This window comes from Hirundo rustica, chromosome 11, assembly GCF_015227805.2.
Source record: "Hirundo rustica isolate bHirRus1 chromosome 11, bHirRus1.pri.v3, whole genome shotgun sequence".
In the NCBI taxonomy this organism is placed as follows: domain Eukaryota; kingdom Metazoa; phylum Chordata; class Aves; order Passeriformes; family Hirundinidae; genus Hirundo; species Hirundo rustica.
The window spans coordinates 4,401,222-4,649,656 of record NC_053460.1 but is presented as its reverse complement, the minus strand read 5'-3'; the positions used below and the strand labels follow the sequence as shown (position 1 = coordinate 4,649,656).

The window sequence follows — 248,435 nt, the reverse complement described above, 5'->3', positions numbered from 1 at the left end:
AGCTGTTCTAGCCTCCTTGTGCATAGGAGGGAAGGGATGTGTCTTCTGGAGTCGGACTCCTGTCTGTCTGTCCAGCTTTGATCTGTGAGTGCATCCCTTGGATTGTGCAATAACCAGGCTTGATTTCCTTCAGAATTTGGAGCGAGGCTTTGGAGCCAAGGCTCTCCTTTCTCCAGGGATTGTACTAGTGAGGGCGTAGGAGTGAAGAGGCAGAGCTGAACTCTGACTTCTCTTTTCAGAGGGATGGTTGACTTCAGAGGGGGGGAGGCTGTGATGATTGCAGACGTGCTGAGAGGAGGGAGGTCACCAGTTTGCTGAGTGTGTTGAACGTGCAAACAGCTGCAGTTTGAACTGGGTTCACTGGTAAATGCCAGCACTCAGCTGTCCCTGCTCTCCTGGCACTGTGTACCCCTGCACATGATGGCTGAACCACATGGGAAACAACCCAGGAGTTTTTCTGAGTTGGAGCCCAGGGCTTTTAGGTGGTTTGGCTGTTTAGAAACTTGTTTAAGTTGTTCTTGCTTGGCACAGTGGCCTTAATTACTCCCAGCTCCTGAGCTGGCACTGACATTCAGCCAGGTCCTCCACAGGTGACTGTTTGAATGTGTGTCCTGGCCAGCTGTGCAGGGTGAGCACTGGCTGGGCCACCTTGAGCTTGAGGCACCTGGGCTGGGCCTCTGCATCCTTTTTCCTTTCCCTGCTGAGGAATTGGACCAACCCCAGCTACTGAAATCAGAAAATCACCAAATATGGGGTAGGAATTGTGGAAAATGGGATGAGTGGTAGCTTTTTTCTCCCCTCACTCCATCTCTTCCCACAATTCTCCCTGAAAAGTTTCTTCTTCTTTTTTTTTTTTTTTTTATGTGCCACAGATAATTTTGGAAAAAATTTGGAATTGTTAATTTTAGGGGGAAAGTGGGGGAAAAAAATGTATGCTACTGTAAGCACACAGCAGTGTCCTCTGTGCTTGTTTTACACTTGTAGTCTCGTGGCTGCTCTGCACAGCAGAGGGATTACAGAAGCAAAGGTGTAAAGTGCTGTTGCTCATAAAATAAATCCCTTGAGTTGCTGAGGGTGGCACATGCCTGGCCTGGCTCTGTTCCTTACCTGGCCTTGACAGATACTCGTATTCCTAAAGAGTCAGGGTTGGATTTCAGATCCTCTCCCTTTCTGGTTTTATAACCTGAAGAAGAGGCATCCTGAAGAGCCTTCTGTTTTGCTGTACCATAGCAAGGTCTGGTTGTCCTCAAATATTTTGTCAGCTAGTCCTTAAATTTTAGTTCTTGCGAAAGTGCTGTGTCAACCCAGCTGTTTCTGGTCAAGTGAATGGCTGTCGCTTTGAGAGTACTTCATCTTTAAATTGAAGGCAAATTAATACAAAACTGCACAAAAGGACAGAGGTGAATCTGAAACCAAAAGAAGCTCAAAATCAGCTCGCTGATAGCTGTGGGCAGGCTGTGTCCCTGGTGTTTGACTGCACAGCACGTGCCTGGCACGCAGCCTGCCTTCAGGAGCTGAGATCTTGATAAAAATAAGAGGTTTTTATCAAAGCTACTGAACCGCCTGGCTCATGAACTCCCCCTCCAGAACACACCAGGCAGCTTGGGTGCTTTGCAATATTTCTGGTGCCTGCATGACTCTGAATGCACAAGTACAAGAGTGAGGGGTTTGGGGAGGTTTCTCCCTGTTTTAGCTGCAATTTCTCTGTTCCATAAATGCTGTGGCCGTGCAGCCTGCATGGGCTCTGCTACCGTGCATGTGCCATGCACAGTGGAGGATGCAATAACAAATGCAAGTTGTTACAAGTGCCAAACTTTTGGGTTCTTCTGTGTATAAAACAATAATACAACTGTTCTACTAAAATACAGAGATGCTTAAAATTCACTGTGTTCAAAAAAAGAGCAGCGGTTCTTTGGTTTTTTAAAATGAATGCTATTGAAAACAATGTAAATCTACTTTTTTTTTTTTTTTTTTTTTAAATACTGTTCTGCAGGTTTGTGTTACTCTTCCCAGCTGCCTTGAGTATCACTCCATGCGATGCATGTGGACACTTTGCTCTTTATTAGAGCACTAGTGCCACGCAGGTATATAATAAAAGACAGCTGACAGCAGGCTTTAGCATTTAAAACTCTAACTGTTTAGAGTAAGTGCAATTTGTTTGCATTAATCGACCTGCAGAAAGGAAACTGCCTCGGGAAGTGTGGCCGTGCCCAGGGACACGGGCAGAACTGAGCATTGTAACTAAGGTGCGGTTTGGTGCCACTCACAGTGATGCTTTCCAAGGAATTATATTTAATTTAGCGTTAAATGGATCCTTTCTGCCTGTAATTTAGCACAGAGGATTTGGGGGTTGTGCTCTCTTTTAGCTCTTTGAGTACTTAAACGGCTCCTTCAGGTGGGTGGGAGGGGTGTTAATTGCATCCGTGTTTGTAGAAGCTGCTATTTCCATCTTCCCAAAGGAGTATTTCCTTTTCCCGTTCAGGACTGAGTGCAGGTCTGTGTTCCAGCCGTCACTGCTGCAGCCTTTTGACATTTGCCATTTTCTGATGCTCTTCCTTGGGTTTTTTTTGGAGCTGGGAGCTGTAGGTTCTGTGTTTCCAGGGCACGTCACCTGTTAGAGAAAAGCACAGGGCTTGGGAAGGTGACCAGTAAAACGGTAAAAGCTGAAGACAGTGGAGTTGAGGGGAAACTGTTTTCTGTGGGGGTCACCTCTGTTTGAAGTTCATTAATAAGTTTTGCACCTGCTCTCCATCATCCCTACGGTGTGTTTTTTTTTTCTTTTATTCCCTGGGAAGTTCCCTGCAGCCAGGGTTTAAGGTGACACCTCTGACCAGCCAGACTCTGCAGTCTGACTGCTGCTGTGCTCCAGCAATCAATTCTCTGGAAATTTTGATTAATGGGTTACCTAAAAACAGACTAAATTCATGCAAAGTGCCAACTAGATAAACACCTGCTTAAAAGGATTAAGAGTAATAAGAAATATTGAAAATTTACTGGTGATGCAAAAATCTGAATAATATCTATTTTTAATTATTCTAGGTAGCTGCTTCTTAGTTATAAAAGTATTTGCAATACATAAAGAACTTGTATAGAATAATATTTGGAGGTTATTTGAAATAATCTATTGAAATGTCTTAAAGTGAGCTGGAAAATTGGAGCTTTTCTATGGGAAAAGGTTAAATCTTGGTGCCCAGCAGTTTTGCAGGGTTCCTGTGAGCAGAGAACACCTTCCAGAACACTTCAGTACATGAAGTTGCTCAATGCCACTGCCAACTGTGCCCTTGAATTTGCATAATGAAATGAAGCTGTTCTGAGCCCTGGTAAAAGCTGACGGGTCTGATTACAATAATAGAAAGAAGCATCCCCTGTGTAATTAGTGTTATTTTAATGATAAAATATGATTTTTTTTTTTTTTTTAAATACGGGGGGCTTTTGAATTACCACCTTAGGCACTTGATTTATTTAATTTTTTATTTTTATTTATTTGACTTTCCTCCATTTCTTTTGAGTTAAAGAAATTTCTTTTGAGGTAATGCTGAGACATCCTCAGTTTTGTCGAGGGCAAGTTTCTTTTAGCTATAGTTCTAATCCCTGTGTCAGAGCCTGACAGACCCCCTGCCACAGGCTGTGCACTTGTTTCCCAAGTGTCATTTCTGTCCATTCTGGTTTTGGGCTGCCACCCCTGCCAATTTCAGAACAGAAAAAAAAAACCAAAAAACTGTGGAACAATTTTGTACCTGATGAAAGCAAGAACCATTTTGGAAAATTTCAATTTTTATCTGCAATAGGCAGTGTGCTACAAAAACCTGATCCTTGGCTGGGCTTGAGGTTTTCTCCTGAATGATCTCACATGCAAAAGTTTCAGGTTTTATTAATCTGCTTTATTAATTTACACATAATAGCAGGAAAGCATTATGATCCCTGTCCCTTGTTTCACTGTTTTTATGTCTTAAAAAGCAAAGGCTGCTTATTTATTAGAGTGGATAAAGCAGTACACAGAGGTATCTGCTGAGGTGATCAAGTTAAACACAGCTGATATTCTGTAAAGCTCTTGTTATAGTTTATTTCTGAAGGGAAGCCAGGGAGTGTCCTCTTAAGAAATACTTTCAAATCCTTTCAGAGCTGGTCTTAACACTAGTCCAAAGGACTCCTCTGGATTGCTTAGAGAACATGAAGTCTGTTCTAGCTTTTGTTTGCTTGGGGAAACACCTGCTAAGTCAATTTTAAGCTTTTTTTAAATTACTTTTTTTAATCCTTGACTTCCAAAACCTGAGTGGTTTGCTTCTTGCAATTGAAACACGTTGGTATTTAAGGGTCTGCATTTTGCAGTGCATGGTGAGTGTTCTGTCCTGCCTTGGTTACGTGATGTACACAGCAAGCCCTGTTCTGGGGGGCTCCTGGAAGCTCCTTCACAGTGCCAGGGCGTGGAGAAGGTTCAGTGCAGGATTCCCCTGACACTGCACAAGCCTTGCTGAGTGTCAGACGGGGCAAGGGGCTGGGTTAGGTACAGAACCCATGGAATTGCCACGCTGCCTGCCCTCAGTGTTTGGACCCCCAAATCCCATCGGGGCCAGGTCCTGGGTGTTCCATGCACCACGTTTCCTCTGGCCTCTGGTGTTTTCCCTTTTGCTGTTATTAACAGGATTTTGGTTTCACTCTCCCTCTGAGCACACAGTCCCTGGGAGCACAACTGCTGTGGCTTTTGCACACCTCTGCACATCAGTGTGTGGGGACAGGGCTTAGTGCACAATGAATTGACTTCTCACCGAGCTTGTAAGAGTGCTGCCAGCAGGTCAGAGATCACCTGAACACCTGTAAGCAAACCTGCAGGGAGAGCAGGTGTAGCCCAGTGCCTCGTGTGTGTCACTGTGGCTCCACTCTGAGGAGGGGAGAAAGCCCCTATTCCCAGCTACCTCATTTTTTCTTTCTTTGCACTTTGTCAAATATTTTTTGTTTTGTTTTAAATCGCATTTTGTCCTTCAATTAAAAAAAACCAAAACCTAAAAGCAGACAAGAAGCAGGACAGAACGGTACCATTGCCCAAGGACAGTTTAATTTCATTTTAAATTAATGTTTCTGTACAAAAAGACCAAGGTTGACCTGCAGCTGCTGTAAAAAGTAAATAAAAATTTCTATTACTTGAAAGTAACTATTATACTTGGAAATGAGAGTAGCAATTGAAAGGCTGTCCTGATGACTTTTAAACAGGAAAAGGTCTGTTTAAAAAATAGAAGTCTCTGCTCTTTTAAGGACAGATCAGATAGTTTTCTCTCTGGCTCTACTCTGCTCTCACTGTTTTGCCTGTGAACTTGATCCATTATTTCAGTAGAGATTCACTGATTTTTCTGTAATGTCTAATTAGATATTTTTCTGTGGAGTTCCCCATTTAATCACCTGCAGAGGAAGAACTGTTCAAATCAATACCCACCTTCCATACCTGAACTTATGTCATTGCCCATTTCTTTGTGATCTTCAGGTATGTGGGGTTTTGCTTGGATTGACAAAGTTTTTTAGAAACTGTGTTTTCTTCTGCTTCTAAAGGTGCTATTTTGACATAGTTTTGAATTCCTTACACTGTGCTTGACTTCTAAAATTACCAATATAAGCTGGTAGTCAGCTTGTGTTTGTTCTGTGGAGTTTTTCTGTGAGTATTCAATCTCTATTTTGAAAAGCATCCCTTTTCATAAAGACGGCTTCCAAACTGTCAAAGGCCTTAATAATACAATACATAATGGAAAAAATGCTACCTTTTTCCTTTCTTTGTAAAGGCAAAACCAGGAAATGCTTCACAGACAACATCTTCCTCTAAAATCTTGAGGAGCAACTCATACTAACTTTGAATTCAATGTAGCAAATATTTTAGTGGCCATGCACAAATAGTAGGGGTGAAACAAGGAGCTATTCATAACTCTGCAGACTGTACCAATTAGCTGCTAATTCCAGAGCCTTCCATTAGCATCATGGTGGCTGTTCCAGAAATATTCATCTTCCCAGGCTTGGTCCCTGCACCTGGCTGTGTGTCTGGGGCACGCTGCCTGATGTGGCTGGCAGATCACTGGGATGTTGGGCCAGGTGTGAGGTTTGTCTCAGACCCGTCCTGCTCTGCCCCCCAGGGTTTGGGTGCCACTGGTGCTCAGGAGGAAGGAGGAGGGAAGTTCCCAAGTGCTGCCATTGCAGTGACATTGGCTTGGGCACTCTGAGGAGAGGCTCTCGTAGACACAAGCCATGGAGGGGACAGCTGAATTTTAGTCCTGCATTGGAACTTTGTTGTTGCCCCTTTAGTGCTGTCTTTATTTTTGTTTGATCCGTATCAGTTTGGTTTAGGCATTTGGTAACACTGTTACAGGAAGGTTTTTCCTTCTCTGAAGCACAGAAAGTTCTACTCTTACCCTATCTGAAGCAGCAGGAAGGATCAGGGGTTGATGTTTGAATTTGTCCAGTCTCCAGACAGCAGGTTATTTATTGCCTTCTCATAGGCTCTGCAGTCCCAGTGCTGCAGCATTTCTCAGTCCTGTTAATCTGAGAGCCCTTTAGCCTTTTGAAAAGAGTCCAGAGACTGCCTTGTCCTTTTCCTCCTTCACACGTTGGCTGCTGCCCTCTGGGCCATCCGAACTCATCCAGGCTGTCACTGGAGAGCAGCCACCGGTTGGTGGCCTCACAGGAGTGTCTGTGTTACCTGCAGCACTTCTGAAAAACAGCTGATAAATGAGGGGCTATGGAGAAACTCTACTGAGCTTGCAAATTCCTGATCCTCTCATTCTAGGGAAGGCTGAGGAGCAGCATCTTTCCTTGCCTTGCAGCTGCCCCCTGCTGCACAGGTAAGGATGAGTCCACACTGTCCCTTACACAAGGGTAAGATATAAAGATTTATGGGTTGTTAGAGGAGCTCCACTATTTTGCATTTGTTGTATTGAAATCTGAAACTTCTGGAGGTATGGTGTGGTTTCTGGAACTATGTCTGCAGTGTGGAACCACACGTGCTGGCCTAAATAGCTGGGGAGCTTCTGGCCACCTGTTTTTCCACTGCACTTTTCTCTTTTTTTGAGAAACCAGAGATGCAAAACTGCATCCCAGCTTGTATGCCCACTGTTTCATAATCCAGAGTGGGAGCCTGATAAGCTGGAATTGTTTTACTTTTACCTTCAGAAAGAAAAACTAAAATTTTTTTCACATTAGATGCTCTGTCTTCAGAGTTTTCTCTCTGCAGACCATGTTTATTGAGTTCCATGAATCTTGTGACATTCGATTAAAGATTATGAATACATATTATAAGAATGATAACTAGTGTACTTAGTCTGACTTTGTCCCGTACAAATACTCTATCTTTAGAGACTGAAACAACTATTGAATAATCCAATTATATCTGTATGCCATGAACCAAGTAATAGGAGGGTGCTGGAATGTGCTATCACATTGCTGCCACTCTCCTAAAGGTTCAATGTTCTGTCAAATCTACGATCTTGATAATTACCAGGATAGTGTCAGAATGTATTGCCACTCTTTCTACAAAAGGCACATTGGTGTGGTGAGGTAAAAGTACTCACCTCTTTACCATCTGTGGCGTGCAGCTGGGCAGCAAGGGTTATCCCCATCATCCAGCTGTTGTGCTCTGACTCCTGTATTGCAGATGTGGTTACTGTTACAGGCTTTTTATGTGTGTACGTGTTCTCTGGGTCCTTCTGCGCTTTGTGTGGGAATGGAGTTCTAGCTTTTGTATGTCCACCCCAAAATCTTTAGAAATGAATTGGTGAATCACTTGGGGCCAGGGTTTGGAATGCTCTGATTGGAGTATGTTGAATTACTTCTGTTTAAAACAGGGAAAAATAAGACATAAATGCTCTTTGACCTCAATCAAACTATGCAATACAGCACATCAGAGAGCTGAATTCCTTGTGATACAGAAGTGCAGCTCCTGTGTCCTTCCAAACCCAGTCCTTGGTCCAAGGTTAGGAGAGCTTGTACTCAATGGCTGCCCAAGAATCTTGTATGCAGATCAACTTTAGTTCACTGCTTTTCCTCCTACCCCCTCGCCTGGGCCTGGCAGTTCGTCCGGGTCAGGTTGTTGGGTGTTTTGGCTCGGAATGATGTGATGTCCAAGTGTGTCCCTCCTGTTGTTCCATGGTGTTGTCAACTGGAGCTTGTCCTGTAACCCCATCACTGTGGCTTTACCCGCTGGGGCCACTCCACCGCGTTTGCACCTCCCTGCCCTAGAGCGTGTCAGGTGTTTGGGGTTTGCTGTGCCCCCTGGGCTGGTGTTGTCTTGTTTTCCCTGTGTCTGTCAGTTGTGGATCTGGTGCTCACTGTAAAAAACCCCTGTGATGTCTCAAATCCAGTCAAAGTACGTTTTCATTTCTGCCGCTTCTGTGAGAGTTTGATTGTTTCTGCTTCTGTGGCAATTCAGGGATTAATGCCCATGTGGTCAGGACTGCTGGTAAAGGTTCTTTGTTCTCCTGTTGCTTCATTTTTCCAGTGAATTTTGTTCCTTGTGTTCCTTTCCTTCCCCCTGTTAAAAAAAACGGGTTGTTCTGCCTCCCATGAGGAGCTCTCCTCTCCCAGGTGATCATGAATTCTCCATTTACTTATTAACCCACCCTGGACCTCGTACAGTTTCTGCCTCCTACCTCCCTTTACTATTTTGTCTCTCTTTAATTCAGATTGACCTCGATTTCTTTCTCTGATTCCAAAAAGGGATTTTGGTGCATAACCTGGGAGACAAGCAAGGGAAGCTCTCTCTGCAGGTGTCTGTGTACATCCATTGCCCCCCCAGCACATGCAGTGTAAGGGGCTCAGCCTGTTCCATTCCTTCCCCCAGGTTTTTCCTAGTGCTAAGCAGACCACAGGCTGAAGCCATTTCTTTATTTATTTTGGTAATTGAAAATATTAGGAGATTTTCTTCTTTGGAAATAGCCACTGCAGTCGAGCAGCTGGCATGAGAGAGGGTTGTTATGCTTCCATATTCAGTATTTTTAATTGAGGAACAAATAATTTATTTTGGGAAAAAATGTAAATTTTTTTGTATGTCAAAGTGGCCTTTATAGGAAAAGCACATAAAATATTGAGATTAAAATTGCTTAGTTGTGTAATTTCAGTGGGGATTTTTGTATTGACAGGGTTTCTATGCATTTTTCAAAATATACTTGCTGTTTTGTGTTAGAATTATTGGAAATCTTTTTAAAAACATGTAATATCACACTTTCCATGGTTGATCCCTTTACTATCATTCCTTTTGAATACTAAAAAGATTTTAATTAACCCTGTAAATTAATTTTCCCCACAAATATTTGCATTAAGTCAATATAATGAGTTATAGCATGGGTATGTAGCTTTAAGGGAATAAGCCTAGTAGTGCAGTTTAATTCTGGAGGTGTGTTTGCAGAAGGGCGGTACAGCAGCGTTTCAATTGCACTTAAAACACGAAATTAGGAAATTAGGTTTTTGCTGTACCTCACTAGGGTTTTATTAAACCATGTCCATCCTGAATTGTTTACACTTGAGCATTATTTAACTATGTATTATTTGTGCAGTTTGCAGTTCTCCGTTCCGTCGGGATTACGTGAACGTTATCAGATAGGAAAAGTTTTGGAGTGTGCGGTGTCCTCGTGGGTTTATTGTGAGTTTGGGGAGGGAGGAGAGAGGAAAGTTAGATCCATTAGTGTATTTTCCCGTTTAATTATGTACACATTTTCACATTAGCTGAGACTGAATAACTGAACTTACAATTGAACTGTGAGTAAAATCAGTGGTTTGGGGGTGGGGGAAATGAAGGGGTTGCAGAACGTCAGGCAAAACCCCTTACGTTGCACTGTGGTACAACTGCCCTGACTGCCTGTGCAAAGCATAGTGAGGGGATACATCAGACCCTGCTAGCATTGCTCTGGTTTTGCTTTCTCTTCTCGAGGTTTTGCTGCAAAGTTTGCTAAGTAGGACCTTCCCAGGAATTTCTGTCAACTGAGGCTTGAGTTTCATCATTTTATGTTTGTAGTTTTAATTTCCGTTCTTGTTTCTGGTTCGTGGGAGATCCCACATGTTCACAGGTTAGTGTAAGTGCAGACTTTCAGGTGTAGCACCAAATGAGCGTTTCATGCAACCATGCGTTCTGTAACTGAAGAAAAATGTGCAATTCTCATGGCACTTTGACCCATTGCTGAAACACTGGGTTTTGCAATTGAACAAATTCAACAATTGAAAACACTCTGTGTCTTCATTAGATGTCTTGAAGGTGAAGCAAAAGGCAGTTACTCCAGTTGTACCCATTGATAATTTAGTAATGATTTTTTTTTTTTTTAATAGCTTTTTGGTCTGTTTTTAGAAAAACACTCATTTCCTGGTTTACTTTAGTTGCCATAAATTACCCAGTGCAGAGTCTGGTCCACCTCCATTTGTTTATTTTCATAGAGTAGTTGCACAAAAACTGGTAACAGCAAAGTAGGAAAGCTCTTTGGTTACTCACCAGTAGCTTCCCTTGCAGAATTGCTTTGTGGCTCACACATGGTATGAAAAGGGACACGGGAATTTTCCTGGATTCAGTAGCACTCGCTTTGTTTACGTGTTCAGTAGAACGTTGGGTGACTAAAGGGAGGCTCCCTTTTTAAAGTATTTGACTTGTGCTTTGAGGACTTAGTCGCCACTGTGCAAATTGTGCTGTAATATTGTACCAAGGATCAGTGAAAGTGTTTTATCTTTTTTAATGTCGTTTGTATTTGACCGGGTTTTATAAATGTAAGAAAACGGAGTGTTGTATTTTGATCTGAAATTTGCGTATGGTAAAAGTAACTTTGCTTTATGTATCGGAGGTTTGTTCAGAACTTGAATCATTTTATAGAAGGGTACAGACCAAAATTAATTGTCTTAAAGGTGTTTAATAAATTAACCAAATAAAAGATTGATTGTTTGAAAACTTGTTAATTTGTTTTTTACTTTTTTTTAATTACTATTTTTAAAAGGAAGAAGGTAGTTTAAGATTTTCTCTCAAGGTCTTACAAAAAGTTAAAAAAAAAAAAAGAAAGTAGATTTTATAAATATCATCTCCCATGAGTTATCTGTTTTATTATTAAACGTTCCAACATGCCAGAAGTTTAATCAAAGGGGAAAACCCAAAGGAAATAAACGGAGGAGGAAAAACAATGAGGAAATGAGGGGAGGTGGGATCAGTCCCTCCCTGGCTCTGTCCAGACACTAAATGCTTGTGCTTGCTGGGCCGTGGATGTTGTCAATGGCCACCCCAGAAAAAATGGGAGTGGGAAGGAGCTTCTGCTCACCTTCACAAATACTGCTCTTCCATGTGACCCTTCAAAGCGGAGGAGAAAAATATGTGAAGGGTAACTGCTCCCAAGGGCAGGTACAAACAGCTCCTTCCAGGGCTGCCTGATATTCCGACCCTTGGCTGTGTCACAGCGTGCAGACGCAACCCCTGCAAGTTCAGAGACCTGCACATTTTTAAGATGCCAAGCAGCTGCAACTCCAGTTGAGCAATATTCTACCTCCGTGCTGTACTGCTCCCTGCACTGGGGTACCGGCCCTTGCCTCTGCTGGGGCTGCCTCCCCTGGGTTTGATCTTCAGGAAAATACCCAGAGCTCTTTCTACCTTTTCCTAAACAAAAGGACTGAGACAAGGCCAAATGTGAGGTAGGAGTCAAGGAAAAGCTGAGGTTTTGGGCAGCTCGTGCGAGGGGACTGAAGGGGGAAGGCAGCAGCATGGCTTCAAAGCAGAGTGCAGAAACCAGGTGCTGTAAATATGTTTTCTGAAAGGAATGGTGGGAACTAGGACAGAGAAATGAATATTTGTTCTATAAATCCCTTTCCTTACTTAGTTCCACAGCCATACCAAGGTCCAGGACTGCCAGCCAGGTTGGTGCAGGCAGCTTGAGGCCTCCAGTGTAAACACAGACTGATGATAGGGAATCTCGTGTTGATTTACCCTTGTTGCTGGTGTTCCCATGGTTATGGCTGCGCAGATGGGCTCTGCCATATCTCCCCTGTCTTACTGAGTCTTGGAAACAAAGACAGGAGGGTGAACTTGGATTTATCATTATTCCACAGCCTGGAATCCTAACAGAAAAGGAAGAGGGCTGCTGCCTGGTTTCCTTTACCTCTTATGCACAGAGGAGATATAACTTTTGAAGTTCCCATCTCTGCCTCTTTGTAACCCCTCAATATTTTTTTCCTTAAGTCTCACAGGAGAAATGCAGAATTAGCTCAAACAGGATTTTCAGCTGAAGCTCTTGAAGCCTGGGAGCAAGGCCTCTCTGTGCCTCCTTAACTGCAAGGTACTTGCCAAGAAGGCAAAATATTGAGTTTACGCAACTGGACTTGTGACTCTGGTGATTTCTGTGTTGCAGGGAGTCACAGTTGTTCACCAGCTTCTACCTCAGCCTGAGAGAGGAGTGTCCCATCAGCTTTCTCCTGGCAGGAATATGCTAGGAGAGGCATGCAGTTGGCAAAGGATCCCTGCAGGCTGGAGCTGCTGTGGAGACATCTGGGTGTGTGAGCAGCCCCAGCTTTGCTGAGCCAGACTCTTCCCAGGGCTGGTGCCTCCTTGGTAAGAGGTGGCAGCTGTGTCCTTTGCACAGCCCAAGTTTTGGAGCCATCTTTCAGCAGGCTGAGTTTTCCAGGTGAAGAACAGGCTTCTGGCATTCAGAATCTCAAATCAAGCAGCAAGACCCTCCTGTTCACTAAGCTCCATTTTACTGAGTTGTCCCTTTGCACAATGATCACTGGGAAATTAACAGAAAAATTAATTGCTCTTCAGAATTCAATACAACCCATAACATTTTGTCTGGGAGGAGCTGTAAAGGCATAAAATTAATGTGGAGTCCATAGGGTCTTGGTACAAGTCATTTGAGCCGAATGTTTTTGCCACTCTACAGATTCCTCTGCTCCAGGTGAAGCCAATGGCAGCAGGATCTGTTACTTTTGCTTTTTCCCCAGTGCATTTGGGCCACACAGGCCAAGCTTTGTCACGTGTGGCCTCTAAGGAATCATGAACCCCAACACCGTGGGCTGGGCTGAAGGAGTTGGCTAATGGAGAATTTACGGTAAGAGCAAAATATATTTTTAACCACCAGGATATGCTTATCGTCAGGAAAGGGCAAGCAGCACTCCTATCTCTCTAGGGAAGGGGAAGTGTTGAGCGTGACTTTATTTTCTTTCCAAGTCCTTTTCAAACTCTGAAAGGGTTTATTTTTTTCTTGCTGAGACATGTCGTTGGATTAAATCAGGGAGTTACACAGACATCAATCCCGGGTCACAGGTGAAAAATATTAAATGCCAGGCATGCAGTGTTTTTCCATTGCATGTGATGTACGTTCAGGAAAGACCTTTGGAAAGAGTGCTTTGAAACGAGTCTGTTTTGCGTTTTAAAATACACCAAGAGCCCATCCAGAAGCTTCTAATTTTTTAGGACAGCTTTGATGTTTTCTGTGTTGAATAGGAAAGCAGATTCCCCTCCTTGTACCCCACCCTGAGCCTCTGGGACGAGCAGCACATCAGGTGCCTGGGATCGTGGGGTGCTTTGCTCAGAAGGGCGCTGGACGCGTCCCCTTGTTTGTCACCGTGCCTCTTTGGACTCTGCCACCCCAGGAGAGCACCTAGGGCTGCCTGTCCCCTTGTTTGTCACAGTGCCTGCTCGGACTCTGCCACCCAGGAGAGCACCCAGGGCTGCCCGTCCCCTTGTTTGTCACCGTGCCTCTTTGGACTCTGCCACCCCAGGAGAGCACCCAGGGACGCCTGCCCTCGCCTCCCGAAGCGAGTCCAGGGTTCACCTTACCAGCAGCAGCGGCAGGGCCCTGACATTTTCCCTTTTCCCCAGCCGGCGCTGCTCTCCCTTTCCATAATCCTGCCCCGGCACCAGGAAAGCCTTTGAACGAGACGCCGCGATTTGCTTGCAGGACACAGCAACGATGCCTTTCAGGCCACCTAGGCAGGAGGGGCTTGGCTGATCCTGTAAATACCTGCTCGCCTGTTCTAGTCAGCGGTTGGAGTCACAAAGGAAAGAAACGCTTTGAAATGCTAAAAGCCGCCTGACCAAAGAGACGGGCCGAGGCTGTTCCCACCCTGCCTCGTTCCATTCCCACGTGCGCTGCCCACCCCTTCCAAACCAGTCTCGCCTGTCCTCCCGCTGTGTCCTCACCAGCTGCCGGGCCTCCCTCTCCCTCTCCTCCCGGCTCCCCCCTGCCCTTCCTCGGGGAAGTGTCGGAGTCCGCAGAGCTCCCATTTACGAGCCCACGCCCAGAAACAGCGGCGCGGTGCTGGAGGCCCGGCGCGGAGCAATGGCCGGGCAGCGGCCCCTCGGGCCCTCCTTGCACTCGCCTCGGATTTTCCCTCAGCGCTGGGAGCGGTGACCCGGCAGCGATGGGGAGGGCAGGCTGGGCTGTGCTGCTGCTCCCCGCGGAGGGGCTGGGTGGGTTTGTCCCGCGTTCCTCCCCCGGCTGTGGCTGTGTGTAAGGGCGAATCGCGGCAGCCTGGGCAGAGGGACGCTCCCGGGGGCTGCGCCCTCAGAGCCTTGGCCAGGGCCTATCGCTCCCCATCGGCCGCCCGTGGGGCTGAGGGCAATGCCCGCCTCTGCCACGGGCTGCGGCTTCGGGTGCGGCGATTCTTTGCCTCTTGCTAGCTGTGCTTCAGCAGGTTTTGCCGATTTGCAGTTAAATCTCCTTTCATGCTGCTTTTAATTACCTTCTCGGTTCCATGTACTACAGAGTCTACGCTGAAGAATCCATTTTTAGCCTTTCAGTTCATCTCCTCCTCATTTCAGCTGCTTCTGTGCTTTTCTCCGTGCTGTTGTAGTGTGAAATATTCGGGGAGAAATGTGAAATTCCCTCATCTGAACGTCACGTACCACATCTTACAGCTTTGGCATGAGGCACGGGAATCTTCCTGGCTCTACCTGCTTTGAAGAGCCAACAAAGGAAAGCTGCAAGCACCACAGTGTCTGGTCTTGGCAGATGCTTTGGAGACCAGCCCATTTTCATGGAAATTAGGCTGTTGCTATTAGTTTGTTTATTTATTTTATTTATTTTTTTTTTTGCCCGGACCTGAGCGATTCCTCGATCACTTTTCCATTTTCGTGAAGCAGTTTGTGAATCACATACATGTAAAACGAAGCAGTTAGCAAATGCTGCTTCCCTTTGATGTGTGGTAATCCTGCCTTCTCTGTTCTTAACTGCTCCCCGGAATTTTCCATTTTAGTATGAATATTTCAATGAAAGGTAAACAAAGAACCCCCCTCACTACCTTGTACTCCTCTAAAGACAGCAGGAAGGTTGTGAAAGCTAAAATGAAAACAAAACTGGTTTGCAGTTGATCGATTGTGTAACCCCCCCCATGGTAAGAAATGAGAGAGGAAAGGGCTGGGGAGGAGCAGAGACAAACCCTCAGGTGTGGGGCAGTGGTGAAGGTTAAACAGTCCCTGCTCAGGGTGGTGTGCTGGACTCATCCGTGGTGCAGGTGTAACATTATGCCATTGTAGCACTCTCCTGTGTTGGAAAAATGGCTTTAAACACAGACATGTTCCATCTGTCTCGTTTGGAGATGTAGCGTCAGAATCAAGTGCAATACAGTTCAGTGTTCACATCTTTTCCTTGATGATGAATGGTGTTTTATATCCTTGAGATATTAGTCTGGTGGTTGGCATAACCCAAAATCTAACAATTTACCTGCGATCAACTGCTCCAACTTTCTGGGCTTTTTTTTTTTTTTTTTTTTTTTTAATCCAACTTGTTCCTTGGGGCTGATGTAATTAAAAAGGCACCACCCTCAGACCCTGCTCTGAGATGACAGATGATCCTTGGATTTGCTTTTCTTTGTACAAACACATTGTCATAAAGGTTTTTCTTGCCTAAATAGATGCTGGGAATAATTTATGGGTAGCATAGCTGTTGTCTACTTTATCCTTGAGTTTGAAAAGGAAGGTATAATATTATTCCAAATTTTTTCATATCAGTACAAGTGAATTTGAACAATTTCAGTCTCATTGGTGGTGTGGTGAGAGAACATCTTCCTACAGGATTTCCCTGGTACATTCAGTTCTCTGGATGTGCTTTGAATTTGTGGTTAAATGGAGAGACACCCTCTCTTTCTTTATGAATGCATTTAACCATTTGAAAAAGACAGTTACTGAGTTGGAGAGCACTAGAATGATGTTGTTTACTAGAGGAAACAGCCATCATAACAGCCACAGGCATCTCTGTCCCTTTGTTGGTTTCAGAGAAATTGGGGAGGAAGAAATATTCCACAAAATTTCTTGGGCTGAATCAACACTGTGTTTCCAACATGCAGTGTCAGTATCACTCTTAGGGCTGACCCTGGGTTATGAGCAGCACTAAGATCTCAAAGTAAGGCCCCAATGCAACAAATATTTGGAGTTCTCCTTAGGCTTTTATTTGCAAAGTCTGCTCTGACATTGCAAGGCACCTGTGAATGTAGGAGACTGCTAGACAGGGAGGTGTTGCTTGGACCTAGAATGGCGCGTGGTTGAAAGGAGAACAGATTGGGAAATCTGAAAATTCAGAGGACCAAGGGAGTGTGTTCTCAGCAGAGCTTCTCACAGAATCTTCCACCACTCCCCCACGGTACCAGTTTATTAAAGAGACCTGAAAAAAAAAAAAAAAAAAAAAAAATCCCTAGTTCTTGCCAGCCTGGGTGACTCCTGTCAGAGGTATGACAGGTTTATTCCATTTGCAAGTCAGAACAAGTGTCTCCTCTCTTTTGAAGGTACATAATTATCAAGATGGTCCTTATTGCTACACCCATTACCATTGCTTATAATCTTTGGCTATTTGCGCTTTCCTGGCACAGTCCTGACTGGCAAAACAAAGCTTGCATGTGTGATAAGTTTAGTCTAAGAGACTCTTCTCATTAGTGCTGGGTGCCATGAATCAGAGTGATTAAGTGATTTGTCCAAAGCACAAAGCAGATTTAGTGTTTCTGCACTGCAGTCCTAGTAAATCATGAATGTTTTCAAATTCACAGTATTACCTAAAAATACTAAATCCTAATCTCATAAATATGATCTGTTTCTATTTATATTTGAGGCCTCAAACCTTAAACATTTGTTTCTTTCTTAAAAAAAAAAAAAAAAAGAGAGATCCTAGAAATTATGGTAGTTTAAATTTTCTTCATGCTGAAAAAGTGTTGTTTGGTATCAGAAAAGCACCTAAAATTTTATGTTTCTCTCAGTTAATTGTCCTTGCTTTGGCCAGCTGGGGTAACATACCTGCTGTGTGTCAGTGAGTGAGCTGCAGGTGAGGATGCTGGAGAGCTACTGTGAGAAACACAGCAGAGATGAAGACAGATGGTCCAGCAAGAGGATGGAGAATTGGTTCCTGGTGATGGCCTCAGCTCTGGTCCTTGCACATCTGGTCTGGCTCTTTGCACATTGGTGTGACTGGCAGGTGAGAGAGAGGCAGATCTTTGAATATGCCAGAAAGTTGTTCAGGATGATCCTCTGAGCTCCTGGCTTCAAAGTCAGGTCAAACCTTGGAGGACTGTGTCTGTCAGGGGAGCACAGAGCTGACTGGCCCTCAGTGCTGACCCTTGATGACCGAGGCTCTCACTCCTCCTGAGCAAGGCTGTTAGAGCTCCTGCAGTAGCTCCAGAGGTTATCTGGGGAGCAGAGCCATCTCGATGGTGTGCAGACATGGGGGAGGGAGAAAAGGCTGCTCAGGGAGGAGGGTGATACCATCACGACTGGAAGGACTTTGCTTGGGGCTTCTGCTGTCAGCTGACTGTGAGCTAAGTGTAATTTCTTGTACTACTCCTGCTCTCCTGAAACTCCCCTGTAGCTGCAGGGGCAGAGAGGCATCTCCTTTGCCACAGGGCCCAGTATGATGCAAAGAGGTCTCACTTTTAATGCCTCAGTGCACAGCAGTGCTGCTGGAAGGAGGAAGTATGAAGAAAACGAAACTGTTCCAGCACCTTTAGGCCTCTCTGCTCACTTTCATTGCTTTTTCCGGTCATCTTAATCCTCTCCTGCTCAGGAGAGACTATATTCTCCAGGGAAATGAACCTCATGTGAATGCCCCTGAGCTTCTGATAGCAAGAGGAATGAGTTCCTTCCCTTTCTAAAAAATGCCTCTTTGGTAGATTCATGTTTCAATTTGCTTTCATGAGGCTACTTAGTGATAAGTAGTACCTTAACCTTCTCTGAGGCTCCCCACCCAAAGTTTTATGCAAATTGCACGTAAATTTACTCTCACCATGAGTGGTAACCATGAGATAGGTCATGCTTGAATGCTATTTTGTTCATGGCTGTCCTGGGGCTCACTAGTGCCTCATGTCCTAGCAGGGGCCCCCTAAGGTGTGCACCAAACCTGGAGCATCCCCAAGACGTAGGGAATTTAGGAGCAATGGTGACTCATGAAACTTTCTGGGTTCCAGCTTACACTCTCCAAGTCCTCCTGCTGCAGCATCCAGCCCTCCCTCAACTCAGCAGTGGAGCTGTTCTGCCACATCAGCATCATCGTGACTCTGTCCAGAAAGGAGCTGCCTGTACCCACAGGGAAATGAACCCACAGTAGCCACTCAGTGCAAAAAACTCTGTATGTGGCTGCTGTTACAGGCAGAAGTGGCCTGGCTCCCAAAATGGGATGGCGAGCTGCCTGGGTGGGCAGTGCAGGAGAATCCCACATGCCCCTTCCCTCTGGTGCTGGCCAAGCCCAGCCTGCACCCAGAGCTAACCCAGCCAAGGGCCACAGCTTCCCAGGGGTGCCAAGGTGTTGGAAACACACATGGACTCGGTCATCTACTATGGATTGAGCATATCCTGCTCCCCACTGCTTGCACACGGTGTAAATCCCACTTCCTCTGGTGCTCTTTCAGTATTAGCAAGTCAGGTCATGTGTCTGGGGCGTCAGGGACAGGGAAGTCTGATGAGGGCCTTTAGCTCTGTGTACATCTGGTGGGGTCTGCTCCCCTTCTGTAGCTCGTCCTGGGCCCTATTCTTGTCTTTTCTTCCTTTCTTTTTTTTTTTTTCCCCCTCTTCAAAGGGAGTGGTACCTACAAACAGTAAGCACCCCCGGGACTGCCTCTGTCTTTGCTTTCCCCAAGATCACCACTGTGTTGCCATGCTGGAGGAGGAGACTGGGGTGTCACCCAGACACATGACTTCTGGGAATGAAGAGTGGTTGGTTGTGATTTATAGCCTGAGCCCCAAATAATAGGATCTGAATCCATGCCTCATTTATGCCTGGTGGCTTACATTGAGAGATCGGTGCGTCTGCTTTTGTGTTGCTTTTTCTTTCCAACTTTGGTGTAGCTTTCACATCGCTGCATGTGATTATGCCAGTAAAGAGAGGCTGGAGGGTTTGAAGAGCTGAGGAAGGTTGGCTTTTCCAGTTCCTGTTACAGAGGCAGTAACTTCTGCAATGAGTGAAGGAACAGGCGATTCTCCAGTCACTGTGCAAAGCCAGGGTGTCAGGCCACAGGCAGAAGAAAGAAGCAGCTATGTCAGCTCTCCAGGTATTTGGGAACATCTGCTCTGGTGCCACCAAAAAACCCACGGGCATTTCTCATGCACTGCCCTGGGAACAGCTGGACTGTTTACACCACCGTTTTCTGGAATGGGTTTACATACCATGCATTCAAACTCTAGTTTCCTTTGTCCCCACTTCCCTGTGCAGGCAATCCCTAAGTAACCACATTGCCCAAAATTACTTGCCCACTTGAATTTGGACATGTACATGCTTTCCCAGCTGGCTCATTGTTCTGCTGCTAAATATTGCTCAGATATCCTAGCCATGCCAAGCCTGATTTTTATCTGTGGATTCTGCAAGGCAAGCTGTGCAGTGCAAATTATTCCAGTATATTTGCAGGTCTATGCTGAGGAGGAGATCCCTGGAGCTTGATCCTTCTGTTTCCCAGTGAGTCATTATTGTTATGTAGGTTGTATTGCCCCACCACTTTGAGATATGAAACCTGGGGTTTTGCAGGTCACTTGTATTTTGTAAAAGAACACAGTGTCACAAAATCTCTGTGTGTGTCTAGCAGGAAACCAGCATTCCAGTGGTAATCACACTGCTACTTGTATGCAAACCATTCTTCCAAAATCTCACCCAGAATCTATCTCTAGGCAAAGGCGGTGTCCCCTCAAGGCTTCACAGTGCTCAAGTGCTTAGGGAAGGAACTCTGGCTCCAGACAGTGACTGTTAGCATAGCAAAGTCTAAGGACACACAGGCAGCTTTCTGCAGGCCCTTTTGTCTCAGGCAAGCAATTTAAAATTTTGCTTTCACTTTATAACCCCAACAACCAAAAAAAGGTGGGGGAGTCTTTCAACAATTATTTGTTCATTTGATAAAGTGCACATGAATGACTGCTTGAAAATTCTGTTAACTCTTGAAGTTACATTTCAGTTGCTCTGGCTAGGTGTCCTTTCCAGATAGAGGAGGCAACTTTATCAGCTGCCTCTGTGTGAGAGGGTTTGTGGCTTCCTTACATGGAACAAGGCAAGAATAGGTTAAAAAATTTTCCCCCACATAGTACTGCTTCCCGACAGCCAGCTATCTCTCTGCAGTCAGGCTGGGTGGATTAGCTGCTGTGCCAGGAAAGAATGATGATCCTCCTGCACCCACTCGCCTGTGGGGAGGGCTGACCCAGAAGGGAGCTGTGAGAGGGTAGGGAGTGCTCAGTGAGAGGAGGCACTTCTGCCTTGGGAGCAAATTAGAGCCTGTTTGATCACTGGATGGATCTAGGACATCCCCACAAAGCTCAGTTCCGCATGAGATGTCTTACGGATTAAATGAATGTCGGATCCAGGGACCTGAATGCTTATGGCTGCCTCTTGCCTGCTTGGAGTTTACTCTGAGCTAATGCACACTGTCACAGTGATGTCTAGGCCTGTTCTGCCACAGCCTTGGGTTTTTGTAAGGAAACCCCCGAGTTTCCTCTGTTTGCCCCTGCTTCATGCAACCTGCCCTATCCACAGCTGCTGCACCTGGGAATGTGGATGTGGGCACTTGTCCCTGGTAAGGCACAGAAGGACGTGTGGTGCCACAGCAGCAGTGACCTGGCAGGACAATGGACACAGGTTTTGATGATCCTCTGCATGGAGTGGGGAGTTTTCAGGCTGTTCTGGAGACCCACAGCAGGCAGTTTAGGTGATTTCAGCGGAATGTAGGCCAGGATTTTAGGTACCTTCCCTTGTATTCATGACTAGTTTTAAAAAAATGCGGGCAATAAACAGCAAAATATTGCCCACTTTAGCAAATGCAAGAATACAGACTTCTATTTTCTCTCTTTCTGTGCTTTATTTGACAGTGGGTTTTGACTGACTTCCAGCAAGGCAATAGTCAACCTGACTAGTATTTGTCACCTTCTATGAGCTAAATATAATTTGGATTTTATTTACCTCATAGTATTTCTTTAACGAGATGTGTAACTCACTCTCTGATGTGAGGTTTTCCTGGAAAAAAGAACTCCCCACACTGCTGTCCTTACGCAAAATAAATAAAATCTTTCTGTCTTCTTGCCACATTTAGATCTATATATATCCCTGGTACACAGAGGAGATATCAGCTTGGGAATTGGCACACTGAAGGAAAATAAATGAATTTACAGTAAAGCCTGGTTATTGTTTTTAAAGACCTATTGAAAGGAGAAGACTGTTCTTAATTTTCTCTCATAATCTCATTTCAAGATGTTTAGCTCATAAAATTCTGTCAGAACATGGGGCCTGGGCTTTTATCTTCACTCTCCAGTTGAAAGCCTGGAGGACACTCTGGTTTTTCGCTCCTGGCTGTGGTCACGAGGAGAAGCAGTAGCCAATACTGTGCAGGATCCTGTGGGCCACCACCGGACCAATTCCTTGTCCAGAAGTGAAAAGAGCTGTTAATCCTGCCTTGTTTGCTTTGCACGCCACACCCCTGCTTATTGCCTACAATCTAAATTACAGAGGCGGCCAAACTTGCTTCCTGTTCCAAACAATAGCCCCGGCTGACACATCCCCTCGTAATGCACGGAGCAAAGCGCTGCAATGACCCTGGGTTTGATGGGCTGGGCATGTGGGCACTGCTGGACCCCTCAGAAGGGTCACCACCTGCACCCCAGGCAGGATGGAAAAAAACTTCAGGGCTAGAGAAAAATGTAGGGGCTGCTGGAGTGTGCTGTGGAAAGAAATGACTTTATGGAAGATGTCAATTAGAGGAAAGCTGTCTGGAAATATGGGGGAAACTTCCTGAAAAGAACAAGTGTGAACAAGATTGTCAAAGGCTTATGAATTTAGTAGGAATTCCTATAGGGAAGCTAGTTTTTAAGTGTCCAAGTATCTCAAGGTCTAAGTCATGCTTTTCTATGTAAGAAAGATATTATTTTGTTGCAGAGAATATTTTCATTTGGTACTTTTCATTTGAGGGATCATACATGGGAATATTAATTCTGATTTCCTCGGTTTATTTTACCTCTTCTAGGAAACGTATGCAACGGTCAGAGCTGATGTTACTCATGTTTAACAGCACTATAGGGAAGAGCTATGCTGTGTTGGAGTCCCTCTGCAAACAAAGGGTATCTAGAAAACTTCCCAGGTATTTCTCAGGAACTGTAGTGGATTGCAGCCAGATATCATGGAGGATGTAGGTAACAAACCCAGTATTTCCATGGACACAGTGTCTGGCTGACAAAGGCCACTCCAAGGTGGCATGGGCACGTTGCTGTCCCCGGAATACCTGGCTACCAATGTTGAAAACTTGTGATTCTGGTGTATCATGATGGTATCTGTGGTCCTGGGGTGTGTAACAGCTTCCAAAACATGAATTACCTTCCTCTTGCTTGAAACAGAGAATATCACAGTGTGTGGACAGGGCCACTGTTGCTTCCCTGTGTTTCCCCAGTGAGGTGCTGCTGGTTCAGTTGTTTACGCTGCAGCTGAACTGGGAAAATAGTGAATAGTGCAGAGAAGCAGTGGTGAGTCAGGCCCATGATTAAGTGCAGGAAAACAAGCTGTGTGTGCAAAGTGATTTGGGCACCGGAGCTGGAAAATCCATCCTACCCCTTGTGCTGCTGGTTTGAGGAGACTCCTGTTATGAAAGTGTTCCTGGGCCATTATTCAGACTTATTTTTCAGGGGATGCTAGCATGTTGGGAAACTTTGCATTTACTTCCATTTTAATGTTCTTTTGTTTTGCATTCTGCCTCAGAATAATACCTTTCCCTGTGAGCCAGAATCGCAGCTGGAACCAGGGTACCAGGATACCAGATACCTCTGTCTGGTATCTTAGAACTCTACCTCAGTGATAGCAGTTAGAAATCATTTTCCCTATCTCTACCCCTGGTTTCTCAGGGAATCCTGGGTATATGTTGTGAAGGTTCTCTCTCCCCGTTTTTATCCTTGCTTTGGGATCAGATGACGTCTGGCTCCATTGCTTTCTGAGCCTTTGGGTAATTTACTCTTTCCATTTCTCTTCCAGCATGATCTATACGATCCTCCCCTGAGACATTTTAATATCTGGAATGAACTCCCCCATCTCCTCCGGAGAAGACTGAGGCAGCTGATTATCTGTAGCCAAATCTACCCCTGTTCCTCTCTAAATTATCCCTTACTGTCTCCTCCTTCCTTCCCTTGGTTTTAACGAACAACCTCATGAAACATCTGACTTCTTGTTTTTTCTAGGGAAAAATTTTAAACAAAACCACATTCAGACACACAGACATACACACACCAGGCAGACAATGAACGCTCAGAGACAACCAGCAGCATGCTCACAGAGGCAGGCTTATATACAGATACAATGACGTAAATCAACACCCAGAAGCATTTATTAAATTACCCAGATATATACACAGAGGGACAGGCAGATGGGTTAAGGCTGCGTTTTTATAGGTGGATAAATGAAAACATCACTTTAATGCCCACAGGAGAGTATTTTGGAAAAGCAGCGGCAGCAGCAGATATTAAAGGTGATAATATCTCTTTATTCACTCTTGCAGACTAATTGGCTTGTCCTAGGAAAGGTCAACTACTGCTGCATAGCAAGTGCAAACCCATACACATTCATAATCAAAAATCAGCGTGAAAGAAGCATAACAGTCAATCCCAAAATCGTCCCCTGTTCCCAGGCAAGGAATGCTTCCCAGAACTTGCACCCCTAAATTCCCACTTTTGATTGCTCTGGACAGCCACATCTTCCTTTTCTCTTGCTCAAAGCTATGAGAACAAACTGAATCCCTGTGCACAGTCACAGGAAGAATTATTCCCAGAAGCCAGCTACGCAGCTCTTAGTGTATTAAATACACTGTTCCTTGAATGCCCACCATCCTCAAAGTACAGAGCATTAGCTCCCACAACCAATTAAGGAGGCCTTTTAGCCATAGATGTAAGTTAACTGAAACAACTGCATGAATTAATGTGGACAAATATCTGTCTTTTCTGGCCCACATGCAGGATTTCTCATTAAAAACTACTACTAAACTAACTGTAATTTCCTTAGATGACCTTGAACCATGGGACTCATCTCTCTTCATTATGGTTACACTGAGGTGTAAGTTACATACCATCAGGCCTCCAAACATGATAACTCAGCCCCATCAACCCTGCTTACACCTTCTACCCACTGCCACAGTCCTGCTAACTTCACCCAACATTCTCTTCGGTTCTTGTTTCACTGCTTAATTCAGGTAAGTGTTTCGGACTGTAATGATCTCTGCTCTTGACTTCAGGACAAACAAGAGGCCAAACCCCAGCTGGCTGCACTCACAATCAAGGCCTGGAACACACAGAATGCTTTTATTTTCCTGCTGTTGATAATGATAACCCAACCCTGCTCCACGCTGCCCACGTTGTATCCACTCCCTTTGCTCCCATCACCTGTGTGGCTGTGGTAAACAGATGTAAATTGATATCTGCCTTGGTGCAATTTGCTGGTGGAGTTAATCAATCCACAAGATGTTTTGCAGCAACAGCTGTAACCATCCTTAACGCTCTCAAGGTCTTACTAGAGGCTCAAGAGCTGGTGCTGGATAGCTGCTGTTTTCCTGCAATGTCTCATTCTGCATTTTTATCTTAAAGCTTTCTAAAGCATTAGTGAAGAGCTTAATCCAAATGTACACTTCTCAGCTTATCTTTTCATGTTCTGAAAAAATAGCCTTATATACTGGAAGAAATTTATATGTTATAGAAAACACCTCCATTTTGCAATGCTGTAGTAGCTCAGAAACTCTGATTTTGATGGTCAGCTGCAGCCTTGGGCACTATTAAAATTACTGGCATAAATTGGGTTTTTAAAATGATTTTTTAAAATTTGTTAATGATGTGCAATGCATTTCTTCTAGATATATGGTACAGTCTGTCTATTACTGACCATCTGTTCTTTTCAGAGACAAATTCTCTGGATTTGTCATTTTCTTGCTCTGTTGCATTTCACCTGGGGACTGACCTAGGTAAATGACTGTTATTTTTCTATTTTCTGTTGCCTTTTGGGTTGTAAGGCCTTCAAAGATATTACATTTTCAAGAAAAATCTATGCTCTGCTGATGGGCAGGTAAAAATTACAAGGTATGTAATGGCCAAAGTGTTCTTTTAGCTGTATCTGTGAATCTATAACCATGAAAGGTAACTACATGAAATTGATGCACCTCTCTGTCCTTTGTATTTGTTTGCTCAGACTTCTTAGGCCAGGGTCTGTGTTAGATGTATTTACAATGTTCTTAGCACAACAAAGCCTCCAGCGCTGGATGATGTGCATTATCATCAGATGGGAGTTTATACCTCATTTTATAGCCCAGCTCATATTAAGGTAAGGAAAGGACTGTGGAAAAGTGGGAGAGCTTCAGCTGCCTTTTGTGTAATATTGTTTTGAAGGGATTGTAACACGGGAAAGTTCATTATAAAAACAGTAATTAAGGATGTTTATCTTCTCTTTCTACGACACCTCTTCACCAGAGAACTTGTGATACCAATCCTTCTAATATTTGATGCTTTTTCCCCATTCTGTTTTTTATTTTTTTTTCCTCCCCTTGGTCTTTAAAAAAATAATCCAACTCTTTCAGCAATCCATCCACTTCTAATTTCACTTCCCCATTTGTTGGTTCAGTGAGAGAAGACACACTTCCCTAATCTGGGGACTGCTTTTTTCTTTCTTAGCTGTTCTTCCTCTGTTTGGGGGGAACTTCACCTTATTGCAACAAGCTCAGGGCTCTGCATCATATCCCATACTTCCTTTTGACTTTTTACGCTTGGTTGTGTTACAGTGATGTTTTATATGTGCCAAGAACTAATAGAGCATTTCAAACTGATTAGCACTTGCAGCTTGGAATGACTGGTAGGATGTAATCTATTGATGAAAAAAGAAATATTAGCTGGAGATGGGAACAATAATGCAGACAGTGTAATGGAAATGGTAACTTTTCACTGAGTCCTGCCAAATGATAATTTTTTGTTCATACATCCTGATGGCAGTAAGCATGAGAGTAAATGGAGATGGTAGCCTGATGAGGGCTCACCTTTTCCAGGGCTTTTTTCATGCCTGGGCATGTGGGTGGCCCTGGAAGAAGGCCATAAAGAAGAAGTTTAGAAGTGCTGTAAATTGGAAAGGTGAAGGTGAAGGATACCTTAGCTGTACTATCTGGTTGGGAGAAGCAAAGGAAAAAAAAAAGAAATTTCAGAGTCTTTCCTTTCTGTATCTGCTGCTTATCTCTTTCCTACTGACTAATTGTTTTATTTTAGTTGCCTCTATTTCTATTTGTCCAATTCAGATTTAGACCTGGTATTGAAAGACTCGGGACTTCCTCTTTCCATTTAAATTAATCCCTTCACCACAGAAACTCTGTTAATTCTGCTTCATTTCACATACATTTAACCTACTTTGTATAGTGCTTCATCCCCCTAAATCAGATCTGGGAAAAGTCAGACTGGAGTGCTGCTCAGATCAGCAGATGGCAGGCTCCTTCTAGCAATTGGTACCACCAGCTTCATCCTACATCCCCCTACATCAGAGCATCTGATGATGACAGGCAGAAAAAAAAAGTATTTCTGCATCATGCACTCAAGAGTGTGCATTATGTCAGTGAGGAATCAAAGATATATTTGTCCCCAGGGTCTGCACAGCTCGCAGTCAGCCCTGTGCTGTGATGTGCATCCTCTGGGAAAGCAAGAACCCAGCGACTGAGTAATTTGGAGAAGAGTAGAAATCTGAATGCCAGAGATGTCAGAGAATTGCAAGCTCACTGCAGAGGCTGATTTCCCACTTGCTACTCCTCTGTGAGGTGTCTTTCAGAATTACTGTTAATCTCAGGAGTGGGTAATGAGAAATTTTGGGGAAAAGAAAGAGCTCCTTGTAAATCCAATCTTTATTTTATGTGCCTGTGATCAATGGTGCCCTAATCAAGGCCTTCCTTTCCTCAGGGGCAGCTACTTCTTGCAGGGTGGGTTCCTTTAATCTTTATCTATTTAGGTTTAAAAGTCCATCACCCCTTTTGGGAAGCAATTCAGTTGTCCAAAGTTTTATGACTTACTGAATCCTCTTAACACCATCACACTGATTAATTTAAACACACTTCAAGTGTAGACTTCTAGCATTACTGAGACTGCATCTCTTTGATGTTTTAGGTGTTTGCTTGAATGTGTTGTATTCCCCAGTTTCTCTAAAGAGTGGTTTAAAAGTATTTTTTTAACAATACAGCATTGTTATGAAAATGAGCTGACTAGTGAGTCTGATAGCAGGAATTTGCTCTGAGTCAACAGTGGCAATTTGCAAGCATTGACTAATGAATTCCATAATCCAGGCAGCACCTCTGTGAATAAGGGAGGAAAGCTCCATTATCTCTAATATGCATCGAGGATCCAAACATGAGAGGAGCAGCTGCTGTGTAAGAGTCTAAACTGATATTGAATACAATTTGGGAATTCCTGGTCCTTGTTTCTCTCCTTGGAAAAACCATAGGTATCCCACATCTCTGAACAGACAGCTCCCAGGGATGTGCTAAGCAGACAAAAGAAGTGCTTTTTTTTTTTTTTTTTTTTTTTTTTGTGACAGAAAGCATGACTGTGGTAGGCCCTTACAGCCTCTGACAGAAAATTTCAGTGAGAGACAGGAAAAGGAGATTTATCTTTTCTTCCCTCTTTGATTGACTGGGAAAAGAGTTTGCGAAGTTTTGTGTTAATATTGTAACACTTTAAAATGAACCAGGAATAATTAATTGTGTAGTGAGTGGTTATTATTATTTTTTTTTTTCCTCTTTTAAAGCATACAACAAAACCTGCAAAGCCCCTGTGGGGACAGTGGTCAGCACATCCCCTGTTGAGGCATCTAATTGTCTGTGTCTAACTAATAGCTGCTCTGTTAGTTCCCTCATAGCTTGACAGGTACCCACTGCATGGGTTACACTCAGACAAGGTGACTTTAGTCAATATTTTTTTCCTGTACAGGTTTTGGCATCTCAAGGCGCTATGAAACCTATGCTAGTGGCACTGAGCACTTGACACACACTGTTGCTTTCTTTTCCTTCAGAATATCACATTTCTTTTGTTTTAAGACATGGTTGTAGGCAGGTGTTACTAAGCTTAAGAAGGTGTGTCAGGAGACTGCTTCTGTGTTAGCACCCAGAAATGACCTCTGCAGAACACCTGATGGAACTGTGTGTAGATTTCCAAGAGACCAAATGCTGGTAATGTATAAAAAGTGGTATTTTTTTCTAAAGGCTGCAAGTATTTGCAAGTGATTGTGTCAATGCTCTTTCCTGGTTTTACAGACATACAGACATACAACTGAGCAGATGAATATTCTGAATAACATATGTCACATGTGAAATCAGTTTTGGAAAAGAGGTAAAGAAAGTCTGTTGCAGACCTAGAAGTCTTATCTGCTTTAAACTGGTAGGTTTACTTCCAGTGGGTGTAGCCATGGTGGATATATCCCAGGTTTCCAGGCTACAGTGTCTTTCAGGAAGCGATGCTTCTGTTTACAAAGCCTATTATGAAATGGCAGTGAATAATAAAAAGAGGGCAAGATAGAAAGAAGTGCAAATGAAAGGGCAGAGTCCAGGAGTCGGGTACAGAAGTGACAGGTGGGTCTGAATTGCCCTTCTGTCAATGTCCTCTCTTCTGGAGAAAACATCTTTACCTCTGCTCACTTCCCTGCCAGCTCCACTTTTTAGTTTTGGTCCAGTTGCACTGATATTTCTGCAGAGTAGAACAAAGCTCTATCTCCTTCCCTCTTCAAATTTGACCTGTACCTAGATGCCTTGCCTTAAAGGAGCTTCTACTTGGTAATAGTATCAACAATAATGAATAAACTATTCAACCTTCACTTTCAGAGGCTGTGTTTCTCTTGTAGCACAGAAATGAATTATTTCATAGAAAACCTCACAAATTCTTGAATTATTCAAAACTGGTATCATGCCCAGAAGCACGTTGTGAGTAGCTAGAGGTATATTTTCAATGATGTGCTTTTTATTGTGAATTATTTCCTCAGTGTTTATTATTTAAATGAATGATTGTCTCATATTCACGATAAATTTCTGGTTGGATTTGTTCATTTGGGGGGAAAAATGAAAACATGCAGCAATTCCCCAAACACCACCTTGAAATACTGCCAAGCATGTATACCTGAGATGTCTGTTGTGCTGCATGGAGCCAGAAGAGGAAGTCTGGAAGAACAAAAAAGTCAGGATTGCAACTGATCCAACTTCTGTTTGCTATAATTAATCTGAGATATGAGGAAGGGTGTTAATTTTAACGTGTTCAGCCCTGGGTCACACACTGGCTATTTATTGCAGGTTGGATGGCTAATGTGCATTTTGGCGAGCTGGGCAGCCAGCAGCCTGTTTCAATTTCACTTGTCTAGACAGGGTTTTGGGTTGCCCTGTTCTGGCAGGCAATGTGAGATTTCATGCCTTGATCTTATCGTGCTCTGCTGAGTTTACTTCAGAGAGAAGAACACCTGCAGCCTGAGAGTGAGGATTCAGGGGGAGCTGCAAATGCACAGCACGTCTGAGGATTTGGACCTCTGTCCTTGACAGGTGTTGCTAGGAGTGGCTTTTGCAGTGTCTCAGTGGATTTCAACACTTTGGAATGGTGGATTTCCAGACTTGCATCCTTTCAGGTAACTCATGGGTTGATCGCTGTAGACCAGCCTTGATTTTTTGCTGCCTTCCATGGAACACAAGTAGAAAACAACTGCTCTAATTTGCCAGGAAATTCACTTAAGGACACCAGACTCTTACGTAATGTCCTCTTGTTGTCGAGCAGCTCAGTGAGGACAACTGGGGTAGATTTAAAGCAGTGGTTTGAGCAGGTGTTCATTTGCACAGACTTTCACTGGAATAGTCCCATTGCTTTTATTTCTGAGGGAAATGTTGGTGCAGGTGAGTGTATGTGAATAGTCCTACTATTGACACGATTATCACTCGCACCAGAATAGTGCCTCAAATCAAACAGGTCTCCCTTGTACCAGGCACCTTATGTACTCCTGGAAATAGTTCCTGCAGTGAAAACTTGCATCTAAACAAAGATGTCCTTTTCTACTTTGGTTTGCAAGTATTTTTTATTATTATTTTTATTGCAGTTCCATCCACATTTTTAGGTATGAGTAGATCTGGGTTTGTTTCAGGGTAAATGCTTGTGTCACTCACCCCTTGCAGTATATGGTGTACAAAGCTCTGTGGGAACTGCCTGTAGTGTTTATTACACAATGCACAATGACCAGTCATTGCTGAAGTTGAGGAGGTATGTGATTACCAGGACTATGAGATACTGACAATTTGAACCCCTATAAAAGAGATTTTTGTCTTCCTGTATTTATGTCATTAAATGAGTGGCTTTCTTCTAACCTTTGCCAAGTTGCATAATTCTGCATCGTTTTATCAACTGGTACTTGGGAATACTCTGGAGACTCCCTTGCTTTTTATAAATAATTTTGATGCTGACATGCAACAAAAGTATCCCTCAAATTTGCTAGTAATTGACAGGTTAAAACCCCTTCCTTTCTGAAAGTGTTTAGACAGCAATTCTCCTGTCAAACACAAGCCTATTTCAACAGAACAGCCCCGTTACAACACATGTGATGGACATGCTCGCTTGTAATTGTGGTCCAGCTGGTCATGTATTGTCTTTGACAGCAGGCACTACAAAAGGTTTTATGGCAAAGGTTCCCAAGCCTTTCCAGTAGCAGCTTGCCTCTCCAGCAGATAATCTGCGTGTGACTCGTGATGCAAATAGATCAGATGAAAGAGCTTTCTCTGGGGTGGGCCGGTGACCCTGCCTGCAACTGCTGGCACCTCTCTCGGCATGGTGACCTATCCAAGAGCTATTGCACGGGGACATGCCACCAGAAACCAAGTCAGGGCACACACTCTGCAATAATCGGCTCACCTCAGAGCAGACCCTCTCCCAACCTCCCTCAGTCAGAGGGGAGCTTACATTTTTAAGCATTTCAAATATAAAGATTTGTATTTCTATGACTATGTTGCAGGCACAATCTAAAACAGCCCTGTAAATTCCTTCTAAATTCTGGTCCTCGGTAATACGTGTTGTGAGGGGTCCCACAGTTCAGTGGCATGTGCATGTCTTACATAAAATGAATTTTCTTAAATTAGTCCTAACCTAGTCGTGCAAATGAGAAAATTGGAAACAAGATCAGAGTTCTATCACTGAGAAAAAAGCAAGTCTCGCTGGTATAATTTCTCTGGGCATGGCTTCCATATTGCACACAGCATCCCTCAGCTGTTAAGCGGTTTAGAGGGCTTAGAAGGGAGTTGGCTATTTCATTGCTTTCTTTTTTTTTTTTGCTGAACGATTGTGTTGCTTCGCCGATGATCAGAGGACACTCCACACCCTGTTCAGCACAGCGTGAGAAGGTGCTGCTCTCCCTAGACTTCCAAGGGCTGGTGCCTTGGGGAGCGCAGCCGTTCCCAGTTTCCCCATAATGCCAGAAGAAAGGGAATATCACTGCTGAAGTGCCAGCAGCCTGGCACAGGCTTCCTTGGCCATTCTCTGCAGGGGCTGTAGAAGAGCTTAACGCCGGAATGAGGATGCTCAAAGCTCAACCTGCGATGATTTGTCACCTACAAGGAGACGTGGCAGGCTCCTGCCAGCGCGGGGGCTGCGAGAAGGGGACACTGACCGGGGACACCGACCGCACTGAGTCCCCTCCTTCCCTCAGGTTCCACCTGGGGGTTCCCCTCATGGTGGAGGGGCCTGGCGGTGCCCGCACACCTCCAGCCCTGCTCAGCCTCATGCCCCGATGAGCCGCGCTGGGCTTGGGCGTTCGGAGGGATCTCTTCACAAAAAGCGCGATCAGACATCGGAACGGGCTGCCCGGGGAGGTGCTGGAATCACCGTCCCCGGAGGTGTTCAAGGCAAAGACAGGACGCGGCACTCGTTGCCGCGGTCCGGCTGACGAGGCGGCCTACGGTCGCAGGTCGGAGCCGATGATCTCAGAGGTCTTTTCCAGCCCGAGCGCTCCCGGAGCTCGGCGAGGGGCGCGGCGCTTCCCGCGCACCTCCCGCGGCCGGCGCTGCCCGGAGCGGCTCCGCGGCCATTGACGTCAGGCAGGGCGGCACGTGACGGCGGCGGGGCCAATCGCGGCGCGCGGAGCCGCTCCGGCGGAGGGGCCGTGTCGGCAGCGCCCGCCGCTCCCGCCGCCTCCGCCTCCTGCTGCTGCTGCTGCCGCGGCGGCGGCGCGCGTGGGGACCCGCACACGCAGACACGCTCACACAGGGGCAGGCACGCTCACACACACGCGCTCACGCCCGCTCCCACGGGCGCGCACCCGCACCCACATACATGCACGCGCGCCGCCGCACGCTCCCGCGCACACGCCCCGGGGGGAAGGAAGGAGCCGCGGCCGGACGCCCCGCAGCCCCCGCCGCCGCCGCCGTCAGGAGCCCCCCGCGCCGCCACCGCCGCCACCACCGCCGGCTTTTGTCCGCCGCCCCTGCGGGAGCCGACCCTCCGCTCGGCCGGCGCCCGCCCGGCAGCATGGACGCGGCGCTGTGACCCGCCGGGGGCGGATTGGGAAGTTTGAATAAGGATTTTATCGCTTCCCTTTCCCTCTTCTCCCCTCGGTGCGGCTCAGTCCCTACCCCCATCTTCCCCGACGGGTTTTGTTGTTATTTTTTTTTTTTTTTTTCCATCTTCAGCGTGCATTTTTTTTTTTTTTTTTTCCCATCTGCCGCGCGGGGTTGGATTTTTTTTTTGTTATAGTTTTGATTTTGAATTTTATTTTGTTTGGTTGTACCCGTCTCTACCCACCGTAGAGACCGGTCCCCGCGGGCGGCCGAGCGCCACCCCCGACCCGGCCCGCGGGGCTGCCATGGATCGCACCGGCGGCTCCGGCGGGGGCAGCGACCGCAGGCAGCCCGAGGAGAGCAAGCCGCTGCTGGGCGAGATGTCCGCTCCCGAGGGGAATAAAATGGGTGCCGCGCCGTGCCGGAGAGCCCTGCTCCACTGCAACGGCATGAGGTACAAGCTGCTGCAGGAGGGGGACATCCAGGTGTGTGTCATCCGGCACCCCCGGACGTTTCTCAGCAAGATCCTCACCTCCAAGTTCCTGCGGCGGTGGGAGCCGCACCACTTGACCCTGGCGGACAACAGCGTCGCATCGGCCACGGTAAGAGCCCGCCCGGGTCCGGCGGGGGCGGACACGGAGCGGCCGCGGTGCATCCGCGGGGCCGGGGGATGCCCGCGCCCGCTGGCCCCGAGCGGCCGGACCTGGCGGGGACCCCCGATGGGCGAGGGGGGGATCGGCTCCACTGGGTCCTGGAATGCCGGCGAAAATCTGAAAGGGTGTTTTTTTTTTTTTTCCCCTCTTGTTCGTAATTCTGTGGTTGTTTATTTTTGCAGTTTCGGTGTTGCCTTTTTGTTATTATTATTATTTTCCGAGTAAGGCTACTGTTACGATTATCATTGTTGCTGATTTTTTTTTTTTTCCCTAAAAAAAAAATAAAAATTCCTTCCCTCTCAACGTGACCCCGACATACAGTCACCGTACTGAGCCCTTTCTATCCGATAAAAAGTCGGCAGATACCTGCTGGCACCTTGGCCAAGTTGGAGGTGAGGGAGGTGGAGGATGCTTTTAATTCGAGAGAGGAGGCTCGGGTTGTGCGCGGAATTTGCTGTGGTTCAGGCCTGCTCTGGGGGCTCTGCTTTGGCGGTCACATAACCTGCCCAGATACAGGCGATGTGATTGGAAAATATGGAGATTCCTTCGGGGTTTTTCTTCCTGCTGGAAAATGATGCAAGAGAAAAATGCGAGGTGGTGATATCAGCGTTACAGAAGATGTACAGTAGACGGATACCGTCTTGAAAAAGATGATTTATATTTTCATATCCAACTTCAAAATTTATGGCCAATATTATTTGAATATTTGTGGAGTATATAGAGTGATTACACGGGTTTTATCTAATAAGCGATTAACAAAACACGTTTTACACTGATCTTTGTTCAGTCGGTACTTGGACCCTGTCTTTTTTTTTATTTATATGTAGATGTCTCATTTTTCTCAATGGCTTCATTCCGGCCTTCCTATAGGACACTGATACGAGAGAGTGGATTGGCTTTTGTGTAGATTTCTGTTAATGGTGTATTTCAATGGATTTCATCCAGCCTGTGCTGTGCTCGGAGGCTGGGATTTTTCACACCTTGGTACACAGACATAGCGTGTGTAAATGTGTCTCCTGCATCGTGCTCAGAGCAGGTTTTCAGTGGGAGCTGCTTTAACCTTCAGGTAGGCCAGCTGCCTGTTCTCACAGAGCTCTTTTTTTGTGCCACAATGACATCTCTGCTTGCCGCTTCCACTGGGCTCTCGAGGATGTTTCCAAGGGAATATTTGCCTTCTTTGATAGAACTACTGCCTCAAGGGAGAAGGAAGATTTGGTCGAGCACTGCTGGAGAAAGCTCCTGAAAGACACAAGCACGAGGAGTTTTTGCAGTTCTTCGTTTTGTTGAGATGCCATCATTGTAGAGGGGGAGTTGAATATTAGTGGGGATGAGGCATGTTCCTGGCAGTATCCATAGCTGATTATTTCTGAGCCGAGGAGGAGGATACGGGTAGAGAGAGGCACGATCACGCTTCAGATGTTGTTCTCTGCAATGTGGCAATAGCAGGCATGGAGTTGTATTTTTACAGGACACGTCAAACTCCGCTCGCTGGCAAAGCTGTCACCAGAGAAACCATCTCTGAAAAGAATTCTGAAGTCCTATGGGGCTGCGCTTTAATTAATGTTGAGGTGTTCTCATTCCTAATTATTTTATGGGTATAAATAGCAAGAAGATACTAAAGCATTGTGCGTAGCATTGCAGGCTCCATTTTGTTGAGCACTGCTCTTCGTGCTTGGTCTTGTGCCTTACCATTTTTTCTCGGTGCTAACTCAACCTACAAATACTGTTGCTCACAGAAATATCTGTGCTTTATTGTTTCAAGTAGTGTCTTTGGTTTCCAGCGGGTAATTAGGGTGCAAGGATAAGATCTGCATTCACTTGTTGCCTCTATGGTTAGGTTTAGCAGGTATCTTTCAGACATCGGTTCTATGATATCTACATTTTAGTCTTTTTCATTTTGAGCTGGAAAGATGTGATTTAAGCAAAATCCGTGGTAATTTAACCCCCACCCCCTCCAGAAACGGGGTACAGGCACAATGCCAAAACCTCCTCAAACTGGAGGTAGGTATTTGAATGCAACTAATTTGGTTTTCAAGGGCTGTAGAAAGTGATCCATTCTGTCCATTGAAAGTGAGCGTTGGGAGCACTCAGCAGCTTTGATAACAAGGTCATTTTTACACATGGGGCTTTTGACAGGCAGGATGCTTTATGAGCAGCCAGTAATTAACCTTCACATCATCCCTTTGCAAATCCTCTGGCATGACGAGTTTTACTGCATTCTATATGACATGAATAAAACTGAACGGGAAAATAACATCACTTACTTTTGCATTTGAAAGCAAAAGTTGTAATGGCAGCTAAATCCAGATCTGGCAAATTAAGTCCCTGAGTACAGAGGCTAAGTTATTTGTTGATTCCAAACACTTTATATCCTTTTTATTGTCACTTGACATATATATTTGAATTAAATTCTTCTCCCCACAAGCTCTTACTTGTCAATCCTTGGGTTGCAATATATGTTAGCATTAGTTTGTGTATGGATTATTCATCTGTAGTTTATTCCATGAATAGCCATGCTATGTGCCCACATATATAAGTCTGAATAATGAAACTCTACCTACATTCTTTTGAGATATATCTAATTTTGTTGTTTATTTAGGCAGCTACAATTTTTGTGCTGACAAGATAGTTTTTGGTAGCAGAACTGCTGTGCAAGAATGCAATGGAGCAACTGTTGGCTATCTTGTTTTAGCAAAATTTTGGGAGAAAAAAAAAATAGTCTCTATGAAGTGCATTTCTTGACTCTGTGACAAGTGACTGTTTCAATTAAAATAAGTCCATGTTAATTAAATAATAATAATAAAAGTGTATTCTGAATTCGTACATGCACCCAGTTAACAAATGCAGAAAGATATTAATTTGTGGACAGTCTCATAACTGTAGGTGTTAGGACTTCCTTTGATTTATGTGTGTTTCCATTGTTTGTGTCATGTTCTTATTTCTCAAAGAATTCTTTAAATATACCACAGTGTCACCATTACAGTTTCATTCACTTCATGTTCAGGGTTTCATTCTGGTTAAGAGAGGTTTCTGGAGAAAGTTAATACAGACCTGTAGCTTTTTTTTTCCTGTTTTGTTTTGTTACTGTAAATGCTAAAGTCCCAGTAGGAAATTTTGACACTTAGAAACTTTGTTTGTCAGACAGCAGCTTGCCTGGGGATGAATTTGACTTTCTCCCCCATGGGAGGAATAATGTTTATTTTATAAACACCTACCAAACTCAAATGTAGCACCCTTACTAATTATTTTTTCACCAGTGAGATCTGTCCTTGCACAGCTTGAGGGGCAGTGATAGTGAAAACAAATACAGAAATAAGGTCCAATTGAATAATATTTCTTACCTAGTTGTATTTTTTTTTTTTTTTTTTTTTTTTTGGAGGGGCAGGGTGGGTGGGGTTAGGGTTTACATTTCTTCAAGAGAAATGTGAAATTTGATTTTCAGTAGTTTAAACATAGGTGTCATGACTGTTCTGTGTCTTTCATATCCTTCTGCATTGTCTCTTTCATCTCTCTGCCCTGCTTTTCTCCTTCCTTCTTTGTGCAAGAGAAAGAATGAAAGAGAGATGTTGAGGACAATGAGTTTTGAAGTCCTGGCTCGCACGGAAGACTTGTGATACATATGTATGTGCAGCAGACAAGGAAAGAATAAATAAGTGATTCATTGTCTCTGGCTAGGGATGACCTCTCTAATTCCCATCTGGAAAGATAAGGCTTTATTGAGACCGTGGAGTTACTCATTAATGCCCCTCAAGGAGGTGGAAGCTGGCTTTTCGTGCCCGTTTCGCATTTCTCGGTTTTGCCTTGGCAGGTGGGTCGGGTGCAATGCAAACGTTTTGTTCAAAGCTGGTGACAATCCTGAAAAGACTTGAGCTGCTTTGAAACATTTTTCTGTCCAGACATGATGTGTGAGGGAAGTAGTTTATTGACAGGCTGGCTAATCGTAAATGCATTTGAAACAAGAATGGAAGTGGATTAGGGAACTGCATTTGTGTTTTCTTCTAGAGACAAGAACATACCTAATTAATATGAAATGAGGCAGGATGATCTGTTTCAAACAGGAGAAATGGAGTAGAAAATTGTCTTCTAGTTGTTTTTTTAAAATTCAACAATTCTGCTACTGCATGTGTTTCAGCAGGCTATTACATGTCTTTCCTTCCTTATTTTGGTAAAGATAGAGCAAAAATTCCTATCAAGCGGGACTCATTGTTTACTTTAGCACAGATTCCCATTAGTTAGGAAAACACACTCTTTAAAATTAAATTTCCCTTTAAAAACAATTAGCTCAAGTGGGAAGTATTATGCAGAGCTCAAAAGTTTCAAAACAATCTTAGAAGAATTTTTTAAAGCTTTCCTGAAAAAGGAATATTGTAGTATTAATCCAGATTGCAAGTAGAATTAATATGAATTTTCAATAAAAGTAATAATAAACAGTCTGTTCAGTAAACCAAGTGCTGTCTTTAAGTCCTGCACTGTTAATGAGGCTCTACAAACGTGTTTAAACTAGACTGGTGTGTCTGCCATCATTGCATGTAAAAATAAGTATGAACACATAAATAACATAAATAACAATTTAAGATAATTCTTTGATTTGTTATAATAATGGAAGGATAAGTTACTATTTAGATTTAATATTTCTTGTGGTTTAGTGCTGCAGATGATGGTTTTTATTTAATGAGAAATGGTACCTGTAGGTTTTGGGTGTTCATATATTTGCCTGTTCTGGGTTGTTGCTGTTTCCCAGGTATTTGGTTCAGGTGCATCAGAAAGAGCACTAAATGTCATAATCTGCATAAAAGCCATGACAATTTAAAATTCTCTGCAAATTGAGAACAAATTGCTCCATGTTATCTGTACTGATGAAATTGAGATTCTCTTTCACAAGTGAAGGCAGGCATGTGCCTGCATTGACAAACCCCAAATTTTCCCAAAGACTTGGTGTTTTAATGCAATATTGCTCTGCTGTGACAAACTTATTTTATTGCTATATTAGTTAGTAATTTGACATAAGAAAACCTAAAACAATATTTCTTTAAAGTTGTTTAATGGCTATCAAACATACCTTTGCGTATATAGTTCCTGCGGTGGTTAAAAAGCACATTTATAAGTCAGTAGTGTTAAGGTATGTGTTTATATGTCACAGAGCTTATATAAAATATGAAAACAGAAGCCATATTCATTGAGAGAGTGAGCGCTCTCAAGGCTATTAGTGTTAACACCCAGCCAGTAAATTTTACATGTTCAGGAACATAAATAAAAAGGATACTCAGAAATACTTGGGCCTCATTTTTCCTTTTGGCTGGGGAGTAAAGATGTGGTGCTAGTAACTATGTGGTGGTAATAGTCCCCGTGGGAGAGAGTGTAAATTGCCTCTGGTCCTCAGTGGGACCTGATCCTGCATCAGAGCAGGGCTTGGAAGAGCTCAGCATCCCTCACTGGGCTGGGCATCTGTGGAGCTCTGGGATAAGACTTTTTTTTTTTTTTGGTAGTGGAACATTATGACTGTGATTATAATGGTGATGGGAAGAGTCTGATAGATCATCCAAGGTGGGGTGCTGTCCTTCTAGGAAAGGATGAGCTGCCCAGAGGAGCTGGAGCTGCCCAATCTCTGGAAATCCTCAAGGCCAGGTCAGACCAGGCTTGGAGCGACCTGGGATAGTGGAAGGTGTCCCTGCCTGTGACACAAAAGGATCATTACAGGTCCCCTCCAACCCAAACCACTTTATGATCCCGTGAAAGTCAACAGGAATGTTTGGTTTTTCAGAGGTGAGAGGCTATGCTGAGTCCCATCTGCATCGGTGTTCCAGTGTAAAAGGTTAGGTTTGCTTTGTTAGCAGCTGTGGGAGAACAGAGCCTGAAGCCTTGGTCCCACCAAAATCATTCACACAACTGTGTGCACTGAAGAGCCGTTTTGGAGGAAGAAGGTGCTAGGTTTAGTACATAGAAAAGAGTGACTTTTTTGGAACTGCTCAATTTATTGTGTGTAATTTGCTGGTACTTTTGAAGTTCCTAGGTAACAGATGAGTTTAACATGGTACAGTTTCCTTCTATGTTAATAAACATGGCTGACCTAATAGGGTTTTACTCATCTCCTCATATAGGATTTCGGAGAGAAGAGACCTACCTCAAATAGTTCAAGCCTTTTGGAATCTTCAGAAGTAATTAGATTATGGGTTGCATGAGTAGATTGTGGCTTGTTTATTGGTGTTTCGAGCAGTGCTAGCTGCATCGGTTTTGTTCTGTGTGTTCCTAGATAACATAGTGCTTGATTCCACAAACAGCCAGGTGTTTGAAGGTGATTGATACTTCAGCACATATAATCCAGTCAGAGAGCTTGTGCATGTATGTGCACTCAATAAAATAACTTCTTTTTTGCACCATCTGCCGATGGAGTGTCATTGGCAGCCGTGCTGGCTGAGTCAGCCCTGGCCTGGGCCATTCATTTCTGCATCTGTGCCATACCCTGTCAATCCATCTTTTGTAAGTGCTTCACAGTTTGCAGGGTCAGGTTGAGAAAAATCTATGTGAGCTGGCTGGGCAGCACTCCCTGTGTTTGAACCTTTTGCACATTTGTTGTCTGTCTTTTAACTGGATCAGGGAGCTGATGTGTTTCAGTGCAGAGTCTGCCAGACTGTTGAGGAAGAAGAGAGCGGGAAACATGGTAGGCTGGAATTGGTGCCAAAAAAAATGTATTATTAAATCATTGCGTAAAATTTTCCTGTTTTGCACAATATTTAAGAATGCAGGGACAACACCAGGAAAAGGAAAAGACAATTGAAAAGCATACATTATAACTGATCACGTCAGTGGCGAGTGAAGTTTTAGCTCTTGTGGTTGTGGAGGAAAACATGAAGAAGTCAGAACCAGGTGCTAAGTTAAAAGGCCTTTACTTCATAGGCTTAAAAATCCGGAGAATTTAACAATAAGTCTCTAGGTTTTGGAAGAGGGGACTCATGTTCCAGGATTTGTGGACATTTGTTGTTACCGGTGCTGCCGTTTCCAGTACTTGAAGTGATTTGTTGACTTTGCCCTTTGGGCTGTCCCATGACTGATGGGACAGGGCCAGGAGAGTGGGAAATACAAGCAGGTAACATTCCAGGTCACAGACTGTGGTGTCCAGAGCACGAGGGGATGGTGAAGGCTATGTTCTTCCACTTTAATCTGAGTTTTTAGTAAGCTTTTAAATAATACTAAGTATTTTTTCCATTTTTTGAGAAACTCAACGAAAAGGCGTGTGTTTTTTCTGGATTTGAGTGTTTCTGCTAGGTGTGTTCCGTTACGAACCGAGCTCAAGAAACTCGTCAAGTTGCAATTACTTCAATCTGAACTGGAAGTCCAGTCAGTCACGTACATTCTTGGTCTCGCTCTGTTGAAGTCAGGAGGGTAATTTGAGGAGAGGGATTACCATTCATTGCCTGTAACGTGAATGGCAGGATGTGCTGTTCAGAAAGCCAGGGAGGCTCAGCCGGGGATCACCGTGCAGCTCGCACTCGGCTGCTGGACATGGCTGACCCCACTCTCAGCCTTGTGCAGCTCCCACAGCCCCATTTTCTCCCTCTGCTTGGCAGATCTCAAGGTGCCAAGTGACCTGCAGTGAGTGGAATGACTCCTCCATGAGCGTGAGGGTTGCTGGAGAATCCCCTGTTAGGCAGAATAGTAGTAGAAGCTGTTGCTCTTTCACCGGTTTTATGCCAACATTTAGACGACACTGTCCTGGTGGAAAGTGTGTTTGTGATATTCAGCTGTGGGGAAAACCTCACTCAGAATCTTCCAGCCATCACTGCTGCTCTGTGGGGCATGTGCCAGCTCTGCCCTGTCTCCCTTCCTCGGACAATAGGGTTTTATTAAGAAAAAAATGCTGCTTGCTGCAAGTAGCTCTCTTTTCCCCCATTTGGTCTCGAAATTTGCTGAGATGCTGCTGTGGTATGTGATGAAGTCTGCAGGAGGGTGGATCCTCTATAGGGGCAGCTGCTCCTAATTCCTTGATGGTGTAGGATGATGCTGCTGCTGCTGCCTCTGCTGTTACCTTGCTTGATATTTGCACCCGTGGCCACATTCACTTCTGAGGCCAAGTGAGAGGTTTAAAATGGAGAAAGGCTCTTCTTGGAGCACCTCTGCCCCACGTCTGCTCAGAATATCAGCTTCTTGCAGGGGTAAGAGCTCTTGCACTTTTCAGTGTGCTGCAGCTTCCCTAAAGCTCTTGTTCCTGTGACTGAGGGATTGCAGGATTTTCTCACTGGATGAAAAATTTAAAAGGAATAATTGCTTTCATTGATTAAAAGAGTAATTACCAAGACTTCAAGAAAGATGACTAAAAAATGGATATCTAATGGTTCTTAAACTCCACATCACTATTTTCTTGATATTAAGAATGGGAATGTTGAATGTTTGGCACTGTCACTAAAAAGCTTTTCTTCCTTGGACTTCTAGTGCTTAAAAAAAGCCTAAATAAAATGAAATATTTTTCTCCTTTTGAAAAATTTAAAACTCAAACCTTATTAGCACACAGAAATGGATTTATAAGATTTTGTTTTTAAAGCTACCACATGTGGTACAGTAAGAGTTGCCTGAAGAAAGCTGAGAGTAAGCTAAATCAGAGGGTTTTGTTGAGAATAGATAATTGTATTCCCAAATACAATTCTTTTACATTTATATTTTGCATAATGTTTTTCTTAGACCTAAAGAGAAACTGTATTAGCAGATGAGACTCATAAATGATATTTTTTTTCTTAGAAATAAGTTGTACATATTTTGAAGTGTGTCAATGTCCATGCGTATTTTATGGGTGAGATTTCTGATGATGTAAGGCAAGAATTTTGTAAACAAAAAAGTGGCCTCATTTTTTATTTATATATGGACAATTAACATCAACTGAGTAACATTAGGTAATTGCATTTGCAGTGAGACAATTCTGACAATTTTTAAAATAACACCTTTTTTTTCCCCCCTTAAATCTCCTGAAGATTCCCCATGGTGCGTTCCCCGCAGTACATTTCAAGCAATACTGAGCAGGTATTTCTCAATGGTGAAGCTGTGCTGTTGCCTTTTTGTTTTTCTTCCCAGTCTTTGTCTGTTTTGGCTGTTTGAATACAAGTGTTTGGGATTGGCAGGGTCCTCTTACCACGGCTGGTTCTTGCTGTAGTGGGATTCTGTTGTACCACAAGGGTTTCTTGTTTGCTACTGTAATAAAACTAGTGGGTATTGTGAGCAGGCTGTTTTTGCTGCCTAGAATAAAACTGAATGGCTTTGTTATCCATTTCCAGGGATGGGCATTATTAATAGCAGAGACTGCTCTTAAAAAAAAAAAAGAAAGATTTTGAAACTTGCCAAGTGGACTCCAGCTTTTTAATCAAAATACTAAGGGTGTGTAGGTTTTTTCCATAAACATGAACGTCTGTTTGACCCGTGAACCAAAAAGAAGAGGGATTATTTTTGGCCTTTAAAAGGGGGGAAAAAATGACTTTTGGATGGCAGTATAATATCTTCATTCTAGTAATCCTTGGCTTTCAACTTCACTGTGCTTCAACCATCTCAAAGTGCTTTATGGTCAGTATTTTTGTGTGTGAGGAGAGCAAAGAGTCAAATATAGATCAGACATGTTTGCCATTGTTGGTTCATGCTTAATTTGCAGTTCCTTCTTAGTTGGTGTGTGCATGTATGGCTCTCTCTGGAGGGCCTAAGGTTGGACACCAAGGATCAGTAATGCCTTGCCCTAATGCTCCTGATAAATCACTGGTGGGAGCAGAAATGATCTTCCTTTGCTTTGGCTGCTAGGCTGCGTCTTCCCTGCTGATTTTGATGGCTATTCATTTTCTTAATGGTTGTAAATGTCATTAAAAATCAGTGGAAGCGTGGGAGAGTGACTGACAGCAGAACGTGGCCCGGAGTGTCGAGCTCTTCTTGCTACCCTTCAATCTTCCTGCAAAGAAAATATCTGCCGGGGAGCCAGGTGCCAATCAGTTCAAGTCTTTGCTTTCTGCAGCGTGTGTGCTTTGTGTATTCTCCTAATAGTCACTTCTGACAACCTACCACTTTGCTCCTGCTTCAGAGGCTGTTAAGACTGAATTCAGAAATAAAGAGTAAGTCAGGGGAACCTTGACGGCACTGAAATTTTCAGGATGAGAATGAGCTTGCAAAATTGTTAAGGAAGCGGGGTGTTGCGGTTCTTTTTTTTTGTGAAAAGATTGGCAGTTTCTCTCTCCCTTCTAAAACCTTGGATTTGCTAGCTGCATAAACTTCTTGATGTTGAGCTCGTAAATTTAGGAATCCCTTGAGAAGAAGATGATTGCAAAGGCATCTTAAAACGCCGTGTTTCTCTCTGGTACAATGTCAGCTGTAAGAAGGTAGGAAACTGAAAGTAGAACTTCACGTGGACTCTTAAATAGAGGATCTGTGAGGCAGTGGTGTGAGATCCTGCAGATCTTTTTGCTGGTGGCCGTGCAGTTCCCGTCGCTGGGGTCTGAGTGCTGCGTTGTTCCTGGCGGTTTGAAGGGGTGCTTGCACAAGGAGAGGTTTCTTTGCCTTGGCTCTGGATGCCGGGCAGGGCCCTGGATGTCGGTGACGGAGAGCTGGGAGCGTGTGCCTGCCCCGAACGCTCCGTCTCCGCAGCGCTCTGATGGTTGCTGCGGTGTTCTGTCATCGGTTTGCTCAGTGTCCTGGCTTTAAGAAAGAAGGTGGGAGGAGGGGAACGAAACTGTGAAAGGCCCAGTGATTCTTGAACAACAGCATTTAGTTTTGCAGCAGAGATTTCCGTCTCCTTCGCTGGACTGTGTTGAATGAGGTCCATCCGTGTCCTTGTCTTCCTCCTCAGCAGCGCAATGCCCGCAGTTTGAGTACCTGTTGGTATCTTGTGGGAGATGAATCATCTTCAGTGGAGCAGTTGTGTTCCTTGTCCACAGGAGCCTAGAACAGAGAGGTTTATTTGGGTGTCTGCAGGAAGAGAAGACGACGTCATGTCACAGATGTCATTCAGTTGTTTAAACCAGAAGAAAATCTGTGCAATTGCTGTAAAATTCTGCCTTTAGTAAGTAGGCTATAGTAGCACAATTATTGAATTGGAAAAGGAGCTTCTGCTTATTCTTTCAGTTCAGGAACACAATTCTTCAGGTATTCCTTACTAAAGGAATATCCACTCCAGCTGTGTAATAAGGGCTTGAAGTAGTATTCCCAATCATGTTTGTTATGAAATGCAGCCCCTATATGGAAGTGAAGAGTGCTGATGAAAGATATTATGCAAGTACAAGTTACTCAGCGTTACTTTAGTTTTTGTTTCAACTCTTCATGATTCTTTCAGATCCTCCAGGTTTTTCCTTTCTTGGATGTTTTTCTTTTATGTCAATGCCGTTATGGTGACTTTTGAGGAAAGATTTTTAATTTTTAACTAAAAAGTAGCCTGACATCCAGAGCCATGGAACAGGCTCTTCATCTCCCAGAGGAGCAGATGGTTTGAGTGAAGTCTTGGCACTGAAAATCCCATCTACTTTGCAATCAAATAATGTGGACATTGAAGCAAGTGTAAAACTTGTGTTGGCACAGAATTTTGTTACTGAAGATGAAAGAAGGGACACGGTCAACGTGTCCATCTGAAAACACATTTCCTGAGGTTGGATAATCCATCTTTTGTGATTGCTGTGAACGAAACAGGAAATAAGGCCGAAACAGCTTGAGATGAAATGAGACGTGCAGGGCCTGACATGACTTTGGTATTAAATATTGACCAACCCCTTCCAGGTAACCACTTTGCCTTTGCAGCCCAGCATTTGCCCTGAAGACTGCGGCATCTTCTTTCTGTGGTGTTCACGGTGAAAAAGTTGTTGACACTGAGAAATATTTCTAGTGGCTTTCTAGTGGGATTGAGAGAGCACTATCTGCACTATCAATGTATTATGTGTGTTCATGGTACTACAGCATAGCCTGAGCGGGCTTGAAGGAGGAAGGGAAAGGAAGGAGGTGATGGGAGGAAAGAATTAAAGCAGCTTCAGGCTAGGAGTTGGATGCATCTGTGTGCTCCAGCTGAAAGGAGAAGCCTGAGTCGGTGACTGGAACATTTGGACTCATTTCAGAGGGATGTTACCCACAGTGAAGCTTCTTCACACGGGGCAGTGATGGCCCTCAGCGTGTGAGGCCTGTGCCATTGTGCCTTCCCTTTTGAACACAGTGAAAAAATGCAGGGAATGTTTACGTTTGGTGGGTTATGTGTTTCCTAATGCCTCTTCATTTATCATACCCGCTTTAATTGAGATAAAGATGTAGTGCTGTGTAACGTTATCTGGGTTTAACGTCAAGGGTTCGGGAGGTTGTGTCTCTGCTTGTCAGATTTTCTTAGCAGAAATAAGAGAACAAACTTACCCGTTGAATCCTCTTGCCTGTACAGTCTGTACCTGGAGATCTTCTGAGTTCTGCTGTCTTGAGACCTTTGTGTCTGATCTAAGGCTCTTGCTGTGCTCAGATTTCACGTTAGCCGTTTTTTTTTATTTTGGAATTGTAAGAAAAACTTGTACAAACAATGCTCTGCTGTTTCCAAACACTGTTAAATTTCCCCCTTTGCTTCCTGTTTTTGTAGCGTGTTTGTGAGAAGACCTTGTCTGCTTTGCGCTGGAGTTAGGCTTAATGTAAATGCATTCTGCATCAGCTACTGTGTGTTCCAGCATGCAGGGACCCGAGCTGTTCTTCAGCAAGCGTCATTACTCTTTATTTATGGTAAGACTAGATTAAAAAAGACTGATGCATATAAAAGTGAAAGCAGAGGCAGTGTTAAGTTGTGCAGTCATGAGCTTGTTATTTCCCTTCCCCCCAGTATGGAAGCCAGTTAGTAACCTAGTGATCTATACATGAGGCTTTAATTGGATATATGCCCAGAGTGCAGATTAGTATGGAAAAGCTATAAAGGCATGGGTTCACAAACTTTATTTGACCACATGAGGACTGTCTGTGTGATCCCATGTGGAATGCGTGGGGGATTCTCAAAACAAAGAAATACCTTCATGCATTTGGGCAGATGTGTGTGTAAACCACGGGATACAGAGGTGATGTCTCTGCCTTAAAGTCAATAGGCTGTTCATTAAATAGGACTTCTCCAGCCTTAGGTGGGGCTTAGGTGCATCTGTGGCCTCTGTGTAATTTACTTGACTTCTTAAGTTTTAGTTTTGATAATTGCAGGAGGTTTCTCTTTACAATTGGATATAATCTTGGCTGCCTTTGGAGATAAGGGGGGAGTGTGAATCTCTCTGTAGTGGAATAAAAACAAGCAGATGTCTGACTGCAGCTGGCTAGAGATAAATCATTTCGTATAAACTTGCCTGGAGAACACGATCTTACTCTTCTATAAACCTACACTCCAGAGGGAAGGGAGAACCCCCATTAGTCAATGACACCCTCCTGGCCTAAAATTCGAGTGTTTCTTGTTTGCAAATCACACGAAATACAGACTACTAGCTATATTCAGCAAAGGCTTTTTCAATTTTGAAAACACTTGTAACACAGATTTTCTGTCTCTTCTGGGGATATTTTATTTTTAATTAAAATTGCAGTATTCCTAAATGTGTAAAACCAGCCGCAGTCGTGTCCCTATATTCTCCAAGCTAGTTTAATATTGGTAAAATCTCTTTTAAATTGGCATGGTGTTGTGATAAAGAGTTTGGTGGCTTGGAAGAGCGCTGTTGCAGACAAAGCTGATCTTCCTGACCCATTATATCAAGGAGAGCAGTGAGGCATTCCACCTATCTCAGAACTGTTTTTCCTCTTTACCCTCCTGTGTATGGTTGGTTGGCGCATTATTCAGCTGCTCCCTGAAGGTGGTGGGATGGAAATGTTGCCTCCTGTAGCATAAGCCCTAATCAACATGAAAAGTGGGGAGCTGATGGTAAATATACTCCCATAGTTTCAGAAAATAAGGTAACCTTAATTAAAGTTGCTTGCAAGTAGTTTCAGTGTTTGATTCCAGCCATTTGCCTGACGAAGGCAGGGAATAGTCCTTAGCTCTGTGCCTGCAGCAGGAATATGGGGATTGGAGTGACTCATTCTCAGGGACACAGCAATGGGAATGAGGCACTGCTGTGGTTGCAGATAATTCCCTGGAAGTCTCTGTTGTGCAGAATGCATTAATTGAAGAGATTCATGAGCTGCTTAATGTCACATCACTTCATTTCCTCATCAGGGAACTGAAAGTCTCATCTATACAGGGAAAAAACCAGGATCTCTCTGGCTGCCGGTAAATCTTGCCCTTTGTAGAAAGAGGGTGCGTGTGTTGTCCATCATATTTGCCCTGTATTAAACCTGTTGCTGTGTAGCTTGAATTTTCACTTGCCTTGTTATCTGTCAGCTGTGTAAGGATGTGCATTTCTGAGTGCCCAGAAATGCAAGCAGTGGAGACGAGGAGGGAGCTGTTTGCTGCTGGGTTCCTCGGTGCAGTGCAGCAGAAGGATGGGTGGTTCCTGTTTGTCACTGATCATCATCTGCAGCCGTTGCATTGGCCACAGCAGTAGGAGCATATCTTCATATTCAAGAGAGGGGATGTGGCGTTGGATACCCCTGCAGAGACCTGGAAATACAGGGATGCTGTGGAACGGATGGGTGCTCGTCTCCTGCGGACAGCAGTGTGTTCTTAGTGGGTGGATCTGGTGCCACGCGTGGGCAGCAGAACATAAACACTGCAGCCCACCGTTTGCAGATTTAAACCGGGGAAGAGAGCGTGCTGCACTTCTGGAAATCAGCCTTGCTGGGTGTGATAGCACCGTTTTCGGCATCAGATGTACTCTGATTCTGGTTTTGCTCAAGTGCCTGTTTTTCTGGCTCTTTTGCCCACTGCAGGCTTAGGTGAAAAGCTAGTAGAGAGTGGGTCCCGTGGTATTTACCATAGTTTATCACCTGACCTCTTAGGCCGTGCTTCAGACTGAGTTTTTATTAGTTTTATGGCATGGCAGACACTGCACAGAAAAATACAGTTTACCACTTACATAGCTATATGTTAAAAAAAAAAAAAGAAAAAAAAATAAAACCCAAAAAAACATATTTCTTTTGACTAGAAATTAGCCAAAATCAAGTGTTCTGCATCTTGATTGAGTTTTTGAGTGTAAAGGTTGTATCTTAGATATTTTGATTTGATTATTGGCCAAGCTGGTCAGTGAAAGGAAATGCCCTTTCATGTGGCTTTATTGCTGCTGCTAGCTAGAGTTTTGGTAGCATCAGCGAGACCTTAGGGCTGGACACTTTTTGTCTTTCTACCATCTGATTCCACCAGGAGGTCACAGTGGTTTCAGTTGCATGACTCGAGCTCACACCTACCACAAACAGCCATAACGTGATAGCTGTGCTCTTCATCTGTGGCAGGCTGGTTAAGAAATAAGAGGTGTCTTTTATATCTACTGATAACTGAGTTTTCCTTCATCTATGCCTTTGGGAACATTTCAGTATTTTGCCTGGCAGTGTATCACTACTCTGAATTGTGTGTGGAAAAATGTTTGAAGCAAGTTAAACGAGATGACCTGTGAGTAAAAGATCAAGTCAAAACACTGTAGAGATGAAAATCATTGAGTTGATGAGTGCAGTCTGTCTGTGACTGGGAAATATTTAATGATGCCAGGAGAAAGGAATGACCATAGTAGACAAAGTTGCATTTGAGGTTTCTGTGACCAAAAAAAAAATTCACTCTCTTTGTTCCTGTGTTTTATTATTTCTGTGATCCCATGGCTCAAGGTGTTGCAAACACACGGGGTCTTAGTGGAAGCCACAAAAGGTTGTCTATCTCAGAAAAATCCAGAATCAACTTTACTTTTCTGAATCTTAGAAAAGTAAGGTGGAGAGAAGGAGAGGAAAAAAAAAAAAAAGAAAATTTTTTTTTGGCATTATATTTGTGACTTGGCATGTCTAGATCCTGGGAGTCCATTCCATTGTTTTTACTCATAGCATCTTTCTCTCTTGTTGGGAATCACTAAGAGTGATTTGGCATCTGTTCCATACTAGTAAAACCAATCCTAACTACTTACAATTACTGAATTGTGTAATCACTGCTGCCAGTGAGTGATTTGAGGGGATGCAATAACAACCATAAGGACAATATGAATTCTGCATTGACTGGCAGCCTGTGTCGGAGAAAGTGCTGCTTTATTTTTCTGACACTGAATTAGTGTGTGGACTTCTAAAGAAGTAGTGCTTTAAGAAAGTTTATCAGTTGCTTGAGCTGAAGCCTATGTCTAGGATGGCTTAGTGTTAAAGCAGAAAGCCATATGGAGATCCAGCAAGGGAAAAGAGGGTATTTTCAAATGGTGGAGCTTGTTCTTCCTGGAGGAAATGGTACTTCTAATTTTTATTATCAAGAGTTAACCCACAACAAGATATTTAAACAGAAGAAGCTACTTGGACTCATTAAAGAGATGATTTTTTTTTTTTGGGAGGGGTTCACTTTTTCAGGCTTTTAGGTCCCTCTTTGAACTTTCAGATGTCTAGTTCAGTTGAGAACTGATAGGACAGTACTTCCTTTGCTTTGATTCTTTTGTTCTTTGAGCATTCCTCCTCACATGGAAATCTTACAAAAACCCCTTCTGTTTCCCTATGGAAAGAGGGCCAGTTTAGGGAGGGTTGATGTTCTGGGCAAGTATATCCAAGATAACTATAGATGCTAGAGGAAAAGAAAGCAAGCAGCCTCAGGAACAATAGGATTTAAAAAGCTGCTTAATTTGTGCCAAGCTGGATTTTTTTTTTTTTTTCTTTTGGTTGTCATAGAAATGTGCCAGCCCGTGTCTCTCACAGATGAGCTCACTAAATGAATGGCTGTGCAGGATGAGTCTGGTTTCAATGAAGATGTTTATACTTGAAGAACACAGATGGACTTAAACCACAGCCCAGAATCTAAACACCCCTGAGCTCCTGGGGGAGGGGAGCGATAGGAAATGAAATCTGGATTTTACAGCTCAGGCCTGCATCTGTCCTCCTTGATTTGGCTTTATGAGTTATTATGGGGAAGTAGGAGAGGAATATTATCTGCGGTAAAAAGGGTTTGTTTGTTGTTGGATGATGGGGGAAGATGATTTTGTATTTGGCCCAGCTCCATTGGGTTGGGAGGACTTTTCTGCCTTGATGTCTTGCATGACCATCACAGCTGAGGTTAATTGGCTGCAGAGATGTTACTCTAAAGCGCAGTCTTTAGCAGGTATCTTTTTTTCTGTTGCTTCCTTACTCCTGTACTTCCTGTACTCCTGTACTCTTTGTCTTTTGAAATAAAATATTTTGAATGAGAGCTGAAAATTCTTGTCTCCTGCACTGCAAGTGAAATGCTGTGATACAGGTTTGGTAGAAGTCTAGAAGTCGATGCAAATGGTTAGAAATGATAGAAGCAACATCAGACCCCTGAAATACCAAAGAATTTGCAGATGACAGAACTGTTAATTTTCAGTGAGGTGTGTCATTGAGCACTGAACAAATGTAGTGCAGTCAACAAACGGAGTGTGTTGAATGGGGCAGTGTTGAGCGTGAGCAAAAATGTCCTTTGCAGGATTTAGTCTCTGGATTGTTTGCTTTGCTTATGAGCGTAATTCTGTGAATTCTTCTTGCTTCCAAGAAGCCCATTAATTCTTGACTTTCATCTACATTTGGCACCGTCAGAACGCCTCAGAGGAGCTTAGGTGTAAAATGACAATAGCTACAGGATCTCCAGGGTTTTCAGGTATCCGAATGATTTGTTTATCTGCCTGTCTTGCTTTCCTTGGTTTTCTATTCCTGGAGCTGGGCTGCCGGAAATGATGCACGTTGCTGAATGCAGAATAGTCCTTGCTGAGCCAGAGCATGTACTTGGAAGAATGGGATACTATGTCCTCTTAATTGATATAAATAATCAAGAGTATGGAATAAATGAAGTACTGGCTGACTTTAAAAAAAAATTTTTAAGTGCATTCCTGACAAGGGGCAGGTAGTATGTTTTTAGATGAAATCCACCCTTACCAGAGGTTTCCACTATTGGAGAATAATTTAAGGACCTGCTACTCAAACCTGCTTGAGTATATTTGAGCCTCAGCTTGGTCATAGTCTTGAATTCAACTGTGCACCCTCTTGTCTTGGTACTCTGGTTTTATTTGTTATTTGCTCGTAACTGTCCTGCTGGAACTCGTATTGGAAGACAGGTTAGGCTAGAATTGCCTTGCCTTTTAAGGAAAATTATTTTTATGAGCTAAAATGGACTCTTCACAAGCTACAAGCTTTGGGAAATGCAGTTTCTGTGTAGAGGAGTTCCTTTTCTGCTAGCCTGACCCATGTTTTTGGGATCTTCAAAGGTCTTGCGATGACCTTGATCCGTCAAGTCATCCTTAGAGAGGGAAGAGGGATAAAGGAGTCTGCAGTGAGCGGAGGTGCAGCCTTGTGCATGTCATGTGCTGTGGACCCCAGCACTTCACTGGCATCTGCTGTCAGGCAGCTCCACTTGGCAGAGCTGCAGGTGAGGGAAGTGTGGAATAAAAGCAAAATGGTTGATTTATCTGAGACCAGGGCTGCTGTGTCCTTCCCCTCGGGGATGGGCAGCCCAGCAGGGCCGGGGGCTCCTGTGCTCCTCCAGCTCTGCCACTGGCTCACAGCCCGCCAGGAAAAGGGCTGGGGACCCCTGCTGCTCCCCACGCAGAAAATTTATTTCAAGGCTCCATCAGTTAGGCAGCATCAATTGGAATTTTTGAGACAAATTCATTTATAAAAGCGCCTGGCTTTCTGATAGAGCTCTGTGAATAATTTGTCCTGTATTTCTCCTACTACCAAACATTGACAATAGCTGTTTCTTTTCCCAAATCCATCTCCTTCCATTCATTTTTGTAAGGGCCTTTCTGGAAAGGGAGTGCTCAGCTGATTACATTGCATTTAAGGAACTATGAAGTGATCAGCATGACTGCTGCCAAATGCGTGGAATTAAGATGGAAACAATTAAATGACCATTTAAAAATATTTTTTCCCCGTTACATCCTAGAACCCAGACCGCAAGAAGATTTTTGGGTAATGCCACTGTTTTCAGTGTGCCTTGGATAGGCTAAAACAGTGTCAAAGCAGAAATATTAAATGATCAGAGAGGCTGTGTTTTTCTAGGACACATTTGCTGTCCTACTTGCGTGAGAAGTTTGCAGTGATGCAATAATATTGAAAATTATCACTTTCACTGCAGGAGCGTTGATGCACTGCTATTAGGAATTACTGCTTTCACTGTAGGAGTGTTCATTTTTCTTCTGAGGTCATTAAAATAATCTTGTTTTTACTTTTGTAGTTGGCTTAGGTTGCTCTTCTGGGGGAGGGGAGGCTTTGGGTTTTTGTTGGTTGGTTTTTTTTGGTTTTTTTTTTTTATACTTTTAATTTGAAACACAGTTTTAACATTCAGATTGTTTGACACAAAAACAAGAGAAGTCCCAACATGAACAGTGAATATTTTTAAAGGACTTTATGGCTCTAAGTTTCTAACACAGTCCAGATGTCTCCTATCTCTGCTCTTTCCGTAGCATTTTCTGGCACAGTGTCATTGGGTTTTGAACTTGGTCCAAGCTGTGTGCCAAGTCCTGAAATAAAGTAAATCAGTGAGTTGTTCTTGGACGTTTCTCCTTAATCCAAACCAACCCAAATCAAACTTCGGCTCTGACCTCAGGACTGCACATTCAAATATTTTCCTTTGCCTCCTCAGTTTCAAAGTAGCAAAAGCAGGAGATTACCACTTTGCAGTATTTAAACAGAGGCTTGTGTGACATCCGTGCAGCTGAAGCAACTGCTCTCCTTGGGACCTGGTGCCTGTTAAAACACCAGTGGTGTTCTCCAGCACTGTGGTTCTTCACTGGGGTTCCTTTTGTTGGGTCAGGACGCACGACCACACCGGAGCAGGGTTTCTTTGGAGGCATGCATTGTGTCAACAGTTAGGTAGCAACCAAAGGAAATATTCCGCGGTGCTCTTCTGCAGATATTTCTGCTTAGATGTCTTGGAGAAATTATTGATAGGGCAAACCTGGTAACCCCAAAAATAGCATCAGGACTAAGTTTTGGGATAAAGGACTGTCTTTTGTCTTTCCTTATGTGAGCACTGGTCTCCTTTGTCTTGAAGCACTCCTTTGAAGCTGGGCTCCCACGCAAACAGACTGACTGAATGGGCACCCCAACTCTTGTCATTTAACATTCTGATGGCACTGCAGCTTAAGTGGGAAAAAAAGTATTAGGTGGGGAAGAAAGTATCTTTGCAGGGTTTGAGGCCTGCTGGTTGAATTTTTTTTCTTTCTGGCCAAGTTCAGATAAGTTTAATTAAACGTATCTGTTGTCCAACCATTCTTAAGACTCGGGTTCCACTGAAATTGATATGAAGTTTTCCTTTGGCTTATCAGGCTTTGCACTGGGCCCTCAAAATGTGTGTGATCTGGGTGTTTTGGTGTCCTTGATCATCCTTGGTACAGACAGTGATCAGAGCAGGTAGGATGCAGGAGTCTGGGGTATTTCAGACAGTACTGCCTTACAGAGGGGAATGAGAGTTTCCAGCGTGCTCTGTGTTGGCCTCAGTTCAGGTTTTTGGGATCCCCACTGCAATTGTATATACATACTTGGCCACTCAGGGACTACTTTTCTGTAGAGTAAAAGAAAACGCCTTTTAAAATTAGGGCGTAGCATATTGTGTGTTATCAAGGCTGGTAGGATTACTTTATTTTCATTAATCAGTTTTGTTTCCCTCTGGTCTTAGAGCCAGTGTGTGTCTTTCTGTCTGGATTCTATATAAACATGAAATGAATAACTAATGGATCCTGCCTTGGGGCCAGAGAGCACAAAATTTACCTTTCAGAAGTAGCCAAAACAGCCATATGCACAAAAATAACTTCAGTTTTCATTCTGAATTCTTTCACTGGAGCTAGTTGTTTACCAGCACATTCATATGCTCTGGTAGCAGTGGGACATGTGATTACCAAGTTATTATGCAGGAGTGAATACCAGGGGCATCAAGTAAATGAGTTCTTTTGCAGAGAAATGCCATTAAATAAAGATTTCAGCCTTTTTGTCTTGTAATTCTTTCATTTCTTACCAGAGCTTTGGTGTACAGATGGCTGATGCTTCCTGTGAGAGGCTGTTTGGTGCTCCCCTCGTGGATGTTCAGGTCTGTTTTGCTCTCTGTGGGACATCAGGCATCACCCTAAGCTTGCCTTGCTAGTGCGCTGGGCAGGGATTTTTCCCCCAAGTGCAGACCTTGTCTGAACTCCGTGGCAGAGTCTCCCAGCTCTGTCTCTTGGCTCCTTGCACAAGGGCTGGACCTGGTTGTTTTATAGAGTGACCTTTCCACCAGGGCTGACCTGCTGAGCTCACTGGCATGGGATCAGGAAACCAATTTCTGACTCTGTCTGGTCTGCTGCTGCTGAATTGTAACACCCTCACCCTTAAACACTGAGACCTCCACCGTGTACCCCACATCAGAAATCCCCTGGATATAACAAATTGGGTTCCCTTCTTTGTCGTGCCAGGAAAGACCTAAAGTTGTTTTCTGCCCTAGAGGAGCTGGGAGTGAATTTGCCAGAGCAGGAGGTGTGTGTTAGGCAGTGGGAGGTTTTCTTTCTATCAGTGCTACTCAGAGCTTGTCACTGGAAACAGTTTAGCCAAGATGCTGGGAGAAAGGCTGCAGTGGGCACAACCTTCGTGTGTGTGTTTGCAGAGAGATAAAAACTGCTCAGGAGATCTTAGGGCTTTCACAAAGGGATGATTTGAGATAAAGCTCTGTCAGGGAACTATGATAAAAGAACTGAAGCTGAAAATGAAAGAGCTGTTGCGTGATAAGAGGAAACTCCTTTGTTTTGAGAGCTGGACTTCAGCTAGATAAAAATCTTAAAAGCCCTATGCAGATCAGCAGAGTGTTGGTCTTGCCTAGGTTTCGCTTAATTTTCTGTCTGCCACCCAGCCTGGAGGAAGCAGTTTTCATGCTTCCCTGGCAGCAAGATCTTTTGAATGTGGGAAACCTGATAGTGTGTCTGCTTAACTACCAGACTTTGGCCTGGTGCCCTTTCTGGTTTCCTTATGGAGTAAGTGCAGTGATGGGAAGAATGTGCTTCTTACACATGTAGTCATCTGGGTGATAGTAAACTGTGACACCGATACCCCGTTAGCCTCCCCTGCCTGCAGAGCCGCTGCCACGGCAGCACAGCAAGAGCTCTGCTTTAGGTTTGGGGTGCAAAAGAAAAACTGGAAGTGAAATTTTTCTTTTTCTTTTTATGGTCTGATTTGGGGTTTTTTTGAGAAATTGTGGATGTTTGTTCTAAACTGTCAAACTCTAATGCACTTTAATCTAATTTGCTCCGTTGAGACTTCAGCAGTGACTGCTAATGTGCAAATAGAAAGTCTCCACTATGTGCTAGCAGCCGTTTTCTCAAATTAGTCCATTTTAGCTGTACTTAATACAACCAGTTTACCTGTAAAATGCTTGCTTGGGTGTTTAAAAAGCTCTGCTACAACCATTTGAATGTCTTGGAGTTGATACAAAAAGAACCCCGTGAATTTTGGATGGTTCTCCTTACAATTTCACATTTGTAAAATTGCTGTAGTATCATTTAGTGTGATGTTCAGGTCGATGGAAGGGAATTTAAGCAGTGCAAGTAAGAACAGCCACCCGCTAGGAAGTTCCAGCCTGGATGTGACTGATGGTGCACTGAATGGATGTGTAAAGCTTGCCAAACAAAAGAACATGTTTTGAATTATAAAAATGTAAACTTAAAATATTAAGGTGATTAATTTATCCTACAGACAAAATGTTCTTAAGATTATGAGAAAATAGTTTTATTAGTTTCTCTCAATTTTATTGTTTGCATTTTGTTTGTTTTTGTTTGGGGTATGTGTTTAGAAAATCAGCTTGCTGGGGATGTTGCTCATTTCAGACTTTGCTTTCTGGCAGCCCCAAGTGGAAATGAAACTGTAGTTGTCAAGCACATTAAAAATGAATTTAAGATCCTGGGGAATCAACAGCCAGGACATGTAGATCTTGATACTGCAAGATACCGCATACCCTGAAATCCTGCTGGGAATGGAATGCTCTGCAGTGGGCAGGGTGGGAGCCAAAAAGCAATCAGGGCAGGTAGACATGCACTAGGAAATGATTTGGCAAACGCTCATTTCATCATGACAGAGCTGTCTGTGATGGTGAATGCTTACAGGATCCTTATGAGCTGGTCCTGAGCTCCAGCCACGCACAACTGCGGTGCAGGAGCTGGATGCAGAGCCTAATTAAAGTGCGGGATGTTTGGATTGGCTGCAGTGGCCTTTGGATTAAATCTTTAGACTTCAGTTCTGAAGAAGACTTGTACTTCGTGTGTAAGTAATGTATACACCGAGGAGCATGATTTCTAACAGTTATTATTATTGGAGAGTGCTTTGTTTTTCTGCTGAGAAGTGTGATTTACAAGGAAGACTATTTCTGAAGTATTTTAGAAGTTCTGTATATATTACATGTCAAACAGCAAATTGTTTATTGGTGTGGGGCCGTACAAAGGAGTGTTTACTAGCACTCATTAAGATTGTCTGGTACAGTTCTGCCACTTCTTGAGTTCCATGTTGTGGACTGTTATCCCGGTGAAGCTGATAAATCATGACGTGGTTTCTCATGATACACTTTTTAATTGGTCAGTATTATCTGTGTATCTTTGGTGGGGAAGTGGAGCCATGTGCTGTTATCCAAAACCAAATCCAAAGTCTCTATCAGAGGAAGAAGAGCTTTATAAGTTCAAGTTAAACAAAGGAACTGAATGAATATTGGAAAAAAAAAAAGATTGTTTTGAATACAGACATTTCTAACCCTGATACAACCTTCTCTTAAAATAGCTAGCCAGTTGTTATTACGGACCCTTTTGGCAATTTAAGGTTTTTCAAGTCTAATTGTGTTCAAGTCATACAAAGATTTAAAAAAAAAAAAAGTAACTGATGAACTGTTCTTAAAGACATATTCCCTCCTGGAAGTGCTCAAGAAATTGTACATCCCCTACATCATTAAGGTTTTTTGAGAAATAATGTTTCTAATACTTGGTGACAGGTTTATATCTTCAGATCCTTGTACAAACATGGAATAAAACATTTAACTATGTGCTACTGGAAAATAAGGTTTAATGTTCAACTCTAGTGCCTCATTCAGCCTTTTCTCTTTTCAGTTTCATTCACCAAGAAATTTCTAATGAAAAGATATTTCTTAAGTCATGGGTGAAGGTGTTTTCTGATCTGCTGTCTGTGTCTTATGTGTCATTATTAATCTGTTTTGTCAGTCACATAATGTAGAATGGATAATAAAGGTCAGGAAAATAGGTCAGCATCAGTGAGCATCTCTATCTCCAATGCTCCTAACACGTGTCAGATCCTACATTTTACTGCTTTCTTGTTGCTGCTTGTTTGTAGCCTCTATCTTTGAAGGTCAGAGAAAGCAGGTTTTCAGCTTGTCTGATGACTATGTTGTTATTAATTTCCATATGGTACCAGACAAGTGTCTCTTCCATTTCATTAGCGTTGCTGGTGGCACTTTCCTGAAGAATTGTATTGGTAGGTCTGCATTTCTGTGGGGGTATGACTTGGAAACCCCCTGGTTACAGCTATGGAGAAATTATTAGTGCATCTTCCCAATGTCACAAGGGGGCTAAGAAAGCAAGTGTTGCATATTTGCCTGAAATTACCTGGTTAAGAAGGACCTCTGCTGAGAATGAAAACAAAGAGAGTAATTCTGGTTGGAAAAGTTCCTTTAACTCACAGGATGAGTGTGATGTCAGGCGTGATGTTTTCTGAATTTCACCGGGCCGGATTTTTGTTCTGTTTCTCTGGGTTTTTGCCAACAGCAGCAGAGGAGTGAAAACGCTGGGACTGGAACCTTCTGAAAATGAAGGCATTTTTTCCCCATGAAGAGTTTTACTGCACATGACGAACTGGCTCTGACCAGAATTGCAGACATTCATTGGCACTATATTATTTAAAGAATTGAGGGCATTAATTCTCTTTCGCCCTGCGCAGGCTTTTGCTCTACTTGTGGCCATCCTGAGCAAATCCTTGTGTCTTTATTTGTGCTGGGTTTTTTTTTTACCCTATTAGGCCAGTAGCATTCAATAAACAATGTTAACTTTATGTAGCTGTTAAGTACACTGACCTTTAGTATTGGTTTGCACAAGCCGTGCACAATGAGAGTCCCTCTGAAATACCACGGCTGATTTAAGCAAATTGCTGTCCTGCAATCAAAATATGACATTTCTATTACCGAACAAATGCTTCATCAGCGAGAGAGCTGTCTCCCAGAGCTACTTCTCTCCTTCTGTCTTTTGATGCTCTTGCAGTCTTGCTTTCCTCACCTGAAAAACAGAAATAAAAATTGTGTCCTCGGGAATGACCAGGTTAATATTTGCTGAGCGCGTTGGAGCTGCATGGTCCCATGATACGCTGTACAGGGTCAACGTGACTATTGCTAAATCGCACTCCAGTCAGAATTACAGTCATTAATAGCCCTGAGTCTGGGGAAAGAGTCACTGCAAATACTGTAACAGCTACTTTGACTGTTTCCTTTTAAGCAAACAAAACCTCTTGACGTTTCTGCTGAGCAAGTCATAATGGCTTAACTTATTAAAATGCTGCAGAGTGTCTTGTTCCTCGCTGGCCACAGTTTTTCTTTTCATTGAACCCGACTGATTAGGGAAATTCCACCAAAAATGATGGCAGTTCTTCAGCTCAGTGGATTTAGAGAGTGGCTTTCTTGCTGTTACTCAAATCTGTGTCCTGAGAACGTGGAAGCTACAGTAAATCAGCAACAAGAGAAAAGGGGAACCCAGAATCATTGACGCACGTTCTGTAATTCTACTTCCCATTCTCAGTGTCTTGGCTTTGGGTTTTCAGCACATGAATCAGCTTTGTGGAGGGGAATGCCTTGTTTTTAACAAAAATTTAACTCTCTGTTTCCCAGTGGGTTGTTGCTGCTGTAGCAGATATCCTTGGAGAGATCCAGAGCAGGGAGAGGCTGCTTTCTGGATATATTCCGGCAACTGTTCTGGGGGTTCACAGTTTCACCATGACAAATACTGTAGGAGAAGTTGGGGTTTTTTTGGCTTCCCTCCCTGTGCAATATGCATTGAGATGAAAAGAGTGAGACTACATGTGCATTAACATTCTGCAAGGTGAATGAAAAAAATGGGAGGGGGAGCATCCGCAAGGTCCAAAGATTTCTTTGCTATAAAATTAACATAAAATAACTTTTTTAATATTTTGGATTTGCCATCTGTAAAATGAAAGGATTATCTCTATGCCTAATCACCACCAAATAACAGAAAAAACAAAAGCAAAACCATCGCTGGAATGAAATAGTAGAACAAAGTTGGAGAAGCTATTAAACTTTTTCTCAGGTATGAACTGGTCAGAAATTCTTCTGTCAATCCTTTCCTTTGTTTCTTTTACAAAACAGAAGGTATTTCCATAGGGGAAATCAAATAGGTGAGTGAAAATATTGCAAATGAAAAACACTAAGAGACAGAACTGAAATATTCTAATATAATTAAGAAATACTCTAATATACTTAAAATCGGTGTGAAAATGTGGGATTATGTTCTCCTCTGTGGACAGCTAAGAAGGAGTCTGGTTGCCAGCTGAATATATGTTTGGATGAGTGTGTGCTTGCAAGTGACAGATGTCAGGAGAGGGGAACTGTGGTTAGTCCTTCCATATAACTCATTTTCTGGGTCTTGGCTTTCTGCTTTGGGAACTCTTGTGGGAGATGTGCAAGGTGAAAGGTTTGTTAGTCAAAAGATTCAGGAAGTAGATTCAAACTGAAAGATTATCAGCAACCTTATTCACAGCCGTCTCTTTTTTCACTGTCTTAAAAACACACACAAAAAGGAAAAAAAAAAAAGGAAGAAAAAAATGAACCACACTTCCAATTTAGTCTTTGCTAGAATGAACTGCAATAGGCAGCTCTATTGTGTTTTTCTCTCAACTGGAGCTCTGATGTTGCTCAGGCCTTTAATTAGGAGGGCTCCTCTCCAGATTCACACTGGGACTAAGATGAGCTTGGAACAGAGGGGTGAATCTTACCTCATTAATTGCAGTAGTTGACCATAACCAGGCCTGAATACGTTATTTCTAGGATCAGTGCTGCCTTCTTTTTTATCCTTTTTCTATCTTACTTTATCCTGTTGTGAGGATTCTGACTCCATAGGCAAATAAAAATAACCAGAAACATCAAGTGGGGAGTTACTGGTACTGAGCTGAACATTTGCAGCTAGGGCTGGGTTTCTCTCACATGTTGTCAAGGACCGAGAACCGGAGGATTTCGTGGTTTGTTTTAAGCCTGTTACTCTGTGCTCTGAACAACAGAGTTATATCCCCCCAAAATCGCCACCCAGTCCCATCACTCTTCTACACCTGCTTGATTTGTGCAGCTGCATATTTTGATAAAGCATGTGATCAATCTGCAAATCTTTTATAAAATGATTTTATTTACTGTATGGTTGATTTTTAGCTCTTGGCTCTCAGTTGAAATTGCAGAATTTATGTTTCTCATATTCCCTTGTGAATGGGTAGTTGAGGGTACCGAGCCCTTACAGGAAGCCCTCAGCATTTTGCAGAATTAGACCACAGAGCGCTGTGGTGCTTAGCACAGTGTATATATTTAGAATCACCCTGAGGTATTTTGGGTGGAAGATTATTTGGGAAAAACTCGGGGAGTTCCCTGCTTTTCTGGTGCAGAAAAAAAAAAAAAAAAAAAAAAAAATAAAATAATCCTCACAACTTCAGGCTGTGAAGGTTTTGTTTTAGCAGTTGGCCTGTGATGGGCGTATCCTGTGAGGAAAGCAATGGTGTTTATCGAAGATGCGAGGCAGTGAATGACAGGACAAAGGTTAGGTGTGTGTTGAAAAGGCTGGGCATTGATTTCCTAAAGATGTTTTTTCCAAGCTGTAGCTATCAGGGAGCAGAGACCTCCTTCGACACAGTTAGACATGTTTTGATCAAAAGTCAGAGGAAAAGATATGTCAGCCTCACTCTTAATCTCTTAGGCAGAGATGATAATGCTGTCATCTCTCTCATACGTCGCTGTAAAATGGTTATGTTAAAGTCTGGCTCAGTGATGGTGCGTGGACTTCACCCCATATTTAAGATAATTGCTGCAATACATTTCTACCTGAGAAGAAATTGATTTCTGAATGGCATAATTATTTCTTCACTGCTTATCAAACTGGTCTCTCCAGGCAGTTTGTTTAAAGATCGGATTCTTTACGCTCACGGGGGCACTGCGGGAAGGTTTGTTAATGGATCGGCAAACAATTAAAAAAATCCCAAATCAGAAAACACTAAGCTTCACAAAACAGATCCTGGTAGCTGTTTGACTGTCAGGTTTCATTAAGCTTCACGTTCCCTCAATTTTTAAGAATAATGCGTGGTCTTAATGGTAACTTCAGAGGGTTTAGTGTATCTGTAGCAGTTCTGTCCTCAGCACTGCTGAGCCAGTCCCTGCTCACTGTAGGAAAAGTGATGCTTCATTCTTGCAAAAAGCCCCAGTATCCCCTTTTTCAGTCTGTGCCTGTTTCCTTTCAGGCTTCCTGAGCTGTCTTTGATAAAAACAAAAGCAAGGGAGAAGCAAGAAGTGGATCTGTTGACAGCTATGACAGAGATCAAATTCCAAACCAGGCCATGGGATTCCTGAGAAGGGACTACTTAAACAGAACTCTCCTTTGATTAATTGGAGATAGGGTGACAACTTGGACGTCAGAACTGTATTTGAGCTTGGAATCAGACGCAGAGGGTCAAAGAGATGAGATGCTTAAGGGCTGAAATGTGATCCCTGCTGCTTCCCTCCCTCCTTTCCCCCCTTTCTGGCTGTGGTACAAATCTGCAGGTCCTGCTCATGTGGCTTCGTTTTACGTTCAGCAGTAGCTCTGCCAACTTGCAGCTGAATTGGTGCCTTTTCTGCACTGCATGGGCTTCTCTAGCGCTGACACCCCAGAAATCTAACATTTTAATAACACTGCAGCCCTCTTGGTTCAGGCTTTGGAAGCTTCCACCCATTGCCCAACTCGCCTCTGAAGATTTGCTTATTTGGCTCAAGCGTGTTTCTCAACAAGGATAGTATTTTTTCAATGGTTAATCACTTTTCTTTATCTTCTCTGATAGTAGCTCTTCTACTTGTGGGGTTTTGTTTTGGTTTTTGTGGCTTTTTTTTTTTTGCTTTTTTTTTTTAACAAGTGCAGATATTAAAAAGACAACAAAGCAAGGTCTCGAAACTCAAGATTTACTACCTTCAGTGCCTTGTTAGTGGATGCTGTGAAGAAATGCAAGGACATAGCCTAGAATACATGTAAAACTAACCTAAAAATAAAGATTTCCTCCTCAGCAAACCAATAACTTGTCTGATGAATTTTCTCCTGGGAAGATCTGGGAAATGTTGATAGGGGCACTGTAAGACGATGAGAGATGTTTTGCAGGTGTTTCTCCCCGTGGCTTCTGGTTGGGCTCCTTTTTGAGTGCTGTTTTTATAAGTTCAAATTAGTAATATCTAAAACATCCTATAGAATTTCTCATAAGCAAACATTGGAAGGCTGGGGGAGCATAAATTATTGCATGGTATGTTTTGGAGAAGTGTCCCGGGAGTCTTGGCTATGTTTTTGTTAACAGAAGAATTATAAATACTGTTCTACCCTAAACTTTGTCGAAATGCTGGGAAGTGGTTTGGTGGAGTGAGTTTGTGCTGCTCCCATAACACAGGGCCATTAAATGAGGGATGCTTGCAGTACACACCAGTGTCCTTGCTTTTAAAGCTTTTCTTCTGATTTGAGGTGATGCTGCACTGAAAACTGTCAAAGAGGAACCACCTCTTTGGAAAAAAAGGGGCTCGCAGCGTTTGTGGTGCGGCCAGAAGGGCTGTCTGTGGTAGAGTTGTCTTTACCAAAGAAATAATTATGCGAAAACACACGCTGAGAATAACATGGCCGAGGCACTTGATTTACTATCTGAGCATAGTGACCAAAGTTTGAACCCAGCGTGTCCGAGAGGCCGTTTAAAACAATTAAGTACTTTAAATGGGGAGACATGAAAGGCAGCAGAAGTGTAACTTCCCTTGTAGTTCACCTGTGGCCAAAGACCTTTTCTCCTTTCTGTGTGCTGTAAATGAAGGAGCTCCCACAGCGCCACTGCCAATCTTTGAAAGCCCGTTCCAAAGGTTTTTATCTGCCAGTTTGCAGCCTTCGTTTCCGTAGGGTTTGATTCTGAAGGGCAGAAGGATACGGTCCTGCCTCTTGTGTGATGGGAATCTCCTGCCGCTGGTGTTCTCAGCTGTGTGACAGATGACCAGGAGCCTCTCTTTGTGTGCATTCACTGTGTGAAGAGATTATTAACTCTAAAAGCTTGTTTGTTCTTCTGTTAAGATAACTCGAAAAGCTTGTTTGTTCTTAGAGTTTTCACTGGTCTGGTCCTGGACTTAGCTGATTTTCTTTTGCTCTTTTTTTTCCCTTTCTTTTCCTTCATGGCTTTTGAGACTGGCCTTAGCATAAGCCTTGAGTGGATGCTCTTTTTGTGGCTTTTGGATCATTCTTTGTAAAAATGAGCAGAACTGAAGAGTTACCATGGAAGCCATGCAAATGGGAATTTTGGAGCACAAGTCAAAATGACAGCGAGACAGGACTTTTTAAAAATAAAACTCTTTTTAGCTGCTCTTGTTTGTTTATAGACAACACATGTTTTTGTTTACATACATGGTCTCCATAAATAATCCATTTTTGTATGTTCTGTACGTTGAGCAATCTATTTTACAGACAATTGAAAAATCTAACATTCATTACTTTTTTTTTTTTTTTTTTTTACTGTTGGGAAGATCTCAAAACTGGAGTGGTTTCATAGTCCCTCAGCCTCCCACAAAATTACTTTGCTAAAACTTTGGCTTTCTCTAATGTGTGGCGTTCAGGTTTGGCAGCACAGTGGTGCTTTTGTTGTCCCAACTCATGCAACAGTAGATTAAAGTGAGGCAGACCTGCGTGCTAGAAATAACTAATTTAGCTGTCCCTGGAGCCTTTGAGATTTTCATACACTTCTGAAATAGGGTCACTTGTCTTCAGTGCAGTACAGTAAATGAGAACGTTTCAGCCGTTTCTATTTGTATTCCCTGTGTTCACAGTGTGAGCCCCAGTCCTGGGGCTGCTGACTAAAGGTGCAGAGCCCCAGGATCCCCCTGCCAGGATTTTTGCAGGCAGTGAGGAAAGTGATACCGTGGTCAGTTGAGGCCAAGGGTTGCAGTGAGGTTCTTCCTTCATCCCTTGTAATGGATCAATCTGATACAATGGCCTCGTAGTGTTTCACTATTATTTGAATCCAGCATCTTCTTCTCACTGCACATTTTGGCACCATTGAGCCCAGCTTTTCTCCAGCTGCTCAAGCTCCCTCCCAGGCCTAGTCTGAATGCACATTCTTGGTTTCAGGTGTTGTATTTATGGTAAGACATGAGAAAACTTTGAAGGGTAGTAGTGCTGGTGGAAGAGTATTTTCTGCCCTTTTCTTCCCTTCGTCTCCGAGCACCAATAGACCTTGGGTGGGTGTCTTCCCAAATTTAGGCGAGGTGTTGTGGTAATTACACAATTTAGGAGTATCCCAGATAAAAATAGCACATTACCTAATTTAGAACAGGTCAGGAAACAATATGATGCTGACATTGTATTTTTTCCACTTGAGTTTTGACGTTGGTTGTTTCCTTCTAGAATATGTGTCCTCGGATAAGGTTGTTTGTGTCACATAAATAACTGTGGTTCAACTTCTTGGGCAGTTCTCTGATCAGAGTAGAAGATAGTCCAGATTATTTCTGTTTTACTGGAAAAGCCACACTAGCTTAGCATCTCTGTAGGATACAGTTATAATTAGTAAACCGGCCTGTGAAATGAAAATACAGTAGGGTTTTTTCTTTGTGCATGAGAATTGAACACAAACCTGTTCAGTCATTTTCAGGCATATACTGTATTCCTGTATTATATTGATTACTGACCAGGATTTGTTTATCTGACATTTCAGAATATGATTCATTGCTATTGATCTGCACGGAAACTTGGCAGGAGGTTGAAAAACAAACAAGCAACGTTTCCTGGGCCCCCACCCCTATGTACTGTGTCAGGTTCAACTCTCTACCACCCAAATCCTGACTTCCTCACGGGTCTAGCACTCACTGAGCGGTGTGCTTTCCTCTTAAATTAGCCCTTTGTACAAGTGATGCTCATACAGGGTGGAATTGGACCCCAAAAGGCTCCAGCTTTGGTGATTGCTTTTAACTCCAGCTGGTGGTCCTCAGGCACTGAAGGGTCTGTTACAGACACACACGTTCATTATTTCCTGTTTGATTTAATTTTAGATGAGCCAGAATTGGAGTATGATTTCAATACAAAACCATGCCACAGGGGTGAAGGAGTTGTTGAGATGCACAAGGAAGTCTCAAGACGTAAGAAGAATTAGTCATGGTTCCTCAAAAATAGGCAGCAACTTGGTTCACCTTTCTGATTAATCAATACTAAGTTAATCAGTTATTAATCCTTCTTGATCATTGCACCTTTGAGTGGGTGTTTACTTTTGGTCCCTTGCAGCTGATCTCTTAGGACGTTAGTCATGTTTGCATGTCTTATGGCAATAGCTGTGCGTAGCTGAGTGATAGGCCAGGAATTTCTGATTTGCAGCTGACCCTGTGCATAATTGTCAGAATGGTATTTATTTTCTCTTTCCACCTTCATTTCACCTCCCGTAAAACGGTATTAATCTTTAACTCTTTGCACAATGGATTGTGGAAGCATTACTCACGCAGTGTTGTTGCACTGGGCTTGTCCTCAGTGCAGCAGTCACTTAAATGTCGTGGAGGTGGGATGGAGAAAGGAGTGACTGTGCTGTGAGACATCAGGAGCCATGAGAGGGAACTGGCTGAGCACAGCCTGGTTCAGCAGGAAGTGGTTGATGAGTTACTGGTGTGACAGGGTGAAGATGAAACCTGAGTTACTGTTTGAGCTCACAAATATGATAAAGTCTTTACAGGTGGAACCTGTAACTTTACTTATTTTTACTCCACGGAACTTGGCTTGTTCCCGTGTCCAAAAAGACACGTAACCTAAAATGTAACAATGCAGTCAGCTGGAATTTCAAGGAGAAAAAGCTAATTACAAAAAAAAAAAAAAGGTACTAATTAATAATGCCTTGTATTAAATCCGTAGATCCAGGTCAGTATTGACATATTCATTTGAAATCTGCCACATCAAATGCCTAGCTTCGTGGTGGGAATGGAAATATAAAAGCAAAGTGATCCTTTTCCAGGAGCTGTCTAAACTCCTCAGTAGCTCTAGCCTGTTCTTTGAATCTGTGGTACACAGTTTCCAGGTTGTGCCTGGACAGGGTTACTGTAGTTCTGGCCTTGAAAGTAATTTTGGAACAGGAGGAGGAATAAGGACCTTACAACTGGAGTGTGATGAAAGTCTCTTCAAAACTGAAGGCTTACTTTTTGGGCCTTGGTTTTTATTGCGTACTTCTTTTTTGATTTTTTTTTAAATTTAGTTTCTGGGATTTTTGTAGTGGAACTAACCTCCATGGTATTTCTTTTTCCCCAGAGGAGCTGTGAATTGCTGGAGGCTAGAAAATTATGGCAGGGGAGATCACTGTGTTTGCCTGTTCTGAGATGCTTTGCTAGAGGTGTGCTGATGGACAGTGCTGGACATTCGAGCTCACCAGGAGTTTCTTCTATTCCCCCTCTGCCAGAGGAAAATGTCATCTAAAAAAAAAAGTATTTGGTTTGGTCAGGGTGTTCTTGTGGACTGAGGGAGGCTGGGTGTGGAGTCTGTGCATGAGGACATTTCTCCATAGCTCAGTTATTGCAAGGTAAGCAGCAGAGGGAAAGTACAGTTAATTAGTTCCTCCTGTATGATCTCATTTGTACGCTATTAAGAACTTTATAAAAGGTAGGAAATGGAACGGAGCAAAGCTTGGACCAGAAGCTCCATCTTTAAACTTAAAAAACCTTGGCTTTATAGCTGTGCAGGGTTTGCTTTTGTTCTTTTCATCCCTGTCTGGGTGAGGGCAACCTACGTTGCTTGTTTGTTTGCTTTCCTTTTTATCTTGTTTTATTTATGTTTATTTGGAGCACTAAAAGGCTGCCGCAGAATAGTTTAAAAATGAAAAGTGGGATGGTTTGCGGTGAAAATAATGTTACATGTGCCTCTGAGTTAAATTTCTTGGTTGAATCAAAATTCTCCTGCAGGATAAGATCAAGAAACAAACAAACAAAAAATCCTTGGTTAAGTGCTGTGGTTGTACAGGAAGGAGAAAGGAGAACTACAGGGAGGTACTGGCACATAACTCAAAATTCAGTTTTAACTTGGAGATTCTTCTGCTAGTAAAACAGTGGCCAAACTTTGATCCAGATGGAGTCCTGACAGTAATTACTTGTACGTATGCTACAGTCATCGCGGCTGCTCTCACAGCTATTCTTGAAGAGACTTGGGTGGTTTTGTGTTAGATATCCCTTCCTGCTCCCTCTGCTTTCTAGGCATAGCATAACACCATTTTGTGGGAGTATTGATCTCTGCTGGCATTGATACTGCCTGTCTGGTATATCTCAGAACTCAGTAAAGTTGGGGTTTATTTTTGTACTTCTTGTGGAATTTTTTTGTTTTTCTTATTTTTAGCCTCTCCTGTAACTACCCGGAAGATGTTAAAAATGCAAGTGAATTAACTGATTTAACAGGAAAAAACCCAGCGTTGTTCTCACATCTTTGTAGCTCAGGTTGCATCTGGTGCAGGTTCTTCTCTCTGGAAATGCCTCTTGTTCTCACAAACATCTTTTGGTGAGAGGTCACTGTGCTGTGACCAGGTGGCAAAGTCCTGGCTGGGTGTATTTTATGGGGAGCTGTGTGCCTGAGAATTAAATACCGCAGAGTTGTATCACCTCTGTCCCTTGGTGAATGTGTCCCCAAGTATTTGTGCCGTTTAAAAATTCAAACAGGACATCAGATAATCATGGGTCCACAGCAGTTATCATTATTCTTGGAGGACTTAGATCAGAGGCCAAAGAACAAAGTGATGATGGAGGTTCAAATATCACTTCTGGGATGCAAGGCTTGAGTCCAGCTGGGACTGAGGACGTCAGCTGGATTTTCTGTAGGCAGGGGCTGCCCTGTGGTGAAACAGGGTGGTGACCTCATCGTGACGCCTTTCTCCTGCTCATATCTGCTCAAGTTCACCTTTGAAACAAGTCACCAGTCTAAATTCTGTTGTGACAACCGGAGTGCAAACAGGCTTTGTTAATTTGTGTTCCACAGGGGTGCCAGGTGCTCTCTCATGTCAAAAGTGATTGTTTAACAGCTTCTCTTTTGCTTTGTCAAAATGTGGCACAGCTTGAACGCAACAAAGTTAATAAGTAGTTCAGCAGCTGAGGAGACCAGAGCAAGTACCCATGTGACAAGTGTGACAAGTGTTTCAGATGCCCTCCATGCCCAGGGTTACCAGCAGAGCCTGTCCCATGGAGAGGGTACCAAGATCTTGCTTTGGCTGCATGGGTGGACATTTGGTGCAGGAGCTGCAAATGCTCTGATGCTCTGTCTCAAAGGTGGGGATGTAGCAGTGCAAGCCAGAGAAAGTGAAAGAAAAGCAGTAGTTAGGAAAAAAAATAAATATTGCAGAAACAGAATTGAGAGCTCTTCCCTTTCCTCCCCCTTTCTTGCCCTTGGAGAAGAAGCATGAAAGAGTTTCTACAACCATGGGGCAAAAGAGTTACCTGAAAATGCAGTTCAAAAAATCCTGTCACTAGTTTTAAATGTATTTAATTCAATGCTGTGCTAAGAATTGTGCTGAAATTGAACCATTTTGATCAGAACCACAAAATACTAGAATTTTACATGGATCTATGAAAAGCTGGATGTGTTGATGTTCAAGTGATGCTAAACTGTGGCAGCCTGTCACTTGTGCTTGCCACCGAAATGGATTGCAAAAGTTCCTTTAAATTTCATTGAACATCCTGAGGCACAAAACTTTATGAGAATATCAAAAGTGCCACACTCCATGCAGTTACCCCTATCCTGCTTGTTCTCTGCCTTCCAGTAACCTACCCTTCAACTTGTGGGCTGCAAGGTCTTTTACTGTCTTGAACTCAAAACATTCTATTTGAGTTAATTTTACAGCTGGGGTTAAAATACACAGAGCTCTGCATCCATTGCCAGTTTATCTTGATCATCATAAACACTAAAATGTGTGCAAATCTATGCCCTCTGACAGCTCTTTATATATGTGACTGAGGTTTATGCCTGTAAGTGCTGACTCTAAGTCCAGCACATCCTTTTTAATAACTTGGGTCCTCATTGCTTTGGGTTGATTTGCCCAGCATCACCACTAGAATGTTTTATTCTTTAGTTTCTTTACTTTGCAGGCTTGCAGTGGATATCAGATTCCTGATATTTGGGTATTGTGGAGACAGAATTTTCTTCTGTTACCACATATTTAGTCATTTATTGTTGGATATAAAAATTCAAAACTGATAATTGCAGTAGAAATTGATTGTATAGTTCAGATTTAAAATAGCAGATCTTAAAAATGCTCCTAATCTCTCCCTCATCCTGTTTATCTTTCTTTTGGGAAGATATTTCTAAGTATCAGTATCTGATTTATGCTGTGGAGAGGTTACTTGTTTTAAATCTCTTCACTGAACTGAGTTTATAGAGTTATGTGCCAGCAGAAATTGAAACTCTGGTTTGCTGCTGCTGTGGTATTTGCAGCTAATTGAATTGTGGATACTAAGAAATGAGTAGCTCAGCTTGACTTCTTGGCACTGCAGAATTTTTACCCTGGTTAGTAATTTTGAAGACTTGCTTTCAAACAATGGTTCACTGGGCGCCCTCACAAAATTGTGTGGGTAGTGATGTCAGAAAAATTTACCAGCTGCATGTTACCCAAAAGCCTAAATCTTCTGCCTCAGAAATGTAAGGAGAATGAGAACTGATCTATGGGCTTTGTAGGAGTGCCAGTTAGCAGAACTGAAGGAAATACTCATTTGACTTCTTGGTAACAAAAAACCTAATGGTGGAAAATGGAATGGTTTGATGGATTTTTAATAGTTCTGTAAATCTTGACCAGTACATTATATTCCATGAAAGGGACATTTGAAATTATTTGGCTTGCCATTATGTTCTATAAATTTGAGTAAGTATACTAGCAGTTAGTTAACACAAATAAAATAGATAATATAAGAATCTGGTATAGTAAAAGCATTGCCAGAGGAAAAACAGAAGAAAAAGGGAAAAATTGCAACTAAGTATATTTAAAGGCACTAGGAGCTATAATCTTCAAACTCCATTACCTGCTTTCTATTTCCCCCTATTTAGAAGTATGTTACCTCAAAGGTAATTTGTTTCACGCTCATCTAACATTAATGGTATTAATTTTTAATTAATCTAACAGTAGCATTGTCCATCTGTCAGTGCAAAGGTAATCTGTTAAACAGATAAAATCAACATGTCTACAAGTTCATTGTAGGTTGGCAGGCAATAGTTGCATGTGTGCATTCAGGGTTCTCTATTAAACAATGCAAAGACTTTATACAAATACACGAGGGCAGAGACTTCTGAAACCAAAAGTGCTAATACAGAGCAACTGATAAAGTGTCCTTGCTTGTGGTTCTGGTGAGCTAAAGCTGGTGATCTTCTTGGCCAAAAGCTGGAGTTACTCTCCCACAAACACCCATTTTTTTGGTGGAGTGGAGCCCTTGGGAGATGCTGATGAAGAACACTGCGGAATACTTGATGTTTCTCAAATTTGGCCTCAGTTTTGACATCCTTATTTGGAAACCTCATCTCCTCCATGTGCACCACCCCCACATTTGGATCACAAAAGGCATTTTGAATGGAAACAATTGCTGGATGTGCTTTGCTTTCACACTCTTTAAATTTGGCTGGGTGGTTGTGAGCAGAGCAGCATGTATGTGTGTCTGTGGGAACACTGAGCAGCTTATGGAAATGTTACTTGTGCTACTAGGGGCTGAGAACTGCTCTCTGTTAAAAGAGACAAGTAAGACAAGTGTTTCAAAACTATTCCAGTTTCCTCTTTGGATGCTTAAATGTGCTTTTGAACAACAGTTTAATTTAATACTGTGTTTTTGGTTTGGACAGAGATAAGCATCATCAACAGGAGGAGAGCAGCTCCCTTGGCTATACTTGAAATGGTGTCTAAATGGCCTTTATGAAATCCCAGATAATGTGTCTGCTTTGTACACAGCTACCTGACTGGTGGGAGCCAGAGCAGTGCTGTCTCTAAAGAGTGGGCAGGTGTGGGCTTAGATTCCTCTGGAATTTTTAGTTTTGCAATGACTGCTCCAACAGCAGTTTTAAGCAGTCTCTTACATCCACACTGCTCCTGGTTTGAGCAGGGTTGACAAATGCAACAAGAGAGTTTACTCATCTTTTATCACTTGAGTAATACAGGTCCTGTGTTCTCAGCTGTTGCTGGGTTTGCAAAGGACTGAACACTGAAACTGGTCATTGCTGCTTGGAATTGTTTCCGAGCCAGGCCTGACCATAGATGAAAACATCTGCTTTTCCACATTGTGTATGGAGGTTTATGGTTGGACTGGATCTTAGAGGTCTTTTCCAACCTCAATGGTTCTGTGATTCTGTACTCTGATTTCAGCTTTAGCTAGCTTTTCATCATCTACCTAAGCAGAGCTCTTCACAACTGTGCAAAGGAGCACACTGCCAATGCTGAATCAAGTTTTAGGAAAGAAAATGTGCGTTTCAAGGTATTCCTGAGCTGGTGGAAAAGGCCATTCCTTGCAGTAACAAAGGCTGTCAGCTGGCAAGTTGTCTCTGTGTAAGAGCTGGCTGGAGCTGCTCAGGGCTCCTGTCCTGTCATTCCCACCCCCACACCATCCTTTGCTTGGGTGGTCCAGCTGTTTACAGGCAGCCTGGTGAGAGAGGTCAGGAAATTCATCAGTGATGGAAAAATCGAGGAGGGGCGATTATTTTTGGCCTGGATCAGCTCCCTGATCACCTTTACCTTTCCAGGCCTGCAAATGGTTGAAGTAGCCCAGCTGAAGGGGCAGTGGTAAAGCAGAAAGGGGTTAGATCACAACTTTGCCCATGAAAAGCAGTCCATTTTTACTGACCGGAGGTTAAATAAAGAACTTTAAGGTTGGCTTCTCAGCCAGTGGTTTATTTAATGTTGCGCTGGCTCACATAAGCTATAGGAAGGGACCCTACCACATTCATTTTCCAAGCACCAAATTCTCTTTAAAAGTAAACCTGATATGATAGCTCAGTGAATGTCAGTGTTAAACTTTTTGGCAGGGATGGAGGTTTTGGTTCATCCAGTTCTGGCTGCGTTAGGACAAATTCAGCCATATGAGCTTCATTATAGGTGCATGTTCTTGCCACGCTGTTCCTGTAAAGATTACAGATTAACTAGAGTTCTTTGATAACTGCAGTTTATTAATGGGAATTTTTAGAACTAATGCTTTGCTTGAATTCTCCCCTTAAAAAGAAAGGGGGAAAAATTTCACCAAAGATGACTGGAAACCGGGGGTTTCTGCACCTTGCTTTGTTACTTCTCCATTGGTACTCAAATAGCAAGGAAAGATGTGGAACTGCCAAACCAGCTACCAGTCTGCTCCAGAAAGACAGGACTCCTCAACTGCATGCTGAAATGCCAGGTATATTAAAATGCTCACCTCCTCCCAGCTGCTGGGAAAGGTGTGGTGCAATCTGTGTGCCTGTGAGAAGCTTGAAGCTTGGGTTTGGTTGTGGTTTTTTTTCTTTTTTTTTTTTTTTTTTTCCTTCATCAGGTAATATGTTAAATTTTGAAGGCAACACTGCAATTAGAGCAGATTAACTTGTTGATGTCAGATCTGCTTTCAGGGTTGCTGTTTTGTCAAGTCTTGAGTTGTGAAAGTAAAATGTAAAGGTGGGTCCATGACCTTGTATCCCAGGGAGCATCTCCCTGAGCTCATGTCAGGCTAAGGATTTTTCTCTGGGCTGAAGTGGAGAAAAGCAGATTCTGGCAGCCTCTGTAGCTACAAGTCATAATGACAGTTGTAGACTCACCCTAAAATACCCTGCACAATGCCCAGGACCACCTGGCACGTTGTATTATCCTTTTAGATAAAAAGGTAAAATTTTGGGTTTAAAATCTGATTTTTTTCTCAACAAGGTTATTGCCAGACACAGCTAACCAGCTCTACTTTGCAAAAGAGAAATGTACTTGCACTTGTACTTGCACTGCTGGAGTGGTGATAACTGTTACGGATCTAGCTTCCTCGGGAGGAGTTGTTTCCCACCATTCATTGGAAACTAATTGCTAATTGTTGCAAACTCCAGTGAGAGTACCTACACGGAGATCAGCAAAGTTTCACTAAAACGTGAGTCTGACATAAATAATACCATATTTGAGCTCACTGACTTGCTAGCATGGATGCTGCACTGCCTTTCCAAGCCTGGTGCCATGTACCACGCAGGAGTTTTTACCATAAATAGGTAAATGATTGACCAGTAAAAGAGCTCTGAGAAGGGAGGATTTTTTTGTTGCTGTTGCCTTTCCCCAAATGGCTGTTCTGAGCCATTTGGGAAGAATTGGCAAATATCTACAGAGTTTAGGCCCCAAATAGTCTTCATCAACCAACAAAAATATCTGCAGTCACGTGGAAAGGGAATGCGTGGTGGATCTCTCCCTGGTTGTGTGTTTGTGATGAGGCAATATTACAAAGTTTATTCCGCAGAGAAGCGTTTTTATTTATTTTCTAGGAGTGCTCTGCTGAGGTGAAGTGGTTTGCCTGGTGGCAGCAGACCTGTGGTGGTAAGAGACCTTGCAGGGGAACATCCAGAGAAAGACAGCTCAATTTATCTGGCTCTCTCACCGTCTTTCACTGAGCTGAGAAATTGGCATCTGTATTATTTGCTTTCAGTGCCAGCACTGGCTGCCAGGAGCTGCTGCCTCGCTGGGTAGGGCTCTCTGATGAGTGGAAAACCAGAGCACAGAAGAGCTGTTAATTACTGCAGATAGACAAATCTGCTTCTGAAGGGCCACCCATGGCCTAGGCACACCAGTAAAATGTGCTTGGGCAGCGAGTGCTATACTGTGTCTTTGACCTGATCTGGGCACACAAAGCAAACCTTTTGGGATTTTTTGACACAGTAGTGTGCGTGTCTTGTTGTGCCACCCACCTACAAGAGTGGCCAGAAAGAGGATTAAGGGAGCTGCAGGCCTGTCAGCCTGACCTTGGTGCCAGGGAAGCTCATGGAGCTGCCCATCCTGTGTGCCATCACACAGCAGGTGAATGAAGCTAAATCCAGTTGGGGCTGGTCACTAGTGGTGTTTTCCAGGGCTCAGTGTTGGGGCCAGGTCTCTTCAGGATTTTTATCCATCATCTGGATGGGGGAATCGAGTACACCCTCAGTAAGCTGGACGGGTGGTGGTCCATCTCACAGTTAACAAGCAATTGGACAGGAGGAAATGGCCTCAAGTTGTGCCAGAGGAGGTTTGGGTTTGAAATTAGGAAAGTTTTTTTTGATTCGAAGAGTTGTCAAGCATTGGAAGAGACTGCCCAGGGAAATGGTGGAACCAGCATTCCTGGAGGGATGTAAATGATGTGTTGCTGTGGCAGCTGAGGACATGGTTTAGTGGTGGCATTGGCAGTGCTGGGTTAGTGGGTCTGCTCCATGATCTTGGAGGTCTTTGACAACCTAAATGGTTCTGTGATTCTGTCTTCTGGGAACTCTGGGAACCTTTTCCTGGAAATAGGAAGAAAAAATTTGTTTTCTGTATTCTAGAGTCTGCTGGACTATAGATGAAAAGACATCGTCTTTTCAGCACCGTCTGAAGTTTCAGTTTTTGAGACAGTGAGAGCAGTTAAGAGAGCAGACTTGATGTGAATGCTGCAATGTGGTGTGGCATTCTGACATTCTCATAAAATGGTTTTCGATAAAAGTCCAGGCTGATGAAGGTCACAACCTGCGTAATAGATCTCCCAGCAAACTCCTGTACTGGGACTGTTCAACTCCTCAGTCAGCTACAGTCAAAATACTGCATCTCTCCCAGCCCAGTGCCTTCTTCCTGCTCTGCTGGCTCCATGTCACACACCATTAACCAGTGCAGGGCAGATGGAGATGAATTTGGCTATTGCACTGTGTGCCCATGTCTAGGGAAGGTTCTTGGAGCGGCACAAAGATTATGCATAAACAAGTTACTGGTGCTTCTGTTTTGGTGTGTGGATTAGGTTTGATTCCAGCAAATGCTGGTGTGAATAAGCACCAAGCAAGGAGTAGGGAAGATTGAAGAGTATGAACAGAAATGCATGGTGTTCTCTGCAGTTGCCAAAGGCATAATTTGCTCAAGTTTATCAGGAAATTTGGGGATTTTAACTTCTGTTGGTCATTAAAAGAAAGTGTTAGTGTTTTAGTAGGCATGGTTTCCAGAAAATGTAATGATAAAGCACATATGCTGTGGGAGAAAAAATACTTCATGATAGTTGGGAGCATACCGAATTCAGTCCTTTGAAGTACAACAAATTGTCATGACATGTCATTACAAAATTAGATTTATTTAATAGTTTATTTTCACATAACTCTCCAGTGGTAAGTTTTGTAAATTATACTTTGTTCACTTCTGGTTCAAAAGAATGTCCATATTTATCCCATTTCCACTAACTTTTATCCAGTTCTGAACATTGACTCTGGATGAAATACAGTAGAAATAAAATTGGGGAAGAATTATTCACTGTTTCCCACACACCTGGGGTGTGTGGCCTTTATTATGATGTGCTTTACCACTGCAGGAGTTGGGTGGAGGTTATAATCATTTTACTGTTTGGTGTGGAACTTGAACATCTAGTAATTTTAACAATATTTGACTAAGAGTAACCTGTGCTTTTATGATTGCAAGGATGCAAATCGTGAAGATCCTTTCTTACTTCAGAATCCTTTGTGTACATATATTTGTGCATATATATGTGATTGTGTATATACGCATGAGTACTTGGCCTGTGTAAATTGGGGAGAAAATTGCTTGCTGAGGTCTACTCTTATATTCTTGGTGTAAATATTCTTGTATGCTCTATTCCCTCATTGTTTTTTTAACAGCTGCCATCCTCTGAAAAGAGAGCACTGGGGCATGAAGGGAGATGGCAGGAGGGGGGAATCTCCCATGCTGTGTGCAAATGTACCATAATTGTTTATGTTCATTTTTGGTTTGGTTGTGAACGCAATTCTTGTAACTCTTCACATCTGTTTTGGGCATTTTCATCCAAGGATGTGACAAAACTTTAATGAATAGCTCCTTTCACAGTTAAGTTTTAATGGCCTGGTTTAATTGAGGGGAAACTGATACTCTGGAAGATAAGCACTGAAAGCCATGGGCTGGTTGGGTGACTCCAGTGTTGCATCACTGGGTTAAGATACTTAGGAATTGTTTTCAGAGGAGCCACTGTGACGGGGATCTCAGGAGTCTGTCCTAAATGGCTGGAATGAGCATGAATGTCTAGTCACCAAGAAGTAGTGGGAAATTCCAAAAACGTTGGACTGCAAGAAACTTGGTCATATCTCAAGGGTTTGATAGACCTGAGTGGAACACAGCCTCTGTGCATTAAGTACAAATGAGTCTTTTGCTTTCTTTTTGACTCTTTAGTCTTTTTTTTACAAGATTGAATGGACAAAGTATTCAATTTAACTGTCTGTTACCATGACACAGCTTCCTTATTCTTCTCTACTTTCCTTTTATACCTCTTTTCTTCTTTTATAGGCTGAAAGGTAGTTTTTCTGACCAAAGTTGGTTTAGGAGTTGCGATGAGGTTTTGCTTAATTGCAGGCCTTAAAAATCTGATATCCTGAAATGTCTCATCTATCACACTTGCTCATTTGATTGTTCTTTGTCAACATCTTGCTCTTCCTACTGGGATTTTTGACATGTAGAATTTGAACTCGTTTGCCTTTTGCACAGGAAAGTTAGTAAACCTTTTGCTGACGGCAAGGGCAACAGCACAAATAATCCCCAATCAACAACTTTTACCACAAGTTGGGCAGGAAGCAGCACCCATGCTGTGCATTTACCGCCTGGCCCTCAGACCAGGCACGTGGCCGTTTCCAATCACACAGCAATCGATTTTTGTTAGAGGCAGCAGCTGTGCATGCGTGGGAACCCTGAGATTTCTCTTCCCCCTGGTCCGGGTCTGTGCCTTTGTTTGTTCACCACCAGTGCTGACCTTCACATCATTTCTCTCATCTTGGCGCTGACCTATTGAGACAGCAGCGATTCATAACACGAGCATCCCACAAATGTAGAGCTAGATGTAAAAGTGTATCACCCCTGTCTCAGGCGTGATTTTTTGCTGGGAGATTTGATCATTTCTTAGGGGATCAGTGGGATTTGACGGCTCACCTGCCCATCTCTGCTCCACGCTCACTGCAGAGCCTGTTTTCATAGGTGAGGTGAAAGACCCCTTCTTGGTGAGTCTTCCTCTTTAGGTTTCTATTTATTTATTTAATTTATCTTCGCTCTGGTGCTCCTCTCTGCAGGTACTTCGTACCTCTAAAACCAGAAGCAAACATGCCGTGTTAGCTACAGCAGATAAAGCAACTGTGTAAATACACAGTGACCACACTTTGGAGCCCCTTTGTTGGAACAGCCACTTTATGAGTGATTCCACTGTTCCTCAGCAACCAGCCTTGGTGCAGGAGTTCTGCTTTTCAGTTCTGTATATGAGCTCACCTTTTTCTTTCTGGCTCAGCTGGAGGAGAAAATGTGTGCACAGTCTGATTTTTTTTTCTTCCTTTCTTAGATAAAAGGATTTCGTTGGGATAACCTGGTCAGTGACTGACGTTTGTAGATCAGTTGGACAAAAGGGGAAGTGCCTGTCTTTGCTGTGTTCACCACTGAACCTGCTAAATCAGACAGGTGTGGTGATGATCAGCTGGTTCCTCACTGCAGCTGTAGGCTCACATGCTGGTGCTTCCCAGTTTTGTAATTCTGCCTTCCAGACTTGCCTTTTTGGCACAGCAGAGACAGGAGCCCTGGGTATAGGCTCTGCGGTGAGCATTTACACGAATTCAAGAAACCTTTTACTGACATATCCTTTTCCTTGAATTAAAATCAGTGTTCAGGACATTAGGTAGCTTTCTTACGTTAGGAATCAGGGTGTGACCACAGGGTTCCTGCAGCCTTCCCTGATACTCTCCTGATCCTGTGCCTCTGTCCAGATCATACAGTTGCTGGCATGAATGGCAGCAAATCAGTGCCTCCCTCTCCTTGCCCTGCCCTGAGTCAAGAGGGAGACATTAAGAGAGAGCCCTGCTTTGGCAGTGTGTGAAGCAGAGTACCCCCTTGATTGCCTGCTGGCTCCTGGGACCCAGCCACAGTGGGCTGCACCGCTGGCTCCAGCACTCAGGGAAGCTGCTGGGACAGCAAAGGCTCCTTGATGTTGGAGCTCCCCAGAGCAGCTGGTCTTGCATGGTGCTTTCGGCAGCCTGGTGCTCTTTCATCTCCTCCACGAGGAATGTCGAAGTGCACCACAGTCACACACATGATAATGTGTGGGTTACCCTTGTTTGCAAGAGCTGCAAATTTTTTGTTGTTCTTTCTCATATAAATACTAGCAGATGTAACCAGCGGTCTCCATGAAAGATTGGCAGGAGGAAGGGAGCCTTTGCATTTAAAACCCATCTAAATATATAAATTCAGCTAAACATTTTAACAAGAGGCAGGCCATAAACAGTCTTGGGCGAATGTTCTGTCCTTTAAAGATCGAGTTTTTTTGTCTTCCTCATTTTATTCTCTGAGAGATGCCAAACATACAAAAGGAGGATTTCGGTGGTGGCATGTGGAGCTGGTGTATATGACTGCTTCTCAAACAGGTTGTTATTCATTTCCCCCATGCCAGCCCTTTGAGGAAAACCTTTTCTCTCACTTTTCATTTTAATTTAATGTTGTTAGAACATTAGTTCTTCATGGCGTTGAAATAGGGAGCAAAAAAGAGTGGCATGCAGTCTTACTCAGTTGCAAAACTTTCTGTGGAACAGTTGTTACAAAGGATGTGATTCAGTTACCAGTAGGTAAGAGTGAGGGACCATTTATATACTTGGAGATATCTAGGGCATACACAGGCTGACAGATGCAGCAACCTCTAGCAAACCTGAACCTTCTGCAAAGGCCACTTTATCCCGTTGTGTCCCAAATGGCACTGGACATCCGGGCCCTTGGGGACAAAATATTTAGTGAGGAGCTCTTGGGACATCTTGAGGACCTGTGGGCAAGCCTTTTTTTTTTTGCTTTGTAAGAAGAGATAATTTGTTTCATGCCTTTGTTCTCCTGAATAAAGACTGGGGATGATACCATAACCTATTAGAGTTGCTATCAGGAACGTTTATGTGGATCAAAAGCAAAGCAGGCCTTTTCGGTTTCTTCTAGATTTATATACTCTTTGTCCTTCCAGGGCGGGGAAATTAGGTTTGATTTGATTGTTTAAAGTGGTTGGCAGGATTTGCACCTCGTTGCAAATCATAAAATAAACTCCCTTGTGGTTATGTTTTTGCTTCTTACTTAAATGGTCTCTGCGGCCATTTAACCAATAAATTCCAGTAACAGCTGACATATTTGAGATAGAGGAGAAAAAAACCCCCACCTTAACGTTTAGGGCTTCCAACAGAGAGTTTTACATTGCCTTTTCATTTTGAGTATATCATCTTGATGCAATTGGAGGTCATCCAGACTAGCATTAACCCTTTGGGTAGAAGGAAACATGGTGCAATTATCCATGTCCGTTTCCTATATTTTCGTCACATTGCTGGTCTGTAAAATTGTCCCTTACCGATATTTTTCTCTCTGTAACAGACATGATAAAAGAGCTCTGGCAGAGTGTTGCTTCACAGTTTGTTGTGTGTATTTCACCCAGTAAATTCAACCTACTGGAATTAATAATTCCTGAGAGGATTCACTGAGATTTACTTACCCACTTTGTGTTTTAAATTGTTGTCTAGAAACATAGTTTGTACTATGCCTCAAGTACTACAACCAGCTTTACAAAAAGATAGTAACATCAGTTTCTGCTCCATTTGTTGTGTCTTGTCCTCCTGCAATCTGGGGAGCTGGGGGGGAGGAACAGATGGGGAGACCATCTCTTCTGCAGAAGCGTGGGTGAAGGAACATTTGCCTCTGTGAGCGGCCACGCTTCTTGGCCACTTCCTGACCAGGAGCTGCCAGTCCCTGTCATACCTCCAACGAGCAGCCAGAGCCCTCAGTAAACACCCCAGTTCCCTGTGTGCAAAGGTATGCAAGAAGGGGAGACCTCAGCTGAGCTGAATCAAACATCAGACCGCCCCAACCGCGCATTGCTTCCCTCATTCCTCTCCCCTCTTCCAGGAAACCGAGGCCGCCTCTGTTTATCCGCACCCTCATCACACAGTCAAAAAGCCCTGGGCTTCGGTTTCCACTTCAAAGGCGGTGTTGGCTGCTGTGTTGGAGATGGAGCCTGATAATTTTGGTTATGAGTGGCTGGTATGTTCCTTGGGCTGGAATTACCGCTGGCGGAGGCGCTCCGCAGGCAGCCGTGCCGAGTGAGGTCATCGGCGTGCAGCGAGGGCAGAGCGCTGGAAAAAAGGTTTCCGTGCAGTGCTCTGCCCTTGTGGTGAGACCACCTCTAAGAGATCCCGTGCCAGTCATTTCTGGGTTTCTCCACAGATGCTCTTTGAAAAGGTGCCAGCTGCTGCCAACTGTGATGGTGGTTTTCGTGCTGTGTCTACTAGAAATTGAAATCAGGGAAACCTGTGGGATTTGGTTCTATGGGGAGAGAAAAGAAGAAACGTGTATGTTGCATTACGCTACACGCCGCTGTAAAGCCAATAGATTGTGTTTATCTTTCAAGAAAAAGCATTTGGCCCAGTCTAACTGGTACGTGCAACCATATTTTTAGATTTACAGCAAGGTAGCGCTGGAAGAAACCAACAACTTTGGGATTCGGGTTTTAGGTGCTGTGTGCAGTGGCTTGTGCAATAGTACAGCTACTCAGAGGATCTCTTGAAGTGTAACTGTGCTTGCTCATTCAGTGGTCAGAGTACAGGAAGTTCATGTTGGTGTGTGGTATTTTTTTTTTTAAAGGTTTTGGTAAAGTAATAGATATATCATAGGAAATGACGTGGCTTCTAGATAATCCTTGGATTTGTCTTCTGCTTTCTCCTGAAATGCATTTACTTTAAAAAGCTGTTACGCAGCTATACAAACCAAAGGGCAAACGTATGTCTTGTATTTTGGAATCAAACCTACCCTGTCGTATTTTGAACCTTTGAGAAAAGCGATGTAGAGTTTTAATTACACTTTACAGCCATGTAAATTGCAGAGCTGATTGTATACATTAGCGTTGTCTGACCTAGTTCTGCTACTCTGCCTTTCATCTGTGGATCTCCAAGTGCCATGCAAAGAAAATTCCTTCATAGGAGGAGATGGGGAATGGGGGACACAGAGAAACAAAGCAAATATCCAGCCTGACAGTGACTGAACCCTGAGGGAGAGCAAGGGTTTCTAAGTGGGCTAAGTAGTTCTTACCTTTTGTCGTGCCCACCATTGCAGACTACTTGCCTACCATTGCTCTACACACTGTGTAACTGCATACCCATCTTTTTCTAGAAGATTGTCTTGCATTTCTTATCCTAACTGAATGGATGTTGTGTGTAATTTCCTTCTAAGCCATTCAGATTTTGTTATAATTTGTAGTTCTTGAGATTGCTGTTGCATGTAAGTTAGGTTTGTGTTTTCTGTTGGATTTTATATTTCCTTTGATGCCTGTGGCGCCTGCCATTTTCTTTAGGGCTGGCGGTAGGATAGTAGGGAAACAGAGAGGAGTCATGTTGTATTTCATATTTGGCCTTTTTTTTTCTGAAATTGATTGGTGAAATTGTGGCTTTGCTGACACACAAATCTGTGACGTAGGTAAATAATCCCACATATGGCTAGCCAAGACTTCACTTTTTTAAGTGGAGGGCTGCTTTTACTGTTTTGCAATGTGTAAGCTGACCATTTCTCTGAAATTGAAATCAAAAAGTAGCTTTCTGATAAGGATCAGAGGCAGTTGCACATTGCTCTGAAATATATCTGTTTTACCCCTGATGAAAGATGTTTGCTTATCTGCTTCCAGAATCAGATGTTTCTGTTTGTCTACAGAGCTGGAGTATCAACAATAGAGACTCCCACTACTACACATCCCATCACTTGCTCACTGAGGACAGCCTGTGAGGTCAGAGGTCCTTCAAAACTCCTGACCCAGTTTTTCCTTTGGCCTTCATTCTGACTTTGCTCATGTCAGTCTGTGCCGATCATGATTGAAATAGAGAAATGAAAAGCAAAGCTTTCTATTTGCTGTGTTCCAAGATTTTAGAATAAAGAAATTAAGTGGGATAGACGAGATTTTGAGGCTGAATGACGTTGCTTTCCTTCTGTTCATTGATAACCAGCTGTCACTTTGCAAAGCCCCAGTGCTGTGTTCATAACAAGAGCTTTTAGATCAAGAGCAGGAGTGTGACTGCTGTCCCCTGGTCTAGGGGACATGTTCCTCCTATATTGATCCACCTGATGTGATTCACAGTGATACATCATTCATGTTCTCATTGTGTGAAGCACCCACAGTCAGTATTGATGAGCAAGTTGGTGCTTGGGGTGTGCACCTTCTGTGATCCCAGGGTGTTGTCTGTGCTTTGGTAAAAGCTGACACCAGTACAACTGATGGACTGATTGAGCTAAATGAACTATTAACATTGTTTAAACTGACTTGCATTTAAAACTGGTCAAAACAAGGGGTTCTGCTTGCTGGGTTAAGCAGCCTAAGGAGTATTGGCTGTAGTGTGCAGGGTGTGTGTTTGAGCTGGCTGCCCTATTTTCAGGATAATGGTGGTATCTGCGCTTGACTACCCTGGCTGTGCTGTGACAGCATCCCAGGAACCCTTGTGATTTATTAGGAAATGTTCTCTTTGCTGGTCGAGACAATGTAAGTTGAGAATTATGAGCTTGGTTGTGCCTACAAGGATGTGGAAGTCGCAGGCTGGATGGTTGCTTTGTAAAACTGGCACGTAGTATAAGCTTGTACCATACCACGTTGTGAGTGGTGCTGTCCTTGCTTTTGCCAAGTTAATTTAGGCAGTTTGAGAAAATAAACTAAGCTCAGCTGTTGCGTGCTACTTTGTGATAAGGCATCTTATGTGTGAGATGATTTTAGTTTGACAGATTATTCAAATTTGGGGCTGTGCCTTTTTCTCTGCTCTATAGAAAATGAAGTGAAGCAGCTTACTTCTCTGTGGCAGCAAATGGGTTTGGATCATTCTTTTTTTTTCTTTATTTGATATACTTGGTTTCCTTTGGCCAAAAATAAAAGAAACTCCTTGTCAGAAGGCAGATTCTGAGTTCATTTCAGAATGAGCTAAACAAGAAATTCTGCAAGTAGACAGTGATATGTTACCAGCTTAAAGGAAGGTGTGTGAAACCTAGAAACCTTTGAGAGCCTTAAAGGTCAAATCAGCCTGTGAAAGTCATCAGAACAGATTTTGGGAAGCTGGGACAGAGTTGCTAGAAGGGCAGTAACACGCCCATCAACTTAGGAGCTGCTGAGCTCCTCTCCTTCGTTGTGCAATTAAACCGGTTCTTATTTTTCAGTTTCGATTGTTTGGAAGGCTTTCCTCCCTCCCTGGGACGAGTTCAGCTGCAGATGTTAGTGAGTTTACAGCAGCACTCCCCGTGCATTCGCTGCCGTGGCGCTCGCTGGAGTCGCCCTTGCTGAGCCCTGCTCAGGGAGCACAGCTTGGAGCACTCGGGGTCAGCCTTGGCCTTCCCTGCACGGCTGGCCAAAACCGGGCTTTTAACACCAAACCTGCCGTCGAACGCTCGCTCTCTGCAGATTTTTCTCCGCTTTCTCAGGGAATAAGGAGCATAAAGTCCGGTTGCTGACGTCTTTCAGCTTCTGCTGAAGCAATTAGGGAGTGCTGGCGGCGGAGTTCAGCTCTCCCCTCGCCGGGCCTGGAAGGCCGCGTGAGGGAGGAAGCGCTGGGGTTGAGAGCGGTTTCATAATCTTCGGTGGGAAGGCAGAGCGCGTCACTGCGGACAAACGGCTTCAGAAGTCGCGCATCACGGCGCTGATACGCAGCACTAAATACGAGCCTGCCTCCGCTCTTGGCTGCTTTGTCGGCCAAGGAGCTGATACTGCTGGAATGTGGGGAGTCGGTGGGTGCGTGAGCAGTATGGGGTTTCTCCCCGGAGGGGGCCTTGCCTCTGGGGCTGAGCGCGGCCGCGGTCCCTGGCTCTTGGGAGGCTGTGCAGTGACAGCTCTCTCCTCTCTGGACACTCTCTCTGGTCAGTGGCTCCCTGGCACCTGACCTCGCTGATAAAGTCAAAAACTCAATGAACAGTCAGCTGCTGTTAACACCCCAAACACAGAGGGTGTCTTGTCCCCAATTAGAGAGTCAACCATATAGGCATCATCTGTTGTCCAGGCTTTGTCTGATGTTAGTGGATAATGAAAAAACTCATCTTGCCTTCAGGAGGAGATGGATTGCAGCCGTATATAGAAATTATCTGACTTCTTTTTTTATCCCCCTCAGCATAAGATTGGGGAAAAGTAGTTCTTCTTGATTATGTATTTGGTTATGTTATATGGTCTTTTTTTGGTTATGTGTTCCTTATCTAAGCTTTTTTCTTTGTAGTTTGGAGTCTCCAACATATATGTGTCATAAGAGCTTACAGTCCAAAAATTAACATTATGCTGCCTACTGTCATTGCTTTTGTGACAGCATAAAAAGCTGAGCAATAACGTGAATGAAAGTTAGTGAATCAAAGTGGTAAAGACAAGATACTACCCCTAAGAATGATTTGTATCAATTGTAAAAAGAAGAAATAGATGTCAGAATTCAGGAGAGAAAAAAAAAAAAAAATAAAAAGCTTTTATTTAACAAAAATAAAGCTACTGTTTAAGTGTTAGTTTTAAATGGGAAGCAAAGCATGAAACCACAGGCAATTTGTGTGTGCGCAGTGTTGCAAAAGACACAAAAGACACTGCCAAGCACAGCAAACCTGAGCTTGAGGGGCTAGTGTTCAGAAAGGGTGTCCAGAAATGCACAGCAAAATCTGAAAAGAATGCTGTGCTTTTCTCCTTGTCCTTTTTTGAGCATGCAGAAAGTGGATGTTCAACTCCCCTTGTGTGTATTTAAGGTCACTATCTCTAACTCACACCCTTGTGTACAGGCACATTCTGCTTAGAAGCGGAAGCGTTTGCTGGAACACATTCAGAGAGCTCAGATCCTGACTGGGTGTTGCTGAAATTTCCATGCTGATTTTTAAATAGTTTCTCATCTGCACAAATTAAGTTCTGTCGTTACTTGTCTTTTGACATTGTAGACATCAAACTTCAAAGGATTTCTTGACTGCCAGATAAAATATTGGCATCCTCTAATTTCTAATAGTCGCTAAAATGAAAGAGAGTTACAGGTTCTGAGCTGGAAGGAGTAAGACTTGATCATGTTGGAATACAACTGGAATGAGAAATCTCCTTTGCTCTTTGAGAATAATTTACAAAGGATTTCAGTAGAGCAGGAAGACTTGAGTTTTCTGCTTTCAGTATTGAAATAATTGGCTCATAATTGAAAAAGGAGCCTGATTCTGCAGGCAATAATTTGTTACTTAACATTATAGAAACACGTTGTTTTTGCAAAATGGGATTAAAACAAGGAGGGAAAAAAAAAATTCAGTTTTGCTCCTCACTATATGGTGGTTTTACTCTTAGGTTTGTGTGAAAGAGATATGCACAAATTATGAAGAGCAGTGTTGTAGAATGAGAGCACAAAAGATCTGCCATTATGTTTGCCAGATCAGTGTTCTTGCCCTATTCAGAAATTTAAGGCTTATGTTTGAACAGTGGCTATAGAAAGTTGTCCTAGATTCCCTTCTTCCCGTAGTAGAGATAATGTTGCATGTTGCTGATGAACTCTTGCCAGCATCTGAGAAGATGTAATTTCTGATCAGTCTCACTGGGTTTGCAAATTTACTGTTCTGTTTGCTGGAGATTTTGCTAGAAAGAAAAAGAACAACATGGCAATTTTTTTTTTTATTTGACTGGGGGAGTTTGTGCTTTTTTCAGCCTCTGCTGTTACCATTTCTGATGGATGGTGGTAAACTCATCTCTAAATATTGTTTCAGATAAACAGAAGTGCCTGAATAGACTTGTAAAAACTGACAGGTTCACTTAGTAAGGTTTTGTATTTTGAGAACTGTAGAGCTTTGGTGAGAGCAGCAGAATGACTGTGTCCCCTCAGCTGTCATTGCCATTAGCTTTGGGTCCCTGGTGCATTATACAGCACTAATTAATACTAAAAAAAGCAAACAAAACAAAAATCTATGCAAAAAACAATCTAAGAAAAACCTGTAATATTTTCATAGGGTATTTCTAACAGTTTATAAATACAGACTTTAGCATGGAGATAGTTTTGTCAGGCACTCCAGTGAATCTGGGTTCTAGGGAGAGAGCAGGATTCCTGTTAACGCTGGGAGAGAATGACTTCTGCTGCTGCAGTCTTCCAGTTCTGTAATCCCCATTTTAAATTCTGCTAAAACCCACTTGATGTCAGCACTTTGAGATCCTGCATTCTCAAAGTTTTTTCTGTTAGAATCAAAAACATGAGCCTAGAGGAACCTGTGCCTGGGTGACACTGAATGTTAGTGTGATGTGCACAAGCATGGCCAGATGAGCAAGTTAGATCAGAAGTGCAGTTTTTGCCACATGAATGTCTGTTTTCTGGGCAGTGAACTGTCTGGGTTTGGCTCTGGTGTCATGCTGAAATGCCAGGACTGGAATGCAGTACAGAAACCAGGGGGTCTGATTTGAGTCTTAGCATTTGATTCCCTGAGAGCTGAATTTTCCTGGGCACTATTTGGTTGCTCATTGGAATTGGAGAAGCAAAGACTCAGATTTATAAAATTCTTTGGTTACATGTATGTTTTTAATGATATCCCTAGAGCATTTGGGGGCTATTCAGAAGAAAAGGGAAGAGATGCAGGAGCATGTAGTTCTTATTTTCCATAATGCAGTTGCATATGGCTGTACTACATTTACTTTAGTATTTACATAACTCAGAGGGACATCTTTTAACCTTTGAATTCTGTCTGTAGTCTGAATTCACACCTTTGATGCATTCCTTTTTGGAGAGCATTAGACTTGGTTATAGATCAAGACAAAAGTGTTGCAGAGCATCACCTGAATCATCTCCATCCTCAGCCTGGTTCAGTCTCAGCTTTATTAATGACATGCTGATGGTTCAGCTGCTGATTTCTGTCTCCAGATAATGTCAGACCATACTAATGAATGTCATTAATTGATTAAAATGATTCATGAGATAACTGAGATTTCAAGGGATCCAAACTTCAAGTATAATGGCGGGGAAGCTGCAGATTATCTTTGTGTGACAGGGCTGCAGTAATTTCTGGGAATGGTCTGGTAACTTGCATCCAAGATTCCTGTAGAACGGTCATTTTGAAGGCATTTTAATTAGATATTGTGGAGACCAATTGTGTGATGTGGATTATTAAGGAGAAAAGTAAATTCCATAAAGCTTTGGTCACCATGGGTTTTCTTTTTTTCTCTAGACCTTCAGCACCTGTGAAGTGCAGATGCTCAGGGCAGGTTTGAATGCTGTAAAGAGGACCAGTAGAATCATCCTGCAGCAGCCAGTGAAATGGTTGAATTTTTGCACCTGTGTATATGCCTTAAACATTTTTTGGCACCAAAAGTGTCATCTTCAGCTCTTCTCGTCCAACATTTTAATGGTCTGCCACGGCTATTTATGCTTTTTGTAAGGTTGATGGACAGTTCTCATAACGTGCCTTGTCAGTAGCTCTGTTTATTTGTCGTGGCAGTGTTGCAAGCCTGTGCTACTTCTTTCTCAGCAAGGACAATACAGTTTCCATTCTTCTTTGTTCTGGGATGATGTTTTCCTGCTAGGAAAACTGAATGGGTGCAGCATTAGTCAGGGACCGTAGTTTTTAACGCCTGAGAAGAAACATTGTGATTGTCTAGTCTGACGTCTTCAAAACCTCATCCAGCAAGTTTGGCATTGACTTGTAATTTGCAGCTCACAAGCTTTTCATTCTGTTCATGAATGTGTGAGGGAGTAAATGACAAGTTTAGGGGTTGAATCTCAGTTCTTTACTCTTGTGCTGAAAGTTGTTGCAGCCACTGGTTGCTTGTCACAAAATGTGTCTGCAGTACCTGGGATTCTAAGCTAAGTGCCCCAGCAGTTTTCCTAATGACTTGCCCAAGGTGCTCTTAGTTACTGAAGGACAGAGTTATGTTTTCCTTTTTCTACATGAGTGAAACCTAGTGCAGCTACTGAATTAACCAATTTGGGTCTTCATGATGGAGCCTTTGTTCTTGGCAGTACAAGGACTTGCATTCATTCTGAAGACAGTTTTCTCTCTGCAATGTTGTTGACTCTTGTGTGCATCTGCAGCTGTATATTTAGAGCCGGATGTAATATTTCTAGAGACAATAACATGCTTAATCTAGTGATAGATTACTGCCAGGATTAGACATGAGGGCTGTGTTTTAAGAAGTGCTGTTAGAATTCAGTGGCATCTACAGTGCATCTGCTGCCACCGAGGCGCTGCTGCTGCATCTTGCAGAGGTCACAGTATCAGGCTGGAACACTGAGTTTCCACCTCTGTTTCACAACCTCACAAATCAACAATATACTGGAAAGAAATGGGAAAAAAATCCTTAAAATATCAATAAAAATAAAAGAATGGGGGGGCTGATGACTGGATATATCTTCCTTGTGAGCGGGCATGTAGAGACAGTGAGCTTAGATGAGATAATAAAGAAAATGGGAGACAAGACAAGAATTTCAGAGGTGTGGTTTGTCTGGCACTGGTGTTTGTGGCTGAGCTTGTAATGCTCTGATATGCACCAGATACGCTCACAGGCAGTTGCACCTTTGAAAATAAGACACTCCTTCTTCATGCCTAATCCTTGCATCACAGGAATGGCTCCAAACATGCAGTAAAGCCTTTGATCTGTGCTTCGAGAGTGGTACTGGCAGAAAATTATTAGGATTGGCTGCGGAGGTGTTAGGATGTGAGTTAAACTGGAACTTTCTGTCAGTACTTTGGATCTGAGTCTGGCTATTTTTTGCTTTCCAAAGAACATGAGTTGAGGTTAAAGTTGTGAACTTAAATCTGAAGCAGAGAAGCATTTCCAGTGTTGTTCTCTGAACTTTTGAGTTGAATTTAGAGATCCAAAATCTTGAAAATGTTGGAGTATTTGGAAAACATCTGCTGTGCTGTTTACAGTGTTGAATTTGGTTTTGGTTTCTGTTTTATTCATTTCCAGTAACCTGGAATTCATTGCAAGAAAACAAGAACAGAATCTGATTTGATATTCAAATATCTATATTTAAAATTATATATTTTTCAGAAACAGAAAGCAAAAAACTCTTTCTCAGCAGAATGCAGGATAGAGAAAAAGACAGAGATTACTTTATCTTGCAAGCTTTGTATTTCCTTTCCAATTATAATACTTCCCTAAAATGACTTGATAACATCTAGTTGAAGCTTGCTGAGCACTTGGGCCTTTTTCAGAAGTAAAACATGGTTGCTGTGCCTTATTTTAGGAGGCTTTATATTTATTTAACCTGTTTCTTTGTCTCCAGGGAAATTAATAAAGAAATCTCTATATAAAGCATTCTTCTGTAAAAGATATCTGGAAAGATGTAAGTAGGAAAATGATTTTCAGCCCTTCATACTCATTCTGCTCAGGTTGATTTGCTGGTAAGCCATATTTTTCAACATAATAGTGCCATGAGAGTCTGTCAGTGCTGCAGTAACACGTAGCCAAGGCAATTCCTAGGTCACTGTTAAGATTGTGAGCTGTGCAGCAGTGGTGTCATACAGTGATGTGGTGGCATTTGTGGATTTTAATGACACAGAGGAGGGCAGGAATGCTTATCCCTTTTTTCCATCCCTGCTTTGAGTAAAGCTGATGCAAGCGGTAGTGAGCAAAATGCAGGATGTGTGTTCAGGTGTAGAGTTCAAACATACACCTAATTTGGAAGCTTTTGTATTCTGCTGAAACCAAAATGTCACCAAAGGGAAGCAACTCATGTTTTCATCAATGTTTGGAGTCCACATCGTATAACACTCCCTGGTGGCTGTAAGACTGTGATGGATTGAATTCAGATTCACCATTAAATGCTAATGTACTTCAGCAGTATTGGCTTTCTCTTGGAAAATCTGCGGCCAGTTTAACTTTGGGCAGGCAGATCACTAATGATATTCAGATTCCTGGAAATTTTTTAGGCTAATGGTAGTATCTGTGCACTTTCTTCCCTGACTGGAAAACTCAGTCCTACAAACTTGTGTTTACAATATTTAAGGTTTTATAGAAATGAGGTATGCCCTTTAGAGATAGTAAATAAATTAATACAGTAATCCTGATAGAAGACAAGGATGTTGGTGCAGAATTATGCACAGACCTGACAGTGTAATAGAGCTTGAAAACCAAAACATAATTGCCAAAAGTGGGAGTGAAACTTGCAGCCATTGTGCTGACACAACCTGAAAGTTCAGCTTGTCTTAAAGGCTGGAGTTATTTTAAAACAGATTTTTGATATGAAACTGGGAAGGGGGGTGGGGGGAAGTTGCTCTAATCTAGTATGCAAAGCTGCTGTTTTGGGAGGGTGTTTTTTTCACTGAGTGTGTAACTCTCAAGTGTATCAGCCATCTCTATGTCGATTGATTGTGTGCTGCACAATTCTTCCCAGCAGCATTGTGGCTTCTCTATGGTCTGGGAATATAAATAAGGCCAGTAGGCAGGCAGAGGAAACCCAGAAAGCTCATTTTTCCTGCAACCTGGGAAGCACTTGTATTTCTTTTAGCCTTCAGATCACTAGCTGCTGGCTGTGTAAGTAACTGGGTTTTTCCAAAATTGCATCCCCCAGAGATGCATTTAGATGGTGTGGTGTGTTGTGGGAGCCCCTGGCTGTCTCTCAGGCAGTGGCAGGGAGGGCAGGTACATCTGTTTCTTTGCCCACACGTGAGCCCTGTGTCAGAGCATGCAGAGGAAACAAGTGAATGTGTCTTGTTGAGGGCTGAATCATCCCATTGGAACAGAAAATGCTGTTGGAGGACTAAGATGCCTTAGTTTTCCAAAATACACTGTGAGACAGAAGAGCATGATGCATTAGCTCCTGATAAACAGGGCTTCTCTGGGAGGCATCTCTTCAAAGCTGTGTGCGCTGGGATCCCTGGGGGAACTATTGCAATTCCTTGGAATTCTTCTCCAGCCTTTCGGGAGCCACCCAGATGAAAGGCTTTGCCAGTTTCGCAGTGCCTAATTGTAGGGCTGTTCTCTGTTCTGCTTTTCAAAGTGTGTCTGTGGAGATGATGATAAGGACACCTTTCTTGAAAAAGTAACTTGCTCGACTATTAAATGTTGTATTGAAACAAGAAGTTTGCTAGTTGGGTATGCCAGTTTCATACCACTTCATTCTCCAGGAGCACAATGCCTTTGTGATTTTAGCTAAATACTTAATTACTTTTCTTCTTAAACCAAAGCGTCACTTTCCTTTGCATAGTAAGAGAACTTACAAAGGTAATTTAGGTTCTAACTGGTGTTCTGTGTCCTCTCCATTGTGCATTTCCCAGTCAACTGGCACTTTTCTCCAGTATTTACTCTGCTATTTCAGTGCAGTTGCCCTCTCCTTCTCCATTCCCTCCCTGTCTCCCTTCCTCAGAGGTATTGCACATACTTCAGTCAGCTCTGTTTAAATAGCAGCACTCCCTCCCAGTACAAACAGCCAGTCAGATGTTAAACAATGAGCGAGACCAGCAGCGGAGGAGGTACCGGCTGGTACCTGCAGGAGAGCTCCTGCTGGAGGGAAGGAAAGGACACTTTGCATTCGTGTCATTCTGTAGTGCTGAGAAACACAGAATCAGGGCGAAATTGCTGCTGCAGACATGAGAGATGAATTTCACTTAAAATTAAGCAGACCTGTCCAAGTTATAGTAGAAGGTAAGACAGGTCAGCCAAAGCACTGTCACTTTAAGCACATTTTTCCACCTCCTCCTGTAGCAGAAGGTGATTCCAAATGGCTCTGACTCATCCCCAGGAGGTGCCTGTTGGTTTTTTTTCCTAATAGCAGTGTGAGTTTAGTGAGACTGTCATTAGCAGGATATCTATAGCTTTTTTGAAGGCTTTGCTGCATGTCCTTTCTGTTCTTCTCTTTGTACAGCACAGAGCTGTGTTAGTATTTTTCCTGGGAACTCAAGACCTGCTCGTATTTTCTCCAAAAATGATGAGATTAGAGCATTCCCTGTTGGGAATTCAGAAGCTTAGCTGGGTTACTGCACTCCCCATTCTGTACTTGTTCATCAAATTGAGACTGGATGTGGTTTCCTGGAACTGCAGGGTTAAGGGTGGATTAAAAAGAAGAGGAAAAAATTGTTAATGGAAATTGTTTGAGTGTCTAAGTGTCTGAGGGATTCAGTGTTCTACAGGTAAAAGGCATGAACATAAGTAATGTTGGAGAATGCTTCTTGAAATGGAAATCAGGACTTAATGTATATTTTATTTATGCTATGTTTAGTTTTGCAACAATTTAATTTCTTGTAAATAAATTGTAGTAAGAAATGAGTTGGTATGAACATTGAGGAGGTGGTGAGAATTGTCAGTATTACAGAGTCCGTGATTCAGATTCTGTATTTCTGATGGGACCTGACATAGCTCAGTTTCTTACAAATTCATTAATTTACACTTGGATGACCTTTCAGGTTTGACATATTCCCAGGTGATAGAGGTAAATGTGTTGCTTCCCTCACAGCTGCCTTCAGCCTTTCTGGTTTGTAAAACCCTAAAATTTTCCATGGGAGGATCAGATCCTTGCGCAGTGGATATGACCCTACTGATAACGAATGTGGTTTCCTTCTTCACCTTTTGTTGACCTAACAGAGATAGTGAACAGCCTGCCTTTGGGGATCTGTTAACCAGAAGTAAAAACCACTACAAGTGCAAGGATGATCTGCAATTGGAACCTGCTCTTGCCAGTACCTAAACCAGTTCTGAAAAACCCAGCTGCACAGAGGTCTCCTGTTAACAGTACAGCTTCCAGTTATTCAACAGACTGATTATCCAGGTGCCACCTTTGTATTTGAAACCAGCTGATGACCTTTCATTGAAGGGTGGCATTTTAATCTAGCTTATATTGTGTCTGCTTGGTCTGAAATCCTTACACCTAACACTCTCTCCTCTCTGATTTAGCAGCACTTGATGCATCTTCATAGAGTGTGACACAGCTGATTTGTTGAAAGAGAATTGATAATAGAGAGCAGCCTTGAACAAGGATGTGGTTTTGTTTTCTGTTAAATCATCGTTGCTATAGTGACCTAAGATCTGTTTAGCACTCGGTAGGTATATCATATTCTGGGCAAAAATTAGGGATTTTTCAGTATTCCTCTAACAACTGTCTTACAGAAGTAGGTGTGTGTACAGTCTTTCTGCAAGAAGTCCCTGATTCTCTACTGCTGCTCCTCTGAGTACTTGCTGTATTTTGGCTGGTGATGTCCTTTCTTTACTGAAGAAATTTCAAGGAAGTTGGATAAATAACATACCCATCTTGTCAAGGCTGGGGAGTATTTCTTCCCAAAGGAGAGTTTCATGGACTGCAGTGATAAATGCAAAAAGACGGAGAACATGAACCGTGCTAAGGAGTTCTTACAAATTAGTGACCCAGTTTTGGAGGAGGGGGATGTTTTTGAAGCTGATTCACATGGCTGGAGTCAGGAAGTCTGAGTTCTTCTCCCACATCTCTCAGGCTTCTCATGTTCCATCAGGTGTGATCAAGGGCATGGTGCAGCTGCAACCTTAACTGAGATATTCTTCTCTGTTGAAAAGTGGGGAATAGTAATGCTGCTCTTCGAGTTCTTTACATTCCTTGGGAGGTGTTGAAGTCTTCAGTGCACGCCTGGAGAGTTGCTGCTCCAAGCAGAGATGCTCCACCTGGCAGGGCAGTCAGGCCAGTGTCTGTGAAAGTCTCGCTGTGTCTGGCAGTGTCTCCTCCCTTTCTATTCCTGCTTTCTGGCCTGGGACCAATTCCTGCCCCTTGGCAATGATCTGGCAGATTTGGCCACTATCTCAGTGGCAAGCTGTGGTCAGCCTCCAGCTCTGCAGTGGGGTGGGTGCACCTGGCAGCATGTCCTCATCTCTGTTAGCAGAGGTCTGACAGCAGGAGACAAGGTTTCTTAGATAAGCTTGACCTTAGAGCTTTTTGGACACCAGCATGGCAACCGGTGTAACATTCAGTGCTACTGGAAGTCTCAGGAGGTCTCAAGCTTTTGTCATGTTAAGCTGGCCAGAGAGAAAGGGTTGATTTCTTACAGTCTGCTTACACAAGGTCATCTTGATAATGGGCCTCTTCAGAAAATCGTCAAGATATGTCTTATTTTGCTCTCAGAAATTCAAATAAGCGAGCCTTCAGAAGTGCTCCTTCACCTGGGTTTGACAGTAAAATAAAAGAATGTCCTTGTTTTAAAAAAATAAATCGATATGAATTTCAGCTAAATAGTACATTTTTCCTGCTTATTTTACTCTCCTGTCATGGCACATATTCCATTACATGACCTTATTTTCCCTTTTGCTTAATAATGAACTTCTCTTCTGTGCTTTTAACTTGCTTCAGATCTGAATTAATTTGAAGTGCTTCCCACTGCTGGTGTCTGCCGCACAGGTTTTACATATTTTAAGCTCATATGTCCTAATCTTGAGACCAGTTTTTTCTTGTCAGCTCTTTGATGGACAGTTTTGGCCTGTCCCTTTGCTAAAACTCCACATAAGTGATATTCCAGCCCTACTGCAGATTGGAAGGGTTTTTTTTTTCCCCCTGCACAGTGTGGGGTAAGCTGTTTCTTACTGGCAGCTCTTATATTTTTATCAGTTTTGTAAGGTTAATTAATGCAACAGCCTCCAGTCTTGGTTGTCTTAAATATTTAGAGGAAAGAAAGAGATTTATGCACATTTTTGCTGCTGAGCTAGATTTGGTTGAACTTCTGTTGGATTTCTGAGTTAAGATTCCCAGCTGGTGTAAATCAGTGAAGTTCCACTGATTTATTTTGGATGACCAGCTCTGTGGAGGATCTGGTCTTCCTCAATTAAATCCTGTCACTGAACCTGAGCTACTTTACACTGAGCTTATGACAGTTGCTGCTGTATTTTTGTGTGGAGCATGTGGGATATATTTCTGCTATCTTTTATCTCTCTGTATAAAGAAAGAGACAGGTGTGTGTGTGTACATTTATACACACACAGACATGCATGGATGGTTATACACACAGCCACCCACACACAGAGTACTGTGCTGGAAAACCCCCTCCCTCTTTTTCCTGTCATCACTACTGGACTAATAACACCCTTGACTTTGACTGACATGGAACCTCGCTGAAGATTTGGGTCAAAGTGACCAAATTTGTTTCCATGTACCAAAAAATTTCAAACCCAACTGACCAAAACCCCGCCAAGCATCAATTCCCAACTTGGAGATACTTAGGAACAATGCAGCTCCAAGCAGAAATAATTTAGATTTGCCCCATGGGGAGACCCCATGGGTGGTTGGATTGAGCACCCATTTCACTACACAGAGCAGATGGAATCTTTTCTTGAGGTCCAACACATAAAACCACCTACTTACCTGGAGGAGTGGGGAGGGAATGGTGATGATGGGCAGGTTGGGAGGCTGGGAAGTCCGATAGATTAGGTGAGAATGTTGTTCCAAGAAAGCTCAGAATTACCTTTGTGTAGTTGTGGGGCAAAGTTGGGTGTCTCTTTGCTGTTAGTCTTTTTGTCTGTTTTGTTATCAGGTTAATCCCTGAGATTAACATTGACTCTCTCAAGTCATTATAACAAGTGAGCGTGGCAGTAAGTTCTTCCATGTCAAGAATAAGACAAATTGTACTGTACTGCATATTGTGGCATAGTACTACTAATTGCTGAACTTGATAAATGTCTTCTGATAGGTTCTGTAGTTAATGAGCAAAGATGTTAATTGCCCTTATCTGAAATATCTATATTTGCCGGGACGTTCTCTGGAGCCATGGATGTCTTCTAACAGAGATTTATTACAAATCAGCCATTGTTTTCAGCAGTTTCAGAGTCCATTACCCTTCAGTATCAGCTGAATAGTCTCCACTCCCATGAAAGTTTTGAGAGCAATCAGCTCTTCCTTGTGTGTTATTTAGCAGGTTATTTGGGTATGGAAACTTACGTATGATACAGCACGCTTGGCATCCTGGGCTACAGCAGGAGCATGGCTCACTCTTAAGAGCAGCCAAGAGAGAAATAAGCACCTGAGAGTGGAAGAGAAAGGGCCTGGAATAGCCCCATTTCCCCCCACCATCTGGAGTATTTAACTGGGAAAATCATTCTCCCTTGTTGTTGTGTTGGTGGGAGTTGTCAGTCTAAATATGTTTTAATGCAAATAACTGTTTCTATTTGTAGAATTCATCTTTTCTAGGTGCTTTCTTTGGAAAATGTGCAGCTGAAGATTTAGTGCATTATTATATGAGTAAGCGCATACAAGCCTCGTATTAACAGTGGACGTCATGTTTATTCTTTCCCTTTTGGAATTCTGGAATTTCCCATGGAAGCAAGTGGGCAGATTTTTGCATTATTGAGTAGTTTGCTGCTGCCGACTTTTCCCAGAAACACAAGAGACAACCAGGCTTACGCAGGAGCCTAGATGTTCTTCCAGTTTTGGGAGGCCTGGATTCCCCTAAGATTTGATTTGTAGTAGGGTTTGGTGTGTGCCTATTCTGGTGCAAAGTTTCAGAGCTGTATGATTAATAAATCTTTATGGAACTGAAAAAAGACCAAGTTCTCACTGAGGTTAAAACATACCTGATTTCCCAGCAGAGAAGTTGCATGTTTTGTTAGGGGGCTAAAGGCTAATGGGAAGAGAAAAATGTTTCCTTGTGGGGTTTTTGTTGTAATAAATTGCATTTTCATTTATGAATCCCTTACAGTTTTTCTGAACATGTACAACAGCAAACAATCAGAAGTTCAAACTGTAACTGTAAATCTGTAAGCTGACATACGTAGATTCTCTGGCCAAACTTTCTTAAGTCAGGGATTAATTTTATAGAGTGAGGTAGAAAAGTTCATTATCTATCTTCCTTTCATAGATTTCAGACTTTGCCAGGAAATATAAATCTCCTTTCAAAAATGACAACTATAAAATAAGAGTTATTATTTTCTTAAATAAAGGCTTTTTCAACTGAACTTGACATACTGCTGCACAGGATGCTGTGGCTTTAGGCTGTCTGATACCAATAATAAAACTGAAGTATTGAGGTCCTCAGCTCCCCTATATGTTGTCCCTAAGTTATGTTAACATACTATTTTCTGTTTCATGTTAGAAATGGGGCTGAAAGAGCTCAAAAGTAATCTGGCAAAAACTGGATGTGTTCCCTGATCTGCCTGACGCCACAGCCAGACAAATATTTGTACGGGCAGAGACAAAGTGGGTGGATGGAGGTGGGAATGCTGCTTGAGACTGGTATTGATGCCAGATGCTTCGTGGTGACCCGCTGAGGATCTGTCTCATTTTAGGTGTTTTCAAACCTCTGAATCCGCATTTCTGGCCTTGCGTGTTGTTCTAATTTGACTTTCCCATGGAGGGACCTGGGGGTGAGGATGCAGCTTCTGGGGGGGTGGGTGCAAGCACGACCAGCTGCAACATGAGAACGTGCAGCACTCGCACTGCTTATTTATCAACCACAGTGATTCACTGTGATTGACATTCACATACCTGAATGCCAAAATAACCTGTGTTTTAAGAGAAACCAGTGACTCAGGCTGTGGTTTTACCTCAGGCCATTTCCTGATAAATGGCTGAACTGTGCTTGGTGTTGAGAAAACACTGCTGAGGAGCAGGGCTCTGTCCTTGCATCTGTGTGTGGAGAGGTTAGGAAAAGGACACCTTTGTGTGGGGCTGACCTTCTGCTTGTGAGTGTCGTGGTCTCTGTGAGGAGCACCACAACTCTGTGAGCTCTGGGAAGACTCAGGTCTGATGACAGCTCTCTTTTGTTGCTTCTCCAGGGCATTTCCCTGCCCAGCGCTGATGTGGGAGCATAGTCCTCAGTGTTGGACAGCACAATTTTAAGGAGTGCTCTGCGGTGATAAATCACTGTGCTTTAGACACACTCAATTGTGAAACAGAGGTGAAGCTGCCTGTAAACAGGTGTTTTCAGAACTGAAAATATTTCACTTCTCAGAACACGGTGTTTTTAGTGAAAGAAGCAATGCATGTGATGATGCTTACAGGGATTGAAGTGTATTTAGGGTGCTCATTTTTTGAGTTAGCGGCAAACAACTGTATGCGTGCAGTATAGCTAGATAGAAGCTGTGGACATGGGATTATATGAATGTTACATTGTGAATGTCATTGGCTTTCATTTAGGGTGACTGACCATCTGCATAATTCCATCTTCTGGTTTAGGTAGTCCTCCCATCCTTGGCAAACTGTGGAACTTGGCTCCTCCATTCTCCTTAAGGAAAAGGACTGTCCTGTGAGAAGTGTATGCCTGGGATGAAATCCCAGGCTACAGAGCTGTGGTTGAACTGGCTCAGTTGTCTTTAATGCTGTTGAAATGGATGATTTAAGGTATAGGAGAAGCTTCTCTTGGGTACAGATTCTGTGAGAATTCCTCAAATCCTCTTTGAAGTTAATGGAGGGTATTAAGGGCAGTCAGCACCTTCTTAAAAGAGAAATTTAAATGGCTTTGATTAATTTCATTTTATATTTGCATTAACTGGTTCTGGAATTCTCCCTTCTCCGGTCTTTCAGAGCATGTTTTTGATAACTTTGCCCCCTGAGCATACTAGATTTTATGTTGGCTGTTTTGATATTTTTTCCCTGAGTGTTGTAATGCTGATTACCAAAGGATCTTGGGCCTTTGGCTTCCTGTGAGAACGAGATAATTACTCTCCAGCAGGCAATGCATGACGTACAGTATCAGCATTAAGCCACTGGGATTCCAGTCACTAGTGTAGAACAATATTGTGGGTAAATGAATAAGCAGAAGTTTATCATACTTCCTGCATAACAAGGTTTTCGTTAAAGAGACAGTGAAAATTGTTTTCACCCAGGGCCGGTGCTAAATGGGCGCTGCTGCAAAAACAGTTGGAGAAAAAGACATTGAGGTTGAGCTCTGTGGCTCGCTGGGTTTTTCTTGCTGAAAAGACAGCTGAGTTCTTGTAACAGCAAAGGTGGGTGACAGGGCTGTCACTGCGTTTTTGGTGGATGACGTTTATGGGCTTAGAAACATGTATGAAGTGTCTAATTCCAAAGTAGGGTTTCCAGATGCACCACCCACTTAACTTATGGAAGAGAGTTGTACCAATTAGAAGCAGAGACGTTCCAAATGCAATTTGCTTATTTCACACTCGCCCCCAGGAATCCTGTGTTGTGATTATAGGAGTTGGCCCTGTTTGACCCCGAAATAAGACGTGGTTTCTCCCTTGCCTTCATTATTACAAGACTGTCAGTTAAAAATAACTTATGTATTGGGCACAGTGGGAGTGAGTTTGAGAAGTTGAAGTTACATGCAAATCAGCAATAGTGAGAAAATAATTCATAAATGTAATGAGCTCTATTCTCTTCAGAGACATGGTCACGTCTATGGTTTATCCATGAGGTGGGATTAATTATTTCTGTATGAAAATAGTTTCTCTGCCACAGCAATACTGATCAGTTCACTTATGCTGTAGCACAGCAAAGTAAATTATGTCTTTGGAGGACCTCTGTTAAATATTCAATTACTTTAAAAATTACTTGCATAAAGTACAATGTATGTACACATACTCAATAGATACACAGCTATAGCAATGTGTATTTACTTGGTTTAAGACATAATTTCATGTGTGCTTGCACAGATACATTTATATTTCAGCTTATCTCAGAGATAATTGTACTTCTGTAATGCCTAAGAATTACAGGGATACTAACAAGGAGTTTCATATTTAAGTTTGTTTTCCTGAAACTATCAGTTTGTATTGTACATTTAATTGCAAAATGCAGTTACGTATTTATGTTTTAATTGTGACTTTGATTGTAAACCATCAGGACTCTCAGCAGGAAACCAGCACTTAACCTATAGGCCAAGATGAGTACGTTGGTTGCTTTGCTTTTGCTTGAGTCTGAAACTTGAGGGCTGTATCTTTGGAGCCCCAAGAACCACTGTCAAATGAAAGAGTCTGGATCTTGATGATGTGGTCTATCAAAATTTCAGCTGAGGAAAAGAACGAGGATGTGTGGAATAAAGCAATCTTGCCTTAGGACAGTGCTGATCCTTCTGTGTGATTAAGACTCTTCATGCAATGACAGCCTATGCATGGACAGACCCATTCATAGCTGAATTCAACCTGGAATTAGCTTCCATTGATCTTTAGGTCCAAGACAGTTTGATGTTTGTGTATTTCAGGCACCTTGGAGTGGCCTGGTTTTGTTTTTATGTGAGTGATCTTAACATTTGAATGAGTTGGAGGAAGGTGGCTGGATGGGTCTCTCGCTTGAATGACCTGGGTAGAAATTTTGCTTTTCAATTAGATTTTGCAGATACTTTCAACACCAAGAGTAATTTTCGTAGTGCTGTTCTTGCTTTGAAATTGTGAAACTTAGGATGGCTAAGTAAACATTTTTTTCCCTTCTCCGTTGTTTTCTTGCAGCCAACTGGGTACATGGAAAACTCCATTTCCTACAGTGCTATTGAAGATGTTCAACTGCTCTCCTGGGAGAATGCCCCTAAGTACTGTTTACAGCTCACGATCCCGGGGGGTACTGTCCTACTGCAGGTACAGTAAACATAAAAGTACAACTTTCTTTCTCTCTTACTGGGAATCTCCTTCAACTTCTTGCTGTTTTCTGTGCGTGAAATCTAAATTAGATGGACTCAGAGAAGGCAAAGAACTTGGTGCTGTCAAATTATCTAACCACCAGAAAATTTGTTCGGGGTGATAGCTCTCGAACTCTTTGTGGTGGTCAACAGTCAGAATGGAAATTCTGGGCCACGGTGATTAAATCTTCTTGCTAAATTTGTGCACATTGATACAGGCCTGGAACGATTGTATTTTTACATATAGTCCTATTCCTGCATGAAAAAAATTGAAAGTTTTGTCCTTGAATTCATATAGTAAGCCCAAAATTTGCACTGGAACTGACAGATACCTATTTTTAAAATATGCTCAATCTTCACTGAAATATTTCAGTGTATTTGTATGGATGTCTGTATATGCTGGTTCTCTGAAGTGTTGTTTTCAAGCAGAAGACGCTGTGTTTACATTATTCCAGATTTCTTCATCCACTTGTGAGGCTTTATAGGCCCCTTTAGGTCACTGCAAGTTTTAATGACAGAAAAGCACTCTACAGCACTGAGCTTTGGAAATACTCGAGTAAGTAGGAAAAAGCTCCATGGCCCCCGAAGAACTTTGAAAGGTCATAACTTAAAAATACCAAACTGGCTTCAACTTAACTCTTGCATGGTTCTCAACGTTGTTTTGAAGATAGTTTATTTGTTACCCTTTGGGATTTTACTTTTTCAGTTGATTATACAGCCATGACTATGGTGTAAATGTATTTCATCCAGGAAATGTAGGACCGTGAAGACAAGCCGTGATTTCCCAACAGCTAGATTAGGGTCCTTATTATTGTTGAAATGTTCCTTGCCTAATGCATTAATGGAATTAATTAGACAGAAAGTAGTCTGAATTTCTCAAGCTGGTTGATTTTCTCGTGATAATTTTGATTCTGCTTTTTCCATAAATTTCCCTAGTAGTGCTAGCATTTATGTTTATATCTGTTTCAACAGATGGAATAGTTGCACCTGCCTTTCCAGATTCTGTTTCCAAGTCTTTATTCTGTAGTTTATGGCAGCTGCCTTTTTGGGTCTCCTTAATGGAATACAAGATAAAGCTTGAACCCACAGCTTCCTGCCGAGTGGAAAGGAAATTGGTAGGCTGTAATCTGGAGCAGCCTTACATTTTGTCTCCTAAAAAAAAAAAAAGAACCAGCATACCAAAAGCATAAATAATTATGTTTGTGAAACAGTAACATCTTAGCATGAATACTTTGGTATTTTCTTCAAAAAGATTGGTGTCTTTATGTAACCTCATCAGACTCATAAAGAGGTAGAGTGAGCTGGACTTCATTTATTGCTGCCTGGCTGGGCACTCTGGATCAGATTACATTATAACTATGGGAATTTCAACATAATTCAAAATACAAACTTTTAAAAATGTTTTTAATACGACTTGATCCTTAGTAGTATCTTGATTCATCAGATGTGGTCAGATTGGAGCAAGTATAAAATTAGGTTTCCCTTATACAGTTGTAATGTGTATTCAAGAATCCAAAACAATTCTCAAAGTTATGTTTAGTCTGCTGAAGAAATCGAGTTGAAAAAGCTGGATTTATGAAGTAGTTGAGTCCAGCAGAAATTCTCTAGTATATGTAACAAAGAGTAGAGGTATCCAAAAGACACTTTAGCTGAGGAGCTGAGAAAGCCCTTGCATAGTTCAGTTATTTCCAGATTTCTGAGAGACTTCAATAAACCTCTGGGAAATGGTGACTTCCAGTTTTTTATGAAATCTTTCTGCGCTGCTAATCTGAGCAGCAGCATGCTCTGATGTAATGTCCAGCTCTACTATCAGGAAATGTATGATAGTGGAACAAGTCAAACTAGTCCAAAACATGTTCCCAGTACTGTTTCTTCTGAAGTGCACTTTGGGTGAAATTGGTATTTTTATTTTTTTCCCAAAGCCTTTAAATAAATTGCGTGTGTATTTATGTAAAAATGTCTAAATGAACGGTTTTGACTACCCCGAATTTATTTAATCTGATTAATATAAATTTTATATTTTGATCTATGTTTTTGCACATGCTGCATTGTAAGTTCTTTAATACTGTGAGATATTATTGACATGATTTGACATAAAATGAAACAGTTTAGTACTTTGAATCACAGCCTTTCCCAATTTTTCATTTTTGAGACTTCATTTTAGATTGACTGTTAGGAAAAAATGCTTCACCAAAAGTGTTCTCAGGGCGTCGGCTGCCCAGGGCAGTGATTGAGTCACCATCCCTGGAAGTGTTTAAAAGATGTAGATGTGGCACCTGAGGACATGACTTAGTGATGAGCTTGGCAGTGCTGGCTTAAATGCTGAATTTGATCTTAGAGGTATTTTCTAACCTAAACAATTCTGTGCGAGATGCCACAGGAGAGCCCCTGTCCTTGTTCAAGTTTTCATCCCCTCTGTCTGCTGTCACCAGGGTCTATTTCTGGCTCATTAGTGCACAGTAATGAGTCAGAGAGGGAAGAGTGCCATTACCTTTCCTTACATCATCCCGAAGCCCTCCCATGGCAACACTGACCCATCCCAACCTATTTTAACACATGAAATCTGACAGGCAGTGCCGGAGGTGATGCAGCTCCTCTTTGGAAATCTGATCACGGTAACAGGACGTGTCTACCTGGGTTTCAGAGGGAGACCTGGTTCCCAGGCAGCAGAAGCTTAATCCGGGCTGGGTTCAGGTTTAAAAGTCATTTTCATGTGTGGAGTTCTTCCCACTCAGTGTTTATTGAATAAGCACAGCTATCTGAGCATTTCACTGCCTGGCATTTGGGGATTCCCATTGTCCCATGTGGGAGCCATGGACCGTCATGTTTCTGGGGATCGTGGACCCAGGGCTTGTGTTTTCTTTGCCCCTGCCAAATGATGTGATCCCTGGTCCTTTCCATGAGCAGCAGGCAAAATCTCAGAATTTTTTCTTCACTCTATCTATCCTCTTTCTATCCAGTTGGGATAGCAGGTGTGAAAGAAGGTGTTGCTGAAGCTGGCTCATAGGCCACAAGCTCTTGAGGCCTGGAAAGAGGAGCTAAATTTAGCTTTTGATGAAGTGTGAGCTCTTTAGTATCAGGAATAACAGGGCCTCCTTGAGCTGGGCTAGGCTTCTGCTCTTCTGCTTTCAATTTGTGAAGCACAAGGTGTGATCATGGTGTTGTGTGGATGATTATGAGGGGGTTGCTACCCTTGATAGTGAAATAACTGGAAGAACCTTTTGGAAGAGATTGGAAAAAACCTTACAGTGTAATTTCATAAGCTGCTGAGCACCGAATGTAGGAAGAGTCCCAGGAAAAAGGCTTTGGAATTTCAGTCATGACAGTACTGCCTGCCTTTCCTGTGATGTCCTTTCTTTTAGCCTTGAAGCCACGCTTCCATCCCTGTGGCTCGTGTTGTTTTATTCGCTTCTTGGCAATCGAGTGTAGTCAGAAGGAAAAACAAACAGAGCAGGAAGCCTTGACAAGCACAACAGTCACACGTTCAGCTCGGTGCTTGACCACGCTCTTTGTGCCAGGGAGTCCCCACGGTCAATGTTTCCACTGGGTTTTTAGTAATGCTTTATTTTAGTCTCCTTGGAGAACCTGCCTTTTGTTTTAAGTGCCAGTCCAGCCAATGCTGCTGGTGTGGAGAGGTCATACAAGGACCACAGCCCAGCAGGGAATATTTTAAGCAGGAAAAGGGCATTTCTAGCAATTCCCAGCAGCTCTGTGTGTCCCCTGGGTTAAGCCAGAAGAGTGGCAGGTTTCCCTTGCAGGTCTGCCCAAGTCTGAGTTGCAGTGCTGGAGGTGCAACGCTGGGATTTGTATCAGCAGCGTGAAGGTTTTGTACAGCTCTGTGCTTGCCATGGGCCTTGGCTTCCTGCAGCCCTGGGACACTCCACTGTTCCCGTGGCTGATAATAAATGGGAGCAGAGAATCCTGTGCTGTTTTATGAGTCCCAGTAATGAATATCAGCTTGAAAAAAAGCACAGCAAAGCCCCCATCCTGCTGACCAGAAAGCAAGCGAGGGAGGGAGAGAATCACAGAATAAACTCATGAAGAATCAAAGCCAAAATCTGGGTCAGCAAATCCCACTTATTGCCACATCTTTTCAGATGGCAAAATCCCCTAGAAGCATGTATGTGAAGGATGCTGTTGCAAGGAAAAACTTGGGAACAGTTTGCTACCTGGACAAGCCTGTTCTTGTATTCTGAATAACACACATGCCAGTAGCAAGGGATGTCATGTAATTTACTTTTAAAGGATAATTTTTTGAGTGCCTTGTCTCTTGCAATTTCAGGTGTTCTGTTTCTCAGTAACATGCAGGTTCCTATTTAGTTCCCTCCTTGCCTGGGTACAAATTTTTGCAGGGCTGTAACCCTGGTCTGAAGCAAGTGTTCGGTTTCCTATTCCTGTGAGCAAAAAGAAAAACCTGCCTTTAAAACATTCGCTGTTTTCTTAATAGTAAACTTGTATTCCTACTTATTGACTAAGAAATGAAGTAGTTGAGGTGCAGAGCAAATACTTCCTTTTTCAGCAGAGAGATAAATTTACTTATGTTGACCAAAGCTTTGCATATGCAGACATTTAATCCCTTGAACAGTTTTTCTCCTGTGAGCTGTCTTTTTAAAGCAGAAGAGTTTAATCCTGTGAGTAAAGTTTGTACTATAGCTGATCCCAGGTGGCTTTTCCTCTCTGACTGAACCTTTGCACCCCAAAACTGAGAGTAGAAAATCCTTCAGAAAGCAGTTCCAGGATCAGTTAATCTTAAAAAAAATACTGCCAACAGTAGATGTTCTTGAAGTAGATATTATTCTTCCTCATTGGAATAATAAATAAGCTACAAGTAGTTTAATCTTCTTACACCTTTTAAGAGTTTTGCTCCCACATTTTCCTGTTTTCTAAAATATTTTTCTACTATGTTGTGGTTGTACAAAAACAATGTGAGATCTTGATTGTGCAGGAAGCTCAGTTGGACCCCGTGTCACCCACTACCCTGTTAAAGCCGCTGTATTTGAGAACAAACTATTTGCAGAATTGAGGCCTAAATATACTAAAGAGACAAGGGGCTTAAACTATTATTTTACATACCTCTATATGTAAAACTGTATTGAAGTACAGTGAAGAATTATAAAATCTTCTTCATTGTACTTCAGTCTTGTCTCATTTGCTGTTTGTGACAACAGCAGGCAAAACATTCCCAGCTGTTTGTTGGTTGTTTTTTTTTTTTAAGTTGGAAAGGTAGCTGTCAAAACGGTGGGGTAGAACTGGACTCACTGCAAGGGCAAGGCTGAAAGTAAGAAAAATTTTCCCTGTGTGGTCAAAATGCCTAAGGAAAGCCTGGTTTGAAGTCTTTCCTGTCTCGTTTTCTCCCTTTTATTGTACCCTAGAGCTGAACAAATATGGCAAACTATGCCCTTAGCTGCAGTAAAAAACTCTAGGTGTCAGTTCCCAGGAAGTGATGACTTCAGTGCAGAAAGCCTGGGTTCTGTCAGTGCACATCAGATAAAGCTGTAAATGTCTGTGTGCAGCCCCATAAATGAATTGTGGTTCCCTCCACTGCTTTACACTTTGGTGCTCATTGCTTAAACCTCAGAAATGTTGCTCACAGTAACCCGAATGCTCGAGTAAGTCAGTGCCTGCAGACTTGGCTGGGCAGCTGAGCACCCACAAGAGCTTGGTGGCTCTTTTTTCATCCTGGCACGCTGTGAACTCACTGTTCCTTTGGTAAGAAAGAAGTGCTCCCTGTAGTGCCATCTCAGTGTAAGCCTGAAAATGAGGAGGGAGGACCAAGGGATGCTGTGCGAGAGCGAGATCTTTGTTTTCCTTTACGAAAGATCCAGCGTTTCCTGCATGGTGCTGTGGTTTTGCTGGAGTCAGGTGGCAGGAAGGGTGCACTGGGAGGATTAGTCCCTGCAGCCTGGGAGAGATGGGGAGTGCTGGTGTCACACAGCTCCCTCAGGAAAAGGGTGCTTGGGGTGAAGCCCTGGGTCTGTGCTGAGCATGGTGTGAGGAGCGCTGCTGAAATGGCCACTGGCCTCCCAAGCTTCTCTTAGCACCGAGTCCCGATCGCTGGTACAACAAGGGGATTCTCTAAAGGTTTGCTTTTCTCTTTTCTCTTCACTTTGTCTTCTTTGTCTTGATTTTCCTGGAAAATGGTCTTGAATAACAGCTCTGAGTGTCTGGAGTGGTTCAAACTCCTAACTTAGACCCAGGTGCCAGTTTGCTTGATCACTTCTCTACAATAACTAACTCTGTGTGTAGGCAGTGCTTGGTGCCACACTTGGAGCCCAGTCACTTGGCTAATTTTACTTTTAAAATGCTCTTTGAATATTGCTGCCATAGAGTTGTAGAAGTCTTTCCTTTGCCACTTTTGGTTTTGTGTCTTGCAGCATTCTTCATTTCTTTTCTCCCCCAGTATTTGCAGTCCATTTGTGCTTCCTCCTCTGCATGATGCTGTTATCCTCACTAATAGTTGGGGCTCCAGTCACTGCCACAATCTATCTACATATTAGATTCTCTAATTATTTGCTGTGGTCTTACAATCTGTGCTACTGATACCATTAAAGTAAGAGAATAATTAACAGATCTCAATTTAGGGCTTCAGCATTTGCTCTTACTTTCAGACCAGGGACTGAATCAGGTTGACATTTTGCCTCTTAGAGTGAAGTGCTTCCTTCCCCTAGAATAGGTTTGATTTTATTGCTTTAAATAATGGTAGTTTAGTTTGTATAGTTCCTATAAACTCAGTCTTCCTAATTTTTAAAAGGATGTAGTGGATGTGTACCTTTCAGTATTATGGGTACGTTTGTTTAGTATACGTGAAGCCTACAAAAACCTTAAGTTTAACTTATTTTTTAAAGGGCTTTAAAGGCCCAGAGTTTGGAAAGCAGGTTTTTTGCTCTCCTGCATGAACCACTTGTCTCCTTAAAACAAGAAAAAGACAAAAGGTTCAATTTGAAATTAAATTTTTCAAAGAAGTCTGTCTGTTGAGGTTTTAGAGCATTCTGTCTGGGCAGAGATAAGAAATATCTACATATATTTCCTTCATGTCTTTTTAATTATGTTAAAAACATTCTTGTGCCTTTTGGTGGCAAATTGTTTTTGGACCTTTTTGTTGTATTAAAATACAGTATAAATGATAATTGAATTGAAATTTAATTCCATAACCTACAGGTAAGAAGTCTGTCTTGTGTTATAATGCCCACATATACATAAAATACTCTGTAAATAACAGAAAATCATTAGATACTGGCTGACCAAAATATCCTGAAGAGCTGCACTCCAAATGTTTTTTACAATTTTTCATTGCATGCAAAGAGAAGAAAATAGAAAAGGAAGTCTGAAATTTCATATTCTGATATATTAGCATTCTTCTTGAAATGGAAAATTTTCGATAAATTCTGTGGTCAGCCAGGATTATTGCCTCGACATCTACTGGAGGAGCAATTGATTCTCATTAAGATATAAATAATATGTAATACATATATAAAAGGATATTAATCCATTTAATTCAGAGTAATCAGTCCAAATTTGTGTCACTGAACCATCAGTAGCTGAACTTGAGATTAAACACATTTTTGGTAACCGTAAAGCATTTTTATTTCTGGTATTCCTGCCATTATCAGTGAACTGAATGAGTGCTGGGAGATTAAATACATTCTGTAGCGTGGATTTTGAATACTTACCTGAAAAAGTCTTGGGGAGTGAAACTTGCTAAGTGATGTTTTAATTTGGAAGAAGTATGTGCTTTTTGACTGGCAAAGAGCCTCACCTTTTTTTTTTTTTTTTCTTTTTTTCTTTTTTTTTTAACATGGATTTATAGGCTAACCTGTAATTTTTTCACTGTTTTTGTAAAAACATTTTGAAACGTGAGTAAAAATTGCCCGTTGGCAGCGTTGAGGTGGAGCTGGAAAAGCCAAAGGGCATCTCTACCCACTCAAATACTTCAGACTTATGTCACCTTGTTAAGGCATGCATATTTACGTCACTGTACATGCTTTTATATTTTTTAATACCAAGCCTTTTGACCTTTGGGAGTGTTGAACTGTTCCTTCATTGGCTAGAACCTGGCTTCACACTGGGAATTGCTGGCAGCTCTGCTTCGTACGGACAAAAATGGGTGATGGCTGGGAGTGATTATTGCAACCTTTATGCCATTGCTGCAAACAGTCTGTGCATGTATCTGCACGTCTGTGTGTGCTGTGCTTTTCACTGTTCTAATATCACTGAGAGAGCGAAGACTTTATTTGAATTGCTTTGGGGCCAGCTGAGGAGCTGGACAAGAAAAGAAACCAGAGTATGGAAAAAAACCCCCACCCCTCCTATTAAAATGTCAGCCCATCTTCCTATTCTCCTTTTAGTGATTAATGGCAGAAGCCAATGCCCCCCAGGTATTAAAGATCTGACCCACAGCTGATTGAATTCACGGGGGATTTTTCACAGTCTTTGGGCTGGACAGCATTTCATAGGAGGTTAATATTCTGTAAGGTTTTGGTTCAGTATTTTATAATGCAGCAAGGTCTTTGTGTCAGTGCTTTCTGTGAAAATAGACTGGTTATAATATAAAGTACCTGAGTGACCTGAAGCACTGGTAGAATCTAATGAGTGTGTAACTTTTCTTTATTGCAGGCTGCAAACAGTTACCTGAGGGATCAGTGGTTCCATTCTTTGCAGTGGAAGGTAAGTTCTATACTTCATCTTCTTCATTCTCTGCCTCCAAGAGTACTTTTTAGAATTCCCTGTTTGTTCATTGTCAAAACCCTGAAAAAATGGATTAAGTCTTTTCTTGCAGAAACCCTAAATCAGAACGTGTCTGCACTTTTAACGTGTCTGTGTCACAAATGAAGTGGACAAATTAACTTGTTCCACAGCCCAGCTTTATCAACATGTGGCTGGCTTCAAAGAGTAGATAGGCAGTTAATTCACATTTAAACAGGACAGAGACTGGATGGTTTCAGTTTTGTACTGTGAAGTATAATATTCTACAGTGAGTACGCCTCATCATCTCCTGGGGATGTTTCCAGTTTTTTTGTTTGGTTGGTTTTTGTTTTTCTGAGAGGCTAGGGAGAAAGAGTGTCTTTTAGAGTTGTTTACTGTATGTGTAACATCAATCAGTTATGCATCAGTCTATGTTTATACTCTAGGATGATTTGGAATTAAGAGCAGTTTCCATTTCAGAGACCTCAAGCCTGTTCTTATTTTCAGTGGGAACAATGGACTGATTGCCCTGAGTAGGGAGAGTGCATCACAGTGACAACATTGTCTCTCAAAAGCAGCACATTCCTCATCACAAACCGGAGCTGCTGACCTTTGGATGGAATCTGTACGGATCTTTGATGCAGCTGGAAACAAGTTTTGGCCAGATGCTAAATGTGGTTGTCCTCCCTTGCCTTGCAGTGGGAAACACAAGCAATAGCTTTTCAGCTCAGGACTTGTCTTCAGCAGGGTTTCAGTGAAGTCAGCCAAGTTGGCTGTGCACCTTATCAAGATTTCAGCCTGCTGACAGCAACCACATGGAAAAATATACGGAAGTCCCTCCCACCAAACTGGTTTTGTTGTAGGTGTATTTGATAGTTGCAAAATAGTTGTGTGGCAAAACTACAGCTGCTGGTGCGCTTTGTGTAGCCATCAGTGTCTGGCAGAACTGTGTTCTGAGCGGTTCCAGGTTCTTATCAGCAAAAGGCAAGTGTTGAGATCTCCTTTCCCAGACCACTGGCATGTTCTCCGGGCTGTTACCCTGATTGCCCAAGCGGGAGTGGGACAGTAGTGCTGATAGCAGAGGGCTGGGTTGTGGTGTAGCACTTTATTTTGGCCTCTTGACAGTATCATTAACACAGTACCCAGCCAGCCTTGATTTCTTTGCAGCTCCTGAGGATAACAAAGCACTTAAAGCATGCACAGGCAGTATCTCCATGTGGCCATTATTGTCTCCCCTGCTTTGGCAGGCAGGGATGATCAGAGAAAACATGAAGAGAAATGATGATGGAATTTTTCTACCTCATCCCCAGCCAGGATGGTTATGGTACCAATGTGCCAGTGGCTCATGCCCATTTTGTTCCTGCAGTGAGGGGAGAATTGGGGTTGGAGGTGCAACTCTGGAAAACATCAAGTAAGATATGGTAAAGATGCACCATGGCCCTACCATTCAACGCAACAAATTCTTAAAAAAAAAAAAAAAAAAAAAAGGAAGGAAAAGAAAGCAAGCAAGCCAAGCTAGACAGAGTGACCTGGCTTGCTTACATGCCTTTCAGTCATGGAGAAGGAGCTTTGCTCTGTGGGAGTTGTTTTTAAAGGAGCATTTCCTAAACTTTCCAGTGCTTCTGACCCAAGCCTCTCATTTTGGGAAAGTCTGAGTAATTTAACTTGGTGCAAAGTAGAATTTATTTTTGCTTCCCTGCTTCCCTCCCCACCCCCATTAAATTTGTTTCTGAAAAACAAGTGAAATATTATCTTGATTTAAAAGCCCTTCCCTTTACCAAGAATAGCAAATCGTGTTTTCCCATAAGAGCAGTGACAGGGTTTAGTCACTGCCCAGGTACTTGGCACTAAGAAATTCCTCTTTGCTAAAATGGAGGTAATTTCTGGTTTTTGTTGCTTAATAGTTCAGAGGAAGAGCCCCTGGTAACTTTGTGCTCTTTGGCAGGTTAAGTGAGATCCCAACTCAAAGGCTGAAGAAGCAGGACAAGCTGTCAGGTGTAGAAGGGAAGCAAGGGAGTGCAGTTGTGTGTCTGCCTTAGTGAAGTTTATCACTTTACTGGCTCTGTAGCCTATGACTTTAAGAGCCAGGTGCCAAGGTTCATCTCACTCCATAATTTGTATGGTTTGATGATTAAGCAGGTAGTGAGGGAACCCACAAAAAACAGGAAACCTATTCTTCTGGAATGGGGCATTTACACAAAGCACCAGCTGGCAGGGAGATCGCCGCAGCTGTATTATAATTGGGTGGTTGTGCTGATGAATGATATATTTGTCCAGTGGTCTTACAAATAATAGGTCAAAACATTTCTGTGGGATGTAGAACACAGATGCAAACTGGTGCAGATAGCTGTAACAGTTGTTCAGGGGAAAACATTCAACAGAGATGATCTTGCTATTGTTTGTACTTGTGTGGTGGGAGCATTTAGGGAGCCCAGCTGAACCCAGAGCCCCAATGTACTTGGCACTAGATTTAAGTTTAATTTTCTCTTGCCTTGCCCAAACAAGGCTGGAGGAATCCACTGTACAGACAGCAAACTGATATTCTGAGAATTTCCAGCAGTGAGGGTTGCCCCCTCTTAAATTACAATTATGGGAGCAGAGTCATATTCTGTCAGTGTCCTTCTGACTTTTTCCTGTGCTTGAAGCCTTGGGAGTCAGATGCTGCATGTACCCTAAGCTACATGGGAAATGGGTAGGAACAATGAACAGCTGTGTCTCAAATGTTTGGGGAAACTCAAATATTTGGGGAAAAGGTTCAGGCACGTACATTGGTTTTGTAGGAAGGTGCTGAGGTCTGTGAGAGAGCTTTGATATGGTGCAGTTTTGAGGTTTAACATGCTGTGGGAATTCAATTTGCCAACCAGCACCCTGGAAATTATTTTTTTGTTCTAGAGACAAACATGGAAATAAAAATCAAGACTAATTTCTTCCTGCGACCCAGACAATAATAAAAGAGATGGTACAGATTAACAGAAATAAAAGAGACCCAAACACGTAATTATCCATGTTTTAGATCCAGCTCCAAGAGGTTTTATGTATCATCCAGCTAACTAGCTGACAAGGTGGTTACACAGCTTTTTACTTGTGTCCTTTTCCCTGAAACTGTGCAGGTTGAAGTCAGCAGGGATGCAGGGACAGCGTGAGTGTTCCTTATTGTAGTCATCTTCTCTTCGGGTTTTCCATTTCAAACCCTCCCCCTAAGGGTTACTCATAATTCCTCATTTAATCTGCATATCAGTGAGTATCACAACTCCTAAAGGATTATTGGCCACCTCAGCCTATTTTTAGAAATCCTGATTTCCTTTGGGTTGTAGCTAAGCCAAACTATCTTTGTCCAGAGAATAAACAGAACATGTTAACAACTCTCCAGCTCCTCAAACATAAATCATTAATCCATTATATAAGGAAAGTTCCTCTTAACCAAGGAGATTGGATTGAAACCATGATGCATAATCTTTGGTATGTGGAAGCTGATAAGTCATAACAATGTATCAATAAAGATAACAACACTTTCTGTGGATATACAAAAGAGAGTAACACATGCAGTTCATTGCCCTCTGTGGATCCAGGGCACATACAGCGGTAACCAACCACTTCTGTAAGGGATGGATGCAGCTCAACTTGGCTTTGAGGGATACTGGGACCAGTAATTTTGGGACACACGAAAATAAGCAAATGCATGGTATTTGCTTGGTAAAAAACTCTTGGTATTTTCCCAGCCAGCGTCCATCTACTTTGTTGCTTGTTTATGTGTTTGGGCTAAAGACTTTGTGTGCATTTGTAGTGCTGAGCACAGAGGGGTACCATCCTCTGTAGAAAACAGGTAGCCCCATTACACTGCGTGCTAAAAGTATTAATCATTAAAAGGTATGCTTGACTAATTAAGTACCATGTTGCATTTCAGTTAGAAAGACATCAGTGAGGTTTTTTCCCCCAGGAATCCTTAGGTCTTCTCTTGTGGTGCAGAGTACAGGTATAGGTACAAGTTTTTTAGTGGGAATTCACCTAAATTCATGCAGGGCGTGTTGCATTTTTTATCATGCTTGATAGTAAGCCCTGAACACTGCCCTCATTGTGGGGTGAGTTGCTCATGTTTTCTGGTCAGCTGGGTGATGCAGCAGTCAAACATGTCAGTTGACAGCCTTTGGGGGAATGTCCTGAATTGACACAATGCAGAAAGTGCAGAGCCAGGTCTGCAGGAAAGCATGAAGCATGACTCAAGCTGAGCTTTGTGTGCCTCTGACCTGGATCTTCTAGAAAGGCTCGCCTGTACCTTGTCTTTCCCACTGATGCTGTTAACCAGTGCCTGTGTGTCCCCTAATGAGTACTGCTCCTTGGTTAGGGAGTTTACACGTCTCTCAGCAGGCACGGTGCAAATGTGTTAATTGTAGGATTGTTTAGGTTGGAAGGGACCTTTGAACGTCATCTGGTCCTCTCTCCACCCTCACCACGCTTGTCCTCTCGCAGTGCAGGTTTCCTTTGAGGTGCTAGGAGGTTGCTGAGAGCCTGTGAAGCCCCAAGCCAGGTACAAGAACTCGTTAGTGCTGAGCTGAGGGGAGCAGCCCCCTCCCCATCCTGCTGCCTGCGCTCTGCAGCACAGCCTACGTACACACCCCTGACTCCTGGTCAACACTCACATTACCTTTTGTTTTAAAACTCATTTCCAACCCAGACTCCATGTTTTGAATCCCACGAATTAGGAAACTGGAACAATGTTGTCATTTGGGATTTGCAAACATTTTGCATTGAATACTAAAACAAGTGATGTTGGCCTTCGTTCAAAAACTTTAATTTTGGATTAATACTTTCCTGGTTCTCATAGGGATTGTTCTCTCAGTGTCTTCAGGAAACAGATATTTCCATGCACAAGCAGCCCTATTAATTGCAAAGGGATTGGCTGTCAAATGAAGTTATATTTGCCCTGAATGGTGATGTGCTCTCTGGTCTTGGTTGTGACCAGGCTATGAATTTGTTCATTAGTATTGAATATTTTTTATGCAATAGTCATGGGTGAGTATCAGTTATTGTATCAAATGGTGAATGTTCAGAGTCAGTTACTCTTCTTTGAAATTTAAAACTGCAAAATATTAAGTTAAGAGCAACTGTTCTTGAAAGTGTGGTAAAGCCTTCCTTGTGTAAAGCACCTTTACGGCTTTGTCACCATGGTAATGATTAAAAATAGGGCTGCTACAGGAGTGGGGGTTATATAGAATTTAAATGATGGCATTAAAGAAATTTACAGCCTTAAATCTCAGTAAATCTTGCTTTAAAACTGTGAGATCTGGAAAAAAATCACATTGGTTATAGTTAAAAGGGCCAGTGTGTTTAGTGACCTAATTTATGATCTGAGAGAGGAAGGTTTGGTACCCTGTGACAATTCCTTAGCCCTGTGCTATTGCATAGTGAAAATGCTATTTGAGTAGCTCAGCAGTTGTTTGGAGTGGTAGTTCTGGACTTCAGACCTCTCCTTGGTGGTTACCCAGCGCACAAAACTGTAACTCTCTTGGCTGTTTCTTTGCTTTCTTTAGCTGAAACACTGAGGTATTTTCACAGAACAGAGGAGTTTTCATTTTCTTTTACTTTGAGGTAAAACAATAAATAATTATGATACAATTAGGCCAACGATGGCTTTTTTTTTTCTTTCTCCTTTTGTGTCTATGTGCAAGTCAATAATACAATGATGGGAACCAAAGCTGTGGAATTAAGTTTTGCCTTTCAAAGCCTCAGGGCTTTGGGAGCATTGTGGGCTTCGATGACACACGAGTTTTGGACAAGCAGGTTAATTGCTTGGACAGATAAAAGGCAGCACACAAGTTTTTGGCTGGTGGTTGTACTCTTGCTCTGAAATGCTTGGGTACCAGTTACAGGAGGACCATGAAGAGGTTTTTTAAGATATCCTGCCTTTCATCTGCATCATGATGCTGTTCTAGGCCAGACTTTGTATTCTGTAGGGAGCAGATGTGGGATCCAAGGGTGTGTAAATGGATCTCTGTTGCCAAGGAGTGAAACTGATACCAGTTTGAGCTTTCTGGTGAACATAGTGAGACCATTTTTCACTTTTTGATGACTCTTCTCGTGGTGATGTTTGCTGGCATGGTTTATTCTTCTTTTCTATATGAAAGGTAACATGAAATGCAGCTGTGTGTGCCTGCTGTTCATCTGGTGATTGATAAAACCACCCTGTCTGGTATCTGAACAACCTCATTGCAGATTCAGGAGCAACATAATGGAAATCTTGTACTTACAGCCTTTTATTTCCATAACATTAATTTTTTGTAATTAAGTTGGGGGGCATGTCTTTTTTTTTTTTTTTTTTTTTTTTTTTACTTTCTTTTTGGCTTGAGGTATCTTCATGAGCGCATGAAGTCTGTTGCCTCTCTCATTTTCCAGCAAAAGTTTGACAGTCTCAGGCCATCTGTTATCAGAAGTCACTTGAAGATTCTTGGCCTTGTTTCCTGTTTCTGGGATCTCATTTTGCTAGAGGTAGCTTCACTGCCACAGCAGAAAGGCACAGATCTCACTTGGGAGGTGGAAAGGAATAGATGAAAACCAGAGAAGATGTTGACAGAAAGTTTTTTCTTCTGTTCATTTTATGAAATGCTGGTAATGTTTTAAGAACTGGAACAGGTGGAGTGGCTAGATTTTTTTTTTTTTTTTAAGCTTTCACTGCCTTTGCTCTGGGAAAATACCTCACTTTTTCTGGGAGGCCAGTGGAGCAGCTTCCTACCAGAAGGTTCATCTGCAGCAGTGGCAGCTGAGCGCGGGCTGTGCTCTGTGTTGGCTTCACATGAATCACTTCAAATCTGGGAGCTGCAAATCCGTGTCAGCACAGCACTTTGTCCAACCCAGGGAGGCTCTCAGCAACACGCTGGGATGCCAGCCTGGATCTGAGCTGCTGCTCTGAGCTGCCCTGCCCTCATCCAGCCACAGGCACACGTGCTTTGTCCATCCATTGCTGCCTCCTGAATGGGCAAAACTGCCTTTTTCAAGGAGGCAGAACTCAAGCCAATTAATGGCCTAGTGGTGAAATTTGAGTAGAAACTAGATAGTTATTTTCTAGCTTGCTTTAGCTAAGTCAGGACCAGCTCTAAATTTTCCCCTCTAGACTTGGATGCTGTCCTATTCAAACTAATATTAGGTCTGAAGACAGAGGGGTGTCAAAAACAGCTGAATAAACAGGTCAGCTTGTTATTGTGTGCTTAGGTCTCAGCTCTGAAGAGGAGCAGATACAATTGCTGGAATCTGTTGTTTCTCAGGAATGCAGAGCTGCTGGCCAAGAGGGATCCTCGGGTTTGTGCTGGTGAATTGTTCATGTGCATTACTCCAGGGCTGACCTTATGACTAATTCTTTGCAATTCAGGTTTCTGAGGTCATGGTGACCGAGAATTTCACCAAATTACTTCTCATCTATAGCTGTCATAATATAGAGATGCACCAAAGATCATTCCCTTGTTCAGGTTTCTGGCTGCAGAAAAATCTGTTTTTTAGGAGATCTCTTGTGGAGACAGGACAAGACTGGTAGGCTTTCCCAGGAGTGTAATTATCCTCCTCGCATGATGCATTGGGTGTGAAAACCTAACTCTGGGAGATGATACATGCTAAGTGCCTTGTTAAACTGCTGCCATGGGGCCCAGGTCTGCATTCTGGATGTTAGGAGAACTCCTGGTGTCAGAAGACCTCCATGACCCTGAAGGAGCAAAGGGGATCTAGATGTTGTTCTAAATTTCTCTTTCATTTCTTGCACAGTTTTGTCCTTACATTATACATAATGCATTAGGGGGTTATAAAACTGCTGCTAATACCCAAAGAAAACTGTAAACCAGTATATTGCAAGTGTCACAGCCTGTATCATCTGCCCTAGCTCTTGCTGTAAGCCTCATATTCACAGCTCCTTGTCTTTTTTCCCTAGAATACTGATGACTTTAAAATTAAAAAATAAAAGTATATCCTTCATCCCCTCTCTCCATTCAGGAACCATTGCATTGCAGCTGTTTTCCATCGCCTGGTCTCTGGTGCTCTTTATTGTTTTATTTAAGAGGGGAATGCTGGATTAGGCTGGGTTACCAGAGGGGAGATCCATCGAGGACAACAGGGATGTTGTGAGTGAGTCTGAGCCTGAGGTGGGCAGTGGTTCTGGAAGCATCCCAAGTGATCTCTGGTTCTCAACAAGGATGTGAGTTTTGAGATCAGAAAGCTGAAAGCTGTGAGTCTTCGTTCAGTCTTGCCACATCACGCAGCACTTGTGCAAAGGAGAAGGAAAACAAGGAAATTGCAGAGTTCCAGTGGCATTTTGTAGGCTGAAGGGTTGCAGGAGGTTTAAGGGTTTGTGCTGATGTGGCACAATAAGATGCAGTATAAAAACATGGAACAAAGTGATGGGAATGTTTCAGATGGAAATGCTGCTCTGAAATTGGGCATCTCCCTGTAAGAAACCAGAAAATTCAGTGCTCCAAAGCCCAGGGATCTGAAGATAGAAACACCCTGCTTTTCTGAAGCCCCTTTTAAGATGCTTGCAAGCATCACATCAGCATCCAGGCCCTGCCCTCCCTAAGGCTCTGCAGCAGCTTTCTGACACAAACGTGTTCCTCGAGCCGTGCACATCTCTCTTGCTGACGACATTGATGATGCAGGTGCACAAGAGAGAAGCCAATTTCAAAGCCATTTATGGTGTTGAGGAGCTAGAAAATCAGCAAAATAATGCATTTGCCAAGGAGGAGAAAGTGGAACAGGTGGGTAAACGTCCATTTGGAAGGTTTTGCTGGCTGAGAGGGGAGGAGAGCAGAGAAAGCTGAGGGTGTCCACTGCCAGCAGTAGCGAGTAGTAAGGAAAAGGGATGACGTGGCTTTTTAATCCATTCTGCACATCTGCGAAGAAATAATTGCTTTGTGTGCTATCTCAGCTTGCTGGAATTTCCCAGAAAATAAAAGGGGGATAGATTATCCTTCGGAGGTTATCTTTTGTTAGCAGTTACTACAATGTGGAGCGATAGTAGCCGCTCACTCCCAGCCCGAGGTGGTTTCTCAGGTGGCGAGCTCTTCCGATCAGGGCTCTCACATGCCTGAAATTACTGGCATCTGTTTGTGCAGCCTTGCAGATGAGGCCACGTCCTGTTCTCCCGGGGCTGCCCAGCTCTCTCGTGCCTCAGTGGGATCTGAAGGGTGCAGTGCCAGAGCAGGGGGGGCTCTGCACAGCAGGTATGCCTGGCTGTGCTCCACAGTGGCCTTGTGCACGGCTTTTTGCTCTGCCAGACCCGGTCAAAGTGCAGTGACGATAAGATTGCCCGTGCTCCTTTTTTTTTTTTTTTTTTTTTTTTCCTACACAGTAGCTTTTCTCTGCAGTGGCAAAGTCATTTATTCCCACTACGGGCTGAGAGCTGGTGGATGCCAAGGCTCCACAGACACGGCTGTCATGTGTAGAACTTAAAGGGCACGAAGGCAGAAGGAATTAGGAACCTGGATCAGTTCAGCTGGGTGTCAGAGGCATTTTATCATGTAGTCAGTAACTGTAGGTCTCTGCACAGAAAAGCACCACAGCAAGGACCACACCTAGATGGCCCTTAATGTCACAGTGCCTTGTGTCATCTGTGCTCTTTGCTGCATGTCGAATTCTACACTCACATGCTGTGCTTTAGTTATTTAATACTACGTTTTTGCCCCTGTGCACTCAATGCAGTTAGTCCACTGAAGGCTTCAGAAAGCATGGAGAGTGTAAGGTACACATATTCCTGCTTTTTTCTAGTAGTCTGCTTTTTTTTTTTTTTTTTTTTTTTTTGAATTGGACATAATTTTTCTGACTCTGGGTCATGCTGCGAATACAGGAACAGGTCAGACTCACACCACTCTGGAAGCTGTGAGTTTTGCCAGAACGTGGGGCATTTGCTGCTCTGGAGAAAAGGGCCAAATATGCTGCAGCAGAGAGGTCCTGCAAGAGGAGGAGGCAGTTGTGTCTGAACACGTTTGAAACCTTCCCTCTGCTAGTGAGTCAGAGACTGTTCAAGTCCTGTAGCTCGAGCAGGGTGTCTGGCTCCCACCCTCTTGTGTGAGGCCAGCAAACCTCTCTGTGAAGGTTTTTCTCACTCATTCTGCAGAAGATATTGAAGTGACTCAGGATGGTTTGTAAACTTCCTCCTCACCAGCCTGCAGTTAGGGCAAACCTTTCCTGTATGTCTGGGACAATTGTGTTGATCAACTGTTTTGAAGTTTTTTCTCCTGCCCAAGATCAGGAAGAAAAAAATGTGTGACTTTTGCACGGGAAAAAAAAAAAAAAACTAAACCAAAACACCCAAATGCTCATGGGCATTTTAGGATATTTCTTCATCTGGGGAGATGTCACATGGAATTTTCAATCCAAGATACCAACTTTGTCTCTACCAATGCTTTTTGCAAGCAGGGAGTGGCTTGTGCTTCTGCTGGAGTATCTGCAGTCATAGTGAAATTCCGCATAGCCAAAGCAACATTAAAAACAAACCCCAACTTGGCTCTGGTACGAAAAATACGGAACAGCAGTTGCTGTGTGCAGGATGAAAGCTGATGTTTTGCCAACCTGAAGTGTAAAGCTCGTGCTGGAACTGGGGCCTGAAGAATGGGAGTGTTTGCCAAAAGGAAATGGAAGCAGGGATGGAGGGTTTCGGGGAATGCATCAGCCTTGGCCATGCCAAAAAATGTCTCCCCTGTGGACAGGTCTGATTACAAGAGTAACCGCATTAGCCCAGGCAAAGTGCAGCTGGAGCCACAGTTGGCCTTTTGCGTTTTCTAGCTGGGTTTACGGCATCTCAAATGCAGGAATGAGGTAGAGCTGGGTTTGGCTCGACCAGCTGTGTTCCTGCATCTTATAGAGACTCAAGGGCTGTGCAGGGATTTGAGAGGAAGACAAGGCACCAGCAGAAACAAAGCCTGGTTTCTTTGCTTGGTAGTGGGGAGGTCTGCCTCTTCCCTCCCTGCTTAGGGAGGCTTAGAAGGAAACCACAGTTCCTGAGTTGCTTTCAGGTTTGGGAGGCACACGCACTACATTTACATGCAGTTTTGTCTTCAGTGGAGCTCGTGAATTTCATGAGTTTAGTTTTCTTCCTTTCCCTTGGATAGAATATCCTTCCCCTTCCATCCTCTCATCCCCTGTTGTTACGGAAGGATATCTTTGCAGTGGTGTTGAGCACCTCAGAGAGCAGAAGCCCAGAAGGATGGGCAGTGAGTTGACAGCTGTATGCAAAGGAGGTGGAGATATATATATATATATATAGATAGATAGATAGATAAATAAGATACATAATATGCTTCAGGAGCAAGTTCTTCAGTGCATTAGTGTCACAGCTGTGCAGTGCCATGCTGGGAGGTGACTGAGGAGCCTGCCCTGTGACCCTGCCTTGTCCCGTGGCCACTTTGCACTTCTCTTGGTTCGAGCAGAAATGCGTTTTGTCTGTGTTTCATGCTTGTAAAATTGTGTTTATTTCAGCATTCCTTTCCTTTGCAGTGGTACTGTCCCAGTGGTACCTGAGCAAAGGACAAACCCCGTGCCTGCGGGAAGTGTCTGTGTGGTTGTTCCAGCTCGTGCATCAGTAACAGCTGAACCCACGTCACCGCTTGCTGAACCCACTGAACTCTGGCAGCGCTGACCTGAGCCTTGGGGCGTTCTTGCCTGGGTTACTGAGGTCTGGAGCAAGGTGGCAGATGCTGGTAGAAAAACCCAGGTGAATCAGGCTGGACTGAAAAAGGTGGTGGCTGGAGGTGGTGAGATGGGGAAGCGCAGCAACAGCGTATCAACATTCAAGTTGCTGTAGGCACAGTGCCTGCCAGTGGTGCTTCTCCTTGGAGTGCCAGGGTCCAGCAATTGCCTCGGAGGCATGAGGGTCAGAGCACCTCAGTTCTGCTCTGTTCCTTGCTTACCATATCACCTCAAGGAAATCACCTTGGTTTTCTTGCTCTTTCTCTCCTTCTTGCTTTTAATCATCTAGACTGCGAGCTGCTCAGGGCAGAGGATGTCACTGGGTGTATTTATTCAGGCCATAGATTCACAGGTGCCAGTCTCAGTGTAATAAATAATGGTGATTTTACCAGGGTCTTTTTTTATATGAGTTGGCAAGAAATGAAGTGTTATTTAGACCTTAACTGAGTGAGAATCAGAAGAGTTTATCCTATAACATTTCCCTCCATTTCTCTGGCCTGTGGCAAGAAATCTGTGGGAGAGTGAGCCTTGACCAAGGCAATTGCATTCAGAGAAGCAACTGAAGCAGAGAAGTTGATGCACTTCAGCATTTTGCACTGGGTGGAATGAAATATGCAAAAAATGCCGTGACCTGAAAACATGGTGCAGAGCAAAAGTTTGCTGCTGCTGTTTTGCATCTATTTTAGAGAGCAGCACATTAGTCTTCCTGTACACAACTTACAGAAGGTCAGGAAGAGTTTGATTACTGCAGCATGAGCAGTTTGAAGTCCCTGATTTAGAAAAGTTTCCATAATCTCATCCCAGCCCTTTGCCTGGATTGGAATTTTCTATAGACTTAGTCCTTTCAGGTAAGTTTCTTTTTCATATTGGTAAATGTTGCAGGTAGGAACATAGTTCCAAAAGCTTTCAGTGGATTCAGCTGGTGATTTAAGTCCATCTCTGATTAGTAGGGAAAATTCTGTTAACAGCAAGTTAACCTTAGATATTTTTCAGAATACCATGAAGTAAGTGATACCTGCTTGTATTAAAAACAGAATGTGGGTATGGCCAAGTTTTGGGATGCCATGCCCTCTTTGTTTTTATGAAGATAGTGAGTTAAGGATCAAAATACCAGCAGGTGATGCTGCAGAATGCATGGTGCACCTGGGCTTTGTAGGACAGGCCAACATGTGTGTTGGACATCGCCAGCAACTCTTCCTGTTCCTTGTTACGCAGCGTTTGAACAAAATGTTCTGCTGCAGCGGAGAAAACCTTTCCAGAGTCTGCTCTCTGTGTTGTTTTTATCTCTGCAGATTTGAATCTAGCAAGAGGCACCTCCATTTTACATAAGCACTGTCAACATTGAAGTGTAACACTAGCCTGTGTCATCTGTCCCCGCAATGAGCTGGGGGGACCTTGGTGCGGGAGCCTGACCTTTTCCCTCTTGCTGGAGCTGCTCTCGTTGCTCAGCAAGAAATAAACAATTGCTGGCACCCACAGCCCTCTAGGGCAGCACCCGTTTCTGCAGGAGCTCCAGCCTGTTCCCATCCTGCAGGAGCTCCAGCCTGTTCCTCTGTCCCATACCTGCAGGAGCTCCAGCCTGTTCCCATCCTGCAGGAGCTCCAGCCTGTTTCTCTGTCCCATACCTGCAGGAGCTCCAGCCTGTTCCCATCCTGCAGGAGCTCCAGCCTGTTCCTCTGTCCCGTTCCTGCAGGAGCTTCAGCCTGTCCCTGTGTCCCGTTCCTGCAGGAGCTCCAGCCTGTCCCTGTGTCCCGTTCCTGCAGGAGCTCCAGCCTGTCCCTGTGTCCCGTTCCTGCAGGAGCTCCAGCCTGTCCCTGTGTCCTGTTCCTGCAGGAGCCCCAGCCTGTCCCTGTGTCCAGTTCCTGCAGGAGCTCCAGCCTGTTCCCATCCTGCAGGAGCTCCAGCCTGTCCCTGTGTCCCGTTCCTGCAGGAGCTTCAGCCTGTCCCTGTGTCCCGTTCCTGCAGGAGCTCCAGCCTGTCCCTGTGTCCAGTTCCTGCAGGAGCTCCAGCCTGTTCCCATCCTGCAGGAGCTCCAGCCTGTCCCTGTGTCCCGTTCCTGCAGGAGCTCCAGCCTGTCCCTCTGTCCCGTTCCTGCAGGAGCTCCAGCCTGTCCCTGTGTCCTGTTCCTGCAGGAGCTCCAGCCTGTCCCTGTGTCCAGTTCCTGCAGGAGCTCCAGCCTGTCCCTCTGTCCTGTTCCTGCAGGAGCTCCAGCCTGTCCCTCTGTCCCGTTCCTGCAGGAGCTCCAGCCTGTCCCGTTCCTGCAGGAGCTCCAGCCTGTCCCTGTGTCCTGTTCCTGCAGGAGCTCCAGCCTGTCCCTGTGTCCCGTTCCTGCAGGAGCTCCAGCCTGTCCCTCTGTCCTGTTCCTGCAGGAGCCTCCCCACTAAAGACTCGAGCGATCCTTTGCAGGCTGCACATGGTAAAGGGGGGAGAGAGCTAGAATTTAGCAGGCTCTTGGGCATTAGGGATGGCCATTAATTTTCTTTATGTAATGAAGATAGTATTTACTGATGGGAAGACAGGTTCCCGAGAGTACAGAACGTTCCCTGGCTGGCAGTGGCAAAGCAGGGATGAAATTTTGTCATCAAAAAGGCCAACTTCATTTTTCCCTTTTTGGATCAGGTGTGCCTGGCTGCTTTAAGATGTTCCTAACATGAAAGGTCTTGCTAGGGCTGAACAAGGCAAATGTTCCACGCTGGCTGATTTTGTGCATTAGAGTCCATTTTTCTTAGCTGTTGACTACATCACTATTATCATTCTTGTCCAAGAAAGTGGTGTATGAGCAAGGGCTACAAGATGAAGCCATTATTGGATAGAAAAACATACGAAGATCTTACTTAAAAAATGCTGAGAGTTGCTTAGGCTCTTTTGAACTTTCTGTTCACAGCAGCGTTCAAAGGCTTTTGAGCACTCATGGTAAAACTGGCTGCTTATAGATTTTTGTCACATTTCCTAGCTTAATAACTCTAAAAAAGTAATTTTTCATATGTGGACTTCAGTTCTTTCCTCCTGTAAAAGAGGATTGAGACTTAAGACTTTGAGTTTCTGCAAGACTTAATTAATTGGAGTGATTTGAGAATGAAGGATGCCTTGTCAGTGTCACTTATTCTCCTCATTCTGCTTCTCCTGGCTACTTATTAAATTCGGTGGTTTTGCATTTAAAGTCAGCATGGCAAGATTTTGGAGTGACACTGGCTGTGTGGCTCTGGCTGGTTGGTAACTAGGAGGGTCAAATTCCAAGCTGGCATATCTTATTTTCACTCGCATAAATTTTCACAGGAGCTGCTGCTTTTAGTGCAATCCCCCTAGAAACTGGATTAATACCCCGGTATTTTTCTTATTCAGACCATTAATGATAAATATTGTGTGAATTTTTTTAGCAACTGAAGGCATCTTTTGCACCTGCATCCAGGGGGAGTGAACCCCTGGATTGACATTCCTGTTCTCCATGTGGGTCTTTACCAGGCAGCTTTGTTTTTCAGCTTGTGAGTGATTGTTGCTCCCTGCTCTGGAGCAGGTAGAAGGGAGCAGATGGCTCGGTGTTGCCTAAGTGCTTGCTGAGACACAGCAAATTGCTTCTGTAACCCACTGATAGGTTTCAGGCTTTAATTGAGGCTTTCAGCAAGGCACTCAACAGTGAAAAGCATTCTGCTGAGAAAAACAACGCTGTAACCATGGCCAAAGGTTCAGGACAGCAGAGTTCAACCCTCTTGGGGACGGCTCCTCTATATATTTATTTATTTTCTTGCTGCTTTCCCACCATCATTCAAGGCTTCTGTAATGTGATTCGCAGCCTGCAGCTCAGTCTGTCAGTGCCACTCAGTCCTTTGTGCTGGGAAGGTGAAGCACACGTTGATCAGTTTGGATTCTGTGCTTGCAGCAGGCTTGGTGTGTCTGCAGAGGTGTCCCCTGGTGCTCCCTTTGGGTCCCTGCCTGCCTGCCCTGAGCAGCAGCTTTGGTTGATCTTCCCTGCGTGGCAGCGGGTAAAGCTCCTGCTGCCTTCCCTCTTATGTACGTCAGCATCAGCAGAATTCTGACTTTTAATGGACATCTCTGAAAGGGAAAGAAAAACTCCCTTGCTCCTCCCTCACCCCAAGCAAGAGTGGATTTGACAGCGAAAGAAGGATATTTGTGGTGGAGTTGTCTGAGCAGCGTCCTGTTGGGCAAGAGTTTCCTTCAGCAGCTTCCTCTTAGGCTGAAGGAGCTGCTCTGAAAATGAGTTGTAACTCACCAAAAAAGGGGCAGCCCAGAGAGGCAGGGATGCAGTAACCCAGTCATTTAATTCTCACCACCCCATCCCCACATTTTATCAGCTTCCAATCCTGCTTTGAGTTTAACTTCTTCACAGTTCAGGGCCCAGGAATAAGTTTCAGCATTGGAAATTGTATCTCTTGAGCCAGCTTGGTTTAGCGGTCTCAATTAGTCAGAAAGGAGTTGTTTCCAGTTGAAAAACTCTCTGGTTGTCTTAGATTTCATGCTGGAGTGAGTCTAACAAAAAGATCCTAAATAAAGGCACTATGTGAATAAGAGAAATTAAATTCTATGATTGAAGTTTTCTAAAGAGTCCAAGAAATCTGTGATGTAGAGGTAGTGATTGTAGCTTAAAATGATAGTTGGATTCACTCTGTCCCAAGGAGCTCAGAAGTACAAAGATTTTTGTGCAGTTCTGAAATCCCAGCCACATTTGATAATGCCTGCAGCATGTCTTTATGTTCATTTAGCTTTTCAGTGGCTTAAAATGCACCAAAAGTGTGAACTACACTGCCAGTGTCCTTTTGTACTTGGCATGAATTTAATTAAAAAGATAATTGGATTGCTTTATCAGCCTTTACGTGACAGCCTAGTGCCACTCTCCTCTCCACCCTCTAACAATGCTGACAAACGCAGTGCGTTCGAAATCCGTGTTTTTCTGCATTGTTCTCTTCTCTTGTGTTTCAGGTGGGGGTGCAGAGGTGACAGCTTGCTGGTGAGCAGTAGATCTGCTCCAGGGTGGGAAGGAAGTGGCTGATAAGCAGAGAGCCAGCCTGCTCAGATGGTTCCTGCTGGGGCTGCCCTGGGCGGGCGAGGGGGGAAATGCCGGGAGCTGCAGAGCTCCAAAACAAACCAGAACAAAACATGCAGGCCCTTTGCAAAGTCCTCTGCCCGTGCTCCACTTATATATAGCCCAAAATGTGCAGTTGAAATCTGCAAGCTGCACAAAATGGGCAGTTCATGTGATTTTCGTGGAAGTGCTGCCCGAGGGATGTTAAATCCATTTTTCGTGCAGAACACTGATGTTTTCATGTAAACATGAGTGCCCTGTTGGTGCTGTTAAATTAACCTGAGCCTGTGCCCAGGCTTCTCGATATCCCTTTTTGCAGAGGTCCAGGCTCATTCAGAGCGGGGAGTGTAAGGACACGTGAGCTAAACACAAGTGGGGTCCTGGCACTTGCTGTCCCTTAGTGCAGAGCTCCTTCCCTGCCTCTGGCACTGCCTCCCTGCTCTTGTGGAGCCCCTCCTGGCTCTCATGTGCCCTTCATGTTGTTTTCAGAAGTGACATTTCAATGCTCACCATCATTTCCTTGAACTTGTAGAGTGCCACCTCTGGGAATTTGGGTGGGTGAGTTTTCTCTAAAGATTGCTTTTTATGATATAAAGCAGCCTCTGTTCCAGTAGTTTGTGGTCGCAAGGCTGCTGAGGAGTAAGAGATATCCAGCTGCTTATGCAGCTGGTCTGTGGATGGGGCAGTTGATGAAATAGCTTGGACATGGTCAGGAGCACGCAGGGGACTGGGGCAGATGGAGTTAGGCAATCAGGAATGCTGTTCTTCTGAGTGGAAATGCTGTTGTATGGAAGATTTGGAGACTTTACAAGTTGTTACAGCTGGAGGGTGACATCATGACTTTTCAGGCTCCTTCAAGACAGAAAAAAAGCGTCTTGGTCTATGGGATTTTTTCGCTTTGGTAAAATTGATTTAAATGAATTCTAAATGTGAATGCACATTCAGAGTAAAGGATCTGTAAGAATGATGTTTTGGTGGCCTGTCTCTCTCTTCCCCTTGCTTAATGAGTCTCTTAAAAACAACTTAAAGCTTTAGAAACAGTTCAATAACAGGTATCTGTTCTTAGCCCGAGGAAGAAGGTGTTTGCAAGAGGAAATGATGAAAAGAAAGATGCTCTGGAGTAAAACTAATTTTTAAATGAAAAGAATCATGCTTTCTCATTGCTTCCACAGAAGAAACTGCTTTAGACATAAGAGGTTTTCTTGTCCATTTAAATGTTTCAAGTACAGCTTTTCAGCCAGCAGAGAAGGCAAAACTCGAACTGCAGAGCAGTCCCCTTGGGTGGGACAAAGCACAGCTCCATTCAAGGGGTTTATGGTGGTGTCAGTGTGGCCCTTTCCTGTGTCTTGCAGAAGAAGATTTACAAGTACAAGAAGGTGCTGAGTAACCCCAGCCGCTGGGAGGTGGTGCTGAAGGAGATCCGGACGCTGGTGGACATGGCGCTGACGTCCCCGCTGCAGGACGACTCCATCCACCAGGCGCCCCTGGAGATTGTCTCCAAGCTGCTCTCAGAGGTACGGCCTCAGCAGGGCTCCTGTCGCTCTCAGATGGGAGACAAACAGTTAAAACTTTGGGGGTGGGTTTTATTTTAACTTGGCCTGTCAAAACTCTGCCCTTGCGTCTGCTCGTGACTTCTGATTGGAGTGGAGTTTGCACTTGCTGGGGAGAAGGAAAATTTGACCCATGTTATGTAGATTGCTAGAAACAAGGCATGCCCCATTTATCTTGAGTTTGTTGGTTTGGTTTATTTGGTTGGTTGGTTTTTCGTTTCTTTGGGGGGTTTTTAATTATCTGTGGTAAATTTATCATGGGTTTAACTCATGCCTCAAGTCAGTGGTAAAGCTTCCTTTCGCTTCTATTCCATTGGCTTTGCTTCCATGACCAATAATTTTGTACCAATATATATACACACACACACCCCAATAAATTAATTGTGTAGTTATTTTATTTTTACTAATTCTGGTAAAGAAAAACATTTTTCTTCAGAGTTATCTATCCTCCTCATAGAACATCTGTTTCAAATATTTAACTTTTCATGGACAGGAAATGTAATGCCAAGCAGGCTTTTCTTGTCTTAGTTTTGATATGATAGCGGAAGGATTTGATATAAACAAAAAAATCCACTATTGTTTTTTTCTTGCAGTAGTCAAAAATCTTAGCAACTCACACCATTGTAACCTCTGGATCAATCATGCTGCTGAAAAAGCACAGAGCAAACTCCTCTGCATAGGTGGTAGCATAGGTGACTTCCAGTCAATTTATCGGCTTTTCCTGGTACCATGCTTAAAGAAAGAATTTCGGGAAAACCACAAAGAAAACCACCACAACCATCCTTTTAATAATTTTTGTGTGAGACATACAGCTTGTCCTAAGAAAACATTTTAAAGAAATGTATCACTGGCTTTACTTTTTCAACTGATTGAGACCTCTGGCATCCTGGTGTTTGTGTGCTGAGCTGAAGGAGCAATGAAGGCTTGCAGCACTGCTCATAGCAGGCACGGTACCACCTTCTTTAGGAGAATGCTTTTATGCCATGGTTTTTATTCAGAAAATAAGCAATTGGGTGTGGGGCCTTTCTGCTTGTGTCTGGTGGTAGCTGAGGACTTTGTGTGCTGATGTTCCAACTCGAGTGCTCTTTGCTCACTCATCTTTCTTCTATTCAACTCTTTCAGAACAACAACTTAACCACTCAAGACCATGAGAGCATTATTGTGGTGAGTATCTTTCTGTCAAAAGCTGAGGACAAGTCTATACTGTTTGATAACAGTTCTGTGAGTGCCTGTCTCTGCCCCAGTGAAGTAGGGCAAACAGTGAAAGCTTTTCCACCAATGCTGCTGAGTTTAGGCAGGAATGAAAACCATTTGTCTAGTTTTTGTGTGGCTTTGTCATTTCTCTTTTCTTGTTTTGTAGATGAATTACAATAAAGCTTTCTCATCAGCCTGTGTGAGAGAGCACAGCATGCTGAGTGTTAACAGTCTCTCCAAATGGCCTCCTTAGGAGGCTACTCAGCAATATCCATATCTGTAGATGTACTTTAAATAGTCAAACCCCATCATTTCCAGATGTGCCCTATAAAACCCTTAGGCTGAGTAGTTTCCTGAGGGGCTAATGCTACCATATACAGAGTGTCTCCATTGCTGAGGGTATGTGAGCAAGGGATTGCTCTTGTAAGTGTCATTCCAGTTTAACCCCCTGCTAATTTATTTGTAAAAATATCCTCTTCAACTTTTTCCCTTTTTGTAGGTCACGTGAATTTAGGCATAGAAATAAGTGAATCAAATGGCAGCTTCTGTTGCTTGTGAAGCAAAGTATAAAATCTTAACAGTTTATCAGAATTTGGTTCCCCATCACTGTGATTTAATTTCATTCTCTGGCAATTTCCAGATTTTCCCAGTAATCTAATCTAGAGCCTCACCACCACCTGATTGTATCACATCTCTATGACTCTTTCTGCAAAATAACAAGGTGGCAGGTAGCTGCCAGTAGGTGTTAATTGTGTTTAACTGCTGTTTAAGATACCCTTTTAGCTGGGATCAGCCACTGAGATAAATTTCTGAAGTAGCATTTATTTTTCTTTGCTTTAACTTTCATTTAACTCTAGTGCCAAGGGTGGTTCAGGCCCCCAGTTACAACTGGTTGTTTTTGGGGAAAGGGTTTTTTAATAAAAGATGTGAGGTGACCCTGCTGTGATCAGGGAACATGAACCAGGTGGCCTCCAAAGGTCCTTTCAGGCTGTGTTATTCCTCTTTTCTGGGTGATGGCTCCTTCAGTTCGAGTCCTGCCCCGTGTAGGTGTGCCCAAGCCATTAAGGAGCTGGCAGTTCCTGGGCATTCAGAGCTCACTGCTGTTTCCCAGATAACCCGGGCTATTCCTGGAAAGAATTGCTAATACTGTGTATTTATGTAGCATGTGGAAAGTACACAGTGCTTGGCCATGCAGATGGGACCAGCTTTCCTTCTCTGGATGGTGCTGGGGCAGATCAATATCCCAACCAATCCCTTCCTGCTCAGGATGGGGAAGCACGTGTTGCCGCGGCTGGGCAACGTGGCACAGCACGTGCCTGCTTCTGACCATGGCACTCGTGAGGAAAACACAGGAAAATGTCCTTTCAGGCTCTCAGCTCTGCCACACTGACCACAGAGACACAGCCATGACCTCCTGGACCGTCTCTGTTGTTGTTTCCTAAAGCAACCAATCCCAAAGATGGGTTCAGGAAGGATCTTGAGCTCAGGTGTTGGATGGGGAGCGAGGATGTTCTGGTCTCACTGGATGGATGGAGTGGTGTTTTCCATCAGTCCCCTGTGGCTGGGCCACCACCAGAGGAGGAGTGAACAGTTGCAGAAGGGTGGCACATGCTAATGGGTATCAGAGTTCTTACATGTAAGCAGACAGAGCTTTGCAGGTGTGCTTGGGTTTCCTTGTTAAAATTCACACTAATCTTGACCTGTCTGTGTGTGACTGTGGAACACAGCCACTGCAAGCAGACTCACAGGGCTTGTGATGGAGATGGGAGGAAGAGCAAAAACCAAAGCAGGCTGCCTTAGTAAAACCCCAGGTGCCATCCAGATAAAATATCTGGTGTTCGGTTGCTTAACACAAAATGTCCTGGCTGCTGTGTTTAGTGTCTTATGTTGAAATTGGTACTGGGAATCCCTGGAACTGAAGAGTGGAAAAGCCCCAAAGGCACCACCACACAGAATATATCATTCTGGTGCCATTTTCTAATTTACAAAGGAAGCAATGAGAGCATAAGTTCATTACCCCCTCAGTGGCAGGTATGACCTCTAATGTGTTTACCCAGCATAAGCAGTTTGGTTTGCGTAGCAACAAAGGAATAGTTGATCTCAGCTTTTACAAAGTTAGATGCTTGATTTTGATGAATAGGGTCCTCCCAGGTAAGAACAATGCTAGGTTGCTTTTAGTGAACTCTTTCTCACAAAAAAGAGCTTGAACTTCTTCACAAAGGGTATGTGTGTGGTGGTGTTCAGTTTTTTTTTCTTTTACGGAGATGTTCTAACTGAAGCAGTGAGCCACATTCATCCTTGCTTTATTACATCCTAAAGGAATTGGTCTGCTCCTGTTTCCATTTAAACCATTATAAATATTGCACTCCTTTGCCTGTTTTACCTGGTGTAATTAAAAGCAGAGTTTTCCTGAGGATTCATAGCAGAGGTGTGCTTGAGCTTACTTGTAAAATAAACACATGGCCCACCTCTAATTTCTCTGTTGATACTTTTGTCCTCTTCTAAAAGTGAGCTTTTATCCCCCCAAGAAAAACACCTCCCTGCAATATGCTTTCTCTGGTTGCCACCTTGAAATTCAGTTTTTCTCTTTTTTCTCCCTTTCTTTTTAAAGGCAATTGCACCTTTGCTGGAAAACAACCATCCTCCTCCTGACCTCTGTGAATTCTTCTGCAAGGTATCAGAACAGCTTTGATTTCTGAAATCTCGTAGTTGTATATGTATGAATATAGTTCCTTGAGCAGGAGGTTGTTTTTTTTCTTTAACTTTTTACCTCCTGCCTAGATTGAGTTCAGTTTTGGGTCAGCAAGCAATGATTTGGAATGGTGAACAGCACCACTACAATAAATACAATCATATGCTTAGTATATCAGACTGTTTTGTCCTGATAATGTGTGAGAGTTAAAATTTTGAGACTCCCACACCTCAGTCTGGGTACAAGAGGTGTCCCACTGCATGCTGTGTTTAGCTAATGCAGAAATCACTGGAGCCACTGTGTTCAGATGTGTGTAACTCAGCCCTTATGGCATTTTGTCACTGGGTAAAGGCAGTGGGAAGATCATAAGGACTCAGCCTCTTTTCTGGTAAATCCGTGCCTGTGCTGCATTTTGTATCCTTTATCCATAAACTTCAGAGTACTTTGGATTTCAGACCTTGTGGATTTCAAAATACTACTTTTCCTTGAGGCCTGTTTGTGTTTCAGTTTCAAGTCTGCTTAAATTTGCTTACTGATGGCTGGATATGCATTTGTCAAATATTCTGGATGTGGTTGTAATTCCCATCCAGGGTTATTCATCACTTGCTTCTTCTTACAGAAATTGAGTCAACTTACAGAAACTGCTCTGATTTGCATTTTTATAAGCACTCTTAGGTCATCAGTAGCCTCAGAACGATGCATTTTTGTTCCTGATTTGGGATTTTTTGCCTTTGATCTCTCTCAGAGATGGGCACCTAATTGTCTGTAAATGTATGTGATGGGGGGTGTATAGTTGCAGGAAGGGAAGCAGGTTATGGACTTCCAGAACAGAAGTGGACAAGGTAATGAAAAGGAGAATTTATCTTCAAAATCGACCCTGTCTTGAGCAGGGAGTTGGCCCAGATGACTTTCAGAGGTCTTTCCCAACCTAAATTACTCTGACTGATCCATCATGATTATATACTTCATCCTGTGATGAGAGAGTGGGTTGTTGGTACCTTCCAAGATCCACCACAGGTTTTTAGCCTGGATCCCAGAGAAGGGAGGTTTGTGGCATTACACTGCCTGTGATCGTACATTCCTGTCCCCAGCCCCTTTCCTTTTCAAACTCTTGGCAGTAAGACCCCAAATGCTACATTGCAGTGAGTTTTGGGAAGAGTAGGTGACAGGGAAGGGAATTTGCAGTTTCGGAGCTCCAGTGGGAATCTTCTACTAGATGCCAGCAAATCCATAGGAAGAAGCAGTGTTACGAGTACCTTAACCTCAGGAGAGATTAATTTAGCCTTGATCTTGTTAATCTTGGGGTAATCCACGTGTGGGCTGCGAAGCCAGGGGAGATCCATGTCCATCATCCCTGCAGCTCACAAAATGACCTCTGTTGCTCTTGCAGCACTGCCGAGAGCGCCCGCGGTCCATGGTGGTGATCGAGGTGTTCACCCCGGTGGTCCAGAGGATTCTCAAACACAACATGGTGAGTGCTCGTGCCACTTGGAGAAGCTTTACTGCCGTGCCTTTTGTGATCAGCAGCTGCTCTGTTGCCTGTCATGCACTGTGGTGTCTAAATCTGCCCCCCAAAGTGAGAATGCTGCGTGTAATTGCGTGTTACTTCATCAGTGCAGAACTAATATAAGCTTTCAGTGGGATCCTCAAAAGCATCTAAGCAAAGCCACGTTTTGAGGGATGTTTCTTTTGGCAGCAGTGCCAGCATATGCAGCTCCAGCTCTTTCCCACCTGGCCCTTGGCTCCTTATTTACTCCCTGCATGCCATCCTTGCAGCTAAAACAGTTTAAAATCAAATAAATAACAAAAGCAGAATGGGGACTTTGTTCATTTTGAGCTGGGGCCCTCAACACTTTTTCTTCAGGACACCACCAGCCCTCTTGGTTTCCGTTTTTCTTCAGGCTCATGTCCAGTGAGTTCTTACCTCGGTTTCCTGAATGTCCTTATGCTTTTCTACTGCTGTTCTTCCTTCTCATGACAGGATTTAGGTACTCTGTCATTGTGTGGCTGTTTTTACCCAGACTTTCTCTCTTCTCACTGCTGATCAGTTCCTTGTCAGTGTTTGAAATAAATGCCCTGCTTTGCTTTGCACCCTGTAGACCACATTCCCCTCCCCTAAACTCTGAAAATATTCTTACATGATCCATATTCCTTTCCTAATTGACGTCTGGGGTATTTCCCAGCTCTCCAGCTTTTGTGGTGTATTAAGTTTCCTGCCAGTGTTTTAAAGTTACATGAAGGAGCCTTGCTTCACAATGCCGTGGCAAAGAATAACAAATAAAATATTTAAGGCAGTTGTGATCTCAAGGATGAACCTCTGTAACTTCATAGTCAACTTCTTTTCACTAACATATAATTTTAAAGACCATCCATTGTCATACTGTGATTAGCATGAGCCCAGTAGAAAACAGTGAATATTTCTAATTTTTCCAACCTTATTATTTAACTCCCTTAGTTTACAGAACTAGGTAGAAAGCCCAAGATGGCAAAAAGGTCATATTCCTGGCTCTGTGCCAGCACTCTGCAGACATGTAAACATTTTTGAATATTCTGTAGTGTTCAGTGAAATATTCTGTAAATGTTATTCTTGGATCCCAGACTGTTTTTTTTTTTTAAAGCATCCAGAGCTCTTGAGGGGTCTCAAATAAAATCTAAATGCATAGTGTAATGCTTGTATTTGGTTAGCTTCAGAGAATTGGGTATATTTACCATACTTAACATTTGCAGATTGAAAATCAACATGTCTGCACCGCAGTGTGTAGTCTGAGAATTTATGGTGTCAGGTATTAATTGGAGTGGATTTGGGCACTTTACCACTCTCTGGGGACTTCTGTACTGAATAGTGCTTTAGAGAATGTGTGTGTGCACATAAATAAAGTTACTCATTAGGGGGATGCTAAACTTCATCACCTCAGGAGGCCCTGTGCAGTCCTTGGGAGAGGAGACTGAGCTGGCTCTTCCCACCTTTGCCTCCAGTTTGTTCTGTGGCCTTTGGAAACTCCCAGCGAGTTTTGCTCCACAGTTTTCTACCTATAAAATGGGGAAAGAGTGTCTCATTTATCTCTGATTTTAACATTTCAAAAGAACAAGGATTGATTATGATTTTAACCTCTCAGAAAAATAAGGATAGGTTTTTGTCTTGGTGATAATGCTGGTTACTGCAGGACTGGAGGTTGTTGTGTGCTGAGTCGTTTGAGGAGTGCTCAGCAACTTCCCAAACCTTTGGGTTTTAGCTGTTTACAGGCTCAGCCCAAGTGTTTGAATATAAGCCCTTCTTTCTTTTATTCTTTTTTTATTTTTTTTTTTTTTAGCAGACAGTATTGGTGGTGTGTATTTTTCTGTGCTTGGTATATGATAGCTCATTATATTAAATTTAGAGAGATATTTTATTTTAAGGAGGTCAGCAATACCATCTTTTTAATCTCTTGGTCTTTGATTCAACTTCACTTAGGACACCTAGACAGGTTGAAAACTTTCATAAGCAAATTGCAATTGCAGAAGCTGTCTTGCAAGGCATGCCCATGCAATTAATCAAATGTTCTATGAAGCACACACAGTCCCCTGCCTTTGGATCAAGTGTGTTTGCAGCTGCCAGAAGGAGCTGTTCAAAGTTTAATGATGTTAATTGTAATGATGTGGGATTGCCCACAGTCCCTTTGCTGGGTGAAGTTACCAGGCAGCCATTCAGTACCAGCAGAGTGACACTTAGGGCTTGGAGGAAGCGTTGTTCAGCCTAAGCTTGTTTCAAGTTTCTGGTCTTTTCCTCTGGCTGTAAAACTTACCACAGGTTGTGCTGCAGAAGTGCCTGAAACTGAAATGACTTAACAGAAGGTTTCAGTGCCCTGGGAGTTCATCATCCCTTTCACAGACCACCACTAGTTCATTACCATTTGTGGCATTTCTTTAACATTTCAGTTGCCGTGTATTTTTTTCAGGATAACTTCCACGGGCAGCAAGCTGGGAGTGCTTGTTTGTCCTCAGTGGACCTTGTTCCCCACTTGGAAATTCAGCTCTGTAATTCTGCAACACCTGTGTAATAAGGTTACACCTGTGGAAATGTGAGGAAATGTGCTGTGGAATAACACTCACCAGACAGCAGAATTTACTCCTTTCACATCTAAAAATAGCAGGTGATGGGAGGAGATTCAGGAGTTAGCAGGTGACTGCAGGATTTAAAGAAAGCAACTCTTGAGCTTACCTGTCAAATTCACAGAGCAGCTGGAGTAAAATCCCTGGAGAAAAAACTGATCTCTGGTTTGGTACTTGATTGCTTATTGATGGCATGTCAAAATTTTTTCTCTAAAACCATAACAGATACCCATGCCCAACGTGGAAATAAAATATTTTTTGAGTTTTACTTCTAAAAATCTGCAGTTAGGAGTGGAAGCAAAAGCACCAGCCAAAAATTGTATTTCAAAATCAAAATATTAAGTGAAAAGTGCAAAACAAATGTAAGTATAGGTGAGATGTTTTGGTTTTTAGTTGTTTGTTTCATTATACAGAACTTTGTTTTCAAAGTGGGTATAAGGGAAAGAGGAGATTGGAAACGCTGTCATTATTTGTGGGGAGAACGTTAAATCAGCTTGCAGAGATGCTCTTCTCTTGAAGCTTGTCAGCATAACAGCAGTGTGAATTCAGTTGTGTTTGAGCTGATTTCTTTTGAAAAGCCACAGTTTTGATGTGCATTCACCATCTTCACCGAGTTTCTCCTTCTTGGACAGGATTTTGGGAAGTGCCCTCGGTTGCGGCTCTTTACTCAGGAGTACATTCTGTCTTTGAATGAGCTGAATGCTGGAATGGAGGTGGTGAAGAAATTTATTCACAGGTTAGTAACATTTAATTTATGACATATTTCCAATCCTGTGTTCATGCTTTGGTGTGTTACTTCTCCCAACCCTGCTTTACTGGCTGTTAACAGCAGCTGGTGCTTTTTGGTACTGGCAAACAGCAAATAAATCAAGTCCATCAGGCAGTGTTGCTGAAGTCTCTTTTTAAAATGCTAATTCTCAGATAAGTCTGGGGTTTTCTGCCTACTTCCACACTGCAAGCAAATGGACTTTGCTGTGTGTATGTTCTTCATACACATCTAGGCTCAAAGCCTCTGCAGAATGATTCAAGTTAACTTTCAAGTTCATAATGGGAGGATTTTGGGAGGATTCAGGGATACCACATCAATTAAATTGATGATTCGGCTTACCATTAATCACAAATGGGGCCACTGGATTTACAGGGTTAAAATATCTCTCTGTTATGTCCCTCCTGAAGATCCCCCAAGGATGCCTGTCCAGGTCTGTCGCCTCGTTCTGTCTGACTGGTTTTGCCCACAGCAATGATCTCGCCTTGTTTTTTGTTTTTCAGCATGCATGGTCCAACGGGACAGTGCCCACATCCCAGGGTCCTGCCAAATCTCGTAGCTGTCTGCTTAGCTGCCATTTATTCCTGTTACGAGGAATTTATCAACAGGTCAGTACGAATTCCCAGCTGACCACGTGTTATTCACTTCCAAACCCACGGCACTGCCCAGCAACATCAGCGTGAGATGGGTGTGCTAGAAGACCTGGGAGAAGCTGAACCTTCATTCCCTGGTACCACCAAGGGAGAGAGGAAAGGCAGGGGTGAGACCTTGAAGAAGGGGTTGGGTGTAAATCCCTGTGTATCTGCAGCTTTGAACCCGAGCTGGTTTCACAACGCTGTCTCCGTTATTGTGGAAAATCTGATTCCTCACCTGCCGCAAAATAGACGCCGCAGTTCTTGACACACGAGCCAGTTTCCAGTAGACAGTGAGGGTTCCCCTCTGCTATGTTTCATGTTTGTTTATGCCTATCTGACTTTCCTCATGGTAGAGCACGGACAGGGGCTGCTCGGTGTCCAACACAAATTCCAGACGTGAAAGCTGCAGACAAATGTCTGGGCATGTACTATAGCCAGATACATACTTGGGCATGGATTCTGTTACAGCTTTGCACAGCTTGGACAGGAAAGTTCACCTTTAGACTAAACTGATCTGTCAATTAGAGTAATGAAAAGCTCAAATCTTTGTCAAATAGGGGCTGCAGAACAGTCCTATTGGAGCCTTTTAATGGTTTGAATTGATTTCAGTAATCTGACTGCACAGAAGAAAGCCATCCGGTGCGCCGGGGTGAAATGCAACGGGAAGTTGCAAAAAATCCTGGCTTCTCGGGGTTGCCCTCTGTCTCCCTCTCTCTGCTGGTATGTCTGTCTACTGAAATGATTTGTTTCTTTTCAAAATTCAGTCGGGACAATTCGCCGAGCCTGAAGGAAATCCGGAACGGCTGCCAGCAGCAGTGCGACCGAAAGCCCAATCTCCCCCTCCGCCTTCTTCACACGAGTCCTGACCTGGTCTCTCAGGAGGCCACCTTGACTGAATCCCGTCTCAAACCAGTTATCGTCACTTCCAACGAGATCCACGTGGAAGTGGAGCGCAACAACACGGCCAACCAGAAGATGACGGCCGGCGTTGGCAACGACAGCGAGCCCAACCTCATCGACTGCCTGATGGTCAGCCCCACCTGCAGCACCATGAGCATCGAGCTCAGCGCCCAGGCAGACAGGATCCTGGGCTGCTACGTGGAAATACTCAAGATGCTGTGAGTGGCTGTTTTGAGCAATTTTTAGAACAATGTCATCTTAACAATGGGGGGGGAATGCAGCTTTTCTCCCGCAGGCCTGTTGTCTTCAACATCTGTGGCTAGCCAGCAAATGGTTATAAATCTTAACTCCAGCTCTGGAGAGTCCAGCCTTTGAAAGAGGCATCTGGCACTGCCAAGATGTTCTAAAAATAGCATTAGGAAGATGAAAATGGAAAGCTTATTTGTACAGTGAGCCTCAGGCATTTTACAGAAGACTGGATGTTGGTGCCAGTGGTTTCTGTTTTTGTTCTTACCCACCAAGAAAAAATAATAAAAAAACCCATTTGTCTCCTCCAGGGCTCTAGGGATTGCCCGAGACAGAGCTAGAAAAGGCAGGTCTGTGCTAGGTTTAGTGCTCGTGCAGTGATAGGCAGCACCACTGCCCTGACCTTAGCAGGAGTTGGATGCAGTTCTTGTTCACTTAGATGTTCTCCCTTCAGGTGCTTGTGGAAGTTTTATGACTTACTCAGATTTGCTTGTATTAGAGAGGACTCTCTGTCCAGCTGCTTTGGTGCAATGGGCCTGTATTAGGCCCCAGGTGTTCAAATGGTCTTTGCCACAAAATGGTGGCAAGGTGATTGCTGGCAGGCAGATTTTCTGAATATCTTAAACAGGAATATAACGGAAAATGTACTTCAGGAAAAGCTTGGTATTTCTCTGGATAAATAAATGAAAAGGAATAACAGAAAAAGTGGACTGCAGAATGGGAGCTTGTAATGGAAGTGCAGTAAAACAACTTTGTTGACTTTGACAGCTAGCTCTGATACTGAGTTGCAGTATGTTTTGTGGCAAACTGTTAAACTTGTACATTAATTATTTTTAAACTGTGTAAGCTTAATGAAGTCATAGTTGAACTTCTTAGAATCCAAGACATGGTGGGTGAAATCTGGACTCTGCTATAAACCACGGACATGTGCCTACACTGCAGACAAATGCACATCTGGGGCTATACTCTCAAGGAATAAAATTAAGTCAAACTGCTGTGATGGAAGAGTCTATGAAGGTTTTGTCCTACATTTTAATTTTTTTTCAAAATACATAGTACAAATTTGCAGCATCATTCTTCCACTCACTGCACAGCTGACTTGCAATTACTTATGCACTCATTCAAAACTGACAGGAAAAGTGAACACCAGATACTGTTCCCATTAGATTCTTGAGCAGGAAGTTGCTGTGAAGGCTAATTCTGTATATTTTTTTTCCCTGTGGCCTAGGTTCTTCTGCCTTTAAAAATGATTGCATTAAAAAACCCACAGCATCTGGCTTTGCTTCGTCTGGGGGCTTCTAAGTCTCCACGCACCCAGGTGCTACCCTGAACACGTCGTGTATTTATTCCTGTCCCCTTGGCTCTCCCTGTTTTCCATAAACACTGTGCACTCTCCCAGTCCTGCTGCTGGTTTGGATGCTGACTCACTAAGCATTGACGGTTTTGGTTTCATCATGCAGCTGACACACACTTACAAACAAATGCACAAATGGGCGTGTTCCTCCTCACAATCTCTCCACTTTTAAACATTTGGTATGCCAGGTCCCAATTCCCATTTAATTTGCTACACGAAGAACTCATTTCTCTCCATACCTTAAAGCAATCTCTTTTTTTGGTGCGGTTCCTATCATTTTAAAAATCAAGTTGTTCAACAGCAGCAGTGAAAATGGGAACGTGTTACTGGTAATGGTGTTGTAGGTATGGGGCAGCTTTTTCTGCTTGTACAACAGGAGTTCTGAAAGATGAAACCTCACAGTGAGGGACCAGTGATAACACAGAACTGGTGCAGCTCTCCTCAGAGAGCCCTGCCAGAGCCTGCACCCTGCTTGAGAAGTCAGAACGTGGGAGGATTTAGGGCAGCTCCTCGGGCAGAGCCCTGCCTGTAGCTCCACTCGTTTGAGTTTCCTTCCTTCCATTCCTGTTCATCCCTCGGTTTTTGGAGTGCCTGAAAGCAGTAATGCAGAATCTGCTCCTGATCCTGCCACTGGCTCAGTGGGAGGTTTTAGATAAATCACTTTTAAAGGCCTCATTTTCCTTATTTGTAAAATATAGGTAAAGATTTTCAATGTTGTTTTGTAAATGCTGAAACCTGTGATGGAAAAGCATTCTAGGTGGGCTTGTAATTATTAACAAAAAGACAAGATAATGCTGTTGTGGTGCTGATTACTTTCAAGCTCTAACTCTTCTTGAGCAAAGGGTTTCCATTGCATGAACTACTATTACTGTACTTTGAAAATCTGAGAATATGAAGAAAGAGAGTTGAAGAACATGCCAGTAGGAAGAAAACATTAATTATAAAACAACTGCTATCCAGGAGCTGAGCTCTCAGCGGGCATCCAGTAAAATAATGTTCTTATTAATAACACTGGTAAGCCAAACATAAATAAGTTGCTTAGCATTGAGTTTGATTGTTCTTTTAGGTGTCTGACTCAGTATCATCATCAAAACAAGAGAGTCACCAGCGACGATATCTTTTTTACATAATTAACTTAGGGCAGCAGGGAGTAATTTATTTAGGCAAATTTTAATTATTGGAAGTCTAGCAAATAAGAATTCTCAACAGTAGCTTCAACAGAGGATGTTTTATTGTTCACCTAACCCTTACACAGTGCTCATGTTTTGGGGGAAACACTCAGTTCTAATATTGATGAAGATATTTAACAATCACTTAAATCAGTTTTTGCACAGAAAGCTAAATGGGCAGTTTAGGAAGTTTGTCTGTGGGGCTCTTACAGCACCTAGAACATCTTTGACCCATTTTCTAATGTAGTTAAGTAACAAAATGCAACTATTGCATACTAAAGAAAAATACTAAATCATGATTTTAAAGATGTTGGCAAATGACCCAAAGTCTGGACAGATTTTAAAGGAGACACAGTCTCTAGGGTAACATAGTATTTTGGTCCTGCACTCAAAAGTGGATCAAACTTCTATGTCGATATTCTGTAACTCATTCTGGACCCTGGTCGTGTTACTGACACCAGCCAATGCCTCCTGAATGCTACAAGTCTTCAACTGGTGCGTAGAAAACGCACTAAATTAATTGAAAAAATTCTGTTCATCCTATTAAATTAGAGGCTCTGAGAACAGCTCAGCATTGCCCAGCTCCTACTTGAACGTTAGCATTTCCATGCATTTGGGAATGTCTTGTACAGCCAGACTTGTGCTTGAACAGGAGAGCCATGGGTAGAGAAAGTTGCAGTAGAAGGGGCCATGGGTCCACTCCGTGGGCTGGAGAACTTCAAAGTTTTTCTTTCACCTGAAGGACCCCACTGGCTCCAGGGGGTGGGGAGACACTTAAACTGTCTCTGCAGTGAAATCTGGGTCAACAAATAGCAAGGTCAACTGGTTGTGAGAACAGACCCCTCTTGGGGAAGCTCTGTCAGTGTTGTATCATAAGCTGTTACCCTTTGTCTGTGTTATTTTTTGTTTCCATGGCTGCCTGTAGTGGCAAGGGTCCGTCCAGATGTCCAGACACTTGTAGCCCTCTCTGGGGCCAATGTCAGAGCCTGTTTTGGGCAACCTTGTGTTGCTGTTTCCTGGTGCTTCCATGCCAACTGTGAGCAGTGGAGCCCATTTCTGTTCTCAGCAGTCAGGACAGAACCTTTCTAGGGTCTTTCAATGATGCTAGGTTTTCTTCATTTGGAAAAGCCAAACGAGCCCATCTCAAAAGAGGGCTGAGCATGAAAAGGCACCTCACTGTTTTAAAACAAACCAGGTAGCAGGTTTGTGCCTTGTATTGACAAGGGATCTGATGAGGCTTTTTCTCGGCCTGCCCTGGTGCCCTGAGCTAAACCTTTCATCATACAATTCAGGGAGCTGAACCTAGAGCCCGGGAAGGAAGGGTATGGTCACGTTATCATCTGACAACAGAGGTTACCTTGTCACTCTGCTCAGTCTGGAGAACAAGCTGCTTCGTTGCTCTTGTCTCTTCATTATCCTCCAAAAGCCGAGGACTTGGGGCTCGCAGCGCCTCAGAGATGAGAGCCACGGCTTTCCGAACACAAGCACCCACTGGAGCTTCCCCTGGCTGCTCTGCATTCCCCAATAGGTCAGCGGCATGCTCTGAATATCCCAAGGGGATTATCCTGTGTCATGTTTATCGGGGTTGCCCTGGGCTGCTCGTGTGTTTTGGATTGTTTGTGCCGCACATGACACGCGGGCAGGTTTTTCATTTTGGTGAAAGGTGATCCCGGGGAAGGAAAATGTGTTCTGCTGGCAGGCCGGGAGCGATGATGGCCCCGAGGCAAAGTCGCTGCAGTCGGGGATTATTTAATTAATGTGGTTGTTCTGTGCTCTGGCCAGGCCCCTAGGACAGCTTCCACTGCGTGCAGTGGCAGGCGATGGCTCTGATCTGTCACCGCGCGGCCCCGTGACGCCCCCGGGATCCCGCAGCTCGGGCTGCAGCCTGGCTGCTGTGCTGCCCACCTGGAATGGCAAATCCTGCCAGAACCAGAGCTGGGAACTCGTTCTTCCCCTTTTATAAGGCTGGTGCTGGGATTTAGCTGTGTGATGAGTGTTGAGCTCGGTGCCCTTTGAAGAGCTGGGAAGGGAGTTTGTCACAGGCGCTGTCCCAGGATCTCCCTGTGGCTCTGTGCTCCCTCCTTCTCCTGGCCCAGCCTCTTTGTCTGCCTCATTGCAGTGGTTGTTAACTGCAACCAGAACTAATCCATCTCCCTTTCTTTCCCTGCTTCAAACACTTCTGTCTTGTCTTGGAGCTTTGAATGGACTGAGAAAAAAAAGGAAAAAAGGAACTGTCTGAAATGAAAGAAGAGTGCCGATGAGATGAGCACAGACAGAAGGAAAATGTTTTTGAAAAGGGAATAGGTGGGAGGAGGAGAAACACCGTAGGCTTTTAATAAGTAGTTTAGTTTTATTCTTGTGCTGTGTTTGTTTCATGTATCCTAGCTCAGATTGAAGGGATTACAGACTGCGCAGATTTTATGTTCAGGTCCCACTCACGCAACCAAATTTTGTATATTTCAATAAGAGGTGGTTTCCTTCCTTTCTTCTTTCTCCTCCTGGGGAAGCAGACTGATTTATTTTCACTGCCCTCTCACAGACCTGTCCTGCTCCCCAGCTTTGAGAAAAGTCAGAGTGATACTGTCTCATTCTGTCTGCAGTTTCATTCTATTACAAAACAACTTTTTTTCTTACTCGCAATTTCCTTTGAAGCTCAGCCATGAAAAATTGATTGGTTCATATTATTAGTAATCACAGCTCTCCAGATTGCTCAAGAAGGAACTTCAGTGGTATAACACTTAGCCTGAGATGTCACAGGAGCTAAGCCTCAAAGTGAGTCTCAGCTTTTAACCTTCTGTTAAAAAAGATTTGTATGTGCTGTATCTTATGTGAAATGAAGCACCTTTAACACCTCTGAATTTTCCAACTCAGCTTTTCGACTTCCAAGTCTCCCATGCTCAAAAATCTGCTTTTAGAGTTGTTTGTATTTACCAGTAAAAATGTGTTGTTTTTAGAATAAAATCAGCTAGGAATTTCTAAAGGGTATGCATAGTTAAATAAAATAAAATGTACAAACCAAGTGAGACCCAGGCTGTGTGGTGAGACCTGTGGCACTTCTCAGGGCTGCAGCTATAGTTAGGTTGCATCAGCTCTCTCCTACAGAGACCTGGTATTTAAACAAGAGACTCTCAGCTGAACCTGAGCACAGGCCAGAGTTCTGTGTCACCGACCCATTCAAGGTGTCTGTAGGCCAGGAACAATGAATAATCTTGTAGATAGCTTTAATTAATCAAAGCTTTGTTGAAAGAACGCAGAGAGCTCATCTTGGAGATGCTGTGTCAGAGGTTTCCTTGCTGTATTTCAGTTTATATGACAAGCCCCATCCTCAGGTGTGTCAGGATATTCACTTTACACTGACTAAATGGAAGAACAACCCCTGTAGTGAAGTTCTGCTTCATGTCTTGCTGTTCTGAGACATTAAACAGAGTTGATCATCTTCCTTATTTGCTCAGTGGCTAAGCAGGTGAGGGACTTTTTGTCTCAGGAAGGAGCCTTATGAATAGGTGATCACAAGGTGATCTTGCTGCCACTGACTCACACTGGCTTTAGGGTTGTGAGACACCCTTGTCTCAGAGTTTCCCCTGGTTTAGGCCTGAGAACAGAATTTTTCATGGAGGAGAAATTCAGGTTCACTGGCTTCTACCACAACTGGCAGGGGCTTGAGGTTTCTGTTTTGGATTACTGTAACTTCACACGTGCTCTTCTGGTTTTTAATGCACTGAACCGCTTTCAGGTCACAGTGATCCTTGTGGGTTGGTTGTTGCATGACATATCACACATTGTGTAACCTGAACTCATACTGCTCTCGGGCAAGTGAGAACTGCTTCCCTGGTTGTTTTTTACATCATGATTCTCCATTCAAGTGAAACTTCTCTGCATGTTGCTTCTTCAGAGTGCCCTGCTCATGAATTTAAATTTTCTTTTTCTGTCAACGCATCTTTGTGGATTATTCAACATCATGTGTGTTATTATTTTATGGACATTCCTGGTTTATGTGGTTCAAAAGATGGATGAGGCTTTTGGAAATGCATCCATCTTCAATCTCTCTGAGCTAGAACTTTCCCTTTGCTTTCTTTTGGAACAGTTCCTGTGCATATGTTGTCTGTCTGTAATGCTATCAGTAGATACTGTCCATTTGAGAACATTACACTTCGTTCCTTCCCAAAGACACATCACACTTTTGTGCCAAGTTTCCAGTAAGCTGCAGCCAATACTCTGCTTTTTAACACTGAAATCCAGAAGGTAGCAGCACTAAGAGGAGGTGGCATGCTCCTCTGCTTTGTTTCTAAAGACATCCCCAAGTGTTCCAGCCCAGATGAGATTCACTTCTGTGTGTACTCATTATTACTGATGGGTCTGGTGGGTTTTGTGTCAGAAGTGGATTTGGGGGTAACTTGGTTTTTACAAATGGGCTTAGGTCTTACAGCAAAGAAAAATTCCAGTTAAATGTAGAGAAGAGCTGCAAATAGCAGTGGTCTGGTAATTGCTCTACCAGCTTAGATGAAAGTATTACTTAGTGATTAAATGTCAACAGGTTTCATAAACAGCAAATGTCTTTAAATTGACATAAAGAAGGCCTCTCTGGAGGTCACTGTAAATACCAGATTTATTGTGCCTCAATGGAGAATGTGCTGAAACAGAAAAGGGAAATGTCACTGTAGATTTTGAGAGTGCTTCAGTAAACCAGAAAGGTTATTGGTGCCCACAGTAAAAAGCTTTTAACTCCTTGAACTAACTGTTGGCAAACCATACTTAAAACCTGGCAATCTATTACCAAAATGTTCATTTTGCAGGTCAGACTACGATGACTGGAGACCAGCCCTGGCCAGCTTGCTTCAACCCATCCCGTTTCCCAAGGAGTGAGTTTGCACTGTCTTAGTATTTCCTGGCTTGTTCTTGTTGCTGGTTTTTTATGGTGAAATGTACGTCAAGTAAAAAGTGATGGTAATAGGAGCTTTGTGCCTCTAGTATCGATTTAGAAACTGAAGTTGACTTTGGCTGATGCAGAGGGATGTGAACCCCATGTACAACTTCCTTCCCCGTTTCTCTCAGATGATCCTGGAAAGAAATATGGTTAACTAGAGACAGGCAGACAGGAAGGGAAGGAAAGCTGGTGAGGAGGAGAGCAAAGTGAGAGATTTAGTGGAGGAGGAGGATGCTTCACTGGCGTCACAGAGACTCCTGTCGTTTGTGCTTTGCATTAAATGAAGAAGCTGCCCTGGATCAGCCCAGCTCCCTCAGAAACCTATTAATGAGCAGTGGTGTTTATAAAGTGCAGACCTCCACGGACAAGAATTACAGCCTGTAATTGTACAATTTGCTGGCTTATCACATCCCCTAATGACCTGATGTCTTGAATCACAGAGGTGTGATCCTCCATGCCAGGTTACCTGGGCTGCAGTGAGAGCTTGGAGACAGGTAACAGGGACATCATTACCTAAGTCAAACGTGAGTCCTGGGGGAGCTGTAAACCACACCATGATGCAAGGTGCTTCACAAAATGACCGTTAATTGCTCTATTGATGTATGGTGCTAATTAGTTGTGACCATACCCTAATTGCATTGCGATTAAAGAATACGCCTGGCTCTTGGAGGTAGGCAAAACTCTGGTTGTAATTATATGATTGTATTGTAAGTCTTCTTTTACTTTCTTCTGACCCAAAGTTCCCACTGACATTAGTCAGAGCCTTGCCTAAGACAGACTCAAGAAAAGCTGCAAGATTTGTTCCAAGTAATTTTCCCCCCTAGGTTAATGAAAGAGGCTTTATCTGATTTTTTGAAACTTTTTGTGCTGCAGTTGCTTAGCAAGTCTTTTTATTATCTGGAAAGAACTGAAAAGTGCTTGTTTGGTTTTTTGGGCATTTTTTTCCCCTCTCTCCCTTCTCTCAGATCCTCATACTCTTCTGTTTTCTGTTTTATATTTCAGGGCTCTCGCACATGAGAAATTCACGAAGTAAGTTTCTGGGGCTCCTTTGTTTTATTGAATAAATACTTGTACTAGTCAATAATAGCAATGATGCATTATTCAGTATTGTGTCTCCAATAGCTTTTATCTGTGAAGGGCTGCAGGCATGTTCTGTTAGCAATAAAAAGTTTTCTTTGTAATTTATTGTGCTAGCAGGAGCCCAAGGCCTGAAGCCACTGGGTGCTGATAGAATTTACAAAGGAGTTTGTCAGTGCACATCTCTGAAACATTTTCTAGGCTATGTGAACAGACACTGTCCTTGGTAATCACTTTTAGGCATCATATTTCCCTCCTGTGGAAGGAGTTTAACTCGATTCTGTCTAAAGTGCATTAATATATCTTAACTTCAGGTGTTATTCAAATGAAATTTGACACCTGTGCGAATACTGCAACAACCAACTGCTTATTCTTGTCGTTGTTACTCTTATTTTTTTCAGGGAGCTGAAATACGTGATTCAGAGATTTGCAGAAGACCCGAGGCAAGAAGTGAGTTTGCTGGCAGTTCACACAGAGTATTAGTTGGAGGGATTGCAACTGCACTTGTTCAGATCTCTCCTTAAGTAGTTTGTTCCCAAACACGGTGTGGTTTAAGTCTCTTCAGGAGCAGTGGCCTCTCAGGGTGGTTTATGTGTGAGGTTGATCTCTTGTCACCTCCTTGTCTGGCATCAGCTGATGTCCTCGTCCTGCAGTACACTGCAACCAGCAAGATTTTCCTCCCCTGTGGGATCACTCAGAGCTTTGCATCTTCAGTATTAAAAAAAAAAATGGGAGCAAAATCCAGGGATCCACGCAGCTTACAAAAATAACAGGTTTTCTGTAGCTGCGTTTCAGCTACGTTTGGTGCAAGTGACCGTAATTCTCATGAACTGGCAGCAGAAAAGGGGTGGGAGGTGTGATGCTGGGGTGGGAGGTGTGATGCTGGGGCCTCGTGGTGGCTGCTGCCTCGGAGCTGCACTCGGAGCCTGCTCAGCATCATCAGCTTTGGCTGAGTCAGAGGGAACCTCTCATCCACGGTGACTCTTGCTTTTGGCATAAAGGCAGGAAAGCTCCCCCAAACTGTGGGTGAAGCTGTATCATCAGTGCCCAGAACTCCTTACTTTTATGGGTTTAGCTCTTGGGAGCAGTAGTTACTCTTGTCAGAAGAGACCTTCTTGTCCTAGAATGGCACCAGGATTTCATCTGTCACTAGCATTCTGTGCCCAGAGGAAAGAATTTACCTCCCCCCCCCCACACACCTCTCTCAAAAATTGAAATGGAACTTCTGTTTCTTCAATTGAAGGGAAAAAAAAAGGAAAAAATAAAGCTTAATTATGACTTCTCTATTAAATTGAGGGTCTAAATATAGTAATCTCTACTGTGGGCCAAATTTAGACTAATGGTTGCTCACTGGTGCCAGTTCTGCAGTGCAGCTTCCGTGTTATGTATCCCTGTTGAGTTTTCCCTGTGGATTTCCTTCACCCCGACTCTGGTCCAATTTTATTAGAGCAGGAGTAATAAGAATTGTTAATGATTGGATTGAGCAAACCATCAGCCACCACACTTGGTGTGCAGATCACATCAGATGTATAAACACACATGCTGGGAGGGCAGGGGGAAAATGACAGAAGCTGAGAAATTTGTGGGGTTTTTTTGTTTGGTTTTTTTGGTGGGTTTTTTTTCCAAGTGAAACGAGCTGTTCTAGATTGGAGCCATTTCGTGTTTGATTTGTGTAAAGGGAATGAAAAAAGCCATGCAACCAGGGAGGATGCAGCTTCCCTCTTGGTTATACTGAAAAAAATGGATTCTGGGAGCGGGGACTGGCCCGCAGCTCTGCAGATTGGAATATTAACCATGAAATTTCCAGCAGTCCCTGGCTTTGCAGTTACTTTTGGCACGGTGTGGGAGATGCTGGTGGTTATTGGCAGGAACTGTAACCTTCCCAATGTGTTCACTTCTTGGCAGGTCCACTCGTGTTTGCTGAGTGTGAGGGCTGGCAAAGACGGCTGGTTCCAGCTCTACAGCCCTGGGGGAGTGGCCTGTGATGATGATGGAGAGCTCTTTGCCAGTATGGTACGTGTCTGCAGTGACGTGAGTTTAGAAACCTCTTCTCTGCAATAAGTAGCTAATGCCTAATCAGCAGTAACAAGATTTACTTGTTCTTGTCAAAAAAATAAATTATCAAAATCACAATTTCATTAACCACGAGTGTTGACCAGAAAATCCAGATCTTTCTGCCACCAAATCCATTGACTTCCCTTGCAGTCACAGTTTGGTTAGCACATTGCTGTTCTCTTTTAGAACCTCGGCATGTTTTCTCACTGGTAGAGTAATGCACAAACGATGCTTGTGCATATGTATGTATTTTTGTATTTATAAAGATCTGTCTTTGTATAAAAAACACTCTGAGAGAACATGGAATACTGGGAGATGGACTGTTCTGTGCATCCGTGCCTTTAGTTTACATTTATAAGCTACCCTGGAAGTTAAAACCAACAGTTACATTGGCTTAATCAAAGGATGGATGAATAGATAGAAAAAGGTGTTATCAGTGTCTATGCCCAGTTACATTGTTGTGAAGAGGTGCAATTAGAAACCAGCATTCCATTTCCAGTCGTTATTTCTTTTGTAACTCTGACAAGGGCTAGACAGAAAATAACAGGTTTTAATCGGTGATGTGATTTAAGCACTGTCTCCCTGTGCAACCTGGGTCAAGCCACGTAGGTCTCTCTATTAATTCTCCTTATACCAAGTAAGATGGAAATTATAATACTGTGTTTCCCTGGTAAGGGGGAAAACATTTGTTGAAGTTGGCTTTGGGTACATAGGGAAGTGACTTTCTACACTTTGTGCATCTCCCACGTGCTGAACATTTTGGGACATAAAGAACATAGATGTCTGTCTATACCCTTGAATTCAGATGGATCAGATACCTCTGAAACTGATAATGGAAGAAGAGTGTTTACAAAAAGTTTCACTGTTCATCTTCCTTTTATCTTTGAAAAGAAAATTGCTTCAGAACTGTATCATTTCTCCTGAGAGCTGTTGTGGCTCAGGATATTTATGAGCATCAGGAGATGGCGTGCATGAGAAAGCACAATGCTAACACACATTAATATGCAGGACTCCGTGCCCTTTGCAAGGATGTTGATAAATACTTAAAGAGCTGCTAACGACTAACCATAAAGTTGGAAAAACACCCTGTTCTGAGATGCTCCTTACTTTACTGTCAGTATCAGTATTTTCCATTGCTCAAGAAAACCTCTAAAAAAAGTAATGAAAACTACATGAAGTTAAATCCCTTTTGGCTTGGAGGTTCACATTTTTAAAGGCCACCTGAGCTGATGGATGCTTAAAGGAAAAAAAAACCGTTTTCTGTTTTTCTAAAGAGCTTGCTGGTAATGAAGCCATGATTCACATAGAGTTGACCTCATCATGTCATGGTTGTGATATTTTCAGCAGTATTGAACATTGTGCAGGCAATGCCATGAGCCAGCGGGGGCAAGAATGTATTTACAAGGTTATTGTAGAGTAGTGCTGATGTTGAGTCCACATAATGGAGCTCTTCCTGCCTAGGCTGTTGGAAAATGCAAATTCTCACGTAGTGCTCTGCAGCAAATGGTCAATCAGCCCTCTGGGCTATGAAACAAGACTTTCTTCTAGGAACCCAGACTTCCCTGCGTTTAATCTCGAAGGCTTTTACATTGGAAATAATATGACCAACTTCTTTTCTGACAAGAGACATACCTGATTTGTACAAGTGGCTTCGCCTTTCTGCCGTAGGTGTTACTATGTGATATCACACGGTGCTTTCAGGAGCTTGCAGGGAGTCTGCAGAACAGTTTTGTCAGCTCAAGGACTCAAAGGAGTGTCCACCAGGGGATGTTCTCAGCAGTTCTTTCCTTTCAGGGAAAACTGAGCAAAAGAGAAAGCAGGATAGTGGCCCAAGAGCATGAAAACCCTTGAAGTCATCTCTGACTTAGTGGTCAAGACTGCCAGATTTTCTTAAAGCAGCCCTTCCTTCCCCAGTCAGGTCCTGTCTGTTCATCCTGACCAGGTGATTTTGTCTGTCCCCACCCCTTAAGCAAGGCCAGCAGATTGCCAGCAGCACTGCCCTTTACCTACCAGCCCACCCAGCCCACCCAGCCCCTGCTCCCCAGCTGGCATTTCCAGAGAAACCGAGGCGCGGACATTCGAAAGCAAAATCCCGGTGGTTCCCCTAGGGCTGGGTTCATCAGGTTACTGGGAATGGGGGCAGTTGCACAGCTGCTCTGATGTTTCCTGGGGAGCTTCTATCAGGCTGTCAGCTGGGCTCCTTTATGGAGAAAAACTTCCCAGTCCCTCAGATCTCACTGGGCATCACCTTCTTCAAAAAGTCACTTCCATTCAGCAGTAAAGCTGTTGAGACACTGCAGCCCTAACTGTAAAGAGGGCCTTCATTCCTTTAGGTTTATTGCAAATACTTAACACTTTTTGACTGCTTAACAATATCCCTTCCAGAGTGTTTCTTAGGCCTACACCTCTGATTTTACCTCTGTTTCTTGAATAGGTGCATATTTTAATGGGATCCTGCTATAAAACAAAGAAGTTCCTGCTTTCACTGGCTGAAAATAAATTGGGACCTTGCATGCTGCTGGCTTTGAGGGGTAACCAGACAATGGTAGAGGTAAGCCCTAAACCCATGTGGTCATAGAGGTTTATGAGCAGTGTTCAGGTTCACAGTGCCTTTCCCACAGGTTTGTGTTATATCAAACACCAGCAGTGGGTGGTTGTGCTTTTCTCAATGAAGGGGAACAGAATGATGTTGTTCTGTAGATCTGAGTGTGAATTAAATGAAAGGTGGGTGCATGAATTTTTGGAGAAAGAGGTTGTTTGCTGTAATGCAGCTGGAGAGATGAAGGTAGGAAATAAATGGCCATGGTGGTGCGGGCTGTGGTGAGAGATCACAAGGCTTTTCCATGATGAAGTGCCTGATTCTTGTATTGCCACCTGCAAAATGAACAGTGCACAGGAAAGGCCTTTATAAAGCCTTATTTTCTTGCAATAATACACAGTTTTTATGCTTGTGATTTGTTATTTTTGTTGTGCTAATAGTTTATACGTATTTTTCTGGGTTTCTTCAGAGAAGTTTCTTGATAAATGTCATTGTCAGCAGAAAGAGAGCGGATAAATAGATGGAAGGAGTTACAGTTTTTCATTGACTTAGATCTGTGCATGCTAATTTAATCCAGTAAATAAAGGAGCATGCTGAATGCATTTGAATATAGTGTTGCTGGGGATTTTTTTTTTCTTCATTAAAAATAATTGAAATTGTGGAGGGAATAAAAGCTTTGCATTTTAATTGCAATGGCATGATACACAGCTGAAAGGAAAGGCAGCGTGGAGGGGTGGCTTGTGTCTTAAATCTGTGTGACCCACTGGAATAATCCCTTGGGATCTGCCTTGCTCCTGGCAGTCCCTTCCCCAGGGTGAGGTCCCAGTGAGGTGGGGGATGTCCTGGCCACAGCAGTGAGCTCACAGCAGCCTCTCTCGGAGCCTCTCTGCCCTTTACCCATCTGCCTCGTGGACTGGGTACACCTCACACAGAAACCCCAGCACTTAGGGATGGAAAATCCAGCCCTTAAGGAGCTGCTTGGCTCTGCTGGTGCTGGTGTGCAGTGTCACAGCTCTGCCAGTGCCCAGCCCATGGACCTGGGCAATATTGGATCGATTGTACCTGATCTGGAGAGGGCTGGGGCATGGAGCCATCCCCCAGGTCTGATGCAAATAATTGCACCTCTCAGTCAGAAGGAATGAGCACTAATGGGAGGCAGGATAGACAGGCTGGCTTTTGGAGATTACACTTCATTCTTTACAAATAAAAAATTAATTTCATGTGTTGGAAGGGCCGTAATTATTGCTATGATATCCTCTAATCTAACCTCCATAGTGCATGCTCTAAAAACTTACCCAGGAATTTAAACCACCATGCCCAGTGTAATTAGGATATTTGAAAGAAATGGAATGAAAGCCCTGCACTGACCACTCTCCTTTTGTTCTGCTGCTAGATTTTGTGTTTGATGCTGGAATACAACATCATTGACAATAATGACACCCAGCTCCAGATCATCTCCACCCTGGAAAGCACAGACGTGGGAAAGAGAATGTATGAACAGCTGTGTGAGAGGCAGAGGGAGTTAAAGGAGCTGGTATGTCACCCTGCACATATTGCCATAGCACTGTTGGGCTCTGTGCTCTCCACAAATGGAGGTACAAAAGAAAGACAAGCAGGGTGTGAAATTCCCGGTTAACAACAGGATGGGAGCAGTCCTCAGAGGATTTCGCTGTGCATATATATACTGTGTGATATTTACTGATGTGACTAATCCCATACTATGTTTATGAATGATATTGAATAACCTGCTTAGGATCCGTGTGAAGGGATAAAGGTGAAACCCTGCTGTCTCCAGATCTTAGGAGTCAGCTTGTCAAATTCTGCCACCTTTTGACATATGAGTAGCAAATGGTTCTGGTGCTGGCCAGCATTTCTGAATGCTCTGGCATTCCCAGCATTTCACTGAGAAGGTCTTTAGGTCTAGTTCTTAGAGCTAGAGCCTATAGAAAAAGATTGTTCCTAATTTTAAAGAGAGGATTATCTCTGCTATTATTCTTATCTACAGATTTAAAATGGACCTGCTCGCATTAGCACTTTTTCACCTGTGCAAACATACCCACAAACTTCCTCTTCCCTCTTTCACGTTTATATTTGTCTTGAACCCCTGCTCCCAGCCTGAAAAGTAGATGCTTTTTTTGAAGTCAAGCAGATTTTATCAGCTGCGCCGTCCTAAGCCCTTTGCTCGCTTTTGCCCAGCATTTTAAAGCTGTTTCCTTTAAAGTGAAAGTAGCCAAATGCTCACAGGCTGAAGCAGACAAATGGCATGAAGACCCACTTAGCTGTGGTTAGTGGGTGTCCCCTGGGGAGCACCAGGCACACTCAGAGCAGGGAAAGCAGGGCTGGGGTGGAAGGGCTGGCAGGAAGCTTTGAAATGGGAGCAGGGTTTGCTCTAGGGAGGAGCTTGCTGTACTTCAGTGAGTCTGAAATGCAGAATGGCAGCCCGTTTGACCAAAATATCTTCTCTTTTGCAGCAAAGAAAAGGTGGCCCCACAAGGTTAACGCTGCCATCCAAGTCCACAGTAAGTTAATCATGTCAATAGAGAAACAAGCTTTGTCTTTCCATATTTAAACACTTGATTTATGTTTGCCATGTGTGCACGGTGGTTTTGGGCAGTTGAGTGGGGAGCCATTCCACTTGCTCTGTCAACACAACTGGAGTTTACACAACTAAGGGCACATTTCTGCTCTTGGGTCTGTGCAGCAGTTTCCAACACCAGCAGCAGGCTGTCACATTTATAGTGCTGCTCACATTTGGAACGGCAGCTCTGGGGGACAGAGCTTTGCATTACAAAGGCAAACTTCACAGTGTCCAGTTCTGGATTTTAGTCATGGACGTCTCAGAGACCCAGCACTTTTGCATTTAAGGCTGGTGCAAACCCAGACTAACTTCACTGAGGCCAGGTAACGGTGCTGAGGACTTGGTGGTTAAATCTTGATGATGTTAAAGACCCATCTTCAGCATTTGCTGTGACACTGAAGCCTTTGTGTCTCATTAAGGATACACACGCAAAGGACATTTTTGTCCTAATGTTTGAACAAATTTTTCCCAGGGTGTGTGAAGCAACGCTGCCACAAGAGCCCAGCTGCTTGCCAAACAAACAGAAACTGCTCTGTGTGGTTCCCTGTTACTGTAAACAAGTGGAGCAGTTGTGCAACTCGCTCTGGTTACCGGTATCGGTGACACCGCGCGCTTCCAGGCCGGGCAGCCGCGATCTCTCTGAGCAATCTCCTGTCTGCTTGCAGGATGCAGACCTGGCCCGCCTGCTGAGCTCGGGATCTTTTGGGAATCTGGAAAACCTCAGCCTGGCCTTTACCAATGTGACAAGTGCTTGTGCTGAGCACCTCATCAAACTGCCTTCGCTCAAGCAGCTGAACCTGTGGTCAACTCAGGTGAGTGCTCTGCAGCCTGAGACTCAGAGCAGGAGCCGGTGCTGACTAATTCTGAAATTCCACGCTGCCTCAGCACAAGAAGAGTGTGTAAAGAGGCTTGCTTAGATGACTTTGTCCTCCTGTTATTTTTACAGGGCCTTCCTGTGGTTTAGCTCATCTTGGCAGCTGATTTTTTTTCTCTTTGCCCCTTTTTTTTTCCCCTCCAATTTTTAATTTTTTTTTTTTTTTTTTTTAATTATAAAAGTGTTGCTGCTACCTTGGGCTGAAAGTTCCAGTTGGGCATGGTTGCTACTGTGTACAGAGTAGAACCTGTGCTGCTGTTCATCTGGGAGATGCTTCTGCTTTCACCCAGTTAGGATGAAAAAATTATGCTGTGCAGCTCATGTGGTCAAGCAAAGCCCAGAGTCTGTGCAGTTTAGGCAGTGACTTGCTTAAAAGCTGATGAACCCAACAGCAACAAAAAGAAACTCAGATAATGGATAAGCAGAAGGAAATTACAATGAGAATGTGATTACTTTGTAAGCAAAAACATACCCAAGTTTACTGAACAAATTATTCTGCTGCTAAATGAAGGAACTTCAAAAATTAAATTTTTCTTTTATGTTTCCCTGCTGGTTTTGCTCTCTGAGGTTGTCCACTGAATAGGTTTCCCCATTTTCTGTTAGCACCTATTTGTAGTGCTCTCTGAAAATATGATGATTGTCAGTGCAGCCACAAAAAGCAGCACTTTTTAAACCAAAATGTCATGTAAATATTTTGGTTTGCTTTCCTAACTACTTTGTATCCCACAAATACCCTTTTTTGTATGGGGAATATGAAGCAGAAACTGATTGCTCGCTTCTTTTAAGGCTGTTTGTATCTCCAGATTTGCCTTAGCAGTGTAACTTTTGCATTTGAAAAACTTCCATGCTTCTTGTTCAAAATGAGTTTGATTTCACTGAACAAAGAGCCTGCTTTTTGTGTGGGGTTTCTTTTTATTAAAAAAGGGAGGGGAAAAAAAAAGGGTTTAGATTCCATTTTATTTTGCGATATCCTGGTTTCCATTAATCCACAATTTAGAAACGGCAGAAACCGAGTGGGTCAATAGAACAATTCCCAATCAATAGCGCATTGTTCTTGAGACCAAAATAGCTAATTAATACCACTTGCATTGTGCTTTTTTTTGTGTGTGTGTGATGTGGTTGGGAGCTGGCTGAGCCTGCCACAACCGTGGCGTGTAGCCTGGGCGGGAGCCCGCTCGTACAGCGTCCATCCTTCAAAGGCACCGCTCTAACGGAGCGATGGCCTGTGGTTAAACGCGAGCGACTCGCTTCATTTCTCCCTTCCCCGCTGCGGGGCTGGGATAAAACTCTGCTTTCTCCGCTGCCGTTGGCGGCTGAGCGCGGCTCTGAGGGCCGGGTGCGGCCCGCGTCGGTGCCGCGGCTCTCGCGCGAGGCGCCGCTGCCTCGCCTGAGCCGGCTCTGCTTGCGCCCCGCAGTTCGGCGACGCGGGGCTGCGGCTGCTGTCCGAGCACCTCACCATGCTGCAAGTGCTCAACCTGTGCGAGACGCCGGTGACGGACGCCGGGCTGCTGGCGCTGAGCTGTGAGTGACCAAGAGGGGCTGGGTGGGACGCTGGGGTGGCTCCTCGGGGCGTTCCTCTGGGTTCGGGCGGCTGGTGGATCGCTCGGTGCCGCAGCGCTGCTTCTGCAGCGATTCAGGACGCGCTGTGGCTGTGGTTTGGGTTTAATCTTCCCTCCTCCCTGCCCAGTCCTGTCCAGCTGTGGGACGGTGACCTGAGCCTGATGGCACCGGGTGGCCTCGTGTGGGCTCTGTCCTCCTGAGCCACACTCTAGATTTGGCTTCTGGTTTCACCGATGGCACCTGTCCCACCTCACGTGGTGACCTTTTGCCCAGAGACTTCCCAGATTTCTTCCTACGGGTATCCCCTCTGGGTGGGACCTGCCTTTGTGGTGCAGGAAGGGAAGATTGCAAAACCATCTGGCGGCTTCTCACTCACTTCAGCAACTGTGTGCAGCGGGTTCCGTTCTCCTTCTGGCATGTTCTGTACCTTCGTTTTTGGGGAGGTGAAACTCTGCCTGTTCTTAGTTTAAACAAGGCGAGGCAGAGCAAGGCATCCAGGATTCCCTGAGCACTGAGAGCTGCTCGATGTGCTGGAATGGAACTGCCTCCTGCACCCAGCAGTGCTTTACAGACCTCACTGCTGGGCCTGGAGGGCTACTTTAATAGGCTTGATCCTACACAGACGTGCCAGACAGGCCAGTAGTTATGGCTCATCTGAGGAAACTATTCTAGTAAATCCTGGAGCCTAAAACGGGAATGGGGGGGAGGAGAGGGAGGACTGCCAGATCAGCATGTGAGCACCATGCAGAGCACTGAGAACGGGCACTATTCAGAATAATGTGCAGGAAACCGATTATGAGAAGTTGACTGAACTGCTTTGAAGTCAGCAGTCTTAAACATTATGCTTAATGGCCCTTCCTAAATAGGGACTTTTTTCCTGGATGAGGGCCCAAACAGCTGTTTATCCATTTGTATTTCTATATTTTATGCTATTCAGCTTTTTCCTGGGAGTGCTGCACATAGTCATGCCTTGTTTATGCTTTGACCTACTGTAAGCATGATATTTTAAGAAAATGCAGCATGATCATAAATGTCTGTGTGTTTTCTCTTTCAGCCATGAAGAGCCTGTGTAGTTTAAATATGAACAGCACCAAACTTTCAGCAGATACCTACGAAGATCTCAAGGTATTTGTGAATTGCATCCTCTAAAGATGAGAAGTAGCTGTAGCAACATCATGGTGGTGATGCCAAAGGCAGGGAGAACTGGTCCTGTGGAGTGGGTAGCATGAAAGTTATCTGGAGAGGGTGAAGTGGATTATTTTGTGGATTTAATGACGGAAAGCAGCATTGTGAGGCTGCTGGCTTTGATGGACGCAGGAAACATTTAGTATACTGAATGGAGAAGTATGAGATAGAATCAGCAGCTCAATCTTTTTGCCTTTGCCAGTAAAGGCTTTATCAGTAAAAGTTTCATAAATAGAAGCATATTATATTGGTTATTTGTGATGAGGATACAGGGACAGGTACAATCTAGTGCACGCCATATCCTATACTGTTAACAGGACCAAAAGTAACTTGGGTGAACAGTATCATGAAGCTTTGATTTGGAATGCAAAGGGGGAACTGAAAGCATTGAGGAAGGTGCAAATTTATCTTGACACCTCTAGGACTGGAATTGGGCTCTGAGCAGAAATGTCTGCACAGATGCCCAGTTCTGAAATTGGACATGTAATGTCTGGTTTTACTGTGAGTTTATAACCACTTAGGCAAAATGGTGTAAAGAACCAGGATGTGGCCCCAGGTAGTTTCAAAGCTTGCCTGAGATGTGTTGGCTTTCATGACTTCACGTGGACTTTGCCTTCATTCTGGTGCTGTGTCAGTCGCATCTCCTGAAATCTTAGAGACCCAAGGGCTCAAGATGAAACTTGACATTTGCTGTCTTGGATGTTGAAACAGATTGGGCTACGTTTACTTAAAAGGTCACAACCTTGGGTTGAGTTTGGAACTTGAAGCAAGTCCTGTAACCGCTCTGCTTTCAAAATTCACTGCAAACATCTATCTTTGGTTCTGTCTGTGGAGCCAGGGCTCCCCCAGGGACTCAGCTGCAATGCTGCTTGCATGGAGTTTTCAAGATCAAGTTTTAAAAACTTGTGTCACAATTGTATATGCAAAGAAGTCCTTGGAATTAACAGCTGGCTTGCAGATGGGTTCACACAATGGAGCTTGTATCAGGCCCCAGGCATTTACAGACAATCAAGGTCAATGCTGTATTTGGCCTAGGGCTCTGAAATCACATCTATTGAAAGGCTCCCCCAGTCCCACCCCTGCTTCTGAGCCCCTTTGCCACCCACTTCTTGCTGAAACTCCCATTTTCCTAACCAGTTCCCTCTGCTCTGGTATGGCATTAATAGTCCTTAGCAGCCACACAAGAAAGTGGTTTGTCAGGGCGAACAGCAAAACTGCCTGTGAGCAAGTCCTGGTGATTGCAAAGAATTCAAAAAGCTGTGAAAACAGGCCAGGCATCACTTTTCCCCCTTTCACCCCTTCACTGAGATTTATCTTGGTGGCCATTTTTTTAGGGCTCTGTGTGTGTGTTCAAAGGTAGTCGTTTCTCTCCCTGGGGCACAGGGTTGTAGGTTTGTTAAGAACAGCTCAGACTTCAAAGAACATATTTTTGATACAAATCTTTCCTTCTTCTCACGTTGGTCTGCAAGAGCATTTGGGGCACAAGCCAGCGATGACATTTCCTCTCAGCTCCATCCCCCACCCCACTAAACACTCTTGCACACACACAGACACCCACATATGTACCAGGCAGGCTGAACCAGACAATAAATAAACACCCACTACTGAAGTCATTATTGCCTAACTGAAAAATTATTTGCTGGCAGTGTCTGTAGGATTATGAATAGCTCTTATCAAAATATGCGTGCACATAAATCAAGGAGTGAGGTAATAATGACTCCTAGAAACTTCCAAGTCCTCAATTATGCCCTGGCCTAATTAAACGTGTTTATTTGTTTTTGAGAAAATCAGCCGCGCAATTATGGCCAGAGAGCGCGGAAAGGGGATCGACGAGTAGGAGCGGCGCAAACAGCCTCATGTAGAGTGATCCAGGAATGATATGGCCAAAAGCAGCGGGCTTGTGGAAGGGAGATCACAAAGACACCCCAAAAGTTGCTGATGCTCCACCAATTGTTTTAGTACATGGAGGGTAAAATGAGCAGCGTGGAGGCTGAAGGAGGAGCGTGTCTGTCTCTGCTGCAGTTTGAGCTCGCTGCCTTAATGGGGAAAGTTGGACAGACGCGTTTTGCTAAGCATTCGCATAAAAAATGAAGATCAGGGGCTGGTCTGGACCTGGTGGCTGGTGCATGTGTTTTAGAGCAGGTGGGATTTGGTCCCTTGTGTGTCTGTAAAGGCTCAGCATCGTGTTCCTTTGCCACACCCGCCTGCCCCAGCCCACTGCTGAGCTCAGCGCTGGGCCCACGCCTCTTCCTGCAGTTGGTGGTTGACAGATCAATCCTAAGTTTGCTGGGAGGTGCTTTGTCCCTTTCTGTAGCCCTCCTCCGGATTTGGATACCACCCCTGGATTGAGTAGGTCCAGGGATTGTTTCCACACAGGAGCTCCCAGGCCGGAAAGCTGTGTCTGCCCTTTCCCTCTCCTGGGCTGCCTGTCGTCCTCACCACCACTGGGGCTCTGTGCTTTCCTTGCCAAGGGGAGGAGCTTTCATCCTCTTTTGGGAGCCAACGTTCAAAATACAAGTACAATCTTCAGAACTGCACAGGTTCCAGGCTTGCTGTCACACAAAAAGTCACAGGACACAAAGTTTTACCTACCCTGGGCAGCCAGTCATCAACACCAGCAACAGCAGGGCAAAGGTGCTCTCATTCCCCAGGAAGTTCTTTCACCTCCCACTTCCCTATTCCTCCTCCAGTTTCAGATACCACTGCTCTGTTGGATAAATACAGGGAATGATCCCACACGAGAGGTGAGACAGGAACTTTTTACCTGAGCCCTGAACACGTTGTTAATTCTGACCTTTCCTCCCCTCACAGGCAAAACTCCCCAACCTGAAGGAGGTGGACGTCCGCTACACCGAAGCCTGGTGAACTCTCCCTGCCTCCGACTCGACTCTTTTGCTTCTCATAAGAAGGAAAAGATTTTTAAAACAGACAGATTAAAAACAAACAAGAAAATAACTTTTGGCCAATTCCTGTAGAGCAGTGAGTCTGGGGACTTGGTGGCAGGAGTTGTGGTTGTGGGGTAGCGGAGTGGAGTTGTGTGTGTTGGGAGGACGGGGCGAGCCTGGACCCCATCGGATCCCTTCAGCTTTGTGATTTTGGAATCAACGTAATTTAAATCGAAAAGGAAGGCAACAAACAAGCAGAAAAAGGACTTTGTAGCAGCAAGAGGATTATAAAGAGGAAAAAAAAAAAAGACACCTTTGTGGATTTTATTTGCCTTTGTGTTTTATGCCGTGTGGAGAAAAAAAAAAAAAAAATATTCCTTTGTCCTTACTTGCCTGGGTTTCCTTGGCTGGCACCCAGCCAGCCAGAACTCCTGTTTCACCAGTTTTGCTCCAGAAAATCAAACTTCAAAAATCTCAAGAGAAGAAAACCAAAACCAATATGATTTTCACCTCCCCCCATGTCCTTGCAGTTGTTATGCAAAGTAATTATGTTGTACATAAGATTTACATAATGCACCTATTTAAGAAAATGGTTCACAAATAACAGGTCTGGGACCTGTCTTTTATTTATGAATTGTTAATTCTTTACCCTTTTTTTGCGTATAGTACTGTATAAACTAGTTTGCTGTCTTGTTGTTATTATTTTTTTTTTTTTTTTAAGGAAATGTCCTCCTCGAAGAATTGCCTTTTAGTAATGCAAACTGTATTATACTCCCTCTTTGTCAGCGTTCATCGCGTTGTCTTATTGATTTCAAAATGCCTCAAATGTTATCAAATAGGAAGGAAAATCTTTATCAAGGGGGGGCGTGGTTGTTGGGGGAGGGGGTGCAGGGATTAATAAAAGTCACAATTCCTTCCAGAGTCTGAAACCTTTCTTTAGTCTTTTAAGCCACGGCAGGTTTAAGCACGGGAGACGGGGACAAGGCGTTCATTTTGCCAACGGGGCGTTTGCAAACTGTAGATTTTACAAGTTGCCTCCGATGTTTTCTGTTTACGTCCGATATTTCAAAAAGAGAAAAAAAAAGGAAAAAGCTCTCCCTCCACTTTGTGCATCGTCCTTTTCTGTTTTGGTTTTTTTTTTTTCCCCTCATTCCCTCCCCTGTCCTGTGCCCCCCTTCCCTGCCCTGTTCTGTGCACGCATTGTTCTGCATGTTCCTCTGGGGAGACTGAGGAAATCGCGGTGTTGCTGATCCGATAGCTCTGACCTGTCTGTAAATGTGACTGCTACATTTTTCAAATTCCACAGTTGCTTAGAAGATGATTTTTTAAAAATTTGTGGTTTCTTTTATAACTATGCTGTTGACTTTTTTTTTTTTTTCATAATGAGCCTTCATTGTACAGAGCTGCTTATTTAAAAAAAAAACAAAACAAAAACAAAACAAAAACAAAAAGTTTTTTCCTCTGTTTAACACTTTTATTTTATTCTTCAGCACCTCAAGGTTTCACATACAGCCAATGTAATTTTTTATATAAATATATATATATATTTAATCTTATTCAATGGAAAGCCAAGCTTTTTTGTTCAGGTTTTTTGTTTGTTTGTTTTCTTTTTTTAAAGTTTGTTGCTATGTAGACAACCCCATCCCAAATGATGTTGTTTTTCTCTTTTTTTCTTTTTTTTTTTTTTTTTAAATAATGAAACAGAAATTGAGTCTTAACTCATGTAGTGTGTCAGGTTTTTTTTTTTTTTCCCCCTTCAAATCCCAGACTGTACGAAGATGCAGTATGGGAAGGAAGAAGAAGAAGAAGAAGGAAAAAAAAAAAAAAAAAAAAGAAGAAAAAATATGCCAACATTTTCCTTAGCACTGTTGCTTTTACCAATGGTTTACTACTACTGTTCTGTAGCTGTGTACAAAGAGATGTGAAATAATTTCAGGCAAAAATAAACTGTAAGTGAATATCTTTTAGCTGCGTGCTTTGTGTTTTCTTTGAAAGGGGGCTTTGGCTGGCTGGTGATGTGGGGATGCTGTGGGTGGTGCAGACTGCAGAGCAGAGGGACCAGCAGACAGCCAGGCTGTTTGCCACCACTCCCAGCCTTGAGGAACCACCACCTCGGAGAGAAGAAAAGGAAGGGGACAGCTGAGCTCTGTGTGTCCTGTTCTTGCATCCCTCCCCAAACCTTTTTTCTGCCCTGTCCCCAATCCTTGTAAGGCTGAAGGAGTCCTGGCAGTGGCCATCAAAGGAGTTGTGTTGGTGAGGGGTTTCTTGCATTGGTTGCCTGCTGTAGGCAATGAGGGAAGTGCTGGGGCGTCTCCAGGCTCGAGAGGGGTTTCTGTACATTGAGGTGTATTTTAGGGCAGCCTCCAAGAGCAGGGGTTTGCTGTGTTTGCATTCTCCCGCTGTCCTTGATGAAGCCCTGCAGGATGTGGGCTGGATGCCAGCAGGAGACCCAGCTGGAGCTCCACGACTCTGCCTCCATTGTCTGCACAGCTATGGAACTTCCTCAGCTTTCAAACAAATGGGTCCCACTTGAATCCAATTCCTGCAGGTGTTCCGAGAGCTGCCTTCATCACCTGAGTTACCTGGCTCCTGTGCTCTCACTTCTATCTGTATTTCTGTTCTGTTCCACAAAACAGGCTTCAGGACATGGAGGGTTTGTGCTGTGCTTCCAGCCAAGCTAAGAAGTGCTCACAGGATGGCCCTTGATAAAAAGAATAACCTGACTTGATTTTTTTTTTTCCTTCACTGAAACCAGACAGCTGTAGCTGAGTCTGTTGGGCTTTTTGGGTGTTTGCCCTTGAGCAGTCACCACTGCCTATGGGCTGTCCTGCCCTGGCAACAGCAAGGACTTCACAAAACCTTTCTGGAACCAGGAGAGCCAGAAATATTCCTGGGATGTTGTGTGAGGGACTAAGAAATCACCTAAGGAAGGAGAGCTTTAGGCCTTGGTGAGACGAAGGCATATGTTGGATACAACTTCTCTTCCTGCTGTGGACAATGACCCCTCCCTGAGCTCCCCAGGCTCTGCCTTTGGGGGAATTGGTGACAGCATTTGGGTTCTGCAACCTCATCTGGATTACCAGCAGTGGAAGGAGCCTGGACATCCACTGAGCTTTGCTGAGATGCTACCTGGGTGACCTGGGGTGAGCAGGTCCTGGTCCTGCCTGCTGCAGCAGCCTCCAAGAAACTCCTCCTTTGTGCTTCCTCCCTGCTCCCGACTCCTGAAACAGCAGAATCTCGCCGTGCCATGGCAGCAGGCTGAGCAGAATCAGTGAGATTGGAGGGGGTCAGTGTGGAGTTAAGTCAAATGCTGCTCCAGGTCTGTCTCCCCTGGCTGGAGCCATGGCTGTGCCAGCACAGCTGCCTTTGGCCTCAGCCTGTGGCAATTCCAGAGCAGCACTGTGAGGCTGTCTTGGGATGGTGTCCGAGGGAGGATTCTCCTGCTGATTACAGAAGGTGGCTTTTGGAGATGCTCTAATGGAGATGCCGTGTCTGAGCTTGCACTCTGTTTTTTTCCTGAGCTTTTTGCACCAGGGCACTGTGCCTCGTAGCTGGCTGGTGGTTTCCCTTGGATAATGATGCCTTTCTGCCTGTGCCCAGCTGCTGCTTGCTGATAATGGAGCTGTTCAGAAGCTCCTGGTTCCATTTGGGAGGTGACTGCAGCCCATCCTCCTGGGGACTGGCAATGCCGGGGGTTTGTCCAACCCGCCGCTCTCGGCTTTCAACCCGAACTCCGCAGTCACTGACGCGAGTCCAAAGAGCACAAAGCCTCAGCACCGCCGAGTTTCGGGAGCAATTTTCTCCTGTCCTCATTAAAACCCTGTGGTTGTCCTGTCTTCCTACTGCTGCTTCCACTGCTCACAGCTTCCTTTTGAGTTTCAGAGGACCAGGCACAGAGATGAATCTCACAAAGTACCTTTGCCTCCAGTTTCCCAGCTGTGTGGGCTCAGCTTTTTTTTTGCTCAGAGAGTGAAATATATACCTAAATTCCTGAGAATTCAGCATGGATTTGCTTGTAGAGGAGTGCTGAAACAGCTGCTGGCCTGAAGCATTGTCTGGTGGGATTTTTACCAGGTAAGAGCTTGGTACGTCCTGTTCATGGGATCCAGGTGAGGGCCGGGTTATCCACAAGTGCCGTCGCTGGGGACCTGAGGCTCCTGGCCTAACGCTGGCTGAGGGGGCTCACGGGGAGCTGTGGGAGGAGATGGTGGCACTGGGTGGCTGTGGGGAATCTGCAGTGTCCCTGGGGCTGATCTCCTGTCCCCAGAGCGGACAGTCCTTGTCCTGGGGCCGTGACCTGGCCTGGTCCCCAAGGCCTGGAGAGGCTCCATCTCTGAGCCCTCCAGCACCGAGCACAAGTGTCTCTGATGCTCCTTTTGCTTTCCAGAGAGCATCAGGCCTCTGTTCAGGTAAAGTTCTCTTGGGAATAAAGTGGGCTCTGGACTAGCAATCCCTAAATGCAGCAAAGGCATCAAATAATAATGAGGTGAAAGCAAAGCAGGGATGCCAGCTCCAGGCAGGACTGAGCAGCAGGCCTTGTTCCCTTCTTTGGGATTTCCACTGCCCTGATGGCTGGGAGCAGCAGTACCCTCCTGTCCCATACGCACAAGGCTTTTTAATCCTTGAAACTACAAACATCTATAACCCATCTTAGGGCAGTAAGTGCTGCTAAGGGCAGTGCTGACCTCTCCCAGCTCCTGTAACACCGACCAGCTGTGCCCATTAGAACACATCACTCAGCAATATTGCTGTCTCTTGAATTTGTAATGATTTTTCCCAGCTAAATGGAAAGTACACATATCAAAATATTTCTTATAAGTAGATGTTACAATACTTTTTTTTTCCCATTTTCTTTTCTCTTGACAGGGGAAAAGCTGAAGTAAGTATTTGAGAGTAGCCATTTTTATTTAATTACAGATCTTGGGATGTCTTTTTCGCCAGTAATATCAAAAATGGAGGTGTTTTTCCTGCTAGCCTGATACCTGTGGTTTTTGTATTTTTTTTAGGTAACCTTACTTTCATGCTTTTCACCAGCCAGCTAGAACAAGTTCTGTAATACCTTTGTAATTTTCCAGTAGTCCCTATCAGATTTTAAATACATACATATCCAAACCTCACAGATCTGCTGGCCATGGATGAACCTTGTTCATGTAAATATCTTTTTCCTACCAATCTCTACAAAGATCCAAGCAGAGCTCTGGGTAGGAGAGCAGAGCTCTCAGTTTGTGTTCAGACCATTAAATTGGTCTCAGCACCTTAAATTCACCAGTTTGCTTCTCAGATCTGGCAGTTGATATAGTAACCAGTTTCTTGTTAATTTTTCTTCCAGCTGGGATAAGATATCAAATGTTAATCCTTTAATTCTCATGCAGCATACATTTGAAGTTGAGGTGTTCACAGTAGCTACTGAGATACTTTTAAATCATAGCAGGCTCTCCCACCCAGAATCTCCTGTTTTTAAATAAGCCTTTGCTATGAAATCCTTGCTTTTGCATTAAATTACGAAAAAGTTCTACAAAGAAAAGTTTGCTTTGAATATGAGGTCAGAGATCCCCTGACTGTGTCACTTTAGTAGAAGTATTTGGTATGCACTGTACCTCCTCATATTGAAATACTGAAACCTTGGCTTAGGGACACTTTTCTTTCTATATTTTACCTATTATGATGACGTTAAGGATAATTAATGTTAGTGACTCATTTGCCAGGTGCTTTATGATCGTGGGGCTAGGTTTGGTTATTTACTGCTGCAGAGGGGCAGAATGTGATCCCTGAGAGTTGCAAAAACACACTTATCAGGAGCACTTCAAATTTCAGTTTGGGCCATAATGTTAGAAACACGCAATCTGTGGTTGATTGTTGTTTATGAAAGAGAAGAGGTATTGTAAACCTGTCTGTAGACTAGGATTTTATGTTCTCTGGTTCTGTTTTACCAGCTGTCTCCCTTCCATGTGCTTCTCTCCAGGCCTGACAGATGGGATGAGCAGGGGCAGGGCTGGGGGAGCATCCCTGTGCCCCGTGCTTGGATGGGGCCCATCAGGATCCCCTTCATGGTAAGGAAAAGAGATTCTGCTCTGCACGATGGCCTAGTGTGGGAGCAGGATTTGTCCACTGTAGCAACAACAACAACAACAAAATCAGACCTTTATAAAAATCCCAGCTACAGCTGAAACAAATCTCCCTGTGACTCGGGGGAAGGGCGGTGAGAGGGGCAGCAGGGACAGCTGAGCTCAGACACAGCATTGCTCCTGCTCTCACTGAGGTGAAATTCTTGTTTTAACATTGCAGTGAACTCGGTAGAGTATTTTTGGCTGGAACAGTCTGACCCAGACTTCTGCAACAGTCCACTCTTAACTGATAAGTTAAAGGAGGCTCTGGGGGAATCGTGGATTTGGCTAACAGGATGAAATCCATCCCTGGAACCGAGGCTGGCAGAGGTCTGAGTCTCCTTGCTCAAGCCTGGTAAAGATGCCAGGTCCTGCTCCTTCACAGCTCTTCTCTTCAGAAAATGTGCTGGGTGTCATTGTCTGAGGGATTTTCGGTGTAGAGCTCGGGGGAACCTCCCCTGAGCACCGAGAGCAAAGCTCCACTGCGCAGCCAGAGCCGTGCATGGCCATCAGATGCTCACACAGGATCACATCCTTCATGGAGACGTGGAATTCCCTCTTTGGGGTTTGTCTGGCCCCTCCTGACAGGAGAGTGAGTGGTGGTGGCTCTGCCATAGTGCCTGTGACAGTGACCTTGTGTTCTGCACAGTGAGAGCTGCAGGACCCCAGAGTGCCAAGCCTCTGCCCAGGTCACCTCCTTGGTATTTTGGGAGCTTCCAAATCACCTTTCTTGGAAATGCAGTTAATTTATGAGGACAGGGAAAATGGGTCAGTGCACAGAGGGCAGAGCATGGTCCTGAAGGGCATTTCCAAAATGCAGCCCCATCCCACTGCTCCCAGTGAGGGCCCCCCCAATACCCCCAAATTTTGTGAGGAGGGTCTGGGCTGGTGGACATCCCTGGATGCTTCGGCAGACCAGCGCCAGGGTCATCTCCTGTGAGAAACTCTCAAATAAATAAATAAAAAGCCCAAACCACGAGGGGGGGAAGGAAAAGAGAAAAAAGTTGCAGTTGAGGTTGAGGCTGCCGCAGAGCTGATGACATCAATGTTTCCATGGTGACAAAATCTTCACTTAGGTATGGTGAGTGCCCCGAGCTCGCGGCTGCCAAGGAAACCCGCCCGAGCTCCAGCACCAGCCACTGCGGTCCCAGGCCTTCCTCCTCCTCCTCCTCCTCCTCCTCCTCCTCCTCTCCCTGCCCTGCTGCCCAGGGGCTCTGAGCTGCACCCTGCTCCCTGTCCCATGTGGAAGTTAGTTGGTCCATTGTCCATTTTTTGCCCCCACTGCCGTGCCAGCTGATCCTGGGCATGATGAGGGAGAACTGCCATCAGCAGGGACGTGGGGACACGGTGGCTCTGTGACTGTGACATTGCCACACCACAAGTCACCTGCTGCCCATCGATGGGCTCTGGCCTCTTCATGGCAGCCAAACAGAGCTCTTGGCTTATGCAGCTCATGAGTGAAGTTGCTTTGGGTTTTGAGGTCTGGTTTGGGCTGACACCGTGCTCTAGGAGCCCAGCCTGGAGTGGAGACCCCTCCTTTCCTGGTGTGGCCTCAAGGCAGCAAGTGGCTGGAGGGGTGACTGTGGTGGAGCAGGTGGTTGGGATATTTTCCATTCCTCCATGTCTTAAAATGCAGCATGGAACAACCCCATCTGTGGCCACTCCTTTGCTGGGAGGTTGTCCCAGCGCAGCATGGGTTGGGTCTGGGTAATTTTTTTTCCCTATGATTCAGGTTAAAATCCTTTGAGTACCCACAGCGTCAGAGACCACCCCCAAGGAGAATTAGGGAAATTCATGACATGACAACAGTGTTTATCCTCCCCCACCATCACGTTTTCCCTCCTCTTCATTAGTACAAATGGGAGGTTTCTCCTGAAGTTTGGTTATTCTCTAGAAATGCACTGAATTCAGACAAGAGCAGCCATTAGTCACCAGGGTGAGCCCAGGGCTAACGAGCAGTGAGTGAAGTGATGAAAAATAATTGGCAAGAGGTTTGGGTCTGAATAAAGTCCCGATTTCAGTGCTGTGCTCGGCTGAAGCCATGCCACAGATTGGCCAAATGTGAGCAGCTTGACCAGTGCTCCCACAGCAGTCCTGACAGCCCAGAAGGACCCCACAGGCCTCTCCACGTGGTGGCTGGTGGCTGAGGGCTCTGTCCTGCCATGAATTCATCTCCAGTGAAAAACTATCCAAATCCCACGAAAGTCGATGGAAAATGTTCCTTTCTAGCTCATTTGAAGGCAGACCCCAGTGATTAAACAGCAGTCTGGGAATCTTTGTTTGTTTGGTTTTGTGTTTTTAAGTGGATATCGAGTACAAGCCTGAAGGCTCCAGTGATGGATTGTGTCACTTGATGCCACTGCATCACTCCACGTGTGAGCACGGCCAGCCCCGTGTCACCCCACCGGGGACTGTCTCCTCGCCTGTCTGCACGCCGAGGTACAGCTCGAGCTTTGATTTTAGAAGCTGGGCAGGTTGGGTCGTGGTCAAGCTGTTGTTATTTCAGAAAAAGGGGGGGGGGGGAAAAGGCAAAAAAAAAAGTAATAATGTGTCTAAAGGAGAAACATCTGGCATGTGAGACACTGCTGGCGCTCAGGCTCCGGGGTCTGCGATCCATCAGGCTCCGAGTCGCGCCGTGGCTGAGCCGAGCCAATTGCTGGGAAGGGAAGGGAAGGGAAGGGAAGGGAAGGGAAGGGAAGGGAAGGAAGGGAAAAGCTCAGCAGTGGCACAGCAGAGCTGCCAAATCCCAGTGGCACCAGGGAGCCAGGCTGGTGCCCCCACCCAGAGCAGGTGGCCAGGGCTGACAATCACCCCATGCCACTTTTATTTTGGGGGAAAAAGACACAATTTACCAGGAGGCAGAACTATGGTTCAGGGAAAGCCCGACTTGTTGCTCGAGGCTTTAAAGGAAGTCCGACAGTTTTGCAGTAAAATGGTTTAATTTTATCCCACAGCAGTGGTAGGAGCAAAGGCGATTAACTAACAGCAAATCTCTTGAGAAAATGAAGGATTTTTTAAGCCCTGAATTTATGAGAATAATTATCAATTTATTGATATCCCTTCAAAATAATTATGAATTTTGCCCAGTACCAGACCTCCACTGCCCAATTTCTGGTCTCAAGAGAAGAGTGTAGTCAAAGGGAAATGACTCACAGCTGCCTGTGGTTGAAATTAATGAGATATTTATCTAGAAATATTCTTGTCAGTGGCTTTTCCTTGTATTTTGACTCAGGACAACAGCATGGAAAACATGGCTGAGACAGTGGTGTCCTCGCTGTGATGGCTGCAGGGACAGGAGGATCAGCTCTGATAACAGGACAATCAGAGGAATAATGGGGTTTAAGGCCATGAAACCCCTGTTTGAATGTTCCAGCTGACTTGCTGCAGGAAGCAGCCCATGATAACCCCACAAATGGTATTTATCGAGGACAGAAGGCAGAAAGGAGATGATGAGGAAAACCAGAAATCAGCTGTGATACCTTGCACTGGGACTTGTTCTTTTTTTAAACCTTTTCTTCGCCCATCCCTAGAAAGCCCTTTCACATCCCGCATTATCTTTCCTGTAAGCAGCAGCTCTTCCAGGAGATTTAAATAGATGTGGAAGAGAAATCCTTCCCCTGCCTGCGCCCGGGGTTACCCCGCGCGTCATCTTCCCGGCGAGGAGCAGCAGTGGCCCTGTGAGCAGAGAGCTGAGCTTTCTGGATTGCTTCAAAGCCCTGCTCTGCCAACCAGATTATTGATCAAGAGGAAACGTCGGCGTTTCAGAAGCTTCCCCAAAAAGGCACGGAGCCTACTCGGCTCCCGTGCGTCACCGGGGATTTTTTTATCCGCGGATTTTCCGGCGTGTTTAACGCAGCCGGGTCGTCCAGGAGGGACCCTGGCAGAATCTCCCTGCTGAGTGACTCACCCTCGCACATCATGGGAATAGGGGTTGACTTCAACATACTGCACTTTTCAACTCTGATTCATGCCACCCCAGGAGAGTAAATAAGGCGACTCCGCGCACATCTTGGCCGTGACGAGCTGCCTTCCCACTGAAAAGGTGTCAGGACGAATGACACTGCCAGGGAATGGTGTCACCTATAGCTTAGCCAGCTGTTTCTCAAATATACAAAATGTCTCTTTGCATGTCCACCACAAGTAGCCCAGGGTACCTGCCCTCTTGCATGTTGCAGGAGGTCTTTACTAAACCAAAGGTGCTGCGCTAAGTCCAGCGAGTTTTTGGCAGGTTTGCTAAAGCCTGGGGACATTTATTAGCCGTCTGAGGTCATCACTTTTCAGGCAGATCATTTCTTTGCATATCACTTCAGAAGGGTGACTGAAAAAAGCAGAGAGCCTCTCTCATCTGGATGATTCCCAAATTCAGAGTAAGCCAGGTCACTGCTGCAGAAGGCGATGCGTGATGTGTTTAGCACCATAGAGACAAAAATCAGGAGCATATTTTTTTAACACTATCTAAATGAATTAAGTATCTGAAATCAGTTGTTTGGGGAAAATCTCCAACTGTCATTAGTGATACCTGAATGGTGGTGAGTCACCAAATTACATCCTTGGGCTGGGGAAATAAATAAGTGGATGTCTAGCTGCCTGTTAAGCCAGCGAAACAATCCAGCTAAAGCACCCCCTGTACCAGTCAGATGATTTCTTCAGTACAATTTCACTCCAATCCTGGCTTGCAGCTTTGCCAGGAAAGCCCAAGGGAAGTGCCCAGGTGCTCCTTACAGCTCCCATTCAGCCTCTGCAGGCAGCGGCAGCCCCTGCCCTGGGTCAGCCCTGGCAGCTCCCTCCAGCACATAGCTCTGCAAACCCAGTGACTCAGCAGGAATATCTTGGCAGAAATCATCAAAAGAAGGAAGCCTTAGACATCTCCTGCTATCAGATTGTGGATTTCTGCTTTTTATTTAGCCTGAGCTGTCACTGAGATCGTGCAGCTATCGGTCTGTGCCTGGAGGGAGCTGGATTACAGGTGATTTTTCTGATTGCAGGTTGCTGATGTGAAGAAGTGAATGTGTTCTTAGGCAGGTTAGCCAAATGGAGGGGCAGAAGCTATTGAATAAGCATTAAGTGAATTGGAGGCTTAATTCCCAGTGAATGCCAGCTCCTCCAGTTCTTTCTCCCTTAGGCTTTAATAAAAATCTCAGTCTTATCCTGAAACCTCCGAGAGAGAAATATCCCCAGCAGCACAATTAGCCCATGCTATGCCACCTCTTACAGTGCTGTAATATTGTCTTTCTTTCAAAGTAAATAAAGAAAGAAAGAAACCCCCCCCCGCCCCCCATTTGATTACATGTTCTGTTCTTTCCTCCAGCCCTGTCAACGTGAAGCACAGAGATTGCCTAATCTGCTCTCGTTATTTAATTACGTGACTGCGCTGGCTTCTGGCCGTAACCCATCACGACTGGCACGGCATTCCTGCCCAGCCTCCAGGCACCTCCAGCTCCGGTGGGTATGGCAAGTGTGTCCTCACATTCTCTGCCTGTCGGGCGTGTGAGTGGGCAGCCAGCACCTCAGTAAGGATGTGGCTTGGATCCAGCTGAGCAGGGAAGCGCTGGGTCCCCAGCATCCATGCCTGTGGTCCCCAGGGGAAATCGGCCAAGCCTTTGAGGAGGAGGCAAGTGGAGGCATTGGGTGTCCACACCCTTCCTGGCATGCCCATTCCCTGGGAGTGCCAGTGGGATTTGTGTGGTGGTGTCCTCCCTGTGCTCCCAGGTTTCCTGCTGGTCCCGGGGTGTGCCAGGGCTCGGTCCAGGGCTCCTGGTGGGAGCTGAGCCCCAGCCCTGACACAAACCCTCCTCTGGCCAGCCAATCTCTCCTGCCCTCAGGGGACAGCTGCAGCCTGCTTATGTCTGGGGGTGGTGTCTTAGTTCAGCTACTTAAAAAAACCAGCAAAAAAACCTATTTCTGCTAAAATGCTGCTCTAGGAAGGACAGAGGAGCCCAGCTGCATGGCTCAACATAACGGATGAGAGTTGAGTTTCAGTGATGTTATACCAGATGGATTTATCCTCTCAGCCTTAGTCAAACTGTCTGCATACCTGGACCCTAAATCACTGTTTTCATTATCTTGTTATTTATCTCTCTCCCTCGCAGAGCTATTAAAATCCTGGGATTACGAACACAAAATGTGGCTCTGGGACAGAGTCCATGCCCTCTGCTGCTGACAGTTTCCCCACGTGAGGCCCTCAGCAGAGTAGCTGTGTAGGTCAGAGAAGGAAAAAGGGAGAACTTGGTCCCCACAGCTTGAGCCTTGAGTCCCATGGTGCTTTTCTTCCTCTGCCACTCTCAGGGAAATGAGTTACCATCAGGACAGCACCTGCAGCGTGAGGCTGGTATAGCTCTGGGAGATGGACCCTGGCAGAGTGACGGAGCTTTGATGGCACTAAGAAAGAACCTGTTCCATCTATAGCTTTGCACAAGCACTTGGGTTCTTTGCAGTTTTCGTTAGGTGAGCAGCTGCAGAGGCACAGGGTGATGGATTTTCCAAGGGGACAAGTCAGTCCCCTTTGCCTGTGTCTGAGCAGCTTTGCCTCGGGGGATGGAACTTGTGGGGCTCCTGCACTGAGGCCAAATTCTTCCAGCACCAGGGTGGTAACGCATATGTGGGAGACCAGTGAAAAAAAAAGGGATTTCAGCTGAAATCTGGTGCTAGTGTTTCTTAGGCTTTGAGCATCCCCACCTAAATTCACAGGGTGCTGAAGGATGAGGTGCCTGTTTTCCTTTGTTCTCATTTCATTTTGTTTCCTTTGTTTGGTCCCCGTCATAGCAGCTCTTGGGTCCAGGCCCAGCACTTAGCAGCAGTCGCAGGGGAATTGATTTCAGCAGAGGCAGACAATTTCCTAAATTATTAATGTTAATAGTGGACAAACCACAGGACACAAGCAAAAAATATACAGAACAAAGGGCTGAAGAAAAGTGAGAGGATGGCAGCCGAAATCATCAGGGTGATGAGAGACAGAACAGGGATAGACAGAGATATGTGCTGCATAACTGGGACCACGATGGAGCACACACAGAGAAGGTTTTGGGAAAATCCAAAAGCAAAGCAGTGCACCCCTTGGAGAGACGCCCAATTGCTATGGATACACGCACTGTTATTACCAGGGTTTTATAACAAGCAGCTCACACGCAGAAATTTCAACGCAATGAAAGATCTGTGCCCCATGCCTGTGTTAGAAAGCTGCTGGGGGGCAGGGGAGACTCTTGTGTTGCCCCCATCGTGTGCCCTGCCTCGGGGTGGTCCCTGAGGTTGCCCAGTCCCTCTGACACAGGGTAGCTCGTTGCCAGCCTGCCTGGCGCGTCCTAGTTGTGTTTCTCAGAACCCCTCCGTGTTTTCAGCTGATTTGCTTTGACATCAGCAGCCGGCAAGAAGTTCTCCGTGTCGGGGTGCGTGGGAGTGCTATGTGACACCTTAATCATGCTAAACAGGAACACACATTGAGATTTCCTCGGCATTTCAAAGAAATGTGATTTCCTTTGTGCTGCAAAGAAAGAGTTGACTTGATTGCGACTCTCTGTGGAGATCAGCTCTGGTGCCTGTGAATTAGGGTGCCAGGATCTCATTCTGGGAAAAAAAAAAGGGAGATAAAACACACCAGGCTTTTGAGCTGCAGCTACAAGGGTTAAGTTTCTTGCTGGTAACTGGGGTTCATTTTGAGGAGACCTTTATTTAATTGGTCAATGTATCAAGGAATCAGATTTTGTTGAAAAATTAGAATTTGCATACAGTCAAAGTACCATACCATGCTGAAATATATATACTGAAATACCATACTGAAATATCATACTGAATCCCAACTTTGGAAACAGTTATTAGTCGTTTAGCACAGGCATGAGAAACTAATGCAAAGTCCAAATGAGTGATTCACTTGTTAACTTATTTCTCCTCGCCGTATGGGTGACAAATATTTAAAATCTCAGTGAAGACTCAACTAGGGATGAATATAAATGAGTATAGATATAAGTGAGCGTTTGCTGACCCAGATGAAATGAAATAATGGTAGGGAGGAATCATGAGACACCTGCTAGCACAGGGCCCAGGGAAGAGTGGTGGTGATGTAGGGTGGGATTTTCTAGCTGGTGTTGTTTGTGCTGCGTGGAAAGGCCATTGGGAAAGCTGGATGTGCTGGTGTGTTCATCCTGCTGACCGGCCTCACTTGCTCAGCTTTGCTCATCCAGATGCACAGGACTGCTTGGATGCTCAACATGAAAACGCTTTTCATTTTATGTGATTTAAGAGATAACCTTAAAACTAGTACGTTTGGTAAACTACCACTCATGGTAATAGGCAAAACTCCTGTTGGATCTGACAAATGAATTGGAATGATTATGCTCAATTTAGCAAAGCACTGTGTTCCTGCTGGATGTGTTCCCAAGGCATGGGACTGAAGCGTGGTACTGCCCAGGAGCCCCTGTCAGGGGCACTGAGGTTTGCCGTGGCGTTCACCAGACATGTGGTAATGGTTGCTGCCCAAATGTTTCAGTTTTCAGCACCAAATTAGCTGTTGCCTAACCCTATGCACACAGCTTGCAAAAAAAGTAGGTCACTCAGGGCAGCAGGTACTGCTCGGCTTGGAAATCCGCTTCTGCACGTTCACAGTTCAGCAGCTCCTCCAGAGGAGGGATCACATCCGCTGTCACCAGGCTCCTACCCGAGCTGCTGCCTCCAAAGAGCAGTGACTGCATTCCTCTCCCCTGTGTAATGTGAGGGGGCTTCTCCTTTCCCAGGTGGGCTGCTCTGGGAATGTTCCCTTCCATCTTCAGTGGCAATGATCTTCCTGTTTTAATTGAGAGCTAATCATCATCATCTCACCTTGCTGCCTGAATCAGGGTCTGGATTTCCAGTCTCAGACTGGGAAATGATATCTCTGCTCAAGGGGAAGCTGGAAGGAGGATGAATTTCTCTTCCCATGCCTTGGTCTCCTGTTCCTCTGTGGTGTTGCAAAAGGTGGGTGCTGCCCAGCATCAGGATAAGCCCTGCTCCCTGTGGCTGCCAAGGGCTGCTGGGCTGCACAGTGGTGTCCAGGGACAGCAGGGCAGTCCCCATGGAGGTGGCCCAGGAGCTGGCTGCTGGTGGAGCAGCACTGCCCTGGAAAGCAGGACAGAACAGAGCGGCAGAAGCAGGGTGGGCTTTTCCTGTGAGCCTCTAAAGGGGAGTTCAGCATTGGATTGACAAGACTGGATGTTCATCCACGATGAACTGCTCTTTCCCACGGTGCTCAGGCATTCTCTTCAGGGGGATTAAAGCAGTTTGCACGATCAGTTCTTGGCACCCAACCCCTAATACTTTGTGTTCTGAATCCTGCCTGCTTGGCTGGGGTTACCTGCCATGGTCATCTGCAGGAAATCAGACCCAGGCAGAACCTTTCTGCAGCTCCCTCACCGCATTGCCACACAGTCCCACACCCAAATGGGTTTCTCTCTCCTTGTGCTCCTGCTGTACTTAAGTCCCCACATTTTGTGCCTGGCTGAAGGCAGATCTGTGATGGCACTTGCAAACAGCAAAGGGTTCTCAGTCCCTCAGTTAAAAACACATCCACTTGCAAAGTGGTACGGGTTGGAAGGCAGCTCCTTCTCCCTGGGTGGAGCAAGGGGCTCTCCCCCATCCATTTGTCAAATCAATGTTTTTTTAAGGCTGGGCTTAAGCAGTCACATGGAATTACCTGTGTAAAAATACAGTGCAGGGAATGTTAGCTAAGCTTCACTTAGATCACTGCAGATGTGTTATTTTGGGACACATTCATACTGTGCAGTCCTTATTCAGACGAAACTGCAATTGACGTAATTTTTTCCATAATGTTGCTTTTATTTGAAATCATATCTATACATCTTGTACAAATTGAACTAATAATAAGCATTTCCATGTCAGACTTTACTTATGGATTTATTTTGGGATTTAGTTTATAGACATGATTTGACTTCAGTGGGATTTATGTCCCTAAATGGACTGCAGCAACAGGGGACAAATGCTAGAAAGTGGCTTTTTGTCTATAATTCAACGTATTTGTTTGTGGAACCCTGAACAGTGTTCTAATCTTCCATCTGAAAACTGCCATGTCACCTCTTGATTTACAACATTTTCCTTTGTCTTGCCTCTCTACGACTCAGTATTTCTTCCAAGGCAGGTATTGTCAAATCTCTTTCTTGAAACATATAATAACCACCTTTTGTATCGAACAGGCATATAAATTACTCAGCTTATATGACAGAACAGAAAATGAAGAGTTGAGTATCTGGCAGAGATGCCAAAGAGTGATGTTATTATAACCTTACTGTGAAAGTTTTCAGAAAGTTACATATCAGTGAAGTAATCAGTGACAATATTCCCTTTATTACACCAAATACCAGAAAAGATTATTGTAGGATATGCTTCCAGACAAATCACAACTCTCTTATTGGGATGTTCAGTAGCCTTCCTTGTGCATCACAGCTGGGATTCAGAGCTTAAATAGACCCCAGGCAACGAAAGACACATGATCACAGGGCTTGCCTGTCAGTGTTACAGATGTATTATTCAGATCTCATTGGGAATTTTCCCAAGAAGTTTGTTTTTAAGTGGGAAATAGTGTTCCTGCAAAATTAATATTGCACAGATTTTCAAGTTTTCCTTTATGAGAATTATGCCAGGAATGGAACAGTTATTTCAATGTGGAATGGTCCAGATGAAACCAAATCACAGTGCTTGGCTTGGAGCAGTTTCAAGCAACCACCCATCCTTGCCTGAGCTGCTGACAGACGTATGGGGTTTATGTTTGGATGCTTTGTCCCTCCAGTTCCTGCAAACAGGCTTGCCTCATCTTCTGGCTGAAGAGGGGCACCCACCTCGGCAGCCAGCAAACACCATGTCCCCAAGCAAAGAGGTGCAAGGAAGCAGAATGTACCCTTGTAGGAAAAGCTGAAGATTTGGGTTGACAGGGGAAAAGAAGATTATAAGTTTGAGAGGCAGCTTAGAGAAAAGCATCTGTATCAGCCTCTCCGTGCCCTGCCTCTGACTCAAACTGCTCGGCCCTCTTAAAGCCTCCGAATCAAGCGGCCTGTGCACGGGTAAGCAGACAGCCCAACACAAACCCCCAGCTCCGTCCTTGGTGCCTGACCGTGTCCCGAAGCATTCCTATTACCCAGGGGATGGTGAGAATGGCCAACCCCCCTTAAACATCACCTGCAGCACCCGATCAATAACGAGCGGCATTACCGTCAGCGCTTTCTGCTTGATTTATCGGTGCTTGTAAACATCAGCTGACTTTGGACGGAGCCGTAGGATCAACCCGGCTGAAGTGGAAGGAAAAAAGAGCTGGAAGCCCTTGGGGGCCGTTTATTCACGGCTGGGATTTGGTGCACGGCCCCACCTCTTGGCGGCTGCCCGACAGAGCTGTGGTTCGGCCTCGCAGGGAGGGAATGGCAGCGTCTCCTTCGCGAGTGTCACCAAATCAAAGACTTCACTGAGGCTCTGGAAATCAGTCAGGCGCAGCCGGGATCTCGGTAATGAGCTTTTTCTGCTTAAGGCGTGAAAGTCGCTCGCAGGCTTTGGCTGCTCTGTATCCTCTCCCCATTGTAGGTGGGTGAGTATCCTGGAATCAGCTTGGAAAAGCCCACTAAGGTCCTCGAGTCCAAACAAGTCCAAGCCCACCACTGAACCACGTCCCCAAGAGCCACACCTACGCGTCTTGGAAATCCCTCCAGGCACGGTGACTCCATCGCAGAAGTTTAAAAGTGTTATGACCTCAAGAGAGACTTACTTATGGTGTGATTCTCCGGACACAGGCTCCTGTCAGGCTCCGGTCCAGCACGGATTGCAGGGCCCAGGGTGGCCGGGACAGCCGGGATCGCTCCCGCCGTGCGCCCGCTCACCGCCCCGTTCCGCAATCTCTGCTGCCATCGCATGGCTCGGCGAGGGAAGGAAAGGAGAGGAGGGTTTGGGCACACGGCGCTTCGAACAGGACGAGTGCCAACTGTGACCGCCACTGCGGGCTCGCAGCTTGGCAAGTGCTGATGGCTGGGACCCTTTCCGCAGCAATGAAACTCAAAATCGATGGTCGCTGGACTTTGTCGCATTCAAAGCCGTGTTCAATAATAAATCTGAGCTTTTCTAGGAAAGGTCTCGAAATACAGACCTCACAAGGCAAGCCATCAACATGCATGTGTCCAGGCACGGAGTCCTTGTCTGATCTTCGTGGTTTGTTTGTTTTTTTTTTTTTTTTTTTTTTTTTTTTTTTTTGTTTTGTTTTTTGTTTTGTTTTGTTTTGTTTTGTTTGGTTTGGTTTGGTTTGGTTTGGTTTGGTTTGGTTTGGTTTGGTTTGGTTTGGTTTTTTTTGTTTTTTTTTCTTTATAATGTCATTTTGTTCTTCACTAACGATCTCATTCCAAGGTTATCAGGAAGCCAATCGGCTAGACTTCCCAAGAACAAATCATTACCTAGCAAAATATTACTCATCCTGAAGATCAAACACAGCCTCAGGCCCTGCCTTGAATAGGTATTTAAGAAGATTTTTCCAGCCTGATGGTAAGGATCTTCTTATTGCTGTTACTAGTAATCACTGTATTTTATAAAAGTATCACATTATAGCTATAGCTGTCAAGAAAATCTGAATAGAAACCGCTTCTCAGCTACGAGAAAGTGGTGCTCTGAGTTTCTCATACCCAATACCGTTTCTAGCTATAAATCCGTCGACCTTTGCTTTCATTTTATTTAAGCTTAATTTTAATACAAGGCTGTTCTGACTGTTGACTCCCTGTGGGTAAATCCCATGGTGATAGCTGCAGTGTGATGCACACCTGTGTGCCTGCTCTTGGGGCAGTTACCACACCCCGAGTAAGCTCGCTGTGCAAGGGGCAGCAACGCACAGCATGCAAAGGACTAAACGTGCTGTCCCCTGGGATGTGTGCCATATGCAAACGTGGGTCACATGTGCAAGAGCAGATTTGAGAAGATAAGCTGCTAAACTGGCCTGTCTCTGGGAGAAAGTCAGGCTGGCAGGCTGAAACGGCTGAGCTAATAGCTGAACTGATCTTTAATCCATCTTCTTTGTAAACTATCTAGAAAGACATCACTAGGCACTAAGGAGCCTGCATGGATGAGGGAAATGATAAAACCTGAGAAAAACCATTGGGAAACTGGGAAAGTAAGAATTTTGAAATATCAAAACTACTGGAATTGTGTAATTGTATCCAGTGCGGGGCACATGGCTGGAGGTGATTTTGCTGATGCAGTTAGATTTAGTTGCTCATTTATGAGTCCCCCTTGAAAGAGACCAGGTGAAAAGACCCAGTGGGTGTGTAGCATGAAGAGGCATTTAGGAGCCAAGCCAGAAATTTGTTCAATTCCACTGAGCAACACTTTTCCTAAATGAATCCTGAGCAGAAAGTCTGCTAATACTGGATGTAGGCAGTGAGTGGCATCGTGGTATCACAGGAGAAGCAGCAGAGCAATAAACTAAGAGGCTCAGACAGAGCAGAGGGACAGATAAGAGGCTGAGGAGGGGTAATTCTCAGCATGGGGATCCTACCTGTGTTTAGTGCTCTGTTCATGTGCCACACGTGATAAATTTTATACACTGCAGCTTATGGAAATTAGTACCATTGAGCAGTGAATTTTGTGTTGCTCCTTCATCTCTGTCCTGCAGCTCCCAGGGACAAGGAAAGCAGGCATCTCTCCTCTCTCCCTGTGGTCTGATGCCTTCTGCATGGCTTGCAGAAGTACACTGCACAAGCAACACATCTTAGTGACAGAAGCAGCTGGTTTGAACTCACTGAACCATCGCTAGTTTGTCATTAAAAGGGAGGATGGTATGAATGGTCCTAGAAGGATGCACACAAATCCTGGTATGAGTAACAAAGCAAGTGCCAGAGTAGCATGGATGGTATTTTAATGTTCTGGGAAAGGAGAATTTTAGGAATCTGAACCATGCAACGATGCTTGTTGGTGTTCCTGGGTCACTGGCTTGAAACCACAGCAGCCAGGAGCCCCTAGAAAGTTTGCTGAGGGCTTCAGGCAGAAGTGGAATTGGAACTGGAGCAAGTTTCCTGGCTGAGACTCACAGGCCGCACACCACAGCCTTCCATCTTGGGGAAGTGTAGTAGAAGGGACATATAGATGTAATGTGACAGATATAAATAGGAATATTACTCTGGCAGTCTCCTTCTGTGTAATATCCTCAGTGGCAGCACCTATCAGCATCAGATCTGTTATATCATCTGTAAGTACAGGATAGGGCCAGTATTGTTCTAAAATTCAGTTTATTGTGCTGTAAAACTGTCTTTCTTTTTATTACATAATCCTTTGCCTTTGGGAAAGGAGTATAGAAGGCATTAAAGTTGCCATCAACAAATGACGCTTTAAAATATCCTTTTTTTTTGCCAACATGATTGTATCATATGGTAGCTGAAAAAATAGAGGTATAAATAAATATGGTTGGCATAGTGGCCTCAGAATTACAAATTGTTTTTTCCAGCGCTACACTCATACAGATTTAGTTTTTAAGTACAGCGAGATAGCTTCTGATAGCACAGATTCCATCTGGAGTAAAACAATAGCAATGTTAGCTGTAATGATAACGCTGCCTTGGTGGTGGAGCCTTGTTGATAAATAGTGTACCACAAACACTGCATCACAAACACTCCCCCTGTAGTCCTGATCCAAAATCTCAGCAAAGTGAAGTATCTTCCTCTCCATTTTGGAGGTGGGGAAGGTGAGGCACGGAGTGACTTGCCCGAAGTCCCCAAGGAGCAGTTGCCGGGCTGGGAAGAGCAGAGTGCAGCTGCGATCCCAGCAGGAGATCTCCGTGCAAATCCCGGGCTGTGCAGAGCAGCTGCTCCCACGCAGTGAGGGATTGGGAAGTTCCCATTGCAGTGAGATGTTTTAATCCCCTGGAAAAGGCTCAGTCTTTTGGAGTGCTGCTGCTCTCTCGGGATGCCTGTGCTGTGCTTTCTGCTGAAAGTCATCCCCATCCCCTTTGCGACACCAACCTCCACAATATTTGCAGTCCAAACAATCCGAGGGCAAACAAGGAAGGAAAACAAACAGCCACCTGCTTTCCATTGACTTCAGGGGTTTCTCCTGGATACTTTGCAAGAGTTTTGTTTAGCCCAGCTCTGGCTTCCGCCCGCAGCGATGTGAACAAGCAAAGGAGCCGCGGCCGCTCTCGTGTGAGTGCAAGTGGTCCAGGCGCGGTCACACAACAGCGGCAGCCCGGGTGGTGGGGTTGGAGATGTGACCTGGTGCTACAAAACCACAGCACAGCCTCAGAGATGTCCTTTGGTTTATTAGTCTTTGTTCTCAAGAGCCTGCAACAAGGGCCAAGCAGCAGAAGAAAGAGGATCTGTTCTCCATGTTTGGGAATTTATTTTTTTTTTTTTAATTGTTGCAAATCAGCTGCTAAAAATGTGTCTGTCATTTCTTTAAAAAGGCATTTCCTGTAAAATCAGCTGGGATTGTCACTCTGCCTGGGCTCTCTTCTCCTCTGCAGTAAGCCAGCACTTTGTTACCAGAAGCATGGCCATTTCTTCCTTGTTTTTCTCAATTAAGACCTGTCCAGAAAGACTGCTGGTTTCCTTCAGTCAGAGGGAAGACTAACTAAAAAAAAATCTTTATTATGCTGGTAGGATCAGCCTATCCCTCAAACAGTTTCTTTCCTTTTAACTGTGAAAATGAAAAGGAGGTAGTGTTGAACCAGTGTGATGCAGGGACTCCACACACTGAGGGGCAGCTGCAGCTTTTTTTTTTTTTTTTTTTTTCTCTTCAGCAGATAACAAATTTTTTTTACAGAGTCTGATTTTTGATAGAGTGATTAAAAACCGTTTTTGAACAAGCCTGAGAAGGCAGCAAATTTGTTCTCAGCACACACATAAATAATGCCATGATGTCTGAAGATCCAAAAAAATATCTGTAAAACATATATCAGCAAGAAATAGCACTTCCAAGGCAGCTCTGTTCTCAACATTTCTGCTTGAATATTTCAACAGAAATTATTAGTATGGAATTTTTTTTAATCATTATGGAGATTTGAAAAAACCCTCCTGCTTGGTGATTCTTTTCCTCTCTCTGCAGTTTTTTTTTTTTTTTTTTAAGCGAATCGTTGACAAATTTCTTACTCTATTTTTTTTTTTTTTTTAATCACGTCAGCTGAGATATATCTTAATGTATTTTAAGTTGTTCGTAGGTGTCTTGGCACAACAGATTTTTCCTTTTCGTCAACACAAGAATCAGTTGTTTGCTGGCTGGCTGGTTGGATTTTTCATTAACGAATTTCAAAACACACAGTGCTTTGCTATTTTCAGCTTCCTCATCAGAAGGTAGCTGTAACTGTGTAACATGCAGATTGAATTCCAGGTATTTCAGCCAGCTACGCTGTTCAAGGACTACTCTAGTGAGCTTCTGAGTGGTTTTGTTGCATTAATTTTCCATGCCCATTTACAGCATACAGTAAAGATTATCAGCTTGTTTACTGCTAATAAGTGAAGACCATGAAAGGCCAAATTAAAAGCAGTTTTGTAACTTAAAGAGATATAGCTCCTGCTGATCTTTTTTTTTTTTCCATTACCTGCAATATTCACAGTGTTAGTTTTGGATTTGTGTTTTCAGATTTCTTTCTTATCTACATGGGCCGAGATGGGGCAGAGATGGCAAGAGGCAGAGGAGGACAGCAGAAGCAGGGACTGCCTTTTTCCACAGTAAATTCTGGATGAAGATGTGTGTGAAATTTCAGCTTCAAACCAATTATGCCTCAGCTCTTCACCTGTGGGAATAGAGCTAATAATCTCTCATTGTCTTCCTGTCCTCCTTCTGCTGCTATCTGTGCTGCAATCCAAAGGAGCACTGGTTTTAGCCATTTAGCATTTCTGTAATAACTGCAGCCACAGATGCAAAGTATTCCACTTAAAGTGACGTTCTTCAGAGTGAAAGATGATGTTGACACCTCAGTTAGCTGTAGGTGAACTCAAAATTTGCATTTTTTAGCAAAAAAAAAAAAAAAAAGTTTTCTTGTGCGCTTTTCCTCTCTGAGAGAACCACAAAACAAAAATGCCTGTCTTTTAAATTCTCAGCCCCACGCTTCCTGACTGACCCAATATGAACCACTGCTGCTCTGCACATATTATTTCCTCTCTTTGAAAAAAAAAAAAAATTAAAAAAAAAAAAAAAATAGCCACAGCCTGGCAATACCTTGCGTTTCCATTGACCTTATCTCTCATCTTTTGGGGGTAGCAAGCTGCTCTTCACAAGGGAGCTAAAAGCAGAGCAAGGCAGAGGCGGACACGAGGTTGGAGACATCGCCTTCTCCAGCCCTGTCCTTTCTGATTCTGCTGACTGATCTCCTCCCTGACATCAAAGCACCTCACTGATGTCCTCTGCAGTAGGAGGCTGGAAATATTTTGTTATATTCTTTCTGTACTATCAAGGATGTTCTTTTGCTGCCTTTTTTTTTGTCTGGCAATTTTCTTTAGCAAACTATCTCTTGCTGCAGCGCTGCCGGCGCTAAAGCCTGGCTGTTGTCACGCTACAAAAATCATCAAAAAGCAACTTTAGCTCTTGTCTTTGGTGTGTAACTGAGGCTTTTCTGCCACAGCAGTGGCCAAGGTCTTCTCAGCCTGCTGAGAATATCTGTCATAAGTCAGCAGCTCTGTGTGTCCCCTCCCTCTGTGCTGCCACACCAGGGGAAAGCTGCTGGCTGGCACTAACTGGGAACAGGATTTTCTTACTTTTCCTTGATATCCTATAAGGAACCTCTTCTCCAGTTATATTTCTGCATGGTTTTTCATTTTTAGTTTTCTATGTTTTCTTTTCTGTTTTGTTTTTCATAAAATATCTCAAAAAATGAGCTCTGTTTTGCCATATTCAAACTCCGTTTTGCTATAAATATTTGTATTGCATTTCAATGCGTTAAAATTGTGTTTATTTCTAAATAGGTTTATCTACAGGTCTAATTATAAATTCTGATTATTGCTTGCATATAAATCGATGGAAAACCGGAATTATTCAGCTTCAATGTATCCTCTATTTTTAAAATAATAATAAAAAAAATGAGTGCAAATTATCAGTTGTTAACAAAGTGAACCTTCTCTTAATCTATTTCCCTCCAGGGTAACGAACCAGGAGTTCTTTTCTGATCTTTTAAATCCTAGGTTCCATGCTTAAACTGTTTTCTCCTGACAGCACGTGGCTGCACACAAGATAATGATATATATATATATAAATATTATAAATGCATATCTCGAAACGGATGTGAATTTTTCAATTCTCAGGGTTTTAATTATTTTTCATCCTAAGGATTAAAGATATTTGACATGATCCTAAAAGCTCAATGAGCAGAGTCCCTGAGATTCTTAGTGTTTGTAAAAAAAGTAAATTATAAACCCCTTCGATGCAGAAAAAACTTAAATCAGAAAGAAAGGACATCCCAAAAGTTTAGAAACCAGAAGGCAAAGAATTTAAAATTTGCCTAAAACAACCAGAAACTGTTAGAATTGCCGATCTCAGGTGGGGGCATCATTAACACATTGCCAGGCTATTAACGCCTGATGCGAGTGAGTGTGAAAAGGGCTCAGCCCATGAGGATGCTACAAAAGGAGAAAATCATTCTTGCTGGCTGGAAGGGATAGATTTCAGAATTAGTGTTTCGCTTTTTTCTGAGACCTTCTTTTTTTTGTTCTTATTTTTTTTTTTTTTTCCCTGCTAGCAGCAGCCATAACTAAGCTTACCCTTGCGAAGAAGTGAGTGCCATCAAAGGTGACAACTTTTTTTTTTTTTCTTTTAAATTTTAAATGAGCTAAAAGGTGCAGGCTGTTGAAAACTTGATTAGAGATTTTGTATGCTTAAGGAGTCCTAACGGTGTGCTTTTACCCAGGTGGAGTCTAAGAGGAAGAAACCTCCGTTTGACACTGCCTCACTAATCTCAGCAGTGTATCACTCATTATTCTGCACAGGATTAAAGGTAAACTCTGTATTGCTGCTTTTCAGGCTCAGCAGGGCAGATATCCTTTGCAAAAATGGGGTTAAATAGTTCCCCATGTGTGACAGAAAGGTTCTGGAGAGAACACAGTTGGGTTTAAATTACCTGGCAGAGCCGTCAGTGTCCCAGCATTTGTCTTCTCTCCTGTAAAATATTCTGTAGCTTAGCTCCAGGATAAAAGGAGTTTCTTGATCATAAAGGAAATTTTAAAAGCACATTTTTGAAAGAGAAAATGAAAATTTGAAAATTTTGAAAATTACTAGTCCAGTCCAAGAAGAAAAGAGGAAAGAGTTTTTGTATATATGTGTGGCATTTTTATGATCATTATAAGCACACACAAGTCCTGGATGCTAAGCTGACGTTAACGAATATATTTTTAATTGGAGATCAGGCCAAATAAACACTTGTAAATCGAAGTTGCTGGGTTCTTTATTCTAGATGTTGTCTCCTGTTAAATGAGGAGCGTGTTAGAAATTCTCCGTGGAAAGAAAGTTGGTTGTTTTTTGTTGGTTTTTTTTCTCGGTAGAGTTCAAATCTTGTGTTTATTTCTAAAGCATCTCATAGAATGTCTAAGTTCAGATTATCAATCAAATGTTATTGAGAGATGTAGCTAGTGTTTACAAACGTATTGTGTAGTTTCTGAATTTTGCACAAATATAATCTATTTGGGGATGTGGAAGGAATTTTTTTTTTTAATATTATAAGTGAAATAACAGGATTCTACCTATATTCATTTTTATACACACACACACATGCACGTATTTGAGATCAGCAGCCATACGGGTTTGTTGGTATCTACCTGCATTTCTGAAAAATGATCCTTTGCTCTTCTAAACCGAGGCTCTTCTGAAGATACAAATGTAAATTTGCTCCCCAGGATACTCGGAAGTCTGTCAGATCATGGCTGTAGATCACCCCATACCAGCTCCCACCTCGATCTGTTGGCACGCAGCATCTCTAACATTGCACCTTGAAAAGATGCTTATCACAAAAAGTGGAACAGAAGGTTTTGACCCTTTAACATGACTCACTCAGTTATGACTGCAGTGCAGAAAGATAACAGCAGTTGCAAGAGTGATTTGCATTCTATACAAATATACTGATCCTGGAGATATAACCAGATGGATGTTTTTCCAAGGCACAGGCATCTGGAAGGCGTAACCCTGTAGAGTATCTCTCATTCTATCCCTATTCAGAAATTATCACTCAAGGATATCAATATGTTTTCAATCATATTTTGATTTTAGTGAGATTTTGACGTGTTTTTACACAACTGCATCCTTATCTGCATTAGGACCAGCGTGCTCTCGTTACCCCCAGAGAATTCTTGTGCTTTGATTAACTAGAGGGTTTCTCTAAACTTTTCTGATGTAGCATGTGTCAGATTAAAGCTGATCTATGCATGAGTGAGCACAGATGCGAGGAACTTCTCCTCCCTTCCTGTGTGCCCTGAGGGAAGGCCTTGCACAATAATAAATCCCTGCAATCAGCCATGTAGAAAGTAGAGAAAAACCTGGGCTCACTCTGTTTTATGATCCCAGAAAAGCTTCCACCAGCAGTAGCAAAATCAATGTTAAGAAGAGCTCAGCAGAATGGGAGGAAAAAGGAAAATGCCCATGGAGAGAAGCCTTGGTGTGTGTTTTTCTCACACTGTGAGTCCCCCATGGGGCTCCCTGGGATGAACTCAGAGCAGTGGCTGAAGGCTGAGCTCAGCCCCTCTCGCTGTGCCCAGCCTGCCTGAGGATCCCCTCCTAAACCTCTCCAGGCTTACAGGGATAATGAGTGAGAGCAGGAGGCTTAAGCAGGTGGTAACAGAGCCTTTCCTCTCCTCAACTCACCCATGGTGCTACTCTGTAGTGGGAAAGAAATGAAAGGCTGGAAGTTACCTAGGGGGGAGAGCTGGACTGTTTCTTGCTGAGTTACAACCCACTTCATTCAAAACTGTTGTCAAATTTTTTTTTTCCCAGTCTTTCCCACTCAAAATCACATTATTTTTATGAAAGTTTTGTATGTAATTGACTTAAAAAGCACAGGAGGAAAATTTCTCTGGTTTCCTGCAGTTTTCTGCAGTTTTCCTTTTCTGCTGCGGCCTTGTAACATTGGTACCAACACACTGTTGATAGTACCGGTAATGAGCTGCTGGCATTTTATCACTGTGGATGTAGTGACTGTAATATCTAACTCAGCATCTGAAGGTGGGATTGCAGGCCCTTTAAACATACTGGTGTTTTCTGTGGTCAAAGCTGGCTCAAAATGCTGAATAAGTAACTTGTTAGTGTGTGTCTAAAAAAATGCACTTGATGCTTATTTTAAATATTTTTACATTTTTAGGTTTTTATTGAGCATCCCAAACCAGACAGCAGAGTTTTCACTCGACTGGAACTTTTGAAAATATAATTCTGATAAATGAAAAAGTTTCTTCTGGCACAGCGAGCTTTGCTAGGAGGAAATGCTATTCCAAAGTCAGGACATCAGGATTAAACCTGTAAGCAATGTTCTGCCCAAGGCATGTAACTGCTGTGACATCTTTAGCAGACCTCACGCTCTGGGCCTTTGAAAATGTGATATAATTTTTATTATTTTTTAAAATTTAAAAAAAAAAATTAAAATTCTATTTTTTTTTAAAAAAATTGTTTTGACAACTACAAATGCAATTCATTACAGAAATTTTAAGGGACATCACTGTATTTTGTGTATGAGGCCAGTGGGCAGTAACTCCTCAGAAGATATTTTTAAATGCAGATCTGGCAAATAACAAGAGACAGGGTGACTGAACTGAGGAGTAGCTCAACATTTGAGGACTCAGACAAACATTTCAGCAGGCAACAGGCCAGCCACTTACAACTACAACCTCCCTTCCTTCATGTCAGCTTTTCTGCTAGTGACCTTAGGAGTTTACTTTAAGTCAATATTTACTTTAAATATTATGATTAAATGACAATAATTTACCAAGATTAAAATGCAGCTCTGATAAGAACGGAGCCAAGTACACACTAGAACAGTTTCTACAAGAGATTCTCTTCAAGGAGCCTGAGCTCTGTTATGCTGAGATGTGCTGGGGGTGTTGGACCCGTCGCACTCTGTGATGGTGTTGAAGGTGGATCTCCTGTAAAACTCATTACTTGAATTGTGCTGCTACAGCTGGACATTGCTTTCAGAGGTCAACTTCATGCTACAAAGGGCCTTTGAGCGGCTAAAGATGACCCCTGACACCTGATCAAGGCTTCACAGAGTAGCTGAAGCCATTGCCATGAGGAGCTGGGGTGGCACAGGACTGCTCTGCCAGCGACAACAATCACTGGGGGGGACATCCTTCCCCTCTTCCCTCCAGACTGCAGCAGTTGTTGCTATCTCAGCTCTCTGTGAATTCTTTTGACAGGTTTAAAATTGGCTTGAGTCCTGCAGATGAAAGGTTTATAAAGGCAAACTTTGAAAATTAAGTTTTCTTTGTGAAACATCTGGTTATAAGTTTTGCAGCTCTAACCAGAAAATCTAGCTGAGCTAACATACATCTTGCTGAGGAGTGCAGATAGTGTGGTGGTTAGTAAACTCTTTGGCTAGAAAATGTCTGTGACAGTCTTTAAATATTTGTTCCTCCTGCCTAATCGCTGTTTAACATTTCTTACAATTGATGGGGGAAATCTTTTCAACTTCTGTCTTCTACACAAAAGCAGTTTTCTCATTGTAGCTCCTGTGAGGAAGTGGCACCAGTTTTGTGACCAGTATTTATTTATTATATCCACGAGGCTGCCTAGCCAGTCCTGTGCCTCTCTTTCGTGCCTTGCTTTATTCTTCAGGGGAAGCAATCAATGCTTCATTACCAAATATAAGACAGGGTGGGATGTCTCAATGCTGTAATTAAGAGACTCTCAGCATGAACACTATAAATTCCCTTTCTGAGGGATTTATGATCAAAATGCAAAACTATACTCCTAGCTGAAAAACTCACTTTTCAGATCTTATGGTATGAATCGTGATATTTTAACAATTCAAGGTGTCATTAAAAATTATAAGAAGGAAGTTAAACTGAAAAGAAAAAAGAATAAAGGAAGGAAGATTTTATTCTAGTGGTTAACCTTCTTCCCTTTAAACACACAGGCTTTGCTGGGGCAGATTCTTCAACTCAGAGAACTAATTTTCCCACACCTCTCCTCACTATGTATCTACAGGCTTTTTTTTTTTTCCCTATAAAAAAGGATTGGAGATGTCACCTGATAGTTATCTGTGACTATGAGATCCGTAATCCTTACCGGAAATTATGTTGTCTGCCTGGAAGGTCTCATTTTTGAGGTTTGGTTGCTGGACAGCAGAGCTGCTGATTCTGATAATAAATCTATTGGGATTGTGAGGAAGTCTGAGTACTCTTATTTCAGGTTTAGTGAATGTGCTGAGTAACAGCTGGTGTTTCTAAGAGTTACTCTTTATTTATTGGTTTGGTTTTAAGGATTGCTTACTCCATCTGAGATTATGTTACATCCAGCAATTTACAGGATTCAGTGTTATGATCCCTACTGCAGCTATGACTCTCTCCAATATATGTATTTTCTCTGGCTATATGGTGACTCTTCAGCTTTAAGAGCATTTTATCAGGTAAGTCTAAGGTCATGCAAGAAACGTTGGGAATGGGTAGGTTTTATTTGTCCTTCCAAAACACCAATGAGGCACAACCACAAGTATGTCCAGACCAAAGTTTTTCTTTGCAGCAGTGTTTTAACTATGGCAGCACAGCTCTAAATACCATAAAAGATTAGCACTCTGTGCCTGTGTGGCTTCTGGGTTGTTCAAGGGTGGTTCCTGTGCTGAAGCTGTGCCATATGACTCGTGAGGAGACTGTTGGTACCTGGCCAAGTGAAGCAGAACCAGGAGGGGCTGCTGGGGCTGGTATTTGCTGGAACTTGGATTCACTGACAACGGACCCAGACAACTCCTGGATGTGACAGCTGACATTAAGTGAATACTGCCATCTCCTGCTTGGAAAATGCCCAGGATCACCTGCACCCTTCAGCTCTCTCTGGTGTGAATGGATGTTTGGGTACCAGCTTCTGCAGCTGGGGAAATGGGCTGCTTGGCTCTTGCTTTTTGTCACTGTTCACATAATTGCAAAGGCAACTTCAAGATGACACACTGAAGACTTCAAAGATGAAGGGCTGAAAATAATATACAGCAGAGACACCATGGTGTGATTAATAAATGTTCTGCTATTCTCCTTCATTTACTACCATGGCTCCTGTTAGATGTTGTTCTGTGAATTTGTAACTGAGTCAAATGTTATAAAGAGGTGAGACATCTGGAAAAATGTGAAAAGTCTTCACAAGATAGCAAACAGTGATAAGATTGCAATGACTACCTTTTTGTTTTGCATTTAAAATGAACCACACCTTTCCCAGGTACTGGGTTTTCTTCCTTTTGTGGTGGTATATTTTGAATGTGTTCCTCAGTTCTTTTCCGATAGGTCATGCTTATTTGAAACCTTTTGGTAATTTTGACCTTGATAAAGGCTTGTTAGTTTACATTTAGGAAGAGTTTCCCAAATTGTTCCCACAGAAGAGCTGGACACAATTGACATTTTCTTCTCCTTCTGTGTAGCTAGGGAGTATTTTTGGCGGCATTTGGTGCAGAACTCCATTGCAGTTATCATTTCGTTTCAGTACTTTCTGCGCGTACAGGGTGAAAGTATTAATTAATGTTTGACTATTGCTGAACCACTTATAATGCTGGCTGAAATTATAGAAAACTATTTTCCCTCTCAATATAGTAGATTCGTCTGTTGAAAGACCCTTGTGCCAGCCACCAGTATTGGAAGGAGGGGAGATGAAGAATTATCTCCATGAAACTTATCAGCACTTGGGAATCAGCATTTGGAATACAGGACCTGCCACTGTAACGCAGCACAGCCCTTGCAGAAATGGCCAAGATCTTCCCTGCAAATGTTGTTGCATCCCTGGCTTTGGTTTCTGAGCATTTGTTTTGGTGTCTGCTGAACTGGTGTGACCTGTTCCCTGGGATGACCTTGTATCCTGCCTAAGGGTGTAGGAATATCCCACCGATTTATCAAACTGGTCTGAGGCAAGACCAATACATCAAGTTGAATGGCTGTACCTTCAAGCCCCAGGGTAAGCAAGCAAGGATGCCGTCCTACCACTACTCTTCTGAATCCCAACCTGATAAATACTTTCAGAATTTCCGCTCCTAAACTGACGCGCGATACTATTGTAGCGGATCACTCGGAGTCAGTTTTAACTTGACAAGGCAACTCCACCAACAGTGAAGCTGCACGGCCTTTTCCTAAAGCTCAGCCACCTTCCCCAGACGAGAAGAACATCAGCTCGGAGCGTCGGGACAGCCCGCCCTGGCGGAGGGGACACGGCGCCTCAGGAGGCGGCTGCGAGGCCCTGAGGGGACCGTGGCAGCCGGGACCTCGCCTCCCCAGCAGCAGCGGGGCTGGCAGAGGGACGGGGCGAGGAGCCCCGAGGATCCCGGCCCCGCTCCGGCGCTGAGGGGGGCGCGGCAGGGCAGGGCCGGTGCCCCGGGGCTGAGGGGAGCCGTGGGCGGCCGCGGGGTCAGGTGGCACCGCCCCTTCCCGGTGACGGCAGAAGCCGAGCCCCGAGCGGCGCCGCGGGACAGCGGGACGGCAGCGGCAGCGCCCGCACTGCCCCGCCGCCGCACGGAGCCCCCGCCGCCGCCGCGCAGGTGAGGGCGGCCCGGCGGCAGCAGCAGCAGGTGCCGCGGGGCTGGGGCGGCGTGAGGGAGGCTCTGGGGAGGGCGGGCGGGGGATGCGCGGGGAGCGGGGTGAGGCGAAAGGTGAGGGACGGGCGTGCCAGGGGCCGGCGGGCGCTTGGGCTGGGGAGGACGAGGCAGTCTGGGCGTTCCCCGAGGGGGCCCTGCCACCCCGCACCTTGTGTCTGGCCGGGCCCCGCCGTAGCCCAGCCTGACGGAGAAGAAGGAAGGAAACCTTGGCAGTGTGGTAGCGCCTGACAGCAGCGCAGCCGTGCGCGGCCCTGCCCGGGCTGAGGGCCCGGCCTGCCCGGCGCAGGTGGGCACTGTCTTGCGGCGGTTCCGCTCCCCTGCTCGCCCCGCCCGGCCGCAGGGCCCTGCGGACAGCAGCTGCATCGAAAGGGCCCTGCGTCGATTGTCATTAATTATTAGTGCTGCGGCGCGCTGCTGTCACTGCTGGGTGTCCGTCTGGCGAGGTGATGTCCTCAATCCAAAGGCAGAGCTCAGGGCAGAGGATGCAACAAACTTTTTGCAACGTCCAGAGCGCATGGGAAAATTTAGAAATTGCCTGGAGAGAAACTTTGGACTGCAATTCTTGGTTAACTTTCTGCATCTGGAAAGCACCGGCTGTGTCATCTGGGTGAAATTGTAACAGACTATGGATTCATCCGTGGTTATCTGAGATATTCTTTGCTAGCTGGTACATTTATAACTTGCCTTTTCTAGTTTTTCCTCTCTGTGTTATCACAAAGAGAGTTGCGAGCTGTACACTGGGTCTTCCGCAGAGAAGGGTCTGTTTCTTAAAGTCTGAAGTAAATGAAGTAAAACAAAGCAGACGGATAGATTAAATAGATTTTTTTTTTTTTTTTTTTTTTTTTTTTTTAATGTCCATGTTCACTTGGTTACTTGCAGTGTGTCTTTTAGACTTTTTAGTCCAAATCAGTCAGGCTTTTTCAGTTAAAATCTATCAGAACAGGTCTTACACAAACAGTAACCAGTGATGCAGGTTTTGCATATGGTACAGGACACTTCCAAAATTAGCTCTTGTAATTCCTACAGTCAAAGGGAGGGAGTCATGTCTGTGTTGAAGCTAGAGCTTGTGGCACGTTTTGGTGATATTAACTCATTTGCTGAGTCCTGTAAGTGATGCTGCTGGATCTTTCCAACTTAGGTTTAAGCAACTTTTCAGCAGACGAGCAGTGATGCTTCTATTACACACAGCATCTTGTAGTTCACACTCTGCTGGGTTAGAGGCATCCAGGTAATGGGGTGATAAAGGTCACCACTGAATTCTGCTGCATCAATGGGTAGAAAGATTGTTAATTCAGATAACTGTGCAGTGATGGGTGTAAAGAAGGCTGAGGGGCACCTGTGGGTGAGTGTAAGACAACTCCTGATGTTGAAGGTCTAATGCCAAGGGCTTTTGATAGTTCCTTTACTATCAGGCAGCTCTCTGTGATGTTACTCTTAAACTGGAGCAGGTAGCCAAAATAGTCTGGGAGTGGTCAGTTAGGTTGATCAAATGTTGCAATATTCTTTCCACCTTAGGTCAAAAACTTGGCTTTTGATTTAGGAGTTAATTTAGATGAAATCCACTGCTTTCTCTGGTTTCAGGAGAAAGAGCGCCTTTAAAAGGGGAAGTGCAGTATATTATATTCAACAGAAACTGTTTAAGAAGCCACCTCTGAGAGGCAGTTCCTTTCTGCTACGGGAGTTATCTCTCAAAAAACCTGCTGCGTTGCCCTTTGTTAAATAGCTGTATTCAGTAACTTCTTTACTTGTTTTTCTAAATGATATTTAATTTAACAACTATACCTTGTACTGTATAAGGCAGAACTGATGTATATTTTTTATCATCTCTTGAAAAACTATACTAATTTAAAAGTTCAATTTTTTATTACTCAGTTTAGTGTTGCAGAAATACTTAAACCTTGTCCCAGATCACAGCACATTTGTTTTATTATAATTCTTAAAAGAGCAAAGTGAGAAGACAGGATTTCTAGGGTTTTTTTGTCAGAAAACAGACACTGTTCAAAGACTTAATTTTATTTTTTTATTTTTCCCTCCTTTCATTTCTTGTTTTAACAAATCATTGTAGCAAGATGACCATGGCTGTCTTTTTAGATTCAGGCCTGTCATAATTTAAATGATTATCTGATTATCTTCAGGTCATCTAAAAGGATCAGTTACATTATGGCTAAAAGAAAATAATACTCCATTTTTTAATACTCTAGCAAGCCATTATAAAACACAAAATAATGTGTACAATGTTTTGCAAACCGTGGAGTAGTTCCTGCTGTAGAGCTCTTCAAGGTCACACTTGGCAGTGTAGAGGTAAGAAGGGACTCTTGTGGATTCTCTGTTAACTTGGGGGAAAGAAAAAAAAGTGTTTATTGAAGTGGTAGAATTCAAAAAGGGATTGGAAAGATTGCACCCAACAGCTTCAAAGTCAGAGAGATTGCTCCTAGAGCAGCTGGTGGCATGATGTTAAAAGGCAATTTAGTGCTATTAATGAGAGGGAGCAGCAAAGAGCAGTCAGGAGACAGTGACACGGGGTGAGGGGGCGAGGGCTGGCAGAAGTTACGAAGGGGAAGCGAAAAGTGCCACGGTCGAATTAGCCATGAACACGGAAACTGAAACTGCTTGTGATGGAGAGCAGTGGTCTGAGGAGAGAGGAAGAGAAGCAGAGGAGACGCCGTGGCTGGTGGCTGCATGCACAGAGCTTCTTTAAACCTGTCTTGCTCGGGGATGGCTGGGAGCTGTGTGACAATGATACTCATTCATGGGTGAAAGAGCAGGTTGCAGACCATCCTGTTTGTAAATAATCTCACTGACGAGTAATCAGGCTCGTAATTAGCTGATACAGTGGCGTGGGAGACCAGAGAGCACAGAAACTTGCTAATATCTGTGCACGTCCCTCTTTTGGCTGTTCTGTGCCAAGATGTGTCCCAAGTGTATGCACACAAATATCTGCCACCCAACACTGTGGGTAAGAAAAGGCAGTCTGTGTAGGAGAAACAGACACATGAAGTTTTAAAAGTGCAAAAAGTGATGTTTAGATGTTGCCAGCAGTTCAGTGTTGGTATTACTCATGTTTTCCCTTCATTACAGTTCTCAAAAGGACAGTTACAATGCTTTACATTCTCATGTAGGTCTCATCCAGGTTTAAATTCTAATACAGTGCAAGAGTTTACACAAGCTGATGTTGCTGGAACTGCCCCCTGTGAAGGCTATTTGTACCTCCTTGCAGGATAAACCAGCAAGAGTTAATGTTGGCCCTGAACCTGCCTTGCATTTGCATGGGCAGGAGTCTCTGTTAGGTATCTAACTACATAAATGTGATCTTTAAAGAAATGAAAATGCTGTTAGGAATATTGAATTTTCTCCCTTTTCTTCCGCATATTTTTTTTCTCTATAGGACACTGAAGACCATAAAAGTTTGATTAAAAAGAAAAAAAAATGCCCAGGAAGAATATAGACTATGGAGTGCTGCCTGAGTATGAGAAAAGCCAGATCAAAAGGACCTTGGAATTGGGAACTGTTATGACAATATTCAGTCTTAAGAAGAGCAGCCCTGAAAGAAGGACTATTCAAGTCATAATGGAAACCAGGCAGGTAGCATGGAGCAAGACAGCTGACAAGATTGAAGGTTTCTGTGAGTATTTGCAGTGTGTACCTGAACTTGGAGTTACTAATAAATTGATGTACTTGTCAAATATTAATTAACAAACCTTTTGTTAACATTATGAAGATTTGGGCTGAAAGAGTTTGGTAATTTGCTGAGAATATTTTGAATTGTTGTAATATAGATGAAGAATCTTCTGCAGCTCATTATTTAGTTATCTAACACTACTTAAATATGATTAACATGCTTTTATCCTTAGCCTTGTTCTCAAAGTTTTCATCTTTGAATATGATGGTGTTTGCGTTCTCTGAACTGACAGTTTTCCATCATTATGTCTTATAAATTCTTGTGAGTAATTATTCTTTACCACTTCTCTCTAAAAAAAAAAAAAAAAAAAGAAAAAAAAGAGCCAACCAAACACCTTCAAACAGAAGGAAACTGAATTCACATTTTGGTATTCTTGGGCAATTTGCTGTCTCAGGATGGAAGTCATTATTGAGGACCATTATTGGAAAGCACCAATGACTTAGGATGATGAAGCTGTGAGATATGAGGCGGTTTCAAGGCCCTGAGTGGGTATTGGCTCTTTAGCTGATATTGGAACTGACTAAACCCACTATTTATAACAAGGTCAGGAAATAGAAGGGGAGTGTAAGGCTAGATAGGGCTGCAAAAACTAGAAGAGAAGAATAAAGTGAGACTAATCCTCAGTTCTTATGAACACGAGAGATACCAAGAAAGCTCAGCCTGGGCTTTTCTGTGATTTGTGCAGCTTAGGATGGTGTAATGTAATTACAGTGTTTGCATATGATTATATGGTAACATTTTTTAAATTATTGTGAGCATGATTTTACTCTACCGCTGCTAAGTAGTGTTTGTCCTCAATAAAGGAATTGAATAGTTTTTCTGAAATGCCAGAACCTGGTCTGTTGAGGTGTTGATTTTTAGATTTTTAGAAGGTTTTGGGTTTTTTTAGGTAAACATACAGTAAATTAAAAACCCCTTGGTCTGTAAGTTTGCAAAGACAGGCACTGAGATTTGCATGATTTTGGGATTGTCTGAGCAGTTTCTCTTCCTGCTCCTGACTTAAAAGTATTAAATCTCTGCTGCTGTTTCCATCGATTCTTGTCTCATTGTGGAGACTGGACCTGCAACTGGAAATGTGATTTAGTGGAAATAAAGACTGGTTGTCTGGGAGGATGTTTTTATCATTGGTAGTGAAAATGTGGTCATATTCAGTATTCTGGGGAAAAGCAAACAGTTCTGGACACCCAATTAACAGGTACTCTGGATCATAATCTTTCATTGCCCCAGTTTCTTATGTGACAAATGAGTGTAATTATCCTTTCCTATTATGAAGTGTGTGAATGCAAGTACAAGTGTATTGCTGGTACTGTGCCAGAAAAGAAGTCCTGAGAGGGCATGTAGAATTGAGTTATGAGAGCAGGGCTTGAATATTGTCTAGCAGATAAAGCCTGGGCTTTACACACACAGCAATAATATTAGAACATAGCAGAAAGTGACTACTCAGTGAGGGAAGGAGACTTCAGAGTCCTCTGGCCAAACCAACCTCTGACCGTGAAGTCTTGTCGTAGCCATTTTCCCAGGGCGTACAAATTTAAAGCTGAACAGACTGTGCATTCCAGATGTTGGGGTCAACTTTTTCAGTCCTGTCTTGTAATCACCTTTTATCAAAGCTTTCTGGGGGTGGTGTGTGTTTGTGGTAATAAATTAACTAGTTTGCTCTGTGCGTGGATTTTAATGCTTTTAAAAGAAGGTGAATATTGTATTTTGATTCTTAAACCTGGGTGATCCAGCAGGGTAATGACTTGGCTCCCAGATCCACAGGCAGTCATTGCTAGAACAGGGAACATGGCTCCAGACCTGTGACTTACCCAAAAGCCATCTGCCTCTCCACAAAAATTGTAATGCTGTAGCAGTTTTTTTAATTGAGCAACACTTCAGTGATGTGTATAACAATGGGAACAAAAATATGTCCTAATCTAAAGCACAGATATGCAAAATACTGTTTTATTGTCTTAAAAAGCAGTAAATCTTCCCCAACAAACTGTATTTTGCAGATATTGTTCCAGAATATGATATGAACAGTTGTTCCAACTCACCATGGACTGGATCTGGTCAACTAGAAATGAAAGTCACTGCAGTTTTAACTTGCTGACAGTGTTTTTGCTGAAGAGGAAGGAAGTATTTTATTTAGTTAGTTATTTGTATGTTGCTGTTACTTCTTTTGAGTGAGACTCAGGCTTTCTTTTTGCTTGAAAAGTGGAAAAAATTAAATTTGAAGCTTCCCTGTTTGATAATTGAATAGAGCAGCCTCTTGATTATGGATGTGTATATGAATGACCCCAAATATATGCTGGTCAATTGTCTTGGTTTTGTGACAAATAAACCCCACATTTTTGGTTTTTGTATTTTTTAAAGTCATTGAGGGTAGAGCATTATCATCTCAAGTATTGTATTAATACACTTACGCTGTACAAAACCTAACATTCATGATGTGATCTTAATGATTACTATTTGTGCATGTGTCAGTCCCAAAAGAATTAATATCCAGTACAAGTGGCAAAGTTAAGATGGTTTCCTGTTCCGTGTGTGCTATTTTGACTCAAGTTTGGCAACTGCTCTTTACAGAAGGCAGAAAACTCAGTGTTTGCATCTGCTATGGGTTTGTGTTTCTAAATCAGGTAGTGAGGAGAGTTCTTTAACTTAGGGACACAAAAATAGGCTGCTAATAGATAGTGAAGATGGAGTCCAACTTTTATACTTTATTTTAATACTCTCCCTTTGGAGATCAAGACTTTTTTTTTCCCCTCTCCCTAACTACCCTGTGTAATGTTGGGAATTTTGGATGTCATAGTGCTGATTTTCTTGCTGATGGACTGTAAATGTTTGAAGGACACTCAAATTCCTCTAAGCCAGAGTTGATTATAATTATTACAGTGACCTTTTTAAAGTTTGGTTAATATTATTTTGGAAGTGATTTAAGTTAACAATAACAAAAAGGCAGCTACTCTTATTCTGGAATAAATTGACTCAGGCAAGGGAGAGATGTAGGATGAGTTATACAATTATTTACACAACCCCATGGGCCCAAAAGTGGCACTGCTCTGTATTTTAAATTTCATTGCTCATGAAAAGGTCCCTGTGTTGAAAACCTGCCAGCATATCTGTATAGAATAGAGTGAAAGAGTTGCTAATATTAAGGCTATTTCCTGCTCAGTGCAGATGTGTTTCTCTGGATGAGAAACTTCAGAAAACTCTTCCTAGATCCAGGTCTTTGATGTGGTAAGAAGTGAGGATTTACAAAGGGTAGAAAATCTGGTTTAAACAATCTCTGTCTTCATTGTGTGGTTCAGATCACACAGTGTCCACGTATTGGAGATATTACATTGACCTTTTGAGAGACTTGAGTTGCCGTATACAAAAGGAATTTCTAACAGAAATGTCTGTATTTCCCCCTAAATGAAAAAACACAGGTTGGTTGTGTCCTTTAGAGCAAGATATGCTATTTCAACAGGACATCAAGAGGCACTGTATTTCTGACTGTGCCTGACATAAGTTTGGGGTGATGTTTTCACAGCCCAGTATTAAGCAGTTAAATTCCAAGGTTAGTCTCACCTGTGTACCCAGATAGGCATTTAAGAGAATGAACTCATTTTTGCCTGAGAGAAGGAAAGTTTGATTTCCTTGCAGAGAGGGATTTGATTTGCTTGTTTAATTTGTAATGGACCCTTTTCTTGCAGAAACGAACCCCTGCATCCTGGGTGGGTAACTGTGAAGCTGTGACTTGCCAGCGCTGTCTGTTGCAGTGCGTTGCTTCCTTATGGCTCTGCTGTGTATTTTTATTGTGTGTTTAACCTTTCCAGCCGTGTTTGGGTGTGGATGGGCACCCTTGGGTCACACACACCCGGGGTTGGCTCTCCCCACCTCAGACTGTCCCAGGATGGCCACGCCGTGGGGGCAGTTGTGCACACTGGGACAGCAGTGACAGCTAAGGGGAAGGGAGGGGTGGCCAAGGCAGGGCAGGATTTGCCAGGACTCTGCTCAGATACACGGCTGTGTGGCTGACACCTGGGGTTTGCTGTCTGAGAGGACATCCCAGAACTCCCAAATTGTGGTACAGCATTTCTATGCACGTGAGTAAATTAGGGCCCCAAAGTGATGATATTTAAGTTTGTAGAGCAAGCAGGTGGCGAGGTGTAAACCTCCAGGAAGCTGATCTGTTCTGGCTATTCCGTTCTTTCTCAGATGCAAAGTGCTTTCAGGACAATTATTAAGGGAAAGCTCAGGGTGACTAGAGTTGGATTAGTCACTGGAAAATGTGTGAGTTTCTGTATATTCTTCCAAGGATGCCTTGAGTGAAGGGATGATTCACAGCCAGGAGAATTTATACTCTCAGAAATCTGTGGGGCCATCCTTGAATGCGCAAGTGTGCGATTCTCTGTAATACAAGCATGCTCATTTCAAGGGAGATCTATTTGAAGACAGAAGATGCCTTCTCTGTTTTTGAATTCCTAGGATTTTTTTTTTTTTCAGGTGAAGAGGGGACCTGCTTTTGTAAAATTATATAAACCATATTTTAATCCCTTAATTTTTGGAAAAGAAAGATCACCTGGTTTACCTCATGTTCTTTATTTATTGCAAAAGCCTCCATAATAAAAATATCTAGTGACAATTTAGTTGTGCAAGCTCATAACAAGAAATAGGTTTAAAGCATCAGAGGGCCATATTTAGAAAAAGTTATATATCAGCTGTGAAACTGCTCTTTCTGTATGCAGAGCGAGAGGTCAGGATGTAGGTAAAGCTGAAAGAGAAAAGGGAAGAGAAATGTTGGTATCAATTTATTCTGAAAACTTTCTCAGGGGATGAAGTACCTGGATTGGGAAATGGCAGAGGTGCAGAAATCATATCAATGTAATTGCAAAATTACAAAGCAGGGGAATAAAGGCTATACTTAAATTGAAGCTTTTGATGCTCATGGCACACCACAGTACAACAACAGCTATTCCTATTTTCTGCAGCACAGGCCTTATTAATGCAATAGGACTATCTAGTATCTTTTTTTCATTTATAACAGAAACCTGTGTTTGACAATGCATAACATGTTATTTTAGAATTAATGTGAACTGCTCATTTCTCGCTGCTCTAGTTTTATGTGTAATATTTTCCCAGAGTTTGTAGGAAAAAGTGGCCACTTTTAAAATAAATTTACCATCTCAAAGTCATTTAGCGTTACTGATTTTTCATTTAACCTACAGAAAAGCGTTATCAAGTGTTAAGTTCACTTGAGATTTTCTTCCCTGCTGAAAAGGGGAGATTTTACAGAATTTCTCCTTGAGAACATGATTAAAAACCCAAACATAACATGAAATTGAATGTTTCACTGGTAAAGGGAATGTGGAAACTAAAAACAGACTTAGTAAATTCATGTTAAAAGTAGAATTAGAACCTGTGGGAGCTGCTCTGTTTTTTCTCAATCTGTAAATTTTGTTATGCAGCCAAGCAGGAATCACTAGTTTCTGCCAAATGTTGCACCTGGATATTTAATGATCAAAGTTCATTACAGAAGCGGTGCATCTATACTAAGGTCATGTAGATAACAGCGCCAGGTCAGACCACATTCAATTGACAGGGTGAGGGGAAATGCAGGGATCTGTAGTTTAATTTAATGGCAACCTTCTGTGTATTGCCACAGGCAGTGCTGTTCTACCTAACAAGGGTTAGGGGTTTTTATCTTCATTGTTTTATTTTGTGAATTTTATCCAGCAGCATCTTTGCCTTGCAATTACATTTTGATAATGGTGCTTTTAAAAACTTTGCTAAAATCACTGCCAAAGGGAGCAAATTTTGATGCTGTGCATCCTTTTGGCTGTCGTTGGGGGAACTTCAAAAACTAACACCTAAAAGAGTGTCCATGCATGTGGCTCACATTCTTAAACATTGATTTTTTAATTTTTTTTTTCTATGTATTAACCAGCTGAGTCATTTATTTAGTAGAATTGTTAATATCAATGCAAATTTGTTCTGTGATGGGAAACTTTTTTTTTTTTTTTCCCCATTGGAGAAGATGGCATAAACATTTACAGATCTGTACCTCTCTGGGAGAAGTGATGAGCATCTGTATATTCTGGTGAGGAGTGTGAAATGAGTGCTTAATTTGCCTTGAATACTGGACTTGGTCTTGCTGATTTTTACCTTAGTTTTCCTTATTGCTGGCAGAATTTTTGTCTGAATTTCCTTACTGTTTCAGACTTAAAGTAATAAATAATCTTAACTCAGATTGAAAACCCTGAGTCTCTACTCTGTCATTTGCTTTCTGTGTTCTGAATACTGTTAAAGGACAATATGTCATTGCAAAGTGAATCCACTTCTTGCTCTTTATGGAGTAGCTTCATAAAAGAGCATTAAAATTCACTTTTTTTTGGTGTGTTTTGAAATGGCTGTATTTCAGTTGTTAGCCAGGGGATCTTTGTGTAAGTCTTCAGCCGAGTACATGAAGCTTGGTTTCTGTGGTCAAATGAAAAAATGAACATGTGTAGCCTCTAGCTCTTTTCAAATAATGTCTTCCCTTTAGCAGCTCAGTTCTGCAATGTCTGATGCTAACTTACAACAACCAGACTTCCTGTCATGGCCAGCCAGCAAAACAGGGATGGAATCAACTGCAAAGACCTCAGCACCCCTAAACTGGTTCATCAAAGTGAGTGTGAGATGTAGGTACTTCATCCTTTTCCCAAAGTCAGGTTTATATGCCAGCAGTTTTGTTTTGTTTTGTTGTATGGAGCAGAATATGAACTTTCATGAGCACATATGTAAATTTTACCCTATTCTTATGCCATTTGGTGGAGGTGCTCTTTAATTTTTAATATGAGAACAGTAGCCAGGTGTAGAGCCCCTTGAATTCAGAGCAGGGAAGCACTGTAACAGGGTGCTCTACTGAGCAATCCAGTGAGAAGTTATGAATTTGGTAGTAATTTGTTGTTACTGTACATGCCAGCTCTGTGTGACCTGATTATGTAAACCTTGTGGGTTTAAAAGGTGCACTTCTCTAAACCTTCTGTCAGTCACTCAGCTAAATCCCCAGAGGACCCCTTGGAAAGGTACTCACGGGTGCTTTCTCAAGGTGCACCACGCTGTCTCTCATGTTTCATCCTTGTAACTGTGTTTTCAGAAGTTTTGTGGCTTATCTGTAATGACTTCCTTGGGCTGCTGAATGTCTCAGTAAACATCTCTGTTTATAGGAGCTGAAGTACTTTCCCTGCCACATCTGGGCTGCCATGCTGCAGGACATTTCTGCTTTCTTGTGACTTTGTCCTCCGAGAGAAACCTCTCTTTGTTCCCTCTAGAGTCACATGCGATTTGTGTTTCGTTGCTGCTCTGAAAAAAAAGAGGCTGTTAAAACACACCTTGGGTAGTTAATATTTAATTCTGCAGAAGTGAGAGCAGAGCTGTTGCCCTCACCATGAAGTACATTTGCAAAAGGGTGCTAAAGGCTTCCTTCATTCACTGGGCGCTCATTTGCACACAGCCTTGGTTGCAGTGGGCAGTTTCTGCCTTTCTAAAATGAAACCTACTTTGGAATATTTTGTAATGCAAATTTTTGGAAAAAAAAAGATCTGATTCTGAGTGTGGAATGTTGCTATACCTATATACACATGAAAATGTAATTATATTCGTTGAGAGAATGGCTACCCCATGTCTTGGTCACACAGCTTGGGTGATCAGAGTCCCTTATTTTCTTCTTCAAAACATTGGCAGCAGTTTCTGTTAAGCCTTCTTGAGACTTGCTGAAATGATGCTCACAGCATGATTTCTGACTCTATAAGCCTTCTCTGAATCTCTCTGTAGGCTTTGTCTTTTCTTTCATTAAGTACATGACTGAACTCTGATTCAAGCACCATTTGTGGCCACAGATGCTGAAATACTCCTGGGGAATCTGGGCTTTGAATCAGGAATGTTATCTTACAGAACTCTGTAGTGCATAATGGCAGATTCAGGTAAACTTTTACACTGTTAATGTAGACTTTTCTATCAAGGGTGCCTTGATGGGTTGACAGCCTCTAAGGTTTCTTGACCCATGCATTTATACCCAATCAGCCTGATGTTCCAGCCTAACATTACCTGACTTGACCCAAGGTGTTCTTGCAAACTCGCCTTCCTCCAGTGAACTTAGATGGATGCTTCCAGCTCACAGAAGGTGCTCTGCTGGTGGCACTGGCTGGTTTTCAGCAGGGTCTGTTCCCTAACCCACCTGTCTGTTCAGGTGCTGGATGGTTGTGTTCCCACCCGGGGTATGGCAGGTGGGTGACCATTGTGGCAGACAGAGCCAGAACTTCTCTCTTTAAGTAGCAATGCTGGTTGTTCTGTCCTGGAAGGAGGAGCACAGTGTTGTGTCTAACAATGTAATTTTTTTTTTTGCAGTTCTTCTCTTGACATAGTTTTTTACCTTTGGTTATCTTGTGTCATGTCTTCCCCTCAGCTTGCACAGCACTGCTGTAGTGAAACGCAGGTTCTGTTTTATCATCTACCTCCAAGTGTGACTGAAGGAAATGTAACAGGAATTTGTACCTGCAAGTGTGTGACTGAACATGATCGCTACTGCCGGGTTATTTGAATGGAGATCAGTGCAGATGTTGAGGATCAAAAGTTTATTAAATTCATGGCAGTAAAGATCTCTGTCAGGTGCCCTGGGAGGCACTGAGCAATTACTCCGTGCAGTATTAGGAAAATAACTATGTAGTAGTGTAATGATCCATTGAATTCACTGATTTGCCAAAGCTGGGCAGCTTCAGGCTCTGAAGTGTCTCGAATGCACATCCAGATCAGAGCCTGAGACAGTGGGGTAATTGAAGGTGCTTGGAGTCTGGTCTCCTTAAAGAGCCACTTGAGGGAGTTGTCAGAATAATCCGTGACTGATGAGGCTGCTAAGGAGATCCTTTCAACCTGGGGAAATAGTCACATAAAGGAATGGATGAAATGTAAACTACTTGTGGGTTTTAGAGTGGCACTAGACTTCTATAAACTGGCTGGGGACTGGCTGTTTTGGGGGAGGGCTCTCCTTGTCTTGCTGGATGTGAGTCAGTTTCTCTAAAGGGCATACATATTTCCTTAGGAAATGTTTTGATCTTTCACTTGTGGAAATTGCACCTGCAAATGTATTGGATTTGATTTGACTCTGCAAGGTGCACCTGTCCAGTTCTGTGCTTTTTTGGGGTGTACCAGGCCCCAGGAATAAGTGTCTATGAAGCCAGGGCAGGATATAGCTCTGCAATTTGCACGTAGGATTGAGAAGGAGGAAAGCTCCAGTATTTCAAGGCAGTACAAAAATAGAGTGTCTGAAGTGCTGTGCCTGCAGTTTTGGCATAGGTATGAAGTTACATTTTAATTGTTCAGCGACAGATTGTGCTGAAAAAGGTTCACAGTAACTTTGTAACAACTAAGTTGATTTACTAATCTGAGTCAGAAACATGTTGCAGCTTTTCCTGGCCTGCTCCTTTCTCGGTGTAGTTGGAATCAGCCATGCTGGGGATACTGGGCATCTCGTGGAGGGTGCCAGGCGACTCCAGACTACCTGTGGAGGATGCAGAGCTTAGTGCAAAACCAGAATTAATGCTTGGTATTCACATTTCTCTCTTCTCCCTTTGATTCCCTACATTGGCTTTTCTTTCTATAATGTAGAGTAATACATCCTAACTGACACCATGAAATGTCATTAAAATACATATAGGTAGTTTCTATTAATTTTCTGAAACTATAATGTGTTTTGTATCTATATTTCTGTAAAAATCTAAGGAATGTTGAATAAAACTTGTGTTTTGTACCTGTTTCATTTATTTTCTAAGGAAATATAATGATATCTTGCGCAAATTTTGCAGGAGGTATAGAAAATATGTCGCCTGAAAATAATGAGGATGTTAAATTTTGAATTTGAGTTTTTTAATTTAAATATTTCTTTCTCCTCTCTTTCACCCAATTTTCTTCTCTTGCTGAACCAATCCTCTATTTACTGAATGTTTAGCAGTTAGGGTATAGTGAAACTCTTTCTGAAAAACCAGTTGGAGAGGCAGTAACAGGTCTGTACATACAAAATCCTTGTGCCACTATGTATTTACACATTGGTTCATGCAGGAGAAGGGGATGGTGGGGTTGAAAGGCTGTAATGCAAGGAGAAGGACTGTAGTGAGTGTGTGTAACTGAGGGGAGACATTGGGTAAGTCTGTGTGCTTATTTCAGAGGTCAGTGTGAGGTAAGAGCCCCTGGAAATGACCACAGCAGTGCAGGTTGTGAAATCTCTTTTCTTCTAGTTTTTACTTTGAGAGGGCCTTTTGTTGTATTGTTTCATATGTGTGGATTTAAAGGCACCTGAAAGGAAAGGTGTGATTCACTTTGAAGTTAAAACTGTGTTTTTCAGCAGGGATTTGTGTGTAAAGGGAAAGCAGAGGAGGTGACTGGAGTTGCACCTGCCAGTGGTTAGAATGAGCCAGTCTGGTGTGCAGTCCCATGCCATTTCCTGCAGCCATGCAACCTCCTCCCCTCTCCATTTGGATACTTTCTATGTCTGCATTCTGATTCTTCTCTTTTGATATTAATGTAAATTCGTGGCTTAAGAGCAACTTTTTTAGATGGTGACATTCAGGATGGTAATTTGGATGCATCTTTAGGGATCCAATCGAGACTCTGAGTGGTAAGGGGATCAGAGTCATTATTAGGAGCTTTTGGTTCCTTCTCATTTATAGGAACAATGTGAATTTATTTTAGGAGTTTGTGTCTAAATTTAAGGGTCTTGACCAATCAGGTATATAGATCTTAAGAGATATTTTCTTGGTTTGAGAGGGAGGCTGAGACATTAAAACCTCTACCTTGAGAATAATGATGCTTGGAAAAATTCATTTAAGAAAGATGCTTGTATCCTATGATTAGTTCAGGTTAACCTTTGAGGTCTCATTTTCACACTCTAAGTTGTTTAATGACTGTGAGAAAGGAGTGTCTGGTAGAAGTTTGGCCTGGGATACTTTGCAAAGAATAAGAAGTTCCAAGATGAATTAATGTTTCATTATCAGGATTTTGTTGAGGAACTTCCTTGCTTGTCTGTCCACATTGGCATCACAGAAATGCAGCATTACACAGGTGGGAGCTTTACCATTGTTCAGCTCATCCTTGTCTGCTGTTTCATTATGTTGTTAATGGTTTTCCATTACTGATGAGGTGTTCATTTAAAACAGGGGGTTTATATTGTGGCATTCTTTAATGCGTGGACAGAAGCCTTCAGCTGTTTTCCTTGGCTCTTGCTAGGTCTGATAAACACATTTCAAGAGCAGCCATGAAATATTTTTCTTCACTCTTTGTCCTGTAGCTCGTAAGTCAAGACTGTCCAGAAGTGGAAAGAGCTGTTTATTTCTCTGGTCCACAGGCAGAGCAAAACCACTTCCTCAGTTTTCTAATAAGTATCTTATCTTGAGAGCACACATATTTCTATTTCAGTGCTGTCTCACTCCTGTTCTGCAGGCCCTGTAGCAAGGGTTTGAAAAAAGGGAGCTGACTTGGAAAAGTGTGTGCTCATGCAGAGTTCCCATTGTGGTGTGCTCCAGTGCAAACCCTGTTCTCTGGAGGGCTGTGAGGTGAAAGTGATACAACAGGTTATGTTAAATAACACAGATCTCTCTGGAGCTGGCCCTGAGGAAACTCCCAAACATTTTAATTATTAAGCTCAATTTTCTCTTTATATTCCTACTTCAGATATTTTTCTTGAAAGTGTCAATGACTGTACTAGCTGACAAGGTTACCTGGCTATCTAAGATATATGTGGTTTAGGTGGGTAAGGTAGAATTGTATCTTTTCTTTTTTGTTTCTGAAGGGTTGTCATGGCAATTGGAAAATTACTTGCTTAGAGTTAATGCCATTTGTGAAATAACATTTTCTGTGACCCAAAGGGCCATGTGTTTGCATATGTATGTATTCCTTGTCCATGGAAAATCAGTGATAGTGAAGTAATAAAAATATGACAGGTTTTTTTTTTTTTTTTTCTTCTGGTCCTTTCCCACTATTGTCTGTTACTTTTTATTTGTGGATTTATGGATTGCAAGCTGGTACAATTTGCATTTCTTGTCCAATGCAGATCTGCATATATATATATATATATATATATATATATATATATATATAGCTATTTTATATGTGTGTGCATACTTTGAGTCATCCATCTTACCATTTCAGGCTCTGCAGTTGTACTTGACTGAATGTTGTTTCCTTTCAGTGGATCTGATGGAAATAAAAGAAATTCGCCCAGGAAAGAATTCAAAGGACTTTGAACGTTGCAAAGCAAGGCACAGAGAAGAACACTGCTTTACTGTTTTTTATGGTACCCAGTTTGTCCTCAACACCTTAAGTTTAGCAGGTACTTTTATCTTCTTTCTTTCTTCTTTAAAGCTACTGATGGAACATGTCAAACACACTGATAGAACAGGAATGCACAGAATACTGTGGTTTTAACTTCTGCAGTTCAGGAATGCACCAAATGCTTAAAATCTGGAGCCAGACCTTTTATTCAGCCCTTTTCGTCTGTGACCTGCTGCATTTGGAATGTCTCACGTTCAAGTGGAGCGTTGTGTGAGTGTTGTCTCTGATTTTTTTGGGCAAGGTAGACTTTTGCTGGTAACTCCAGTGAGGTTTTCAGCACTACAGAGCAGAGGTAACATTGCACTCTTTAAAGACAACTAATCAGTGTGGCCAGAGCATTATCCTAACACTTTTAGTCTGGCCAAAAACTGATTATGGATATAGTATAATTAATAATAATTATCTGATTTTGGATATAATAGCTATAAAAAGTTACACGGCAGCTGTATCACAGAAATTTTCCTATCGCCTATGTGCAATTGCAGAGTAAAATACACTAAACCTCTTCTATATAAATAGTAGGAGACCATAAAAAATATAGAAAGTGATAAATTTAAAATGAAGAGCTCTGTGTGAAACAAAGAGAATTTACCCATGGAAAGGGTTGGAGCACTTTTCATTATAGGCAAGATTATCCAGGGCCACAAACCCTAAGATTTTGAAATAAGAGATATAAATTTTTACAGTACAGGCTGAATACAGTTTCTAACTAGTGGAATTTACAAAGAGATTTCTTTTCTAAAAAGTTTGTAATGGCTGGTTTAGAACCATACAGACAATTTATTTGGAGTTGTAGTTCTCTCTGTCCTGAGCAGGAACATGCTTACCCATTTAAATCTTTAATTTAATTGCAAAATCTTAATGTGGGAAAAGGGTACTGCTTTGTGTTTAAATACTAACAGCTTTTATTTTTCTGTTATTTATGGGATGAATTTCTTATAGACTGCAGTATCAGAAGACAATTTTTTTGCAACCAGATGCTTTTGAAATGAAAGACTGCTTGTGACTAATCTATTTTAGAGGTTTTGAACTTTCAATAAGTTTTTCCATTGTTGACTGAACTCTGTGAAAATTTTGAGTAAGTGGCTGGGCTTACATGCAGCTGTGCCAGGGACTTCAGCTTGATTTCCTGACAGCCTCCCAGTCCCTCCCTCATGGCAGTTCTCAAAACAGGCCTCTGCCAATTCTTTGGAAACACTTGGTACCATGAGCTGTTGCTGTAATGCTGAACTGCAGAACAACATGATATAACTTTCAATTAAGGGGGAAATCCTTTTCCTTGTTGAAGGGCTTTGTCGTGGTTTCTTAAAACAATATGAAAGAATTGTTCCTTGAAGGGAATGGTAGCTATCATAAAGGGCAGAATTGTCTGGGGAGAAGAATTGTTTTGGCAGTGGTAGAGGGTGTTCTTTCTGAAATTGTAACTAATTGAAAAACATTTCCATGGGGAGCTGAGGCTGGGCTGCAGCTTCATCCTTGGGGGATAAAGCATTGTTTGAAAGTATGTTTAAATAAAATGTAATCTTCTCTTTTTTGAGAAACTGGTTTGCTTTGAAAGCTGATAAAAGATTTCAGCTCCTGTGTGAAAATAATTTTTCAGAGGTGGTTTAATTGAAGAATGCCTTCATTCCATTTCAGAGCCAGCCTAAATCTAATGGACTTTGCCCAGCTGAGGGCTGTAAAGGTCGCATCTCATGCAAGGTTCTTTCAGCTCAGCTGGTATTTCCTAGGGAAAGCTGTCCCCAGCAAGCAGTTCCTCACCTCGCTTCTGTTGGCTTGAAGAATTACCAAATGCAACCATGATAGATGATGGGATCAACTCTTCTGGTTTGGGAAATGGAAAGGCAAACTAAATTTTAAACAAAAAAGCAGTGATAAATGAAGGGTTGGGAGGAAGACGTACCTGGCTTCTAGCTAGGCCGCATAAGGAGTTTTAGACCTTTTTTTGACTTGTATTAAAATGTTTTATATACGCTACACCAGTTTTGTACATTGCTCCCTTTCTGTTTGTCTTGCAGAAATTTAGTCTGGAACAATCTCTTAAGAGGCATGGTTAAGATAAATAGAAGGTGATTATGTCAAAAGCCAGTATATTGCAATTTTGTTGTAGGTTGCTGGGAATATAATGAACCAGCTTTATGCTATAGCAGTACAGAGTTCTGTGCCCTTCAAGTTGCTCTGATGTGGGTCCTGGGCTTTTGCCACTTTGGAGACAGAAGATAAGAAAATGGATTTTGATTGTGTTAGCACAGGAGCTCAGCAGTAGTTTTATAGTGGTTTTCCAGAAATATTGAAACTTTCCTACTCTGATAAGCAGTCTTCTAAAAGCAGGCATTTTCTGTCAGAGCTTACCTACCCCCAAATTTAAGCTGTTTTTTATTAGTTTTATTAGTAGCAACATGAAGCTATGCAACGAGATTTATCGAAGAGGAAGGTCAGAAGCTTTGTATCCTAGAGTTTATCTAAATAAGTTATGTCTTGGTTTTGTGTTGATTTTGTTTTGATGTTTACCATAGCATACAATTTTTTTCAGCTGACTCTAAAGATGATACTGATAAATGGTTGTGTGGCTTGAATATCTTGTATCAAGAGGTTATGAGTGCTCCCACACCTGCAATCACAGAGAGGTACGTGGAGGTATTTTCACTTTGTGAGGCTGGGAATTGAAAGAGGAAAATCTGAATGAAATTTTTAAGGTGTGACAAGTGGTGCTTGGCAATAACACTAAGAGCACTTCTCAGTGCACAACACTGGAACCTCATATGGAAATTCTCAGTGTCTATTTTGCTGCATAGGTGCTCTGGAGTCACACTCTGCTTTATACGCTATTATGAACTTGTAATTCACCTTGTTCTGTGCACCCAAAACAAAATCTCTTCATGAGGTCACAAGAGCAGCTGGTGTTTGTGTGTTGGCTTCTTTTGAATTTTCCAAGTCAGCCTTATGAAGGTGAACCTGCCCCTTTATCCTTCAGAGGATGTTGTGTGTGAAACTGCTCAGGCTCAGATTGCCAGTTGTGTGGACAAGGTTTCAGTAATGTCTCCACAGCCCATTGCTTTTCATCACTGCTGGCATTTTTGTTTGTGGCCACTGCTGTTAGTGAGGATATGTTCTGCCCTCACTTGCTCCCTGACCAAATTGTGGTTTTGACACTGGTGCTGTCAAAAAAGAGTCATTCCTGTTGAGGCTGAAGATCACCTTAGCAGTGCATTCATCTTTTGGATCAAAATTGTGTATGTATTTATTTACCATTGGTGCAACTGAAAGTATTTTACTGTGCATTTAAAACTGACGTGCACCGTAATGAGGATTTTCTTTAAATTTCTCTAAACCTCTCTCTCTTCCCTCGAGTTTTTAATTTTTATGCATCTAACAGATATTTGAGCCAGCAGCTCAAAGATAAATCTGGCAGAAATCATTGACTTTATGGAGTTAGACCAGTTTAGATTAGCTGAAGTTTTGGCTCTCTTTATCCTCTTACTTTTTTTACAGCTTCTGGTTACTCATTCTTTTCTGCACTGCCCACCCTTCCCCTTCCTGTGTTCCTGTGATTTTAAAATGCAGCAGAAAAGTATATATTTACAAATGTGGTTAAAAAAACTGGCTGATCCTTGAATGCTGCACTGGTGGTAATGTTTTTGCTTTGCTAAAAGAAATGAGTCTTAAGTGTTTCTATTGAGTTTTGTCTATGGATTTTGAAATTTCATTGGCTGTATATTCTTTATAATTCTTAGATTTATTTTTTTTTCTCCCTCTTCTACAAGCTGGCTGAGAAAGCAGATCTATTCTGTTGATCAAACTAGAAAAAATAGGTAAGAAGCTCTGGTTTTTTTTCAGATGTATTTTTGTTGCAGATTCTAACATGAAATGAAAAGAAATAAAGAGTTCATTGTCCAAAATGTGGAATATGAGATCCCTGAAAATGGCATTTGTCCTTGCTTTAGCAACTTGAGTTTTGCCTTTTGCTAAATACAGTGTGTTCTAGCATTCCCTCAGGTTTGTGTACATGTTATAATAAAGAAACAAATGATGACTACTAAGTATTTTAAATTTCAGCCTAGAATTACTTTGCCAGACTGAGCAATGTGTTATTGTAGAGATTGAGCTCGGCTGGGAACTGGGCTGGCTGTGGGCTTGTCTCTGCCTTGAGTTTGAACAGAACAAAGCCAAAGAATCACCTCTGACCCGGTGCTTCTCGTGTGAAAGAAGTCCCAGGGGTTCTAGCTCCCAGTGTGATGTGTGGCTTCATGTGTTTGAGTTTCAGTAGTTCCTTTCAGGTCCATGTGTGATGTGGCTTTGTAGCTTTTACACGCAAAGGAGAGTGTTTTTTAGAAAATGAGTTCAGCTGCACACATCTCTTTAGATTTGCCAGAAATTATGTGACACTGAGAATGTTAACTTTTCCTCCTTTTTGTGTTATTATTTCACCATGATTTTTCTCTTTTTCTGGAACATGCATTTTATTCTAAAGTGGAAAAGCTCCTGCTTTTCCTTTTGTGTACACCTTTTCCCCAAAGCAAACTGCAGGGAGGTGTTTCATTGTGTGACTGTGGCCGTGGTGTACAGGAAATCACACCCTTGTGCAGGCAGCCTGTGGCACCGTGCAGGGTGAGCTGAGACCCCATTTCAGAGCAGTGTTTCCTCAACTGGCCACAGTCCCATCCCTTACTGGATATGGACTGATGCATTTTGAGAACTAACCTGCAGTGGAGTTGTGTTGTTGGGTTCACAAAGCAAAAGCAAATGTTAGGATGGAGCAGCTGTGGCTGACAGTAGCTGTCTGCTGAAGAGGTTTCATTTGTTACTTTAGGATTGTTTTATTGCTACAGGGCAGCATCGTTAGGAGATTTGTACTGTGCAGAGGTCAGTTTTTCCTTTTCTTCCTAGATGATTCATGCTTTTAGAAAAATCCAGGAAAGGAGTTTGGACTGAGGACCGTTGTGTTCAGAGCTATGGTTTTTAGGGAGGTTAATTGTAGAGGTTAGGCTACCAGGCAAGTCCTGTTCCGCAGGTTGAATTCTTTTCCAGTGGTAATGAAGTCCCAGCTCTTTGTTTTCTCTTGCACTTGTCTGGCCAGAGGAAATTGCTTGTGCTTGGTGTTTAGTGTACAAATGGAGTGCTCGTTCTTGTTTCTAATAGTGTTTTTTTCCAGAGGTCTGGCGACGAGGCGGAAAGCCAGGAATTTCCTGAGTTCTAATCTGGCTTGGGCATGGACTTTGGCTTAGTTCCTTCTTGCTTTGGCTCTTTCCCTCTTGCACAGTGGAGATGAGAATATCTCATGGGGTAGCTGCTTGCATGGGCACTGGAGAATGGAAGTGTTACTTTCATCTATGTGCTAACTGGTTTTGTTGCTTTCAAGCAACTCTGTTCTGACCCTGTGTTTGCAGAGGTTTAACAGCTTCTGAATTGTCCTGTAGGTCAAGGCAGAGTCCCTCAGTCTTGTTTTGTTGGGTACTGCTGATATCGCTTCAATATTTTGTGGGCTTCAGCAGTAGGACCCACAGGTCTTGTACTTGTGCTCTCTTGACTTGCTGCCTTGCTGTTAGATAGAAAACTTTGGTTTTTGAAGTGTTGCTGGGATATTACTGAAACTCTGCAAAAAGAGTCGGTAGGTCTGTGTAAATGGAACTGGAAGGGAAGACTTGGTTGGGAGAGGAGAATGAGATCATGTTCAGATATTGCATAAGGGAAGAGTCTCACTGCTGCAAATCAGCATTACCAGACTGAATAACATCTGGAGAAAAAGGTTAAAATGGTATTGAAAAATGGGGCTTTTTATTTTCTGTTTATGCTCATCTGTTCGGTCCAGCCTTTGCATGATGTTTTCGGTGTCTGTAATCCATTTTCAGTGGAAGAAAGGCTGCAGGTCATCTGACTGTGTAGAAACATCTACATTTGAGCTGATCACCTACATCTGATTAACTGCTGAGAGAAATACATATCTATGAAACATGGTGCTTTTAATTCCAAATTAATTGAAATGTCTGTTCCTCCATGTCTAGCTTGCATCCATGTAGGTGTTAAGTTTATATAAGTTTACAGGTATGTGAGATGAGCCCTACCCAAAATGTTTCAATAGTCACATTTTTGTGTTGGTAAAAAATGTATGAGTAGCTACCTAGACACAACACAACTGTGGTGATTTTGCTATCTCTTTTTTTTTTTTTTTCTCCTTTTTTTTCCCCCCAGTATCAGTCTTAGAGAGCTGAAAACTGTCCTTCCCCAAGTAAACTTCAAAGTGAGCAGCATGAAGTACTTGAAGGATAAATTTGCGGTAATTACCTGATTACTTAAATGCATTTGGTATTATCTGAAAAGTGTTGATGTTTCTTTTTAGGACAATTACTTTTTTTTTTTTTTATTCCTATCATGTGCAGTTAAATAAATTATATTGATTAAATTGTCAGTTTGGCTTTGCCTATATCTGAGGGTATAAGAAAATACAGACATAAATGCTCCTTCTTTTCATTGTGTAGTTGACCAAAGCCAACACCGGGTTTTGAGCTCCGGTACTGAGCAAGTACATACAAAAATATTTTAACTTTCTTTTTCTTCTACGTGAATTTCATTTTTTTTTTTCAATATGATCAAATAATAACCTCTCCAACTAATGCCAATATTAATAACTTTTGAAGGTCATTCCATTCCTACAGGAACCTTGAATATCCCCACCCTTTCCTGCTTTCCAACTCTCCACCCTTAAAGCAGACATTCTTGCCTCTGCTGCCCCAGCTAACAATGAGTAAATGAGGCTCTACTTCTCTCTCAGTCGTGGGAATGGAGTGAGGATGCAAAATGCAAGGCCAAAGATGGGGGCTAGGAGCACTATGTCATAAACCAACATCTGTTCTCTTGTTTGCATTCTTAAAATCATAAATAAATTTAAAAATCCAAGTGGGTTAAAATAAATAAAGTTGGAGTAGAGTAGACTGTGTGAGAGAATGCCAGCTGGAGTAAGAGTAACTTGTTCAGTGTGCAAGTGCAGTTCAGTGAATTCTAAATTCACTGCATGCTACTTTCTGTTGTAGGAAATAGGTGCTCACAAGGAAGAGCTTACTTTTGAACAATTTCATTTGTTCTACAAGAAAATCATGTTTGAACAACAGAAACCGGTAAGCTTTTCATAAATAGTCTTCATACTGTTCAAGTGCTGCATCAGAGTAGTGAGAGCTGGTTATCTTTTTGTTACTGATTTTCTTTTTTCCTCGTTCTTGTATCAGAAAAAGGGTGCAGTGCTGTACTCGATGTGTAGATAAGTCACTATCAGCAGTTGGCCTAAGGAGATGAACAAGTCACTCATGCTGTTTCCTGTGTGTTGATAGGCATGGATATTAGCAGGTTTTTAGGAGGAATTCTTTTTGTGAGTTTGCTCAGGATGCTGAATGTCTTTCCATAAGGATTGGCTGGTATTTTTTACGGGTAGAAGCAATTCTATATTCCAGATTACCAGCAGCAAATCCATTACAGGACGTGCATCAGACAGCCCATGGGAGGCATAAATGCAGTGGAATTACATTTCAGCTAATTTAAATGGGCAACTGCTTGACTACTGTTTCCATGTATTTGCTGTACAGATTCATGAAGCTGGTGGAAACTGCATACTTTTAGTGACTCTGAAAGTTCAGAACTTTAAAACTGTGTGAAAATACATCAATTGAAATTACATGCATGAATGTCTTTGACTATGTTCTTATTGTGGATTCAGCTTTAATTTTGCAGATGCTAAACTAGAAGCTTGGATAGTCAAAGTCAGTGCTGATTTTCTGGCAATAGAGCTTGTGCTGTTTAAAAGTGAAGTTGAAATCATGATGAAGTAATAAAAAACCTAGATCAACTGATAGGGTTTTAGTTTTGGCCATGAAAGACCTGTTAATTAGCATAAGCAGAAAGCTGAAGAGTAAAACACACAGTAAGGAGCCTCTCTGACTTGCTTAAGCTCCTGTTATTGCCCTATGTGAATCATTGCAAAGTATTTTCTCAATTTGCTTACAAGTTCTTTGAGTCACTTGATAAGTTTCCTGCAATCTCTAATGATGCTGTGCCAAGCTAGAAACAATTTAGGTTTTATATTTACTTGAATAAATGTGATGGATGATACTTCAGTTTTTCTGGGATATCAAACAGTAAAAGCTCCCCAGAAATTTGACTGTTTGTATAAGGTGCTGTATCAAAGCAAGTATTTTGTCTGAGAATTGTCTTCACATTGAAAGGACTGAAGTGCAGTTTCCAGCCTTGGCAGTATGTTTTTTCTTACGCATTTAATTAAAAATGTGTCTTGTCAACTTACATGCAACCTCTCTAGAGCAGAGAGGCCTTTATTTCCTCTTTCCAAACCAATGGACATTATTAAATGGACTTAGTTAGAAATTTGGATATTCTTTTATTATTTATCTTTTTTCCCCTTTTTTATGTTTTTTCTTATTTTGTTTGTTTGTTTTTTTGTTTGTTTTAAGATCCTTGATGAATTCAAAAAGGATTCCTCTGTTTTCATTCTTGGGTGAGACTCTTAATTTGTATTATTTTCCCACATTTTCATATGGTTGTAGTGTTTTAGGATTGTTTTTTACTTACCTCATTTTTTTTGTTTGTTTGCTTTATTTTTTCTTTTGTTCTGATGCTTTAGTAAGTGAAAAGAAATGATGAATATTTTTGCATTCAGAAAGGTGAATTTACATTGGAAGCAAGTCCTGGTAGTTGTTTTTGACTTTCGGACTACAAAAACAGTATGGACTGAAGTTGCCTGTCCTCTGATTTTATAGAGCTGAACAGAGCTATAGAAGGACAATTTGATGCAGAAATTTTTGCTTCAGTCTGCAGAGTGGTGTGGTGCACAGGCTTTACCTAGACCTGAGCTGAATGCTGATACTAATGGTTTCTGCATCTTCCACTTGGTGGACTTGAAAGTTTAAGATGTGTACAGCATGAAGAAAGTCCTAGACATTCCCAACACATTGATTGTGGATTAAACTGCTTTATCTTAGTTTTGAATATGACACTAACAGATTTAGGGAGTAACTTTAAAAGTTTGCTCTGAGTGTACCAAGTATTTCCTTAGCTCTGGGTCATGTAATGAATTAAACCGTGAGGCTGCTTAAAAGCACTGATTTATAAGCACCTTCCTGGTATCAGATGCTGCTGTGTTTGTGACTTACAGAAGGCAAATCAGCGATATCACTTTTCCTTGGAGCAGCTGCACCTTGCTCCCTTTTTCAGAAGTAATTCATCTAAATATTAAAAAGAAGGAATTACTTGTCAAGTAATAATTTAAAAGAAGCTTTTCCATGTGCCTCAACTAAATTTACCAACTCCCCAGTCAAGTTAATGCAGCTCATTTGCTACAAAGCAATGACTACAGATTTGGTGCTTTTCCCAATGAACTCATTTGAAAAATACATCAGGAATCCAGGAGGCTCAAAATACAGTAATTGGATAATACAGTATTACAAGCCTACTCTAAATCCCATTAGAATTATAAAAAGTCTTTTGCTGGTGGTAGCACCTTTATGCTGTAAATCCAAGATACAAACCCATGTCATCTTCTGCTGTAACATCTGATTAATGTGTCTTATTTCTTTAGCTTCACTTTTCCCTTTCTTTTTTTAAAGAAATACTGACCGTCCAGATGCTTCAGCAGTTCATCTCCATGACTTCCAGAGATTCCTGCTACACGAGCAGCAGGTGGGGAGGTTACAGAAATACTGAACTCTTTTTCTTGGAGTTGTAGCGCAGAATTCTGCGCTCATTAAAAAGAATAGTGAAGATTCATAGAATATGATTGATGCCACTGTAATACTGGGCCTTGGAAAGATTTCTCCTTTGTTGCCACAAGAGCTATTATTTTTCATCTATATAAAGCCTCTGAACGTGCACCAGAGGACAAGAGGGAGGACAAAGTAAATAAGGTTTTAACAAGCCTCCACTTAGTCATGCAGATAAACAGACAAGGTTAGAAGTAAGTGCTGTGTGCAGTCAGAGATGAATGCCTGGCCTGGTCTCTGCTGTCAGCAGAGCAGCACTGGGGCAATGCCTTGGCCATGGCCCCATTTTTGCAGCTCTCACATTGCTGCCTGCCTGCGTTCCCGTCAAAGGTGATTTCCTGTTGAATGGAGCCAGTTAGATGTCCTGTGCCAGCAAGCAGATGAGGATGAAGGCAGGGATTGGAAGTGTGTCTTCATGGATTTCTATATTGTTATTTAGCACAGACTCCGTGTGAAAAAATGGTGCAATATTTGCTAGGCACCGCTGAGCTCCAGGTTTGCAAATGTGATTGAAAAGGGAGACCTACATTTCCTGTGTGAGCTTGCTACTTTCTTTTTCTCCCAATTTCACTCTTTCAAAGGCTATTCAGATTGCACTTAGAAATGAGAGAGATTATAGTTAAGGCATGTCCAAGGAGACCAGCTTTTTTCTCCCTGTCAGTGCACTTGTGTACTTAATGTAGTGTGTATCTCTCTCTGTAGATCTCTCTGTTCCTTGTTTGACTTTTGTACTGAATAACACTTCTAAAGTTTTTTTACTGCATTGCAATTATCTGAAGGAATCTTGGGCACAGGATCTCAGTAAAGTCCGAGAACGAATGACAAAGTTTATTGACGACACTATGAGAGAAACTGCTGAACCTTTCCTCTTTGTTGATGAGGTGAGATAATGGTACTTTGTAGTAGTTCTCATAGACTTCATCACAGAATTTTCACTGGGTAGCAGGACCTCTAGGCCCTTCTTGCTGCATTGTTGTGTTTCCTTTATTCTCATAGGATAAAAATGCTTAAATCCAGTCTCTCTCTTTGTATTGTAGTTCCTTGCTTACCTATTTGCAAAAGAAAACAGTATTTGGGATGAGAAATATGATTCAATAGACGTGCAGGACATGAATAATCCTTTGTCCCACTACTGGATTTCTTCCTCTCATAACACGTAAGTTACCAAAAGTCCCGTTGTCTATCCCAATTCAAACAAACGTAGCAATGTGAAAGAGAGAGTGAATAATGCCAGAAATGTGCTGTGTGGATGTGTGAAACCATCCTACAGTGTGGCATAAATGTGGCAAATAGAGTTTCTGGGACTCTTTTTCCCCTTTCTCATAAAGGTCTTACAGGTTTTGAGATATGACTCAGCTGTCAGAAAACCCAAGTGCTGTTAAAAAATAAAAAGTATTGAGCTGGAACTGTTCTGAAAGCCTCTCTTCTTTCAAAAGTTTAAGTTACTGAAGTGGCTTCTTTTTTTTTCAAGCACCAATAGCCTCACTGAGCTCATGTCAGAATTCATTAATTGTACAAAGTATGAGACGATGAGTTTGAACTGTCTTCAAATGGAGGGGATTTGCTCACCTGTCATTGTAGTGGAAAAAAGGTGTAAAGAGAGGGAGGAGAGATGAGCAGATAAAATAATGCAGGGAATGCAATACAGTGGATGTGGACATAGCAGGTGTATTTTCAAGTATAAGGTGCGATACTGCTCTAAATACCTTCCACATCCCTCCCACATGCTCATGCCTGAGCATGATAAGGTGGGTTTCAAAGCTCATGATTTGCTGTCTTTAAGGATGTCAGAGTTGGTTGCTGTTTGGGTTGAGCCTTTAGTCTGGTGTAATTTGATTCATTCAAAAATAGCATCAGGTTCAGCAAAGTCTTTTTCTTCCATCAGAATTAAAAAACCAAAACAAACCAGCAAAAAAATGACAAAAAAATCAACATGCAATGTCATGGCAGGAGACAAAATGTCACCTAGTGAGTGAGTGAGAACTGGTTGAAATTGACTGCCTGTGTTTTTAACCATTTCCTTTTACTCCTTAGATACCTGACAGGAGACCAACTTCGCAGTGAATCCTCCACAGAAGCTTACATCAGGTGCCTCAGGATGGGATGTCGATGTATTGAGTGTGAGTAAAGAGCTTGTGGAGTGGTTTGTAACGTGTTGTCTGTACAAGTAGTTTCCCCTGTTTAGGAAGAAAGAAAAAAGAACTGAAATCAAGAACTGTTTGTTTTCTGAATTTGAAGTTAGTCATATAAAAATCACTGATTCCTTAAATTGTTTTTCTTATGTCTCACCAATGTATCATTCACTTCCTCTGATTCTTATTCCCAGGCAGTTTTAAGAGAGCCTTCCTAAATCTCCTCTCACTTTACACTAAAAATCCAATCCTGAATCTATATGAAAGCTCAGGATTTAAGCTGGAGTACTTGTGTAGCACAGATAGTTTATTTACCTTCATTGTCATACAGACAAGCCTAAGGCACAGAGATTTTTGTGATGTGGTGCCTTTTGTCATCCCATTTAACTTGTTTGTAAATCAGTTAATGTCTTTGTTCTCCTGCAATTGTGTATGTGTCTTCGGCTCTGTGCTTGTGTTCCTTTTTGAGAATTTTCACTTTAATTTCATGTTGTTTATTTGCCTAATACAAAATGTATCTCAGATTAGAGTTTCAGGGTTGAAATCAACAAAAGACAGAAGCTTTCAGCTTGTCACTTGTTGTAGTGTATTTATCCCTGGAAAATTACTGTAAACTAGTAGAGTGACATTATAGCTGTCTGAATCTCTTATTTCCAGATTCCCACATAATAATGCTTTGGGAACATTTTGTACTGTATTTTATTTGTCTTGCTCTTACTTAAGTAAACTCAGTTTCCTCTGTGAGAGATAAAAATTCATCTGATAGAATGTTTTAGTAGAACATTAAGATCTATGAATCAGTATATAGAACACTGAAGTTTTGGATGTATTCTTCTTACCAGAGTCATTTAAGGAGCTGCCTGGTCTCTTACTTTATCCACTGCTTGTGTTTCCTAGTGGATTGCTGGGATGGTCCTGATGGGAGGCCCATCATTTACCATGGATGGACACGGACAACAAAGATCAAATTCGACGACGTAGTGCAGGCAATCAAAGACCATGCCTTTGTTACATCTGAGTAAGCTTTATTTTCCTTCAGCCTGTTTTCATGTGCTTAGACCCTTCTGAACTTAATTCCTCTGTAATCTAGAGCAAAAGGTAATCAGGGAAATGATGGATTCCAATAGCCTTCGTTATTGCCATATGCGGGTCTTTAATAGATGCTGTTTTGAGGAAGAGTCCCACTGCATAACCATTTGTTGCTAAGGCAGATAGTGAGTGCCCTAAAGTGGTTTCCAGCTCCTTTTTTGGGTCTTTTATTAAGTTGAAAGTGAAATTTCTAATGATTTATAGTATGTCTTAAATCTTTAAAAAAACCAACAAAATAGTACAATTGAGAAAATACTACATCTGTCAGGTGATGTTTCTGTTGAAGGGAAGGTCTTAGCTGAGAAGTTACAGAACTCAGCAGAACTCAGTCTCCTGAACTGGTAACATTGGTTTAGATCTGCATCTCTGCCCTTCTTTAATTTGTGCTGAGATGTCCTTAACATGAAAAATATTACCCAATAATTGGGGAAGAAATCAAGCTGTCAGTATCCTGTTTTTCCACTTGGACACAGAGAGGCAGTATTTTCTCATGTGGATCAGTGTCTACACAGGAACTTTGTGTTAGTGACAACCATAATATGGGAAGCATTATGGTTTCAGACTCTTCTCAGAGTACATATGAAGCAGAACAGACATGATTTTGAGGAGAGGAGAAAGAAATTTTCACATAATGGTGCTTTAGCAGTGAAAATCTGCCCAAAGAACTTGGAGGGAATATTTATCCTTGAAGATATTCAAATCTTGGCTGGATAAAATTCTGAACAACCTGATCTAACTTAGGAATTGGGCCTTCCCAAAGAAGGGGTTTGAATTAATGGACCTTCACAGGGCCCTTCTGACCTTGGCAACTGTGTGATTTCACATCTGTTATTATTTGTTGTGTCTGTATCTTCCTTTTGTCTTCTTGTTTCCTTTAAGGATTTTCTCTCATCTGGGGGCTGAGGGAGGGTGTTGTCTTCCTTGCCTTGCTGTAGCAAAAAGAAACTGTCTCCATTCACCTTGGTTTTGTCCACCAAAGATACCCAGTCATTCTGTCAATCGAAGAGCACTGCAGCGTGGAGCAGCAGCGACACATGGCCAAAGTGTTCAAGGAGGTCTTTGGGGATCAGCTTTTGGTGAAGCCTGTTGAAGCCAGTGCAGATCAGCTCCCATCACCAACCCAGCTGAAAGAAAAAATCATCATCAAGGTACGCTTGCTTTGTGTGCTGGGAGATGAAATAGGAGAACAAGAGCAGGAGCCTGAAATAATGCTCCTCACTTCACAGATTAGTTTCAAGAAACCCCTTGCTTGAAGTGTTTACTGGTTATATTTGGCAGTAATGTACAGTATTCTGTAAAAGTCTGTATTAAAGTGCTTGCTCTTGGTTTCCTTTGCAGTAAGTGTTGGCAGTTCAAGTGCCAGATCAAACGTCAGCTCTTTTCTAAAGGTCTTTCAGCTCCTGAAATGTCACTGCTAAATTTCAACAAGGGTTCACTGCTGCAGATGTTCATCACAGACATTTTACACCATGTGGCCTGCTTAAAAATGATAGAAGTATGTTCTTAAATAGGAAGATAGATCAGTATTACATTTTTTTTCAATGACTACCTTTCATTTGAGTGAAACCCAAAGCTTGTGTGGCTGCACACTGAAGTTGTGAGGATTTCACAGATCGATGAGTCTTTGCTAACTCAGTGTGATTTAAATATGCAGTTTAGTGAGCTACTTGTGAAACAGAGGCACTGCTCTGAGAAGGCAGCCCCTGTTAGTGTCAGACCTTGTGGGAAGTGCAGGTGTTTTATGAGTTCTCTTGTGAAACAACAACACAACCAAAAGAAGATTTCTCAGATTGAAACTGTGGTAGAACTTTTCAAATGGCAAAAACTGGTGAAGAATCTCAGGGCTGCTCATGATCTCTGTAGTAAAATAATAATTACTTTTGTCCATGCTTCTGTTTTCTTGCTCTTGTAATAGTTTTGCACCCTATGTATTAGACGTCTGAATGGAGGAAATAAGGGTAGATAGGTATAAGAATATGCTCTTGAATGTAAGATTGGAAATAACAGAACCCACTAAAGGCAGAAAAGTTCTGTGCTTAAGTTTTTGGGGATTTTTTTTTTGTTCTCTGCACACTTCCTGTTGTTTCCTGCAGAGTAGAGAGGCACATGATTAATAACATGACAGATCTGATTTAAAGGGAATTACAAGCTATTATGAGTGTGCACAAGAGAGCGTCCATATCACTCTGTGCTGTCTAAAAGAACATTGACGAGTCTTTAAATAGATCAGCACCTGCCAGTGAGTTGGTTGTGGTTTTTGGCTTTTGTTTGGAAAATGCTGTCAGTAAACAGTCAAAGGCAACACCTACTTCACTGGCCTGTGAGATTTTTCAGATAGGCCTGTCAAATTGAAATCAGCCAAGAGTAGGCTGTGCAGAACTGAATGTGGTTGAGGTCTGATATGAGATGGTTAATTCCATCATTAACTGCAGATAAGTAATTAATACTGCCTGTGGCCCCTTGAGACACTTCTGTGAACACTCTAAAGAAAGTAGAACTTGACCCTTTTTTTCATAAAGGATTTCCCTTGTACTCATTTTTCTCGTAAAAGGGGGAATTCCTCATTCATTTTAATTCCTTATCTTTTTCCTTTTGTTTTGATTTTTGTTCCTTATGTGCTACTTCCTGCAGAAGGATTCCTGTTTATCCTTATTTCTTTGTATGTGCCACTTCATGTTTTCTGTTCTCCAAAGAATGGTGAGATCTTATCAAACTACTTGTTTCTTCACTGCTTCAATGATACCTCTACTAGTTTTTTTTTTAACCTTTATTATGGGATCTAAATTTTAAAGAAAGGAGTTCCAGTGCTGTTGTTCCTTGTGGAACAGCTGCTGTTATGACAATGACAGAAGGTGGCTGAGCAATGGAGGCAGACATTTCCAGTAACACTGAGTGTGCTGAAACATTGTGACCAATTTTATGTGTTAATCTCTCTGAGTCGATTTTTTTTTTTTTTCCTGTTTTTTAAGCACAAAAAACTGGGGCCAAAGGGAGACATTGATGTGAACTTGGAAGAAAAGAAAGAAGAAAAGAAGCAACAAGGAGAACTTTACATGTGGGACACAATAGAACAGGTATTATTTCTGTGATGTCTGCTACAGGTTGTTTCAGTTCTGTAATACTGAAAATTTAGATTAATTTTCTTAATACTTCCGTAAATAATATTGTCAGTTGAACAGGTGTTGATGAGGGGAGGAAAGTATTATTTTTTTTATTGTTGTACTCTGTTTTGAGATTGTGGTTGAGAGTGGTTAGTGAGTTTCCCTCTGTTAATGGTTTTAATATCTCCCAACTTTCAGAAATGGACTCGACACTACTGTGCTATTGCTGATGAAAAGCTTTCCTTCAGTGATGATATAGAACAGAGCGCTGATGAAGATTCATCAAAGGTGATGGCTCTGTTCTATTGTTTAAACATGTTCTTTTTATTATTTTAATGTCTACAGATGTGTATTTTTTATGCTGATGAAATGGTAGACGTTCTGTATCAGATAAGTGTGGGGATAAAAAAAAACTATAAAAGGATCTTTGCCATGGTCAACTTTAGTTAACCTTATTTTTAATAAAATAACTTTTTCCCTTGGTTTGTGGAGGCCTTGAAGGAGGAGTACAAGGACAATGAAATATAACTTCAGTACTTCTGTGCACTGTCTTTTAGGTATTACTTCTATTCTCAAACTAAGCAGAACAAACTAATGTGTATTGTGTTACTAACGTTATTTGGCTGTTGTGGATGGTAAAGCAGGGTGATTATAAAGGCGATTGGCTGGAGAGCTCAGGCCTAGGAAGAGCTGAAATCCTGAAATAGTAGATTGTTATATATCACCAATAACAAGTACTTAGTTTCAAAGCCATAAAATTAGAAATACGCTATAAAAAGTTCTTATTTTCTGGTCTAGGAGGTGAAACGAACTGAACTGCACTTAAAAGAGAAATGGTTCCATGGGAAAATGAAAGGGGGGAGAACAACTGCTGAGAAACTGCTCCAGGAATATTGTGCTGAAATGGGTGGCAAGGATGGGACATTCCTGGTGAGGGAAAGTGAAGCTTTCCCTGATGATTACACCTTGTCATTCTGGTATGGTCATTGTCATAAAAATTTAATGGGGGATTTGTTTGTCTGGGTTTGGTGTTTTCTTTTTTCTTCTGGTTGGAACATTACAAGGAGTAGTGTCAGATGGATTTCTGACCCAGAGAGCTGTCAGAGCAAATTCTGCAGAATACGCTTATTAAATTTAAGATTTTTAAACTGCTGTCGGTTGAAAAGGACTATTTTTGGTCCTGTAGCCTCCCTTGTCAGAATGTTTGTTGCTTGTTACTTTGGCTGTTTTGTGAGATGACACAGATTTCTTGCCTCTTCACAAGCTCCCCAGGCAGTTGACCGGGAATGGGTGGGGAAATGCTTCAAAAGAAGAAAATCTGTTCCAAACCCTGTATTTCCCTTATGCCCCCTCTACTCCTTCAGGAGGTCAGGCAGAGTCCAGCACTGCCGGATCCGTTCCACCAGCGACGGGGACACTGTGAAATATTACCTGACAGACAACCTCACCTTTGACAGCATCTATGATCTCATCCAACACTACAAGGAGGCCCACCTGCGATGTGCTGAGTTCGAGCTGCGCCTCACCGACGCCGTGCCCAACCCCAGCCCTCACGAGACCAAAGAGTATGTACAGGAGCCAAGCACGGCTCCCACGTCAGTGTCCTTGCCTTGCTTTAGGTGGGCTTTTGCATAGAAGATTCCCTGGGTTCAGGAGCACACTTCAGTGTTGCTTGTCCTTGGAAGTTTGAGGAATAGGCTTCCTGAAAGATGCCGAGGGAGAACACTTGCTTTGTGTGAACCTGGCACAACAAAGAGTGGTTACTGGGAAATTTCCAATTTCCAAGCAGCAACTGGAAGAGCAGTGAGAACTGTAATGCTGTGGAAGTGTGCCAGTTCTTCCTTTATCTGTGCAGTGTTTTACAACACCCAGTGGGTCGGGTTGGATGTTTAGTACTTGGCTGTGGTTTGGCAGCTAAGTGGTCCTGGTCTGTGCCTTCTGGAAGCTCTGTTACTGGGGCAGCGAGCCCAAAGAGCTACATTTGCCTAACCACGCCCTCCACCTCACCCTGTCAGAGCTGCTTGAGCTGACTTCCCCCCTTGTGATAGGAACTAAACATGGTGTTTATTTCTAGCTGGTATTTGTCTGCCAGAGATCCTGGGCAGAGCTTGCCCTGTTACCACTGCCCTTTGTTCTGTTTTCTTTGCAGTGGGCAAAAGTAAATCTTTTCATGTAAAGTAATAATCTGAGACTTTAAAATTCTTGGGTTTTTTTGCCCCGCTGGGGTATGGGAGGCACTGACCACCCATAGATAACTTTGGAAGCCAGTGAGAGGGGAAGGAGAATTTAAGCGTTAGGCTTTCCTGCCTTTCTGCCTAAACTGGAGATACACTGCCACTGTAAGTGGCCAGAGCTTCACTGAAGGCACATTGAACCCAAGATAGGTCCACCCCTATGATGAAATATCAAATCAAGCTCCTAATAAAAATTAAAATCCCTAGTGTCTTTCTTTTGTCTGTGTTTAGGCTTTATCTTAAATTTACTGTGTTAAAATGGAATAAATACTGAAAACTGAATGGCAGACTAAAAGCAGGATGAAGTGCCTTTGTTTCGGGAACAAATGCAGATTTATGTTTTATGATTTCAGACAGACACAGTGTTCTGATTTATTCTTGATGCTTTCATCCAAAATAAACTGCTGTCTTACAATGTTTTGTAATAAACTGCTGTCATAGGTGCCAAGGTGGGGAAAATCTAATGCATAATTTTTCTTAGAATGTTTGAAACTCTGTTGTTAGTAGTGCTGTCTGTTATTCTCTGTAAATGACATTTGACAAGCCTTGTAAGGCTTTGCCCATTCTGGTTTTTCACTGTTGCAGTTGGTACTATAACAACTTGAGTCGGGGTGAGGCAGAAGACATGCTCATGCGAATTCCTCGGGATGGAGCCTTTCTCATTAGAAAGAGAGATGAGCCTGATTCTTTTGCCATGACTTTCAGGTAAGAAAAGACAGATAGGACTACCTTCCCTAGCAGCCCAACAATATTCTGGCTTTTCTTTTTTTTTAAAAAAACAATGGTCTTTTTAGAGTCATTGCTGTTCTTGCTTTCAAACTTTGAATAATTAGCGTGCTTCATCTGTGTAGCAGGTCCATGTATAAGAGTGTGTGCACGAGTTGATTTGTGACTGGCCTGAACATTTATGCTTTTATAAAGATTGTTTGAGCACCAGCTGTCCCGTTCCTCCCATACAGAACTATGGGTGGCCCCTTTCATTTGCCGGCACTCCTTGCTAAAGAGTGTTATTTTGAAGTTTCCTCCAAAACTGCAGTGCAGGTGCAGGTTCATCAATGATTCTATGTCCTTATCCCCTAGAAATCCTGACCTGTCATAAACTGAAATGTCAAAGTGAAATTGGCTCCTCTTGCCAAGGGAAATAGTTTTGAACAGATTAGTGGTTCTTATAAAAACATTAATGAGATATATAGAATTGTGGCATTCTGCATCATGCCTTCAGATCAAATTGTGTTTCTCTTGAAAATGCAGCTTAGCAACATACAAAGTTGCTTACTTACATGCCTTATTGTATATTGAACATGGCCAAAATTCCCCAGTCTCCTGTGTCCTTTGGGGTGAAGTTTTCTGCTGTTACCAAGGTGGACATTGAAGTAACTGGTGCTGCAGCATCTCAATAAAACCATTTCACACCAGGGAAAACAAGAAGTACCAAAACTTCAGCAGCTTGTAAAGAGTGTAGGGATCTTTTTGGATGGGATGGTTGTCAATGGATGGTTTTACTGCATTTATCAATGCAAACATAAAAGATTTTTATTTCTTTAAAACCTGATTTCTGTAGCTATCAAAATGATTCTAATAATCATAATAATCGGATAAAAGAGGCTTTGTTGGAGAGAGAAGTAATTTCACAGGACAAAGGCGCACGAAGCAGCTCTGGTGCAGTGCAGAGCCCTGCTGCTCTCCTGTGAGCACTGACACCTTGCCCAGCTGTGCCCTTGTTCCGCAGGGCGGAGGGGAAGGTGAAGCATTTCCGAATCCAGCAGGAGGGGCGGCACTTCGTGCTGGGAACCTCGGCATACTTTGAGAGCTTGGTGGAGCTGGTCACCTACTACGAGAAGCACCCCCTGTACAGGAAGATGAAGCTGCGCTACCCCGTGACAGAGGAGCTGCTGGAGCGCTACAGCACGGTACTGGGATGGACTGGGATGGATTGGGGGGCTGGGCTGGCCTCTGGCTCTGATATTGGATCTCTGGGGGAGGTTAAGCAGGTCACTTTCTATGAAACTGAGATGGCTATACTGACTTCTCTCACAAAGGTGTGAAGAACAGCTTCATCTTTGATAGAAAGCCAACTCTTGTCTTCCCTATGATTTGATTAGAGAAGCCCCACTCTGTACTGGGGGTCGTTGCCCTACTAAAATGAGATTTTGATAATAGCCTTGCCTGAAGTTGGCCCTGTCTTCTATTGCTGAAGTGGGCAGTGGTCTTAAAATGGTTGTGCAGATGGCAATTGCTAAGAGCTTCAGAAAAAAAATGAAATATTCTGCTCTGCTTCTCACTCTGAACATTTCAGGGATGGTATCCTACTACCTTCTGTGGTAAAAGGTACCTCTGAAAGCTCACTCTGAGGTAAGCATGAGGACGTCTCTCCAGGAGACTTGCCTCTAGCCATTGACTAAACTAGGAGCCTAGATAATTAGCTGAGGATAAAGGGCTACTTTCTGGATGGATGCCTTTCATTTTGAGGGAGTTTTGCTTTGGAAAGCCTGAGGTGCTGTCTTCACTTTTCAATATATGTCTTTTAGAAGCTGCAGGAAACTACATCTGGCAGGTCTGAGGAAATCAAAACCTGGGGATTTTGATTTTTCTGGGGAGACTAAAAGGGACTAAAAAGATTTTAGACCTCAGGATTTTTTATAATGTTGCCTATAGCAAAGGTTCTGTATCTTAGGACTGGGTTCAAATGGAATCACAAGGAGAGGATAAAATGAAAAATATGACTCTGTGTAGTGTTGTAGAGTTATCTAATAGTGAAACCAATACTGGTACTAAAGTACTGTAACACAGAAATCATAAGTGCAGGTTTTTCTTTTCTGGTTGCACATAGAAGAGTACTCACAATCAAAAAACCTTTTGACTGATGAAAAGATACCTTTATGAGGCATTGCTGATTCATTAGGTTTTACTGCTCATTAAACTGAGGCATAGACAGATTAAATAACACACTCATCTTCAGTTATGCTCAACTCTAGAAGTGAGCAAAACAGAGGTGTCTGGCTTCCCTTCTCTTCTGTTGGCCTATGTGCTGTCAAAAAAGTGGGTCCAGAATAAATGTTCTATGAACATGAAGTACTTTTATAATTTTTTGATTCCTGAAACTTGATTATTTTTTTTCTTTCTCGTTTTTAGGAAAAAGATATTAATTCCCTCTATGAAGTCAAGATGTATGTGGAGCCCAGTGAAATCACCCCCACAGTGGTATGCATATAGAAAGATGGTCACACTTTCTGTAGACTTCTGAAAATGAGACTAGTTGGTTTCCTATTGGCAGTAATAAGAAGAATTGAAAGCATCAGGCTGCTTGATCTAGGGTGAACTGGACAACAGAAATTGAAAGGGTGTGACCTTTTTCTAGCCCCTCTTTAAAATTTGTACCCACACGTTTTCTTGTGTGTGAATCCTTTAGTGATTTATTCAGACTGGGAATTTGGGCACTTTCTGCCCTTGGGTCTGTGGAGGTGGTTTGGTGGGTCCCCAAATTAAATATCTGTGAGAGGGTTCAATTTGAGAAGGTCACATCTTCATGGAAAGAAAATACAACATGAAAATTTCTGTGTCTGTTGGTATCTGTGCATTCTTGTTCCATTAGCAAACATGTTCTGCATGCACACGTAAGTGCAGAGTTCATTTGTGGGCTTTCTATAAAAATTTGGTGCCTTTGGTCTATTAATGAGTTATTAGAATTTTTATCCTTCCTATACTGTTTTAAAAATAAGTGTCCCAGCAAACATTTGTAAATGCTCATGAAAATCACCTGCTTGTAAATTTGGTGACTGTAATTCTTTTTAAGTCTTTTTGACCAGTGAATTTGTATTGCTGCTGGAGCATTTGGGTAGTAGTAAATTCAAGATAAAGGTTTAGCTCATCCTGCTAAAACTGCACATCTTCCTGAGGGAATGTGACCAGCAGGATAGATGATGTGGTTTTGAAGTGGGGGTTTTGTAGGCACCTAAGCCTGAAAACTCCAAATGCCTATGAATATATGTTATAAAAATAGAGGATTTATATGTCACTTTTGGTTTTTTTTAATTATTTGTTTTATGTTTTCTACCTTAATTATGTTGCAGCACCCAGCACAGATTTTATGTTTTCTTCTTTTTCTAAGCTGATACTTGAAGAAATACAAAAGTAGCATCACTTACTTCCACCAATAGATGTCACTCTGGAACTTCAGCATTTTGTTTTCTAAGCTTCGTAACAACAACAAAAAAGTCCAATCCTCCCTATTTTTTTTGTTTTAAGATTGCATTATTGATTATTTTATGACCTGTCCCCCCAGATGATCCTTTTGCTCTGTTTCTATTAAAGCCTCAGAGAACAGTGAAGGCCTTGTATGACTACAGAGCCAAAAGGAGTGATGAATTGAGCTTCTCTCGAGGAGCTTTGATTCATAATGTCACAAAGGAAACTGGAGGCTGGTAAGGACAAAGATTCCTCCTGGGAGAACTTCTGGTGACTTACTAGATGGAGGAAAAAATGAGCTTTGAGTAGTAGTTTTTAAAAGCTGTCTGTTGTCTGATTGCTGCTTATTAACTGTGCCCTTATAAATCTTTATGCCAGTGCATTAAAAAAAAACCAAAACAACAACGAAACACAAAATCCCCTAATCTTCAATTCTCCTTTCTTGTCTTTTTCATTTTTCTATCCCACAGCAATAACCTCAGCCTGCAGAACCTCCATAGCCTGGTATATCCCATATTTTTTTCCAGTACTACATCCATCCTTCCTGAACATTTGTGTGTTCTGGGAAGTCATTGCAATCATTGCTCTACCTCTGTCCTTGCTCTGCTAAGCATTTCTCAGGAATCAAACCCGCCTTTTTTAGTGTTCTGTACAGTCTTCTTTCATAAGAGGTTTTCTTTTTTAGCTGGCTTGTAAATTGCTTGGAAAGCTTGGGGATCTAATGTTTCCCTGTAGTTTCTACAGGGTAATCAACCACATAATAGTATTTTTAGTACTGGAGGGGGAAAAAGCCTCTTAAGTCATTAATTGCAGTTTACAGTAACTGTAATCCCTCTGAAATCATCTGTTACTACAGTTAATGATCACTTTGTTAGAGCTCTTAGCTACTTCATCATTTATATTTTTGGTGATAGCCAGCTAGACAATCTAGTGTGGGGTGTTAATGAACAATTTCTTGGGGAATATTGCTTCATTAATGGCCTTTTGAAGCTCTTTAACTTTTTTTTTTTTTTTTTTTTTTCCCTTCATTCTCTTTACTTTTCTGTTTAAATTCAGGTGGAAGGGGGATTATGGAGAAAAAGTCCAACATTATTTTCCATCTAATTATGTTGAAGATCTGTCATCTGATAACTCTGCAGAGCTTGAAAATCAGGTGAGGGTTACGGTTTGTCCACTGCATTTCCTTGGCAACCTACTGGAAGTGGAAGTCTGGTTTATTCCCTCAGAATTCCATGTGCTGTGTTTGAGAGAGCAGAACAGAGGGATGAATGCATTCCTCATTGTTCTCTGCTGCTGAATATTTTTGTCAGGACATCCCTTGCTGAAAGCTGTTTAAGGAGAGATATCTTGTGTTGGAAGTGACCCCCATGTGTCTATGATTTTTTGGTAGCTGAATTGGTGAGGTTTTAGGAGATCCTGGTTGTTTCCTGCCAACAAAAATCATAAACAGTTTAGATTTTTCATAGTGTGGCTAAATAATAATGTGCCTGAAACTTAACTAGTTTTTCTGTATAATCACTGTCTTAATATTTGCAAATAAGAAAATTATATGTCCAAACACACCTTGCTAGTCATTTGACTCTCCATTATCAATTTTTTACGCATAAAGGAATCCTGTTTGTCAAAAGACTCTAAAAAATCTGGTCCTGTGTCTTGGACAAAGAGCTCTTGAACAAAAGAAAACAGAACTGAACAGTAATAAGTTTTGACATTTTTGAATTTCAAAAATAAAACTTTGAATTCTTTTGTTCTTGTGAAGCGCTTCCAGTGATTGTCCAGAAGTCTTTGGAGAAAACCATAAGTATTACATTTCCTCCCCCCTGGTTATTGTAACCTTAAGCAGACTTGAAAAATGAACAGTTGTGTCAGGACAGAAGCTACTACAAAGTAGTCTTGTTTTGACTGCTCTCACTGGAGAGATTCTTGTGTGTTTTTTAGATATGAAAACAGGCTTTGAAACGTTATAGTGAGCCTGCTTTCAGTAAAGCTGAGATTAGATTGAATGGTGCACTTTTATTATTTGTTAATGTCCTGTGCATGTTCACTCAAGAGGTTTAGGGTCAGATTTAACTCATGTTTTTCAGATCATTGAGGACAACCCCCTGGGCTCTCTGTGTCGTGGCATCCTGGTGCTCAATACGTACAACGTTGGTGTGTATTTTCTGATGCTTATGTATGGACTTCTGACCTTTCTCTATTGAGTAGACTCTTTTATGTTTAGCAGGAGAGATTTAAAAAAAACCAAACCAAACCCTTCAAACACCTACTTGTAATAATATAACCAGCAGAATTAATATGTTGAAACTTCATAATACTAAATGCTGCAATATATCAACAATGACACCTTAGAAAAAGAGCTGTGGGATTTCAGTATAAATTTCTTGCTATGATATTACCTAACAGTGAAAATGCCACAAGGGAAACACAAAAAGCCTTTTGTCTTCATTCTGGAACCTAAGAATCCAGAAGATCCGTGTGTTGAGTTTGCAACTGATAAAGTAGAAGAACTCTTTGAATGGTACCAAAGTATCCGTGAGATCACTTGGAAAACAGCAGAAGAGGTATTGCTGCAAATTTATCCATTGTTTTAATAATGAACTGCTATAAATTTACAATATTTTTTGTCTTTGGTTGCCCTATACTGCTAAATATTGCTCTCACATGGTTTTTCACCCTCTTGCATATTGCTGTTTGTTCATTTTGTTGATGCTGTGCATCCTGTTCCATAACCTCTCTGGGGAATAGTACATGAATTAGCATTTTATGGAAACTGATGTTAACAGGAGTTTTCCAGCAGAGTACTGTTTGTGTTGCACCCTGTCCCACAGTGAAGTGTGCTTGGTAGGCCAGAGTGGATGCCACTCCAGTTTTCCATCTGCTCACACTGGTTCATCCCAGTGTTAATCAGCAGAATCTCTGATATCAGAGTCTTCTTTTCAGAGCTGTGAATCCACCAGTGAGGATGTGTGAAATCTGAGCTGCCATTCCCTAAGCTCTTCTTATCCTCTCTGCTAACTCTGTTTTCCAGGGAATGCAGTGGCACTGACAGAGGATTGTTTGGCTAAAACTTTATTTGTAACTAATAACCACATTCTGGATTTCCCAGTCCTTCAACAGTAGTATTTCCAAATACTTGCCTAAAGAGTCAAGGATTCTGTCTAAATTTAGCTTCTATGTCCCTCTGCTGCCACTTAGACATTCTTCGGGACTTGCTTTTCCTGTTTGGATGTACTAATTTACCTCCCTGTAATATTTTCTAGTATTTAAGAAGTCTCTGACTTCACCAAAAAGTCCTTGCTTTGGCTGTGCTTAAGGATACTCTATTTTGGGTTGCTTTTATTTACCTTTTATTGTTAAGTGGGTGATATGGTTGATGGAAAACATGTTTCAGTATCATGTTGGCTCATGTTGTTTATCTGCCATATGGAATGGAAGTGCTCTGAGGGTTGTCCTGATCCTGTTTAAAGTGGGCAAGTTGATGTCTTAAGCAGAGGACTGTAAATACAGCAAGGGGAAAAGCAACAGGAGCTGTTGACCTATTGCTGGGGGAGGACAGATACAGTTCTTGTGCCAGGCTTTCATTTAGAAGTAAAAATGAGAAAAAGAGAAACATGACCTAAAAGAAGTGTCTCCAAATTGAATGTTTTTATGCTACAACAATGGCTCTTCAGGAGCCTGGCAGCTTTTTCTCTCTCTGTACAGTTGGAGAAGTATTAAACAGTCTGTGTTCAAAGATGCTTTAAAACTCATTTCTGTCAGTTGGGAGGCTTTTCTCACAGCGTGGCCTCTCCAAAGTTCACATGATAGACTGACTGCTGCATGGGGAGGGGATGAAGAGGAGGAAAGGCCCTTGTTGCCAGTACAGTTAACAGGCTGAATTTTGGGGAAGGAAAAAGCACAGTGAGTTAAGACTGTGCTACAACGTGATAGAGGGGGATTTTTAAAGGAGTTTGGTTTTGGGCAATGTCTGTTATGCACAAAAAATAAAACTAAGCTGCGTGTCTCTTGTAATCTCTGCTCAGCACTGGCACTTGCCATGCTCCCTGGGCTGGCTGTTCCTTGCTCTCCTGCTTGGTTATCTCTAGAGGGCTCTGGCTAGAAATGAGCCCAAAAGTGCCACCAAAAAAAGATCTTTTGCTGCTCAGAGCTCTGATCACTGTTGTGTAATGTCTGGAAACTGTGGTGGATCACTAAGTGCAATGAGGTTTGTAAAGCTTTTTTTCAAGGTTATTTCCAAGTCTAAACACTGAATTCTTCTTTGTTTTTCTTAGACTTCAATGAATAATCCCTGGTTCAGTGAGATATTCTGGAAACCCATGGCTCCCTAGTTCTGATTTTCATTCCTTTTATGTTTGTCTTGTTCAGGGAATTCTTTTGGAAGGCTTCCTGATTGCTGCTGCTTCATGATCTTTTGTGCCAAAGCTAATCACTGTTCAGTATGGGACTCTTCTAACATGTTTTATCCTGTAGCTGCTTCTTATGCCTGAAAAGCCTCCAGCCCAAATGTCTCCACTCAGGACCTGTCTTGCTGCTTTTAGCAGTTCCCAGTCTTTGCTGGCAGGGAACACTGCTCAGCTTCCTCAGAGCAGGTGCTTGCAAACGTGGAAGTTGAGAGAGTGGGTTTGGTACTGGGGATTTCAACGAGCTTGCACATGATTTTCCATACAGAACATGATGGGTTTGGTGCACAAATAGAAAACGACATAGGAACGATGCTCAAGGGTTTGAATTTCACTGTTTAGGAGTTACTAACAAGACTTTAAGTTCTGCCAAGGATTATAAATAGATACAGAAACACTTTACTACCCTTTGCATTTTTTCTGCATACATTTGCATTTATATGAGGTATAGGGTTAAAAATGTAACTAAAAATGAGTTGAGTAGAGCCACATTAAAAGAAAAAAAAAGTGTTGCCAGGATTTTGAGCATGACGGGTCAGGGAAGAACTGAAACCCTTGCTTATAAAACAGCAGCTTTCTCCCCACCAAAAAGCCCCCTAAAAGTACATCCCCAACTAAACCTCACCATTTGGTTATTACCTGTTCTCTGCTGGGTCTGAAAGTGTATTACATCTGTGCAAGTGTATAAGGTATCTCATAGGAATCTGGGCACCAAAATTGGCATTCATTAGAGTGCACCCTGGAGCTACTGTGCCATAATACTCAGTGTTCCTATAACCTAAAACTTTGTTATGTTTTCCAGGAAAACAGGAGGAAATACTGGGAAAAGAATCAGTTAATTGCTATTGAATTATCTGATCTTGTAATCTACTGCAAGCCAACAAGCAAAACCAAGGACAATTTAGGTATTGTCTTTAATATTACATCTGATTTTTACCCTTTCTACTGTCCTTACAGATGTTAGCTGGGATTTTAGCTCTGGAGATAAAATCTGTCCTATTGGAAAACAAAGTTCTGCTTCACCCAGGCAGTTTTCAAAAGCACTTTGAAATTGTACACCAGGGAACTTGGTGGTGTTCATCCATCACAAAAGAACTGTCAGAAATTTTAATTAGTTAACTAGAGACACCCTCTCAGATAAATATTCCATGGGGAAGCTCACTAGTTATGTGTCAATTGACTTTTTTGAGATTAAAAACTCTGGCTGAACACTTGTGATTTGTTTGTGAAAAACCTTCATAAATTGGTTTACTGTGCATTTTTAAATTTTACTGTAAGAACATGTTTGCCAGGAGTAAGCTGTTGGAATGATGTATGGCTTCATAATATAACTAGGCCTGTGTAAGTGCAGCTGTGCATTCTGACACTGAAATATGTACTTTTTATTCTAGTTTTTTGTCATTGCTGCTGGAGAAGCCAGCAAATGTGCCCTCTTTCTTTAAGTTTCTTTGCAAATGTTTTTAATAAGCTGTCACTACATTTAAGACATTATAATTATAGTCATTTTTTGAGACACTGGCTAACCCTGGCTCACCCTTTCTTCTCTCCATTTAGACCCGGGAAAAGATGTCTCATTTAAATATGTGTTATAGTGATCAGAAGTACATTATTAGCAATGATGAGATGAGAACATGACTGCAGGCTCTTATCTGCCCTCCTGTAAAGCGTGTGGCAGGAAGGCAATTTTAACTTTCAGGCTTGATTTTCAACCACTTTGCTGTGTCTGCCTGTGGCAATTATTGCATTAAAGGACAAGGCAAAACAAAGTAAAACAAAGTGTTGCTGAAAATACAGTATAAACGTCCACTTTTTTCTTCCCTTGGTAACCACTCTTCTTCCTCCTACCTCCGTGTAGACAATCCTGATTTCAGAGAAATCCGTTCTTTTGTGGAAACCAAGGCGGAGAGCATAGTTAAGCAAAAGCCCCTGGAGCTGTTGAAGTACAACCTGAAGGGCCTGACCCGTGTCTATCCCAAAGGACAGAGGGTTGACTCATCCAACTATGACCCATTTCGCCTCTGGCTTTGTGGTTCCCAGATGGTGGCTCTGAACTTCCAAACTCCAGGTAATTTTCCCTTGGAAAAAGAATCTAATCCACCTTCTGTTTCACTGTAAATGAGCCCCTTTATGGCTCTTCTGCCCTTCTAATCACCACCCTAATTATTTGAACTTCTCTGCAAGAAGCGTGTTTGAAGTTTGCTTTTTAATGCGTGGGTTGCCATCTAGAGCTGAGCCCCAGAAACAGGTCTCTAAAAGCCCTGTCTCTGAGCCTAACTGCCCCCAAGCCCTAAAAGATTTTTTTCACCTTTGTTCTCTTTGTGGTAAGCAAACAGATATTTACAGTGAGTTTCAGATGGATGAATGGTTGTGCAGCCACAGGGAAGGCTCTATTCCGCTTCCTGGTGAGGGCCAGCTAGTGTGTGATAGACTACTCGGAAGCTAATTGGGATGGAGATGGGTTTTTTTGGGATTAGAATTGGTGAAGAATGGCCTGTCAGATTCAGTTACTGAAGGAGCTGAGTCTCCCATCTTTGCAGCTCTTTCTGATGAAGTGGTGACCAGAAAGAATGGCAGAGAGGAGCCATTAATCTGCTATTTCCTTAGCTTTATTCCAGGGGATCTCGTGTTGTGACTGTTTAACTGTCTCCCCAGATAAGTACATGCAATTGAACCATGCCCTGTTCTCCCTGAATGGACGCACTGGCTACGTGCTGCAGCCAGAGAGCATGAGAAATGAGGAGTATGACCCAATGCCAAATGACTCCAAGAGGAAATTGCAGATGATTATGACAGTGAGGGTAAATCTCTTTTATAAATTGTTTTTTTATAAGTCATAAATATCGATAAAACTAAAAATAAAGCTATTATGTTTCAGAGCAAATCTGACAGATTGTCAAAATACTGTTTTGAAATGTCAGTGTGTGTGAGAATAAAACTAACTTCACTGGTTCCTGAAAAGACATACATGTCTTTATCATGCTAATGAAGAACGTGCTCTAGGACTGAAAACACAATCCTGGGATGATTTTGTGTAGTTGCTAATAAATACATCAAATGAACTAACTTGAATTTCCAATCAAATGAGTTCTTAGTAGAAGGGTCCTGTTGGAGATTGATTAGCAGCAGACTAACTAGTTCAGGGATTTTGAGTGTGAAAGAAAGATATTTGTAATGAAATATAGAAACTAAACAGAAAACCTAATAAGCTAATCCCCCACTTCATATTGAACACACTATGACTTAATCTGAATGTCATTCTCATTTTTCTTCAAGAGATGAGTTTATCATTGGAAAATGTTACCATCTTGACTGGGTGCCAAACAGGGTTGAACTTGTTTCTGTTCTCAGTTGCTATGCAGCAAGACAGGTTCTTTAAAAGAATGTTTTCTGAGAAAGAAGAAACACATTAATTACTCTTCACTACAGTTTAAAGGTGAGGTAAACAGGGCCTGTGAATGCAAAGCAGAAATGTCTTGAAATGGGTATGTAATAAACATAGAAGAAAGATACAAAACTTGTGCTACGGGCCTGGCCTGGAGCTGCACACTGTGTGTAATGAATGTCAGCTACAGTTTCCCTTTTTTTTTTTTTTCTTACAATGAAAATCATTGAGTTACCCAGACTATGGGAGGTATTGTTATTGGTGGCACAGATAATACATGCAAACATATTCGAGAGAGAATGTGTGCTTTTCCACATTCTATGGTTTTTTTCCCCCTCTAGTTCTGTCAGCTGCCTTCTGTTCAGCAGCAATGATGCCAAGTTTCCTTTGGAGGTGGTTATAATTTACAGTTGCTTTTGCAGGTTTTAGGTGCTCGTCATCTCCCTAAACTTGGTAGAAGCATCGCCTGTCCCTTTGTAGAGGTTGAAATTTGTGGGGCTGAATATGATAACAACAAATTCAAGACAACAGTTGTGAGTGAGTATCTGTGGGTTTCTGTGTTGCAGGGATATGGTTCTGCTTCCAGTGTACTTAAATAAAGAGAGCAGAGGATGAACATTACAGGAGGAATAAGTTAACTATAGCTCTGGACGGATGAATCACAAAGGCTTGTTCCCTTGCTTATCTTGGGGCCTGTTAATTTGAGAAACTTCAATGTGTATTAAATTTAGAAAAAAACAGTACTGTTGTGGTTTGGAAAAAAAAAAAATAGTCCCATTCTATAATGTTGTTGCCCATGCATAAGTTTGGGTATTTGCATATTTTAAAAAATTACTGTCTTGAGAGTGCCTCCAACAGTGCTAGTCAGTTCCCAAAAGTCTGGCCCAAATGGGGAGTTACTACTGTGAGCTCCAGACTGTTTATTTAAACTGAGGTTCTAAGACTGGCATCCCCTTGTAGATAGCCTGGCTGTATAGGGCTGTAAAATAGTTTAAATTGAAATGCATCAGAAGTTTGATCAAAACTTAGTCCTGGGGAGTTCTGGATAAGGAATGTGTTTGGTGTACATGAACATAAGTGTGCTGAAATGGGGCAATATTTCAGCCACTTCATATTTCATCATTTAGTGTTTCTGGACGTAACAGTGTTCCTCTGGTAAAAAACAGGCTTTGGCTATGACTATCCAAACCAGTGATACCAGTGGAAAATAAACACACCATCAGGAGCAGAATGTGCACTGTGGCTCCTCAGTACTTCAGAGAAGATGATTATGATTTAAACTTTCTGCAGGAGGTGACCAAGTCGTTAGAGAGCAAACTTCCTGGCTGTGTCACATATACCAAATCTCGATGTTCTGTACATAACTACAAAAATTGGGCCAAGGTACATGAGTTTTCCTAGAGCTTATCCTTGGATATGGAGCATGAGGCTTATGAACATGATAAATTAATTAGCTTTTTCTTTGCTTTACAAATACATGTCCAAAGGGTTTGATATCCCTTCCAAGTTTCCTCCCACCCCCACCACCAAGTAAACAAATAGAAACTTTCTGAAGCAAGGTTACAACACGAGGCAGATGGTAAATAGGATTTTTGGGCTTCTACACCCCTAGAAAATGTCCTGGGATACATATTCATATGTGAATGAAGTGAAATTATTGCCTCATACTGCAAATGTTTCCTTTTCATTACAGATGACAATGGCCTTAATCCAATTTGGGCACCTTATGCAGAGCAAGTGAAATTTGAAATTTATGACCCAAATCTGGCGTTCCTGCGCTTTGTTGTTTATGAGGAGGATATGTTCAGTGATCCCAATTTCTTAGCACATGCAACTTTTCCCATCAAAGGAATCAAATCAGGTGAGATCAGTGGTTTTAATGAGGTTCTGTTGAGCATTATTGTACTCTGCCTTCCTCTCTGATTCCACACTCCCTCCCGCCTCCATGAAGCTCCTTCCTCTGCCTTTAGTTTTCAAGATTTCCTCTGCCTTTAGTTTGTCTTACTTTTAGTTTTTCATTTCACCAGATGTGAAATCAGGTGTTTCTCAATTTTGCTAGTCTTGCCTTTTGCTTTTCTGCAATCGCCAATGTTCATTTCTGTGACTGCAAGCTCCCCCTTGATGGACTCTATAACTGCCCTTTGTTTGTCTTCCCCCTGCCCCAGGTTTCAGGTCAGTTCCTCTCAAGAATGGCTACAGTGAAGATATCGAGCTGGCCTCTCTTCTGGTGCACTGTGAGACACAACAAGTTCTGGTGAGGAGCACTGGGGTTTGCTGTGTGCACTTAATGTATCTGTTACCAGTTCTTTGTGGAAATCAGGAACTGAGGATTGTTTTCTGTTCTGTGTCTGATGTGGTGTTGTCAGGCATTTCTTCTGCAGGTACTGGGGAAGACAAATAGAACAAATTGAGTTACTCTCCCTCTGGGCGGACAGATTACACGGTTGTTAAAAGAAATAATGCACAAACAAAGCCTCATTACCTCCAATAGTTTCTGCTCTAACAGCATGGTCGTTGTCTTTCTTTGTTAACTGACTGATGCCATGCAAAGCTAGTTAAAATCAGCTTTGGCTTCATAGATTAGTCTTTTTTTTAAAGGTCCTACATAAAAAGAAATCACTTCAGCAATACAAGATAGTAATTTCTCCCAGTATTTCATTAAAATAAACAACCCATCAAGCAGAAGACATGTCTTAAAGAACATTCCCTAAAGAACTGCTCCTCTGCTCTTTTTAAGCCCCTCTAAACACCTACTTGAAGTAGTAGTATTTTAAAACACATAGGGGAAATATAATGATGCTCATGAATCTGGGCATTAAAGCAGCTGATCTGTGAACAGTGTTTGTTGTTGTTCCAAGGGCACTGCTGTGTATGTTGATTTCTCTGACTCTTTCTCAATAATATATTATGTAATTTAAATACACTTGTGATATGATGAAAGTTTAAAGATGCTTCTGGGAAGTGGCTGTTTTAGGGTGCTGGAAAGCACCCTTCTGATTCAGAGAAAAAAAAAGGTTCAACTTCTTATTTGTAGTCTGTCAACCCTTTCAGGCCCACGCTGCACTTCACACCAGTTACATTATTTTTCTGATTGAAACATCACAAGCTTCTGTGAACTCTAAGTCGTTATGTCTCTGGAGGGATTTGTGCCTGCAGTTGCATACACTGAACTGGAAATTTCTGCATTCAGTCACATTGTTTTTCCCAAAGGAGTGGAAGCTTTTATCAAACATCTTTTGTGGAGGTTTTTACGAAGTCACCTTATAACACTGGATGTAAAATGACAGTGTGTGCAATGACAGTGTTTGAGAGCTGTGGTAGGTTCTTGTAAGCTCCTTCTGTGGGCCAGCCAAGGGTTCTGAGAGCTGAGAGGATTAGAAGCTGAGACCAGGGGGGTGTGTGTGAAGAGGAGACCTATATCCTTGCAAGATAATATTTAAATTGTTCATATTTCATGGACTCAAGTCATATAGGGGAGGCCTGGTAAACTGCTGGTTTTGGGCTTACTGCCTTTGAGAAAACTGACAAAGTCACCATTGCTGAGCATGGACATCACTTGTGGATGCATTGCAAATCCCTCCTGCCGTGGTTTCTCTCCAGGAATCCAGATCATTATTTGCCTGGGGCAGGAGCAGCTCTAAGTGTTGTTCATAGCAGCAGTCTGTCCCCCAATCTGTCAGCACCGACTCCTTTGAAAGGAGCACATTTCACACTCTAGAATCCCCTTCTGCCTCTTAAGCCAGATGAAGATGCAGCTCAGCTCGGTGTTTTTACAATGTTTGGTGGTAATGCAGTGGCAGCACAACTTCCAAAATCTTCCTTTTGTTTGGCAGCCTGCAACAGACCCAGACTCACCACAGTTGTCAACTCTAGAATTTTTGCCAGATCACTCAAGAAGCAGCAGAAAAGATCAAGGCTGCCTGTGTTCCTCTGCTTCTTTTTAGAAAGTGATGGCCTTTCATAAAATAATACCATTTAGTAACAGGCCTGTTTATGTACACAGCCCATCTGCATGTGCTTGGAGGTAAAATACAAAATTATAATGAGGAATTACAGATGGATGTGGAGTTTATCAGGAATAGTAAAGCAAAAATACTGTAGACATAAGCATGCACATTTGTGAATTATTATGTGAGTCCTTATATAGTTCCTGTACAACTTAAACAGGTTTTTGATATTGTAGGAATTGTACTATACTGCGGTGGTTGTTGCACTTAAAAACATGTCTTATTTGCTTGAAAATTGATTTACTTCCTTCAGAAAGTGCATGTATTTCTTCAGCTTTTTTCTGACTGCAGTCAGCCTCAATGGTGTATACATTCTTGACTTAAAGATTGAAGTGGACATCTTAAAATGCAGTTTAAGCTGCACCTTTGTGGATACATTCATTTACAAGAACTAACAGTGGTACATATGCATCTTGATGGTTACACCTGCAAATTGATAATTAGCAATCTGCATTTCCTTTGTGATTTGGGAATACACAGTTTCCTACCCCTTTACAAACAGAAATTAAATGAATCACTCTTTAAATCTTAATCAGTAGCATAGCACTGAGGCTGTTTCAGTTGCTCCAAGCCCTGCCTGCATAGGAATGTGTATCAGCAGGAAAAAAGGTTTAGGGAAGGATCTTGTTGCTGTAACTGAAACCCCTTGGGTAAGTTGCTAAGCTATCAATTTTCCTAGAGCTGAACTGAATGCAGAAAGAGGCATTCTTATTAGTATGCTGCCTCTGAAAATGTTTGGATTTATTACATTTATTGATTGCATGTCATTTCTTGTAGAAGGAGTATCTTGTTTTGCTCCTGATGTGAAAATTAAGACTTCAGCCCTGCCAGTTCTATTCCCCACTAGTAACTCTATAAAGAGGCAGCTTTTGCATGCAAAGTTTTGAAGTATTAAAATAATTTGAAGTCGTAAAGGAAACCATGATGATTGTTTATGGCTGTGGAATATTTTGAGACCTTCTCCTCTGGGCCACAATGGAAACTCAGACCTACTCAGTTCCTTTGCAAGTACTGAATTGCCATAGTTATATGGAAATACAGGATCTGTCCTTCTCTCTTGACCACCTGAGTACTTGCTACTGTAAAGGGTCCTATTTACCAGTCAGTACTTTGACTTCTAGTCTACATTTCAATAGAAAATGCCCAGACATGTCACTTTGTCACATGATACACAAATATGATGGAAGAGCCGAAACATAAAGATTTAAAAAATGTATTTTTAATATTATTATAATCTGATAAACCATAGTGATATACTATTTTCTGTTCTTTCCTCAACAGACTAACATGCTCTATTAGGGAAAAGTATTCCAATGGAAGTACTTAGATACACAGATTTTGTCACCTGTGCTAGAATGTCCCTGATGCCCCTGTCAGGCTGGTCATAGTGTGGGGCTGAGGGGTTTTTTTAGTACTTTCTAAGTTAGTTTGTTTCCAGAAACATTCCAGGAACATCCTATCAAAGGAATTTTATAAAATGTTCCATGCAGTTATTAAAACGTGGTTAGGAAAGCAAACTCACCCCCAAACTCTGTTGATTCTGTGTCATTTTGGGAATGCATTTTCCAAAATTACCCTGATTTCCAATATTCCTTTGAAGGAAAGTGAAGAAGAGCTTTATTCCTCATGTCGACAGCTTCGGAAGCGCCAGGAGGAGCTGAATACCCAGCTGTTCCTCTATGACACCCACATGAACCTGAGGAACCCCAACAGGGATGCCATCCTGAAAGAATTCAACGTCAACGAGCACAAACTACAGATTTATCAAGAGACTTGCAACCGCAGGTGGGTTGGTGATCATTCTCCCTTCCAAGGCAGCTCTGTCTAGACAGGATTTATGGTAAGGAAACTCAGATGTATCAAAGGGCACATCTAAAGAGTGGTGAGGGTAGAATGAGCTTGTCTGCAATGAGGAAGGGCTGTAGAGAAGCCAGGCTGGGTCTCAAGCCACTAGAGGCCAGCAGAAGCTGTGGAATGTGTGCTGAGTGAAATCTCCGTTGCAGGGATCACAGTGACACTTGTAATCCTGTCAGGTTTTGTACCCCTCTCTCCTGCTTTCCTGAAGGAAGGCCTGGAAGTATATACAGACAAATAAATAAACCTCTTCACTCTTGCTACACTATCAGAGTTACGTCCTTGGAAATGTCATGCACATATGAGATATGTGGGAAGAGATACACAAACCACAAAAGATAAAACCAGTATTGAGCTGTAGCAGCACAGCATTGTCAGTTCAGTGTCAGTGCATTCTCCAGAGCTCAGGGGAACGTTCCTTCTCCTTTGCTGCCACCTTTGGGCTGGGTGTGAGGGAGATAGAGGGAGGCTTCATGTACCAAGAGGAAGTTTTGAGTAGATCTTAAGACTTTAAATATTCTTGTCTTTTTTTGTGTATGCTGAACAGCTGCATGAATCACTTGTTTACTCCCATTTATTGAGGGAAAAAACCTGCAGTGCTCATTGCTGATACATTACTTGCCATTGGTATCCAAGTACACTGAATTTGATACTGTTTTCCTCTGAGAAATTCCTATTAGGCTTGACTTTTTCTTTTTCTTTTCCCTTAAGATTAAAGGAGAAGAAAGTCAGTAACAGCAAATTCTACTCTTAGAGCCCGTCATTCTTTGATGTGTGCTTTATGGTGCAATTCAGGAAGAGATGAATTTATCCTGATCATCCTACTCAGTGATGGCCTCATCAGATGGAATGACTCGAAGAAGAGAAGGAAGAGGAAATACGGATTTCCTTTATAATTTCTTCTAAGAAAAACTATTTTAATACCCAATAATTTATATTCTGTACAAAGCATACCCTCTGTGCAGGCCAGAACTTCCATGCATTCAAGATTTTTAAAACTAGAGGATGTAGTTGGATGGACCTCACTTCTCATTATGAATACCTGAAGTACAAATCATCTCCTCTGTGTGGTTACACAGGCTGTAGATAAGACAGTCACATTTGCATGCATGGAATCACACCACTTTAACAACCTGGCTCCTCAAGATTAACTAGTAGTGAGCTTTTAATTTATTAAATGCTGTAAAAGCACTTCTACACCAGCATTGTCATGTTATGTATGTTACAGTCCTCAAGACAGCAGATTGTGCTGCTGATACTGTGTAAAATATTTTGGGCAGCTATTGTCTCTTATTAAAAAAAATCCTGTTACATTTTTGAGAACAAGATATGTTAATTTTGTTGAAAGCAAATACCCTCTGGGACTGTAGTTGTGTTTTTCCTGTTGAACTCTCTTTACAGGTTTAAGAAAGGAGCAACGTGTGAACTTCTATTCATAGCCCCCATGAACTTCTGTTCACAGCCTCGAGGCGCTGGAAGGGAAAGATATGCAGTAGTAGATATCTGTTTGTTTGCAGAAAGGGAAGGTACTTAAAATTCTGAGAAGCACTTACTTTTGTACAGTATCATTTCTACAAATCCTTTCAGCTGCTAATGTGCTTAGAAATGAATTTTTAAATGAACTGTCAATTTTTAATCTTGCAATCCTGCGTAGATGATAGTCAAATGATAGTGTTCTGTAAATGCAGACCGTTTTCCCAAAATGTAACTAATCCAAGAATGACAGTGTGCACAAATATAGAGGTACATCCTTCTGGTGCCTTTAATCAAATCAAGAACATGAGGCTGTGGATGAGAATACTTGTTAGATTAGCAAGTGGTTTTTTCTGCCAGAGCAGAACTAAAGGCCTTCGATGGAAGATTTAACAGCAGTTGTCATAATTTGTGTTTGTGTTGGTCCTTTGCGCTAGTGCTGTATTGTTGCCATCGCATTCCTGGTTGTCTTACCTCTACATGGGATGAGTTTTGCTATCTATATTCCCAGCTTTAATGTTCAAATGTGTGCAGAGGAGTTCAGTTTTCGGAGTGACTGCCTGAGGCACAAAATGCTGCTTCCACAGAGCTGTACCTCTGATCACAGAGGACTTGCACGGATTTGGGATTCATGGCCTGATGCAGCTGCCTCAGCAATTTTCAGTTTCTCTTGCTCCCCACGCTGCGACTTTTGTTGTTTCTAGAGGCGCTTAATTGATGCCATTGTGCATTCACAGATGATGGTTTGAGGAACCCCCTTGAAGTTTTAGCTATTCTGTAAACACAATCTTGTCTCAGAGATGAAAGTGTTATAATAGTGTATCCCACAATGGGGTGGCATTTGTAAATTTTTTATTATAAAGAAATTAATTACTAATCACCCAGCTGAAAACCAGAGAAAAGTTGAAGGCAATTCTCTGCTTTTCATCCTCCTTCCTGAAATCTCTCCAGTACCCAGCTGTAATTGACGTGTTCAAGGATTAGATGGATGTAAACCCTGCTCAAACTATGGAAAAAAAAAACAAAACACCACATCAACTGTGGATTTGGAAGGTGGAGCTGCAACCTAGACTGTTGTATAGAGCTGGTTTAATCTTCATTATCCAGGTCTGGATTATTCTGCCCCTCAGAATTCTTTTTAAGCTTAGTTCCAGAGCAAACTCAACCAAACTATTTGTCCTGGCTTCCTCCAGTGGTGTGTGTATTCCTGACACAGCACAGCCCATGTGATGGACAGAAGTGTGGATCCCTCATGCTGCTCTTGTGCAAATATTTAAGAATTAATTCATTTTGTAGTCCTTTGTAAAGTCCTGTGCATTCTCCACTCACTCATAGTGTCAGGAGTTGTAAGAGGCGCTCCATCAGTATTTATACAAATGCATTTTGTTTTACAGTAAGACTTTTCCCCAGACTATGATACACTGTGTGCAGAATGAAAATACTGCAGTGACTCTTCTGCTGACTTGCAAGGCTGTGTTCTAACTCTTCTCTTGGTTCTTGCATTCCGTGTTTTATCTCCAAAACCTCACCTCTCAGTTCTTCCTTGGGGCAGACTCTGTACCAATTTCATCACAGTTGCAACTGTTTGAGTATGAAAGTAGGTTTGAATGTGTGTGCTAATTTTTTTAATCCAGGAGGGAAAAAAAAATATAAATTTTTGAAGTTAACAATTGTTAAATTGTTACATTCTTATAGAAAGTGTTTTAAATCATTGAAATAACTTATTTTAATAAATAATTTTTGATATCTCACACTGATGTGAACGATGCCAGGTGCTTCTTTGTTTAAGCATTGCTCGTTGAATTTCATGACTTTTGCCAGTCATTTAAGACAGTGAGTTCTTATTGAAAAGGGATCTGCTGGTGTGCTATGGTGTGCTCTGCTAGAGGTTGGAAGAAGGGCATTTCTGTGTTTTTAAGATGAACTGACTTAATGATTGTTTCAGTAGACATGATTATG

The 248,435-nt window shown here is 42.8% G+C and overlaps 2 protein-coding genes across 15 annotated transcripts; both read left to right on the top strand.

Moving 5' to 3' along the window:
* Positions 1-32,871: 32,871 nt before the first annotated feature.
* On the top strand, positions 32,872-162,632 carry CMIP (c-Maf inducing protein). Of its 2 annotated transcripts, none has more exons than XM_040075342.2 (21): positions 32,872-33,527; positions 101,251-101,376; positions 110,031-110,081; positions 128,148-128,309; positions 129,468-129,509; positions 132,151-132,213; positions 133,622-133,702; positions 136,953-137,056; positions 137,590-137,694; positions 138,486-138,839; positions 146,184-146,249; positions 147,317-147,343; positions 147,793-147,841; positions 149,297-149,404; positions 151,881-151,997; positions 153,379-153,519; positions 154,457-154,504; positions 155,229-155,375; positions 156,853-156,958; positions 158,052-158,122; positions 160,994-162,632. In XM_040075342.2, the coding sequence occupies exons 1-21, from the start codon at positions 33,231-33,233 to the stop codon at positions 161,045-161,047; spliced, it is 2,319 nt and encodes a 772-aa protein (XP_039931276.1). In that variant the 5' UTR covers positions 32,872-33,230; the 3' UTR covers positions 161,048-162,632. The 2 variants fall into 2 exon arrangements, with proteins under 2 accessions (XP_039931276.1, XP_039931277.1); XM_040075343.2 differs by lacking the exon at positions 32,872-33,527 and adding an exon at positions 41,646-41,728 and having other exon boundaries at positions 160,994-162,631.
* A 23,097-nt stretch (positions 162,633-185,729) lies between these two features.
* PLCG2 (phospholipase C gamma 2) lies at positions 185,730-248,109 on the top strand. 13 transcript variants are annotated; one of them, XM_040075465.2, is made up of 37 exons: positions 185,730-185,885; positions 186,004-186,090; positions 188,440-188,593; positions 190,553-190,698; positions 194,991-195,156; positions 196,241-196,477; positions 208,719-208,859; positions 211,395-211,488; positions 212,626-212,673; positions 215,051-215,135; positions 215,890-215,973; positions 217,315-217,358; positions 218,467-218,539; positions 219,399-219,500; positions 219,657-219,775; positions 220,654-220,739; positions 221,649-221,769; positions 222,820-222,988; positions 224,810-224,914; positions 225,140-225,229; positions 225,740-225,918; positions 226,306-226,506; positions 227,761-227,880; positions 228,905-229,085; positions 230,308-230,376; positions 231,487-231,596; positions 232,417-232,513; positions 233,445-233,511; positions 233,764-233,921; positions 236,563-236,665; positions 237,616-237,825; positions 238,413-238,558; positions 239,565-239,679; positions 240,836-241,003; positions 241,308-241,396; positions 244,750-244,934; positions 245,715-248,109. In XM_040075465.2, the coding sequence occupies exons 6-37, from the start codon at positions 196,282-196,284 to the stop codon at positions 245,755-245,757; spliced, it is 3,798 nt and encodes a 1,265-aa protein (XP_039931399.1). In that variant the 5' UTR covers positions 185,730-185,885; positions 186,004-186,090; positions 188,440-188,593; positions 190,553-190,698; positions 194,991-195,156; positions 196,241-196,281; the 3' UTR covers positions 245,758-248,109. The 13 variants fall into 13 exon arrangements, 12 of the variants coding, with proteins under 12 accessions (XP_039931399.1, XP_039931397.1, XP_039931400.1 ...); XM_040075463.2 differs by lacking the exon at positions 194,991-195,156 and adding an exon at positions 191,864-192,221; XM_040075466.2 differs by lacking the exons at positions 190,553-190,698; positions 194,991-195,156 and adding an exon at positions 191,864-192,221.
* The last annotated feature ends 326 nt before the right edge of the window (positions 248,110-248,435 follow it).

What these genes read in the sequence shown, in the direction of transcription:
- CMIP (XM_040075342.2), top strand. Translation starts at nt 33,231, where the DNA reads ATGGATCGCACCGGCGGCTCCGGCGGGGGCAGCGACCGCAGGCAGCCC. An exon ending in TCTCCAAGCTGCTCTCAGAG is followed by an intron (nt 128,310 to 129,467) that starts GTACGGCCTCAG and finishes CAACTCTTTCAG; the next exon opens with AACAACAACTTAACCACTCA. An exon ending in GAGAGCTCTTTGCCAGTATG is followed by an intron (nt 149,405 to 151,880) that starts GTACGTGTCTGC and finishes TTTCTTGAATAG; the next exon opens with GTGCATATTTTAATGGGATC.
- PLCG2 (XM_040075467.2), top strand. Translation starts at nt 196,282, where the DNA reads ATGCCCAGGAAGAATATAGACTATGGAGTGCTGCCTGAGTATGAGAAA. An exon ending in ATTCAAGACAACAGTTGTGA is followed by an intron (nt 239,680 to 240,835) that starts GTGAGTATCTGT and finishes TTTTCATTACAG; the next exon opens with ATGACAATGGCCTTAATCCA. An exon ending in CATCAAAGGAATCAAATCAG is followed by an intron (nt 241,004 to 241,307) that starts GTGAGATCAGTG and finishes CCCCTGCCCCAG; the next exon opens with GTTTCAGGTCAGTTCCTCTC.